Source organism: Zeus faber (genome assembly GCF_960531495.2).
Source record: "Zeus faber genome assembly, chromosome: 1".
In the NCBI taxonomy this organism is placed as follows: Eukaryota; Metazoa; Chordata; class Actinopteri; order Zeiformes; family Zeidae; genus Zeus; species Zeus faber.
This window is the reverse complement of record NC_137193.1, coordinates 32,751,388-33,013,887: the sequence shown is the minus strand read 5'-3', so window position 1 is coordinate 33,013,887 and position 262,500 is coordinate 32,751,388. Positions and strand designations below refer to the sequence as shown.

The 262,500-nt window shown below is 44.3% G+C and overlaps 5 protein-coding genes across 8 annotated transcripts; 4 read left to right on the top strand and 1 right to left on the bottom strand.

Moving 5' to 3' along the window:
* Positions 1 to 27,621: 27,621 nt before the first annotated feature.
* On the top strand, positions 27,622 to 37,592 carry ctps1a (CTP synthase 1a). Of its 3 annotated transcripts, none has more exons than XM_080015579.1 (19): positions 27,622 to 27,742; positions 29,175 to 29,356; positions 30,653 to 30,823; positions 30,941 to 31,041; positions 32,236 to 32,352; positions 32,588 to 32,671; positions 32,782 to 32,862; positions 33,051 to 33,202; positions 33,597 to 33,729; positions 34,088 to 34,176; positions 34,288 to 34,382; positions 34,980 to 35,042; positions 35,966 to 36,009; positions 36,130 to 36,226; positions 36,305 to 36,360; positions 36,687 to 36,783; positions 36,893 to 37,037; positions 37,225 to 37,316; positions 37,420 to 37,592. In XM_080015579.1, the coding sequence occupies exons 2-18, from the start codon at positions 29,188 to 29,190 to the stop codon at positions 37,304 to 37,306; spliced, it is 1,776 nt and encodes a 591-aa protein (XP_079871705.1). In that variant the 5' UTR covers positions 27,622 to 27,742; positions 29,175 to 29,187; the 3' UTR covers positions 37,307 to 37,316; positions 37,420 to 37,592. The 3 variants fall into 3 exon arrangements, with proteins under 3 accessions (XP_079871705.1, XP_079871706.1, XP_079871707.1); XM_080015580.1 differs by having other exon boundaries at positions 27,650 to 27,867; XM_080015581.1 differs by having other exon boundaries at positions 27,650 to 27,899.
* A 2,362-nt stretch (positions 37,593 to 39,954) lies between these two features.
* On the bottom strand, positions 39,955 to 42,423 carry LOC307247708 (uncharacterized protein; the record flags this gene model as incomplete). The annotated part of the gene is made up of 7 exons (XM_080023831.1): positions 39,955 to 40,123; positions 40,300 to 40,380; positions 40,568 to 40,616; positions 40,920 to 40,967; positions 41,192 to 41,248; positions 41,804 to 41,883; positions 42,375 to 42,423. 6 exons carry the CDS (start codon positions 42,421 to 42,423, stop codon positions 40,331 to 40,333), a joined length of 333 nt encoding a protein of 110 aa, XP_079879957.1. The 3' UTR covers positions 39,955 to 40,123; positions 40,300 to 40,330.
* A 3-nt stretch (positions 42,424 to 42,426) lies between these two features.
* Positions 42,427 to 43,911, top strand: rab42a (RAB42, member RAS oncogene family a; the record flags this gene model as incomplete). The annotated part of the gene is made up of 2 exons (XM_080003317.1): positions 42,427 to 42,641; positions 43,476 to 43,911. 2 exons carry the CDS (start codon positions 42,427 to 42,429, stop codon positions 43,909 to 43,911), a joined length of 651 nt encoding a protein of 216 aa, XP_079859443.1.
* Positions 43,912 to 47,714: 3,803 nt separating this feature from the next.
* Positions 47,715 to 63,189, top strand: gmeb1 (glucocorticoid modulatory element binding protein 1; the record flags this gene model as incomplete). Of its 2 annotated transcripts, none has more annotated exons than XM_080014681.1 (10): positions 47,715 to 47,777; positions 49,156 to 49,288; positions 50,616 to 50,668; positions 50,801 to 50,922; positions 52,473 to 52,576; positions 56,377 to 56,528; positions 57,544 to 57,657; positions 60,710 to 60,847; positions 61,383 to 61,520; positions 62,318 to 63,189. In XM_080014681.1, exons 2-10 carry the CDS (start codon positions 49,173 to 49,175, stop codon positions 63,187 to 63,189), a joined length of 1,809 nt encoding a protein of 602 aa, XP_079870807.1. In that variant the 5' UTR covers positions 47,715 to 47,777; positions 49,156 to 49,172. The 2 variants fall into 2 exon arrangements, with proteins under 2 accessions (XP_079870807.1, XP_079870808.1); XM_080014682.1 differs by lacking the exon at positions 47,715 to 47,777 and adding an exon at positions 48,122 to 48,146.
* An 18,433-nt stretch (positions 63,190 to 81,622) lies between these two features.
* On the top strand, positions 81,623 to 246,587 carry ptprua (protein tyrosine phosphatase receptor type Ua). Its single transcript, XM_080002494.1, has 29 exons — positions 81,623 to 81,856; positions 139,168 to 139,296; positions 163,585 to 163,856; positions 174,670 to 174,751; positions 180,463 to 180,578; positions 183,965 to 184,136; positions 186,086 to 186,379; positions 192,243 to 192,593; positions 202,885 to 202,994; positions 206,760 to 206,961; positions 208,942 to 209,044; positions 209,693 to 209,981; positions 215,469 to 215,505; positions 220,191 to 220,329; positions 222,265 to 222,425; positions 222,931 to 223,118; positions 224,802 to 224,874; positions 225,351 to 225,427; positions 230,687 to 230,723; positions 234,607 to 234,704; positions 235,913 to 236,029; positions 236,252 to 236,406; positions 236,671 to 236,806; positions 237,828 to 237,977; positions 242,144 to 242,458; positions 243,582 to 243,707; positions 245,052 to 245,209; positions 245,695 to 245,830; positions 245,959 to 246,587. Exons 1-29 carry the CDS (start codon positions 81,787 to 81,789, stop codon positions 246,019 to 246,021), a joined length of 4,356 nt encoding a protein of 1,451 aa, XP_079858620.1. The 5' UTR covers positions 81,623 to 81,786; the 3' UTR covers positions 246,022 to 246,587.
* The last annotated feature ends 15,913 nt before the right edge of the window (positions 246,588 to 262,500 follow it).

Here is a 262,500-nt window from a genome sequence, read left to right as displayed (position 1 = left end):
TATTTCAAATAAAATTGTTAGGTTTGTTAGCCATTTTGCAATCACAAATAGGGATTTGAAGGGCTCCTCAAACCTTTATAATTCAGAGCTTTCTTTATTTACCATGCAAGCGGTGCTTGAAGTGAGGACCGGTACTCACCGGCACACAGTACCAGCACTTCTATGTTTCGCTCTTTGGCATACTGTGAATTCTTCTCGCGTACTGACACTTCTCCCAAGCTTCTGTCCTCTGTCCTCTCAAGTGTACAAATCATGTGCACATTTTGTAAAGTATATCAATATTTTATTGAATCGGAGCACACATTTTATTTTTTTTAACTTTATTAGAATGCAAAAGCTATGAGCTCCGGCTGGGGGTTGCCATGTTGGCGTGATGTCAGGTCTGTTACCTTGCGAAACCCGGGCGTGAGCATAAATAGCTCCACACCAGCGCTCCAACATGGGGAGTACCGGACCATATTTCTTTTCACTTCAGGCGGCGCATGAAAGCTAATGGGTGATTCATTGATGTAGTAGTGTGTAAGACTAACGTCATTCAATCTTTTTTTTTTTTCTGTCGGCAAACTCCATTTAGCCTTCTCTTATATATTTCTAAGCTGGAATTAACCCATTGTCTGACTAGGCATGACGCACAGGCGTTTTGGATCAAAACCTGAAAGGCTGTTTCCGTATCTCGACAATCGCAAGCTCACTTTATGGTCAGACACGATACTGTTTGTTATACTGAAGAAAATAGATGGTTGCAAACGGTGCATTTGATCAGGTTTTTCAGAGATTCATTTACTCTTTTGCATTCCCCCCCCCCCCCCGCTAACGTAAGAGACTAGCAACCTGTCGCTTCCTACTGCCAACCTAGCCAATGTTGCACTTTGGAAGTACTGCAGCAATTGCAAAAAGCTATTTTAAATAAAATACAATATTACTGTTCTTCAAAACATGTTGCGCTAAAAAGGATGTGACTATAATGAGAGCTTCTTGATTTTGAAAAGTCGTTTTTTTTTTTTTAAAGGCTTAAATGTTTGCCCTACGTCTGCATTTCAGCACAGTGGGAAGCTGCATCGGAGTGGTAAGTTTCTCAGTAGTAAATAGTTATAAATGATGGGAACCACCAGGCCTGGGTTGAAAAATAGCCAACCTATCCTCGTGTATTGAAGAGCAATGGAGAGTGTTTTTAAAAAAAATGTATGTGCTGTTAGTGTTGCTGAGATTGAGATTGAATTGCTCTCTGTTGTTGAAAGAATTTTAAAACCAGGTTTTAACGGCACACGTTGGCGCGTTCTTTTGTCTGGTTTACTAATATGCCACAATATGTCGTTGCCATTGTGTGTGTGCGTGCCTTTTTGCGTGTGTGGCAGCAGTCTTTGGCTGTGAATTTATTGGCAGAGGGTACGTCTGGTGCATAGATGCAAGACAAGAGGTTGCCCGCTAACTCAGCATAAAAAGACACACACGCACACAGGCACGCACGCGCTGCGCACACACACACGCACACACACACACACACACACACACACACACACACAAGCAAAAGAAGCCCATTGTGCCCATGCAGCCAGTCTGGAGGAAATGAAGCATCGCTGTCATATGCAAACACGCACGCACACAAACAGGCAGCCAGAAACGGGCAACACACCCTCAAGTGTTCTCCATTGTTGTGCAACGGAACAAAGGCATCAGGGACAATGAGAGGAGGAGAGGGGGGCATTCCAATTGGAAGGAGGAGAAAGAGGAAGACAGGGGCGGTGTTGTTTCTGCGGACAGGGTGATTCAGGGGAGCGAGCCCCAAAAGGGCATGGGTGGGGGACGTGGCCATTTTGAGTGACGTCTTCCCCATGACAGGTATTGGGTTGTCGTTCTGTTCTGTTTTGTTGTATGTGAAGGTCCTTCGAGGTGCGGTTTTACTAAAGAATAAGCACCCCCCGCCAAGAAATAATAAGCCAATAAGCCAATGCATCCAATAACATTGTGGAGTGTTTTCACTTTAATCTTTGACATGGGAGGTGGGGGGGGCTTGCATAAGCAGCAGTTCTGGAGAAAATAGTCCAGAGGGGAACACAGGGCTGTGCCCAAGATCGCCTTATTCTCTAGATTTATCTTTTCTCTAGAGTCCCAAGGTCTTTAGTGTGTCCTTGCTCTTCGCCTGCGATTCGTCCTTCGCTTTACACCAAAGCCTCCCTCAGCATTCACATCACACTCACACCTTCCACCCACCCAAGTAGACGTGCACACACACACATGCACAGAGAGAGTGAGAGACAACTGTGAATGCCTGATAGCTTCAGTGCGTGCACGGTCAGAACCAATGGCAGGAAAGTGGCCAAATGCATGTGCGAGGATGGGGGTGGGATTAAAGCTATTTAAAGCGTTACGTGTCTGTCTGTTCAGGCTGAAGCGCGAGATACCCTCCACCCCCTCCTCTCTCTCTCTCTCTCTGCTCTATCTCTAGCTCCCTTTTTCCCTGCTTCTGCTACACAACACCATGACGAAACTAAACTGGAAGACGGGCAGACATGCAGTCAGACACGTTAGCAGACAGACAGGCAGGCAGGTATGCAGACAGGCAGGCGGATATACAGACAGACAGTCAGGTTTACAGACAGACAGACAGGCGGGCATGCAGACAGACAGGTTGCAAAACAGGCTATGCAGGCTCGGCCTCGATGCCTGGGCTCAATCCACTTATGTAACACTCATTGGTGGAGGAGAAGCTCCATCTGGGCCCGTGGCTACTGTACTCACTGTCCTCATTGCTAATGCCACTAGGTGTGTGCGTATGTATACGTGCATGTGTGTGTTTACTTATATGTGTGTGTTTGTTGTGTTTCTGTATGCATGCCTGTTTGTGTATGCACATTTGCGTGTGTGTGTGTGTGTGTGTGTTTGTGTGTGTTTGTGTGTGTGTGTGTGTGTGTGTGTGTGTGTGTGTGTGTGTGTGTGTGTGTGTCACGCTAAATTGACTCGCCTAGAATTGTGTGTACTATTATTCAGCTGGCTTTTTAGTGTCCAACGTTATCTTATTTGGAATAAAAATAGCTATAGTCTGTCTGTGTGGCAGCATGTGCGCTTGTCTGTGCCTTAGTGAGTCTGTTTACTCCAGTGCTGCACTTAACTACTACTTTGTGGCACTTACATAATTGTATTTTATAATAATAATAATATTATTATTATTATTATTATTATTATTATTATAGCCGCGGGCAGCAATACGCGGGGTCCAGTTTAGTCGCGTTCGATACGTATTACAGTTCTCCGGATTCTGTGCAATGAGACACAAGTTACAATTTTTCAATTTTTACGACCACTCAGAGCGAATCGTGTATTTATATGGCGTTGGTTTATGATGTCACAAAGTGAGTGTGTTCTCAATGTTACGCCAATGTTCTTCAATTTTCGGTGAGTTTGGTGATACGTTTGGTGAACGTATGAAACGCTCCCATTGTTGTTTGGGAAAAGAACTGGGAAACATTTTGCTTCATTGGTTTCATCTGCCAATAATGGTGCAGGGTTGTTCCCTTCATCTGCTGCTACAGACAAAATGTCATCAAAGTGCTGCTCTAATGCTTCCTGTACAATATCAACTAGTTGTAAACATGTGTCCATAAACATTCCATGTATATCAATTAAGTTTCATTAATATTTCCATCTTCTGAACTTAAATCGGTATTTTCAAAGTTATCAATGCGCATAGATTCATCATTGTTGTTTGTGGTTTTTGGATCTTCTTCCATTTTTAAAAGAGGATTATTCCCTTTCATTGTTCACTTGTTATGTATTCTCAAATATGCCAACGCCGACTTTGGCCTATTTTTCATCACCGGGAACACTAACAAAAACAAACAATCATAATAAAGATGTTTTCTTTTATAAATATAATAAAAACATGTTAGTTGTAATTACTACTTCATTGCAGTTGTTCGTTTAATAATCTACAATTGGAAAATTCAGTTGAATAGATCACTTGTCTATATTACAATGGAGACAATATTTATGAAACTTTAACATTAATTCGGCATTAGAATTTTTATGGAACAACTTGTCAGTACTTAACACATTCTTTTCATCTAAATCTGCTAAGTTTAGCTGTTAGAAACTGTTTATACATTTCCTTAAAACAAATGTTTGTTTTTGTGTACACAGTGAAACGCCGGAGGAGAGGGAGACGTGCCGGTGTGCTTGTGCGTCGACGCAGACTTTGCACAGTTACGCGATTAATTCTCTCTAATGTCCGTTCAATGTCCAAAAAAAGCTGGATGAACTTGTATTGAACTTAACTGCTCGTCACATGTGGATTGATTCACAAACGTAAGCCAATTTATATATATCATTCATAAAGAATTATTTATTTATTAAAAAAAATACACAATCAAATGGCAATTACAACAATTCGACTAGTTTATTTTTTGAATATTCTCATTCTATGTGCAGCCCTAAAATATATACATCATTGTCATCTGCGAACAGTCCGAAAATCTGTCAAGTCTGCGCTCTGTCATTATGTGCGGGGACGTTTGGAGCGGATCGAGGAACTCTTTCTCTGACTCTTTTTTGGAATAGGGGGGACACTGGGATTTTTTGTCCCCCCTCTTTCAGGTATTATGGGAATAGAACGTTGGCGACAGTGGCATCGTTAGGGTTGGGCGTCCGGGGCTTCAGCCCAAGTTTTTTATCAATAGCTTCTGATCTAAAATAGCCCTACAGGGCCAGCTCTGCGCCCTGATTTATCCCTCTCTTACCGTACCAACTGTGCCCACAGCACACCAGCGGCAAACAGTGTGTTTTTAATTTAGATGTAGGTTATTTTATTTTACTCTGTTTCCTCATGGAACAAAACAAGCACCATGCGTGACACAAAGAACAAAATAAAGAAAATTAAAACACTAGGCTCCTCAAAACATGTAACCTGTCAAAACAAAGAAAATATCAAACCAAAGGTAGGCTGGGATATTGGGCCCGAGCACATTTAAACTGGAATCTCCTCCTACAGAGAAAAAAAATCATTACCATACTACTATCCCACTGCACCAAAAACCCGGTAACACCCGCTAACATCCAGCATTTGTCATCAGTGGGAAAGGTTACACCTGGGTTTCAGTCCTGGGTCAAATGGCCCTGCAATAGACACAGCTTTTTATCGGCTCGACCTCCAATCAGCTATGATGTAAACAGGACACCCGGTGGCCCCGAAGCACTGGTGCGCGCACCGGCAGCATGGATACTTCACGTTGCTTCGACTCAAAATACATTTTTTTCCCAAGTTTTACAGTTTTATGTCGCGGTTTGTTTAAGTTGCTATCTCCTCTACTGGGTTGTTTTAATATGCGTAAGTTCTTCTGATTGGAAGGGAGGTGTCCAGGACAGTGGGTATTTGGCCCAGGTGTTGAGGGGGTTGGTCCCCGGGGAGTGTGAAAGGAGAGGGGAGATAGTGAGGTGAGCGCCTGGTGCGAGTGCAAGCGAGAGAAAGAGTGTCTGGAGAGAAGTTGGTAATAAAAAGAGACACAGCCATCCCAGGGGATTAGTTTCCGACTGGACACCTCAACCCCAGGGTAGTTGTAAGCCTCGCGAGGCAGGCAATAAAACCGGCTTCGGCTTTGCAGTGAGGCTGGTCTGGGTCTCCTTGTGTCTGTCTAGTAGACCCCGCCAAGCGTCACAGACTAATCGAAATGTAAGCTACAACTGTAATTGTTGAAATTGTCAGTGTGACATGTTTGTACTTTTTTGCATTAATTCTTACTGTTACATGTGTGTTTGTTCTTTGTATTGAAAAAACGAGTCTTGATCAATAAGCAAATCCGACAGCAGCTCTGGTACAATGTAGGCTCAGATAAAACACATTTATTTAGCGCTTAACGCCTTGATTGCACCCTTTAAGAAAACATTTGTATGTCTTTTTGTCTTGCGTTTCTATAGAAAAGGCTTGTGTAGCCTCGCAGAGTTTGGAAAATAAAAGACCTCTTGCGCAAAAATAGACATAGCCAGTGGAGCTCCAACAGTCGATTAACAGTGGATTTAATTGGAAGCGTGCACTTATGGCATGCCATGCCACACCCGGTCTACCGATGCATTTTTCTTTGGCTTGGTTCCATTTCTATTGTGCATTGTTCTCATTGCTGTTGCGCTGGCTGCTGGCCTCAAACAACTTTTGCAAGAAAGTAAATCCACTGCAAGCTTTTTGCCTACTTCTCCTAAAGTAGGTCCAACAACTGTTACAAAATCCACTCACCTGAATCGTGCCGCCTCTTCACCTCATCAGTATTCTCTATTTTATTTTATTTTATTTTTGTCTTGACTTACATCTTGTGGATTAATCATCCAAAATATCCCTAAATATCTGTTTGGTGGCCTTAATGATAATAAAAGTAGAACCTAAAACTCAACGTATTCAGCAGCGGTGGAAAGGAGAGATTTTGTAAAGCTAGAAAAGAGACTTTAGTATTTGGCAATGAAAAAAATAGATACATGGATGGATGGATGGATGGATGGATGGATAAAAATTATGAATGATGAAAATAGGCGATAATAATAAAACAATGGGAAAAAAAGAAATAAGAAAATGGCAATATATGGAGAATGTGGAAATATACAATAAAACCTGACGGTTACTATGGTAATATACACTAAACCTAATGATAAACAACAAAATATATAACCTAAAAATAACAGAAAACAGCAACAAAATAAATACTAAAAACCAGAAAAATTTGGTCTTAACTAATGAAATAAAGCTGGCAGTGAACCAGAAAGCTGAACCTAAGATGAGAGTAAAATTTTTAATAAAAATGGTAATGTACAAACACCTAATGACAAAAGCATTACGTATAAGCCCAAAAATGGACAAAAGTCAGTAGAAATATACCAAAATTATACTTAAAACTAAAACTAGAAAATGAAAAAAGGTTTAGGTTCATCAAACTCATAAAGTGGTGTGTAATTAAAACAAAGCCTCCAATAATGTTAATGAACTCAATGAACCTACCAAAAGTGTCCAAGGGAGGACAACTGGTGGACCGGCGACAGGGTCATTGGTGCCCAAGGCTCATTGATGCACGTGGGGAGCCTATTCTAGCCCGCCTGGTCTGATCCCATAGAAGAGCTACTGCAGAACAAATTGCTGAAAAAGTTAATGCTGGCTATGCCAGAAAGGTGTCAGGACACATATGAGGCTGCGTAGCTGCAGACTGGTCAGGGTACCCATGCTGACCCCTGTCCACCACCGAAAGCACCTACAGTGGGCATGTGAGTGTCAGATCTGGACAATGGAGCAATGGAAGCAGGTGTCCTGGTCTGATGAAACACGTTTTCTTCTACATCATGTGGATAGCCGGGTGTGTGCGTTGTTTACCCGGGGAAGAGATGGCACCAAGATAAACTATGGGAAGAAGGCAAGCTGGCGGAGGAAGTGTGATGCTCTGGGCAATGTTGTGCTGGGAAAACCCTTGGGTCCTGACATTCATGTGGATGTTACTTTGACACGTATCACCTTCCTTAACATTGTTACAGACCAAATTCACCCCTTCATGGCAACAGTATTCCCTAATGGCAGTTGACTCTTTCAGCAGGATAATACACCTGCCACACTGCAAATAATGTTCAGGCATGTTTTGAGGAACATGAAAAAGAGTTAAAGGTGTTAATTTGGCCTCCAAATTACCCAGATATCAATTTGATTGAGTGTCTGTGGGATGTGCTGGAACAACAAGCCTGATCCATGGGGGCCCCACCTCGCATCTTACAGGACTTAAAGGATCTGCTGCTAACGTCTTGGTGCCAGATACCACAGGACACCTTCAGAGCTCTTGTGGAGCCCATGTCTCGACGGGTCAGAGCTTTTTTGGCAGCACAAGGGGGACCTACACAATATTAGGCGGTTGGTTGTAATGTTGTGGCTGATCAGTGTATGTCAATAAATGTCCCATGCCTCCATCTACATGCTCTACCTCTTATGTGGGCCAAATCTTTGCATTCTTGCCAAGAAAGGCGGTTCCCGCTGCCGACCATGGAAACAGCACACAGAGGAGCACATGCATAAAGAATATACATATACAATACAATACATAGAATGCCAGATAAAAAAGGGGTATTTTTAAAATAAATTTATGTTACAGATCTTCACTTTATTATATTGTCTACAGTAATCGCATGTTGATCTACAGCTTTGTTCTAGAGATGTCATTGGAGTGCAGTGTGATGTGGGCTGCAAGACAGTGGATAGTGGTTCTGCCTTGCTGCTTTTTCAGGACATTATTCCATGTGAGGGATAGTTTACCATCCACTGGGCCCATTTTCTGAACTCAATAGATTTGCTGATCCATCACTCTTAGCGGTTCTAGCAGGTGAGTATTCTCGCATTTGTTCAGTCGATGATTTCCAAAAGGTCTTCCAATCTCCAGATAGGTCATACCCATACAGTATATGGGTTAACTGGAATAGAGCCCCTGTCATCAATCAAATCATTTTTCCCCCGTCCATTCCCAAGGCCATGTCTCAAAAACATACTTATAACTAAACTATGAAGCTGGTATAAAGAGGTCATCAAATTATGTACTGCATATATGTATGAATGTATGTTTATGTTTGTGACAAATAACCTCTTGAATCTTGAATCTTGAATCTTGATCTATGTATTATCTTTAGCATGTTGGAGTGTTCTATTTCTTCATCAGTAACCTTTTGAATATGAGGATACTCCTACTCGCAGTACATTTATGTGCCAGTATGATATTCCATTCATGTTCTAGGCATTAGAATTATTTTTTATTAATGTGCATTATAATTAGGTTTATTTTTTCCGGTTTATTGTCTGTTGTTAGTTTTATTTATTTTTATTGTTCATTGTTAAACCTTAGGTTAATCTTTCCTTCTAGTTCATTAAAAATGTATATTTCTTTATGTTTCTTCATTTTCGTTTTTTCTTCATCTAGTTAAGTTAGCCTCCATGTTAGCCATCAATGGCAATATGCAATAAATCTTGGGATTTATTGCATATTGCCTATCTATCTATATATAGATAGGCATAGATAGATAGATAGATATTGCATGTCTATCTTTCTATCTATCTATCTATCTGTCTGTCTGTCTTCTATTGGGGTTTTTTTTTAGTTTTTGCTCTGTGAAGAAAGATAGAGAATATTTACCACTTACCCAATGGTGGGTTTTGAAATCACAGAGGTGTGTTTGCATCGATCTCTGGGTGTCTCAGATGGACAGAACCACAACTTGCACCCATCCTCAACTGGCAACCCTTAAAAGAAAAACGACTCGAACCACTTGAGCTTTTTCTGAATTAGTAATCAAACATATAGCATGTTAAATGTTGACTTGTGTAAAAGTTTAGCGCGGTGGTTCTCCTCAGGATCCACATTTGTCATGAAATATAATTTAACATTTGAACTATTCCAATTTATTTCACAAGTAGAGTAGTGCAGTAGCCCACAATGCACGTGTCCACTGTTAAAAACAGTACACACTCAACTTTGATGTGGAAAGTGTTTCAAGTGGTACGCAGAAGTTGCAGCGTCCAGCACCGCACGATTCCCACGGGAAGACAAGGAACACATAAGAAAACTCTACCAGCCGGGTGCGACCAATCAACGCTAAAGAGGCTGATCAGGCAGACGTGGTACAGCTGCACCGCAGCAGGAAAAAACCAGCCCCATCACCTGCAGCCTGTGTCTTAACCACGCCCCCTCGTCTGCCACAGTGCATTTGCTACTCATTGGCTATTCCTTGGATACTCAGTATGCTTAAAAAAAAAATTATGTAACTTGTTGAATAAGTGGACGAGTGGTACACTAGAAATTTACCCCAGAACTGCGAGAATCACAGACATGAGTTGTTGAGCAGAAAAATACAACTTCCCTGTCCACTGTAATACACTATACCACTTTTGTCATTTGTATTCAATCATAGAGAAAATATGAAGTCCACGTAATTTGTTTCAAACTAATTGAATTCAATGTGTTTCTTTAAGAACTATTCTTTTTCATTCACGTGCGCCTAATAACACCAACTCATTGACCCCTTCATTGAGGAGCACGATTGTGTCTCCCAGCTGGTACTACAGGTTCTCTCGCTCTCTCTCTCTCTTTCACTCTCTCTCTCTCTCTCTCTGTCTTTCTCATTGTGTTATTTCATGCCTCGTCGACTAAATGGCACACAGTTGCTCTGCTGCAGGTTATGAAAACAAAGGTGAAAGAAAGAAAACCTGTCAGGATCAAAAGTGACCTGCTGCATTCGAGCCATAGCCGAATGCCATGTTGTACCCTCTCTCTCTCTCTCTCTCTCTCTCTCTGTCTCTCTCTCTCTCTCTCTCTCTCCCTCCTCTCCCATGCAACCACCCAGAGCCAGCAGCAGTAATGACCTCCCTATGATCAGCGGAGCACCTTCAAGCCTGGCCCGTGGGCAGAGGCAATCTGTCGCTTGTTTGTGCCTGCGACATCTGCTCCGACAGGGACCGAGAGATTAGTTCTCTCTCTCTCACTCACCCTCTCTGTGTCTTCCCAACCCAGTATCACGCTTTTTCGTGCTCATAGTCACGAAAATGTATCTATTGAATCGTGTCCCGGAGTCCAATTGTCCCACTTTTTTTGTGCTACAAATAACAAAATTTAAACCAACTCATTTGAATGTGGAGATTGCACTGGACTTTAGAAGCAGGAGGGCATGGGGAAAGAGGGGGGTGCAGATATGTATACTAAAACTGAAACTATCCTGATGAAAGTACTCCACCGCGGGGAGGTGTGTGTGTGTGTGTGTGTGTGTGTGTGTGTGTGTGTGGGTCTCTAATGAATGGTCTGTTAAATTCAATGTTGGTTGAGAATAGGGATATACTGTAGTGTCATACCCTCAGTATGAATTTCATTCGTAGATAGAAATATCAGCGTTTAAGCGTCTGTGTACCCATCAGCCAGTGCGGTAAACATTTCCATGGTATCAGCGAGCTCCACCAATCAGAGATGTTGGGTTTCACTTAAGATTATGGGTAGTGTAGTCTCCATGATGTTGCAAATAAAACATGTTTTTCTTAAAACAAGGATGATATCATACAGACTCGTGGCTTCTACAGGAGCAAAAAACAATTATTATATACACTGCCTAATATTTATGCAGTAATTTGTAAACCTTTGAAAGCAAAATGCTAAACATTAACTCTAAAAACTACAAAATCTACAGTCAGAATTTACACAAGTCATTTCCAGAGCTAATAATTTATAAATGTTTCAAAAGAGTGATGGAGAAGGTGTCCCCATCACACATGGTGCTTGTTTGGTTCCATAAGAAAACAAGCTAAAATAAAATAACCTACTTCTACAGTAAATACACACTGTTTTGTTGCACTGATCATAGCACACCATTGCTGGTGCGCCAGGGGCACAGTCGGTACCGTCACAGCCCCGAATGCCCACCCCTAACATCGCCACTGGACATGGCAGGGTTAGATTTATTTTACTGTGTCGTAGAACAAAACCAAACACATTTTTGGAAAGGTCTCATCCTGTAGGTTCATTTATGTAAGTTTGAGAGATTTCAGTGGACCCTCAACTGAGATACAGGTACTCCTCACTTAACGACGAGTTCCGTTCCTACAACCAGGTCGTGAAGCGAATTGGTTGATAAGGGAGGAGCCGTGTTATTTCACGGTAAGAGGTTGTGGGCATTGCAAACGATAGTGTAGTGAATACTGACAGACTGCAGGAACGAGAATGAGAATGGTGATGAGATGTATATAGTGTATATAGTAAATATAGTATATACAGTATACTGTTCATAGTATATTTAGTGCATACAGTGTATATAGTATATAAAGGGAGATGAGCGATGAGATGCTTTATGCTGAGACGTCGTGGTATTGTACGCAGCGTACAATACAGACTGGTCAGAGAGCTGGTCGTAAGTCCGAACGGTCGTTAAACAGGTAGGTTGTTTAGTGAGGAGCACATGTATTGAACTTTGAACCCTGACCAGAGATTTCATTAATGTGTTGCACAAAAAAAGTTGGACAATCGTACTCCGGGACATCATCATTTTCAGGACTACCAGCATGAAAAAGCGTGAGACCAGGTTGATTTTTCCAGGCCCTGCCTGGGTATATGTGGATATAGGGATGGAAAGATGTGAGCTCCTACACATGTGAGTGTCTTGGACATGTGCACTTCCAACATCAATTGTCAATCTAAGCAAGTCACTTAGCAACCGATTTGATTATGATTTTACTCGCCGCTCGCACTTTTTTTATCATCAGGTTTTTTGCACACAATTCGGAAACAAGATGGAGATTGGTAGGTGATGTGTTTGTGTGTATAATAGTGTATGAAAGGGACGGAGAGAGAATAGCAATCAAATGCACACACACACACACACACACACACACACACAAGAAGGTGTTTACACCTAGAACCATGCGCACATGTGTGCGCAAGGCAGACCGCTGCATAACAAAGCAGTTGATGGAACATAATTGCAGCTCTTTTCCCACCACTGCCTTCACGCGCCCATTAGAGCTGCGTCGCGCCTCTCCTCGCTCAGCGACCCTCGGCGACGTTCGCACTTTACCACACCTGTCCTTTTGCGTTTTTCCTGTTTTTTTTAATCAACCTCACGCTCTCGCTCTTCCATCCTTGCCTTCTGTCACACGTGGTCCGTCTTTTCTCTCCGACGCCTTATGCTCGAAACAGTACAATCTGTCCCGCTGCACTGTTTAAGGTTATTAGCACATTGCGAGTGAATTTGCTCGAGACCTCGGGAAAGGGTAGACATGGGAGCTAATATCCAGACCTTGCGGGAACTATGCCCACTTCTCTCAGTATTTCTTCATGAAGTTGCCAAGTGGATAAAAGGCTCACAGACTTACATCGCCAATCGTCACACTTTTCCTCTTTCAAAACCACTGCGATGATAATGCTGGACTTGTATTTTTCAAACATTCCCGCAGACAACACAGAAAAAGGTCACGAATTATGCATTGGAAGTTTTGAGAAACTTCCAATGTAACGGTAACGGTATTGCAGAGATATCTGAAGCCGGATCCGCAAATTTCCATAAATGTTGCCAAGTCAATTCAAATCAATTCCTCATTACGGTTGCCTGGACGACAGACTCGAATTAAACTCAACTTAAGAAATTATTGTCCGCAAAACATCCCACTTTTGTATGTCTCTAAAACCACGGTTACTTGTTTCACCTAATAAATTCCAGAGAGGCATAGCTATTTTTATTCCAAATGAGGTAGCTTTGGACACTAAAAAGCCAGCTGAGTAATTGTGTACACACAATTCCAGGCGAGTCAATTAAGTGTGACACACACACACACACACACACACACACACACACACACACACACACACACACACACACACACACACACACACACACACAGACACACACGTGTTGGCTGACGTTCTTTACTAGCACAAAAAAATGCACCAGAGGCATTGTTTAACATAAGCAACGCGAAAGACGCTAAGAAAGGAGATGCCAGCCAAGAGTAAGAGCAAGCTAGAGGCAGAGAGAGAGCGAGAGAGAGAGAGAGAGAGAGCGAAGGAAGGGTGGGGGTAGGGAAGGGAAGCGGGGGAAGTGAGTTACAATGTGGCTGTGGAACATGCAATTTGTTAAGTGCAGGGAAGAAAATATTGTGTATTGTGTATTGTGTGTGTGTGTGTGTGTGTGTGTGTGTGTGTGTGTGTGTGTGTGTGTGTGTGTGTGTGTGAGTGTGTGTGAGCGTGTTGGTTTTTTTTGTCGCACACGACACTCACAGCTGTTGCTCTGGACCTGATCACGACTTTGAGTGGCAGTCAGCAATTCACCGATCTCAACCCCCCACCCCCATTCTCTGTGATTGTGTGTGTGTGTGTGTGTGTGTGCGCGTGTGTGTGTGTGTGTGTGTGTGTGTGTGTGTGTGTGTGTGTGTGTGTGTGTGTGTGTGTGTGTGTTGTGTGTGTGTGTGTAGGTTTGGGTGTGCTGCACGGTAGAATCAACCCATTGACTCACTGTGGGTCAAAACCAATTACGTTTGATCAGCAGTACAAATTGAGACAGGGAGAGAGATTTGGTGGAGAGAGAGCGAGAGAGAGAGAGAGGGAGAGAGAGGGAGAGAGAGGGAGAGAGAGAGAGGGAGAGAGAGAGAGAGAGAGGGAGAGAGAGGGAGAGAGAGAGACGAATGGGGGAAAAATATCATTTAAATTTGCGCCATGTTCCGGAGGCCGTGTGATTAAGCGACCCAAATTGTCCGAATGATTTGGCCACAGAGATGTGGACCCAGTGGTGGGAAAGAAGTGCCCTTTTACTTGATTAAAAGTACAAATACCCTGTTGCAAAATGTATTAAAGTGAAAGTACTTCAATGACATTTCTACTCAAGCAAAAGTATAAAGGACGAATCAGAATCAGGTTTATTCCGCCAGGTATACATATACAGTATATATATGTACTAGGAATTTGTTCTGATGAGGTTACTTTGCAGACCATTAGCATTTAAAAAAATAAAAATAAAATGAAAATAAAAAAGCTTAACAATCAAAAAAAAAGATAATCAAAATAATAATAAAATCAAAATAGAATAACAAAGTGAAGTGAAAATAAAATAAAAAATGTAATTAAAATTAAATTGTCAAAAAATACTAAATTAATGCAAAACAGATCTGATATGCTGTATAGTGATACACAAATAAACAGAATGTGATACTATTCACAGGATAAATGATTGTTTTGGGTATATAGTGTATAATTTATAAATATTTACTTATTTAATACATGCTTATTACAGTATGTGGAGTGTTATTCCAGTGTAATTGCATGTATATTATTATATATTGAATGTACTTGTGTACGTGTAAGTAAAAGTACTTATCTAGCGCCTTGATATCAAAGAGACTATAATATGGCAAGGCAATACTATAGCAATTCTTTACAAATCCAACAATTCCAGTCAGGATACCAGATCGAATGTTCAAAACAAGCTCGTCCAAAGTGAGAACTATTAGTTGGCCCTATTAATAATAAGCACAGCTATAGATGTTTGTGAGGTTTTTTGGTTGTTAATGGGATGGTGTGCCAAAAGGATGGCTTCCGCGATTCCCGCTCTACGACTCAATCCGCTGTGTGTCCCCTTTTCTCCAAACAAAACAAATAATAACGGTGTGTTTTTATTGTAGATTTATTTATGTGTAACGCGTAAAGTGTGCAGGGGCACTTTATCAGCCACTCTCTTACCCCCCCCCCCCCCCCGCAATGGTTGATACACTTCCTTTGAGCCGTAAATCGATCCTTCGTTTTCCCGGGGATTCGTACCTCGTAGCAGTCCGTATTGCATAGTGATATGGAGGCTTATAGGGAACCAATCTAAATGCCAATGGTGTCATTATTGTATTCCGTAGCCATTACCCTGTGCAATTAACATTTACCTCATAATGATAGGTAAAAGCAAAAAAATAGTCTATTGCCACTTTAAGTATAGGAACAAAGTATTTTTGCTTAAGTGCTTTCCACCACTGGTGGGACCCGTCGGGACCCACTGTGTACGTTCCAGATCAGTTGTTCGCCGCTTTGAGTGGGATTTATTTCTTTAAGAGACTCGTCAGAGACTTGAGCAATCTGCAAGATGGAGAGAGAGTGAGCTTCTTATCAGTCCTGGTTGTTCCCAGTCAGCATGAGACATTTTGTTCTCTGGGGGTTCTTGTCACCCTAGGAACATAAACAAGCTGGACTGCCCCTGTTGTGATCTCACGGCACGTAGACAGAACATTTCTGGCATTCTTAGTGTTCTGATTGGACCACGGAGCAGCAGGGTCCCTCCCTTTTCAGGTCACTACTTTGGCCTCTAGGGTTCCTTCACAACAAACCTATTGCCGTTGGTAGGAGGTATGCACCAGTCGACAACCACACACACACACCCACCCACCCACCCACCCACACACACACACACACACACACACACACACACACACACACACACACACACACACACACACATCTGGACGTGTTTGGTGCTGCAAGAGTGTTTGTGTAAGTGTATGTACTGCTGTCATCAGTGGTTATGAAGTTTTAACAATCTGTACAATCTTGAAAATAGACAATCATTCCTTTTTGTCTTTTGTGATTGTGGGAGTCTCTGCCCACAGGTAGGAGTCCTTTTTGCCCTAGTGCGCCAACATGGTGAGAGTTTTTAATATACATCGATGAACAAAAGGATCCCTGGCCAGAAGTATAAATATTATTATTGTTATTATTATTATTGATAATAATAATAATATTAACAACAACAACAACAACAACAACAACAATAATAATAATAATAATAATAATAACAATAATAACAATAATAATAATAATAATAATGGTGGTGGCGGTTTCGGGTGCAGGAGGAATGGCCTTCCAGACTGGCTCCTGGTCAGCCGACGAGCGAGAGAGACAAACATTAAGAATGCTCCCTGCGCCCGCGCGGTGCTGATCTGGCCAATTCGAGGCAGCTTGCCGGCCGCGGAAAAGGCAGCCGCGCTGTTGTCTGCAGCCGGTATTTGACCAAGCCCCTTGGTCTGCCACAGTGATATCTTTTTTTGGCCTGGAGAGGGGTGCGTATAGAGGTTGAAGTTAACATTTATTATTATCTTTATTATGGGGGAAATTTGTTGCACAGCCAACAGTAATACAATCATCACACCAATCAACACACGAACAATACACACTAAAAACATAGAATACTTAATGTTATTCAAAAGGCCAATAGCAGCAGGGACAAATTAGTTCTTGAATCTATTGGTCCTGCATCTTGGCAGATTATATCCTCTACCAGGAGGAAGCAACCTGAACTCAGTGAACAAGCAGTGATTAGGGTCAGCAAGGATTGACTGGGCCTTCTTTTTGGCTCTTACTTTGTACAATAGGAAGAGATCATTTAGATTTATGCTTGTAATTTTACTGCACATTCTTCCAATTCCTTCTAACCTGTTGCTATTTTTCAAACCGGCAAAAATAAAAGAGAAGGTTAGAACAGATTAAATAAAACATTCTCATAAAGGTGGTGTCAACGTCCAATGAAAATACATGCGCTGACGAGCCTTTTGCGCACACAACATCAGTATTTGGTTCAAAGGCTAACTTATCATCAATTATTGTCCCCAGATACTTGTACTGTTTAACAACTTCAACAGCCTGGCCATATATAACAGCAGGAGGAATGGGGGGAGGCTTCTTCCTACTGTCAATTATCATTTCCTTTGTTTTAAAAATATATATGTCCAAGAAGGAAGGTTTGCACCATTCACTAAATTCATCCACCTCTCGTGGTTAGTTTCATCATTACTAAGCAGGGACACATCACGGAATCATCCACAAATTTGATGTCTGCCCTCATAATGACACTGACACTCATTTGTATACAAAACAAATAAAAGTGGTGAGAGGACACGCCTCTGGGGGGAATTGGTGGAAGATAAAAGGGCATCAGATAAAATGGCATTGACTTTCACATTTTGAGATCAGTCAGTTAAAAAGACAACCAGCCAACAAACAAATCTAGGGTCAGTGTTGTGGATGTTGAAAAATCCATCTCTAATGCCATGGACACACTACGCGACTTTCAAAGTGGTCAGATCGCTGTACTGTTCACACTGCACAACTTTCTGTCTTGTGATCAGGAATCGTGAAGTCGTTGTGGTTTTCACACTACATGACTGATCGGGCGACAGGGCGTCACACGTCACAAGATCTTTCATCAGGAGGAATCCCCGACGAGTTTGTCAGGGATTCAAACTATGTTTTGTCATGAATACACATGTGAGAAGTGACACCGGAAATGGTGGGACAGAATTATTTCTATTTTATGATATGATGGGGGATTGATCACTGTAAAAAAACCTGAATAAAAAAAGAATTTAAATATGAAATATATAAGTTGTATATTAGTAGTCTTGTTTCTCCACATTTCCCTCACTCTGGAACAGGTTGGTCTTTATTTCAATGCCTACATCCACGAGAGTTGTTCTGATCAGTTTGACAGAAGAAAAAGGAATATATTTTATCAAAGAAATGTATTATGTGTCTTCGGAATTTAGTGCACTCTGCAGAATTCAAATGAGAAACGTATTAAAAACCTTGAGAACAAAAGTAAAATAGGTATGTTGTATGCGTTTCTGGCTGCTGCTCCGGTGCACTCCCGCCTCTCCGCCTCTCGTTCTCGAGACTCCCCCCCCCACTCCGTGTATGCTCTCATTGGCTATAGCTCATTGTATCACTCCAGACCCCGACACATCCAGATATTAAACCCGCTTAATATCTCACTGCCGTCATCGAGCGCTCGGCGAGCAGCGGGATCCGTTGTGAGCAGTTCACACCACACGCTCGTTGCTCACAGGAGTGTGCTATGATCTGCCTCCGATCAGGGGCTTTGCTCGGCGATATCCAAAAACCTGTCGGCGAGTGGAAAATCAGGCCAGAATGTGATGTCATTCCAGAGAGATGCTAATGCTTGAATCTTGAATCTGTTTAATGCTGAACTCAGCATTAAACAGATTCAAGATTCAATATGTTTATTCGTCACATACATATACATACGAGCATACATATATGTAGTAAAATGACATGGCAACGCATGACATTGCAACCCACCCGGAGCTTATGCACAATAAGTATTAAATCGAACCCTGACAAAAGTCTAAACATTTCATGTGCCTAGTAGGACAAGTGACATATTGATTGAAGTTACTAAGCAACTTTCCAGGCTTACAGTGGATGAAGTCACCCATAACAAAGTTTGGCGCATCTGGTGCGACACTCTATAGTCTGTGCACTGTTTTCGCAACAGCCTGAGTTGCTGTGTCAACATTAGCCTTTGGGTAGATATACACAAGTGTAACAAATCAACAAGAATCTGAGGCAAAAAAGCTTGTGGAACATAGTATCCCCTTTGCTGCCACCAATATATGCCCTCATTTTAAACATACTCCTGCCTAATTCCCCGCGTTATGTAAGAGACAATTATACAACCAATTCACCGCACTCCTCAAAGGGGACTTCAAGCACAGGCGGGGAGGAGGGGAAGTGAGGGAGTGTGTGTGTGTGTGTGTGTGTGTGTGTGTGTGTGTGTGTGTGTGTGTGTGTGTGTGTGTGTGTGTGTGTTTGCGTGCGTGTTTATATGTGTGTGTGTGTGTGTGTGTGTGTGTGTGTGTGTGTGTGTGTGTGTGTGTGTGTGCGTTCGTGTGTGTGTGTGGAGAGGAGAGGAGAGGGGGTTGGGGGGCGGGTAAGGATAAGTCATTTTAATAAAGCAGAGGAATACAGTTTAAAAACCCACCCACCCTGCTAATAAAATAATGACAGGAAGAATATTGGGTGGTGGTGGGTGGAGTCCTGTTGTACAATCCTCAATAAGATTTATTTTTCGTGCAGAGAGAGAGACAGGGAATTTGGACAGCGAGTGGAAATGGTGACTCGGTCGGGGTCTGGGTCTTTGCCATTTTTGTTGAGGAGACCCAACAGGTTCTCACCTCTGGGTTGGTCAACTGGTAAACTGGTGAATCCACGTCTTGTTTATCGTGGCGTGTGTTGTATGTCATGTACTGACACCTGCAAAAACAAACAGATAATTGCTTTAACAATTTAACATAATTTTCCCTTTAAGTGGTCAACCAGCTGACTTAAATACTTGGGTATATTGATTAATGGATAAGAGCCTAAATATCTTATATAGGCTCAACCTATTGACTTTGTTGCAGAGAGTGGAGGATGACTTGTATAAGTGAATGAACCTAATAAAGCCTTACTTTACTCGGCCAAATTAATGTTATCAAAATGAATGTTTTTCCCAAATATTTGCAAATGTTTCAATCCCTTCCAATTCATGTCCGCTCTGCTTTTTTTTCCCTCACTGAACCCGCTGACCAGATGGTTTATTTGGCGAGGTAAATTCCCAAGGGTGGCTTTAGACAAACTACTATACTGTAGATTACGCAGAAGGAGGGTTGAAACTTCCTGATTTTAGACTGTATTATTTGGCTGCACAATCTAGGTGATTGGCTCAACTGTGTGGTGGGGAGCCCCCCCCACAACATCATGGTTGAACTTTGAGAAACTAGAGTTTAATGAGATCATTTTGTTTGATATGTTATACAAATGGGATGGAAAGTCAATCAGATCTATTACCTATAACCCTTTCATTGTTCACTCAGTCCAAACCTGGTTCAAAATGCACAAGATGTCTGGACAAGATGGTTTCCTGTCCCCAAAACTCCATTGTGGGGAAAAAGCCTTATTCGTATCTTACACCAGAAAATAAACTTTGAGTCTTGGCTTAAAAAGGGGTATCACTCACTTGGAGCATCTTCTTCTTTTTCTTTGGGCTGCTCCCGTTAGGGGTCACCACAGCGGATCATCTGCCTCCAATACCTTCTGTTCTGAGCATCTTCCTCCCTTACACCAAGCGCCTGGATGTCCTCCCTCATCACATCCATAAACCTTCTCTTTGGCCTTCCTCTTTTCCTCTTGCCTGGCAGCTCCATCCTCAGCATCTTTCTCCCAATGTAACTCTCATCTCTGCTACACACGTGTCCAAACCATCTCAATCTGGCCTCTCTCACTTTTCCACCAAACTGTCCAACCTGAGCTGTCCCTCTAATGTACTCATTCTTAACCCTGTCCATCCTTGTCACTCCCAATGAAAATCTCGAAATCCTCAACTCTGCCTCCTCCAGTTCAGCCAGCTGCCTTTTTGTCAGTGCCACCGCCTCTAAACCGTACAACATAGCTGGTCTCACTACCGTCCTGTAGACCTTCCCCTTTCCCCCACTCTTGCTGGAACCCTTGTCACAGATCAATCCGGACACTCTTCTCCATCCACTCCACCCTGCCTGTACTCTCTTCTTCACCTCTCTCCCGTACTCTCCGCTGCTTTGGATGGTCGACCCCAAGTACTTGAACTCATCCGCCTTCTCCACCTTCCCTCCTTGCATACTCAGCTTTACGCCGCCCTCCCTCCCATTCAGACACATGTTTTCTGTCTTACTCCTGCTGACTTTCATTCCTCTTCTCTCTAATGCATGCCTCCACTTTTCCAGGCTCTTCTCAACCTGTTCCCTACTCTCGCTACAGATCACAAAGTCATCCGCGAACATCATAGTCCACGGCGACTCCTGCCTGATTTCATCTGTAAACCTGTCCATCACTATTGCAAACAAGAAAGGGCTCAGAGCTGATCCTTGATGCAATCCCACCTCCACTTTGAATGCCTTCGTCACACCTACTGCACACCTTACTACTGTCTGACTGCCCTCATACATATCCTGTACCACTCTTACGTACTTCTCTGCCACCCCAGACATCCTCATGCAATACCACACTTCCTCTCTCGGCACCCTATCATATGCTTTCTCTAAATCCACAAAGACACAGTGCAACTCCCTCTGGCCTTCCCTGTACTTTTCCATCAGCATTCTTTAAGCAAACATTGCATCTGTAGTACTCTTTCCTGGCATGAAACCACACTGCTGCTTGCTGATCCCGACCTCTCCTGTTAACCTAGCCTCCGATGCCCTTTCCCATAGCTTCATGCTGTGGCTGACCAACTTTATTCTCCTCTAGTTACTACAGCTCTGTACGTCTCCCTTATTCTTGAAGATGGGTACCAGTACACTTCTTCTCCACTCCTCCGGCATCCTCTCCCTTTCCAGGACGGTGTTAAATAGTCTCGTTAGGAACGCCACTGCCATCTCACCTAAACATTTCCATGCTTCCCCAGGTCATCCGTGCCAACTGCCTTTCCACTCTTCATCTTCTTTAATGCTGTTCTCACCTCATTCTTGCTAATTTGCTGCACTTTTTGATCCACTATCTCCACATCATCCACTCTTCTCTCCCTCTCATTTTCTTCATTCATCAACTCCTCAAAGTACCCCTTCCACCTTCTCAACACACTCTCCTCACAAGTCAGCACATTCCCATCATTATCCTTCATCACCCTAACCTGCTGTGCATCCTTCTCAGCTTGATCCCTTTGTTGCCAATCGGTACAAGTCCTTTTCTCCTTCCTTACTTTCCAACCTATCATACAACTCATCGTAAGCCTTTTCCTTTGCCTTTGCCACTACTCTCTTCGCCTTGCGCCGCATCAGTTTGTTCTCCTGTCTACTTTCTTCATCTCTCTGACAGATTAGAGGTAGAGTAGAAGCAGAGTAGAGAGGTGTGAGTAGAGGAGGAACAACAGATAATGCATCTGTTTGCTTGAAAGGTTCTTGGAAAGTTCTGTCCCACCTGCTAGTGATTGTGAAAACCTATATCAGATTTGAAATGAATCTGATTCAGGTGAACCATAGGCCGCAAGCCCCCCCCGCCCCACACTCCTTTCTCCTTCTCGATGGGTCACTTGCCCCAACAAATGCTTCACCAAAAGATTTATCGCTGGATTAGCTCTGCTCCTTGGCTGTTTTCATGCAGATTGCAGTTCAGCTTCCCGCGGCTCGCCCACAACAGAACCCAGCATTCCAGGGAACATGTGACCCCCCCCCCCCCCCCCCCTTTCCCTTCTCAACTGCCCCCTTCTCTGACCATAAGTCCATGTGACCACGGGCCTGTTACTAGCTGGAACACTGCCAACTCGGCCTGCACAGCAGAAGTAGAGCTAATACGCAGGACTTCAAGCCACTTTGATTAAAATATGTGGAGGTAGCATCTTTCCCCTAAATAATGCAGGGCCTATCCAATCAAATAGTGATGGAATGGGATGGTGATGTAATTCACGGTCACTTAAAGATGGGAAGCAAATGGTTTGTGGATGTAGTCAACAGCCTTTCAACAGCTGTTTAAAAAGGTGTCCACACACCACTGCTTCTGTGGGGAAAAAGGCTTCCTCTGTGGACAGAAAAATAAATTGTACACGCTCTGTGGAAACAATTTGACTCTGTATTTTAAACTTTCAATGACGCACATTTAGGGCAAATTGGCTTTTGCAGTTTTAAGTCAGCAACACATTGCTAAATCCGCCAGCTGTCTTGTCTGAGGGACTGTTGGGGTCGAAACGCCTCGGAACGGCTAGTTTCACCACCCATGCTCCGACCCAGACACCCACCCTGCGCCAGCTGCACCAACATTGCTGGGGGGGGGGGGGGGGGGGGGGGGCAGGACGGCCATGGTCAATAGAGACAGACGAGCCCACGCAGGTAGCCCAGCTATAAAAAATAAAAAAACATCCAGTCGTCACCAGGCAGGACGTTGATGTAGATGTTTGAGCAGACCTTGCATTGATATGAATGACAGGACCAAGGACGATAGGGACGCAGGAAGTCGGGCCGCTTCGGATGGCAGTATTCATATAAACCAGGGCCTAAAGCCTGCTTTATATTTATATATGCCATTTGAGTCAAAAAATAAATTAAATCAATTATATATATATATATATATATATATATATATATATATATATATATATATATATATATATATATATATATAATAAATATGCCAATGAAATAAATCCTAAAATAAATAAATGAGGCACTAAAAATCCAAATAAATTAAAAATTACAAATGGGTAAATATAGTTAAATAAATAAATAAATTGTTTTTTTATTCTAAAAAGGGTGTTTTTTTAAAGACATTTTTTATTAATTTCAGGGGACTTCTTCTGTGAAATAACCACGCCCTATTAATAAGCATATAAAGATCGGAAACGTGGCATGTAATTAAAGTGCAATAAAATAAATAAAAGTGGCATTGTGAAATAAAAGTCCCCTTAAATAAATAAATGTGGAATTATGAAATAAGTCCCCTGAAATGAATAAAAAGTATTTTGAAAAACGTCCTTTTAAAAATAAAAAAGCTCATTATTTATTTAACTATATTTACTAATTTTTTGCCTCATTTATTTATTTCAGTATTTATTTCATAGGCATATTTATTTATTTATGTATTTATTCAATATTGACTCAAATGGTGTTCCTTAGCTTTATAGTTGCCACAACCATAGAATCGTGTAGTGCACATGCAGTAAATTATGTCATTTGGTTGCTCACGAAAGGGCTGTGCGGCGATTTTCCGTGAGGAACTCCACATTGTGCGCTTTAGGTAATTCAAGATGGATGCGTTTCGAAGGACCTCAGGACTTTTTTGTAATGTTAACGCTAACAATTTGCACAAAGTCACGACTATATATATATATAAACCTGCACGGACTACAAATAGGTATACATACATTGAACACTTTCTATTTTAATTTCACAACTGTTTACAGTTCTTTCAGTTTTCCACGGTGGTTTGTGCACAGCTCCCCGTCTTTCAGGAGAATATTGCCACGGCATCTACACTGCAACGCACAACTAATGGCATAGACACACTACACGTCTTTCAAAGTCATCAGTTCGCTGTACTGTTCACAGTGCACACATTTCTGTCTTGTGATAGGGAATCTTGAGGTCTTTGTGGTTTGACACTACATGACTGATCGGCGACAGACGGTCGGTCACACGTTACAAGATCTTTCATCAGGAGGAATCCCCGGCGAGTCGCTCAGGTCTCCAAACTATGTTTTGTCACAAAAACACAGGCATGAAGTGACACCTTAAATGACGCCATACTATGTGCGGGACAGGATTATTTATTTTTTATTAAATTCTTGACCACTGTAGAAAATGAATAAAAGCACAATTTAAATAAGAAAAATATTAGAAAACAAAAGTAAAATAGGTATGTTGTGTATTTCTAGCTGCTGCTCCAGTGCACTCCCGACTCTCCTTGTCGACCCCCCCCCTCTAATGTCACCCCGCGCCTGCTCTCATTGGCTGTAGCTGGTTGCTTCACTCCCGAGTTGATCCAACACGACCAGATATTACACCTGCTTGATATCCCGCCGGCGTTTGCGAGCCATTGGCAAGCGCTCGGCAAGCAATCAGATCGCGTTGTGAGAAGTTCATACTACATGCTTGTTGCTCATGGGAGCGCACTATGATTTGCCTCTGATCTCAGGCTTTGCTCGGCGATATCCAAAAACCTGTGAAGAATCAGACTAAAATGTTGTAGTCTGAACTTGGCATATGTTGCTCGTGCTCTCTGGTAGTGTGCACACCACGAGCCGCACGGCTCGCTAGCAGCAACTATAAAGCAGGCTTAAAGAGTGATTAGAGGAGGAGCAGGACATGACGTTAATACTGTTGTCATTGCCCTTGCCTTCTCCGTCTCAATCAAGGACGGCCAGGAGTGGGGCTTTGATTCATGCTCTAGCCGCCGTGCACCAGAGACCAAACCCCAGCTGTTCAGCAGCCACAGCCGAGGCCATTGGAGGGGATGGGTAATGTAATTAACCAATGAATGAGAGGAGGAGATGGAGAGATGAGCCTGCAGTATTGCTTTTGCCGAGTGTGTGTGTGTGTGTGTGTGTGTGTGTGTGTGTGTGTGTGTGTCTGTATGTACCACAGCTTGCCACTGCTCACCAAATGACGGAGTGATATATCTCGGCACGTAGAAGCCCCCCACCACCACCCACCCCCCGCTCAAATTACATTCTCTCAGCATAATTAAATGAGATAAGTCGCGGGGCCTAGGAAAGCTCACAGTTGAGATGATATGGCTTCGGCCCTGGCACTTACGCCAGTGTCTCGTGTTTCTGGCACTGTTGAGATAAAAAAAAAACAACACCCAACAACAACGCGTCTGTTTCAGTGTGCACCGCAACTATTGTGCAAACTGTACTAGAGTGTGAGGATAAGAGAGGTTAAACAGAGTAAGAATTGGTTATTGAAAGCAGCTGTGTGATAGACAGCAAGAGAGAGAGAGAGAGAGAGAACGAGAGATAGACAGAGCTTCATTATCACCATGGTGTAAAGACAAAGTCGCACGCCCATCCCCCTTCACAGCCTCAATCCCGCTCGGCTGTGGGCTAAAACACTTACACGTCAATGGGATCAAGGCAACCATTCAGAGGCCCTTGCTCAGTTTATCCGATGGTGGGCTAAAGCTCCAGCGGGGGGCAGCGACACTTGTAATCGGGGGATGAATGCATGATGTCTCCGTTGTTGATCAAGTCCGATAAAGGCTTATCCCTGAACTTTACAGAGGTGTGAGTTTGGGGTCTGGCACATTACTCCTGCCCCCTCCCCCTCCCTAGCCACGGGCACACACACACAAACACCCCCCCCACCACCACCACAACCGTTTCTACAGATTTTTCCACAGGAGTAAAATGAGTTTCATTCCTTACATTTATTTTCTAATTTCCTTTGCCCAAACCCACCAGCAATGTGTTGCTGTTCAATCATATTTTGTTGAATCAATGTTAGGGTTCGCTTCCAGAGGCCAACCAGCGTTGGGAACATATACGAGAGCATCACGGCACCCTTAAAAAAAATGAATGGTTGACGCCGTCGAGTCCAAACGACGGTTTGCATAACGTCACCTGTTAAGCGGCCTGGTCCGCCTGCTGCTTCCTCTCCGCCTCTAATGGAAGGAAATGGCTTATGGCGAGAGGGGATCCAGCCCTTCTGTGGGAGTTTAATTCAATCAGAGCTCTGGTCAGAAATGAATTGAAACGCTCTTGTTAAGCCCTGTGTTCCAGAGGGTGGGCTACGCTGGCGATGCTCCCATGTGGGAGTCAACAGTGCATTTGTGTGCTCCAAAAGCTGCCGCACAAAAGCAACACGCAGCTCAAGTTGTGTAGCACTCTGAGTCAGCGATCAGTCACCGGCGCTGTGTTTGTTTGCTTTAATTTGCTGTGCTGCTTCTCACCCACATGGTGTTCCCAATGAACCCGACGGCGGCTGAAAAGACACCGGTATAAATTGGCGTCTTGCTGTCTTAATTTGAATGCCCTGTTTGTCAAACTGACGAGCAGAAGATGGCGGCGCTTTCCAAGCACAACTCCCTGTCCGTGATGTGGTACTGTGATTAACATCAAAGGGCCCCTCAAATGTCAAATTGAAAATTACCACTTCAATTTCAAGGTACCACCATGGGTTGAATTACGGGCGGGCGGGGGGGGGGGGACGGACATTACCTGTAATCGTAAGACGATTTCACACACCTCTAAAGTAGACCATAACATTACTGTAGATTTATTTATTTTCCTCCGTTTTCTAATTGAATGAAACAAAATAAAAGCCCCGTGTGTAACCAATGGTAATGGGGACACTTTCTCGGTCACTGTCTTACGCCCGATTGTCGTTGTATAATTCACACTCCTGTATAATTTGCATGTTTTAGTTGGAGAAAGTGTGTAGATAGTGTGTAGATAGTGTGTCTATGGTATGGGGGAGTCCCTGAATCTGGTTGCGCTCCCTCAGTCATTTGCAAAATATTTTTTTCCCCCCAAAAGCAACGAATATAGTCGCTTCAATCGCTTTCATTTGACACATTCCTTTTTCTCCCCTCTGCAGTCACTGCATGTGCATTTTAGGGTGTCATCGTCCGCATCCGTCTTGAATGCCGCGTCTCCGATAAGAGCTCCACGTTATTTTTCCACCAAACAAAAGGCCAGACGCACAAAACAAAGCGGTGCGGCGCCATCGCGGCGAGCGTCCTTCCCATTGTTGAACCGCAGAAGCCTCGTCGGGGTGAGGCCGGAGCGTCATCTGCTGGAATCAAACACGAAGCGCACCGCGCACGGCGGACACGCCGCGTTTGGACCAGGACGTCATCAAATGGAATCGCGTCGCGGGCCGAAACACACACACACACACACACACACGTGTGCAGTCAACGCGTGGACGGACGGAGGGACCGCACCGCAGCACCCGAGCAACAATAAGTTATATCTTTAAAACACACCAGGCTGTGTACACGTAGGTTACAGCGTTTGCATCCAACGCGTTGATGCGACAAGCGGCTCTGAAACAAAAGGACACGTTCGGCGAGTTAAAGCGTGACGCCGTCAGCAGCGCGACGAGCGTCGCCGTGTTAGCTTAAGGTGAAGCAGTAGCGCCATGGCGTAAATGTGTGGTCAGTTTCTGTTGCCTGTTCTTTCGAACAGGATGTCAGTGGTGGACTTGGCACAACACGAGTGGGACGCTTCGCGCGTGTGGTTTTTAGTCGTTTGGTTTCGCGACATTTAGTCGGCGCGTCGCTTTGAGAGTGGCTAGCTAAAGGCTAACCGCTGGTGGAACTTTGGTTACGCTTGTTTTCCAGCCTCCACTAGCGCAGCTGGGCGGGGGATAGTGCGACTCCGCGCTCTTTGGTCCCAGCGGCGCGCCTGGTGTTAGGGACCGAGCGCTGCCCCCAAAACACGCTCCAGCTCCTGATCAAAACTAAAGATGTCTGTAGCTACTGAGCTACCGTGTTCTAAACAACAGCTGTAATAACAGTTCAATAAGAGACCTAGATGTGTCTATATCTACTGTATTCATCATCGGAAAGAAAATTGCTGTGTAAAATCAGCTCACTTAAAACACGACGCGATAATAAAAATAATAATAATAAAAATAATAATTCGTTAATAAGAGTGAGTTACAACATGACGGCGCGATTATTAGGAGAGTGAGGTAACATGACATTGAGGGAGTCATGTGGAAATAAACAATGTGTACAGTAGAGGCCACCTGGGTTTCCCCGATGTTCATTATATTATTATTCTCTATTGTTCTGCCTACGTTGTTTTGCATCGTATTTGGGGAGTGATCCGTTTATCGTTTCACTGCACCGTACTTGTGTGGTGTATGTGACTAATTAAGTGTTGGGAATCCATTGAATCGTGTCGAACAAGGTACAAAAACAACCTTTTTGTTTTTAAATACGCAGGCCTAAAAACTCCTTTCAATACGATCTCAAATGCGAAAAGTGCCGCAGACACAAATGTTTCTCAGTGGAACAGGGTTGCATCACCAGGTTTTCACTTAGTGAGCTTAGTGCTGGTTAACGGATGGCATTTGTAGACCAGGACGGAATGACAGAATAGGCTGGAAATTATTCAAACTAATTTTCTTGCAGTTACATCACCAGTAACTACACATGTTCTTGAAAATATCGTGATTTATGACCAAACTTTCGGAACGGGCCAATTTGCCAGAACCTAAACATGTTAAGGAGCATTTTAGTGTAAAAAAGCATGTCAATTGTAAGTTGTTCAACTCTTTATAACTGCCAATTTCCCTAAAGCCAGACGTCAAAAACAAACATTCCGTCATTAAGCGGGCGGCTGTGTCAGTGATAATTTACAAGCTGTATGTTTTTAGGCAGAAAAGATTGTTAAAGCTTTTAAGTATGTCTTTGTTTTCCTAGACCCCAGAACGCTATGATGAAGTATATCCTTGTGACCGGAGGAGTGATCTCGGGCATCGGCAAAGGAATCATTGCGAGCAGCGTGGGCACAATACTTAAATCATGCGGCTTGCATGTGACTGCCATCAAAATCGACCCTTACATCAACATCGACGCCGGCACATTTTCACCCTACGAGCACGGTACGTGGGTCCAAAGAATTTTCTCTCCCATCTCCCCAATTAGGGCTGAAAGATTATTCAAATTCAAACCGACATGGCAATGTAGTAAGATGCAGTTTTCAAATCGCAAAGGCTGCGATTTACATAAAAAAGAAATATATATATATATATATATATATATATATATATATATATATATATATATATATATATATATAAAAAAAACCATATATATATATATATATATATATATATATATATATATATATATATATATATATAATGTTACAGAATTGTGGCTCTTTAAACTTTTATTTCAAATGACAGAAAAAGACATCTGCAGTATTCAAAACTGAATTTCCCATTAGACACATCAGCCTGTGACGGCTTCAAGAGAGAAGGTATCTATAGAGATCTGCTTCCTGGTAGTGATCAATGATGTTAACTGAGTGATTAATGTATGATGACCTGGTTTCCACTGGTAATTTTATTATCAATTATTTGTATTTAATTACATTATTACCATATAAAAGTAATAACCTGGAGCCGCAACTTATACTTGACCGTCCGTGTCATGTGAGACCACCGTGTCCAAATTCCCATCCGCTTCCATGCTACAAGCACCACAACGGCCTTCATACAAATAATAAATAGAAAAAAACAATTTTTATATCAATCCACGGTTTTTATTTTAGCCGTTTTACTTAAGATCGATGTTGCAGAACACGGCATCTACCACTGCAGCACAAAAACTCGGCAGGCGCAGCAGAAGGGTCAGCTCGTCGCTTTCTGTACATAACTTCTGCGTTGCTGACTGCCTGTATACATTTGTACATAATTTGTGTGTAATAATACATACTACATTTGTGGTTGCAATGGTAATAAAAGCCTGGTAATAAAAACATGGTAATAATAGTAAATTGCAATTATTGCATACACCATGCTTTCCATTCCTTAAAAACATATTACTAGTAGCCTTATTGTAGAATGCACAATGGTTTGTTGGAGGAAATGAACGTTTCAGAAATTTGGCTCTTGAGTAAATATTTTTTATAAATGTGACTTCTGAGCTGGAAAAAGTTGGTTGGTTGTTTGGTTGATTATTGCTTGCGTTTAGTAAGTAATACAGAAGATAAGGAACTTAAAAAAAAAAACCACATACTAAATCGCGATTGCAATATTGGTCTAAAAAAAAAAAATCACAATTCGATAATTTTCCCAAATCATTCAGCCCTGTCCCCAATCCCTTAATACCCGGTTTATCATTGTATTGTTTAGACGGCGCTCTGACTGTTTTCCTTCTTTTTTTCCTCCCAGGTGAAGTGTTTGTGTTGGATGATGGTGGCGAGGTGGACCTCGACTTGGGGAACTACGAGCGCTTCCTGGACATCCGATTGACCCGGGACAACAACCTGACTACCGGCAAAATCTACCAGTCGGTCATCAACAAGGAGAGGAAGGGGGATTACCTGGGCAAGACGGTGCAGGGTAAAGACTTTTTTATTTTAATTTTATTTTTTTAACACAACGCACACAACACGAGCCAGTGGTGCAAATTGAACCAGGGATTGATCGGTGTCTCTGCCTTTCTCCATATCAATCCAGTGGTGCCGCACATCACAGACGCCATCCAGGAATGGGTGATGAAACAGGCGAAGGTGCCTGTTGATGATGACGATGTGGAGCCTCAAGTATGTGTAATAGAGGTAAGAGGCCTGATCAGGAGAGGTTTATTTTTATTTTGGGGCACAGGGGAGGGTACAGTTTGGTTTTTTGGAGGGTACTTTTTTTTTTTCTTTTTATAAACCAGTACCTACATTGGTCTCTTACCATCCTCCCCCAGAGCAGAAAATGTGTGGAGCTCGAGCCACGTTGTCCCACGTCATCAATAGCTTATGCAAGAGCACACAATCACCTCATGACTCAGTTCGTATTATGATCAGCAACAGAGAAGAGATTGAATGCCAACATCAATTATGTGCTCCTTGGGTTTTATTTATGTCAAGTTTGAACAGATTTTGATGCCAGTGATCGCAGAGATCGTCCATGTGGATGTGCTGAAAGAGCTGAGAAGCCAGGCAGTGTCTCTGTCTCACACAGCCGCTTTCCCTCTGGTTGCTGCAGCACTCGAGCACAATCCTTTTCACAATGTTGATCAAACTGAAAATATCTAGTCTAATCCATACCGATAGAAGCTTGGACCAAAATGACCGATCCAAGCTGAATTTTGTATTATTATTTGGGGGATGTTGTATGTAATTGTAACTCTAACAGGGGGTTATTGATGAGCAAAATCTTCTTGTATTAAATGTATTAATCTCACAAACAGTGTGGTGTACAATACATCCATAAAGTAGCTTATTTGACTACAGGTACGCCTCACTTAACAACCTACCTGTTCAACGACCATTCAGACTTACAACCAGCTCTCTGACCAGTTTGTATTGTACGCTGCGTACAACACCACGGCGTGTGCGCTGCGTGATGGCGTCTCAGCATCATCTCATCGTGCATCACCCTTTATATGCTTTATATACTATGTACACTATATACACTATTTACACTGTATACATCTCATCTCATCACCGTTCTCTGTCTCGTTCCCACAGTCTGTCAGTATCCACTACACTAGCTTTCGCAAAGGCCACGCCCCCTTACCGTGAAGTAACACGGGTCCTTGCTTATCGACCTGGTCCTAGGAACGGAACTCGGTCGTTAAGTGAGGAGTACCTGTATTGCAATACTGTTTATACTGCCTGTACTGCCCCAGTGATTTTTTTGTTTTGTTTTCCTTAAATCTATGGTACAGAATGAAGTGGAACAATTCCGTAACTTCAGGAAAGGGAGGCTGCCATTTTAGTTCTCTCGTCAAGTCTTTGTGACTTTTCTGTGTGTTTCAGCTAGGAGGCACTGTCGGGGACATTGAGAGCATGCCTTTCATCGAGGCCTTCAGGCAGTTCCAGTTCAAGGTGAAGAGGGAGAACTTCTGTAACATCCATGTCAGCCTCATACCGCAGGTAAAGACAGCGACTCTCCAGACCTCCCTGTTGTTGGCTAGAGCTGGCCGACCAGTATCCTGATCACGTCACATGTTTGCCTCGATAATGTTATAAATGATCACTTTTTTTTGAAATCACTGCATCAAAAATAACACTGAATGTCATATCTGTGTATTTTTTTTAACTCAAGTTAGATGTTCGCTTTGGCCGCAACTTGACTTTGTACACTACATCTAATCTTTCCATTCTCCAGCCCAGTACAACAGGAGAGCAGAAGACGAAACCCACACAGAACAGTGTCAGAGAGCTGAGAGGACTGGGCCTGTCCCCGGATCTGGTGAGATTTTGATTCCTTACTATGCTCTTATCTTTTACTATACTTTATTTTTTCTTATTTTCTATCACAGCAATGAATGACTGTACCCTCCCTCACATCTTGGCCCACAGATCATGTGTCGCTGCGCAACCACCCTCGATAATTCTGTCAAAGAAAAGATATCAATGTTTTGCCATGTGGAACCCGAACAGGTAAACTGAAGACCAAACCAAGGTGTGTGTGTGTGTGTGTGTGTGTGTGTGTGTGTGTGTGTGTGTGTGTGTGTGTGTGTGTGTGTGTGTGTGTGTGTGTGTGTGTGTGTGTGTGTGTGTGTGTGTGTGTGTGTGTTCGTGCTCCATTATTATTGTTAATAATAATTTTCTTTCTGCTCCTCCCACAGGTCATCTGTGTGCGCGACGTCTCCTCTATCTACAGAGTCCCCTTGCTGCTGGAGGACCAGGGGGTGGTGGGCTACTTCAGTCGGCGGCTCAACATGCCCATAGAGACACGGCCCCGCAAGCTGCTGACTAAATGGAAGGAGATGTCGGACAGGTGGGTAGGAAAGAAAGTCTGACGTTTGGCTGTGTTTTATCATTCTCATATATTGTACTGTCAAATTTCCCAATGGCTGACCTCCTACCACAGGACCTCTATTGGAATAGTTTCTCTTGAAGTTTCTTATTTTTTCCAAAGTTTTGCAACTTTTCATTCTACATACTCCATATTCTGACTGTGAGGTTACACTACACTTGTGACCCATCGACATGTCATCAAAGTTTGATGCAAATTCTGGTACGAGAGTGAAAGACAATTATAACATGTGACACACGCTTGAAAGAGGGTATCTCACAGTTCTTTTGCATCATCGTGCTATTTTACATCAGAAATCCTAGTCAGTTAATACTCGCGTGAAGCTGTTCTCTCTCGTGTGCGTTTGTATTCGCAGATCTGACAGACTCCTAGAACACTGTTCTGTAGCGCTGGTCGGAAAGTACACCAAGTTCTCAGACTCGTACGCCTCGGTTATCAAGGCTCTGGAACACTCTGCGCTCGCCATTTGTCACAAACTAGAGGTCAAGGTATGTGTACCATGTAAATATAAAGCCATGATCTTCATGCTAGAAATAAAAATCCATACAACTTGCTGCTTGTGTTTTGTTTTATTTTTTATTTTATTATATATATTTTTGCTATTCTTGCCCTCGTTTGCTGACTCTTTTATATCTTGTATCAATGCCTTCTACGTAGTTGTTGCTTGAGTTGTCACAAGAATTTCACTGTTCAGAATGACCCTGTGTTATACTGTGCATTTTGTAAATAAAACTCCTTTATATCTAGTAACCCCATCAAAATGTAATAACAATATTGGTTTCAACGATTGCAATGAGATGTTTTTTCTCAACCCATTCACTAACTTCTCCTCTCCCCACTCCCCAGTATATAGACTCCGCGGATCTGGAGCCAGCCACGCTACAGGAGGAGCCAGTGAGGTACCACGAGGCCTGGCAGAAGCTCTGCAGTTCTGAGTGAGTTTGACTGGGAGTTGACCCCTCCAAGCCAGCCACGTCCTATAAACAAATACACCACAAAGTATTTAAAGGGAAACGCACTAACGACCCTCTCGTCGTGATCCACAGCGGCATCCTCGTTCCTGGTGGGTTCGGTGTCCGAGGGACCGAGGGAAAGATCCACGCCATCAACTGGGCTCGGAAACAGAAGAAACCTTTCCTAGGTACGCCACGGCGGCCTGGATTCCGGTTTAAGTGCGCTGTCTCGGATATAGTCAACGCATGGCACGCCAAAGCAGTTGTTTCAAGAAATACCACTGTTGTTCCTCCTAGTTAAAATTCTTTATTTTAAGTAACAAAATGGCTTATATAGAAGATTCAAGAGATTATTTTTGACATACATATACATACGGTCATACTATATGTATGACCGTATGTATATGCAGTGAAATGTCATGACACCCGGTGATTATGCACAATAAGCTTTTTGAGCGTGTACTTGAAGACATAAACCAGGGAAAAATAGTTTTGTTTTTTCGCTGAGAACTACTACATGATAGCAGCTTGAAACCGGCTTTCAGATGTTGAAAATGTACTTTTGAGCACATGCTGCTACACACAAAAAAAAAACACCTTCAAGACAAAGCAACTCAGATAACCATTCAGCCAAAGATTGATGGGCCGTTCTCCATTGAGATGTTACCGCATCTGTTTGACTTGTTTCTGTTGTGGTCGTTTTCAGAAATTGCTGAAAGCAAGAGAAACATGCCACGCAGAACTAATCACTCGCACTATCTCTCTGCCCTTCCCTGGGTCTTCAGGGGTGTGCCTCGGAATGCAGCTGGCCGTCTGCGAATTTGCGAGAAACGTGCTTGGCTGGGCAGGTAAAATCAATTGTTTCCCACCCCATAGATTCCCTGTGTTCTGCAGTGCATGCATATATGAGGGAGGGCATTTTCTTCTAAAACAAACTTTCTAGAGGTAAATATGATGTCTGGGATCACAGTTTTAACTCAACTCAACACAAGAACTGGAAAAAGATAACTCTGCTTTACTGCCAGGTTACTGGAGCTTTGTTGATTTTCTGGCAGTGCTGATAAATGAAGGGTTCCCCATCAGCGATAAGGTGCATAAAAGGCAAAATGCCAATTCCATTTATAACACTGATCTGTGTATAGTATCTAGTCCGTCCATAGAAAGTATAGTCTATTGTATGTAGTGTGTAGAGTTTGTGTATATTTTGTACTTATTTGTGCTCATTTTAAGGCCACCACCAGCTAATTCATTTCCTGCTAATGGGTTGCGGTTAGAACATCCAGGCTTAGCAACACCAAGGCAACTAGTGATAAACAAAGCAGATGTTCAACAATACTAAGCTTCTTGCTAGTGCCAAAAATGGAGTGTCAAAGTGAAAGAAGAGGCCTTTCAAATTCAAGTTTCGAGATGGATGACTTGTCTATATAGATGTTTGAATCACTCAATAGATTGTCAAAAGGCTGTTGTTGCTCAGTCAGTCATTCTGCCTCAGTCAATGCAGGATGAGTGAATACATATATATATTTTTTTTTTCAATTCTGAACCTCTGTTCCTTAAATCAGCTATTTGTCAAAAGTGTAGGTCCTTGACTGTGGAGTCATTGTATTGCAACATATGTCATAGAAATATTTTAATGGCTGAGGAATGGCTAAAATACTGGGGGTAGCCACTAACTATGTGAAAGGTGTGAACATGTACATTTCCAATGCACCTGTGCAAATGGTAATGAAAATATCTTAATTACAGATCTTGTGTTTCTCCAATTTCCTAGATGCCAACTCCACTGAATTTAATCCAGAATCAAAGTATCCTGTGGTAAGCCATCGTAATATGACTAATTTCCCCAGTCGTGGTTCAAGCTATAGTGCTCAATCTTTTATTTAATTTTTTTTTGTCATCTAATTATAAAGTTAGTTTGCATTTTTACCTCGCCAGGTGATTGACATGCCGGAACACAACCCCGGACAAATGGGCGGGACCATGAGGCTGGGAAAAAGAAGGACCATTTTCAAGACCCAAAATAGCATACTGCGTAAGAGAAATCCTTCTCATCATTGTAACATCGCAATATGTGCCTCTTCCCGTTGCTTACACTTCTGCCTTCTTTTAGGCAAACTTTACGGAGATGCAGAATACGTGGACGAGAGGCACAGACATCGCTTTGAGGTGCGTTTGACAATTGAGACCATTTAGTGGTGACTGTACAACGGATGACAAAGTCACACTCAGATTTAAAAAGAAGTGACTTATTTGATTTTGCTACAAACCCTTTTACCCCTGTGTACTGGTTTAAAATGTGCCTGCCTCAAAGGCTTCAAACAGAACTTGGGTCCCAATAGTAAGCAAAAAGTGTCATGTACACACAACTAATGTATGAGACAAGGACAAGTAGGTTCCAGAATGGAGTCTTAGTTGTCTTACATTTGCCTGGTGTAGAGTCAGCAAAGGGTGACTTTTGTACCTTAAAATCGATGTACACTTTCCCCAACCAGGTCAATCCTGAGCTGAAAAATCACTTTGAAGAGAAAGGCTTCCACTTCGTAGGCCAAGACGTCGAGGGAGAAAGAATGGAGATCATCGAGTTGGACGGTACATCAAATATGAGCAGCTTTGCTTCTACCTTTTCATGGCTTTTTGAGTCATCTGCTTGCAGCATTCAAAAATCTCATGAGCTGTACAAATGCCACTTTGTCCTCAGATCATCCATATTTTGTCGGGGTGCAGTACCACCCAGAGTTTACCTCTCGCCCCATCAAGCCCTCACCGCCGTACTTCGGTTTGCTGTTGGCTGCTGCCGGGAAACTGCAGAATTACTTACTGAAGGGCTGCCGCCTGTCGCCGAGGTTAGCATTTAGATTCAAATGATACATGCATAATTAGGTTTACGCTACATCAGTTATTTGCAATAGATCACGTCAATGGGTTAGTATTGTCTCAATACTGGATGTTTTACCATTAAGATATGAGTCTAATTTAGAGCATTGCGGTATCCGATTTGAGGTGACTGGGGTTTCTTATTTTCTGCTATAGGGACACATACAGTGATCGGAGTGAGAGCAGCACCCCAGACTCAGAGATATCGGAGTTGAAATTGCCTTCTATTTCACAATAACCCATATGAGGTAAGGCACACTGTCACAGTTAAGTACTCAGTTGCATTGAAATAACTCAACTGTTAATACAGATGTTGAGAGCCATATGATTTAAACTCTGTAAATCTTGCAGATCACCTAATTTGGGATGGGAAGCGGACTATGAAAGCACCTTCTTCGAAAGTTCTCTTCAGCACCTCAGAATGCAATTAATTCAAGTTGCAGAAATTGTGCCTGTTAATGTTTTTGAAGGATTTTATGCTCTATTAAACTTAAGTGCTTTTGTAATATCACTGTTAAATTCTGTTAAGTGTTATTACATTCTATTTAAGGTGGACTCCTTTCAACAATAAATACCATCTCAGGTTACATTCATGCCGCTGAAATTTAATTACCAATGTTACATCTTAACTCTGTACTGATGTGAGCTGCATTATTGACATAATTGAGGGGGTCGCAGACAATGCTTACAGGTAATCCAGTTACCTTAATAGCAGCTGAGAGCTCACAAGGAAGCAAAGGTGAAGATACCGTGTTGACTAATCCCTGGCCCAGGAACAATGTTTATATTGGAGCTCTTTGTCAGAAGACTACAGGTACATCTCATAAAATTAGAATATCATGGAAAAGTTCAATATTTTTTGCCACTCATTTCAGAAAGATTCATTACACGTAGAGTGAACATTTTCAAGCCCTTTATTTCTTGATGATTGTGGCTATAGATAATGAAAACCCAAAATTCAGTGTCTCAGAAAATTAGAATATTGTGAAAAAGTACAATATTGGAAAGTCATGGTGTCACACCCTAATCAGCTAATTAACTCAAAACCCCTGCAAAGGTTTCCTGAGCCTTGAAATGGTCTCTCAGTCTGGGTCAGTAGGCTACACAATCATAGGGAAGACTGCTGACTTGACAGAAGACAGTCATTGACACTCTCCACAAGGAGGGTAAGCCATAAAAGGTCATTGCTAAAGAAGCTGCTTGTTCAGAGTGCTGTATCCAAGCATATCCATAGAAAGTTGAGTGGTTGGAAAAGGTGCACCAGCAAAAGGGATAACTGCAGCCTTAAGGATTGTCAAGCAAAATCCATTCAAGAATTTGGGGGAGCTTCACAAGGAGTGGACTGAGGCTGGAGTCAGCGCATCAAGAGCCACTACGCACAGACGAACCTCAGGCATGGGCTACAAATGTCGCACTCCTCGTGTCAAGCCACTCCTGAACCAGAGACAGCGTCAGAAGCATCTTACCTGGGCTGTGGTGAAAAAGAAGTGGACTGTTGCTCAGTGGTCCAAAGTCCTCTTTTCAGATGAAAGTAAATGTTCATGTCATTTGGAAATCAAGGTCCCAGGGTCTGGAGGAAAAGTGGAGAGGCACAGAATCCACATTGCTTGAAGTCCAGTGTGAAGTTTCCACAGTCAGTGATGATTTGGGCTGCCAGGTCATCTGCTGGTGTTGGTCCACTGTGTTTTCTGAAGTCCACACTCAACACAGCCATCTACCAGGACATTTTAGAACACTTCATGCTTCCTTCTGCTGACAAGCTTTATGGAGATGCTGATTTCATTTTCCAGCAGGACTTGGCACCTGCCCACACTGCCAAAGGTACCAAGAGCTGGTTCAATGACCATGGTGTTACTGTGCTTGATTGGCCAGCAAATTCACCTGATCTGAACCCCGTAGAGAATCTGTGGTATTGTCAAGAGGAAGATGAAACACCAGACCCAACAATGCAGATGACCTGAAGGCTGCTATCAAAGCAACCTGGGCTTCCATTACACCTGAGCAGTGCCACAGGCTGATCACCCACATGCCACACTGCATTGATGCCGTATGTCATGCAAAAGGAGGCCCAACCAAGTATTGAGTGCATAGAAATGAACACTTTAGAAGCCTGACATGTTTAAAATATCCTTTTGATTTTATGTTGTAATTTTGGGTTTCTAAGAAAGAAAGTCTTTGTCACAACACACATGCTTGCACACACGTTTTGATGGTGGCCGGTGAAATGGATCCTCTGCTTTTGACCCATCCTGGCTTGTCCTTCCTCCGGGGGCACAGCCAGGAGCAGTGGGCAGCATACGTGGACGCGTCCGGGGACCTGGTAACAAGTGTCCATCGCTGGTCAGACGATGATGGGTGCATGTGTTTGGTGGGAGTCCTTACTGACGTGAGGTGGAGGAAACCCCATGTGAACACGGGGAGAACATGCAAACTCCACACAGAAAGGCTCCTATTTGGGCGATAACCCGCTAGAGCACGTGCCAACAGCTCCCCAGGTGGGAATCGAACCCAGGACCTTCTTGCTGTGAGGCAGCAGTGCAATGCGCCACCGTTCTATAGCCACAATCAAAATTCCAAGAAAGGCTTGAAATATGTGTAATGAAGCTAGTACTGTATATGGGTTTCACTTTCTTAACCTTACCTATACACCTCTTAAAATTAGGCTAACATTACAGAGCAGTGGTGTTTCATGGCTGTAATTGTCCACACCTTAATTCAAAGCAGGATGCTTCAGCACCATGCTGTAAGACATGTCAGATTGATAAGTCAACATTTTGAACCAAGACTAGTGCTCACACCAGTACCTAAATTAATGTCTATTTATTGTTATAAGGCATTGACAGTGGCTCAAGATTTTGTGTAATAAACAAGTCTGTTTTTTTTTTTTAATAATTTTATTTCATTCCCAAGAACAAGTATGAACAACACAGACATTTGGAATATTTAAGTCTCATTGAGCATACAAACCATGCAGCACATCCCAGAAGTCAGGGCCAATTGGGTACAGCCATGTGGTCACCACAAGGCATTTCCTCAGCACCAAAAAAAACTTGACCTATTTATAAAAAAATTAATGCAGTTAGCGAGATTTGAGATTCTTTTCCTCCACTTAGTCAGAGACACCCAATCTCAGTCCCATATCCGCAAGCTTCATTCAACAGTCACCATTTGTTAAAAGTCATCATAGATCAGAAGAGCAGCCTCAAATAAAGGAGACACTAGTTCACATACCTGGAATAGTCAGAAGAGCATCCCATGGAGTCTACACCCTTGCATGCAAGGGCGGCATTCGTACAGTCATGACCCTGTCACCTGTGAAATAAATTCAAAATAATGCTCATGGACTTGTAGGTGATAAGAAATCTGCCATTTAAACAGATATGGCTCAGTAAATAACGAGTACATATGATTCATAATAGAGCTTAAGCTCTCAGTGAGGGCAAGTGTGTCATCACAGCCAGAGTAGTTGGATGGGAAATAGTGGACAAAGGCTGCTTACAGGAGTCCTGCCATTTGATGGTCGGGGTTGCTACTGCCACATCAGCCACCTGTGGAACAAGCCAAACGTAAGCGTCAAGATACTAAAGGCAGAAGTCATGGACAATTTGCATACACGCTTGAATGTTCTTCCCAAAACGTTTGCTGTAGCCTGCATGATTAAGTGGACAGCGACAGTCTGAGAGTGTTCACTCTTGGCATCCTGTTGAGCACCAAATGCTAGAAAAGCATGGAGGTGCTTCAGTAGGAGCCTGGGAAAGTTTCATGTTGCCAAAATAATGTTTCCGAAAGCAACTTGCAACATCTATGACACGCGAGGAAAATAATGTTCATACTATTTAGTTCCTACTTGCCTTCATACAACCTCCTTCCACGTTGGTCCACCGTTGCACACATATCACCTGTAGGGGATAGATTTTAATGTCACTTTTCCAATCTCAATATACAGACACGTGTATCTGTTACTTTACACGTAGGAACATTTGAAGTCGAGTGGCTCAGTGAACATAATACGAGTACTTAAGTGTCACATCAAGACTGAGCTTTCAGTGAGGGCAAGTTTGTCATCCCAGCCAGGTTGAGTCAACCATAGTTTGTTATTGGACAAGGGGGGGGGGGGGCTTACCTGTGCACAACTTTCTGTTGGAAGCCATGACCCGGCGGCGATTAGAAACGCAAACACCTGCACAGAGATTGGACATAAATGACCGAGCCCTTTGGGAACAAAAAATAATACACGGAAACTTCTTAAAACGCGTCATTTCGGCTTGATATCCTTCCCCTTAATGTTGCTGAGGACAGTTATTTGCGAACTGACCAGCGACCGTCGGTGGAAGTGTTGGTCTGGGCAGCCTGTTGACCGCCCAGTGCTACAACGAGCACGGGTGGCTTCGATAGGTGCCTCGCGTCGAGCAACGTTCGTTGGCAACGATTTAAAGTTTCGGAAAAGGCCTTCAAAAAAAAAAAAAAAACATGCAGGGACACATCCGCTTTTGAGAATCAAGTAAGAGTCGAAAGTAAATTATATCAATACAGGCATGCGATGGGCCAACCATTTTAAAGGTCTCTTATCAGTGGAGGCCGAGCCACGTGCTGGACCAAAACTACCAGCCCGTGAGTCACCAAGCGACATCTCGCTCTCGGAAATAAGGAGCAATATGTTGAGAGTACAACATAAATACAACATAATGTTGAAGACAGCGTTAAAACAAACACACTCCGGGTTAAAAGGCCTTACCGACGGCTCTTTCGCTGAGCTCCGCTCGACGCGCCGGGAGGAGGAGACGTTGGAGAGGCGGAAGAATGGCGTCGCGGCGGCTTATATAGGCCTGCGCTTCCAAGCAGACTGCCGATTGGTCCGTTATGTGGACACGTGGGAAACTGCACGACGGGAAATGTAGTCTCCGCGGACTCGGGGCAAGGGTCGGTCAAAGAAATAGTCCAGGAAAAAAAAAAAAAAAAGCATTTGTAGGGAGAGAAAATGAAAGCGATGTAAGGATTGGGGAAAAAGAAGGGCCTTAGAAATAAAGTGCTGTTTATCCAAATTATATTTAGTACTAAGTCGGTTTCAGAACCATGGACAGTAACACGCTTTGTTTGCGGTGAGGTCGTTGGTAAATAGTTGATGTTCTATCGCACAGCTGAAAATACCAACATGGCTTATCTCCCTTCCCCTCCTGTGCAACAACAAGCCGCTTTTATAGTTTGAGGGTCACTTGTGGACCGTAGGTAAAGCCGTCACATGACTGCAGCGCCCAGTCACCGGAGCTCGGGCTCCAGTCCGCGAAGCGCTCGCAGTGTGTAAACACCGCGCATGCAGGGCTTTGTTTCCCACACGGCGGTGGATGTCCTCGTCATGCCATGGATATTTTGTGGCAGTATCAGTTTAGGATCATCCTGCTGGGCGATTCAACCGTGGGGAAGTCGTCCCTGCTGAAGCGCTTCACGGACGGGATATACAGCGATGTGGCGGACCCGACGGTCGGGGTCGATTTTTATGCCCGCTCGCTAGACATCGAGCCGGGGGTGAAAATCAAGCTGCAGCTCTGGGACACGGCCGGCCAGGAACGGTTCAGGTGAGAAACGCAATGCAGAACACATACCATACTATTCTGGTACACGTCAATGCATCCCTACGACGACGGTCGTTGTTCGCCGACGATTCTAGTCGATGAATTATGGAGCGATCTATTGGCCGTACTGTGTGATTTTTCAAATGAGGTCAAATTCATGAAAAAAAACAACCGGGTGCTCATTAAACAGTGAGGGAAGACTAAAAGAGGTCAGGATAAGATATGTAGGCCTACATCTCGATGCTGGCCAGGCCGGGCCTATTCCAGTATGAAGTCACTCAACAAATTGGGGCTCATCGTTACATTCACCCACGGATGATGATCAGCCTTCCCTTCATTTTTTCGTTTTTTTTTTTTTGGTTGATTCCTAGAGGCAAGCCCCCTGCCGACCTAAATAGTCTAGAGGCCCCCAGTGTTGCTTATGTATTCATTTAGCTTTGTACCATCCGCATTAATCCGAGCATCCAATGAATCACTGACAGTTTGGTTTCATGGCCCGCCTGCCATTGTTGCATTCATCAAAAGCTCCTACTTGTCTTGAAATGTGGATCTGTCCTCAGATCTGCTTTTCCCTTTCAAGCTCAGGCTTCCTGCAGTCGTTTATGCACGACCACACTCATCCCTGTTCCAACAGGTCCGACTGTAACAGTTTCGGAAGCACTTGTGTCACCAGGAATCAACACAATTAGTTTGTGCTGCAGTTTCTGCACCATTAAAGCAAAACATGGCATTTGTGGTAGATCCTTGCAATGACCACGGGATTGTGAGTTTACAGGTCTATTTCATGGCGGCGGTTGTATCCACCATTAACATGCCTTTAACATTTCTATCCAACAGGTCCATCACTACCTCGTACTACCGCAACTCAGTGGGAGGGCTGCTGGTTTTCGACCTGACCAATCATAAGACCTTCGAGCACGTCAAGGAGTGGCACAAGGAGGTGAGCGAGCACATCCTGCCCCATCACATGGTCTACATCCTGATCGGGCACAAGAGCGATCTGAACAAGGAACGCAAGGTGACGCGGGACGAGGCCGAGCAGCTGGCGGCCGAGCTGGGAATCCGCTACGTGGAGACCTCGGCCAAGTGCAACAGCAACGTGGACCGCGCCTTTGAACTGCTCACCCGGGACATCTACGAGCTGATGAAGATGGGCGAGATCGTCACCCGGGACGGCTGGGACGGCGTGAAGAGCGGCCTCACTGCCAAGGTCCTGTACCCCGCCGAGGAGGAGGAGTTGGCGGCCACCGCCGAGAAGGGGTGCCACTGCTGACTGAACCCTGCGACCCCCCCCCGCATACACACACACACACACACACACACACACATACACTGATTTCCATCCATCTCTCTTTCTATCTTCATGTCTGTTTCTCATCCCACAAAAACAGCTCACCGTGTCTCACAGAGCTCTCCAGAACCAGGCCTGGTGCTCCGTGAGACCGCTGTGTGTGGCCTAGCTTGCCTGTGTCTGTCCCACAAACGACTGTGAAGGTTTTGTGATGTTGGGGCTCGCTTAAGCTAGATGCTCGATGTGTCCATGATGAAGCCTTTCTCTCCTGGGTGAAACTTAATTAAGTAAGACATAAGTTCTGAAAGGGCACAAGCATGGGGCTTGGGCTGGTTTTCATACAGGCGGGGCAATTGTACTACTAAGGGGACTATGGTATGGCATCATGCCTACATTTCACTGTGCACCGTTGTTGGTTTCCACACATCAAGTTGCATTTGTACAATGTGTCTGCCTGCTGTCTTTTCTGGCTGTACATAATGTATATATAATAGCTCAAACTATTCAAACCAGCCTGAAAGGTTTCAGAAATATAAGCGTGCACACACGATACACAGTGCACTTCACTCACTACGCGTCACCATGATATGAACTCGACATGGTTCTCCTTGCTTCTGTAATTGTTATGTGCACTTATGCCAAAATGACTGAACCTTTTGGATCATTTTGTGAATAGATGAGTAATGTTTTGTAAGATAGATATATCTATTATTTCTATTCGGAGTGTATATCTAGAGGTAGATGGTTGTAATTAAGCTAGTAAGTCGCAGCCTGGTATTTGTATCTTCCCTTCTGATGTCTCATCTGCACAGGAATAGGTGATCTGATATGCGAAAATAAAAGATAATTATTTTCTCGGCTACCAGGCCTGCATCTAAACGACCCCCGCAGTGATTCAAATAGCATGTGTACAAGTTTATTCATGAGGCTGCTAGTCATCGTAGAGATAGGTGCAGCTTATTGTGGACATGACATTCAGCTTTCATTCCATGAAGCTGCAATGTATCTAATGCAGGGAGTAACATCTACTTAATCCTCACGGTGCATATCATACTATAGTGGATTTAATTCAACTAACATTGGATTCGATGTACTATTTTGGTACAGATGAACAAACTTAGCAATGCGACAACATATTTTTATCCGTCAGTTTAACCGTAAACTAGAGAATTAAGGGTAACTCAGTGGTAACCCGATGCATTAGCAGCCTTGATGTCCAGAAGCCAGACAGCTGGACAGTCGGCTCAGATAGGATCCGAAAGATCAGAAGATTTGCTTGCAAAGTTGATTTGCATATACAAGCAATTTGACCTGGTATATTGGCCGGTGAAAAGCTTAATTAGAACCTCACCTCGACGTGTGTTACCAATCATGTTCTGTTCACCAGCATCTCAGCAAAGTCAATGTTCACGGCGGGACAAAGTTTCTACATTCCACAATCACTTTAATCATAACACGCTTTCCAAAGCTCATGTCTCACCTCAAATGATCTATTCCGTGTTTATTTATTTATTTAAGTTTGAATGGTTTCCAGATTTCCAGAAAGGCTACATGGCTTATAGAATATGTAGATGAAGTGATCTGCTGCCCGGTATCATGAGAGGAATGTATCGTTGAACTGGTTTGTACAAACGTCACAAAGCTTCCAAAGCATTTGTTTGATTTTATAGATTTGATCTCTAGCCTATTTTTTACACGAATTGAAACGCCGCTTTGATTTTGAATCCTGATTTATTATTTATTTTTCCAAAGTCAGACACAATCCACCGGCTGCCGCAACAGGGTTTGGATACAACATGAGTCAGTTGATTTCACCTGCTCATTTGTAAGACAATCAGCCCTTTGCTTTCCAGTTGGAGTTGTGCCCCTATAGGATGCGATGCTGTTTGTCTGTTAGCTGTAATCCATTTTTCTCGTAAATTGACCTGACTAACGTAATGTGTATTGTGTGGCTTTTTTTTAAATATTACATTTGTTGAGGGATATTTAAATATTAATATTAGTCATGTTTAAATATTACTCAACATTATTCAAGCCCTGTCCTGTTTTTCTTTACCCTCTACATGAAGGTTTCTTGTTTCAATGTCATTATTTTGTCCTGGATCTGAACTGCCTCGGTGTATAATGTGGCTTAAAAAGGTGAGCTAAATTCATCATAACCGTAAGATATTTCATTGTGTAAAAGTAACTGTAAACCCAAAATGAAAACTCTGTTGCGGAATCAACATAGATCAATCTGCTTTAAATCAGCGAGAGCGATGAGCATAACCTGACCTCTGTCGAGATCTAGATCCTGCACTGACGTGCTCTACATCCAGTCAAACCGACATGTACTGTACATCTGCTGGGTGGTCTGCACACCTTCTCATTCGTCGTGGCACACCTCACACATTTATCGAACAAATGTCATTTATTTTCTATAACATGCGCAACATTCCGCTTTTTAATGTCATTTTATCGGTGGATTGTTTAAAGAATAAATTTATGTCCAAACCATAACGTGGAGTGGAGATGTTTTTTTGTTTTTTTTTCCCCCTTTGTGAAAGGTTGGCGCCATCGTCTGACAGTGGACGGAGCACTGCAAAGGTTTTTTTTTTTTTACTTGTGATTGACAAAAAGTACACAACAGGTTTTACTAAATATATGAACGAGCTGGGCAAAAAAAAAACAACCAAACAAACAAACAAACAAAAAAAAAACCCCGAGAAACACCAAATTCAGCTGTCGAAATAATAATTCGGCGGCCTTGGATGGGAAAATCCGATCGGCCCGCCTTTTTACCCAGCATGCCTTTCGCTTGTTAAACACAGAAACACTTCCAAAGAAATACACACCGCACAGCGAATTAACTCGCTCGTTTAACCTGCTCGTTGCACATGCAAAGTCAAACCGCAACCGTGTACATGTTCAAATGCGCGAGAGGACGCAGAACACGATACACACATTTCACAACCCTGGCCGTGACGCGCGTGCCCCCGTTATGGAGCTTCGGGCCGCGGGAGGCGCGGTAAAAAGGGCTTCTGCCATGTCTGGCACAGGAAGGGTGGGGTGAACGCCACCTTTCTTGCGGAATCGTCATCAAGAGATTTCGGAAGCACAATTTTTACGAACCGGGGCTGTTAGTGGTCTACCCTCCTGACGCCCCAGCCGCCATGTGAAAAAAAAACCAAACCAAACACACACACACACCAGCCCGGGACACCCGCTTGGGCTCCGCGGAGATCCCAACTCGACGGGGCACGGAGCCTGTAATGCGCCCGGACACACTCGATTTCTTTCCTTCCCTCCCGAGCGTTTTGAAACTGCTGCGGTGCAAGCGTTTTGTCGTTGACCCAAGACACGTCGTTTGTGTGCAAGTACGGTGTCGTGAAACGATTTGAAAAAACAAACCCCCCCCCCCCCAAAAAAAACAACAACAACATTACATTCGTAGATGAAGTAACGACGGACAACAGCGCAATCAAAGCGACGAGGAGCGGGGCGAGCGTGAAGTTATGAGCGACACGAAAGTACAGCCCAACGGACGCGTGCACCGTATGTACGGTGCGCGGCGGGTCTACGCGGCGGCAGCGGAGGGCGGCAAGACAGCGGTGGAGTATTTAGTCCCAAACGCAACAAGATGGCACGTAAACGCGCGTTGACTCCAGCCCCCCGCGGGCTCCGCCGGGCTCGATGCAGTCGCCTTTTTTTGTGTGTGTGTGTCCCCCCCTCCTCCTCTCTCCTCTCTCCTCTCGCCGGAGCCTGAAAAGCAGCGAGCGCCGCGGAGCAGGAAGTCGGCACCGCGGCGAAGTGCGCATGCTCCGCAGCTCCCCACAATGTAAGATGTCTTTCGCCGCGTAAAAAAAACGGTAAGAAAAGCCGAACGGAGGCCCCACGTCGCTGCGTATGACGTCGATTTACTAATAACGAGTCGTTTCCGCGGCGCGTCGAGGCTCGGGGCCCGTGTTATGCGTGTGCGTGCGTGCGTTTTTTTTTTTTTTTTTTTCCGAGGGGGGAGGACGGAACGTCAGCTCGGAATGGCGGGGCCACGGCGTCGCCGCGCCGTTGTTTTCGCTGTACGTGCTGCCGCACGGGGAGACGTCATTTCGAGGGGGAGCGGAGAGTGTGAGCGCAGGGCACGGAGGGGGGGGGGGTGGAGGTGGGGGAGGGGGGGACGCAAAGTGGCACGTAACCGTCACGCGGTAAACGCGAAGCGTGGCGCTGGCGGGAAGGAGCCGGTGTGTTTCATTCTAGGAGGACGCTCCGCACCCACACACACACACACACACACACACACACACACACACACACACACACACGCTACGCCCTCCCCTCGTAATGGCTGCCGTCGCGCCGGGGCGATCCGGGCGCCGAGAGGCTGTCCGCCACCTCACGAGTGTAGTTGAGTGCGCGGTTTCGACGGAACACTTTCCAAAGTATGAATTAGTCTTTTAAATTTTTATTTTTTATTTTTTAAATAATGTATTTAGATAAGATCACCCCAGCTTCCGCCGCCAACCGTAGTTAACATTATTATTATTATTTTTTAATCCACGTCCCAGTCGTTACTAATCCGCCGTAACACAACAGATTAGGGCAGGAGACGAAGGGAACGCGCGGAGTAGTTTACATGAACGTCAACTTATTTTGCGTGTTGCGTTTCTGTATGAGCGGCCACTCACCGCGTACTACAGATGTGGAGCATTTCCAATAGCAGGAGGCTGCACACAGCTGTTAACCGACGAGATGCAACATGACTTGAAGTACATTTTACAAAGCAAAACTGCATACTGTCTTTTCGAGATATCCTCACATTTTAGGCGGAATGGTGTGCATTTAGAGGCTGATCGGTTTGCGTTTCGAGATTCCTGTTGTTGAGATGTTTGTTTGTTTGTTACTGTTGATGTGCTTGCAGACGTTTAGTTGAATTTCTCCTTTGTGATCAATAAAGTGCTTACCTATCTGTAGGCAAACTTGCACAATTTCCCTTTTTTTTCGACAGTGAGAGGTTTATTATTGTTTTTGGGGTCATTGCATATTGGCAATTTTTCTTTAGCTTTTTTTTTTTTTGATTTGTAAATTGCTATTGTTTCATTTATTTAATTTATCTTTACATTTATGAATAAAATACATTTATGATGAGTGTGTGGATGGGGATGTATTGGGGATTAAGACAGTATCTAGCTGTCGATCAGGCTTTGCATCCATCTATCAATCAATCAATCACAGCAGCTGCCTTCTCCCCAGTGTACCGTGAGGGTGAGATGGCGACTCCTGGCGAGGTCACCGTGTCCATGAGGGAGGTGGTGATGGTTAAGGCGGATGAAGGTGACCCTGGTAAGACCCAGGTCATCCTCCAGCTCCAGCCCATCACACCAGGGTAGGTAATGGAATTTAAGGGCCACGGGCCTTTGGTTTCAACAGATTCCTGTTTGGAACCTGCAGGGGTGTAAACCTCAGGCTGTACCTCAATAAAATTATTTGGTGTATGTTCTCTATTCTGCAACCCAGGCTGCTATTTGCTATTTTTCGTCCCACAAAATGTTGGTTCCCATAATTTATTATTGGCTATAGTCACACCTTTTTAGAATATGTTTTGTTTTTTTTGACAGAGTTTGATTAACAATAATATTTTGTTTTATGTAAAAAATTACGTTCAACGTTGGCTACTGTTGGTTGCCAGTATGAAGCGGCACTACTTCCAGTTTCTAGTCTCTTACATTACTGCAGATATAGCCAAAAAAGATGATTTGTGTGAGTGCAAAAGTCAATAAAACCCTATAAATTGCGCAATTTGTCATTGCCATTTAGTTTTTCAGTGTAACGTGTAAAGACATCACTTTAATAAGGCCGGGGGTCACTGATTGGCGAGATCATTGATTTTGAAGACCCTGTCCGCTCATTTGTTCACTGCTCTATATATCTGTATATATCTGTATATATAAATGGCCTGTCCCATATACATAACTCTATTTCCTTCTATTTTGTACCCCCTTTTTGTATTATCTTTTTGAGTCTTATTTTATTTTTATTTAATTTTATTTATATTATTCTATTCAATAACTGCATAAAGTTTGAGGAATCAGTTAGTTTCAGTTAATTAGTTATGTAGGCATTAGGTTAGCTATTATGTTCGGTTTAGTAACTATTGTGCATAATCTCCGGGTGCGTTGTAAAGACATTTCACTGCATATATGAAAGTATGTATATGTATGTGACAAATAAACCTTCTTGAAAGCTTGAATCTTGCTTTGTACACAATTAGATTCAATGGGAAACTGACTCTGAGTTCCACAAATGAGGCATGAAACAGGAACTTAATGGACCTAAGTCAGATCAATTTTTGTTTAGGTATTGAGCATGCTATCGGTATCTGTGGTATTGGTATCTACCAGACACACAAGTCTCAGTTCTCTGTACAATTATGGTTAAATTACATTTTTGGAGCTATTTCTGAGAACGTTTCAACCGCAGTTTGTTTGCTGCTAACAGTATCCATTGCGATCTGAACTTTGAAAAGATTGACTGATACCGTTGCATTTTGACTTGATCCATCAATCAAAACCCATGAGTCATCTCTTCCCCTCCAATAATGTGCCATTTGGAGATTATATGCAGTGCATCAAAGCATGGTTAGAATATCACATTCGATAACAGGTGTCCTTTAACTGTTGGCAATTATCAAAGTGTGTGATTTTATTTTCCAGAGATGAGTCAGGGGAAACGGACACAGCTGTTATGGCCGTTGAAGCCCATCACGGTAAGAAAATACGCTTCACTGTCCGTGACGAAGCGTGATGCCTTTTTTTTTTTTATCGCCATCGGCCATTTTAGCTTTCCGTTTATTTTCTTCCTGTGTACATGTGTGTTTGTGTCTTTATTTCCTCTCTAGAGCACACTGCAATCGAAGGAGAAGAGGTGGAGTTTGGCTATCCCATAACGTGCGGCGAGAGCAAAGCCGTATTGCTGGTGAAGAAGTTTGTGTGTCCAGGAATTAACGTAAAATGCGTCAAGGTCTGTAAACTTCCAAGCAAGTTTCACATGTGCATGATTTTTTTGTTTGTTTAAGGTCTAGGACCCATTTCAAGTAGAGATGGGACCGGTCCGATCCAATATTGGTATCGGGTGCCCATAATGACGTCAAATTCCATTCCATAGCTTGCGCTGGACAATGAACCCCCTGTTTTAATTTGCTAATTTAATGGTCTGCCTCAAAAATTAAACATGGGAAATAATTAACCAGTAAAGCACATTGGCAGTTGGAGTTGGCTCGTCCCCCTTTCCACCAGCGTTCCACTGTGTGTACAAGGGAGTGTGCGCTTTGACTAGAACATCCATTAATTTCACTGATGTGGTGATAAAAGTGGGAAATAAAACCAACCATCACCGGCAGAATGTCCTCTAGTGCAGTTTCCCAACCACCGGCTCGTGATCTGTGCGAAACAGAACAGAGAACACAAGCGGGAATCTTTTCAGGAGCGATCTGCCCCATAGTGAAGCAGCAGCAGGAAACGGAGTAAATGAAATACATCTAGAGTTCTTATTTGCTTTGTTTGGAGAAAATAGCACTCTGGTCAGAGCTGCGGAACTACGTAATGCCCCATGTATTGCTTCACCACAGCAAACACTTATATTTGCAAAAAGAAAAGATCAGGATTAAAAAATATGAAGTACTTTTTAGTAACCAAATGTAACTTGGTGTAGTTTGTATCAGTTAATTTAAAAACTTGATACATTTTGTATAAATTGAACATGCACATCATTTCGAAAGATGAGTTTAAATGGAAATGCAATTATTGCACCACTATACATTTCATGTTTATGTGTATGGCAATCGATATTCCGGCTGCTTCCCTGGATTTATTTATAGCCAGGTTATTGCGTTATTTTAGTAATAAGGTAAATAATAAGTAATAATTTCAATAATGTTTAAATAACGCATATTGTCCCCTCAGTAATCCCTGCAATGTGGATGTGGTATAAACATCATGTTATTTTATTATTATTAATAAACCTTTATTTAGCCAGGTAAGTCCCATTGAGATTACAAGTCTCTTTTTTGAGGTAGCCATGGCCAAGATAGCAGCAGTTTGCTCAGACAACCCAATATTGAGCAGCCGTCGCTTCAGGATAAGGTGGCCAACCGTAGGCCTCGAAGGCCTTTGAAAGATTGATAAAAACAGCGGCAGTATTTATCCTGCATCACTCTGCACTGCCTGTCTTCCATTATAAACGAGAACTAGAACATAAATCCAGCCCCGTATCCCGGCTTCAATTAGTCAAAATGACTTCGCAAGCGGCGTTACAGGAACTGTTCAGCTCCAACAGCATGTTGTCGCTATTGCATGCGACGCCATCATGGGCCTCATGCCTAGCGAGCTTTCGGGAATACTCCCAAGGGTTATCAGGAGCTTATGATTTTGTGGGCATGCACATTAACACCGAAAGTACTAGAACATTCTTCGATTTCACCTGTATGAACCCTGTCATAGCTATATAGCTCACTGGTAAAGATCTTGTCTCGTTTGCCATACTTATGACACTTGGTTTCCCCTCCCTTTCAGTATGAAGACCAGCTGATAAGCCCAAAGGAGTTTGTCCACATGTCTGGGAAAGCCACCTTGAAGGACTGGAAGAGGGCAATCCGGATGGGCGGCGTGATGCTAAGGTGAGGAGAACAGAGAGTCCCATGAGCATCCCAAAATGAGCAGACTCTGTAATGCCATTCATACTTACAAGAGTCAAGCCTTTACAGAGAAGACGTCATTCCATCACTTCTGATGCAAAACCTAGTACCAGTTCTCATGTGGAAAGGGTCATTAGGCCACATGGACAACAACACAAAGCAAATAATTTCTCCCTCAACTCTTGTAGATGTTTATCACGCGGCAGCGGGTGCGATTCAGCAAAATAATTGGAGCTTGTCGCAGCCCATGTTTCTTCCAAAAAGAACTGCATCCTTTTCCTTCCTCATGATGGCAAAACTGAAGAAAAGCAATCTGTTGAAGGAATGTTGCATAGTGTTAGCACAGTTGGGATAAGAGCTCATCCATTGGCCATTAGCAGTGGCAAAATGGCTACTTTTCTCCCAAGTTTAATAATGACCACATTTGTGTGTTTGTGTGGAACTGGTTTCTCTATTAGAGAGGAATTTCCTTCTCTGCAACCGATTTCCATTCTTCCCTGGCGGCCAGTTTTGCAATTTTTGTTCAGAATGAGCTTTAGGGATGCCTGGCTGCTGCTGCTCCAAGGCCCGCGCACAAAATCTCCAGTGTCCCATTCGGCATTTTCAATAATTTACATACACAAAAGGCACATTTTCTATAACAAGACAATGGTCATTCTGTGATTGTATTTGTGTATTTATTTCACTTTAGAAAGCTTTTGTGTTTTTTAACTGGCCGTAAAAGTTAGAATAGAACAGTGGATAATAAACATTGAGAATAGTCTTGGACTAATCTTACTTGACTGTGGTCTTATGCTGCTCACATGGTGGAATGCCTCTAAGCTCCTGCTCAATAATATATAATGTATGTGTTTGTGTGGGCAAGTCCTCCACATGCAATTGCTGCTGCAGACAAAGTTGCCCTTACACTTAAATCCCTGCCAGATATGTAAACAAGTTGTTCGGCTTCGGGATATAGAATTGCATTTTGACTATGTCTGCTGCCAGTTCTTCATGTGTACTTGTAAATACGTGAACCGGAATAATGACAAGGCCTATAATCTTCAAAGTGCCTGTTGTCCCAAGGGAATGTGAGTCACAGTCCGTGTCTTTAGGTTGGAATGGATTTTAGACAGTGCTGTTTCCAATGCATGGATGCAGCCTAAGTTTTTATTGGAGCACGTCTTTGTTTTTTGTTGATTAGCGCCTGACACAATAAATAAGGATGTTAAGTTTTGAATGAAGACTTTTATTTTATTTTTTCAGCTAGCTTTGGAAAATTTGAGGAATAATTCCTGGGATTTATTTAAAATAATAATAAAAATAGTTTTTAAAGGGATGATGCACTCCATATTGAAGTCTTGCCCAATTGCCAGATACATTTTCTTCTTTGGCCTACTTCCTGTTAAGTAGTTAAACAAATAACAAAACAAACAAATATACACTGAAACTCATACATATGCTCCTCGTTTTGTCTCTGAACACATCTCTCCCAGGGTTACGGCCTCGGATTCACTAAGAATCCAAGAGAATGCACACGTAGAGACATCTGAGATAAGAGACATGCTTGTAAAGATAATCCACATAATATGTAAGAAGCGACATAGGTAATTATTCAAAAATATAATACATATAATAAGTAGAGTACTTAAATAATAACTAGAATTTAAAAGGACTTAAATAAAACTTTTTTTTCATTTTTTAAATGTATGTGGTGCTACTACAACAAAAAAAGTAAATACCGGTACTAGAAGGACACAAAAATGCCTTAAACATCCACCATCATCCTGTTGCTCAGAGATGCTATCTCTGGTTTGCTAATTTGGTGAGATTTGAGAATCATTTTCATTTTTTTGTCTAATGTGACATGGATATGAACTGTAGAATAGATTTTTCTATTTGGTAAAGCCTTGCACCCTTGCCTTGTACAGGATTGATGGTCCCCGGCATACAGACGGTCACAAAAGCGCATTGTTTTTTACACTGTGTACAAACCCCAATTCCAATGAAGTTGGGACGTTGTGTAAAAGGCAAATAAAAACAGAATACAATGATTTGCAAATCCTTTTCAACCTATATTCAACTGAATACACTACAAAGACAAGATATTTAATGTTCAAACTGATAAACTTTATTGTTTTTTTGCAAATATTCACTCATTTTGAATTTGATGCCTGCAACACGTTCCCAAAAAGCTGGGACAGGGGCAACAAAAGACTGGGAAAGTTGAGGAATGCTCAAAAAACACCTGTTTGGAACGTTCCACAGGTGAACAGGTTAATTGGAAATAGGTGGGTGTCATGATTGGGTATAAAAGGAGCATCCCCGATAGGCTCAGTCGTTCACAAGCAAGGATGGGACGAGGTTCATCACTATGTGAACGACTACATGAGCAAATAGTCCAACAGTTTAAGAACAATGTTTCTCAGCGTACAATTGCAAAGAGTTTAGGGATTTCATCATCTACAGTAATATCAACAAAAGATACAGAGAATCTGGAGAAATCTCTGCACGTAAGCGGCAAGGCCGAAAACCAACATTGAATGCCCGTGACCTTCGATCCCTCAGGCTTCACTGCATTAAAAACCAACATCATTCTGTAAAGGATATTACCACGTGGGCTCAGCAACACTTCGGAAAACCATTGTCGGTTAACGTAGTTCGTCGCTACATCTACAAGTACAAGTTAAAACTCGACCATGCAAAGCGAAAGAAAACACCCAGAAACGCCGCCGGCTTCTCTGGGCCAGAGCTCATCTGAGACGCACTGACGCAAAGTGGAAAAGTGTGCTGTGGTCTGACGAGTCCCCAATTCAAATAGTTTTTGGAAATCATGGGCGTCGTGTCCTCCGGGCCAAAGAGGAAAAGGACCATCCAGATTGTTATCAGCGCAAAGTTCAAAAGCCAGCATCTGTGATGGTATGGGGGTGTGTTAGTGCCCATGGCATGGGTAACTTGCACATCTGTGAAGGCAGCACTAATGCTGAAAGGTACATACAGGTTTTGGAGAAACATACTGTATGCTGCCATCCAAGCAACCTCTTTTTCAGGGACGTCCCTGCTTATTTCAGCAAGACAATGCCAAGACACATTCTGCATGTGTTACAGCAGCGTGGCTTCGTAGTAAAAGAATGCGGGTACTGGACTGGCCTGCCTGCAGTCCAAACCTGTCTCCCACTGAAAATGCGTGGCGCATTATGAAGCGCAAAACACGGCAACGGAGACCCCGGACTGTTGAGCAACTGAAGTCGTTCATCAAGCAAGAATGGGAAAGAATTCCACCTACAAAGCTTCAACAATTAGTATCCTCAGTTCCCAAACGCTTATTGAGTGTTTTTAAAAGGAAAGGTGATAAACAGTGGTAAACATGCCCCTGTCCCAGCTTTTTTGGAATGTGTTGCAGGCATCAAATTCAAAATGAGTGAAAATTTGCAAAAAAAACAAAAGTTTATCAGTTTGAACATTAAATATCTTGTCTTTGTAGTGTATTCAATTGAATATAGGTTGAAAGGAATTTGCAAATCATTGTATTCTGTTTTTATTTACATTTTACACAACGTCCCAACTTCATTGGAATTGGTGTTTGTACATATAATGAAGTGAAATATTTGCATCACCGAACAGAATGGTAGTTGAACCCGAAGAACAGATTGAATCTCATAAACATGTGAACCTATTTTTGCATAGATTATTTTCTTCCCATGTAATGGAAATGCCTTCTGGACACGCAAAATAAGTAATTGAAAGGCCTTCAAATTTGAAATTGTCTGTGTGAACCTGTGTTTTCCCACTCCCCTCTCCAGGAAAATGATGGACATAGGTCAGCTGGACTTCTACGAGCACAGCACACTATGCACCAACACGTGCCGCAGCACTAAGTTCGACCTGCTGATCAACAACACGCGCTTCCCCCCAGACGGCAGTGGCGTCCTCACAACTCCTACCTCCTCCCACGGTGAGAGACCCCCTCCTTGCCGAGGCTTCCCAGATGTACGTTGATGTTGATTTTCCCAAGCACTTCCTGTGCGTGAATATGGAGTTTAGCAAGTAAGATATTTTGATTTATAGTAGTGTACAAAATGAAATCTGACGCAGTGTTGCCCTGAGGTGTGGAGCAAAACCAGGGAGAATAATTTATCAATTTAAGGAAATATCCTTATCTTTAAGTTCTCTTTGTATCTTCCTTTGAAAATAAACAAGAGATTGTGTGTTATTGTTTGTGTAAGATTCTTCAGATAGCTTTGAGATCTCTGTCTGGGTGTCTTTTTTTGAAGACATGTTTCATTATTAGAAGATGTTTTGTCAACCTTTTTTTAAACTATTTTGTATCTTTATTAAATAAACGCCACCTTGGCAGATAATTCCGTTTTTTTTTTTCTACTTTTTTTTCTTGTTTTTTTTTGCCATGCATTTTGTTGCCATAATAACAAAAACCTGCCATAAGAGATCTATTTTATAATGAAATGGGGAAAAATGAAATGGATGGAGAACAGCTTCAGGGACGGGTCTTACAAAAAGCACAAATTGTGTAAGAAGTGTAGGTGTATACCCACACCAAACACCTCAGAAAACATACAAGTTAAAGTTAACCTTGGTAAAGAATATCTGCAGCCTGCATTTCTGTCTGGGTTGGATAGAATCAGGTGGATATTCCTCACGGCCCGCTAATTCCGTGTGACAAGGCTCTTTTTTTCATCATCACAGTGTCTAAAAATAGCTCCGGAGCTTTTGGTGCTCAGAAAGTACCAGACTAGCCACCATGTTACTACTGGGTGTTACAAAGTTACCACTGGAACGCCCCATGGACTAAGTGCAATTTCTTATAACGAGCCTCTGAGTTCACAAGGAACACAGCACAATAACTAATGAAATGGTGAAGCTGAGCCCGGAGGGCTGGAAAAGTGTGCCCCCATATCTTTCCCACCGGCCGGTGTCTGTAATCCCATGGTCTGGTTGTGTGTGAACCGCAGCGCAGGTCGTCCTGGACAACGGGCAGGACCAGTCGGAGGTTCTGACCGGGGCGGTGGACTTGAACTCAGCGCCGTCTGAGTCGGGAGACAGGAAGGACAGCAGCGAGATCTCAGGTGAGAGACAGCCCTCTCTCACTCTATATAAACTTTTAGCTTTTATATTTGGCCAACGAGGCTGAAGAGGTGAACTACTCGGGTATCACACCTTGGTATTGAATGCCACTGAACGTTATATAATGTCACTGCCAATTCAGTCACTACCACGTTTGATCAATCCCGCAAAAGCACTGTTACACAAAAGTAGCTTGTATTTCCAATCACTCAAATACAGACTGCTACAGACTTCTAAACTTGTACAGATTACTTATTAGCAAATATTTACAAATACAGAAATTCAATACCAAGAGCCATATCAAACTATTAATATTGTGTGTGTGTGTGTGTGTGTGTGTGTGTGTGTGTGTGTGTGTGTGTGTGTGTGTGTGTGTGTGTGTGTGTGTGTGTGTGTGTGTGTGTGTGTGTGTGTGTGTGTATACACACACACAAACACACACACACCCTCACTGGCCACTTTATTAGGTACACATGTTCAATTACTTGTTAACATAAAAGGATAATCAGCCAATTACATGGCAGCAACTCATTGCATTTAGACATGTAGACATGGTGAGGATGACCTGCTGAAGTTCAAAGCGAGCATCAGAATGGGGAGGAAAGGGGATTTAAGTGACTTTGAACGTGGCGTGGTTGTTGGTACCATATGGGCTGGTCTGAGTATTTCTGAAACTGCTGACCTACTGAGATTTTCACGCACAACCATCTCTAGGGTTTACAGAGAATTGTCCGAAAAAGGGGAAATATCCAGTGAGCGGCAGTTGTGTGGAGGAAAATGCCTTGTTGAGGTCAGAGGTCAGAGGAGAATGGGCAGACTGGTTCGAGACGATAGAAAGGCAACAGTAACTCAAATAACGACTCGTTACAACCAAGGTATGCAGAATACCATGAACCTTGAAGCAGATGGGCTACAGCAGCAGAAGAGCACACCGGGTGCCACTCCTGTCAGCTAAGAACAGGAAACTAAGGCTACAATTCACACAGGCTTACCAAAAATGGACAATAGAAGATTGGAAAAACGTTGCCTGGTCTGATGAGTCTCGATTTCAGCTGCGCCATTCAGATGGTAGGGTCAGAATTTGGTGTAAACCACATGAAAGCATGGATCCATCCTGCCTTGTATCCATTGTTCAGGCTGGTGGTGGTGGTGTACTGGTAATGGTGATATTTTCTTGGCACACTTTGGGCCCCTTCATACCAACTGAGCATGGTTTAAACGCTATAGCATACCTGAGTATTGTTGCTGACCATGTCCATCCCTTTATGAGCACAGTGCACCCATCTTCTGATGGCTACTTCCAGCAGGATAATGCACCTTATCACAAAGCTCAAATCATCTCAAACTGTTTTTTTGAACATGACAATGAGTTCACTGTACTCCAATGGCCTCCACAGTCACCAGATCTCAATCCAATAGAGCACCTTTGGGATGTGGTGGAACGGGAGATTGGCATCATGGATGTGCAGCCGACAAATCTGCAGCAACTGCGCGAGGCTATCATGTCAATATGGACCAAAATCTCTGAGGAATGTTTCCAACACCTTGTTGAATCTATGCCACAAAGAGTTACGGCCGTTCTGAAGGCAAAAGGGCTACAACCCGGTACTAGCAAGGTGTACCTAATAAAGTGGCCGGTGAGTGTATATGTGTGTATATTTATATAATTTATTGCAATTTTGATTGTTGTTTTTCTGTGGTTCGTTTTTTGTTCATTTACATTGAGGAAGGATGTTTTTTAATGTTTAGGAAGTTGAAAATGTCAAGCTCTTATTTAAAAGGTAAAGTGCTGTTAACCCACTCGCCATGAATTAAAGTCTATTGAGAGAGTACTTTATTTATAGCTAGCCGGTAACCACGCATTTGTGAGCATCTGCTTTGTTTATCACCGGTTGCCATGGTGTTGCGTACGCATGACATTCAATTTCTAACTGTAATTTGGATTTTGGAGGGGAAAGCAGGAAGTTAAATTTGAGGCAAGTCCTTACTATGTTACAATGGTGAGAAGTAAAATAACCTTGAAATTCCTTGATTACAATTATTTAAATATGAATATAATTGACTATTATTATTTTAGTGTAAGAGATAACCTTAAAAACCCCATTCTACCAAAGGTATTTCATTGTAATTGAATAGGCAATATCTTTAAACAGGCTTGTCGTGTTAATGTGAATCCTATTTCATAGTCGTCTGAGCAAATATGCCCGCCTGGACTAAAAATGACATCACCGTTGCCCCTGTGGTCCTGTCGCGTTGCCTGCAAAGCCCTGCGTCTCAGAAAATATGGCTCAGCTCAGACACTTATACATCAAGCTTTATTTTATGTCACAGCGGCAGTGTCACACGCTGCCAACATCTTTCATGAGCGTGCTGAGTCCTCCCCACACCTCTCTCCCTCATCCTACTTGAAATGCTCACATGCACCACCTCCACCTTTGCCTGGACTTGACAGCTATTTTTCAACCTAGGCCCTTGTAAAATGTTGGTTCCATCATCCATAACATAGCACTAACTATTAAATTCAGTGCAAAGGGGAAAATGCTAAGCCTTAAAATATCTCCTCTTCAAAAAAGGGAAGCTCATAATATAGTCCAATATAGTCTAGTCTAAAATGGTCGCAGGGTTTTATTGACTCGTTTACACTTCCACAAATCAGCTCTTTTCTTTACATCCATGTGAAAGTAAAGAGACTAGGAAAAAGTATGTTGCGCCACTTCATACTGGCAGCCGACGCTTCACTTTGCATGTAGTAGTAATTGCAAAGAGTAGTTTTACATAAAATGTAATTTTACTGTTATTCAAACTATGTTAAAAAATAAATGAATGACGTGTGGCTATAGCCAATAATAAATGATGGAAACCAACATCTTGTGGGTTGAAAACGACCTCCTTTCGCTACCTCTGCGCTAACGTGAAGAGACTAGAAACAGGAAGTTGCACCAAAGTCTACTCCACTGTTTCAACACTCAGTTAGCACCTTTTACACACACCGACAACAAAATCTGTCTATACGGACGCTTTTTTTTTGTTCTTTCCCCCTCTTTCTGGTTCCAGAGGAGACTTTGAGCTTCTGGAAGGGCATTGCTGACGTGGGCCTGATGGGGGAGGTGGTGACCAACATCACCACCGAGCTGCTGGAGCTTCTCAACGGGGTGCACCGCGGAGGGGAGCAGACCCCCATGCAGGATGCTGGTGCGTAAAGCCACCGGCTACCAAGGCTGGGGGACTGCGGATGAGTGTTCTGATTGACAGGGTGCCTGCGGGTCATTACAGCGTCTGAAAAAAATATTCAAAGAACCAATTCAGCACAAGTGAGCGTCTTTTAATTGCATCAAAGAGTCAGAAATTTGATTTTTTTTTCTTAGGGCTGTTAAATTGTTCACTTTAGATGAAAACATAAATTAGCATAAATTAGAGCATAGAATTCATTCTTAATAGGGACATTCAGAACTCTGATTCATGGAAATTCTTGCCTTTGATATAGCAGATATTCAACAGATCAAGGATCCACTACAATGCTGGTCTTTCATTGAGTTAAAACCTGCATTAGAAAGGTCTTAAATAGGATGTGCCGGTGCCTGATTGATTGGTTGATTGGTTGGTTGTGCTGGCTGAATGACGGATCGGATGCCTTGTGTGATCATCTGCCCGTCTGATGGGCACCATTGCGGTTTTTATGTTTTTTTCGATTGTGTGACTGTGTGATTGATTGCCACGCTGATCCCAGATTCCTGTCTGGTAGAGGTGGCGGTGCTCAGTAACCTGGCCCAGGTGTTCGGGCTGCTCGACTTGGTCAAGAAGATTCTGGAGCGGAAGCGGCACCAAACGGACCCCAGCCAGGAGCAGGTCCTCAGCACCCTGACCAGTGAGTAGAACGTCCATTATCCTTAAACGGCCTTTGGCCTTTCCGTGTTGTGACAGGGGTGTAATACACTCTGCTCACAGGTTTGATAAATATATCATCTTTTTTGACAAAGATTCCCTATAGATTCCTTCTTTAGCCATTTGGTATTCAATTTGCAAAAACAATTACCATTTCAAGTTGAGTTTCTTCTATTAGTTTCCCTTTCTTATAGTTTGAAGTGCAAACATTACTCTTATAAACCACACACTCTTTCTTAAATAAATGCACCTGACTTGTCTACATAAAATAATTGCAAAAAGCATTATATATTTTAACCTGCTGACAAAAAAATCTTTTAAATCTTCTCACTGTCGTTAATTTCATTTTTCAGCTCTGCGATGCACATGGTCATGTTTTTGTACCGTAAAAAATTTGTGCCACGGTCTGACGATGAACCCCTATCTCATTGGAAAATCAAGATACTGTTATATAGTGTTGCACTATTTAATGATCAAAATTAAAAAGTTAAAACATTGTGAAATTCCATGTGATATACAGTATGTCACAATAATTTGTTCCATATCGACCAGTTCTAGTAGTAATTATTCAAGTGGTTATATTCAATTGTATACGTCATGAAATGATTTATTATTATATAAGAAATATGTTAAATACGATTTTGTAGAGTGTTAAAATAAAATATTAACATATTATAATGGCTTTATTTAATTAGTAATTTGTTGAAAAAAAACAAAAAAAACTGGTTTACATTAAATTAAAGCATTATTAATATTTTGACATCGGATTTTGTGTTCCAGATCTGGAGCAGCAGCTAGAGGAGCAGCGGAAGCAGCAGCAGGTGCGTGCGCTGCTCTCCAGCCCGCCGCCCGCCAAGGTCAAGACCCCCACCAAGCGACCGAGCAAGAGGCCGCGCCTACAGAGGCCCTCCTTGTCCTCCTCCACCAGCGGCACGCCCACCCTGCTGGCCTCCCCGCCCGCCGGCCTGCAGCCGCACCACTTCACCCTCCTCTCCCCCATCCTATCGGCAGGGCAGCCCTTCACCGTGGCACAGTCACCCAACACGCTCACTCTGCTGCCCGCCGGCTCGCAGGTCTTCACGCGCTACATGGTGGCCGGCGGCGACGGCAAGTCGGACGCCTTCACACTTCACCCGTCCTCGGGCCTCACCCTGATGGGCACCGGCATCACTGGCCCGGACGGTGCTGCCCAAATGGGGACGATGATGGGCCCCGTGGAGCTCCTGCAGCTGACGCAGCCCGCCGGAGGGGGAGCGGAGGTTGTGCCCATGGAGGGCCAGGTGGTTGAGGGAGCCGTGCTGGTGCGGCAGGCACTGTTGCGGGGCGGTGGGGGCGAGGCCGAGGCCGAGCAGGAGCACACGGTCATCGAGATCAACCCAGCCCCCGCTGAGCAGCCGGGGCTGGGAGTGGTGGAGCTGCAGCTGGGCAGCGAGGTCCAGGGTGCCATGGAGGTGGCGGTGGACGCGGGGCAGGGTGGCGGGGGGGGGGAGGAGGACGAGGAGGAGGAGGAGGAGGAGGTGGAGGTGCAGGTGCAGGGCCACACCCAGCAGGTGAAGACTGACGGCGTGCAAGGGCTCCGCCTGGACGCCAACGGACAGCTGCACATAGTGGTGATCGAGAGCAACACTCAGGAAGAAAACAACAACAAATGAGACGGAATCTCTCCATCTCCCTTTTTAATCCGCAACAGCAGGGACGGACTCGTGTGTCGAGCATGTGTAGACTAAAAAACAGCAATCACAAGATGGCACACAAACACACCAATAACTGCCTTGGCCCAAGACCAAGAATTCAAGTACACATTTATTTTCTCCTTCGTTTTACACCCTGTCACTCCACAGGTTCCACCGCAGATGAGCTTAGATAGTGCTTGGTAGTTCATGTGTAAAACACATCTTGCTAGCTGCTCTATGACAAAGGAAACCCTTCATAGTTCAACCCAGAACCAGGAGCTCCGCAGTCGCTCTATCTTATAGGATTATAATTGCACTGCCTTTTTTGGGGCCTTGTTTTGAGTCCGCGCAATACAGATATATTTTTTCTTATGTTTTTATCAAGCGTTTCATTTTTTTCTTCATTCTTGACGCGGTTCCCACTCTGCTTACTCCCAGTCGAGTTTATCCACCCCCCCCCCGAGCCTAGCTTCAGAACACAATAAGATGACATTCAGAGAGACGTGACTGTTCACCAGAAGATGGCACAGCCCGCTCGTGTATTTTCAAGATTTCTTGGAAGTGATTTAACAAGCTCCGTTTGCGAGGCAAGGTTTGTTTTGCTCAATTTTTCCATTTTATGTGATCACTTCAACTCCATAGCTTGACCGCTGTATGATTTGTATTCGTAGGCTACCGGACTCAATTAAGTCAATATGTATATATTTTTGCAAGGCTCTAAGCTAGTGTTATATAGTGTATTTATTAGTTTCTAACCAAAAAAAAAGAAATCAAATTTCTGTTTCAGTTAAAGAACACAAAAAGACAATAATATGAGTATGTTCATGACTAACAATTGAGACAAAAGCTGTTATGCATTTTCAAATTTGGCATTTAACAAATGAGGGTATTTGCATACTGACTTTGTAATGTGTTTCCATATCTCAAAATTAAAAGGCGTGACTTGGTGCTGCTGTTGTTTTGGTATTCGGCCTCCAGGGGGCGCTCGTCCCTCTCCTGCTGGTTGTGGGAAGATGGCAGAAGCGGTGCGTCTGCACTGCAACGCTCTGTGTGTCTCCCTCTATCAGCATTATTGCACTGCAGTTTATAATCCGTGCTGTCATGGGAGGTCACTTTGCACCTGGCTTTTTCCCTGTAGGGCTGAGCGGCATCCATGGGACTAACCGATCATGAGACCTTGTTGGTTGTTGTGTGTGTCTGGGAGAGGACCTCATACATTCATGTATGATGTATGACACATTTAAAGAGCAATTTCACCAGCCGCTTTGAAAAATGCAGTGGAGGGTTCGATGTGGGGGGGGTCTCATTTTGAAAATATGCGTGGTTTCACCGTCACCTGCACAGTGGTTGGTGAGGATTGGACCACTTATTTATTTTCCCTTACATTAAAAAAAAAAAAAAATAATAATAATAATTCACAACGTCCAGTCATCTATGTATTCTCCCTGCACGCTCTGTGCTGATTTCAACCACTAGATTGTTTGCTGAGGCACACTTCCATCCGTGATGCCGATTTAATCACATTCGTAAACAAACCTAAATATTATGACCAAGTTAGTCCCAAAATTTCTTAATGGACCTCTGGCTCAGGCCGAAATTAAAGGTGGGAAAGGCCGAACTGATTTGTCTGTGCATGTGCGCGAGAGCAGCATCTTGGACTTTGTAATTGTCAGGTTGTTTTTAATATCTCAACCTTATTACAATTTTGGTTCCAATCCTTATAGTATGACCTTGCTGAACACTGAACTACTATTGAGAAGCTTACCACTCTGCTGCAGCTTCTCACTGTGTGCAATGCAATGGGGCAAAATTGTAAGCCTTCAAAAAAAAACATAATTAATCTACTTTTCAAAAACAGGGAGCACGTCGCACGTCTTGGTGTTTTTTTTTTTTTTACCACAGTGTTTTGAATAACAACATACTATCACATTTTATTTGTCGCAGTTCATCCAAAGTTGGCCACAGTAGGGTAAGTAAGCGGTGCAACTTCCCGTTTCTAGTCTCTTAGTGCTGATATAGCCAAAAGTGCTTTTTGTTTTGTTCGTTATTTTGTACTTTGATAACATCTACGATTTGCAACCATTTTTTCCAGCCTTGCTGAAAAGAATGACAGAGAGTTGAATTGACAATAACATCAGTTTCCCATTGTCGAAAAGGAGATTTGACTTTTTTTTTTATGGCTTAAATGTATGCCCCATTAGACTGCATTAAAGCACAGTGAGAAGCCTTTTCAATAGTAAAGCATTCTGCAAAGTTGTGCTATGAAGAGTTATAAATGATAACTGGATGATAAATGGGGAAAAACATTTTTACAAGGCCTGGGTTGGAAAATGGCAAACCTAATCTTTGAAGGGGCCCACGACTGATCTCATGTGAGTAACCATAGAGCTTTGAAACCTAAAGTTCAATACAGTACAGACTTTTTGGATGCACCACCCCAATAATTTGTCTGGTCCCATCTTACCACCCCATTTAAAACACTTGAGACATGTTTTCTGAAGCTGTAATTTTAAGTGATCTATTTTCAATTCATGTCCCAGGGTACAGTTAATTTGCAACTGCAAGAAACACCCTTGGATACAAATACATGTGGTTATGGACTGTAGATTGATTTCAGCCCATCACATGGCGAACAAACTATCCCGAATGCGGGGGGAAAAAAAACGCCCACTCGCTATCAGTTAGTTATTCTGAGCACTCCCTTCCACGTTTTATCTAATCCAATTTTATCCAACGCATTAGCAATTTTGATCCAACGGTCAGCCCTGCCAAGATCCAGGCAATATAAAAAGCAGTACTGAAGACGGCCTAACAAAGTTCTCCCAAGAATTATACTTGGTTGGGGCTGAAGAAACTTTTAGAAAGTAAAGACTGCTGTGTTTAAAACGGCGGGGGCTTAGAATGGACCTTGTCTGATAACGGGTCTCTGAATCGGGTGGTTGGGTTGGTGGCAGACGGTGGCGGCAAATGTGTCCGGTGAACTTGTACCGTGATATAATACCCTGGTTCGCGTGTGCCTACTCAATCGTACGGGGCGTACTGGATGGTTCGATAACGTACAGTTGCATCCCTAATATATCCAGTGGAACGAGATGAACAATGTTATTCGCTTCACCTGTCAGTGGTTTTAACGTCGTGGCTGATTGGTGTATACACACACACACACACTGCTCGACTAGTCTGAGTTGACTGACGGGTTTCCAACTGATTATTTGACTCGTTCTCTTTAGAGAGAGAGAGAGAGAGATGCGTGAGGGCCGAGGAGACGGACGTGAATCCCGTCACTCATCGCTGGAGGGATAGGGGGCGTTCATGTTTACGTACAGTTTGTGGCTGCGTCCCCCAGAATCACCACCTTGTCTGTCACAGGAGCGTCCTATCTGCTGGAGAGAGAGAGAGAGAGAGAGAGAGAGAGAGAGATCAACTCCACAACGTTGTAAATCACGTTTTCACTGTGCAAATAGGCAATTGCAATGTCTTTTGTTCCTCAGGGGTGTGACTTTTATAGGTCGTTGGCGCTGTCCTCAGGTAGTTTTTATTGTGCCTGTGTCCTCGTAAGGCTGTGGTATGTCGAAATGTTCAGATTACCATAAAACAGAGCAAGAGAATGCTTTTACAGCTTCTGTAAATGTTCACTAATGTATAAAAGTGATGGCTTTTATCACACAAGCTATAGGCATAGTGTACAGTATAGTGAATAATAAACCAAACCTTCATGAAGCTCACACTACGAGTCACACCTTTTGTGTTACGGACCCGCTCTGAGCAATATTATCACTGCGAAATTTGAACCAGCGATCTAGAAGGTTGAATATTTCATCATTTAAGAGGTGTTATCACAATACCTGCTGGATTTGCCATGCTGCTTAAATTGTTGCATTTTAAAAGTAGTAAAGACAAACGGCAGCTCTCAATAGACTTCCTGCAATTGGAAAGGTTTCCTCGTGGATGATCTGGATGAACTTTTCTTTGACTCATTTGCTGCTGAAATAAAAAAAATAAAAAAAATGTCTTCATCAGGGATGACCAAACTTTAAATGGTGGGTGGTGGGCTTAATAGAAAACACTGCATTGTAAACACTGCTTTGTACAAAGACTTTATTTTTGAATCCTTATCTATTTTTATATATCAACATTTTATACGTCACACGAAAAAACTATGTAAGGAAATTGCGTCCCAAATGGCAAACACAGACCCACGCGTTGGCCGATGTTATCCAATATATCTGGCATATGATTTATTTAGGTTTCTTCCTGTTTACAGAGATATGTATGTTTTTTCTCGCTTAATTGAAACAGTTCTTGGTTCTCCAGGTCCAACAATTTCAATATGGCTTTTTTTTTTACGAGTATTATTACTGGCCTATCTCATAATATGCTGATACAATGATAGTGCAGAAAACTGTGTAACAGCATTGTGTGACAAAATATCTGGGCACGTAAAGTTTATGAGCAACCAAATTATTCGCACCTTTACTTAATGTGCACCGTTAAGGTTTATTTGTGCTGAATTCAAATCAAGACATGGCATAATACATACAATTCAACCTACTATGGGCCAACAATGCATGCGATAAGAACCTGCAATTAAACTATAGTTTGAATAGAATGGTCAGGACAGTTTGTCAATGGCCCGTACGGAAACCAGGGACACTTGGCACCCATTAATGGTGCCAGTGGAATCAAGCACTGGGCAGACCCTTATGGTGTTGGTGGTAGTGGTTAGAGTTTGAGGGTACTGGGCGTGTCTATTCCATGCCAGTGGTGGTAGTTATGGATTATCAAGATTCAAGATTCAAGAGGTTTATTCGTCACATACATATACATACTTTCATACATATATGCAGTGAAATGTAATGCAACGCACACGGTGATAACACACAATATGTCCTAGAGAAAAATGTCTTTCTAATAGACCAACTAACTGATTCCGAAAACGTAATACAGTAAGTCGAATACCTATAGAATAAAATAAAAATATATTGAATAAAATACAATAAAATAAAATATGCATATGTATATGGAATAGGCAATTATGTATTATGCAATTGTGTATGTACAGATATGTGCATTAAAGTGGCATGTGAATGAAGTGAGGTAGTGTTTGGATTGTATGTGTAGTTAGGTTAGGTAGGTCAGTTAGGACCCCTGGTGAGGTCAGCATTGACAGTTCTAATGGCGTGCGGGAAAAAACTCCGTCTCAGTCTCTCTGTTCTCGCTGTGTGACTGTGGAGGCGCTTGCCTGACCGCAGCAGCTGGAACAGTCCGTTGTTGGGGTGATGAGGATCCTTCATGATCCTACGGGCTCTGCTACTACACCTCCTGGTTTATAACTCCTGCAAGGGGGGGAGGGTAGTTCCAGGGGAACGTTCAGCTGAACGCACCACCCTCTGCAGGGCCCGCCTGTCCTGAGCAGTACAGTTCCCAAACCAGGCAGTAATGTTGCCTGGTTTCGGAACTGTGCATGTATACATGGAACAATGGTAGGCTGAGGGTGCCGGACATGGGTATGGAAGGGGCGGTTCACTGTGGAGCCTTCTGGAGGTGTAGTGGGCCCAATGCAATGAAACATCAGTGAAGAAAGAGGCTGCCCACTTGACAACCTCAGTGAAATTCTCTATGCTTGTGGTGGTTCGTTGGCCAACAGCCATTTGGAGCTGGTTTCTGGAGATCTCCCATCGCATTGACCAAGGTTTTCTCCTGAAATGGAGTGTGTGAAGTTATGTGGCTAAACTGGGCATTTGTGTGTGTGTGTGTGTGTGTGTGTGTATCCCCCTGTGGCAGTTTCACCTACCACCCGCCACCCAAGTGGCGTTTTCAGGAACCTCTGGCACAGAGACACAGAAGACAGCGTTGTAGACATCATTATATTGTAGAGAGTGGGCTAGTTGGAATTAGCCCAGAAACAAATAGAGATGTGCCATGAGATGGGCTCCTCCCTTGAGTGAGTGTGGGGATGGGGCTTTTACCTGCTGCTCTTTAGACCAACAGACGAGCAACAGGTATGCAGCCACTCTGATCCCAGTCACCTAGATCCAGGTCAGGTGTGGCTCCTCAAACCACACCATCCCCACACCACACCCCCTAATTAGATAGAAAGACTTTATCATGAGGATTTAACATCAGACACAAAACTTCACAGGATAGGGCATCGGGTCATGCCAATTAAGGAGGATGAGAACTTTGTATTTCTTGATTATTGCTTGTTAAAGTGTTTTGTGTGTTTTCCCTCTTTTTCCAGTAATAAGCCTTTTGATATTCAATTAAACTGCGATAAAGCCTGTCAGTGCAATTCAAGAGATCTTCAAAATCAAATTAAGGAGCTTGTTTATTAATTAAATAAAATAAATGGAGGGGGGGGGGGGGGGGCTTATATATTTGACATTCATTCAGACATTCGATTTATTGTGTATTGGTTAAAAGGAAAGGGAACATCATGAAATATTGAAACAAACCAAGATGAATGAATACATGAATACCAAATTCAAAGTGCCGAAAGTTATGTAAACAGAATGTTAACCTCCGTCAACGGGGCTTTGCAGGGAAAGAAACAGAAGTATGTTTTGGCTAGATTATTCTGGGCATGGACTTGAAGAACTGAGGGGCAGCAGCGACGTGGAGGGTGGTGTTGGGGGTCAGTGGGGAGAAGATGACATGATATTACAACAAGGAAGGGTTAAGGTTAGTCCACTTGAAAGATAATTGGATAAAACAGAATATTATGGAATAGGATAGAAGAGTATAGAATAAAATATGATAGAATTGAATAGAATAAAATAGTACAGAATGGAATAGGACAGAGTAGAATAGAATAAGATAGAGTAGAACATAATAGTACAGTATTGAGGAGAATAGAATCATATATAATAGAGTAGTGTAACGGGTGTGGTTAGGACCCCACTTAGGCGTCCACTTCACGAACTGCCGTTCGGGGTCAGGCAATACCAGAATGGGGGCTGAAGTGAACAGTGCCTTCAGGGCCAGGAAGGCATCGTTGGCGGCGGTGGACCACTGAAACGGCACCTTGGAGGAAGTTAGGGCTGTGAGGGGGGCAGCCACCGTGCTGTAGCCTCAGATGAACCTCCGATAGAAGTTGGCAAAACCGAGGAAGCGCTGGAGTTGTTTGCGGGTGTCCGGGGCGGGCTAGGTGGTGACAGCGGACCTTAGTGGAGTCCATCTGGATGGTCCCCCTCCCTACGACGTACCCCAGGAAGGAGACGGACGGGACCTGAAACTCACACTTCTCCGCTTTCACAAAGCGTGAGTTCTCCAGGAGGCGCTGCAGGACTGTCTGGACGTGGTGGACGTGCTCAGCTTGGGATCGGGAGAAGATCAGGATGTCGTCGACGTACACAAAGACGAATTTGTTGAGCATGTCCCTGAGTACGTCATTGACCAGGGCCTGGAAGACGGCGGGGGCATTGGTGAGACCAAAGGGCATCACCAGATATTCGTAGTGACCGGAGGGAGTATTGAACGCCATCTTCCATTCGTCCCCCTCTGGAACCTGGACCAGATGGTAGGCATTTCGTGGGTCGAGCTTGGTGAACACCGTGGCCCCCTCCAGGAGTTCGAAGGCTGATGAGGGGCAGGGGATAGTGGTTCTTCACCGTAATGTCGTTGAGACCGCGATAGTCAATACAGGGGCGAAGTGACTTGTCCTTCTTCTCCACGAAGAAGAAGCCTGCCCCCGCCGGGGATGAGGAGGGACAGATGATGCCCGCCGCCAGGGCATCGTTAATAAAGGTGTCCATGGCCTCTCTCCGGGGCGGACAGGGAGTACAGTCGGCCTCTGGGGGGGGTGGAGCTGGGCTGGAGGTTGATGGCAATATCGTACGGCCTGTGCGGGGGAAGGGATGTCGCCTTGGCCTTGCTGAAGACCTCCCTGAAGTCGAGGTACTCGGCGGGGACCCCCAACATGTCGAGTGCGGAGCTGGAGGGTGGCTGAGGTGCGGCGGCTTGCTTCAGGCAGACCTGATGGCACGCAGGACTCCATCCCAGAATGGCCCCTGTGGTCCAGTCACTGTCTGATGGCTGACTGTCCCCAGGAGGCGGCCATCCAAGGCAGTGGCAGGTACCGGAGAAGACAGGAGAACTGGACCAACGCCCAGCTGCCGTGCTAGGTTATTGTCGATGATGTTAACATCGGAACCAGAGTCAATAAGTATGGCGAGGGAATGTGAGCCTTGGGGCAGGAGCAGCCGAGCCTGGCAGAGGGGGCGGGGCATAGGTTGGAGGGGGATTTGGAGGTGTGGCTCACCAGGACCTCCTCCCTGACTGGCGAGCCCGGCCCTTTACCGGACACCCGGAAATGTAGTGTCCAGCTAGACCGCAGTAGAGGCAAAGGTTCCCCACCCGGCGTCTCTCCTTCTCTGGGGTGAGGCTGGACCGGCCAACCCGCATGGGACGGGCCTCACTCGTGGGTTGACGGGTTGCTGGGCGGCGCCTCTCTCGCTGGCGGGCCTGGATGCGTCAGTCGATACGGGAAGCAAGCTCAATGATGCCATCGAGAGAGGTGGGCAGGTCGTGGGAAACTAGCTCATCCTTCACGTATTCTGCTAATCCCATCAGGAACACGTCAATCTGGGCAGCGGGACCCTTGACTGAGACCCAGGAGACCACCAGCAGCATCGGGACCTGGTGATGTCACCCCAAACACCTTGCGGAGCTCGGCGGTGAAGGAGGAGCAGGCTGGTGTGCGTCGTTCCCACTCGGCTGTTCCCCATAGCGGAGCGCGGCCCGTCAGGTGATTTACGGTGAACGCCACCCTGGCTTCCTCGGAGGCGAAGGTGTGGGGCTGCAGAGCGAAGAGGATAGAACAGTTCGTAATGATCAGTCTGGAGAACCCTGGAGAGTCTGGTGCAAGCATCAAAGACAAACTGGCAATGGGTGACTGGTGAAAGAGGCATATATAGGGGTTAGATTAGATTAGACAGATCGGAAACAGCTGTGTGCGCAGGTGAATGGAGTTGGACTAATGGGACAGGTAAGGAGAGGGAGGGGAAGTAGAAGAAGGCGGAGATCATGACAAGTAGAGTAGTATAGTGTACAGTAGAATCATGTGGAATAGTATAGAGTATAATTGAATAGTGTCGAATAGTATGAATAAAATAGTCGAAAATAAAGTATAGTGTGCGTGTAAGAGTTTCGCTGAAGAACAGACATGGGCATTGTGGGTAAACAAGTAGCAGCGACATTATTTCCTGTTCAAGGTACGTCAATTTATTTTTGATCTGCCTGCAGAGTCGTCGCGCATTTGTGGGTATCTTTATGTGTGTGTGTGTGTGTGTGTGTGTGTCACCTAAATAGTATTTGTGGTAATAAGTGGTTTCCTTATGTCCAGTGGAGTAGTGGTGTCTGGAGAAGTGGGTATACTCTTAATATTTGCCCAAAAAGTTTTCTTTAAGCGGCCCGTCCAGCAAAGGATAAAGGCCCTGTGTAATAAACAGTGACATGTAAGACTACTCTTGCATATTAGTTCACCCAAAAATGGGCAAGTAGTATTTGAAAACTGTGGCTTACTTCTGCTGCTTGACTTCATGGAGAAAGGATCATTATGGAATTAACATTATCCACAGAAGAGCAATCAATCTCTACTGTCTCACAGACCATAGGGTAAGACAACTACTGCTAATGTCAAGATGATCTCTTTAGTGAGTGTTTTTCAGGGAACATGTTATGGACTGTCTCTCATGATTTGGCAATTGCAGGACACTACTGAATGATGTGCATCATAGGGGACTTGGAAGTGGGAGAAGGACACAATGCCGACTCACAAAATAAGCAGGTATACTCCGTTTACCTGCGTATACCCTGCACTACACCATTGCATATGACTCAGCTTGGTGGTTAACTGTAAATGGGGTGCATCGGCCAAAATTACAACCGACAGGGATGTTATTCCAGGTTATAAATCACATTAACAGGCGACACAGTGTGTCTGGTTATAGTCATAAAGCATAATTTAGCGTCAATTTTCCGACCTTTTTTTTGTCACTCTTAAGTGGTCCTCATACCGTATCTGTGGCAATTGGGGGGTTGGCGGGAGTTGCCTGTCTAGCTGCAAAATGAGGCCCGGGAAGATGAAGGAGCTCCCCCCTTTTCACTTTTCATAGGTCAGCGGACTGGCAAAGCCCTTCGTCCCCGTACCCCCTCCGCCAGCCACTGTTCGGTCACATGGGAGTAATCTGTATTTCCCTCCAGCGAGCTGCTTAATATGGACCCATGGTCACCTGCCGCTGCTGAGTTCATTCTTGGAGTGTGTGTGTGGGTGTGTACACACCCACACACACACACACACACACACACACACACTCTCTCTCGCTCTCTCTCTCTCTCTCTCTCTCTCTCTCTCTCTCTCGCTCTCTCTCTCTCTCGCTCTCTCTCTCTCGCGCGCGCGTAAAAAAAAACAGCTCCCGAGGGGCCCACAAGTAATTGCTCGGTGTTGATGATGAAAACAGCCTTTGCGGGAAAAGAAAAAAGCACAGTCTCCCGACGCCGCTACGGCTGTGGAAGTGCAAGGAGGGAAAAACAGGAGTACCTGTATTTACAGGTACTCCTCACTTAACGACCTACCTGTTTAACGACTGTCCAGACTCACCACCAGCTCTCTGACAAGTCGGTATTGTAGGCTGTACGAGAACTTTGGTCGTGGAAACGGCAGCCCGGCGTCTCCGCATCAAGCATCTCATCGTGCATCACCCTTTCTCAGTCTCAGTCTCGTTCCCGCAGTCTGTCAGTATTCACTACACTAGCGTTCGCAATCTCCAAGACTGAATAATGGTAAGGGGGCGGGTGCTCGCTTATCTACCAATTTGCTTAACGACCTAGTGGTAGGAAGGGAACTCTGTCATTAAGTGAGGAGTACTTGTATGTAAAAAAAACCCCCAAAGTAGCTCTGTATGATATAGGTGTAGACGCGGCATGGTGCACCAACGCAAGACGTCGCGGGGCAGATGGAAGAATAAAAGTCAACCACCTCCTTGGGGATAACAAGTTTTTAAGCTGTTAATCCTCCACGCTACTGATGATTGAGGGGGAACATCTGACATTTGAAACTATTTATAAAAGATGTGTGTTGTGTGTGTGTGTGTGTGTGTGTGTGTGTGTGTGTGTGTGTGTGTGTGGTGGCCTAGGGGCCCATGAGATTTTCTTATTTCTCTCAAGGCCCCCCCCAACCACATTTGACAACCCATGTTGAAGTTAAAAACTGAAGGCATCAATATGGTACCTACAGAGAACAAGCATCTGTGAAACTGCAACTGTAGAGTCAAGACATTATTGTGGGCATTCCTGAGTAAGCTCAACAGGAGATAAACCATAGCAGAAAATACTCTGAAACAGTATTTTGCCCATCCCCCGGCAGGCTTGGGTAGAACAGGTGAAGGCATTTGTCCTTGTGTTTGTTCCCTGTCAACAAAACTCAGAGGTTACACTGCACCAAGAGCCCAGCGTTGAGCCTTCTTGTGAGCAAACTAATTTATCATGTCTTTAAAGTTTAATTGTCTATCTAACTGGCTTTCAATTGAAAGGATGGCAAGGCTGTTCAACATGTCTTGGCACATTGTAGATCTTAGGAGGTTCTTTATATGTTTCAGCTTGCTGAAGGCACGTTTACCTCCAGCAACTGTTACAGGCATTGTACAGAAGATTCGCAGTGCAATGCACACCTCTCCAAAAATGGTCTTAAGCTGCTTCTTGTAGATGGCATTTAGGAGCTCTACAGGAGAAAGTCCATCTGAAAAAGTGGCACCGTATATCGTCTTTACATGTCATACTTCATTTCAAATCCATCTGTGAGATCTTTGGAGTACTTGTTTCTCAATTTGTGGCGAGATACATGAAATTGGTTTTCAGCAATTTTCCTAAATGTAAGTATTGGTGAAAACTCCTCACATATAGATGCAATTTTGTGTAACCACTTGTCCAAATTACTGATTATACTATCCAGAGACACTTATACACTGTGTTGCGAAATCCAGTGTGACTTCTGTTCATTTGCTCTATCATCTTCTGTCCCATCAGGGAAACGTTTTCTTTTTTTTATGGTGGCTCCGCTGTTCACTGTGAAACTGACTATTTACACCCATTTAATTTGCCACCATGGAGGCTTCTGCCAGAAGAGCGTCCCATTTATTACGCAGAGCATTTCTTCCTGTAGTGCCTTAATGTGAGCTGCTTCAGTGTCCAAATAAATATTTCCTCACTGAAGAATTTGGCTTCTATTCTCAATACACTGCAAAACTTTTACCCAGAAAGTGGGCAGGAAGATTGCCTTGAAAGACATGAAGTAGCTTTTCAGACCTTTTGCCTCAGATTTGGCTTAGTTTGTCAGGCTGCAGGTAACAAGAACCATGTCTCGGGCCTTGATGATAGACGATAAATGAGTTGCCACTGGTCGGACCGCAGCAATACGCGAACTCCATCGTGTGTCTGACAGCAGCTGGTCTTTTCCTTGAGAATGGCCCATCACTCTGGGCTGGCACTGAACAGATTGAAAAAAGGATTCACACAGCCAAAGGTTGATACTTCTAGGGACAACTGAGCTGCATTTACACCCACAAGATTAAGAGTGTGAGAGGCACAAGGAGAGTATGTGGCCAGTGTATTCTTATGCAGTATGTGTGCTTGAAGTCCCTTCACTTTCCCTGACATATTTGCACCATTATCATAGCCTTGATCATGGCAATCTGCTATGTCAATACCATGCCCTTCAATGCACACAAAATAATTTAAAATGAAAAAAATTAAAGACTTTCTAGCAAAGTCTTTAAATTCAAGATAACATTAAATTATTTCCCATTCACCTGTTCCCTGAGCTTTATCTTTGTGTACATATCTTACCAATAATACATCTAGCTCAGTATGGGAAATGTCTGGAGTTGCATCACATATAACCGAGTAATAGATTGCATCTTCTCTTTCATATAGTATTGTTTTCAAAACCCTTTGACAACATATTCCTATGAACTTGTTTTGGCTCTCAGGGCTGAGGTAATTTTAGTCACTGACTTTCTGTAGGTGCTCACGTAATAGCGGGTCATAATTTGACAACAGCTCAAGTAAGCCTAGGCAATGTCCAATAGGCACATCATCAAGATTGAGTTATTTCCCCCGGAATGGCAGATTCCTAGATACTAAGTACAGTGTCACATCCAACACCCTTTCTAGAAGTGCTCTGTTTTTATCAATTTCTGACTGGATTTGTTTCTGCTTCTGATTGTCTATACCTGTTGCTGTTGTTAAGGTATGCTGCTGATTTTTCCATTTCCAGTAACAGTTCTTGTGAGACACACAATCCTCATGCTCTGGTAGTTTGTCATACATTCTCCCCCATTTCACTGATGATATCTTATAGCAATCATATCTATTCAGAGAACTGGGTGATGGTTTATTTTGTTCATGAGAAAAAAAGAACACATGGAGTGCAATATAATGCCTTTACACTCTGCGACTATAAATAAGCCAGTCTCTCTGCACCTTTTCTCTTCCGTTTGCTGACTTACAGTACTGTAAATAGTTGGGTAATGGCTTGCCTTCTGAGTCTGGGGGCATGATTTTATACAGTTCTGTCTTCTTACCACACCTGTTGGCTAGTCTGCGAACAATAGCTTCTCTTTCATGGTCATGTACTTCCTCTGGCCACAGTGCTGGATCATCTAAAACCACATCTTCCTCACTTTGAATCTGTCCATACTCTTCCTTTCCCTTATGACTTGCTTGTTCAATCTCTTCTGTCACTCCTTCACTGGCACTGCTGCTACTCTTTACCTCCTCTTCCTCCTCCCAGCATCAGTCTGTCTGAGAGCTTTCTGCTGAGATTCTGCCTACCTGGGGCTCTCTGGGCACTAGGACGTGAGTAAACAAAGGGAATTTTTCGGTTTAATGTTCGCTCCTACAAAGGTTGCCATAATAAAAATTTACCACTAAAAGAAAATAACGTTTTAATAGTATACATAACCAATAGAATACATATTTAAGTGTGTCTAAGTCATCATGTGCCTAACTTTACAATTTAAAATGGTCTAGTTATGCTTCTGCCGCTACAAAACAACTGCCTCACCTTCAAGTTCCGCTGTTTCAACTTCATGTAGTAGACACACGCTGCGGTCTTTGTCGACTAGAGCAGAAGTAGTAGTAGCATCTACAGTATGGACAGGTAGGTTTTAATTTTAGTCTAGCTAGCTAACAAATATCACGCAAATATTGGGGAATAGTTATAATAAAACATAAATAATAGCTAATTAGCTAGCCATAGCTGGTAGTGGTAGCTCAAGCACAAGCCCAAACCATGTGCATTATGGGTGTGGGGGGTACAAACGGGATGTTTGGGTAGAGATGCCTGATCTGATTATGATTATACGTTTTAATTTTTATCACATATCATTCAACAATTTTTGTCCAACAAACAAATAATTTTGTAAACATTTAGGGGCCCCTACCAGACTAAGGCCCCATGAATCATTCATGGTCCCCCGCCCTTAACAACGCCCTTGAATATGGATCCCATACTTTTGTGACAATAGGAGGGGGTCCCACCACCAAAACCTTTAAGGGGGCCCGGTAGAATTGTTATCGGCTCTTCTGTCGCTTCACCATCCTGCAGATTTATCTTAAATTTTTTTTGAACTTTTGGGCGGCCACTGTGCTTTCTTGTGACAAGCTGCGGCTTTGCTTTCCTGCCATTATTTGGACTCCCACCTTCATGCTCACCGGGGCCGGCACTCACAGCAACGTTTTCAGTGCGACACCTTTTCATTGTGCCTGAATTATGAGGCACAAAACTGGATGTACGGCACGCTGAATAATAAACTTTATGTCCACCAACATCTGCTTCGCTCGGGGGGGGGGGGGGGGGGGGGGGGGCTCAGCTTAAGGGTCTCGATAAACAAATCATTTTTAATTACCTCTTTTCAGAGGCAAACCCTTTCCCCTTTGTCAATATGTTTTCATAAACACAGACGTATCGACACATTTGTTGTTGTTTTTGGCCGCACACCATGTCGTTAAGTTATACAGATGCAACCATTTTAATGTAATTAGAAAGCAAGTTTGCAAGTGTTTGATAACCGCTCACTTTTCCCAGACTACCTTGATTATTCCTGTTGACACTGATTAAATTGATCCCCATAAAAACAACTCAGGTTTATTGGAAAATTGATGTGTGCGAAATAAAACTAAGTCAACCAATGGCTCCATAATTACACTGCTGGTTTAACACAGAAGATGGGCGGTTTGCCACTCCATCTGTCGATTCCCGAACAAGCTCTGTACTCATGGCTCCATGTTAATGATAGTGTTCAATCAGGTTGCCTCATTGCGATTAAAAAAAATACAGTCCAAGAGAGGCCTTGGGTGGAAATTACATTTATTAAAAAAAAAACCAAAACGGTACAGTGCAATAGAATCACAGTTCACGCAACAGAGACACCATCGATAAAACACATGTTAAAAATATTAGCCATTCAGGCTCTTAAATGAAGTAAGGTGCATAATAAAAACCAGTCTAACTTCACTGTTGGCAGCCCCATCCCTTAAGACAGAGACATGGTTTTGCATAAACGACGCCGGTATTTCCTCTCCTCTGGTAAGCGTTCCATGGTTCTGCAGTACGCCTCCAGAACACTCGGTGGCTGTGTTTCTTTGGTTGCACTGTGTCTAGAAGAAAACAGAAGTACGTAATTGTTTGTTGCGAGAAGAAAACGAGGGAAGTCTGTGGAAGTGTAATGGCCAACCTAATTTTCTGCGCCATGAGTTCAGTCCCATCTGGCAGTCTTTGTCATTTGTTGACGATGTGTCGTACAAATGTAGATATCTGCAAACCTCCTCTGCCAATCTCCTTTGCACTTGATCTTTAATGCTTTTGCTACCACGTTCAATGTGGAAATGCGTAGGAGGAAATTAATTGGCGGAAATACGTCCAGGGCCCAAAGCAAGTGGGCCAATCACAGCGCTTGCGGTGCTGCACCGCCAGATGCGCCATTCGATTTTTGGAGAAGCACACGTTAGCTGCGGCAGAGGTTTCTACGTCCTACGCAAGGACCGGAAATACCATAAATCGGCCTTAACCTTAAGCCTAACCCTAACCACGATCCTTAACCACCGGTCCTAACCAGCTATAGAGTGATCTGGTGTCATGGTTGTTAGTTTTGAACTTGGTTGAAACAAGTTAAGATATCTAGGCAATAATTTCTAATAAACTAATTTCCCCACGGGGATTAATGAAGTATACATTATTATTATTATTATTATTATTATTATTATTATTATTATTATGTGACATCATACTCTACTACACTCTATACTACTAGATATTGTACCTTGGTCGTTATAATACCGCCCTGCATTGTGAATCAGAAAATTGTAAATGTAATGCTACTGCAGCTATGACTGGATTAACGCTTTCTGTCTGACTTGCACTATTTTTTGCTGCTTTGACACCTGAATTTCCCTATGGGAGATAAATTAAGTTATCTTATCTTAATAAATCAAACAGCCATGGCAAACCGCATCCAGTGGGCTCCAGGTGTCCAAGCAAATGCTGAAATATTTTAAACGGCAAATAAATAAAGACCCCCCCCCCCTCAATCAATACATCACAATCCATTTGAATTGAATGTGTTGAGTGGCTGTACACTAAGGGGGGGGTATGAAATCAGTCTGTGCGCAAACATCTCCATTCTGTTTGTCTCTGTTTCTGTACTCACACTTGTTCTTAGGGTTCCTGGGAGATGTAGACAGAAAGAGAGGGGGGTATATAGGGCAGGAATCCATCTACAGTCAGGAAATCAAGGCTCTGACTCTTGCAAAACCCTTTGTACAGCCTGCCATGCTGTGTTACCGTATCAACTTTCCTTTTTTTGGGTTGGTACTTTCCCCCCTGCATTCACAGCACCCCAGGCATCAGGATTAGTCTGGCGGCTCTCTCTCTCATTCATTTCTCCCCCTACGCAACAATACAGGTGAGCCAGGGAGCGAGCTGAATGCCCAACGCTTGCATAATTCAGGCCATCGGTTCATAAACTGCTGCGAATGTTCTGTCGTTTATTTTTCTCACTCTGTGCTGTTTATCCTTTATGGACTTCCCTAGATGCCCATTTCGCTTTATAATGTTGAAATGACCTTACTTTGCAGCAGTAATCTATGGGCAAAGAAGCCCGAGAAATGGCTGTGAGAGATAGATAGATAGATAGATAGATAGATAGATAGATAGATAGATAGATACTAAGCACCAACCAATAAAGTAGAGTAAATGAACTGTTCAAATACCGGCTGGCAGCAACGGGATTGGTTCTCAGAGAGTGTCGATGGCTCCGATTGGTTGAATGGAATTGCCAGCAGGTGATTCAAATCCCTTATGGTTTGCAACAATAATAAGAAGTGGGTGTGTCCTGAAATGCCACATGAGCATACTATTTAATATACCAAATGAGAAGGGGGACGTTTTTAGAACCCATAGATAGTCCTAGAGTTTCCCCATTTCAGGGGAAGGCTTTGCAACATCGGACTGCGTTTAAGCACAGTTAGAAGCTGCAGCACGGTGGTAAGTTATGTAATAACAAGTAAATAGCGTGGCTGTGTGCGTTGCGCTTTGAGATGCAGATATTGTGCGTATGCAAGGACTGTAAACCAGCAGCGAGATGAAGCTGACCGTGCTGCAACACGGCGGGGGGATTACGAGGACGCGGACGCCTAAAATCAGCCTGTGATATACATTTTGTAATCTCCCTGTATACAAAAACGCACATTACTGAAGCAGCATCAGTTCAAGGTGTAAAAATCGTATTACGGCGCTTGGGCTGAGCTCGCAGCCGTAACCCTTGGTGTGCACGTTAGAAGCGGCTTCTAACGCTTAGAGCCGTTAGAAGAAGTAAACTTAAGATATGGAGACCCTCAAGTCATTGCGAAAAAATAAAGTGTGTGTGTGTGTGTGTGTGTGTGTGTGTGTGTGTGTGTGTATATGTGTGTGTATGTATGTATGTATGTATGTATGTATGTATGTATATATATGATTGCATTTCTATTGAAGTTTCTTATTTTTCCGCTCCTCGAGTACAATATTACAGTTCGTAATTTATAACATTTAACGTATTTGTATTTCATAATAACAATTTACAAATGCGGCGAATAACACAAACTTGGGCAAACATTGATTTTTAAATATTTCCATTGCTGTGCACATCATTTTCGCCGTGCGTTAAATGAAACGTATTAAATAAATTGGGTTCACTGGCCGCTCGGTGCGGGGTTGCAATATCTAAGCGGCCGCGTGGAGGCGTCCTAGCCCCGCCGTGCCGCGGTCCTGCTTGTCAGTTGCAAAAAGTAGTTGACGCGTCGCTGGAGAAAGAAAAGAGGAAAAAGAAAAGCTTTTATTTATTTATTATTTTTTAAAATCCCTCGCACTTACGTCAGCTGCAGCCCTCCGCGTGGGTCGTGGAGGGACCCGGGGACGCTTCACCAGGGATCCAGCAGCAGTGCACGGACTTGGGCGCACAACTTCCACCTCGCCCTGATAGAGCCCAGAGTTTCTCCCAGGATTCTTCCCGCTGACCAGTGCGCCGGACTCGGACAGAGAACATGCATCCGGCAGCGATCCTACTCGTTCTCTCCGTAAGGATCTACGCAGATAGCATGGAGGGGCCAACAGGTAATTCATTTAATTCCATCCGTGGGGCGAGGGAGGGAGGCAGGGAGGGAGGTTACGCGCACTGTGCGCCGATGGCACCGGCGGTCCATTGTAGTCGGACAGGTGACAGAAATGTTAATCTTCTTCTTTCTAAATGCGAGTTGTGAAGTTCTTCTTGGGGATATTTGTGCTTGTTGGGTATCTGAACGCATCTGATCGTTCCCATGTTATTCATAATGTCAATGTGGTGTGTTTTGCTTTTTGGGGTTTAAGTTGACGCATTTTGGATTTCCTCCTGAGGTGGGACCCCCTGTCAAGTCACTGGTCAGTGAACTGAGCATGAGGTTCATCATTTGATCACCGCAGCCACGGGTCGTGGCACAATACAGATACATTTAATATAACAGTTGTGTACCTATACTATCTTAAAAAAAAAAAAAAAGTAGATTCGACCTATATTTTGATATTGCTTTACAATGATCATCAGCCATTGATCCATAATTGACAGCCTTCATGAATCAACTTATGTTCCCCCCCTTTCACACAAACGGCGTCACGTCAGCGGCATGCCGCGAGGCTCCTGGACCCCTCGCCGTTTGCCTCGGCTCTATAAGAGTCCATTCAAAAGATGTATTTAATGAAAATATTTCATTACCAAGCCTGGTATGCATCAACTACATTTATAAAATCACTGAAGTGCGGTCCTAATGTGGATTACTGAGTTAAATTAACAAACTAATACATTTTCCCTCACAACAAATTAAACCTCATTCATGTAAAGATTATCATTCCGGCAGGAAAACAAATATCACGCCCAGGAATAGACTTTATATTTTACTTCATACTTGAGAAGCAGTTTTATAAACTTTATTGTTTTGGTCAGCAACACAGAAGCAGGACGGTCTCTTTGCTGCTTGGAGTCACTACGTTTGGGCTCCAGTCAAACTGACTTAGAGTAGCAATAGAGTAGTCGTAGAGAAAGTAGAGACATTTATTTACAAGGTATTGTTAAGCTATTAATATTTTTTTTCATCAAATGTACAAGAATATCCATTGCATGTTTTCTTCATTTAATAATCAAACCACAAATAACAGAAAACACCTTATTACAGAAATGGCTCAATAAATACACAAACGGTGTATATAGATGGTGAAACTCTCCTTGCATCCTCCTTCTCTGGTTAATGGGATGAACCCACCGCTGCCGCCCCTGCCTTCTCCTTTGGGCCCTCAGAGAAGAACCGGCACCGCCTTCCTTCTGTCAATAGCTGCAATGTATTTATAGATTATTACTCATTCCAGCAATGCTGTGATGCTCTTGGTGTGAATTGGGGGTTAGCCTTCATTTATTATTATTATTATTATTATTATTATTATTATTTTAAGAATTCTGAAGAAGGCCTAATCCTTTCAAAGGCTGGCTGTATCATTTCAGTTATGACACAAATTGATGTATTGCTCACTTTTTTTTTAAATTTTGTGTGGCAAAGCCTTAGAGATGGACCGTTAGTGTTAACTTGTACATGTCCAGTCAAAATGTAAGACTTTCTAAGACATTTAACAAAATGTCAACGATTCAGTTCCAAAATGGAAGATGAAACTGACAATTCAAGTCATACACCTGGGAAAGACAGTTTTTGCGACTCAGTCGCAGAGCCCTGAAGCCCCGTCCCCCGCTGGCTTGCTGTTTATTGAAAGGTTATTAATATTACATGTGTTGCGTGTCTAGATTGCACCAAATTTGACACTGCATGTCCCTGGGTCCCCAACAATACACCTGCCAAGTTTGAAGTAGATTGGATGAACGGTTGTCCAGATAACAGGTCATACACTCAAAGGACATGCAGACAGAGATTCCTTCCTTTATAGTAAGTATAATATTTATTTTTCTTGAATTGAAATGCCACACATTTCCGGGGCTATATTTGCTGTTAATATGGAAGGCATGCACAGCAACTGAAGACAGCTGTTTAAAACCCTTATTACTGAGCTACTCTCTCCTTAAGAAATGTCTCACTGCCATAGTGATGTATATAGCAAATGGAACATTCAGGACACGCCTGGTCACACCCTGTAAATTTGTCTTCGGGGCAGAACCACAGTTCATCTCAAGCATGCCTCGAGGAAACCGAAGCAAATGTTGTAGCTACTATAGATCTATAAATACTCTCAGTACTGGCTATCTGTTACAGCATTACATTGAGCAGATGGTCAAGCGCCTTCTCCCAGGCAGAACACCATATTCAAGATGCCGTAAGTTATTTCTGCTGGCGATGGCAACAGATCAAACAACATACAATGATACCCTCAAGGGCCCCCCTATCCTAACTTGTGACAAACTCATCTCGAGCTTTCCTAACAATGTGTAACCCCCCCACCCCCCTACTCTTGGATCACACTCTTCCTCGTAGCTCTGGTTAGTCGCAAACCCGAGTCCCCAATTCAACTCCGGGAGAGTGTGAAACTCATTGTGTCAGATCAGTGTAACCCCCCACCCCCCCCACCCCTTCAGAGCACAGAGGAGCTGGCGCAAGGAAGTAATTCAATCTCCAGACGCAGTGATCCCGCATCCCCCCTCTCTCCGAGTACCAGGGACACCCAACGGGAAGCGCGGCCAGATTTGAGGCTTGGGATGAGGTTAGCAGTGGAAACGATGTCCGCTAAGAAGCCGCAGTCTTAAATGTTTATTTCTTTATATATTTTTTTTTTTGTGGCCCAATGTGGGGCCTGGCACGAGGGAACCCGATCGATTTTTAATCCGACAGTGAAATAGCTTGGTGCACAAATCCCCCTATTTGGGGGAAAAGAATAGACTAGAAGACAAAGGAATGGAAGAACATGGAGCTTGTTCACAGAAAGCAGCAGTGAAGACTCACATTCTTGACTCACCAATACAGTATTGTATTTGGGAAAATAATAGGGTATTGGTCAAAAATTTTTCAGGATAATGTTTTTGGTTCATTTCAAGCCCATACTAATGACCTGGAAGCCTTAAAGGGAACACAGTGTTTATTTGATCAATCTCATGACAAAAACAAACCATTTCAAACTATTAATACTATATTAATTAATCACAGTAAGTGCTGTCAGGTTCACGAGAGATTGGGAACAAAGTTAATTTCCGTTGGCAGTTTTGGTGTTTATGCTACAGGTGTCAATACAATGTCTGCTGCCATGTAATTATGTTCCCATCTTGCCGGAAGTGGCATGACTGCGGCACGTGTAGTTGCCTGGCAGCTTTGGCATAATGGGGTCCCAGCTGACGGAAAGTTGGCTGACCCCCATTATTATTATAATTATTTATTATTAATTTTTATTCGTTTGTGCTGGCTAAAACAAGGTACAATCAAGTTGAAATTGAACTTGATAAACTGAACTCATGTTTACATACAAGCATTTCAAATCAGCTAGTTATCTCACTTAATGGCCTGTCATAAAAATTACTTGTCATTCCATCCTAACAAGCAGCCTGACTGATAGGAGCAAAGCTGATGAAATGAGCTATGAGTCAGTCTTCCACGACTTTGAAATCCATTGAGTGGTTTTAGTTGCTCCCTAGATGGGTATCCTGTTCATCATTAAGCATTTAACAACTATGCTTTATCGACAAAGAAGCAATTGCAAACGTGACAAGGCATCTGGAATGATTAAAAGTTATGCAATTTACTTTTAATCAATCCTAGGTGAGGATTTTGATCACTTTCACTGAAGTTTTTGGCACCGCCACTTGCCAAAGTGTTTGGCAAGCTTTGCCGCCCTTCGCATTTGACCGCGGCTTGATTATCGCTTTTTATATGAAAACTATTTCAGCTTATTGTTTGTTGTGGGGTGGCCCAAGTATTGCCTCTCATTTTTTTTTTTCTTTCTCCCAGTGAGCTGACTGACGCAGTAGTTGGGTGAATACCACTTGCACAGCCTGTCACTTCCTGACAGACTGTACAGTCCCTGTCTTTGGGTACAACAACAGTGGCCTCTTCTAATCCCCTCGCAATGTTCAGTGTCTCTGGATAGACATTCTGACAGAGGCAAGGAGGCTGTCTGTAGTTTCCAGCGTACTGTTTGGGTTTAAATTTCAACAGGGTTTTGTGTGGAAAGCACCCAACTCTCTGGTTGTGTCCATTCATGTAATCATGCATGCGTGCATGTGTGTGCACTCACCCATGAGAGATTCCGCCTGTAGCAGCCTGACAGTTATGGTTAGCAATATTGGCAGTGCTGGTGCGGCCCGTGTTGCCCCCAACTGCGGGGTTGGTGTGGGGGACTGTATCGGGGAAACGGCCTGCTGTTCAGCGGCGTCCCGTTGGCGAAGGGGACCGTCACAGCAGAGCATCTTTGCCCTGCATTCTTTATTCGCAGATGACGTTAATCTGCCAGGACGCGCTCCTGCCTGCGTGGCAGCGGCGTGTCTACCTGTCACCACAGCGCCTTGTTAATAGGCCTGAAGACTTGGCCAGATGGGAGGTGGGGTTGACGAAGGGGGAGGGTGGAGGAGAAGACTGGGGCTAACGTCAGCTTCTCCAGGTGTTGCTGGAGCAGCGGGTCTTCCATCAGTGGCAGAAAACAACAAGTCATTATTGGGCAGATGGTGATGTGCCAGCGGCCTTTCAGGCGGGTCACTTTGCATGGTTTGAGGCCTGTCGAAGGCTTGTGGAATGTGAACGTTTTGGAGAACTTTTCACTGTGTATATTGCATACCAGAATGCAAGTCCATAGACCGCCGTGCCCTTTTTTACCAGTAGCTTCGTGTGGCGAACCAAGGGTTTTCTTCTTTGATATCAGTGTCACTATGAAATGTTGCATGTTGGCATATCAAGGGACTCCTTGGTTCAATGTAGGCTGTGCATTGTCATAATAAGGAACTACTTCAAGGATCAGGTGGCTTCTAGCTATCTGGCTAGTGTTGTTTCACAATCTCTACACCGTGCATTCAGACCAATACGAAGTTTCTTATTATCAGATATAGGGATGCACCGATTTATCGGCCGTACATCGGGATCCGCCGATATTCCCCTTGTTCACTGCCATCAGCCTATCTGCAGATAAGATGATATACAGTGGCTGATGTTTATCTAGTGTTTTCCTACACAGACTTTACTTGGGCTGGCTGTCTAGTTATAGTCACAGCCGCCAAACTATATTTGGCCACCCATTTTCGTGTTTCATTTTTTATTCTTTTCATCGAGAACGACGCCACCCGCGATCAATTTTAGAATATGCAGACACGGCTCTCTGCAGCGCTCCAAACAGGAGATGATGCTGCGTTCATGGGAACTCTGGAAACAGTAAGTGATGCTGCGTTAAGTGGAACTCGAAAAACATCGGTATTGGGCCAGAATTTCAGAATTGCTGCATCCCTAATCAAATCGTACCTATGGGATCGTTTCTTACTGCAACATGAATAAACTTGCATTTGAAAGGTGAAGAAGGAACAAACATGTGAAATTTGCTGAACCGAGGAGTCATTTTTGGATTGGCTTAATGTTTCAGTTGGTGCTAACGTTCTTGAGACTTTATGAGGATGTTTATAGAAGGGGGGGGGGGTGTTCATCACACAGGCGTATGGGCTTATATTGAGGAGAGGATCCTACAGTCAAATGCTGTGCAAAACTTCCATATCGCTTTACGCTAATACGCTCACCAGGCACACGGCGACATTTATATTCAGCTCGGCTTTTGGAGGCAGCGTCACCTGCCTGCCACGTAATTGCCGTAGATGACATTGCCGCTCACTTCTACCTGAGTGATCTCTAAAAGTGTTGCTACTCTTCTACCAGTTTACCTTGTCTTTTTTTCCCTCCCCCAGCAAACTACAGTGTAATCCACTGCATAAGGGACTGTGGGATTAAAAAAATCAAAGATCAAAAAATCCAGCAGAATTGGGGGATAAATTCAGGAACAAATGAACTGTTGTGGAAGCAAGAGGGTTATCTCTCACCTTGGACGTTTGAAGCTGGGGTCTATGACAGATATGCAGAGCAGTGCCAGATATAGGGAGGTTAATCCCCCCCCCCCCCCAGAGGAATTGGCCGCTACTTCCCTGCCGTGACAACAAAGGTACCTGGAGCGGAATGTAACAGACTTTTAAATCACAGAAGACACCCTTCTGTTTTTCAGCAACTTTTTTTTTTGTTTTGTTTTTTAAAGAACTAATGCTAGGGTCATACTGCCGGCGACGGGGCTTCCGTGCCCCTGGCGCTTGTGTGCGTGTTGGATCAAAATCAACTGGCTGATGTGGGCAGCCAAACAGTTAAAACCCCTCTCCTTTTTCATATTTAATATACATTATTTAGATAGATGGTGCTCTCTACTTATTTTTTTATTAGAATGGTGTAGTTTGTTTACTTGGCATAATAAATTACCTCTTGAAAAGAATTACGTAAATAATTTGGCCATCCGTCCCTTTAAAATAAAGAATTGTCCTTGTTGAAGAAAAAATTACATGTTCCTTATTTCATTGATTGTTTAAGTGACGTTTTTCATGAAAAAATAGGAACAATACGCAATGGTCAGTTCCCGTTTTCCAAGGATGAGCGCCATTAAGAGCGTATCTTCCCTCCCATCGGCTGTCGCCCGGCGCTTGGGGCTGCTCATTTGCAAAAAGTTGAAACCTGCTAAACTTTCCTTGTCACCATGAAGCTGTCAGCTCGTCACCAGTCGTCGCTCCGCCCCCTGCAGCCGGATGAAGCGTAGCTCCGTTTAAAATGCATTTCAGCCTGTCGCTTTGCAGCACCCGGTTGCTGGTAGTGTGACTGTACAATAAGCGACCCAACAACCCATCACGGCCCCTTTTCTCACACTCACACATTCCCAGTCCCAGTTTCAGTATCTTTATATTTAAGAAGAGATTGTAAAAAAGTTAAAAGGTGTGTGTGTTGCATCCTTAATATATCCATTGGAACGAGATGAACAATGTTATTCCCTTCACCTGTCAGTGGTTTTAACGTTGTGGCTGATTGGTGTATACACACACACTGCTTGACTTTAAGAATCTGAATTGACTGACAGGTTTCCAACTGGAGGAAGAGAAGGAGGGAGAGAGAGAGAGAATCGTGCTCCTCAATGAAGGGGTCAATGAGTTGGTGTTATTGGGCGCACATGAATGAAAAATAATAGTTCTTAAAGAAACACATTGAATTCAATTAGTTTGAAACAAATTACGTGGACTTCATATTTTCTCTATGATTGAATACAAATGACAAAAGTGGTATAGTGTATTACAGTGAGCAGGGAAGTTGTATTTTTCTGCTCAACAACTCATGTCTGTGATTCTCGCAGTTCTGGGGTAAATTTCTAGTGTACCACTCGTCCACTTATTCAACAAGTTGCATCAATTTTTTTTTAAGCATACTGAGTATCCAAGGAATAGCCAATGAATAGCAAATGCACTGTGGCAGACGAGGGGGCGTGGTTAAGACACAGGTTGCAGGTGATGGGGCTGGTTTTTTCCTGCTGCGGTGCAGCTGTACCACGTCTGCCTGATCAGCCTCTTTAGCGTTGATTGGTCGCACCGGGCTGGTAGAGTTTTCTTTTGTGTTCCTTGTCTTGCCGTGGGAATCATGCGGTGCTGGACGCTGCAACTTCTGCGTACCACTTGAAACACTTTCCACATCAAAGTTGAGTGTGTACTGTTTTTAGAGACTGTTTTTAGAGACTTTATTTTACTTTAAATCTGTTGATGCAGGTTCATCTATTAATCTACTCCATCAAATAAACAAGACCAAGCAGAGTTAAAACATAAATAGGAAATCTGAACGACAAGTAATATAAGAAACTAAGATAAAATAAAACTGCTTCAAAAGTGAAGCACCAACGAAATCTCCTGAACAGAACATCCACATCCCCTGACCCATGGCTGGCAGAAATTATTTCCTTGTTTTCCAGATTGATAAGTTTGCTGTTTTACTACCATGTTTATAATGTCTTTTTCGCACAGAATATTTGGGTCCAAAAATGAAAACTTTGAAAGAAAAGTCCTCCCCTAACTGCTGGAACCATTCTGAACCAACTGTCTGAACAAACCCTGAAGTCTAAAACACTAAATAAAAAGATGCAGAATTTTGTCCCTGACTGAACAGAAAGGACATCCCTCCCCGTGCTTGGATCCAGGCGTGCCACATGTCTGTTTGTAGCTATCACCCCATGTACAATCCACCAATGGAGGTCTCCCGTGCATTTATCGACGGCGGGGTTTGTACAGGCACCACCAGCTGCCTTTCGGTGAAGAGCCTGGGCCAAAAAACTCAGTCCACCTTGACGCCTTCATCCCTGCCAGAGATCGTAAGCGTGACACTTTAATGCAGGTGTAGTAAGTAGCTTTCTTCCCTACTGCCTCCATCTCCCCTAGCACTGGGGTTGTGAGGGAAATAAAACTCCTCACCTCCTCCTGCCACTCCCCAGCAGCTGAAGAGACAGTCAGAGGGGAACGTGTACTGACGTATGTCATCCCGCTGGTCAGAAAGAGTGCGGTTTTCAGCAAACACTCCGAGTGGCTTTGGCAGGGATGCACAGACCTCCTCCACAATCCTCTCCAACAGTCTTGAGGACCTGATGGCGAAGGTCCTTGTGTTCATCAAATCTCCAAGTTTGATACAACCAGCCTGGAGCAGGCTTGACCTCAGGCTGGCAGAAGACAAAGTCTGAGATATAATGAATGTGTTTGAAAAACAACGTTTTTTTCAAGCCACATTCCTGGCATTGCCAAATGGTCCTGGTGGATCTTGAAAACCTGCCGGGCCTTCAAGACTGAAAGATAAAAAGGTGTTAGTCCTGTAAGGTCCACCTCTTGAGGCTGCGGCAGGAGCAAGTGTTTCTCTAATCCCAGATGTCCAGCTTTCCTCAATAAAAGACATGCGGTATCTTGCCAGCTCAGTCCTGGGGTGCTGAGTAGCTTTTTGGGTGCCTGCAGCCTGAAAGCACCCAGGATGGAGTATCTGAGACCTTGTCCTCCTTCTTCCACTGGCAGGTACAGAGCGGATGGATCTCCACTAACAGGTTGTGAGTCTGTTACTGATAGATCATCTGAGTCAGAATCAGAATCCCTATGATGGTCATGTTCAGTGACCTGGGGAACCAGGGGTTTACTCAGTGTCTCCTGGCTGCCCGCCTGTTGCTCTGTGTCGGGTTCTGTCTCCGCCCCGCCCCGCTGATCAGAAGCTTCGGTCCCGTTCTCCGCACTCACACCACTCGGACCAGCCTCATTTTAGCTTATCTTTTTATCATCATCATCATCATCATCATCATCATCATCATCATCATGTTTGTAACCTGGGATCACTTTAGGCTCAGATCCCTTTGTCTAGATTCTCCATCACCACTTGTGTCATTGTTCCTCTCTGTCTGCGGCGGAGTCTTGGCTTCCGCAGAAGGCTGCCAGTGTGGACAAGCGTAGCGCTTGTGATGGATGTCACTGCATTAAAAGCATTTCAAGCTACCAGAATTGACATATACCATGTAATAACCCTCATGTTTTATTCTAAAAGACACCTCCAGTGACTGTGCGGGGGGAGTTAAAAACAACCCCTTGTCTCCTGAGGGACTGGACGTGCTTCAGCTTCTGATCCCTGCAGCCCAGCCCCACTGTGCGGCTCGGACCGGCCAACTTCCCGAAGCGCTGCAGCTCTTGCGCCAGCGCCTCTTTGGGGATAGATGTGGGGACACCTGAGATAGTGACCCTGGTGGAGGGCACAGCCAGGGGGGAAAACAAGAAAATAACGAGCCTTTATAAAGACACCATTCGCAGTCAACTGAGTTACGAATTGTTCTTCCTTCAGAAAATCAACAATCGCTTTGTTCATTCTCGATGCAAATAACAGGTTGCTGTGTCCGTCCACCTTCCCCACGGCCACGCGAACATCGTGGCGCAGGGAGAGGGACGGTGCCTGCTGAGAGAGAGAGAGATCAAACACCACTCTCCATGTGCCCTGTTCCTCCAAATAAAACAACTGAACAGTGTCGGGATGAGACATGGTGGAACCGGCCTCCATAGGGATGAGTTTCGTTAAGATTTTAAGAGTGCCTCTATTCTATTCACTGCTTATTGATCCAGGTACTTTAACGGTACTCTTATCAGTTAATTTTTTTAGGAGAAGGACTAAAACAAATTTCAGAGCAAAATTAACACTGCTTTATATTTTTACGCATGGAGAGTTGTGATCTGCTCCTTCGTCTCGTCGTGTGTGAGAGAGCCAGGCAGAGTGAGCTGGTCTTTAATCATTTATCCCCGGGGCCCGGTTAATACCCGGACTTGGTACCCAACCCTAGCCCCATTCCTACCTGCCCTCCCAGACGAATAGTCGAATTTTCAAATTGAACAACCAAATCCGATTTGACTGACAAAATTCTGAGTTGAGTACGCTCTCATTTCTAGTTAATGTGAGCCATCGCCTATTTTAAGCTGCACCCACCATGGCAAATCCGACTCAGGGAAGAATCCGCTGCTCGTGCTGTATTTTTAAATTACTGCTGGAGATTTACACCTTGTTTTACAGCGAGCGGTGGATGGTGGGGTCAGACGGTGGCCACAATGACCGACTCGTTCGAGCTATTTCTCGCCGCCCTAAGTGTGAGGCCACAGGGTTTGCTGTGGCGTGCGGCGGCAGCAGAGGAAGAGAGAGAAGGAGGAAGAATAAAGCCATTGGCGGGTTAATGCCACAGCATGACATAACCAAAGCCAACTGATTTAGCAGGCAAGAAAGGACAAAGTTCATCCACGGGATGGCATTCGGGCACCGCCCGTCAAAGCATGTAAAGTTAGATTGAGATGACAGGAGAAAAAACAAAACGCAATCTTGGGAGGCCGAAGGCTATTTTGCTTTGTGGTCTTTCTCGACAAACTTACTGCAAGTTTACCAACCCCCTTCTGTCATTCGTGTACAAGGTCATCATCACTCAAGTGCAGATAAACTTGAAGGCGACGACCGCTAGCCTGTGACAAACGCTGCTGTGATATCGCTCCCTTTTTGCTTCGATTAAAAGTAAATGAATGAGCAGAGCAGAATCCAACATCATCTCAGTGATGCTGATGATAGAGGAGACTGAGTCAGAGGGGGGGCGGGGCGTGAAAGGTCTGATAGGTATAGCACAGAAAATAATTTACAGGACCTTGTATGCCATTGCATGTCTCGACAGCCTTCACCCATCCAGCCTCCCTACTCCGTGCCGCCTCTGTTGAAACTTAATTTGGCCTTAGCACCGGCGTCACCTTGCAGGGTTCACTCTAGAGTTTGCCTGTCTTCATTTTTTCTGTCTTCCTGCTCTTGCCGACATAGCGACGCTGGTATATTTCTGGCAGGGAATGGGAGGAGCGGCCCCTTGATGTGTTCTCCCTCCTCGCCTCTCCGGTATCACGGTGTCAAAAACTCAGATGCGTAAGTGGAGCAGAGATGGTGTCTCAAACTCCTTAGGTGCGGAGGAGGATGATGATGCTGGTTTTTCATTTTGTTTGGGCTTTTCCATATGTTCTTTTCCTTGTGGAGAACTGACTCATTGATTCATCGAGCAAACCTTAAATCGTGGGATGGAGAGACAGAGATTGAAAGCTAGCAAGCTGGAGAGTGTAGGCAGTGCGGGGTGAAGGGGGGTTGCCGGTATTGTGAACAGAGTATAGATTATGTAAGGGAAAGCTGTCGTGGGGAACAGTCCCCCAATGCCCTCCTGGCCTACAACCCTAATCTTAGCAGATGGTTGGTCCAGACACCCAGTGGGTGGTTGGGTATTGGGGTGTAGGAACGCTGCCAGGGTGACCTTCAGCACGCATTAGGAACGCTTCCACTCTGTCTGCCCTCTTAGAGGAACGCGCCAGTTGACATATGTTGTTTGTGAGGGCTGCATTGACATTGACCCAAAAAGGGGGGGGGGGGAGAAAGAAACAGCGGTGCTGAGAGGAGGCCACATTTAAATGTAGGTTCGTCAAATGCTTTCAGTTAAAGCCTTATTGAGCAATATGTTACTACTAAATGTGTAGTATGAGCGAGGCTGAAACAGTAAAGACGGCAATGGTTTTTGACCTGTTTTGTGCTTGCTAGACATGTCAGGTTTATGCAATAGTTTCCCAATTGACTCATTCTCAGCGACTTCTTGGAAACATTGCAAATGTTCCCTGCATCGAGACCTACCGACATTGTTTGTAATTGTTTACATGTGAGTCATACGGCTTGCATATGGAACAGGCTTTTGACAGTGATGGGTGCCAGTGACATGCCACGGTGTGGGTGCAGTCACAGTGGATGTATGTCAAACTTGCATACCAACCTTGGCTCTAAATGGCACCCGAGTGGGCCCAGCTCTCAATCTGCTCCCAGACAATAATAATCATGTGTGCTATGGAAGTAGGCTATGCATTGTTTTCAGAGCTCTTGTTTTTTTTTTTGTTTTTTTAACCACCGACCCCCTCAACCCCCGGATCCAGCAGACTCTATCTCTCCACTGCCTGTTGATCCAGACCAACTCTCTCTCTCTCTCTCTCTCTCTCTCTCTCTCTCTCTCTCTCTCTCTCTCTCTCTCTCTCTCTCTCTCTCTCTCTCAAAAGATGAGAGAGAGTGCGTTGTGATTCTAAGCGTTGACTTTTATCGGTAATGGGGTCAACCCCATTGTGTGTGTGTGTGTTTTTTCCGAGGCAGGTTGGGCGCAGATTAGTGTTTCAAGTAAGACGAAATGACTACAATCTTAGCCCAGTCCGTTGCATTTTCTGTGTTTAATTAAGAACACGCTGGAGAGGGATTAAAGTCCAGCACGGATTGATGAGTTGGAGAGGGTGAGCTGGAGTTGGAGAGGGAGGAACAGAGAGAGCGTATTTAGGGAATCATTTACACCAGTTTTACATTATGTTTGTACGGCGTCTATGGTTTTATGGATGGGGTGGTGGGTACTGGTGTAACGGATCGTAATTGATACGTGATCCGTATGGCTCTTCTCCCACGATTCGGCATGCATGTGAACAGCGGGTCAATTGCAAAATTTTACCAGAATAGTGAAATACATATCGAAGCCCGAGCTGCCGGAGCTCAGCTGGAATGCAGCTCGTGCATTCTTATAATTTGAGGAAATGTGCTCCCATTCAATAAAATCACATTTTACAATATGTCCACTTGATTTGTCCACTTGAGAGCACAACGGAGACCGGCAGCTTGTGAGAAGTGCCGGTACGTGCTGGTATGTTATGGATAGGATTTGGATTGTGATATCAAATATAAGATAATGTTACTGTTGCGTGGTATGCTGAGTGGACCCAGGTGCAGAGAACGACGCAGAGGCAGAGATGAGGTGGCAAAAATAAAGGTTTACTTGCAACAAGCACACAACAAAGGGAAGGCACAAATAAATCGGAGATGGGACTCCAAAAAAATGAACCGCCAAAAAACAATTGAACTTTTCAAAACAAAAAAAAACGGACTAAAGACAAGTAAGAGTTTCATGGGCTTGGAAACGAGAGCTTTGTCAGGAGTCTAGAAAAACTCAAGGCTGAGCACGGAAGGACACAAAAGACAGGGTATAAATAGGAAAGACAAAATGAGACACAGGTGAAACATGACATAATGAGGCTGGGTAATCAGAAACAGAAACAGGTGAAACAAAGCAGCATTGATGAGGCAGTACTGGCGGCATCTAGTGGCCAATGCCGGAAGGACCCGGGTGAACCCTGACAGGACCCCCCCGTCCAGGAACGACTCCCGACGTTCCCCCAGGAAGTGCCGGGTGGCGACGCCGGAAATCCCGGACCAGGGAGGGGTCCAGGACATCCCGGGCCGGAACCCAGGAGCGCTCCTCCGGACCGTAACCCTCCCAGTCCGCCAGGTATTGCAGGGCCCCGCGGACCCGGCAGGAGTCCAGGAGCCGGTGGACCGTGTAGGCGGGCCGACCGTCAATGATGCGAGGCGCGGGAGGAGGCCTCGTGATGGGCGCCAAGGTGCTGGTGACCACCAGTCGGAGACAAGACACGTGGAAGATGGGGTTTATCCTCATGGACCGGGGGAGCAGAAGACGGTATGCGACAGGATTGACCGCCTCACGACCTTGAAGGGCCCAACATACCGTGGGGCGAGCTTGCGTGACTCCAACCGCAATGGAAGGTCCCTGGTGGACAGCTAGTTCCTCTGGCCTGGACGGAGCATAGGCGCTGGTCTACGCCGGTTAGCCTTGATCCGCTGCTGCCTGGATGCCCTCAGCAGCGCCTGACGAGCCCTCTGCCAGGTCCGTCTGCACCGCTGGACGAACCGCTGGGCTGACGGCACTCCCACCTCCGCCTCCTGCTCCTGAAACAGAGGAGGTACGTACCCGAACTGGCACTCAAACGGGGACATGCCGGTGGAAGAGCAGTGCAGAGTGTTGTGAGCGTATTCTGCCCACACTAGACGGTCGCTCCAGGAGGCAGGGTTGGAGGACCGCAGGGTGGTCTCCAGGTCCTGGTTGATCCGCTCCGTCTGGCCGTTGGATTGGGGGTGAGACCGGAGGATAGGCTGACAGAGGCGCCGAGGAGCTGGTGGAACGCCTTCCAGAACCAGGAGGCAAACTGCGGACCGCGGTCCGACACAACGTCCAGGGGTTCAGCAGTTTCCAGAGTTGAGAGGAACTTGGGCAGAGGAATAAAGCGGCAGGCCTTGGAGAGCTGGTCGACAACAATGAAGATGACGGTGTGGCCCCGAGACGGTGGAAGGCCGGTGATGAAGTCCACCGAGAGGTGTGACCAGGGACGACTGGGGATGGGAAGGGGATGTAGCAGCCCCATGGGACGTGACCGGGGGTTCTTGTTCTGGGTGCAGACGATGCAGGCAGCGACGAAGGACCGGACATCCTGCTCCATGGTAGGCCACCAGAAGCGCCTACGGAGGAACTCGAGGGTCCTGGAGATCCCCGGGTGGCCAGTGAGGCGGGATGAATGCCCCCATTGCAGGACTTGTGACCGGACAGCCTTCGGGACAAACAGGTGACCTGGGGGGCCGTTGCCAGGATCCGCCTCCCTCCTTTGGGCCTGCCGGACCTGCGTCTCGATTCCCCAGCAGACCGGAGCCAAGATGCGAGAGCTCTGGAGAACCGGCTCGGGGAGTTCAATCAGCTCAGGAGGGTCCAACTGCCTGGAGACACGTCGGGCTTGAGGTTCTTGGACCCGGGACGATATGACAGGATGAAGTTGAAACGATTGAAAAAGAGGGCCCATCGGGCTTGCAGGGAGTTGAGGCGTTTGGCGTCCTGAATGTATGTCAGGTTCTTGTGGTCGGTCCATACGATAAATGGGTGTTGGGCCCCCTCCAGCCAGTGCCGCAACTCCTCCAGCGCCAGTTTCACTGCCAGTAGCTCTCGGTTCCCTATGTCATACTTCCGCATAGTTACACAGAACATGATGCTGTGATATGATCAGTAGAATTAGTAAAAGTAACATTAGAGAAGAACGTACAGAGCGGACAAGGACGAGGTGGGCGGAGGAGAAGAGACGCCCTTATTGTAGTGTTGAAAAGTTTGGCTCTTTTGGCTCCCAAGCATTTATTTTATTTACGAAACTGTATGAAATATTTTGTTTATATTTATTCTGCTACAAAAGAAAAATATTATTTATAATGATTTAATGACTGGAGTCAAAGTTACTTATTGATAAACAAGTGTTTTGTTTACAAATCAAGACTCGATAGAGTTAGGGTTACTGCAGAAAAAAATACACATGTTTGAATCGAATTGAATCGTGTATTAGACACAAATCCGGCATGTCAGAGAAGCGTAGTATGATTATGGTAAAGCATGTAGTATGATAAGGGACAAACTCCTTAAAGCTTCTAATTTTTCGGTCCTGTTGTATGTGGCTTGAAAATGTCACCTATCTACTGTAAAAAGACAATTATATCATGTCTGTGTTGTGATACGATGTTGTGTATATTTCATGACTCACCCACTTATGTTTTTTGTTTTGCCCCGGGGGGGGGGGGGGGCAAATATTTTTGTAGTGGATAGGAACAGTGGATCTGCCTTCCTCGCTGATGTTTTCATGCAGTGCACTGCGTGTGTTTTTGGCTGGTGAGTTGTGTTATAAGGATTGACCTAGCCAGGGGCATGAATATAAACTCCCGTAATTGGCTGCCACTCTCGCTCAAATGTGTGCGGTAGGTGTTCGGGCCAGGAATCTTAAAGTGAACTTTGACCAGTTAAAAAAAAAAAAATCCCTCCAACCCCTTCAATGTATTCTTGATTTGTATTTCTTTTTGACTTTGCATGTGGTTAGGAAATGTATATGTGGTTTACCCCTCCCCCCACTGGGCTCTTTATCGACGGGCTAACTCACTCGCTCGGTGCTTGGTCTTAATGATCTTGACATTTGAAATATGCTTGGGAGGAAACGCTGTCCGCAGTAATGATAGTGGGGGTGGGGGGGTGCGTTGGTTGGCTACCCACCAACCCGGTCGCAGTGGGTAGTGAGTTGGAAGTCACTTTTAATTTCTTTTTGCTGATTAAGCAGGCCAAAATCTCTTTGGAGTTGTTTCGAGGGCTCTGGTCTCAGGGTGTAAGTCTGCCTGTTCAGCGGCGAGGCAGGGGCAGTTTTACCTCGGATTTATTCCGGCCCAGTGAGTTGCCGCAGGGGTTGGAGAGGGAGAGAGAATTAGCAGAGGCATCGGGGGGTATGAACACCCAGTAATACGCCACTCAACAGTGAAATGTGAAAACAAAGCGATACAAAACGCATACTGTATGTGCAACAAAATTTCACTGTAGCCATTTCAGTACAGGTTTTCAACTGAAGAATTCTGTTGCACCCCTACCGTTTTTCATCCACCAAATGTGACTTTTGTACCCTAATAAATGCTATATCTGGTCGGCGGAGTACAGCAGTGCAAAGGTGACACAGCGGCACCAGGTAACTGTTCATTATTCCTTTACTCCTGAAGGTTCCTTTAAGTTGCAGTGCAGTTGAAGTTGACTGAATAGTTGGAAGGCGACTCGTGACAAGACAAGTCTTTTAATTTGGCACTAATAATACTTAAAAAAAACTTCCACCGTAATCGAAAGTGAGCGGACCAGTTAGCGGAGCTCGTGGAGTCGTTATGCCAGCACAGCTATCCTTGCCATTGCACTGCTGGAGTAAAGAGGGAGAGAGAGAGAGTTGGTGGGGGGGGTGAGATGAAGAGAGGAAGCGGAGGAGGAGGAGGAAGATGACGAGTCAAGAGGCCAAGTCATTGGGGACAGAGGTGCCGTTGTACCCCGGGCCCCAGCCGCTGTACCCAGCTGCATGGTTCACTCTGGCAGAGCTCCGTGCAGGAGGGAGGCTGCGTGTATTCAACAAGCCGAGAGAGTCTGTGTGTATGTGTGATGCCTCTCCAAATTAATTTGCTGTGTAGCACTGCGGCCATTACATTCCAGTGAGAACAGCTTATTTGTCACGGTATTGCAAGAATCACTTTGAATCTTTTGTCTTTGCTATAATGGCACCTGAGCGGATGTCACTTTGCCTCCCCCCTCACCTTAAATTGGGCTGCATTTTTCCCTAATGAAAATGAGCTGGCTGACTATCTAACTATTTTGGAGCAAGGTGTGTTTGTCGGAATCAAAATTGTTTTTTTGCCAGGTATATTCGCATATACGAGGAATTTCTTCTGGTGAGGTTTGATGCACTCCAGCATTTATTTTTATTTATATATATATATATATATATATATATACACTACTCACACAAAGTTAGGGATATTTGGCTTTCGGGTGAAATTAATGGAAAATGTAAAAAGTTCACGCTACAGTGATATTATATCATGAAAGTAGAGCATTTAAGTAGAAGCATGCAATGGTAATTTCCTCATCTCAAACAATTTATTGAAACAAAAGCCAACAACAGTGGTGGGTTTACCACAACAAAAAATGTCAATGTCTCAATAACTTGTCATGTGCCCTTGAGCATCAAGTACAGCTTGACAACCACGTCTCATGTTGTTCACAAGTCGACTTATTGTCTGCTGAGGCCTGGCCCCCCACTCCTCTTGAAGGGCGGCCCTCAGGTCATTGAGGTTCTGGGGTACAGAGTGACGAGCCTCTACACGGCGACTCAGCTGATCCCATAGGTTTTCTATGGGATTCAGGTCTGGAGAAAGTGCAGGCCACTCCATTTGACGTACCCCAGTCTCCAGCAGCCGTTCCCTAATGATGCCACCTTGATGAGCTGGAGCATTGTCATCCATGAAGATGAAATGAGGCCTGTGTTGTTCATGCAGGGGCACAATGACTGGATTAATGATGTTATTCAGGTAGTATGGGCTTGTCACTGTACCATTCACAAAGTGTAGGGCAGTTCTGTATTGACTAGACACACCTGCCCACACTGTAACACCACCACCACCAAAGGCTCGTCTGGTGACAACAGTGGCTGATGCATAGCGCCCTCCTTGACGTCTCCAACACCGTTGGCGGCCATCATTTCTGCTCAACGGGATTCAACTTTCAGCAGAGAACAGCACTGAGGCCACTGGTCCCTCGTCCTGGCGTAAATTCTCCCTGGCCCATGCAAGACGATGATGCCTGTGCCTGGTGGTGTGGTCAGGTACCCTTGCAGGTCGTCTAGCACGCAGACCACGCTGATGTCAACGGTTTCGATTGGTCTGACATGACACTTGGGTGCCTCTCACCGCCGTTCAGCTCCTTGTTAGAGAACAGCAAGTTGTGGAAAAAGTACTGAAACATTGAACAGTTGAACATGTGCATTCAAAAGTTAAGAGAAGGTCAAATTAAGTTCACCTGTAAAGAATAAAGTGCATTTTATCTTCATCCTGAAATTTCACCCGATAGCCGAATATCCCTAACTTTTTGGGAGTAGTGTGTGTATGTGTATGTGTGTGTATATATAAAGCTTAACAGTCTGAAAAAAGGACAATAAAATTAATAATAAAATTGGATAAAAAAAACAACATTTAAATGTCAAATATAGGCTTTGAAAGGCCAAGGGAGACGGTTCACTTTCTCACATTCCAGCTGTCCCTCCCTTCTTTCCTCCCTCATTCCCTCCCTCCCCCCCTGCCCTGCCAATGCACTTTTGCGCCCACCTGCTGCTTGACAAGGTGTGTGTGTGTGTGTGTGTGTGTGTGTGTGTGTGTGTGTGTGTGTGTGTGTGTGTGTGTGTGTGTGTGTGTGTGTGTGTGTGTGTGTGTGTGTGTGTGTGTGTGTGTGTGTGTGTGTGTGTGTGTGTGTGTGTGTTTTCTCTCTGGGGGTTAGCAAGGAGGGTGTGGAAAAACCGCTCCCAAGTTTCTCGTTTTCCACACGGGATCTGTAGCTAGCCACCAAGGGGAACATATATGCAGACCTGCCAACCTGCATGCATTTTGTGTACCAACTACGCAATTCTTGGTCAAAACACGCAGGTATGAAATGCCAGCTGAAACTACGTGAAAACGTGAGATGCATTGGCCGGTTTTCAGCTTAATCAGCCATGACTGGTGACTGGGCGATCAGTCTGAGATATATTTTAGGTTCTGTGGGGTGAAATTTACACACCCGATACAAAATGTTCTGCTACTCAAACCCGATACAAACTAAATGTTGCGTAGTTGATGCCCAAAAAAATTAGCGAAAGAAAGATAATCAGTTGTTTGGAGGTACTTCAAGGTAAACAAAGAATATTAGATCTACTATTTATCTATCACATGACAATATTCTAACATTGTGTTGACTGTAACTGCTGTGATCGCTGTCACAGCGCAGCCCCACTCGTGATGAAAAGTTTGACTTTTTTTTTTTTTAGCTCAGTAAAATGAGTCGTTCGATTTGATTCAGTTGTTTTAATGCACAGTAAGGGAAGGAGGACTTCCAGTGAATGAAAGTGAGAAGAGTGGGCCATTTATTACATTTACAATTTTGGCATGATTACAATTTATTTTGGAATGGCAAATACTATATAAATATAATGTAAGGTACATTTGCGTCTTAAAAGGGAAAGAGACTTTCACATGACTACAACACAGCGTCCTACAAACTGCGAGGACAGTGAAGGACGCTAAAAGGACAGACAGAGACACAGTGGAGCTACAGATAGAGCAACGGGACACCAGACGCTTGTGCCAGTGGCTGCGGACTATTTCTAACTCCAAGAGCAGCCCCTCCCCAGCCAGGAGTGTGGACGCCTCCCTAGCCAACGAACTGAACTTTGTTTGTGCGTGGTTTGAGGCTGGCAACAGCACTGCTAGCTCGCTAATTTTATTTACACCGCTGGGGGTGAGTGTGCACTCTGTGTCGAGCATGACATCAGAAGGGCTGATGCGTGTGAACACAAGGAAAGCTGCGGGCCCAGATGGCATATCTGGGCGAGTACTGAAGGTCTGTGCTAACCAGCTAGCCCCGGTGTTCACTAGGATATTCAGTGCCTCCCTTGCCGAGTCCGTGGTCCCGTCCTGCCTCAAGAGGTCCACCATTATCCCTGTGCCGAAGAATGCCTCTCCAGCCTGCTTGAATGACTACCGTCCGATGGCCCTGACCTCGGTGGTCATGAAATGCTTCTGATTCATGAAGAGGCTGATTAAGGATTACATCTGCGCCTCCCTCCCCTGCACCACTGACCCATTGCAGTTTGCATACCGGCCGAACAGATCCACAAACGATACGGTCTCCCAGGTACTGCACACCAAGCTCACGCACCTGGATTGTTGGAAGGGGGGCTTTCTGAGATTGCTATTCATTGACTCGTGTTCAGCTTTCAATACCATAGTCCCCACCATACTGGCTGTCAAGCTGCAGGAGCTAGGACTAAACATCTGCTGTGTACCTGGATCCTGAAATTCCCACCAGGTAAGCCACCTCCTTGGGAGGGTGGTGCGTTCAGCTGAATGTAGCACCCTGCCTTCCCTGCAGTACTTATACACCAGGAGGTGTAGTAGCAGAGCCCACAGGATCATGAAGGATCCTCACAACCCCAACAATGGACTGTTCCAGCTGCTGCCGTCGGGCAAGCGCCTCCGCAGTCACAAAGTGAGAACAGAGAGACTGAGACAGAGTTTCTTCCCGCAAGCCGTAAGGACTGTCAATGCTGAACTCACCAGGGGTTCTCACTGAGCCACACACATAGGCCCCACTGCCTTACTTTACTGTATGTTGCATATTGTACTGCATCCCAGTGACGTGCAGTGAGGGTTGGGGTTGGGGAGGCACTGACTCACAAGTCAGATTTACAAACATACAGTAGGATGCCAATAGGATAGGATGAGAGAATAGGAGCGAATAGGATGCTGAAAACCATTTTAAAACACCAGTGCCACTGTATATTGCAGTATATCTTACCTTTACTTGTAAATGAAGTCCATTCGCCTTTCCTTCTGGACGAAGATCTCCGTGACTTTGTTGTAAAAGTCCTCTTGTTGTCCTCTGGCTCCTTTGAGTTTTAAAAGTCTCTCTGCCTCAATTGAGATAACTGCCAGTGAAGAAAGCCGTCCTTGGTCAGTCCGATTTCGACTGTATGTTTTGATCCTTTTCAATGCAGAAAACGACCTCTCCCCAGACGCCGTTGTTGCAGTTATAGTGAGCACAAGCTTGCATTTATGAGGTCTTTCAAAATCTCACGATTTTCCTTTACCTTGGCATTGTGGAGGCTGATATTAAGTCTTCGTTGTTCATTCAGAGCCAGATCAATGCGCGAAGTTCCAAAGGTTTTTAATGAAATCTGATTTTGAATGTGAGCAGTTGATTGTTCATGTTTGTCAAGGCTTCTTGGCAATTTTTTCAAGTCACAAAATCCCGTATGGGTCCACACAGTCTCACTCGTTGAGAATAAAAGGCAGGGAAAGCAGAAAAGACGTTTTTTTTTATAGCACAGCCACAGAGCCAGTCTTTACGTGTAATCCAATCCGTTTAAAAAGAACGAGTAGTTTCCCGTCTATTCCCGACTCCCGTTGTTTGAAGCAAACCTCGTAGTTCTGGCGTCGGTCTCCCAGTATTTATGACTTCTTGCTTTGACTGAAAGTCCAGCTTTAAAAAAAATTTGTAGTTTAGAAATCAAATCCTCCATTTTCAGGGCGAGAAATGACAGCTTGTCGCTAAGCTCTACAGCGTCGCACAGCACACTTCTTGTTTTTACGTTTTGCACACGGGTTAGAGTTGACCGTGACCTGGCTGGTGGCAGGCTATCAGGCTGCTCACTATCGCTGCCTTCCTTTAGGCAGAGGTACTGCCTGCCTCAAGGCAAGCATTTTCCCTGTGGATTTATGTCATATCAATAAGATGTAAATATTACACACATACGTGAAATACATTACTGAACACCATGGAAAAGAAGACGTATACTTTTATTACATAAAAGTGTCCTCAACCATCATATTGGAAACGTACACAGAAATGGGAACAAGCACGCACCATTTGCACGCGCTCAATCCAGTTTGTGAGTGATTGCGCAATCTGGGGGGAGGCTCGGCTGTCCATGCCTCACCTCTCTCTCTCGTCTCCGAAGGAGACTCCGTTTATTTAAGCAGGAAATACAGAATTTTCTGCGATTTTTACTATAAAAATGGTCAAAATACATTAAGAACCACAACAAAATCATAGTCCAGAGGACAAATATTAATACTTGTGTTATTTTATTATTTCGTTTATTTTTCCTCTCATGATGACAGGGGAGGCACAGCCTCACCTGCCTCACCTGACTGCACGTCACTGCTGCATCCTGTACCGCATCACTGTACTGGGTTATAGCATATTGTGCTGTATTGCTGTTTGGAGTTACTGTATTGCTGCGCCGTACTGTTGTATAACTGTACTGTATATCTCAACACACACTACCTCACTTTATTCACATGCCAGTTTATTGCACATATCTGTATATACCATAATAGTCTATTCCCTCTATTTCTATTTTGTGTTCCTACTTAGTATATTACCTTTTTACTCTTATTTTATTATATTTACTAACTGAATTACATTTTAGGAATCAGTTAGTTAGTTAGTTAATTAGCTATTGTTCCGGTTAGTACTTACTGTGCATAGTCTCCTGGTGCGTTGCAATGACATTTCACTACATATATGTGTGCTCGTATGTTTGTGACAAACATCTTGAATCTTGAAATTTGAAGTTTGAACTGGACATTTCCATGTTAGTTATATGTTGTGTCCTACTAAAAGTCAGTGAGGGTTACAGGTTGCATTATACTGAAACTTGCTGACAGTCCCATGATCAATTTTATTTGAACTCAGTGACCATTCCATACATTATATTTAATTTTATTGGAACTCAGGGACAGTTTCATGTTCTATTATTGTTCCATAGTGAATAATGAACAATAATAAACATACAGTGACAAAATCAGCAATCTCACCATTGTGGTAACTGAACATTGCAGCAGTAGTCTGTATGTGCAGCTGTCCTATCACGTGATGTATTTGCCATTAACGTACAGCAGATTGGAAATCAGAATCTGGTGGTCAGACTTTAAAAAAATCAGGAATCTGAATTGGCCAGAAAATTTCAATCGATGCATCTCTAGTTGGTGAACATGTTCGGTAACTTTACAAGATGATGCATTTCAAGGGGTATGTACTAATGACATTAATAAGTGTATATATAGTTAGCTGTAGTAGCTCGCATACAATGTCATTAGCCTTCTTACGAGACGGTGTGAATAACAGTTGGAGTCATTTAGCTGTAGTAACTCAAATGCCATGGAGACTCCCTGTTGCACTGTTGTGGTACTCAAAATATTTTGCCAAGGTTGGCAGGTCTGTATATGAGCAGCGCAGCACAGTACGGCACAATCCGAGGTTTTCCATTCAGGGGTGTTTCGCCGCGATCTCAGTAACTATTCAGTGGGACATATGCCTTTTTTACACACGTTAATTTAAGTCTCTGAGGTCCCCAAAACCTGTCTTTGAAGTTTGGTTCTGAAAATATCACTCAGATTATACATTCTAGCCATTCTAACATGCCATAATCCTGTTGTTCCAAAACAGGCTGTTTTTTAAAAGCCACCCTCCCGGGGCTACAGTGTTCTGTGAGCCAATGGTGTTCGAGCATGGGTTTCATTGTATTTACTTTCACTGATTTCTCCTCATCAGTCCACCAAAATCTGGTTCTGAACAAAATTGAAAGTAGAAATAAGCAATCCAGTTGCTGAATTTTCACTCATATTAGATTTACAAGGCAATGGCTCATTTAAAAGTTTGTTCCTCGGACACTGTTTTTGTTTCACGTAAATGTCAGAAAATAAATTCAACAAATACATCTACATAAAAGCACTATTTTTATTGTTTTTTATTTTTTTAAGAAACGCACTGCAGGTCGGATGCCGCAGGTGACCATGTAAAGAAATCCGTGATGAGCTGACGTCAGCTCGTGGAGAGAGCAGGAAAAAAAACGTTCAAAACCAAGAGCAGTAGCAATCGTGAACTTTTTCTTCACCGCGATAACTTTTCATTAGTTTACCTCATTATTTGACACTTTAGCCAAGTCTAAGATGAACATCCGATATTGTAACATTATTTTATATATATATATATATATATATATATATATATATATATATATATATATATATATATATATATATATATATATATATATATATATATATATATAAAAATAACAGAAAATAAGGAAAAGCATAATAGTTCTCCTTTAACAGTAGCGCTTTCCTTGGATGAGAAAGTGAGTAATATAAAATGACATGAACAGTGAAAAATAAATGTCCCAGAACTTCCAGTTTTAATTATAAACATCCTGTATGTGTTTGAAAGCAAATCATTATTCATGTCATGGAGTGTTTTGAAACATCACTTCCATTCAGTCTGGATTATATGTTGTTAGTGGTGTATTCATGGTGGAGGGCTGAGCTGTGCGTTGTTCGAGTGCAAGGTTCTTCATCAAGGTTTCTGCTGCCGATTGCAGAGTTTTAGACAATTGCTGACAGGGATGATGGTTACATTGTTGCACGAGCAGATCACAGGCTTCGCTTAATTGAGAATTGAGTGCAAAATGAGAAAATTAGCGCTCCTCACCCGCTAACAGCAGCTTTTCCACCGAAAATCTGCTAAAATTGCTTGAGCAATCACATCTTTTACCAGTTGATGATCTTTTATCTTTTTTTTTTTATGAAAGAAAAATGAATAAAAAAGTGTTATCATAAAAATGTGTGTGTGTGTGTGTGTGTGTGTGTGTGTGTGTGTGTGTGTGTGTGTGTGTGTGTGTGTGTGTGTGTGTGTGTGTGTGTGTGTGTGTGTGTGTGTGTGTGTGTGTGTGTGTGTGTGTGTGTGTGTGTGTGTGTGTGTGGATTAGCCACAACATTAAAACCACTGACATGAAGTGAATAACATTGAGCATCTCGTTTCAATGGCACCTGTCAAGGGGTAGGATATAATAGGCAGCAAGTGAACAGTCTGTTCTTGAAGTTGATGTGTTGGAAGCAGGAAAAATGGGCAAGTGTAAGGATCTGAGCCACTTCGACAAGCCAACAAACCAAATTGTGAAGGCTAAACAACTGGGTCAGAGCATTTCCAAAACGTTAGGTCTAGTGGGGTGTTTCTGGTATGCAGTGGTTAGTAGGAATGACAACCTGTGAAACGGTTACAGGGTCATGGGCGTGCATGGGCTCATTGATAAACGTGGGGAGCAAAGTCTAGCCCGTCTGGTCCGATCCCACAGAAGAGTTACTGTAGCACAAATTGCTGAAAAAGTTCATGCTGGCTAAGATATAAAGGTGTCAGAACACACAATGCGTCGCAGCCTGCTGCCTATGGGGCTGCGTAGCCGCAGACCGGCCTGGGTGCCCATGTTGACCACTGTCCACCGCCGAAAGCGCCTACAATGGGGAAAATGAGTGTCAGAACTGGACAATGGAATTAGGTGGATGTCTGGGTGTGTGTGTTGTTTACCTGGGGAAGAGATGGCACCAGGATGCACTGTGGGAAGAAGGGATTTTGGCGGCGGCAGTATGATGCTCTGGGCAATGTTCTGCTGGAAAACCTTGCCTTCCTGGCATTCATGTGCATGTTACTTTGACACGTACCACCTATTGTTGCAGACCAAGTTCACCCCTTCATGGCAATGGTATTCCCTGATGGCAGCAGACTCTTTCAGCAGGATAGTACACTTGCCACACTGCAAATAATGTTCAGGCATTGTGGCAGTTTCGGCACCACATGCCACCAAGGTGCGTTTTCATGTCCCTCCGGCACAGAGACACAGACGACGGGGGGGGTTGTTAACACCAGTTTATTGTAGAGATGAGACTAGGTCAGGGGTCGGCAATCCACAGCTCCAGAGCTGCATGCGGCTCTTTCATCCCTCTGCCGTGGCTCCCTTTGACTTTGAGAAAATAATATGAATAAATAATGGCTATTGAATTTAAATAAATGTTATTCTATTTAGTTAATATTTTCAATGTAATAGTTATGATTCTGGAGATTTAGGTGATCTTGTAACATTGAAATAAAACGTGATTTAATAACTTGTCGATCAAATTATGCGTCGCACCTTGTATGTGTCACCTGTTGCCGACAGGCTGGTGACTTATTTTGAGCTTTCGACAATCTCCCCGGTAAGCTAACCATGGATACATCCAAAAAAAGAAAAGTTTATGAGGAAAATAGAATGTTTAAGTTAGTTTCATGAAATGCAGAGTGGCACTGAGACATGAAATCCATTCCCGACACCTATTTGAACATGAACAAGTACGCATTTGGGGTCTTGTCCACCTTTGGATCCACATACTTGTGCGAGCAAGTGTTTTCCACCATGAACTTCATAAAAAGCAAAAATCGGTCGCGACTCACTGATGACAGCTTACAGTCGTGTGAAGCTACATCATACAGTCTGGATATGGAGAAGCTCCGCAGTGAAGTTCAGGGGCAGAAATCACATTAAGCAGGTGAGAGAAACGAGCTATTCATTTTGCAAATATAGATATTTGTATCGGACCCTGAACTGAAGTAGTTGTTTTTCATATTCAGGTCGACGGTTGACTGTGGCACCGACCGAGGAAATAGTCGCGGATGACGGCACACTGAAATAGACTTAAGTCGTGATAAAACATAAACATTTTTTTTGCCCCTTTTAATTAAAGTGAATATTTCCTTTTTTCAAATCCACAAATAAGTGAAGGACCTACATTTTCTCTTTTATTTCAAAGAAAAATTCTAGGTGCCAGTATTCTTTTTAAGAGTTCAAAACAATTTAGTGTTTTGCTGTGTCAAGCACAGAACTAAAATGAGTCTTTATCAGTTTGCAATTTAATTACATAAATGCAACAAACCACAGTTCTTATATACATAGCATAAGTGCAATGAAACTATATATGCGGTGTTATCTTCATTATAACGGTCAAATAGGTTTTGCGGCTCCAGGTGGGTTTTATTTGGTTTTATTTTATTTAATGCTGTAGATGCCGACCCCTGGGTTAGGTGGAATTAGCCTGGAGCAGATGGAACACGTCATGACAGGGCTCCTCCCCTAAGTGCGTGTGTGGATGGGGTTGTTAAAGCTGCTGTTGTTAATTAGTTGTTAGTTGTTAGCCCAACCAACGAGCGTCAGGTGTGGCTGCTCAAGCCACCGCATCCACCACAGGCATGTTTTGAGGAACATAACAAAGGGTTCAGGGTGTTGATTTGGCCTCAATTCCCCACATCTCAATCCGATCAAGCATCTGTGGGATGCGCTGGAACAACAAGCCCAATCTTGCAACCTACAGGACTTAAAGGATCTGCCATGGAGTCCATGCCTCTGGGGCCAGCTGTTTTGGTGTGTGTGTGTGTGTGTGTGTGTGTGTGTGTGTGTGTGTGTGTGTGTGTGTGTGTGTGTGTGTGTGTGTGTGTGTGTGTGTGTGTGTGTGTGTGTGTGTGTGTGTGTGTGTGTGTGTGTGTGTGTGTGTGTGTTTTAACTTCAAAATCACAAGCAGGTGAGCAATTCTCCCCGTATTTTGGTGGGTAACATTGTCCGACATGGATCTTGATCTTGAAGACAAAATAAATGTGATCTCTAATGTAACCTTATCTGAAAATAAACTCCATTCTGTAATGCTGAAGTGGCACTTTTCCAGCTGGGCTGCGTGCGTGAGCTTCAGGCACTGGGGTTCGCAGCTTGTGCGTTCTAATAATTTTAAGGAAAAGTATGTTCCAATTCAATGAAACATGATATATTTTACAATATGTCCACTTGAGTTGTCCACTTGAGAGTGCAGACCAGAGACCGGCGGCTTGTGAAAAGTTTCGGTACGCGCTCCATAAGAGTAGTTAAAGTTATGGATATGATTTGGCCTGTGACATCAAAGATAATATAATAATGTTAAACGGAACAGGATGCTGTGATATGATGAGTAGAATTGGGGGGGGGGAGTCAGATTATGCTGTTGTTACAACAAAATTACCAGGTTTACCCGGGTTCTTTTAACCGCTAATTTTAGGCGATTGACACCTTTCCCATTGCCAGGAGGAATGTCTCTTTTCTTTTTTCTGGTGTTACGTTCAATGTCACGAACACGCCAGAAAAGGGGCGTGTCATGGTTCCAGTGCGATTGGGAACAAAACAGTAGAGGAGTCAGCATGTTAAACAAACAAAATAAAACTGTAAAACTTGGAGAAAAGGTATTTTGAGCTGTTCAAAAGAATCATTTAGTTTGTGAACGACCCAACACTAGCTAATTTTTGAGAAAAGTTTTTTTCTTCACAAATCAATACTCTATAGTCTAACAATGGCATAGCTGCCAGTGCTGAAAAAAGTACATTGGTTTACATCGAAGAATCGTATTGTGACCTGAAAGTTGAATCGTGCCTTTTCTGTCAAGGCCCCTCGACTTTGACTGACCTGCCTGAGTAGATACGGCAGCAGAGTCATTGACTTATTTCAAATCACTTCTCAAAACCCATTTTTATAGATCTGCTTTGATGTTTCCCCCTTTCTTCCTTTTTGTTTTATCTTTTACTTACTTATTTTTTCTATTTCTAATTATTGTATTGTAGCTTTTTATTGATTTGTCTCTTTATCCACTTTTACAATTTAATTCCTGTTTATTAATGTTCCCTTTTGAATTCCTGATCTGAACTCTATGCTTTTATTTCATCTGCAAAAGCACTTTGTAAACTGTTTTGTGTGTGTGTGTGTGTGTGTCAAACATATATATATATATATATATATATATATATATATATATATATATATATATATATATATATATATATATATATATATATATATATATATATATATATATATATATATATATATATATATATATATATATATATATATAAAATTAACACAGTATGCCACCATCCCAGTTCCCATCAAGCAAGGACCTCTGTGACGCTCTCAGGAACATCTGAAGAGAGAACGTTCTCGAAAGAGTGTGCGCTTCCTCGGGGGGACCGGGGTTGTTTGTGAGAGCAATCCATCTGCTTGAAGAATGTGTCGACAGAGTGTCCCAGCACTCATTTCCTCCCTCTGCCACCAAAATGAGAGACGACGGACAGTGCTGTCTTCCCCTTATCCCACGGGCTTTACTCCCTGTCTCCCTGTCTACTTAGATGAGTCTTAGGTGTGTCTGTGTGGCGGATGTGTTTTCTAATCCCTGTATGCAACACATGTTCACACTCTTGTGCTTTTATTGGAGACTGTTAATGGAATTGTTATAATGAAATGACAGCTATTAGTCTCGTGAAGGATTGTTTGTTTAATGAGGAACGAAGGCACCGAGCCAGTGTTTGCCATTAGCTTACAGCCTACGGTGGCCAGAAGCGCCTCATACTGTATGAAACATGTTGCCAAACTTGACATTTGGTTTTCCTCCAGAAATGCTGCAGTGTTTTCTGAATTTACAGAGACAAATTCTTCTGATTCCCACCTGACAACCTATTCATATCCATTGATATGAATACATTGTGAATGGAAAATCATATATTGGCAAGTATGTATATGACGATTTACGACACTTCTAAACTGTAGATAAACTCTGACTTTTGCCTGCCGCCGTTGCGTTCTTTTCCGATAATTGTTTTGGGGCTAGAAATAACAAAAAGCACATGGGGTCCATGAGAATGAATCAAATGAGGAAACACTTGCATATGCGAAAGCAGCTGTAATCTTCTTGTCTAGGGAGGAGGTAGGATAGCGCAGAAAAATAAAATTGTCAGTTAGCTCTGACGGACTGTCAAAGAGGGAAGAGTTGGCTGAAAAATGCACATGCAGCCGTGGGGGGCCATGCGCACGCATACAGGGACTAAATCTTTACTTCATGGCCTTGCTTTAACCACTGATACACGAGTTACATTAATATTGAAGACTCTGTCTTCACTGTCTACACATGCAGGCCTGGAGGCTTGCATGGCTCCTTCCCACCCCACTAGCCTGCGCCCCTTGCCTGTCCTGGCCATCAGTCAGCCCACAGACTGTGACAGAGGAGCCGTCGGTGCAGCTCTGTCAGGGTCCCTGATGCTGAGCCAGAGTGAAAGAGCGACAGAGGGAAATGCACCAAACAAACAGCCAGTTATATTGCCTTGTCTCTTTGCTCAGGCTCTGTCAAACTGATAGTGCTGACAGTGTAGGGAGAAAGTGCAGACGGCCCACAAAGCGGCCACACACACATTGATATATACAGGTATGAGCGCACGCATAATCATGCACGAGCACACACCAACTTATTCTGAGACCTGTTATCTGACACACACACACACACACAAAACATAGCACTGTCTGAATTCTAATCAGATCATTGTGAAGTAACCTTCCTTGACTCACTTTGTGCGTTTTTCTTGTACTGGAGCAAATTTTGGAGGGGGGGGGGTTGGAAGATAGAAGAGGGGGAAAAAAAAAAAAAGTGGCTGTACTGTCGTAACACCCCCCCACCACCAACCCGCTCCCCCTCACTGCTGTTTTGAGCTGAGAATTAGGGCTGGTTGTTTTCTCACGCATGACTGGCATTAATGTGCCAGGGCCGGCTAAACAAGCCCGGTGATGCGCGGCCGAGCTACTGCCTCAATCAAGCTTGGATGAGCCTGGGATTACTGGGGGGAGCCGGAAACCCCCCTCCACCATCCACACACACGTGGGGGGCTGCTGCAGCGATGGCCCGTCTCTGGCCCGGCGTGCCTAGCCATGCTAAAAAGGAAAAATTAGAAAAAAATTAAACAAAAAGAGATTGCCAGACACGGCACATGCATGCTTCAACTTCACCAGTCTGCCCGAACAAACAAACGTTTGTTTTAAAGGAATAGTCAAGGGCCCTGCTCCGTGCTGTTGGGTTTTTTTTTTTTCTTGAGAAAGAAAAGTTCCCGGAGTGGTCAGCTGAGCGCTTTAAATGCTTTGAACAAGATAACAAAAAATAAATAAAACACTAGAGCTGTCTGCTTCAATTGAAAAGATGACTTCTTTTTTTTTCTTCTTAATAAGCATCAAAAACTGCGGCAAGCCGCCGTTGCCTTCTGTTACTAAGGGGATGAAAACGAGGGAAACCCTGTAAGAGTCCTCATTGAATTTATTACGGCTGAAGTCAGCAGTCGCTTGTTTCCCAATTCATTGTCTCCCGACAAAAAAAAAAAATGACAAAGGAGATTAAGAGTCTTGCTAATTCTCCCCTAGAAATCCACTTCAGCCCTTCTAGTGGAGCGGAGCCCGAGGGCTGAACGCGGCGTAATAACCTCCGTTCCCTGGTCTGAGCCTCTCTTCAGCTTTAACACCTGTTGGAAAATGACAGGTGAGTGTGATAATGTTCACCTGGGGGCGGGGGTCCCCAACACAAAAGACCCCGTCGACCTCAACGGGACCCGGTGGGAGCTCAAGGCGGCCCATTAGTCAAGTCAGATGGGCAGGTGTATAGCCAAAGCTACCGCACTAATAGTTTCTAGTAAAGGCTTTAGCTGAATTATTCAGGAGGCCACACCCCCCCCCCTCCCACCCTTCACCCGACATTGAGTGAACTTTGCCCTCAGTGTCACGTTTATACGGGTCCCTGCGGGTGGAGACTTCAGTTCCTTTTTATAACAAGCCGGTCTAGAAGTGAACCCTGACACACCGGCCTCTGACGGGACGTTCAGTTGAGAAGTGCAGACGCTGCTGTGCTGGATGCAGCATGGCCAACACACACACACAATGGCTACGCCACAGGGCAGAACCGAATCGCCATGTGTTGAGATTGACGGAAGTTGACTCTGACGCCTACTCGCTCCATCGCAAATTGGTACGGACAAGGACGCAAAAAGTTGATTCAGGCCGGTGTTAACAGAGCAAAGAGGTGCCATAAAGTGCTTTTTGAGGGTGGCTGCGTGAGCCATCTCTGAGAGGGTATCCCAAAGGCGGAGGGGCCCAGGGTTGGTTGGTTGTATGTGTGAGTAGGGGGGCTGCTTTGGGCCAGATGGAGTGGTTAACAGAGCTCTGATTAAAGAGCCCTTAGGCTCAGATGCTTCAGTTCCGCCTTTAGTGCAGTCAGTGGGTAGGAATCTGTCTCTCGCCTTGCCTCACACAAATACAGGCATATTTGGTATTTGAATCAGGAGGCCTTCATATTTTTTTCATCCACTTGTGGGGAGCAAAGCGGCTCATATTTGTTGTGGCGGTGGTTTGTTACTCAGAATAAAGCATTAGCTGCCAGGTCAGCCTAATGCAAAGGAGCCCTCCTGGAACTTCACCCAGCGATGGCCAGAGGCTACAGACATAAGTGGATCAGAAAACACACGCACCTACCCCCCCCCAAAACCCACCATCTTACCCTGCCTCCCTCACCTCCTACACGCACTGCTCAACGCAACAGACGAACCAGTCAAATAGTGAGTGGGATCTCTTTGGCTCGCCGGCCTTGTGTTGAGCCCATGACGCTTACGCAAGGAGACAGCCCAGTCTCACGCTTTTTCCTGCTCAGTCACGAAAATCTATCTCTGAAATCTAGTCCCAGGGTACGATTGTCCGACATTTTCCGTGCTACAAATAACGAAATTGAGACCAATTCTTTTGAATGTGGAGATTTTATTTGACTCAAGAAACAGGGCGTCATGGGGAAGGAGGGGGACAAATACGTACATGAAAACCAACCTCACCAAAGTAGCGGCGGTGGGAGGTGATAAAATTTAAATTGCATGTGTTTAAATGTTTTTCTATCATGAAATAAAAGCGGGATACTGGTTTCACTCTCTCTATTGAACGGTCTGTTAAATTCAATGTTGGCTGAGAATAGGGATATAGGATCATGCCTTCAGTATGAATTTCATTCATAGATACAATTTAACTAGATAATTTATATCAGCGTTGGCATGCCTCCATCAGCCAGTGTGGTAAACATTGATAGGTTGAGCTCGCTGTTACCATGGAAGAGACGTCGCTGTTACACTTGGGATTATAGGTGGTGTAGTCTCATGACATTGTGAAATAAAATGTATTTCTTAAAACAAGGTTGATATCATACAGACTTGTGGATTCTACAGGAGAAAAAAACAAACTTGTGTATATATATATACATTGCCTAATATTTACGCAATTATTTATAAACGTTTCAAACCCTAACGTTAACCCTAATACTAGGAACTGCAAAAACTACAGCTCTGTGCCACTTTGTTATGCATCTTGATGCAATTGCGTCATGGGTAAAGTCATTATATTATTAAAAACCTACAAATGAAAAGACGGTATGGATGAAAAACGACATGCATGTGTTACGAGGGGTTAATTTGGTCAGGGAATAAACCTGCGTTGTCAGAATTTACATGTGTAATTTTCATATCCCTGAGTTATGTTAGGCCATTTTAACTTGCACCCCTATTGACACTAACACCCCTCTGAAAGTACATGTCCAGAGCTGACGGTTGACCTTATTTTGGTAGTGCTTTTAATAAGAAGATATTGGGCTTCAAAGGTTACCTCTGGTCAGGGTTCAAAGGTCAATATCTCAGTTTAGGGTCCACTGAAATGTCTCAAAAGAGCATATGTTAATCTGTATAACCAACAAATGTTGTTTTTTTTTTTTCTGTCAGGAAAAACATGTTTTTTACTTGCGATTTTATGGAGACTATACTACCTACAATCCAAAGTGTAACAGCGACAACTCTGATTGGTGGAGCTCGCTGTTACCATGGAAATGTTTACCGCACTGGCTGATGGGTGCACAAATGCTGACATTTATATCCAGTTAAATTGTATTTTAAAGTTCCCATTTGATTCTAAACGCAAAGGCAGTCTCAAAAATGGTCCAACAAACAGCATTGGTTGAATACTGTTGGATTGATGACACAAATAAAAGCATTGGCAGCATTAGCACCATGTAAGATTCTCCATTGGTGGTCACCTGACCCCTTTGTTGAGTTGAGGCTTGCAGAGAACCCTCCACATTGGTTACTGCACTGCTTCCCCCCAATTTCTCCCATCACACTGTCCTTCCTCCCCTCCAGTTTTGTTTTGTTTAGTGTTTTTACACAACATCTGTATAGTGTTTCTTCGGCGACAGTGTATAATGTAGGGTCACACCGCCAGCAACAGAGCTGCAGTGTGAAGCTGAGCAGCTCTCGTTTTGACACTGTAAGGTCACACCGCCGGCGATGGGGCTTCTGTGCCCCTGGCTGTTGTGGGTGTGTCGGCTCAAAATCGACTGGTTGTTGTGTGTGCGTCAAACATTTCAATTCTTTCTTCCTTTCCATATTTAATATACATTATATAGACAGATGGGGTCGTGTCTACTTTTTTTTTTTTTTTTAAATTAAAATGGCGTAGTTTGTTTACTTGGCAAAATAAATAACATTTGAATTATTTTTAAATAATCATAATATAAAAATAAAGTAAAAAAAAAAAAAATGCAAATAATCTGGCCATCTGTCCCTTAAAATATAGAATTGCACTTATTGAAAAAACATAAAATTACATATTCCTTATATTATCATTAGTTTAAGGGACGTTTTAAATAATAAAATAAAATAGGAACAATACACAGTGGTCCGAGTGTCCATTTTCCAAGGGACCATTGACAGCATATCTTCCTTCCTATTGACTGTCGCCTGGGCCTCTGCGTTGCAAATTTGCATAAAATTGAAACCTGCTACACTTTCCTTGTTGCCATGAAGCTGTCAGCTCCTCGTTGGTCGTCACTGCCCCCTGCAACTGGATGATTCATTTGAAATGCATTGCAACCTGTCGCTTTGCAGTGCCCTGTCGCCAGCGGTGTGACCCTGCCATTAGTCTACACAATTCGTTGTGTCGTCAAGAAAGCCAAGCTCAGGGAAGGGGTCATTTCTATTGGGAAATTCCTGTCCCCTAAAGTAGTCCTTCAACAGAACACCACAGTTTGATCTGCAGCAAGTGTAAAAGGTTCTTGGTATGTCAAAAAGACCTCGAGCCTATCGAAAGTCCACAACTCTCGCTTCCTTAAAAAATCCACAGTAGTATTCAGTGTGACGGCTCCTGCTGCAAACAGCAATCGTGTCACACCTGGTGTAGAGAGAGAGTGAGAGATTTTCGGCAGCGTAACCATGTCTACTTAAAAAACGTGATTAATTTTTCTGGTCATTCTTTTTCGTTTAACTGATCCCCGTGCACATCTTTACACCCCCCGAAATGTGATCCCCAGTTTTCTCCTCCATGAAGTTTTTCCAGCCGCTTCTCCCAGGGGCCCCAGCGGTGGCTGCATTAGGAACGAATCTGCACATTCTGCAGGGCAAACAGTATTCAATAGACTACTGTCCCTGTTGGATTGTTATGTTGGTTTTTTCAAATACAAAAGACAAATGCTGCGTGTCTCCAGGCGGCATTAGATAATGCCGCTGTGACAGGGGCTTCACTTAATTCATTGACCTCATTCATGATCCTGTTTATTTACCTTCTCTATCTCTCTCTCTCTCTCGCTCTCTCTATCCCTCCTTAGCAGACCCCCGCTAATTACGGCGCGCAGCTCGCATTGCATGGCAGATCAGCCTAATGCCTAACTGCTTGAGTTGACTTGCCTTGGTTGACTGAGGGACAGACGGAGAAAGCGAGGGAGAGTCGGAAAAGAGATGGGCAGAGGAGAAGAAAGAGAGCGAGAGAAATAACAGGGAAATTGTAAATGAAAATATTTCAGACATGTACACAGATTTTATGTTAGCACGCTGCCAAATCATGAAAATCAACGGTAGATGTGTTTTTTTTTTTTTTTTTGTTTTTTTTTGTTTTCTCTTTTTGCTTTAATTTGTCGTCCACAGGACAGTTATTGCAAACAGTTATGATGATTAATGAAGAGTGGTATTGCAGGTTGAGAATTTTAACTGCACTTGCACATTATCTCTGTCTTGGATGCAATGGCATACAAATACCTTATGTTGTATGCCAAACCTGCTGAAAGCACAGGTAAAAATAATTAAACAAACAAACAAATAAATAAATAAATAAATAAAATATAATTATATGAGTGGTATTTTCATCAAAAAACTTTTTTGGGGACCTCAGAGACCTATATTAACTTGTTGAAAAGGAGAATAATATATGACCTTTACGAATAATAATATTTGTTTCTATAAAATAAAGAATAACTATGAAAAATAAAAATGTTCTCATAAGATTTCAGTTTGTTTCTAAAGTAAAACATTTTTCATCCCCTTAGCGAATAATTTTGGCTGCTCTGCATCTTTTCATCAAAATTTAGATATTTGATTCTGCTTATTACAGTGTAATCGGAGCGGGCTGGGGGAGACACTGATGGACTCGTATTTCCAACGTAGCGAGCGGCTGAATGAACGCCTGTGGCAACTTACTTCCATTATCCCCCCCCATCACCTCCCCTATCCATAAGAGGGACAGGTATAGGTCACTCCATCGAAACCCTAACCCAGGGGTTGAGGCCATAGCCAGCTATGAGGTCACAGAGGTCTGGCCCTAGGTAATTATTTACAAAAAAAATATCGATTGAGATTGACAGACTTTTATTTTTTATCCACCAGGAAAAATCAGAGCATTGAAACGGTGTGTGGCGATCCGCCTGCAGTATTTCGTTTCCAGGGCCCTCCGGCACACAGACGCAGAGGACGATGGGTTGTAGACTCATAGCACTTCATGACCACCGAGGTCAGGGCACCTGGACGGTGGTCATTCAAGCAGGCTGCTGAGGCGTTCTTCAGCACAGGGATGATGGTGGATCTCTTGAAGCAGGACGGGACCACTGAAACGGCCAGGGAGGCGTTGAATATTCTAGTGATCACCAGGGCTAGCTGGTTAACACAGGTCTTCAGTACTCACCCAGATATGCCATCCGGGCCCACAGCTTTCCTTGTGTTTAAAAGCATCAGCCTTTCTGACGTCATGCTCAGACACAGAGTGCGCGCTCATCCCCAGCGGTGTAACTCCAATTAGCTGGTGAGCTAGCGGTGTTGTTGCTAGCCTCAAACCGCGCATAAAAGGAGTTCAGTTCGTTGGCTAGGGAGGCGTCGATACTCGTGGCTAGGAAGGGGCTGCTCTTGTATTTAGTAATGGTCCTGAGCCCCTGCCACAAGCGTCTGGTGTCCTGTTGCTCCATCTGTAGCTCCACTGTGTGTCTGTACGTCCGTTTAGCATCCTTCACCGCCCTGTATGACGACGCTTTGTAGTTGTCCATGTTGCCGGATACAAGACCTTCGTTGTAAGTGACCGTGTGAGCATTCAGAGCACTGCAGATAGATTTATCGACCCACGGTTTCTGGTTTGGAAATATCCAAACTTTCACTGTGAGAATGATGCTGTCCGCTAACATAGCTATGAAGCTCATAGCTACTTACGTAAACTCGCTGATGTCACTGGAACTTGATTGGAACCAGTCTACATCACTCAGAATGTCCTGAAGTGCAGCCTCTGATTGGTCCAACCACCGCCTTACGTCCCTCGTCACTACTGTTCCACATACGATGTTAGGCCTGCTAACAGGAAGCAACGACATGGCAGCGTGATCAGATTTCCCCAAAAGCAGGGAGCAAGACAATCTTGTATCTGTTCTTGTAAGGTGTGTAGCAATGGTCCAAAGTTCTTTCTCCCCTTGTGGCACACGTGATGTGTTGGTGGAAAAATTAGGCAGAACTTTTTTAATGTTCGCCATGTTAAAGTCCCGAGCCACCACCACAGCCGCGTCGGGATGTTTGTTTTAAAGTTAGCACAACATATCATATAGATCCAATAGTGCTGTGTCGGTGTCCACTTGCGGTGGAATATATACGGCTGTGATGATGACCGTGCTGAATTCATGGGGGAGGTAGAATGGACGGCATGAGGTTGGTCAGCGGTTCCGGGTTTGGCGAGCAGGAGTGGGAGAGAGTCTTGATCTTTTTGGGGTTACACCAGCTGCTGTTAGTCATGATGCAGATGCCTCCAACCTTGGATTTCCCTGACTCGCCCGATTTGTTGGCGCGGAACACTGAGAAGGCCTCGGCTGGACGAATGGCGTGGTCGGGCACCAGCGGGTTCAGCCATGTCTCCGCCAGGCAGAGGACGCAACAGTTTCTCATATCCCGTTGGAATTTAATCCTCCCTCGAAGGTCATTCATCTTGTTTACCAGGGACTGGAGATTGGCAAGAAGGATGCTGGGCAGAGGTTGACTGTAAGGTTGCGTCCTCATTCTGACCCGAATGCCGCCTCACTTACTGTGCTTCCTGTGCTTCCTGCATCGGCCCACCCCATTGTTATTTTCTTTGTTGAGAGTGTTGGCGCGTAAAATCTCCACCTGCCACTCTTGATCAGCGGATAAAATGTCCCATGTAGTTCTTTCAGGGAATTCTTTTATATCCACAAGTGCATCATGGTCGTAGGAGATCACTGCCGATGAGTTTCTGACAGACCTAATGATGAAAATAAATACTAAAATGTGTGTAATCGATACGGAGCGTTCGTGCAGTGTGTTGACTCAGCAGGGATAATATTTAATGAGAAAAGTTGATCCACAGGAGAATAAATATCTGAAAGCAATACAGAATGCCTGATTCTGGTGCCTGAATGTTGTTTTCCTTTACATTAGTAAAGACATTTTCACCATAAATTGATGCACAAAAGGCACCAAAGCTCTCTTCACCAGCCACTTGTTTATTCTCTGCTATTTTTGTGCAAAACAGCAAGCCACAGCATGAAATTCTGAGCTGCTTGCTACTCTTTTATAGCAGGGGGAGTTAGCCAAAAACCACACGCAGTGGCAGATTGGGAGATGATTCTCAGGTTGTAGGCGGTGTATTTAGCATCACCTTCACATTGCATTAAGTCTTCTGATACAATTTTATTAATAGGAGTAACTGTAGGTGCTCCCCAGCACCGTACCTAGGTGAAACCGTGCACCCCAACCCCAAACCCACCCCCACCCAATCTTCCAGAGCCCTCTGTTGCATTGCCCCATTGAGAATAAATTTACTAGAGTACACAGCTGACGTGGCACACTGTTGCATGAAACACATCCTCCATTTCATCAGTCACTCGTGACGTCTCTAGTGCCTCCCGCTCCCACCTCACCCCCCCCCCCCCCCCCTCCCAACTCCCCGAACCCCACTTTTCTCTTTCCTGCAATTTCACTCTCATTTCCGTCCTGATGAGCCGCTCCTTGACGAACAACCCGGGGGAGGGTTGGGAAGTGGTATGTGGCGTCTAGACTCTGAGCTTATCGCAGCTGTAACGGGAGGGTGGAGATCAGCTAATTCTTGCATCCTTAGAGGCGGCAGAGAATTGAGAGGGTGGTGCTGGAGTGTGCCTGGGTGTGTGTTTGGGTCGGGTGGGAATCAGGCAGTTGTTTTTTATTTTATTTTACTTTTTTCATCCAAAGCATTACTGGAGGTAAAGGTTGTTTATCGGATAATTAAAAGACATTTCTCTAAGTGATCCAAAACCCAATCGTCACATCTACCCTTTCGTAAACCCACCTCCTCTGCTTTCTTTTCTCAACCATCCACCTGGTGGTGGCGGTGGCGGCGGTGGTGAGGCGACAGAGTCACACCCTTGATGCAGGCGATGAATCATTAGACTGAATAAAATCAACATGAAATCTGTCTCAGCCCCTCTCCGTCATCCCTCCCCTCCTTTCGCTTTCATTCTCTCACCCGGGTCTCTTCACCACAACTCTGCCAGGTGCCTCTCGATTCACATCCTCACTTTCTGCATGCGTGTCTCATTTCCTTGGGTGGCGGCAATAATTCCTCCATATATGAATGTCTTTTTAATATGGCTGCGTCCCTGTCAATCTCGGTGACTCCAAGTTTCATCCATTCTTAATTATTTTTGGCCAACTTTTTAACGTTCCTCTCTTCCTTGCGACCTCAAACATTATTCCCCATCCATATAAATTTGACGCAAACTCTAACGGAGTGATTCTTGGATCAGAGGCGCAATGCGGTCTGGCTTTATTAATTAAATGAAATTGGACTTGTAGTTCTTGATCCCCCCCCCTTAAATATCCAATTTGCTAGAAACAGTTATAGGCCCCCGTGCGGAGATGAGCACTGTACAAATCTAATAAGATAAGATCGCACTTTATTGAGGCCCTCAGGGGAAATTTGATTGTTACAGCAGCCAAGATATAAAAAAATCAGGAAGCCCTCAACGTCACTGTAATGTAATATAGAAATATAACCTATAATATACAATCTGTACACACAAGTCAGTATGGTGAGATGTTGACTTGCCAAAGACTTATGTTGCCCCCCACTCAGGCACATACATTACCTTCACGCATAACATTTACACTCAGGGTTTGACAATTTCGTTTTACTCGTTGCATTTAATTTGATTTGCCAATTTGGTGTTGTTTTAAACGGGGGGGCCCCTGGGAGAAGAGCAAGTGAGTTCAAAAAAACAAAACACCAACAAAAAAACAGCCAACAACTTAGAAAATTAACTTAAAAAGACTGTTAATTTGTGACAAACAAAACCCAGACTAAGAGCAAAGGCTGGGGCCCTGAAGGTTCATCTTCCGCCCTGTTGAACGTGACGGTTTGGCTGAAGGGGACGTTTTGTGTCTTTTCATATTCTCAGACAATGTGCTAATTTAGGTTTTTTGGGTTTTTTTGTTTTTTTTTTTGCTCCAAAATGATCAAAAGCATTGTGGTGTGGGGGTGGTGTGATTTAAGGGTAATATCACCCATCCCCACATCTTGTAGCATTCAATGTAGAGGCCAATAGCTGTAGCTAACGTACATCTACAGTTAATCCTATTGATGAATATTAAATCTACGTTAATGATTAATACAATTTTATCAGAAGACAATGTAATGTGAAGGTGATGCTAAATACACCACCTACACCCTGAGAATCATCTCCCAATCTGCCACTGCGTGTGGTTTTTGGCTAACTCCCCCTGCTATAAAAGAGTAGCAAGCAGCTCAGAATTTCATGCTGTGGCTTGCTGTTTTGCACAAAAATGGCAGAGAATAAACAAGTGGCTGGTGAAGAGAGTCTGACCTAGTCTAATCTATTAACCAAAAAGGTGGAGGCCAACGCAGTAGAGACAGCGATGTCTTTGTGTTTTTGTGGCCAGACATGACTATTTGTTGTTATACTTGCTTTCGCTCCTGTCAGTGTTTCCCCGATCGTTACGTTCTCAGCGACAAGATTATTTTTTTTGTAATTTTCCTCAAATTTCACGTAGCACAGCTTTACCACTTTTAGTGGTAAAGTGCAGTTTTGTGTCTAGTGCCTATTGTTTGTGTGTGGTGGGGATGAATCATTCCTCCAAAGAGAAAGCAAACGTCCAGAGTCATAATTGCAAGAATGATAATGCACAACATACTGTAAGTCAGTCAGTGTGTGGCGGACCAAGGGGTTTGGTCAAGCTGCACGGGCGCTGATTTGCCCGACAGTATTTCTAACATTTTTTTTTAAGACAAAATGTGTTACGGGCACTCGAAGTAGTGTTGCAGCCATTTGACTGTACTGTATATGTTCCACACTTGGGCTGCTTTCCTTTCACTTTTGGAAAAAGAAAGTTGTACAATGTGGGCCAACAACGATCAATGCAGGATGTATTCTTCAATGTGTAAGTGTAATCAAAGCAACCAGGTGAGAAGCTACATCATTGATGCAGGGAGTGAAAAGTCAAGTTCCTTCATCAATAATTTATCCTTTTTTTGCCTCGTGCTTCCTTTAGTCCTCATTATTGTATATAAATGCAGGGGAAAGAAAAAAGAACATTATTTGTTATCCGCACAGCAACCACACCAAGCGTACCACGGTAAGGATCATATGCAGTGGAAAGTTCGACTTCCATATCTCTTTGGGAATCAATATGTGTATATATATTTTTATTCCCTGCCATTCCCCGGGGGCCGAATTGTGCTAGGCTGGTGTAGGGCAGAGAGAGAGAGATTTTTTTTTAACATCTTTATTTCAACATTTTCTCCAGTTCACAGTTGAAGACATTTAAAAACAACACTTTGTTCAATAAAAAAGCCCTACACATTAAAAACAGACTGGAAGCACAAGTGGTCCTCCACCAGCGAACAGATGATGTCATTAAAACACCACAGCTTGATGAAAACACTCAGACTCTTCATCAGTTTGTGAAAGTTAAAATCAATTAAGCATTGGCCCTGACCAACGCTCAAAACACTTTTGCTAAAATGCTTTCCTTTCCTCTGTTTGTTCCTTCTCGTGATGTAGATCGCCATCTTTGCTTCCCCTATTAAAAGGTTTAACAGTCGCCATTTCTCTGCGTTGGTTCTGTAATATTTAACCCCAAAAATAAAAGCATTTTTGTACCACTCCGCTTTAAAGAGGTTAAAACTTTCCTTTAAAACACTAAAAAGCTCTGAAAGTCTGTCGCACTCTGAAAAACAGTGAAAACTGGCAGTTTTCCCGTACTCCTCCAGCAGGGCCAGTTCCTCCTTCATGAGTCTCTTTCCCCACCTCTTGAGCACCAGGTGTATGATCCTAGTGGACCTCACCCCAAGCCGCACTGCCATGGCCTCGCCGTCCTGCAGGTCGCTCCCCGCCGCCGCCACCACCTGCCTCAGGGTCAGGACCCCTGCCTCCCTCAGGATACTTCTCAGTCCTGGAGTGGCCCCGTCCTGCACGTCCAGCCTGGCTCCTCCGATCACCGGTTCCTCCAGGAGCCAGTGGAGGGAATGTGCGGTTTTCCTTTTTTTAAAAACACTCCAGGCTTTAAAAAGTTCATGAAAAAAATGGGGTAAGCCCGATGTGTTTAAAAGACTTGTGTCCATTAAAAACAACGAGCTGTCAAGTCCCATCTTCCCAGTCCTTTTTAAGACCAAGTTGTTTGGTTCCAAACATTAAAGTATCCTGTTAAAAACTTTTGTAAAAACTGTAATCTAAAAGTCGCCACTCTGCTGTCCACCACACCGTGCCCCCCTTCGTCCTTTGGCAAAAAAATGTTTTCCTTCCTAATCTAGTGGAAGCCCCCCCCCCGAAAAAAAGTCCATTAACTCAGCCTGTATTTTCCTTATTAACAGGTCTGGTGGTTGGACACAGGCCACTCTGTGCCACAGCTGTGAGGCCACCAGGTTGTGGATGATCAGCGTTCTGCCCCTGTAGGCGACTGTGGGAGTGCCCACCTCCATTTCTTTAGCTTGCCCTGTATTTTTCCTAAAAGCCCTTCCCAATTCTTCCCCATCATACTTTCATTCCCTAAAAACACTCCTAAATACTTAAAACCATCTCTTCTCCACTGTAAGCCTCCTGGTAGTTTTAAAAGTCCCCCCCTCCATCTGCCCACAGCCAACGCTTCACTTTTGTCCCAGTTGACTTTTGCTGCTGATATCAGTCCAAAATCCTTGACGATCTCCTCCAGTTTGTTGATTTCATCCTGCTTTTTTATTAAAACAATGACGTCGTCTGCGTAGGACAAACCCTCAATGTTTGTCCTTAATTTACACAACAATGGTTCGATTGCCAGAGAGTACAGCATCCCTGAGAGGGAGCAGCCCTGTCTCACGCCCTGTCTCACCTCCCTACACACTTTAAAAGGGCCGCTCAGTCCTCCATTGATCTTCAGTACACTCTCAATGTCCTGGTACAAAACCTGGATCATGGCTATCAGACCAGGGCTGAGGCCGAAAGCCTCCAGAGTTTTCCAGAGGTAAAGGTGCTCAACCCGGTCAAAAGCCTTTTCCTGGTCTAACGAAATGAGCCCAGTTTCAATGCCCAAAGAACTAGAGATGTCCAAAATATCCTGAATTAAGGACACATTATCCAGAATAGACCTACCAGGCACACAATATGTTTGGTTCTGATGGACTACCAGGTCCATCCCCTCCCTCAGCCTGTTGGCCAGCGCCCTCGACAGGATCTTATTGTCCGGGCACAGAAGGGACACAGGACGCCAGTTCTTGATCTCCTGCAGGTCTCCTTTCTTTGGTAGGAGAGTGATTACTGCTCTCCTGCAGCTGACTGGCAATAATTTATCCTTAAAACCTTCATTAAAAACCATTAAAAGATCCTCCCGTAACTCCTCCCAGAACTCTTTATAAAATTCCACAGGAATCCCGTCGATGCCGGGGGCCTTACCTCCCTTCATGCTCTGCAGGGCCGTGGCAAGATCCTGCAGATCCTCAGAGTTTACCCCAACACTGCACTGATGTCTTCTGGGACCCTGGGCAGATTCCAACAAAATGAGGAAAACAGTTATTTTTGTTCCTCGTACTCACTTTTGTACAGTTCTGTGTAAAAAGTCACGGCTCGTCTCCGGATCTCTTCCGGCCTCTTGAGCTCATGTCCTGCGTCGGATCTCAGGGCGTGAATGAACCTGCTCTGCCTGTTCCTCTTCTCCAGGTTAAAAAAGAACCTAACTGGTGCATCCTTCATAGATCTTGTGATGTCCTGTGTGACATTGAGAGTGTACTGTTGACAGAGCTGCTCTATCTCCTTCTTCCCATAGTCCCACCACAGTCTTAAGAGTTAAAATCCTGCTTTCTGTTTTTAAGCCTTCCCAAAAAAAACTAAAAGCATCCTTAAAGTTGGAGTCACATAATAGGGTGGTGTTAAAATGCCAATATGCACTTTTAGGCTTTACATTGGCGATAAAAACACGGCAAACAACCAGAGAGTGATCAGTAAAACCAACAGGCACCATTTTACATTCCTTTAAAATGTTAAAATGGTGCTTAAAACAGTAAAACTGGTCCAGTCTAGCCAACGATAATGAAGTGCCTCTGCAGTGCGCCCAAGTATACTGTCTTCTATCCCCGTTGGTTCTCCTCCACACATCTGTTAACTCATTCTCGTTTTAGAGCTGCCTCATTGCGTTCTGTGATGCTGGTGGTTCCTGTCTAAAAGATCGTTCTCGGTGCAGTTAAAATCTCCTCCTAAAAACAAAAACTCCTCAGTGTGAATTTTGCATAAAACACTATTTAAAACCTGTAAGAAAGTAACTCTGTGTGGTCCTGTGGTGGGAGCGTACACGTTTATAAAAACAAATTTATAGTGTTCAAATGTTGCCCTCACCACCATCAGTCTCCCCTCCACCACCTCCTCCACCTCAAAGGATGCAGGGGCAAAGCTCTTAGAAAAGAGCCCCCCAGCACCCCCCACTCCCTCTTCCAGTCAGCCTCATTGACATTCAACCAGTCAGCCTCATTGAGTCGCTGTGAGTCTACTGCACCAACAACACATCCAGCCTCTTCTGGTCCATCAGCTCGTACAGCAGAGACCTCTTAGCTGCGTCTCTCACCCCGTTCACATTCAGCGCGCTGACGTTAAAGTGACTCATTGCAAAGGAAGAAGAATCAGCCAGAACAGCAGCACAGACTTACACCTCATCATCATCATCCCCATTGTTGAGAGAGTGAGAGAACAGCTACCACAGGAAAATCACGGGTTAATAATGAGGGAATCATCCTGGACAGAGCACAGCACCTCCCCAACACCCCAAACACTTTTGAAAGTATCCAATTTGCCCGTCAGTTTGTAATACTCAAACTCCACCCTGATGCAGGCTGAGAGTAGACCAATCGTCATTTGGGCCGGGTCTACTGACCCCTGACCCCTCACAGCCTTCTTTCTGCTTTTCCAAATGCCCAGTTTGGCCACCCCTGAAACAGTAGCTGTTTCTCAATACCAAGTACACAAAGTCCGGACTTGCGGAATTGGTAGTTCAGACTTGGCAAGTTCGACTCAGGAGTACAGACTCCCGGGGACGGGAGGACGCAGGATGGTCATTCTGGGAAATGCATTCTGGGATACTTGGCTGTCCCAAGTCCCTACAAGTCACCACCAATGCGTCCTTGATAAAATGGGTGGAGCAAGTCCACATCCGGGCATTTGGACTGGACTTGGCACGTACTTTGAATTGGAACAGTACTTGGGCTGTGACTCTCTCTCTCCTTGTGAAGAGAGAGAGAGAGAGAGAGAGAGAGAGAGAGAGAGAGAGAGAGAGAGAGAGAGAGAGAGAGAGAGAGAGAGAGAGAGAGAGAGAGAGAGAGAGAGAGAGAGAGAGAGAGAGAGAGAGAGAGAGAGAGAGAGAGAGAGAGAGAGAGAGAGAGAGAGAGAGAGAGAGAGAGAGAGAGAGAGAGAGAGAGAGAGAGAGAGAGAGAGAGAGAGAGAGAGAGAGAGAGAGAGACAGTCAGTCAGTCAGTCAGTCAGTCAGTCTGTCTGTCTGTCTGTCTGTCTGTCTGTCTGTCTGTCTGTCTGTCTGTCTGTCTGTCTGTCTGTCTGTCTGTCTGTCTGTCTGTCTGTCTGTCTGTCTGTCTGTCTGTCTGTCTGTCTGTCTGTCTGTCTGTCTGTCTGTCTGTCTGTCTGTCTGTCTGTCTGTCTGTCTGTCTGTCTGTCTGTCTGTCTGTCTGTCTGTCTGTCTGTCTGTCTGTCTGTCTGTCTGTCTGTCTGTCTGTCTGTCTGTCTGTCTGTCAGTCTGTCTCGCTGGAGTGATAGAATGCATTAAAATATTATCTGTACGCCAGCGTTAGTGTCATAATGTATATTAGCCCTCCATAAACTTTCATTTCTTGCTTAATGCTCTGAAGATGGGCCGACACTATAAGGTTATGCGAGTCCCCTCCCCCCCCCCCACACACACACACCATTAAACACAACCAAGTGCACCTACATAGGTGTGCGCTCAGACATATGTGTAAGGGGAGCTCCTCTGACCCAGATGGTCGGTGTGGACTGGGGAAGAGTAGGGGGCTGGTGGGCACTCTCATTATAATACAGGACAACGTCAACAGACAAAATTATTCCGCGTCCAATCTCTGTTTCAGACATTCACCTCCATATGACTCAAGCACCTAATTATAGGCTGCAGAGACGTTATCATCTGCCACCCCACCCACCGTTGCGGTGCCAATGTGGTCAGTCGGAGGACGGGGGTTGAGTCGTGGATACTGAAGCCTGCTCACTGAGCACGCAAGGGGAGGAGGTCAAGTGAAAACACTGTTGCCCCTTGAGAGCGCTAATTATGAGCCTGGGCTGCCACCAGGCTGATGTCTCACTGACGCTCGCTGCCCTCTCATCGCCTCCCTGCCTTGTTGATGTTGGGCTAGGCCAGCCTGCCATCCGTCCTCGTTGATGCGCTTTGATGCTTTGCATCGGGGGCTAATGCCTAATGCCTCGGCTAATAGCCTGGTGGAGAGCTGAGAAACACCCGGGGTGCAAAAATGCCCTTGCGTCTTCCGCATTGGCCTCCTGAAATGGAAGATGCTGATGGGGCTGGGTCTTCGACATGACTTGCTCTCTTCTCCCGTCTCTCTTGCTCTCTGGTACTCGCTTGGTGATGGTGCAACATGCTAGCGGAGAAATGCTTCTGTCCTCCGCCAACCCGCTCAGCCATAAAGGGCTTGGTTTCCCCCGGTGACGCTGTTGCTGTACTTCCACTCAAATGGGGGCCTCTGCTGCAGTAGACCTGTTCTTAAAATTATTTACACTGAGAAACTTTAGCTGGAAACAAGGTTAAGAGAATGGACATCAGAAACAGAAGCCATCATGTTGCCTTGAATGTGCACTGCGAGAAAAAACATGATTTCAAAACAAAACAATCTCCAAATGGGGGGGTTATATTGATATGCTGATAATATTTTAATGCATTCTATTTGGGGGAGGGGTTCCTCTAAGAAGATTCAACCTAAAAAATCTGGGATAGAAATTCCAAGTCCAACAATTCTAATAAAATCATTCGTTCCTTTGTTCTCTCCTTCTCGCTCACCTCCCCCTGCCTTTCCCAGAAAATGCTAAAAGACCTATTTTGGGGAAAAGGCTGGCGTGAACCATCTTTTACTTGCTTTCAGTACATAATGAAGTGCAACTGTGTCTTTTTTTTTTTTAAGAGGTTGGGGGTACATGGTATATTCAGTATCAAAGTAAGCAACTGCACTTGTGTGTATAAGCCTCTCATTCTGTATGCGAGTGCTTGTTTTTCAAGACTGCATGGCGCAATTGTGTTTGACTCTGTCGACTAAACCAAAAGAGATGCTGCTTGGAGTGGATATAACGCGGCTGGTAACTCCCGAATGCATTTCCTTTATGACTGAACGTTTGAGGAGCCTTTTAGGCCTTTTTAGAACCTTCTGAAACGGGAACCTGAACAATCCCCAAAACAGCTGTTGGTCACTACCACCAAGGACATGTGAAACCCATGTATAAGTTGTCTTTTCACAGTGCACCAGTAAATGGGAGCGGAAGGATAAGGAGTGGAGTGTTCCAGGGGGGCATAGGAATCAAAGGGCCCTCTCTTCTTATTCCTCTTCTTCGTCTCCTCTCTCTGTGTCTGCAGTGCGCGCTGTAATTAAGCCAGAGCAAAGAAAGAGCGATGCTCTCTCTGGGGAGACATGGTCTCTCTTGGAGGGGGGCTCCCATTAATGCAGTTAGGGGGCCCTGATAAGTAGGCTTAACGTGTGCGTGCGCGTGCGCCGTTTGGGTGATGTTACAAAAGGAGGTTTGCTTGGTGCTTTTCAGGGACTTTCTGCTACAAAACAATATCTGTCTGTCTGTTATGTTATTATGATTATCAGACTCATCTTTATGGCCGAATAAGTTTGCATGTCCAAGGAATTTGTCTTGGTGGTTGATGTATAGAATAGCAAGAAATGTAAAATAGAACAATAAGAAAACAAGATCAGTATATAAAAAAAAAATTTTAAATATGGCTTTTTAAACATGGCTTTTTAAAATGAAAAATTGCTTCTCCTTCTTTCAGCTGCTCCCGTAAAATATGGCTTTTAAATAATATATGGCTCTTTTTAAAATAAATAGCTGTACAATTTGTGCAGGAATGTGAAAATATGAGACCTGGAATATGAGTTAAGGTAGAGCGTTGACAGATGTAGGGACTTCACTTTTATTATAAATTTAATGTGTAGTGTCTGGGGGAACAACATTTATATAGATAAGTACACATATCTATCTATATTCAGAATGGGGTATCTCAGTCACGGAAGTGTGGTGGAAAATTACAGACTACGGCTGTACAACTGAATCTTACAGCGATACCTTGTCTTTTATACATAAATGCACAAAACATGTAACCATAGGATGCCTTAATGATGTAAATTGACATGGGTGTGGTAAGATGTGATTCTAAGGAATGTTCAAGATGGGGAAACGACTCAAGGGAGATGTCCTGGTTGGCTTGACACCAGGGCATGTTCACCAGGGCATCCATCCCCGCCTGCATCTGCTTTGGCATTTCTCTCAACCCTCTCTGCTGCTCATTTTCTTCCCTTGTTAATAAATAAACACAAGAAATGTAATGGCGTCTATGGTCAGGGGTTGTTTTGTCTTTGCCTTTGTCGGGGCGTAGCAGGCACTGCCAGGACGAGGAAGAAGCCCCAAGACCACGGCTGGGGCAAACGCCACGGTGCAAATAGGCCATCGCCGCCCCATGGCGAAGCGCTCGCTCCCGTGTTTACATGCCGCCGAGGCTCCGTGTTTATTTTTACCCTTTTGATTGTATGGAAATTAACATCGACGGGGGGCGGCGAGGGACCCTTTGGGCACTGTTTAGCTGTTGTGTCATCGCGCAATCATGCATGTTTCCTAAATCAATGCACATCATTACCATAAGCGAAGGCAAACTCAAGGCGCTCAACTTTGAAATGTAGATGGGTGATTTTGGGAGGGGTTTTATTTTTATTTGTCCTGCTACTTTGCATTTTGAGGCATTCTATTGTGTCCTCTACTATCGGATGTGTTGCTCGATATAGAGCCACATCAAGTAAAATCTTGGCAAGGCATAATATAAGCGAGGAGTCCAGAATCTGGGATGAATAAGCTTTTAAAAATAATTATGTTGTCGCTTAATAGAAATACACTTTCAAGTAATGCGTTTGGGTCAGACATTTTGTTCCAGGTGAAAATAAAAAGGGAGAAGACAGAGTTCTACTTGATGCAGCTTTTTCCGCATGGGAGGAAACTGTCTCCTCGAGCACCGTTGATTAAACTTTCATATGTAACAATAGTGTATCCTCCATTTCACTTCCGCTCGACACCCACAAAGAGAGACGCTGCCTTTTCGTCCGTCTAATTACCCCCGATGGACCCGGGGTCCACTCTTTTTGTTTCTTTTCTTCTTCCACTCATCAGAGCTCCATTCACCGGCCCGAGAGCTCACAGCGCCCTCCGGACACAATAGCATTAGCATGAAGCAATTCCGATGGGTTTTGAGAGAGCCGCTTGGAATTGCGAGAGACGGGGAGGGGGCCCTCATAATTTATATCCCCACGGAGGGGAGAATAGAGATATGAAAATGAGGGGGATAGAGCCATCCTCTAATCAGGAAAGTCTGCTCCGTCGACAGCGAGCTTATCGCTAGTCGCTGCTCCCTGATCCCTAAACAAATCGATGGAGGTTGTAATTGGGCTCCTTATTGCGGTGTTGCATCTATCAGGTGTAATGTATATGTATTGGGGCCAAACAATTTTGGTTGAACTGAGAATCACTTAGGCACATATGACTCATGAGATATATGTAAGTGTAAGATTTTAAAATTTTGTTTTTGCATGAATTTCAAGTTATGCAAACAAATAACTAGAAAACCACCAACAGTGAAGTCCGATTACATGCGTTGCATTTTGCAGGCCCAAAGCAATCGTGTGTGTGTTCTGTATACATACATTCACACATACAGTATATGCATTGACATGTCATGGCACCTGGAGGAGCTCGCGCAGGGGACCGCAATGGTGTTGCAATCGTGATTCTGGGTTCTACAGTTATATAATGTTAATTGTCTCTGTTGTATTAAAAATACATTTAAATCATTCCTAATGAAACTTACCTTAACTTACCTCCAGTACTTACCTCACATTTAATTGTGTGTGTGTGTGTGTGTATATAAATATGTATATATATTAATGTCTTCAAATGTGTTCCCCTTGCTGTCTAACACTTCTGAGTCCTGCTGTTCAGCTTCTCGCAGACTACTTAATCGGCGCCTCACGATCAACCAGGATTTAGCCAGACGACATTGGGTCGGGTTTGTTGAGGGGGGGATGGGGATGAGGTGTGTGTGTGGGATTGGAACCAGCGTGGATTAGTAATGAAAGAATTTCACACACCAGCGTACGCCCCGTGGTGCCAATCTTACTGCCCGCTCCCGACCGGCCCTGAATGTGACATAAGGGGGCCGGTACTAGGACACCCTAGTCGTCACCCCCCCCCCCCCAAAAAAAAAAAAAAAAAGACAACGGAGCAAAATAGACAAACAAGGGAGCGGGTGTTAGGTTGTAAAAACAACGGGAGAAGAGCTGAGCAATAACAGACGTTGAATTGTTTCAGACAGGGGGGCGGGACAGTTGCCAATGGCTATATTTCATCCCTGATACCTGTTTTATGAAGAGGAATGGCCAGGGTAAATGGATGGGACGAACCAGTTAGCTATAGCTGCCGCCTGCGCATTTATTTCCTCGTAAAGGTCAAAAGAACACAGTAGTATGGTGTCATCCATCAAAGTCTGAAAATGGATATCGACCATCAAACGTGGACGTAGATAAACGACTGTGGTTGGGACTATTACTGTAGGAAACAAAATATCAATAAAAGATTTAAAGCTTTGTCTTTTCATATTCTAATCTGTGACGATAACCCCATTACTGCAAATACCGCGGTCACATGGGGCTGAGGTAATTTCCGTCATCACCGCAAATTATAAAATAAAAAATATCCTTAATATGTAAACACAATAATCATTGTTAAGTTGTCTTCCATCCAATGTTCAAGGAATCCTTGAGGAACTTTTTAGTTGCTCCGCTCATCACTTCAGCTTTGCACCCGAGGGGGAGGGACAGTCCATTAAACATATGGGGGATTTCTTTTATGGGTGTCTGGTTATTAATAATTATTTCTAGGGCTGTACCCGCAACAGAATTTTGTCAGTCGAATGGGATTCGGCTGTTCAATGCGAATATTCGGCCCTTCGGTGGGGGGTGCACGGAGGAAGCAGTAGTGTGTAACAGATCATAGTTGATCTGTACGGATCACCCCCCACGGTTCGGCTCGCATGCGAACCGCGGATCAATTGCAAAATGTAACCATTATAGTGAAATATAGTTTTACTGCCGCTGTTACATTTTAAAGTTATTCCATTAATCTGGATGCAAAGTTGCAGTGAAAAGAAGAGACAAGACAGATGCATGATGTGTTTTACTCTGAAGCACAATGACTGGTTCATCAGGGTGTCACGATTCTGTCAATCAATCAAAATGAGCGTTCGATTTCCAACCTCCAAATCACAATGAGGTTCGCGATTCTCCCCGAAATCTTGTGGGTAATAATATAACCCACACAATTGATATTGTTCGACATGAATGTGATCTCTAATGTAACGTCATCTGAAAATGAACTGTATCACTATCGCCAGAGCCTCCGGAGCTCAGCTGGAGCACAGCTTGTGTGTTCTACTAATTTAAAGAAGAACTGAGCTCTGATTGAATAAATTATGATGTTTTACAATATGGCCACTTGAGAGGGCAGAACAGAGACTGTAAAGATGTTAAACAGAACATGATGCTGTGTTGAGTAGAATAGGCTTAAAAGTCAGATAAGAGAAGAACGTACAGAGTGGACACGGACGCAGTGGGCAGAGGAGAGGAAACGCACCTGCAGTAGTGTTGAAAAGTCTCTTTTCAGTGAACCGGATCATCTGTTACGGCTCCAAGCATTACTTTTATCGATGGAATTGCATGAAATATTTAGTTTATATTTATTCCACACAAAAAAATAACATTTTTAATGATTAAATGTGACTGGACTCAAAGTTACTTATTGAAAAACAAGTGTTTGGTTTACAAATCAAGACCGATAGGGAAGGGTTACTGCTCAAAAACATACATATGTTTAAATCAAATCGAATCGTGTGTTGAGAGATGCAGGCTTCTCTACAAGGACTGTGCATTTTGTCAGCTTCTATCTGTTTTATCCTCTTTTTGTAATGCACAATAACAAAAAGAGAACGCTGCTCCACTTGAAACTCAGTCGACTGAGAGGCTTCCAGCTGATGATTCGACTTGTGAACTTTCAGGCGGCAGCCCTAGTTATTTTTAGGGCTTGTGTACTTGTGATATCTGCAGAATACATTCAATATACACACACAATACACAAACTAAAAGACTGAAGCATAAAGTAAACGGTTGGAGTTTTTTGTTTTTTTTTTGATTTTGTGCTTATAGTGATTAACTTCTCTCATGTGCTAATGCCCATACAGTTCACGCTGTTTATACATGTTTTTAAATAGCATAAATGGACTGTAATGTCCAATTACAAAATTCTAACACCGTCCGTCAAGTCTTCAACGTCAAAGTATTTATGGTTTCTAAATGTGTGCGTGGAACATCACAGTAATTCTGACAGACAACTCTTAGATTTACTTAAAAATAAATATATTTACTTTATTTATTTAGCATCGTTGGGCTCTACTGCTCATCACTCCCAGCGAGGTGTACCGATAACGTCGGCATACTGAGTGAACTTAAAATATATAGAATGATGGGCTTGAATTGGCTCCCCCCTGAGAGCCAAAGTATTATTTAAATGAACTCTGCGACTTGTCTGCACTTTGATTTCATTAGAGTTTAGGTTAGAGCCAACTGACGATGAAAGTCTCAAGGGGTTGTGTGGGGCCGTGTGTCTTAAATATATAAACGAAACGCGCGCGTGCACACACACACACACACACACACACACACACACACACACACACACACACCATCACAACTCTCTGACCTCCCACTGTCGTCCTCGTCTTGAGGGCCATGAAACTGGCACGGAGAGTGGGCGTTATTAGCATCCAAGAAGTGTTGCTGTTGGTATTGATGAGCTGAAGGCCTCTCTCTTTCTTTCTATCTCGCTCTTTCTTTTTATCTCTCTCTTTCTCTCCTGTTTCCCCTCTCTGTAAGCAAACGTGTCGGGGGCTGATGCACAGCCTGCACTCGGCCCAATTCAAATCACACGGCAACTCGGCTTTATCTCAAAAACAAACGAGAGGAGCGGCTGAACGCTCTGGCATCCGGGTCCTAGCAGAGCTTCCGCCGTGCGGTATTTGAGAAGCTCTGATAAAAGCAGCGCCAGACCAACCGGTTACACAATATACCTGTATGTGATTTTCTGGCGGAGATTGTTGTGGGGAAATGTTTCTTGCATGGATATTACAATGACTTATCGACGGAACGCAGGCTTTTGCCAGTCTGTTATGATTTCTCCCCGTCAGGAACTAGAAAAATTCAGATGGGTTTTTGACAGATTGATAGTGAAAGTAATGCTTTCGAATTATGCGTGTGTTTTTTATTTGGCTCGTCTCCAATTTGTCCTCTTCACCTCCAGCCCTCGCGCTTTTGTTTTTCTCCCTCTTCTTCCTCTCTTGGTGGAGAACCCTTCACGCATCCCCCTGCTTTTCTCTCTCTCCCTCTCCCTCTCTCTCCCCCTCACCCTTCAATTTAGTTGTTCCCACTCCAGAGTAAATTCCATGTAAGAGGCCCCACCGTCTGCCCTCCCCCACTCCCGTCAGGATGTATTTTGCGAGGCCCCTGTAGGCTTTTACCAAGTTTCAGTGCCTAAGCGCGCCAACCTGTCCGTACCTCTTCTCCACTCGTTTCCATCCGGAGCTTCTTCCTGTGGCCTGAGAGAAACCCTCGTTGAACACATTCTCTCGCTGTCTTGCCCGAGGTGAATGACTTTGATCCTGCCCAAAATGGCACTAATTGGATTAAATTAATACCCCTTCCCCCTTCCTTGCTCCCCACTACTTCCTGGACCAGCTGAAGGGTAAAATCCAGAACTCATGCTTGCTATTGACAATGAATGTCACTACAAAGTACCACCGCAATGCTAAACATGAGAAGATTATACATTCAACTTATCACAAAACCAATAACAATTCAACCAGTCGTTGACAAGCCGAGCCTATCATTGATGGAAGCACTTTGACATGATGCTTCGCTTCGTTGGACATCAATCTGTGACCCGTTTGTACCCGAATTGTCAAATATAGCGTTAGTATAGCTCTGAGACCCCTCTTTCTCCTTTTGGAAGAATGTTCAGTTCTTCTCAGTTTAATCGCAGTATTTGTGTGACGATCTCTCAAGTCAACCGCTGAAACGTGCACGAGTCTGGGAAAGATGTACTATGCGCGACGACTGGGAAACTGTGGAAGTCTGAGAGATTTTGAAGCAAGCCTGAATGGGAAGTTGCACGGTACGGACAAAAAACAAACAAACAAAAAAAAATATCCCTTCCAAACATGCGAACACAAGCCAGCCTCCATGACAAAGCCAAGGCCTTGTTCAGCAAATTGCTTCTCCTATCTTTAAAGTGAGGAGTGATCCATTCTCTTGCGCTTATTTATTTATACCTCTTTGTTCTCCCACCCCCAGGAGACTTGTCAGCCGTGACAGTAGCTCACTGAAGTTATTTTGAGCCCCCACGTGCTCAAAGCGAGGCTCCCGTCTGCGGGTGTTATTGTGGCTCCGCGTGGTCGCACATTGCTCGGGGACTGCGCTGAACCAGTGCAATCTTGACTTGATGAGCAAATTACCACTCCTCCATGTCGCCCGCCCCTTGCACAGGCTCCTATTATCTGGAAATCCGAGTGGCGGAGGTCCCGCGTCGATACCTTCTGTTTTGCTGCCGCTGTGATAAATACAAATAATTCATCTGCACGGCCGCTGCGGTGTTCTGTTTGCTTAAAGCCGAGAAAAGTCATTAAGATTTCATTCATTTTGGAGTGAGCGTTCCCGTGTAGCCGTCTCAAGCAAACACACACACACGCACGTGCGGGCACGTGGCGCTAAGCACTCCCACGACACGCATGGCTTTTTCTAATTACATGGCTGCGCCCTCACGCTGCCGGGGAAGCGCATTTGGGAACTGAGAGGAACTTGATGTGCTCAAAGTGAAAGAGCATGGGAAAGATTAGTCCTAACGATTGGGACTGTGAGGGGTGGAGGAACCAGCGGATCATGTCTGATGGTGACATTTCCTCTTCCTTTCGGAGCCGGAGGGATCTCCCTGTTGAAGGGAGGCCCGCTAAATCACCCCATGAAGGCTCTGGCCCACAGGCGTAGTGCACCCAACCGGCCCTCTCCTAAAGTAGACTATCAGATCGGAAAGAAAACAAAAAAAACAACCCGGTTTGCTTACCACGGCCAGTTGTCAGCGGGAACGGCGAAAATTGCAGCCTGATATTAGCTGATGCCAGAGAGACATGGAGAGAGAGCGCCTTGGTTGTTTTTGGCAAATTTGTTTTTTTCCGGGCAGCGATTCATTTATCAATTTCAACGGGCGTTGGTAAGAAAAGCAGATGGAGCAGCGAAACAAATCACATGAAACAGAAACAGATGGGGAGTCGGGGCGGACTGGGTCGATGTGGGGTGTAGAACAGAGGGGGTGAACTCCAGAAGTCGACCCTGGCACGCTGTCAGCGTGGCTCCTTGTAGCACCACTGCCAAGTCGTAATGCAATCTTGTTTAGCACACGACCGAGGGCCAGCTTTGGCAGTTTGGAGCAATCTTTGGAAATTCTAGACTTCAAATATCCATGTCATTATATATATTTTGCCTTTTGTGTCTCTGTGTTCACTGACTGCATTGAGGTCCAACTAAGGCGGCGGGAGAAAGTCCTCGGTTAGCTATAAAAGCCTGGAGTTGGAACACCTAAAATGGCCATAATTCCACCAGCCACCCGAAGAAAGCTGTGAACATTACTGTACATGCTCTTAATACCACTGGGTTTAATTGGAGTGAATGGTGGTGGAAAGCAAGGAAATAGTTTTGGGTTGCAATCTGACTGCCGCTGGAGCTGACAGCCCCAGCACTGACCATTAGGCACAATTTAGCTTTTAGCCAAAAGGTTTCTCTACAATTTGATGTATTATGGCATTTAAGGTTGGCCCCGTAGCGATGCTGCATTGATCCTTAACGGTCATTTCTCCAATATTCTTTCCACAAATGGGTGTCAGGCATTTACCTTTTCTTTTACTGGCACACTGGGTGAAGAAATAGGCTTTTACCGAATTGCTTTTTTTCTTTATGTTCTATCAGCCGAATCATTTTAGGACGCGGCCTTGATTCTCTTTTTCTTTCTTCCCTTACACCTCTGTAGGTGGCTGCACCTTTGATGAGGATTCAGACCCCAGCCTGTGCGAGTACCGGCAAGGCCAAGAGGACGACTTTGACTGGCAGCTCATTAGAACCTACAATTGGCCACACTCTACGACTGACCTCCTACAGGGTAGGTTTCCACAGCAATAATCTCTCTGGACAGAACTGGAATTGAAGTGAAACACCTCCATAAACACTAGGGCTGGATGGTATGGCATAACATTTATATAACGGTATGATCTGAAGCACAGCTGTAACTCTATATTTCATGGTATATTTGTTTTTCTGAAAATTTCAATATGAATGCTACTGAAGGGGTAAAGCACTGGTATGGCAACTGCATGGCAGCTATTACTTACTCTTAACTGTATTACGAGGACATATTTCACATAGTACAGAGGTTTTAAGAACATTTATTGTGCAAAACTGTAATAATAAATAGAAGCAAATACAAATCTCTGAAAAACACTTTTTCATGAAAGACAATAAATTCAAGCTGCAACTTCAAGTATTTGTTGTTATTTATTCCCCCTTTTGTGCCAGTTAAAATAATTCAACTTTTTTGTCCTCCGCGACAGAATTTCAGCCAGATGTTACGTAGCTACAAGCAAGGAGCAGACTCCACTGCACATGTTTGCTGAGGCTGCCGGACTCTGATACTCTTTTCTCTGGAATATTAAATGACTTAAATTAAAGCCGTGGTTTGATATAAAAGTCTTTTTTTTCTGTTTATTAATTAAATGGAGGCTGTCCAGTGCTTGTAGTGAGGAAGCAGATGGAGGATTTGGACACGGTTGTCTCACTTGACAGGGTTGGTCTGGTGATAAGTTACAATAAAAATGTAAATAATATACCAATAATTGAACATAAAAGAAGGGCTTCTATTGTCACTGGAACCCAGGTGATCAGCCATTGACCACTCATTTAACAGACCATTGATCACTACCAGGAAACATCTCTTAAGATGTGCTCTCTCTCAAAGCCGCATAACAATATCCATAAATATATCGATAAAGCGAAATAATGCATTGTTAAACCTGCATGGAAATGAATATGATGATTAATGGCCATTTGTATAAAGTTAACCAACTGCAACCGATTTAGTTTAAGGATCCTAGACTAATGCAGTGTTGAGATGGAACATGTAGACGAGAGGGCTCTACCGATCAGCACTATATACTGTCCACCCCTAAAAAGCATTTCAAAATAATCAACGGTGTGCCTAAATCGCACATACAGTATAATGCCACAGAAAAATTTTCAGCCGTAGCATTGTGGATGAAAGACGCTAAAATTGTCTCTTTGCCTTGATTATTTTTCTCCAGGAAGACTCTCTATCCGACAGATGGATTTGGACCAGCAGTTCAGTCATTTCGGCTTCTTGCAGTTAGTTCTCATTGAGACTCAAGTAGGGTGTCTAAATGCTGTCTTTGCACAAGTCATTTAGCTGCTTAGTCATGCATTGCACTTTGCATTTTAATTCACCATGTAACAGGAAGAGTGTATAATGCTAATAAAAAGGGTGGGAAATTTTGCCTGGTAAAAAATAATCGAATCTCATGGGAAAAAACAACAATCTGGCGCTGTGGAAAGTAGTAGTAGTTGTAGATAGCCAATAGATTAAATGAACATGTCAAAGTGGGCATTACATCAGCATATGCAATACCTATTTAGTCTAGCACCTTTTATCCATTTAAATCATTTTGCTGCAGTGGCTTTTGTGTCAGAAAAATGCAATCTCAATAATTATGCAGAATGAGCCAAAAATGGTCTGAACATATTTATTACCTTGCCCACTGGCTTGCAATGTAAGAACAAGAACCAGGTGCAACTTCTCACTTTTGTTTGAATACATTTGATAAAGTTTTGCCTCAGTACTTGTACTCTGTGCAATGACAATTAGTTGAATCCAATCAAATTTTAGAGTAGAGTAATATATTCCAAACATATTTTTGTTGTCCTCCAACGACTGTATCACTAACCTTTTAATTTAAGTCAAAACTTTTCAGATAGTTAGGGGATATTCAATCCTATTTTTTGGAAATATTGCGATCCTAAGGATCTGATGTGTACTGATACTTGTGGAGATTTGTAGAGACTGACTGAGGAAGAGAGAGCAGGCTATGCTCAAACAGGGCAAACGACACAGTGCGGGAAAATGAATTTCTTTCACATTGTTCCCTGCGAGGGCTTCAAAGCCTTTGCTCAAACAGAAGGATGGATGGATTTTTACCATCAAGGAGAATGCAGGATTTGACTACATCATCATATTTTGTAAGTCTGACGATTATCACAAACCAAGAGAAAAGCTAAATATGTAGACCAAGAAGATAATCGCAAGTAAATATGACAGAGGAACATCGCCGGTCAGAAAACAAATGGATGACCCCAACATGGGGAGGGGACCGCAAATCCGCGGGATGGGGATTAGGGTTGAGTTGTTTTTTAAAGGTTGCTGGCTCCTGGATCAGCGTCGGGGAGATATTTTAGTTCCCCATGAGTTGGAGGGCTTCCTGAGACGCCTGGGGTGGAGTCCATCAGATTTTTAATACCCATACAAACTTGAGTCTTGATTGAATGTTTCCCTCTTCGAACGACCCGTCCCTTGGGAATGTCGTGCCCAAATGGAGCCTTGTCTTGTGTACTTTCAGCCATTCATAGAATCACTTTGTCCCAGCTTGCATTTTCTAGTTGCTAGTCTGAAAATAAACTTTTCATGATACTGGGTTTGGGTATACAGACTCTGCAGTTAAAAAGCTTGTTGACGTTTCTCGGTGTGTTGATCTACAGCCTTCTTCAGGAGAACTTCGGTATCTGAAAAAACTTAACGAAAGGAATGTGAGAAGAGACAATTGGGGCGCTCACTCGTCAAAGGAAAGGGACATTTGAAATCAGCAGTTTAAATCATCACGGTAGTCAAGAGAAGCACCAGACAAATGTACTCACCTCTGAGTTATGGATTAAGATGTTCATCGACATTGTAAAACAGGCCCAGCTTTCACCATCTGACCTCTGTTTACTCTTTGACATTGATACTCTCCAAATTGACCCACTGATCTCCACATGTAGTTGAGAGAAGTGGTTGCGTACCTGTAGCAGCTCTCTGTGGGGTGCATGAGCACGCTCACCGGGGCCCCTCCCCCTCCACCAACCCATGTGGAACGGCCTCATTACTTCCGACTCCAGTTCCCGTTTTGCTGCCCCTGACAGGTTGTTTTTTTCCCCCCCCGGGATCCAGTCTTGCATCTCCGTCTCACACGAGTTGGCGGCGCATCTGTTGGGCGGATTGGGGAGTAGGATGGGATGGGATGGGGGGGTAGGCTTCAATCTGCAGTGACATTTTATATCCATGTTATATTCATGAAACAGTCAGTTATTAGACGCATGCCTACATGATAACCCTGTGTGTAATTTACCCCCCTCTCACCCACCTTTACAGGTAAACTGGCTGTTTGTGGAAGGAGCCACAGCGGGGGAAAAGGAAGTGTCGGGGGGGGGGGGGCACAGACATTGCTGGGGCTGCATAATTCATTGGCTGTTATCAAGCGATCGAGTTTGTTAACAGACTCCTGGGGATTGGTGTTTTGATGCGGTGTAACTATCCGTCTATCTGTCTGCTTGGAAGAGGTCTCTCTCCAAACCACTGGACGTTTCAGATTAATTTGTCATCGTCACAAAGTCATTGTCGAATTGGAGGCTTCAGCAGGGTATTTCTCACTTCTAACACAAACTTATTTACTTATTACTCGTTCATTCAGAATCCATGGGGGATGACAAGTTGATTACAGACTTTGTGTGTTTATGTTACTTTATGTTACTTATTTTTTAATCTAATAGCTGCTTGGCAACATCATTAATTTGTAGGTTTGCTTGATTTTCACTAAAAGCAGAGTCTGAGGATATCACAAAATCTATTCAGGATTAGATTTTGTGGTAACAGAGAAATGGAAAATAGTTGCCTTCTCATATTTCAAACCAATCTAGAATATCTATAAAAACAAAATGGCCACTATAAATATCCACCTGACATAATTTTTCCATGGTCTTTAAATTCCTTCCGAGCCGATAAAGAGGCTGCAATTGAGACAACAGCTTAGTTTATTGGGCACCGTGTGGATCAATAATATTGATTTGCGGCCACAGACCAGTGGAATACCAATGATGCGGCACTGTGCAGGAGGAACGCGTCGTGGCTTCCCAGTGTACTGCCATGCGCTGGGCCAATGTCCTCACTGGTTCACTGGTATGGCCAAGAAAGAGGCGTCTGTCCAAGGGGGAAAACACAACCACCTTGGCCTCGGATGGAACTCGATGGAAGGCCAGAATGGCAGTATTGAAACAGGTGATACTGTGCAGTCTGTTCTACATTGGCTGTGGTTCCACATAAGTAGCCCTTTTGGGATGTGAACACCACACCATACATCTGCCGGACTTGAGAGATACGCGAGAGTTCTGCCGGGGTTAGAGCGTCATACAGGGGCTGTCTTTACATCAAAATATTCTCCTTTCTTTGTGGAAGTTTGTTGCCTAGTGTATACACCATAGGACTTTAGCCTGGCGTCCCAGAACAAATTTTCAAGATCTTAATGAAAATTGTTGTTACTTATCTTACGGAAAAACTCTCGTCTTAGGGGTTGTTAAGAGTGCCCCAGTTGGTGATTTGAGATGGTCAAACTCTTCTTATCATTTGACCCATGCGAAAAGGTTGGTTTGGTATTATCTTGAATATAGCCTCGGCTCCTATTGTGCAACAAACCCAAGATGTGTGATCCCCTCTGATCACTGTCCTTGCTAGGTCTTACAGTGTATGCACTGCTGTGATGGAGAAAGACTTTAATTCTTTTGGTGTAGTGAGGATAAATGACAAACAAATAAAAAAACAAACATATGGATTCCAACTGGAGAAGTACAAAGATGTATTCAGTTCTAAAAGACAACACCAGGGCATACATTTTAGTGGAGCCCTGGGGATCTTGACACAAAACTGAAATATGAAACCTTCCTTCCAATTCTGTTCATCTGCAAGGAATACTCTTTTTGCTGCAAAAACAAGGAAATTGCAGGGAATTTGATTATGGACGCTGCGACTTTGTCAAGTGTTGCCGTTTGCGCCAGTTAACAAGTTTAAGGTAAATGGAGTGGGTGTCTTGCATACCTACCCCTTTTCAACATGAGTGCTGCCCCCATGGCCTCTCCACACATCTTTTGGACTGAAGTTCTGCTGGAGGTGGAGCGGGCGTGGGGCGGCATCTGGGGGTCGTCGCTATCTTCTTCAAACTTATCTTTTTTTTCTTCGGGATGGGGGCGACGGGGGGTGTTAGACACAGCGCTCATTTGCTCGGCAAGAACTTAAAACGGTCGGCGGCGTTCAGAAGCGGACAGGGCTTTTGATCCGTGCCCCGGAGTGGGAAAACGATAGCCCTGGCAGATTGACTCTTTGCATTTAAATGGCACATTAACAGACAGCGGTTCGTCCTGATCCCAGTGCAGTTTAATTTGCATCGCTGTTTTCAGGGGCCAACGTTTTGTTTTCTGCTGTGTGATCTGCGAGACGGACGCCTATTATTCTATTTTATTTTTATTTTTATTCTTGGTCCAATTAGAATGATTTTCTCTTTAACTATTTGTTTATTTATTCATATTTTTTTTTTCCCACACATTAAGGTTGCCATTCTACTAATAACAGACACAATTGACTTTCTTCCATTGGGGCTGGTTGGAGGGTTGGCCAGTTTATGCCATTGGATTAGTTCACTATACATCCACTAAACTAACTCTCCACTTCAGCTTGGCCGGGGTTCACATTCACAGACGTCTGGAGAGTTTGAAACAAAAAAAGTAGAACGCAAACTCGTCACAAAAGAATCTTTTTATTTTCCCTCCGTTTTTGAAAATCGGAGCCGTGGCGAGGTGTGTGATTGCCGGACGGTTCTCGGCAGTTCGAGGCAAGTGGACGCGCCACAGAAGAATGAGCTCACTCACTGTTATCAGACCGTGAGAAAGTCAAGGATGAAGACACCTTTTCCCTCTGTCTGTGTGCATGTGTGTAGCGTGATTGCATGAGTGAGCGCTAATTGAATATAGACAACAGACCATGAACTTGAGGGGAACAAAGTAGAGAGAGCGGGAGAAAGAGAGTTAAAAAGAAAATGTTCTCAGCCTGGAAACAAGTCCATAAAGAACAACTGATGTCCTTTAGAAAAGGCAGGAGCATATTTTGATGCCAGGATTATGTGAAAATATTTCTTTTTTTTCAGTTGGGCCAAAGAATAGCGATTTTGAAATTCTTATTTTACCCTAGATTTCTTAGGAACGTTCCCTCTTATTGAAGGACAGTCTGACATGAATTCACACGGTCCCCCACTGAGTTGCACACAGTTTATGTATAATATTATATTTCCATATAAATCCTCCTATAATGCGTTTGTTTTCTAATGTTTTTGTATGTTTTTTGACTATTTGGATATATTTCACTTTTTTCATTTCCGTTTTTTATTTTATTATTTTGAGTTTATTTTTTATTCTGTTTTATTTTATTATGATTTATATTCTGCTTATAGACTGCTTTTTTTATGCTAATAGTCTGTGGAGAAACACGCCAAACCTCACCAGAAAATAAATGTCCCTGGCGAATAAAACTGACTCTCATTCTGATTATGATCACTTCTTTGCTGCAGAAGGCCCAGAAGGTGGATATCAAACCCATTCATTTTGTAATTTCTGTAACAAAAAATGGATGATCAGAGCACAGAGAACATATTGAACCAAGGTGTCTGATAGATCTCAATCCGTAATCAGACAAAGTAGCCGTTACCCCTCAGCGGCGTGCATGAATCGAAGGGGTCGGGCGGCGACGGAGGAGTTCGATGACGCGGGAAACAAGTCCAAGAGAGCGACTGGGATCTGATTGGCCCATTGTGCTGCCTCGAGCAAAAATGTGATTAGATGGGGCTGAGTGTGATTTGCCTATTGTTCCACAAAGGACCCTCGTAAAAGAGTGATCCGGCATCAGATGAAGGTGTGGCGCTTTTGCACCCCCATGAGACTTGATTGCATGGACTTGTGATGGAAGGAAGGAAATCACGTAGTCACGGCACTTTTTGAAGAACCTTTTTTTCTTTTCTTCGCAATTTGAGGAATTTCACAGCTTGACTCTCTCCTGTCGTCAGCTGCCTTGGTTTTTCGCTTTTGCTTACACTGTTGTGGGGACACAGACAAGGAAGGAGGGGGTGGGTTGGTGGAGAGGGGAGGGTGCTTGTGGGTGGGTGGATGGTCCGGGACACTGTGATGGGACCCCTGCTACAGGTGTGTGTCCAAGGAGGGAGACGGAGTGGGAGACTGTCAGTGAGGTTCCCAGCTGGCGTAGTTTAATTACGGAGGGAACAGAAAAGCTGATTGGCCAAAACCGAAACATAGAATAAATTGCTGTTGAGTAGCAATCTGGACGTTCGGATTTAGCTCCAGCACCACGCTTCCTTCCCACTGAAAATTACAAAACACATAAGAAACTTTGCCCCTGCCAAGTCGGACAAACCGGCACCCATGGATCTTATTAGTCCCATTTGATACAGATGTGCCGCCACGGGAACAAGCCCGTGCTGGGTCCCACAGCCCATTTCCCATTTATTTTTTCAGAAATGTTTTCATAGAAACAAGCTGTGATTTCCTTTGTGTGATGCACAGTTGTAGGCATGTGGTCTTAATTTTTAAGATTTAGTTGTATTTGTATTTTATTTTTCTAGCATCAGCAAAGGTGGGCAGCGACTAAGTTACATGTACTCTCAACTAAATGTACTTGGACTGTAGTTGGTGCACATCTCGATAAACGTAGAAATTTTAAACAATAGCAACTCACCAAGAACACACACACACACACACACACACACACACACACACACACACACACACACACACACACACACACACACACACACACACACATTCAGTCGAGTTGGTGAAGTTGGTAAAATGAGGCCCAAGAGAAAATGACTATATCCTTTCAGTGTATTGAAGTAGCACGTTTAGTTCTACTGGTAAAAAATCTTGAATTCACTAACTAATTTACTTTTACTCAAGCCCTCAATCGAACAAGTACTTTTTACTCTGGTGCTTTTAATTGAGTATAATTTTTGAGTAATCTGCTACTCGCCTCTGCTCCTGAGCCATATGCTAATGAAGGTGTGTGTGTGTGTGTGTGTGTGTGTGTGTGTGTGTGTGATCAATCAAGCCACCCCCCGCTAAGCTCTCTTCGCTTTATGAAAGGCATTTAGAGAGGATTAGCATTATTTGTTGGCTCCCACCTGTGCCCTCTAACGTTTACTTGAGCATTTAATACCTGGTATTAACGGCACATTGCCACCGCAAGCAACTCCGGGCAAATGGGACTCTAGCTCTTCTTCTCCCTAACCTTCACTCTCCCCTCCCCTCCAACACTGTCTCTCTTTTTCAGTGTCTACAGGCTGATGCGCGAAGGGGTTACGCTCCTTTGCCTTTTCTCTTCACCGTGTTTGGAGGAAGATGCAATCTTTATGTCTGGTGGTGTTTTTCTTTGGAAGATTGGAAAACGACTATACTTGTCCTTGTTCCGTCGAGTGCCTTGTTATTATCTCTGGGATTTGGGACCGCGGCACGATGCCGCCGCCTGCTCTTCGTGCATTACTGAGTGATTACATTTCACGGCCCTTGTGAGTTGACGAGGCAAAAAGCCTTTATGGCTCATCCAAAAACAAAAATAATTCCAATACAGTTGAATGGTATGTATATTTTAAAAAAAAGGATGTACGTTCGGTTGACGCGTCATTTAAATGTAAATCTTGTCTGGAGTTCTCTTGTTAGCAGTAAATATTGAAAGGTCCACAGGATAAATCTCTCTCTCTCTCTCTCCCCCTGTCCCCGTCAGTGTAAATGATAACGGCATATTATATATTCTCGGTTTCTATAATGTTTATAGTCATATAGGAGTTATTCGCATTTGATGTTCGAGAGGGCTCTGATAACCGATGTTATAATGGAAGCTCAGAGCTCCTGTCGCAGGGAAGACTAATGACTGGTTAAATAATGCACGCTAGGCGTAATTTCCATGGTGGATAAAAAGAAGAAAAAAAAACCTCTGTCCGGAAAGCAGCGGCTTAAGATAGCTCAAAAGTTAAAAAGAAAGTTAAGCTCTCACCATTATTAGTTCTTGCTGTTATTCATTTAGAAAAAGCGCTCCTCCACCTTTGTGGAGAGGGTAGCTGTGCAAGACAAAATTGTTGTTTAATGTTGTACATTAATGTTAATGGTCGGAATTTGTCCTCACATTGTGTACTTGATAATTGGTATTTGGAGTTTCTGGGGGCTGTGCGGTGACCAGGGTTTGGGTGCCGGTGCATCAGAATGGTTCCAACGGTAAAATGACAGTGAAAAGATCTACTAAGTTCTAAAAAGGCAGAGCAGAGCTTTTATATGTGTAATAACTTGGGGCTCATGAGTAAAAACGGAAATATACAGTACAGTATATATTCTTTCTTCCAAGCGTGTAAACCTGCCAAAAGTAATCACAAACGTTTAGTGAGAATTTAAATTAATAATTTTCAAGGCTTCGTTAAGCCTTGTTGTTTATGTCAATTAATTGTAGCTGCTTTTGGATGTATTGCGGAAATTGCAAAAAGTAGTTGGGGAAAAAAAAAAGAGATTAGAAGTCATAAGTTATTCCAAACATGTTAAAAAAAATAAACTGAGGGAATGAATAAAGTATCTATCTATAATGAGAGTTTGAAAAAATGATTAAAGTGTTTTTTTTTTCATTTTTAAGCTTTTTTTTTTTTTAAGAGTGGTTGGTTTCTTTCTACAGTAGTAAAAGGTTCCATGAGGTGGTGCTATGAACAGTTACTGTATAGAATTAATGATGAGAAGCAGCATTTTAATAAGGGCCTGTGTTGAAAAGTGAAACTGAACTCTTAAGAGTTACGTTAACTATCACTATATAATTTGAGGTAGTCTTTTTATTATTACTAACACGAAGCAACACAAACCCAATATAATAACTATTTGGTATTTTGTTTTATCCCGCAAGGTGTCAGCCACTTGCCCCAAGAGTTTTACTTCATGGGGAGAGATTACGCAGATCCCCCAACTATGCTATGCATGTTCATATCGCACATTTTCAACATGAAAAAAAAACACCAGCTGGGTATTTAAAAAAAAAAAACCCTTCACGACTGCACAGCTGAGGGAAATGTTTTGAATTCCTCTAGTTGTGTGTGTATGTACAATGTGTATCGGTTGCCTCGGCGGCTGCCTTGACTCTCCTGACTCGTCTCCTCGTGCGGCTTCATTTAGCTTATGTGTGGTGGCTGTCAGCCCCCACCACCCCTCCGCACACATGCGCACACACGCGCACACACACACACACACACAGACGCACACACTCTCCCCGTAGCAAGAGACACCCACATACTGTACATGGGCTCACAGATTGCCAGTTGGGGTCGAGCACAGAACAGGCAACCTGCAATTCATCTTTGTGTCTGGCAGTGAAAGAGAGTTCAATTTATTATTTCTCTCTTATCAAACGAGCGACAGAGGTCCCTCTCGGAGCGAGCGCAAACGGCCGTCTGAGCCTAAAACTAAGTCGACTAAAAGGATGCGTCACAGTATCGTTCCTCCGCACCGCTTTAATGGCCTTATCTCGATCTTCCCTGATAAGGTCTCTGGTAACCCTTTCTTTTTGATACTAAAACTTTCGTTCAACTTTAGTTTTTCTTTGAACCACTGTGCTTGTTCTTACTGAAGTAATTAATTCCTCCTTGTCTTGGATCTGCACTTGTTGATCATGGCACTGAAGAGTGTGTGAGTGTGTGTGTGTGTGTGTGTGTGTGTGTGTGTGTGTGTGTGTGTGTGTGTGTGTGTGTGTGTGTGTGTGTGTGTGTGTGTGTGTGTGTGTGTGTGTGTGTGTGTGTGTGTGTGTGTGTGTGTGTGTGTGTCCTGAGGTACGTCTTAACACTGAGATGAACTGACATGTGCCAGGGGGCGAGAAAGGGCTGGGAGAGAGTCTACACACTTGGCAGGGCTAATCCAGACTCTTGGAGCCCTCCCCCCCCTCCTCCCGGCAAGAAACAGAGAGAAGGGGCTTTGGATCTGGCCGCCTACCTTCGGCGCAGCAGCTTCAGCCCAGAAAGCTGGAAAGGCTCAGTTGTAATCATTGGTGTCTCTCTCAACTTTATTTATTTGTTTGTTTTTAACCCCAGAGCCTTTAAGAACATCAGAGAGGAAAAAGAGAGGGCCACGGCCCTGAGCATGGCCCTCGGCTTCAGAGAACCAAACCTTTTCTTTCTTTGCTCTCCGGCGTCCTCTCTTGGCCCACGACGTTTGGAAAGGATGAAACGTAGCTTTTGCTGTGCAATGTGATCTCGCTGTTAATCCACCCCCAAAAACCCCCTGTCACCCTGCATTATGTGCATTGTATTAGCCCTTCAGTTCAACCCCCCCCCCCCCCACACACACACCCCACAAAGAGAAAAGAAAGACTGCTCCACTGCTCCGCCCTACCACTCACTAGCCTGTGCTTCACACCCTACTCATTATTCTTATTCTTCTTCTTCTCTTGGACGGAACACACCGCCCCCCAAAAGAGTAAGCTACAGCTAGCCCACCGGCAACAGCCAGAAGAAGAGTGCGGTGGCGGAGAAGGCTGCCTTTCCCTAAGATGTGAGCGGGAGATAAGCAGGCTTAACCTCACCACCACCACCACCACCACCTACCCCCACCAATCCCACACCAGCCAGATAATTAATTGGACCGTGAGTGTGGGCGGGTTGTGTAATCCTTGTTTTTTTTCCCTGCCATCAACCCCTTAACCGCCCTCACCCGGGGAGAGAGTGAAGCCAGGCACTTCAAAAAAACAGCCCCCACTCATTTCTCTCAGCTGATTGATAGGGTGGTGAGAAGGGCTGGTCTTCTTTTTTTTTGACCCCTTCTGTCCTCTCCCTTCTTTCTCTCTATCGCGCTCTCTCTCTCTGTTTCTCTCTAGCGTTTTGGTTGATCTCTTCCACCCTTCTCTGGCGCTCCGCTGTGTAGATAACCCGTTAAATTTGCTCCTTGTGTAAATGTATTTATATTTTTTGGCAAATTAATATTGTGGGAGTTTCGCCTACCCTCCACCACCCAAGTGACGTGTTCAGGAACCTCCAGCACAGGGACACAGAAGACGGGGTTGTAGAGACCGGTTTATTGTAGAGAGGAGGCCAGCTGGAAGTAGCCCAGGAACAGATAGAAACATGTCACGCGTGCGTGCGTGCGTGCGCGTATGTACCGTATATACTGTGTGTGTGTGTGTGTGTGTGTGTGTGTGTGTGTGTGTGTGTGTGTGTGTGTGTGTGTGTGTGTGTGTGTGTGTGTGTGTGTGTGTGTGTGTGTGTGTGTGTGTGTGTGTGTGTGTGTGTGTGAGAGCACGGACGGACGGGCGAGTTGAATTCAGTACTATGGTGGAGTGCAAGCCTCCTTCCTTCCTCCCTTTAGATCTATTTTTATTTTTTTAACTACTGCATATCAGAAGGACGGGGGGTACACGAGAGAAGGAGTGGGGGAGGAACCCCGCCCTGAAAATGTGGCCGGGTATGGGGGGCTATCTAAGTGGTGTTTTGGGGCAGGGGCTCTCATCTCCCACAACAGGATGTGTGATCGCAGGTACATCTCTACAGCTGTGATAACACGCTGCTTTTGATGTGGAGGCTGGTGTGAGGCTGGCTGTGGAGCTTCAGTGAAAAGAGAAGCACACCTCAGAATATAAAAAGAAAACAAAAACACACACACACAGACGAGTGTAACTGAATGCGAGGATGACGGCAGGTGGGAGGGAGGTTTTAAGCTATGGTGAACGTAAAACAAACTCAAGGGAAGGGGAATCACACGAGACTGTGCCAGTGACTACGCAGGTGCACCTGACATGGGACTACTGATCAATTAGTTTTTTTACCAATTTCAATACATATTTCTCACAGACAACTCTTAGCTCATCACTCCCGGAGAGGTACACAGAAAACATAGGCACTTAGTGAGCTAGAAATATAGGAGTGATGAGCTCAAATCCCCCAATTTGAAAAGATAGTAGAGTAAGAGTTTACCTCTTCACTGAACTGGGAATGCCGTGTAATGCCCTTGAAACAAAAAAATAAGCTTTTGTCCAAAAAACACATGCACGCTCACTCCAAGTTTGCTTTACCATTGAAAAGCCTCTTTTGGTCAACATTTCAAGAGCGAAGGAAATTTTTTTTTTCTTTTGCCGTTCAAGAGTCCCGGTTGCGGCGCGTGTTGCTGTTCTCTTTCGAGCCGCACTCGATCGGCTCTCAAGCAGTTTGACGAGCTATTGTTTTCTCCAGATCCGCCGGTTCCGTCAAACAATTTGAGCGGCTTGGATGAGACGCCGCTGTTCCCAACAGTTTCAAGGTTCCTCCGCCCAGGAAACGGCCGTTTTTATGTTCTCTTCTTAATAACCCCACAAAATCCCCAGGTTTTTAGCAGCGTGTCCAAACTTCTCCTCTTTTAGGAGGTGTCTCAGTGGCGATGAAAGGGAGGTGGAGGATGGTGGTGGTGGTGTTGGATTGAGCTGACAGGAGAGGAGCGGGGGCTGGGGGGGGCGATGATTGCGGGCGACAGTTTATTATGCAGATGAGGCAAGTCAGAGACTTCTATAGTCAGAGCGTTTACCAGGGAGAGAGAGAGAGAGACCAGTAGTTGTGCCAACAGCTCCCCGATTGATCACCCTTCTGAAGACTCTGGGAGCACATTACCAGGCCCTCCTCAACCCATGGATGAGCCGTCGCGCCCAGGGGGGCCTCAGAGAATCTTGATTAAAGCGGAGACACCCCCGTCCTTCAAAAGAAAAAAATGGACACGCACTTTGGCTACTTGCCTTTCTACACCCCGTCTTCCATTATTTCATCTCCTTTCACATCCGCTTTCTTATTGTCTTTATTTTTTCTCTCTCGCTCTTTCTCAGCTTATTTACACTGCAGCACACCCTTTGGTTTCAGCCAAACCCATTTCTAACAGACGCATACAATGAATACAGCATACAGCCATGTCATCTCCTTACACAAACATTTGCAGTAGAATGGGCCGTACTAAATAAACAAATGGTTTACTGACTCTGGTGTGGAAGAATTTGACTGGCCTGCACAGGGCCCAGACCTGAACCCCATTGAACACCTTTGGGATGAATTTGAACATCAACTGAGAGCCAGGCCCAATCACCCAACACCAGTGCCTGACCTCACGGATGCTCTTGTGTCCATGTTTAAAACTCTAGTGGAACACTCTCCCTGAAGAGTCGAGGCTGTTATAGCAGCAACGGGGGGGACCAACTCCATTATTCATGGTCACGATTGTGAAAGGAAATGTTCCACAAGCACATATGCGTTTGGTGTTGAGGGGTACATATACCTTTACTCAGGTAGTGTATCACTCTGTCTACATTTACCCAATGAGGTGTGCTGTCACCTCATTGCCCCCCATCACCTCACCTCCTCTCTGCTCCTCTCCTCTCATCGCTTTCCCTCCTCTTCTCTTTTGCCCTCCTTTCCTCGCGTCTCTCCACCATTCCTCTCCTCTCCTTTTCTCTCCTACTCCCTGCTCCCCCCTCCTCATCACCTCAACTCCTCTGTGTTCCTCTCCTCTCTCCCCTGTCAACTCATCACCCCCCCCCCCCCCTTCTCTCCCATCCCCTCTCCTCCCATCTTCTCTTCTCTTCTCCTTTCTCTCCCCTTGCATCCTCTCTTCTCCTCTCCTCTGCTCTCCCCTCCTCAGACATACTTCATCACTCTCTCGTGGCGGTGAAGCCGTGCTCCATTAGAACCAGGGTGTAATATCCTGGGACCAGCTCCTGGGGGATGTTGGGATCACATGGCGCGGTTCCAGGGGTCTGCGTTACATTACCTATCCGTCCCAAGCTGCGGGGCTTTGCCGGCACAGAGGAATTTACCATTGTGAGGGCGGAAGCAACCATACCGTATCACATATCACAATGTGGCAGTATCTGACTTTTATGACGATTGTGACACCGCCGAAGAAGACCCAAACACCACAGAGAGAATGAGAGAGAGGAATTAAAAAAGTGGTTTTGGACACATTCTTGGTGTGTGTGTGTGTGTGTGTGTGTGTGTGTGTGTGTGTGTGTGTGTGTGTGTGTGTGTGTGTGTGTGTGTGTGTGTGTGTGTGTGTGTGTGTGTGTGTGTGTGTGTGTGTGTGTGTGTGTTGGAGTTGGCGATCTTTGAGAGGATTTGCCTCTCAGCAAATCGACAAAGTTAAACGTCAACATAAAAAATTTAAAATGGATGAAGGGGATGCTTTTTTTTTTTTGGATGTTGTTTTATGCTGAATTAGGGAGGTAGGGATGGGGTGGTATTATAACCCTTTAGAGGACTTTGGAAAAGGGGATTTGGAACATGGCCAAGCGCTGTCGGAGTAACACGCGTGGAGGCCGGTGGGCGCTGGAGGTCGTCCAACAGATGTCGCTCGCCGTGGCGGCGGCTCGGTGCGACACACTCAGACTGACCTTGATCCTAAATGTCAGGATATCAGTGAAAACACAATATGACACCCGAGCAGACACACACACATACACATACACACACACACACACACACACACACACACACACACACTGACTCAGACTCCACACACAGGGTCAGGGGTCAATGAGTTAGTGATATTGTTTTGCTGTCTCTATGACCCCTCTCAACCATAACCCCCACTAAATACACTCACACAAACCCCCCCACACACAGAGACAGCCGGCAAACAAAGCCAGAGTCCCCCCTTAAACCCTTCTGGGCGCATGCAAAAAAACAAAACACACATTTCCTCTCGCTTTAACCGCTGTTTGCTGTGGCTTTCTGAGATATGTTCAGTTGTGCGTGTGTGTGTGCCATGGAGCCATTGTTGCCATTGCAAACAAACGTTCCTGCTGTTGTGTGCTCGAAAACCCCAGTCATCTTGAGTCATCTCTCCAAAACTTCAATGCCAGGTTCACAATAACTACAAATATATAAATATATATGCAATCCGAGCAATCATGTTCTCTGAATCGTATCAACAATAAGGTGGCCAGGCTGTGTTTGTATGTGTGTGAGCGAGTGACCTTGCACAGTGCTGGCTGCAATTTCTCCTTTTGCACAAAAAAAACCTCTAATGGACGTAATTGCTGTGTCCCTGCAGAACCCCTCCCCCCATGCTTTCATTCAAATTTTTCATCCCCGCATTGACTTGTAATTACGGAGCCAGGGCCGTTTTCCGGCCCCAAAGGGGTTGGACCTAAAGGGTGGGGCCCTCTTTTCTGTGAACATCATTTCTCTACTTCAAGCCCGGGGATGATTTGCAGGCAGCCAGAGCCACTTCCACAACCCCCCCAACCCATCCACCCGCCCACCTACCTCCCCACCGAGAGGAATCTCAGGATTAGGAGTCACGCTCATAAATGTCAAAGGCTGTATTTGAGGGACGATGCATGGTTTCTGCCCTTCATCTACAAGCAGAGGGGAAAATCTTATTATGCTGATTTATGACTATTGATTTCAATTTACAGGGCGTTATTTGCTGCGAGCTGTACCATTAAAGCCCCGGCGACGCAGGATATGAATTAAGATCCAGGGGAATTACAAACGTCTTTCAATTGTGTCTGGGAGAGCAATGACTTTTGAATGAGCAACAGTAGGCGCGTGTGTCCGTGAAAGCAAATGAAGTTGAAGCGGAGCCAGCTTTTGTTTGGCCTCTTCATCTTTTTCTTCAACTTTTGAATCCTGCACTCTTCCCATTGGCTGGCTTTGTGTCTCCTACAGCCAATCACTCCTGAGTGTGGGTGATTTTGAATAACTCAGGCCTCAGCAGGCTTTGTGTGTGGCCAACTTGGCCGTTGGTTTCTTTGGTCTCAAAGGGGATTTGAGCGTGCTCAGATTAGATGCCGGCTGCCCATTCAGTGTGCGTTTTAAAATTTAAACCACTCCGAACGTGAGCCAATGGCGTCCCTGCGTGTGCGTTCTGGCATGATATTGAGAGGACGCACATCCAAACAAAAGGGTCTATTGTTGTGGGTGGTCGCCACAGAGGGAAGGAATCAGGGCAGTCTTGGTGTGCCCCCTACTGCCTAAACAAAACCCTCAACCCAGACACCCATCACATCAATTTTTTTATTGTGCTAGTTTAGTTTGAAATTGAAATTACCCCCAGGCTATTGAAACTTCCAAATTACGGGCTTTGCTCTGTATTATCTCATTCTCCCAACTTGCCTCCATGATGCAGTTGGCCTTTTCTCCCATGGCTAGGGGGGTAGCGGGGACTGGGACCTGCTAGAGGGTGCAGGTTCCTCCTTGTCTCTGCTACTCGAAGGTGAATCAAGCCAGATGGCGCTCTCTCTCTCTCTCTCTCTCTGTCTCTCTCTCTCTCTCTCTCTCTCTCTGTCTCTCTGTCTCTCTCTCTGTCTCTCTCTCTCTCTCTCTCTCTCTCTCTCTCTCTCTGTCTCTCTCTCTGTCTCTCTCTCTCTCTCTCTCTCTGTCTCTCTCTCTCTCTCTCTCTCTCTCTCTCTCTCTCCTCCTCCAGATGCACTGCACCTTTTTTTTTTTTTTTAAATCCTCTATCCTCTGGCACCATCCCTGTCACCTCGCTAAGCGATATGGGGCCTTATCACACCCACTCTGTGTGCAGAGATAGGTAGGTGGTGGTGGTGGGGGGGGGGGGGGGGTGTAGTGTGTGTCACCTATACTGGGCCTTGGTCCAAGCCCCTCCCAACACACACACACACACACACACACACACACACCTATCGCTGTGCCAGGATGCTACAGCACTGCACTGCACCAACTGGCGCAAATTAAATTTGTGGCTTTTGCCTCAAACTCCCCCCAGCCCACTCCCCCAAAGCCCCCGACGGCCATCTCCACCCTATCGGCTAAAGGGCAAATACAGCCAAGAATCAAGCTTATCAGAGAGAGAGGCTCTGGGAACAGAACAAAATGATTCTGTTTTTCTTTGCCAAGCAATGCCCAGAAGCAGCGGCCATCTTTTTGTTGTTTGAAGAGGGACAGCCAATGGCTTGTTACATCAATTTCCCTCCGGGTGTGTCTTCTTCTACTTCTTCTTCTTGTGCATCCCCTTCTGCCCTGAATTCCCCCCCCGGGGATGACTTAAGTGTTACCCAACCTTTGGACATACTAGAAACAATCACATACTAATTAGGCTTACTAGATAGTATGCTAGTGTGTGATTATGTAAGCCCCCAACAAGAGGATGTAGGGAGTCATATTTCTCTGTCTCTATATCTAAGAAGATTTCTTTCCGTCCCTGACTTTCGTGAGCGTTTACATCATCGCAGGCGGCAGAAGTGTGGTTTCTATTTTTAGGTGTCGGAGCCTCAGGAGTGATCAACAAAGTGATTGTCTGAAAGGGGTAATATTTTCTATTTTTCTTTTCTTTTCTCCAAAAGGTTCAGTGCTGCTTCTTTTAATTCTTTGGAAGAAGCTGTAATGTGACTTAATGCTTTCAAAATTAAAGCTGCTTTCCTGTCAAAATAGTAGTGCATTACTTGAAAACAAGTTTATTACTAATAAATCAAAATAAAAGTACTACTTTTAAAATAAAAGTTCATTAATGAAAATTAAAGCGTATTACTTTCAAAATGAAAGTACTACTTTCAAAATAAAAGTGAATTCCTTAAAATCAAAGTTTATTACTTTCAAAGTAAACGTGTACAGACAGTGGTTGGAGACGCCAGGAAATGTAGGCGGTTCAACAGCCCAGGTTCTCTTGAGGAAAAATAGTGAAACCTCCTTGAGTTCCTCTCCTGTTTGTCCACTGTTAAACGAGGGACATTGATTTGGCATAAAGGGGACAAACACCTTTCACTTCGCACCGGTGGCGGCAGTTCATTGGGACGGGTACTTGAGGCACCCGTTACAGCACTACGGAGGGTGCTCGAAGGTCCCCAACAACAAGCGAAAGAGACAGCGAGAGAGAGGAGGAGAGCACGGGGGGTTATACCGACGGGAAATTTTCAACGCTGCATTTACTTAAAATGACTGAAGCAACCTGGAGAAGAAGAAGTAGGTCAGAGCAACAGAAGGAAACTTTGCACCTCTCAAAAAAGAAAAAAAAACACCTCAGTTTCACAGCGGCTGTATGAAGATAGAAGTGGAGGGCGTGTGTGTGCGTGTGCGTGTGTGTGCGTGTGTGTGTGTGTGTGTGTGTGTATGTGTGTGTGTGTGTGTGTGTGTGTGTGTGTGTGTGTGTTTCAGGTGTGTGTGTGTTTCAGGTGTGTGTGTGTTTCAGGTGTGTGTGTGTGTTTCAGGTGTGTATGGTATTTGCGTAGGTGAAGATACTTAAAGAATAGGCTGGTAAAGAGCAGAAATATTGGTACGGGTGGTAACAGTGGATGAGGGGTCGGATGGGCTTTGTTGGTCCACAGTGGGTGGCTGCTAATGCACTATTGATTTCTGTTGTGGAGAAGGTAACATTGGCATCCTGAGAGCAACTCATGCTCACGACCACTCATGCTTCTGTCGCACTGTTTTGGTGTACCGATCACGGGCGCTCAGTCATTGGTGCGCCGTTGGCCCAGTCGGTACCGTCAGAGAGGGAGCAATCGGAGCACAGAGCCGGCCCTGTAGGGCTATTCGAGATCGGGGGCTATTCATAAAACATTCGGGCTGGAGCCCCGGACTGCCACCCCTAACAACGTCACTGTCGCCAATGTTCTATTACTGTAATACCTGAAAGTCAGGGGTCGAAAAATCACAAGATTTTCCTGCTGTTATTTTTCCAGGTATTACAGCCCAGGGCCAAATTCAGTGTGTGTGTGTGTGTGTGTGTGTGTGTGTGTGTGTGTGTGTGTGTGTGTGTGTAATAGTCATAAGAAAAATAAACTGGTGCGCTTGTCTTGTTTTTAGTGTGTGACAAATAAAGATTCTTAATTAATTCCTATCTTACAGTATCTCCACTTAATGTGTCCACTTGACGGTGCAGAGAAGAGTACAGGCATCTTGGGATGAGTGCCGATGCCCAAGAAAAAGTCAAGGACAAAGAGTAGAATGTAGAAGTGCCAGTACCACATGCCAGTTAGTACCGGCCCACTTCGAGATCTGCCGACATAGGCTACAGGTCGCAACATTCACGTGGGCAAGGGAAAGGCACATCCATGGGAACACGCCACTGCCAAGACTTGGACACTTCAGTGCGGTATTTGAATAGTTGTACCAGGGCTCTAAACGCCTGCTCTCCTGGGGAATTCATTAATTCCAGTCGGGTGGACACAAAGAAGCGCATACTCCCGTTGTTTGCAGGGTACTTTGCGAAACTCGGTCGACAGCTGGTGTTGATTCGGCAGACTCCTTTGCATAGCCCAGGCACTGTGTCAATTTGTCAATTGGCCAAAACATTTATTATTATTATTATAAATTTTTTCAAATGTACATCAGCCCCCCACCCCAGGCGCTGAGACAGATCACAGACCCCTGGCCAGATATACAGAAGGAGGGCAACTAGTCACCAATATGTGCCAAGGACATCTCAATCACACATCAGTCCTGTATTGCTTACTCTCATACTCACACACGGCACGCTTCACAGACAAGAAATTGATAACTTCTCGGGAAGTCCGTGAAAATGAATAGAAATTTGATCTCGCCTGTTAATCATGTCTGTAGAATTGGACGGTCGGGAACGTTTGACTGCTTATAAAAAAAGAGAATTCAGGGGCTGTCCACATCATAGAGGAAATGTGAATTACGTGAATGTAATTTATGTCGCTAGTATGTGAGTAAAAAGAAAGATACCTTCTGCATTGTGGGATACGCTGTCCCGCATAGTGTGCAGCGTTTGCATGCTACGTCATTTCATTAGATGTAGTACATCGTCCTGGTACTTTTTACATACTATTTGATGCACGCTAGTATGCTGGTATAAAAGCATAGACGGGCCAAGGTGCCTGTCATGACTGCTGGCACGCATCAGAGCAGACATCAGCACAATTCAGAGGAGGAGGAGTAGGATTTGAAGGGAAACAAAAAGTGATCGTAATTTAAGTGAAAATGCATTGCAACACAAATGCTTTTTATTTTTCATTTGATGCATTATTTGGCTCATAAATTCAATAAAAATGAAATCATCCAGCTTCTATTTTCATCTCCAAGTATGCACATTCTGTGACATATTCTATGACATATTTCAGCTACTTCAGTCTAGGACATATTGTATGTAGTGTAGTGTATGTAGTGTTTGTAGTGTAATCACCGGGTGCGTTGTATTGACATTTCACTACATACATGAACGTATGTATATGTATGTGACGAATAAACCTCTTGATTCTTGAATCTTGAATTTAAATGAAAACGAAAAACACATTTGCCTTTTCATTTTCAAAAACTGCCACTAAATAGTGATCATAATTTAAAGCAACTCGAAAAACTAAACTCCAGGCTCCAGGAGGAGGAGGTAAGCGGCTGTTAACTTTCACTCAACCTGTTTGCAACAAAATGCCGGAACGTGTTCAACTTGTCCAAAAGTAATGTGTTGTAAGTCATAATTAACGTTAGCTAGGTTAATCAACAACATAATATTTGCGGTGTCAACCTAGGAGGGCAGTAGCTAAGGAGGTAGAGTGGGTCGTCTAGTACTGAAGGCTCCGGCTCCTCCTGATGTGGTGCCGTAGTGTCCTTGAGCAAGACAGTTAAGACAATTAGTCGTGACGGCTGCATCCATTGGTGTATGAATGAATAATTGTAAGTTGCGTTCATCTGCTCAATGATTATGCAATGATGTCATTAACCTGAGCATATAACGCTAACTAAAGAAAAAAAGATTAGTTAATAGAGAAGAGTCAAATAATGCGTCATATCAAAAATAAAAAGCATTTGTGTTATTGTATTTGTATTTGAATTATGATCACTATTTCCTTCCATAGATTTGCTCGGCAGTCATGTTATAATTACAACCTTTACGGTTGTCAGCCCTAATAAACACACACACACACACACACACACACACGCACAATGTGAATTTTGCTCCAGGCTGTAATACCTGGAAAAATAACAGCAGGAAAAAAACCTAAAAATAAATACAGAATAACAAAAACAAATATAAGGAGGAGATGCCAATTCCAAATACAGAAAGGGTTGAAAATGGAAAATCCTGTTTGACCTTCATGGGAGGCCCTAAAGGGCTGCAGCGGAGGATAACCGACCCTGTGGGCTCTCGCTAATCAACCGCCATCTAACGCACACTGTCATGAAAGAAATTGAGAAAGAAAAAAACCCCAAAAAACAGCGGAGCCATGCGCTTGTCAGGTTTTTATGGTGTGTGTGTGTGTGTGTGTGCACGCTATAAACGGTTAATAGACATTTGACTTAAAATTCTGCAGTTTATTCATTTATTTTTGTGCTTTTCCTGTGACTGGTGGGAAAAAAATGAAAAAGCAGACGGATTTAAGCCTCTCTCTGTCCTTCTCTCCTACCTACCTTTCTCTCCCGCTCTCTTTTTCCCTGCGTCGATCGCCGCCTCCCTCCCACCTTTCCGCCAAAAACGCTTCTTATCCGGTTTTCTTAACTGAAATCGTGATAAAAGTGGGAAGACCTATGACTCGGGTTCCCAAACAGCATTCTAATATGAATTTGGGAAGCCGGGGCCGCACGCCTAATCTCTTAATGCAAGTTTCCTTCACCCTTGGCAGGGTCACAGGGGAAATAGATGGAGCCTTATCAGCTTTTATGGATTTATGGAGATTTTTTCTGGAATATAAATTTTCAGCTATATATATATATATATATATATATATATATATAAACTTTTTTTTTAACACACAAACATATATTGAGCTGTAGGGTTGTGTGTGTGTGTGTGTGTGTGTGTGTGTGTGTTTGTGTGCGCGCGCACTAACGCCTGTGTTTTTTTTCTTTGTCCTTGGGAATATTGAGTATAAGGTTATCGCGCTGGTTTATATCTCCGAGATGCGTTCTCTCGTTATGGCATCAATCAGGCAGCTCCCTCCAAAAGGTACGGGGCGAGACGACAGCCGAGGGCGGTTGTCAGGTTTACCTTCACCGTTCGATCCCATCTCTCGAACATGAGACTGGAATATATGTAATATAAATATCTAAAATAGTATACATAAAATAAAAATCAAAAACAACCCCATTCGTGTTTTAACACCTTGTTGGTATCACCCAAAACGAATTGATGGTTATTTCCCAGTGCTTTACCTGCTACAACCACTAGATGGCTTCACCACCTGCGGAGCTCTTGCAGTGTAGCACGAGGCCTATAGTGTACTTTAAATCAAATTGGCTTGTGAGCTTTTTAAGTCTGCTGTGGCTCGAAGGCTAAGTAAAACATATTCTAATCCTGCTCCATATGACAAACGGTGGTACAGTTTTGGTAACAATATTTTATTTCATTTATTTAATTGTTTTTTTAAACAAAACAGAGCACCCCTCCTGAAAGCACAGTTTGCCTTCAACTGCTAGGGTCTCTTCTCTGGCGAAGTGAGGGCCAGGAACTTGTCAACAACTTAAAATGAAATGGTTTTTACATTGAGACGTAGAAGAAAAATCATTTACAGGGGTCCGGAGAGCCTGCCCAGGTTCACCTAGCCACAGCTGGGGAAGGGAGCAACAGAGAAAGAGAGAGAGATTAGAAAGAACGCCAGCAAGCAAGAAAAGAGAAAGAAATCAATGCTCTGTGAGAGGACCCAGAGATCTCGCACGGATAGGCGGCAGCGCAGGCTTGTTACCACAGGATATTTCTGGCAGCTTGTCACTTGCTCTACACTTTTGGGTCATGGAATACCTTGTGTTTTTGACATGTATTGTACAGTCTCTCCACAGACAAGCTGTGTGTGTGTGTGTGTGTGTGTGTGTGTGTGTGTGTGTGTGTGTGTGTGTGTGTGTGTGTGTGTGTGTGTGTGTGTGTGTGTGTGTGTGTGTGTGTGTGTGTGTGTGTGTGTGTGTGTGTGTGTGTGTGTGTGTGTGCGCGTGCCTGCCTGCCTGCCTGCCTTCCTGCGTGCCGGTGTGTGTGCGTGATGTACCGTGACCACGCATATATGGCCGATATGCACCTTTGCCCGTCAGCGTCGGACATTTAACATCCGCATCTCACCGTCTCCAGTATTCCCCCGGTCACCATTATGGCCTAATAACCATGTCTGCGTGATTAATGGAGGGAGGCAAAGCTTTCACTGCACCACTCTCGAAACCCCCCCCTTCGCCCTCTGCTTTCCTGCTTCCTTCCTGCCACCTCTGGGAGCCAGAAGCAGGGGACGGGGACCGGCGAAATATGTGCAATTAATTTGAGTGCAATTTATTTTGAGCCCAGGTTGTGCTCCCTACACAGACACAGGCATTGAACATTGTTTTTTTGTCTTCATCTCCTTATGTTTCTTTTGTGTTTTAATTTCTTCTAGGGTCCTTCATAATGGTGAACTCCTCCCAGCACTACGCGGGCCAACGGGCCCAGCTGCTCCTGCGCCCGCTCAGTGAGAACGACACCCACTGCATCCAGTTCAGCTACTTTCTCTACAGCCGCGATGGTCACAGCCCCGGGGACCTGCAGGTCTTCATCCGAGTCAACGGCGGGCCCAAAGGCAGTGCAGTGTGGAACATCTCTGGCTCCCAGGGCCACCAGTGGCATCAGGTGGAACTGGCTGTGAGCACTTTCTGGCCAAGCGAGTACCAGGTGAGTGCAAGGCAATTTCTTTCTTTTTGCAGTACAGGTACTCCTCACCTAACGACCTACCTGTTTAACGACCGTTCGGACATACGACCAGCTCTCTGACCAGTCTGTGTTGTACGCTGCCCACAATACCACGACGTCTCAGCATAAAGCATCTCATCGCTCATCACCCTTTATATACTATATACACTATATACATTATATATACTATTACATTTTACATTTACATTTAGTCATTTAGCAGACGCTTTTATCCAAAGCGACTTACAAGGGAGAATAACATGCAATCTACATTGCGACAGAGACATTAGTGTAACAATAAATACTGCTAAGTAGTGCTAAGTAATGTAAGTTAGGAGAGGAGGTGCACTCTGAAGAGCTGGGTCTTCAAGTGCTTCTTAAAGACAGAGAGGGAGGTCCCTGCTCTGGTCGTTTTTGGGAGCTCGTTCCACCAACGTGGAACTACAAATGAGAATAACCTGGATTGCCGTGGTTGTACGGCCGGCAGAGCCAGGCGACGCTCATTTGACGAGCGCAGCATCCGGGGGGTAACATGTGCTTTTACAAGAGCATTTAAGTAGGTGGGAAAATTCCACACAATCATTCTGTAGGCAAGCATAAGAGACTTGAACTTGATGCGAGCGGCTACAGGTAGCCAGTGGAGCTCGATGAGCAGCGGAGTTACATGTGCCCTCTTTGGCTGGTTGAACACCAGTCGCGCTGCCGCATTCTGTATCATCTGTAGTGGCTTCACTGCACAGGCCGGCAAGCCTGTTAAGAGAGCGTTGCAGTAGTCAAGACAGGACATCACCAAGGTTTGTACCAGCAGTTGAGTGGCATATTGGGTCAGGTACAGCCTGACTTTTCGGATGTTGAAAAGTGCGAAGCGGCAGGACCAGGAGACGGCAGCAACATGGTCCGAGAATGTCAGTTGGTCATCAATAATGACACCAAGATTCCTTGCAGCCTTGGTAGGAACAAGAGATAGAGTCGATTTTAATGTCAATGTTGTGATAAATACCTTGTTTGGCCGGGAAGATCAGCAGTTCTGTTTTCGCCATGTTTAGTTGAAGATGATAATCCTTCATCCATGTGGATATGTCAGCGAGATAATCCGAGATCCGTGTCGAGACAGTGGGGTCGTCGGGCGGGAAGGACAGATAGAGTTGAGTATCATCCGCATAGCTGTGATCTGAAAAGCCATGCGAGCGGATGATCGGGCCCAGTGAGGTGGTGTATATGGCAAAGAGGAGGGGTCCCAGCACCGAGCCTTGGGGCACCCCTGTGGTGAGGTTGTGAGGCACAGACAGCTGGCCTTGCCATGTGACATTGAATGAGCGCCCAGTGAAGTAAGATTCAAACCAGGAAAGTGCACTGCCAGATATGCCCATACTTGAGAGTATGGACAGGAGTATGCTGTGGTTGACAGTGTCGAAAGCAGCTGATAAGTCTAGCAGAATGAGAACCGTCGATTTTGCAGCAGCTCTAGCAGTTTTTACGGCCTCTGTCACAGACAACAGGGCTGTTTCGGTGGAGTGACCACTTTTGAAGCCAGATTGAAGTGTATCGAGAAGGTTGTTTCTTGACAGGTATTCTGTTACCTGTCTAGAGACCGCTCTCTCAATGGTTTTGGAAAGGAATGGGAGGAGTGAGACCGGCCGATAGTTTTCTACTTGAGTGGGATCGAGCGAAGGTTTTTTGAGCAGTGGTGCGACCCTAGCCACTTTGAAAGCAGAGGGGAAAGTGCCGGAAGTTAGGGAAGAATTAATCATATGTGTGATTGACGGGGTGACAGTCGGTGATATGGCTTGAAGGAGGTTAGATGGGATCGGATCTAGCGGACAGGTAGTAGGATGGCTACATGTTAGTAGTTTAGATACCTCACTTTCAGCGAGGGGGGTGAAACCAGGGAACGATGAGCCTAGGGCTGGAGGAGACAGGTTGTGAGTAAGTTGTTTAGTGAATTGGCTGCTGATGGCTGCCACTTTGTTAGTAAAAAAAGAGGCAAGGCAATCAGCAGTGAGGTTAGTAGCTGAAGGAGGTGGTGGAGGGTAAAGCAGACTTGAAGGTGGAGAATAACTTTTGTGTCTGTGGCACCGTTGATCCTATCGTTGAAGAAGGCCTCCTTTGCAGCAGTGATGCTGGAGGAGAAGGAGGACAGCAGTGTCTGGTAGCTTGCAAGATCTTCGGTTGTTTTGGATTCATGCCATTTCCTCTCGGCTGCTCTGAGGTCAGTGCGCATTGTCCGGAGGGTGTCAGTCAGCCAAGGATGCGACTTGGTTGATCGAGCAGGTCTGGTGGATAGTGGACACAGGCTATCCAGACATGAGCTCAAGGTGGAGCAGAGAGAATCAGTGGCATCATTAACCTGCAGAGAGGAGAAAGTGCCGTGAGGCGGAAGAGAAGAGGAGAGCACAGAGGAGAAGTGGGTGGGAGACAGGTTACGGAGAGTGCGGTGGATGGTAACCATGGGTGGGGAGGTAGGGGGTTGTTTTGGTAGCTGGACATTGATGTGGATGAAGAAGTGGTCTGAGAGATGGAGAGGGGTGACCCTTAGGTTGTCCATGGTGCAGCTCCGAGCAAGAATGAGATCAAGCTCTTTGCCAGCCTTGTGAGTCGGTGGAGTCGGGACCTGTCTTAGGTCGAATGAGCGAACCAAAGACAGGAACTCAACCCAGCTCACACTGTCCAAGTGGATGTTCATGTCTCCGAGGACGAGCATGGGACACTCATGCTCAGGAATTGATGACAGCAGGGTGTCAAGCTCATGTAGGAAGTCACCTAGTTGTCCTGGTGGACGGTAGATGACCACCACATAGGCTTTCACCGGAGCAGTCACCAAGACGGCGTGATATTCAAAGGAGACAAAGTTGTTTAAAGGCAGCAGTGGATTAGATTTCCATGTGTTGGAAATTAGCAGGCCAGGGCCACCACCACGGCAAGATGGTCTGGATGTGTGGGAGAATGTGTAGTTTGTGGAAAGTGCAGCCGGGGTTGCGCTATCTTCCGGTTTAATCCACGTCTCAGTGAGAGCAAGGAGCTCCAAGGAGAGGTGGTTGGCATGACCAGAAATAAAGTCTGCCTTGTTAACTGCAGATCGACAATTCCACAAGCCAACAGAGAAGGAGGTCTTTGCAGTAGATGATTGCTGCAGAGACCTGAGGTTACCCAGATTGCATCGGCGTTTGTTATAACGAGGCTTTCTGGGTGACCTTGAAGTTGTAGAGATGTGGTAGTAGCACATTTTGTATGGAGTGGGAAAAAGAAGGCAGGTTAGCCTTGTTCGGTGTCCTTGCTTCGGTGGACGTGCAGAGGTAGACGTGCGTCTTTACACGAGGGTGACAACAAATGGGCTAACGCTTGAAGCTTACGCTTCAAGGGCAAGACCATAAATGTAGCATGACCGGTGATAGAATACAGCTGCTCTGCTGATTAGGACTTGCACCTGGCTAAAAGCACGCCCACATAAGAGAGGACTTACCTGAATAGGGGGTGTGTCTGGAAACACAACCTTGTTGGCAGATCAGGAAATAGCAGTGAATGTGCAGAGTCAAACCAGTAGTCCTAAGTTACAAAGTTAAAATACTGCAATACTAGATAGCATAAACAGAGCAATAATACACTACACAGCAACCTCAGCACTAGAGCTTGTCTATAGTGTACACTATATACACTATATATAATTTATATACTATATACACTATATACACTATATATACTATATCGCTATATATACTACATACACTGTATAAATCTCATCTCATCACCGTTCTCAGTCTTGTTCCCGCAGTCTGTCAGTATTCACTACTCTTGTGTTCGCAATGGCCACGCCCACTTACCGTGAAATAACACGGGTCCTCTCTTATCAACCAATTTACTTAACGATCTGGTCCTAGGAACGGAACTCGGTTGTTAAGTGAGGAGTAACTGTACTGTTGTTGCAGATCATGGCTGCTAGAGCTGCTGTCTGGATAATGGCCACCAGACGCTGGCTTCAGAAAACCTCAGCGTGAATGGAAGTCAGTGAAAACATAAAAAATTCTTGGTAGAAAGACTTAAGGGTCTCAATATCAAAGTTTACTGCTGTTGACTTGATTGGGATTTTGAAAATTATTGTTCAATAAAGATAGTAAGGCTTAAAGAGAGATTAAAGATGACTTGACCAAGGGCTTACCGTAACTAGTTAGAATTACTTCTGTTTCCTCTCACATGCTGGTGATGCCATCATTTTCATATTATGGGGAAATGGAGTAAATTTCCCGTGGAAATGGAGAGACAACAGACAATCCAAGGGGCATTGGAACATACTAGAGGCAGTATTAAACAAGTCAATATTCCAAACTTGTGCAATTCATCAAAATCTGTCTTTGAAGCCACTACAGCGTCTTTCAAAAACACATCCCTGACATATTGTCAGACAGAATTATACATGTGTAGTCAGTGCCATGTACACGTTGGACTTTCCTGGCCATTTGATTTACAACCTGACAGACCAATGAGAGTGCGCACAGGAGTGGGGGTTATTAGCTCCCTCCATTTTGCAACGGCATCGAAGATGTCGTTCTCCTTCGTAGACAAAACCTGAGAATGGGGTTACACTCGTCCCAGCTCAGCCCAGTAACCAACCTACACTCCACTCCGCTGGCCTCATTTGGGAGTTCTGTACACATGATGGCGCCGAGCGTTAAAGCAAGCTTGAGGCTTCAAACTGTCTCATCAGAAACCCACTTGATGCTGCATCCATTTTTTTTCTACATGCTATGCTGAAGGCTCAATTTGTGCATAATTGCACGCATTTGTACCGCAGTCTAGGTCAATATAACTGTGCGCTGCATTGCAATCAATAGCTATTTTGTCTGATACCTCTGTGTTTGGCCGGGGCCCTGTGTTATTAGTGCTATTGTGTAGCGCTACCCACCTACCACCTCACCTCATTATATCCCATAATTTAACTCATTGAAATCCCTTTCTTCTCATCTAGTGCCCCGCTGCCCCCCACCCAGCCATTCCTACCGTCTTTAACAATATAGGCCTCTAACGAGAAGAGGCCATGTGATGTTAGGGGCAGCCCATGTTTAGGGAGTGTGTGTGTGTGTGTGTGTGTGTGTGTGTGTGTGTGTGTGTGTGTGTGTGTGTGTGTGTGTGTGTGTGTGTGTGTGTGTGTGTGTGTGTGTGTGTGTGTGTGTGTGTCGGGGCGACGACCACCAGTCGATTGACTTCAATTCCCCATGACCCTGACGTGTGTGGGTGTGTGTGTGGTGGCAGTTGCTTCCCTAACCTTGGAGCTCTGCGGTCCCATCTCAATAAATCGAGAGCCAGTTAATGAGATTAGAGGTTCCGTGCACTGGAATCAATGGAGGATGGCCTGCAACGTCAACAACCCCATCACCACCCCACCCCCCATGCCCCACACACCCACAAATGCCGCACTGAGTCGAGGGAAGTGATTCCCACCCTCTCCTCATCGCCGCCACCCCCACCCTCCCTGTTGGTGTCAGATGTTGGGTTTTTCGACCAAGCTATTAGAGCACTGGTAGAAGCGGGCACGGGGAGGGCGTTCTCATCGTATTAGAGGAGGGTCCATGGTGTCCAATCTGAAGAAAAGTCCAAATAAATAATGCCTGGGTGAGCCATTGTTTGGTTACTGGGTGAACGCTATTTGCCAGCTGGACAGAAATGCGTTGGCCGCGCCGCAATCTACAGGCATTTGATGGTATTTGTATTTGCAGAATGGCTGACTTTCGTGTCAGCTTTTCTCGTTCCATCAGACAGATGATGTTTGTGCTTTATTCGATTTTTTTCGGGAGTTTTTTTTTTTTTTTCGATTCTGCCCAGTCTTGGTCGTCTCTGGTTTTTGGGGGAAGTGTGTCCGGCTGAGGGAGGAAGTGAGACACAGAGAGAGGGAGGAAGTGGGGAGGCGTGGGGCACAACTCCAAGCTATGCAAGGTCATGGCGCGTATGTAAGTGTGTGCACCCGTAGCCTGCGGCATCTCAAAACAGTCTGCTCATCTCAAAACACCCCAACCCCATCCCCTCCTCTCTCCTTTTGGCCCTCTTTTGGCCCCCTTGAGGGCCCGCACTCAACCAATCGCGCAGATAACGATCGCCCATCTTCCGCCAATGTGACCCCCCCTCCCCTTCCCCTTCCATCCACACACATACACACACACACACACACACACACACCGACTCCCCTCCACCACTCCTCTGCAGGAGCCACCAGAGTGAGGAGTGTTGTGTGTGTGTGTGTGTGTGTGTGTGTGTGTGTGTGCGTGTGTGTGTGTGTGTGTGTGTGTGTGTGTGTGTGTGTGTGTGTGTGTGTGTGTGTGTGTGTGTGTGTGTGTGTGTGTGTGTGTGTGTGTGTGTGTGTGTGTGTGTGTGAAGGGAAAAGTTGAGCTGAAAAGAAAAAGTAATCTACGGATCGGGGAGCCCGAGGGAAGACAGGCTGCTGGAGAGATACGTTGGGCCAGGATCAAACATTGGTCCCACACTCCCTAATTCACAGCGGGGGGTGATACTTGGTCAAATATTGTTCATTTTTCATTATATTTTAAGATCTAAGTTCTATCTTTCATAAGTGACCCTCCCAAATACCTGCCCACTGGCTGCCTGTGAAAATATTGTCATCGATTCTGTTGTGTTTGAGTGTGTATGTGTGCATATCTGTGAAATGGGAGTTTTTATATGCGGCTGGATGACTACTCGCTTTATGGAAAATAGGTGATGAACTGCCAGACACCCGCCATTAGATCGTCAATACTATTACCATCTCCGGGTTAACGTTTCTATATTTATTTATTTATGTGGTTATTCTAGTCTTTTTTCACCTGTAGACTGTGTCTTATATACGGTTGCCATGACGCCGTACCTATTGGAGCCCCATCATGCATTGTGTTTGTTTGTATTTGAAAAATATTGGCCATATATCGATAAGTCATTGAGTGTGATATTTGAGATTGTTTCAACTTGGACAACTTATTTATTCCCAAACCGTAACATATAACTTCAAATACTTTACACTTCTGCAGAAAACAATCAGCTGCATCCATTGTTGCATTCACATCAGCCATTTTCCTCTGATCCAAACACAAACTCAGCATATCAATCATTTTCAAGCAGTGGTCAATCTCAATTCAGAAGAAAATGAAACAATGTGAACGGCCGTAGTTTGATCAATTATAGCGTAAGAGCTTTCCTGAGCGTCTTCCAAATTGGCATCCCCTATATACGACTTCTCAACTATTCACACGTCTGTAATGTGTGACGGCACCTTTTTGGGTGGACTATTACGAGATGTTGCGGCATAAAAGAAGGAGGGAAACCAAACTCAAACTTTCAAAGAATATCTGTTTGGTTTTGAGTCCCAGTCTCGCAGTTACAGCATGTTACTCATTATCTGGGCTGAGGGCTGCAGTGTGACATGGAAACTTTATTTAACCAAGTTTTCCCCACCGAGTGTGTGTTGAGAGCCTCCCTCTCACCACACCACATTCTTTCTTTCTTTCTTTCCTTTTCCCCCCCTCTACCATTCTAAATTCTAATGTGCCCTGGGCCAGTGGTTGGAGTGAAAGCCATTTCTGTCATACAATGGTGGTGATTCTTGCTCTTTTTGTTCTTTCTTTCTTTCTTTCTTTCTTTCTTTCTTTCGTTCCTGTCCTACAATGGCGGTTACTCATTCTCTTTCATATATGTATTTTTTTCTTTCTTCCTTTCCTTCCTTCCTTCCTTTGTGGCTCTCTCTTTCCTGCTGATCTGCCGCTTACCACCCCTCCAAGGCACATCTCGCTATTCAATTGATCTCCCTCTTTCGCTCACCCCTCTTCTCTCCCTGACTCACTCCTATTCCTGTTTTGAACACTCTCTCCCTTTCTCGCTCTCATTCTCTCGAGTTATTTATTTCTCTGATTTCCTCCATAACAATTCTCTGTTTCCAACCAGGTGCCAAAAGCACTTTCCTGTCACACATCAGAGCAGAGAGTTGACGAGCAGACACAAGCATGCGCCAAAATGCATCTGTCTATATTCCTTCAGGCTGGGAGGGTGGGGGCAATATACCAGATATACGCCCACTTATATCTCATTGTTTTACTGCCACATCGTCAATAGGGATCAATTACCCTGATCGATTAAAAGAACATTGTCACAATTTTTGGCTCAGCACATTCTGCTAACGATTACCCGCAAACTTCCATTAATTAAAGTCTGTCGAAATCGATCAGCTTTCCTCCTACAAGCAGTGAGGGTTCATCATTAGCACGGGCACTAAAAGCTATTTCTCCGCTGCAGCAGCCTCAAGAGAAAAACAAATGAGTAAATCACAGAATCACTGTAGGTTTTCATGTCGTTCCCTTTGAGGTGCGGAGGGAATGTGACGGGAAGCGGTGTGAATTTTCTGCCACAGGACAGAAAAAAATGGCAAACTGACTTGGGAGGGTGAGTGTGTTTGTGTGTGTGACAGTTGTCATACAAATGATTAATTTCATGCAGTATGTGTATATGTGTATACCTATCGCAGTATCGCAGTAGAGCGACAAGAGCTGCTTACATTAAACATCGGAACATAATGATTCTGGTTGATAGTCAATTTGCCTCAACCGCCTGCTGGACACACGGCTAATTTACCTTCTATCTATTGCAATATTTCTAGCATTGATTTAATATCTCTTTATTATTTGGATACAACATGTGATTGTGGAAACTTGACGTTTTTTCACAAAATGATTGTGTCAATTGTGACAGCTCTAGTTCCGCACGTATAAGCCCCCCCCCCCCCCCCCGAGAATCATCTGGGTGTATATATTTTGGTGGTGTCTTCTAACTTTACTCTCCCGACCCTATGCCCACCTCACCCCACCCCACCCCGGTGGTTTTAAGGAACCCAAACCTTGATTTGCACATCACCGTGCGTGTTCACAGCCTCGGAGCGCTTCGTGTTGCTAGTGTTGTTGCAACAAGAGGAAAGAGGCAGCGAGGGATGTATTGGAAGTGACATCAACTTGAAGATTATTTTTTTATTTATTATTTCATTAGGATCTACCTCCGATGCTGTTTTCGCAGAGATTTATATTTTTTCCTCCTTCCTTTCAGTTGATGCTGTATTGGAAAATAGCACTGGGGTGGGGGTGGGTTGCCATCAAAGGTGTTATCGACCACCACCATGACAAACAACATCATGCGTCCACGTCATCTCTGTCCTTCACATCCTCCGTTCTCCCTGCTCTCCTGTTCTCCCATCCCCCCTTTTATCACCTCTGTCTCGCCCTCTTTTGTGTAGTAATCTCTTTGTGAATCTCTCTCCCACTCTGCACCCTCATGCGCCTGTATCCAATTTTCGCACATACATTGAGCAAATTGCGTCATTTACTGTGGCCTACTTTGTATGTACAAATGATCATGAAAAAGACAAACCAATAACAAGGTATTTTGGAGATAAAATAATGACTGACTTTTTTTTCTCGGCCGGTGATACCTGCGACACTCTCTCTTTGGGGGACAAGGCCAAATCGATGTCGGCGAGTGCGTCAGCGTGCGATGATATGAGAAGTTCATCAGCCAGACGTCTCTAATGGCCCTACGCGAAGAATGAGAAGTAACAATGAATTAGCGGGACGAAAACCTTCATCCGTGTCTATCTCTCCCGTGGTCTGGTGGGCTATTGATTGGCCCTTGGCACTTAAAGCCCTGATGCATTGTCAACAGCGCAGTGCCTTGTTCGCTCCAGCGCACAGTAGTGCAGCACAATCACACTTCGACACATGCTCCTTCACGGGACGCTCTTTCACACTGTGAGCTGTGGATGGCAACCTCTGCCATCCGCAAACACACACACACACACACACACACACACACACACAAACACACACGCACACACGCACACAAACGATGATGAGCTTGTGGTTTTCTTTCGACAATCCAGGCTCTATTTTCAAAACATTGTGCAAGAACATATTTTCGCCGAAAGTTGAAATATTGAATTTGATCGAGTAGACATCGTCATTCATTTTCAATTGGACTCGCTGTAAGCTGTCTTCAACCTTGAGGAGCTGCAATTAAAAAGCCACCTTAACTTATAACCTTGTGTTAGATAAGTTACGCCAATTATTTATCCGTACCATAAAGAATGTCTTAATGCACTGAAAGCTTCCCCTTCCTCTGTAAGGATGTTTATCATGCTCCATTGAAGGCTACCGAAAATATAAGGGCATATTTCTTCCTCTCTATGAAGCTATTGGGGAACATGTGGTCATGCGAGACATTTAAGTTGGTCCTGGTTAAAAAAAATTCCCAAACCTATCCTCTAAGGATTTTGTGGGAATCTACAAATCTCACTTTCTGCCGTAAAAACACCGCGCTTAGAGTGGTGTTGCTCCACAGCAGTAAGTTGAAGGAAATAGGAAATGACTGGATCTCCATTGACTGTAATTACTACTTTGGAAATCTAGAAACACTCATTACCCTCTGTGAGGCAGCCTGATTCAGTTTGGGGCTCGTCGTTGAGCTTCTTTGGATTTCTGAGGGTGTGCAAAAACATTATCATTGCAATGACAAAGAACCCCAGGCCTACAACTGTTAAACACTAGGCATGGCGACACAGTCATTGTCACTGACATCTACTTCCTAGTAATGGTCAAAAATGATCCAAGAAGCTACACTATTCAATGCCTGACAGGTCTTACAAACACAGAAACATACACTCCAGCATGTGAAATGGTTCTCAACCTATGCCGAAAACTTTATTGGCAAAGCTCCTGATTCTTTCTCTAACTTACGTATTGATCTTCATTAACTCAATACGTTTCCTTTTTGTTCTCCACAGGTCGTCTTTGAGGCAACGGTTTCCGAGGAGCGACAGGGCTACATCGCCTTGGACGACATCCTGCTGCTCAACTACCCCTGCTGTAAGTAGGAATCTGCCTTTCCATCGGCCTCCTTGCGCTGACCTTTTGCAAAGGCCGGTGGGTTACGATGGGAGGAGCCGCCGATCAGAGAGCGAGAGAGGCAATCTTCTTTACTCCAGCCTCCACTGACAGGACCCGTCGAGGCGAACGCGCCGCCCAGACAGTACCTGTCCTGTATGACAGCCCCAGGAACACAGCAGGAGGGCTTCTCCCTTTGTGCCTTTAGTAGAATAGCTGACCTTTTCCTCCATTTTGACAGCTCCAGCCACAAGCTCTCTGAAAACTAATGTTGCTCTTTGGGGAACCCTGGATGCAGAGAGGGAACATCTTGTTCTCTCCTCCTTTGATTTGTTATCGTGTTTTTAGTCATCAGAGAGAGACACAAAGGGGGGTGGCTCAGTAATGTCACATTACAGGTTCAGTAATTTGGCTGTAGCCCAGTTACCCAACATTCTGTCAGTGTTGTAGTACTCCAGTCCGGGATTCGGATTTGAGTCCGGCACTGGGATTCAAGCCTGACACTAGTCTCAATTTTCACTTCTTGGACCCAACTTGGACTTGAGAACTGAGAACTTGGAGTTGGACTTGAGTCGTCAGTTCTTGTGCATCAACACCATTCGGACTGGGAAACTGGGAGATTTTTTTTTTCGTATGTCTTCTTTTTGACTGTGCCAGTGGAGCATTGAAGCACAACTTGGAACTCGATTCCGTCTCAACTTCAGTGTCTCAGACAATAGGGACGGACAATAGGGACGGATTCAGCCTCGGAACCCCGACACTGGAGACTCAAGCCTTGACTCTGAGTCAGACCCCAACCGGACTCAACTTTGGTGACTCGGACTTGGACTCGGACGCTTACATTTAGAACTGGACACTCAACTCAGGCTCAACTTTGGTGACTTGGACTCTGACTCTGACACTGGGGACTCGAGACTGGACTTGGACTCAGGTGTAGTGACTTCACTACAAAACTGGCTTCTGTTAGCCAACGCCTTCTGTATTGAATCCAAGCCTGGTTAGCGTATCTGGTCGCACCGGGGACATAGAGGAGCACCCTTCCAAGACTGCTGGGGTTGCTGAACTGGACACTCCCCCCATTCCCCCTGCCAGCAGATGTGAACTGATCTGAGGGAGGGCGGCTGGGTAGCTGAGCCAGAACAGAGGCGAGAGATTAATGGGGAGCAAGAATGATGGCTATGCTGGCGTGCTGTTGGAAAGAAGAGTATCATTTAGGTTGCACTTAAACGCCAGACAATGTTAATGAATAGTAATGTAGGGAATTTGTGAGCTCATGAAATTCAACTAACTTTGCTGCCCAGCTCTATACCTCGCCCAAAAGAAAAAAAAAAAACAGGTAGACCTCTCGTTTTAAATTAACGATTTGACATATTGGGAGGGGTGGGGGCACTCTATTATAAATCAACGCTGTACGAACGAACTATGTAAATTTCCCCGTTGTGCGACTAATAAAGGTTTATCTTATCTTATCTTATCTTATCAAGCTATCATAAATCTCTCTAAAAGCAGCAAGATACTACTTACTTTTTTTTTTCATTCAAGCCAATCTCTATAAACTTCTACAACTTACCCTCTGTCATCGCACCCCTTACAGGCACAGTATGCATTTGGATGGTGATTATGGATGGATACACACACACTCCACCCAACCCTCTCTACGTGCGACCAAGGCCAGCCTCAGCTCTGCTGCAGGTGGTGCTTCTCGGGGACAGTTAAATAATCAAAGCTTTCATTAGCAGATGTAGACACAGACTACTGTGAACGACAAAATACCGATAATTTGCAAGGTCACGTATGAATTCATACTGTACGTGCGAGCAACATACAGGCTCTGTCTCCCTGTCTCACACACACACACACACACACACACACACACACACACACACACACACACACACACACACACACACACACACACACATAAATAAATGCACTCATACAAATAAACAAGACTATGCTGGCATAAATTTCCCAACAGGCAGCAAGGAATAATTGTCCAACCCCCTTTGCCACCCACTCCCCAGGAAAGACCCGAATCAATTGCACCTGCTTGTCATTGGTGATGTTGTTCTTCCCTCATCGCTATTCCAAACACACGCAGTGTAGTTGTTGAAGTTTGCAGCATGAATAGTAGGAAGCATGAGTCATTAGGATAACTACTGCCACTACCGTCTGTCTGTCTGTCTGTCTGTCTGTCTGTCTGTCTGTCTGTCTGTCTGTCTGTCTGTCTGTCTGTCTGTCTGTCTGTCTGTCTGTCTGTCTGTCTGTCTGTCTGTCTGTCTGTCTATGGATGTATAAGGACCATCAATATATTGAGTTCAGGATCTGTGGAGGATGGCCATGTATGAAAATCACTTACAGAAGTACCCTGTAGTTCAGGGGTGGGGAACCTTTTTGGCTGGGAGAGCCATAAAAGCCAAATATTTCTAAATGTATTTCCTTGTGCGCCATATAATATATAATATAATTGAATGCAACTTAATGCCTGCATTTTTGAAGTAAGGCATACATTTTTAATGTATAGCACATCTCTGGGTACTTACAAAAGCGCTATAGATAATACATTTCTCTTTATTCTTCTTAATAATATTGTCGTTATACTGTAGCTAACCAATAATAAGTGAAATACTTTTTACCATTAATGCGACTTCTGGTGCTGCATGGTTTTGCTGATGGGCTTATAGTCTGCTTCATACGTAGTGAGGTTAAGCTTCATGCTGCGTTGAGGCTTCCATCAGTTAAACGTGAGCGTAGGTTGCTCTTAATGTTTCTCAGATGCAAGAAAGACTGCTCACATGCGTATGTAGAGCCAAACATGGTCAATACGCCAATACTCACACGCCGCATTGTGTGGTTTGTGAATCAGCTGGTCTTCAGGTTCAAGTTCAAGAGATTATTTGTCACATACATATTGACGTTTTTTCCATTTCTGTCCACTTGTGTTCAGCTGATTGGTCCGACTCGAGGCAGGGGGTTTTCTTAATGGTTGTCTGTCTTACAGAGGGGATTGGTGCACGGGCTCGTAAGCAGCCTAGCAGTGGAACGCCTTTCCTCCTGCACCCAAGAGGATCATTATTATCCACAATTATTATAATAATCCTCAGTCATATATATATTTGTGGCCTGCCTGCCACATATTGAAATGAACAATAAAACTCTCGCCATGTGGGCGCACCACGGCCAGAAAGACTCCATCTCCCTCCCTAACCCCTTACCTGTGGGCAGAGACTCTCACAAGTGGCGCCTGAACAGAGACCCGGGAGGGGCAGGGCGCAGAGTAAAAGCGGTCTTTCTGTGGTCCGCAGCCGGTGCTTAACTACGCTCCTTTGTACGCCACATTTATATTTTGAATTTTATTTTCAAAATTGTCATTTCTCTTACCTGTTTTACTTTAAAATGACACAGAAAAAATATTTATTACTTGTTAATTGTGATGAAAAATTTTAGCTCAAAATTGTCTGCAAGCCATATACCGTCATCGAAAGAGCCATAATTGGCTCGCGAACCATAGGTTCCCGACCCCTGCTCTAGCTCTACTTCGAGCGTGAAGGAGGAAAGGGAGCGTGTGGGGGTGGGGGGGAAAGAGACGCCATCTCACCACCCCTTCTCGGGCCAGATGTCCGTTACCATGGAGACTCATAGAGGTGTCCATTGTGTGCAGGGGAGCTGTACTGATGTGTACATAGCTCCCTGGTTTTCAATTGAAAGGCCGAATTAAAGCCCTGCTTCGAAATATGTCACACTGTGAAAGGCTGTAAGGGGTGCATGAGTAGTGCATGTCAAGGAATAGAAATGTTTGAATTGAGCTGATTTTATACCCAGATTCACATTAAGGACAATTTATATAATTGTGAAGTAATGCACAGTGCCGTTCATATAAGTTGCCTAATAGACTTAATAACACAAAGCACACACTCATTAGGTGGGACAGAGTTAACCCGTCAACCTGTGCTCCATTCGTGTTGTGCTGTGAGCAAGCATATGCAGATGAAAATACAATGTTGGACAAATGAAAAACAGTAGTCCTGTTGACTGGTGGTTCTCAAACTTTTTTGCCATACAATTATGGAAAAATAAGCTAATAAGGTGTAGAATTATGGTCAATCAGAAGTTATCCGAACCCAAACCCATATGTTGGAATTGTTGAATATGTACTGTATAGTCAAGTCTGAAGAGTAACTTTTCATCTTTCAATATGGAGCGAAGATGAGCTTTCACAACAAAACAACAGTATTAAAATTAACCTTTGTGGAGTTTGCATTAGGTCAAGACAGCCTGAAGCCCGGAGCTTCCTGAAATTGCCCTAAGAACGAATGGCGTGTGAGTAAATGTGTGTGTATGGCTATGCAATGGACCGGCATTCCATTCAGTCACTTTCCGGCATACAGAGCCTTTAATTGAAGTCACCAAAGCTTTTGAAATGTTTCAGACAGGGCTAAGAGTTAGGCGGAGGCTTCTTGCCTTTGCTTCAAAGGCGGTTAGTTCCCATTTTCTTGCGGAGGCCAAAACAAGGCATTGCAGATTGTGTGGTACGATTATTTACTCCAATAAACTTCCCGAGCACCAAGACTGACACGCTGACTGACAGCGAGGTCATTTCTTAAAACCACAAATCTATTTCCTATTTTATTTTTTTATTTTTTTTGCAATAATCCTCATGAGAAATATTCTTCTTTACTCAAGTAAACTGTGTGTGAAGTACAGTACATCCTCAAATGCAATCATTCGGCCAACTTGAGCTTTTGCTCTGCATTGGCATCTTGGCTGCTACATATCCGCTGGGATTACAACCCACAATACGAGCTAGCGCTGCTGATCAGCTGTTCATCTGTTCTGCTGTTCTGCGGGGTGATTATCTCAAAGGCACAGCACGGATTTGCACTTTTTTTTGTGTTTTTCTTTATTCCAATATGGACGTGAAAGCAATTCAGACTTAAAAGATTTAAAAGATTTGCGGCTCTCGATGAGCACAGCATGTGAAAACTGTCTAACCCCAAAAGTAAGCCATATTTGTTTGACTGACTTTATTTATTTAGAAAACCAATTCCATCCAGCTAACCATCCATCCATCCATCCATCCATTCATCTAAGTAATTACACTAATAGTCACGCAACGGAAATGAAACGATCGCTGGTTGAACTTGTTACTAGGTAGCAATTCATGGAAACATCAACGCATCAGCATGTTTCTGGTTTGTTGATTCACCAAAGGTGCATTAACCCCCCAATTTAACCCCTGGTCAACATTACACCCTACTCCGATGCCTTTTGCGGTCGTAAACGCTGACATTCGGCGAATGTTTTGTTCTGATCTGGGCGTGCCGATTCCATTTAAGAGATTAAAAAAAACAACAGAAACAGAACCTTGTAGTCAGAAATCAAGTGATTTTGGAACAACACAGTTAGGGAACATTTTTAGTTCAAATTTAGATGATTTTTAACCGCCTGGCAAACCAGGCAAGCTGGCACCCTGGCAAGGTGACCACCCCCACACACCGCTCAAATACGTGCATGTCCTTCCAATGCATCGCACATCAGATGCGTGTGTATGTTAAGTACTGTACAGTAAGTGTGTGTGTGTGTGTGTGTGTGTGTGTGTGTGTGTGTGTGTGTGTGTGTGTGTGTGTGTGTGTGTGTGTGTGTGTGTGTGTGTGTGTGTGTGTGTGTGTGTGTGTGTGCTTGCCCTCCCACAGACAAGGTGCCCCACTTCTCTCGTCTGGGTGACGTCGAGGTCAATGCCGGGCAAAACGCTACGTTCCAGTGTGTTGCCACAGGCAAAACTGCTGAGTCTGAGCCTTTCATTCTGGAGGTAAGGATCCACCGAGGAAGTGTCTGGGCGGGGGCCTATATATTGCCATTGAAAGTTATATGAAATCCATTTCACAACCTATTGACCAAATGACACTAGATTTTTCACAGTGCCTCAAAGTCATACCCTGCATATATGTACCAAATTGGATGATGGTAGTACAATGCGTTCATGTGTTATGGCAGATTATGTAGTAACAGGCCCCGCCCTGACAGTTTTTGTAAACTTTGAAAATAATGATAAAGGGAATATAACTTCTTATAATAATAATAATAATGATAATAATGATAATAATATATGTTTAGAGAGAGAGAGAGACGGGGGTTCTGTTTTTTGGTTTTGGTCGAACGGCTAGGACTGTTACGAGCAGGATAAAAAAACAGAAAAAAGATTTAGTGAATCAGAAAGGGGAAAAACTAAAGAAGAAGTGAAAGAAAGAACAATGGATTGTGAGACTACAGTTGCAAGTATGCAGCTGTTGGAAGTATGGACATTTATTTGCATCCTTTTGGGGTTTTCCGGGCTTTTTTACTCTCTCTCTCTATCTCTCTCTCTCGCTCTCTCTCTCTTTTTCCTCCTGCACAAACTCAATATGTTTCCAATTTCCAGAGTAGTTTGTCACTTTTCTTTTCTTTTCTTTTCGGAATATGAGCTAAAATGAGTCTTCAAAAATCCCACTCGTGCCGCTTCCATTCTTGCCTTGTCCTTGAAGCCGCGGCACTTTTAAAGTGTTTTTTGAAACCACGGAGGCGAACCGAAATGAGATTGCAGTGTGCAGGGCGCTCCATCCTTTGTGTTTCCCTGTATGTATTTCATATCCTTCCTTTTTTTCACCCCCTTCTTCTTCTTGGCCGAATTTAAGCCTTTGAAGATCCTCACTGAGTGTGGCAGATTTTTTTTTTCTCCATCAATGTCTATCATGAAGTCTACCTATGCAGATGTTCAATAAATTCACTAGTAGGTAGGATGCACACACACACACACACACATGCATATCCAAGCATACACAAGCATACACATACTGTACATACAGCAAGGAGCGTGCATGGATATGCAGCACGCATGCACACTCAGGAATGCACGCGCTTGCATATGCAAACATGGACACCATGGAAATCCATAGATACACATACATGCAAGTGTACAATCATGCGTGCATGCACACACACAAGCAGGAATGCATGTGAATTGGCATACAAACACTGACAGGGACACACAAACAAACAAAGTAATTGAGGTATGTCATCTTAGTGTACACACAAATGAATACACAGAAAGGAATCCACGCACACAGACATGCAAACGCACAGTAACACACACACACACACACACACACACACGCAAGCAGGTCTAAAAACACGGCAACACAAGCCATGACGCAGGCGCACACATCATCCATTGGAATAGAGGTGCTCTGCAAGGGAGGCAAGACAATTGAATGTCTCAGTGCCATCTCCTCCCTGCTAGACCCCCCCCCCCCACCTTGTTACAAGTGCAAAGATCCAACGTGGAGCGGCAGAAAAAAAATCTGTTTCCCCATTTGTTGCGGCACTGGCTTTGATCGCCCTCTCTGAGCCCATCCACATCATCCCGGTAGTCAGTTCAGCTGACTACCGGGAAACGTTCCGAGCGTTCCTAGCGGCCATTGTTCGGTGTTCGATTGTCTTCAGACTCCGGTGGCCAGCGGCTATTAGGTCCTCTAGCCAGACGGCCGTGGCAAAGGGCGGCCAACACGGTGTAGGTATGGGGATCTGTTTGCTTTTAACAAGCCGCAGGTGGCCCCCTTTGTCATTTTAAATCTTTAATGATGCTGATGCAACTGATGGAGAGAACTTGAAAGAAACATGCTGCGTCTGGAAGATGCTGATCACAGGCTTGCTGCATCTACCCAGACGAGCACAAGCATAAGGTGTGGGTGATATCAGGTGATCTCACCTTATGCTGTAGATAGTTTGGCCACAATTTATTTTCAAAGTTTACAAAATATGTCTGGGCGGGGGCCTATCTATTGCCATTGAAAGTTATATGAATTCCATTTCACAACCTATTGACCAAATGACACTAGATTTTTCACAGTGCCTCAAAGTCATACCCTGCATAAATGTACCAAATTGGATGATGGTTCATGACTTATGGCAGATTATGTAGTAACAGGCCCCGCCCTGTCAGTTTTTGTAAACTTTGAAAATAATGATAATAGGAATATAACTTCTTATAATAATAATGATAATTATGATAATAATATATGTTTATAACTGTAAAAACTAACTTTCTGAAGGAAGATAGATAGAAGATAGCTAAATAGATTATTAATATAAAGGAAAATGGCCATTTGGAAAATAATTTGAGCTGCTCTTTCATTGGAAAGTAAAAGGCTATAAACGTTCAACATTGAACTGAGTGCTAGCTTGTGGCTTGACAAAAGCCACATTTCGCCCCCAGGCTGAGGTACATGAGGTATCATTTTATATACAAGTACTCCTCACTTAACCACCTACCTGTTTAACAACTCTTTGACCAGCTCTCTGACCAGTCTGTATTGTACGCTGCGTATAATACCGTTGCGTCTCAGCATCAAGCATCTCATCGCGCATCACCCTTTATATACTATATACAATATATATATATATATACACAAAATATACTATATACACTATATATACTATATATACTATATACACTGTATACATCTTATCTCATCACCGTTCTCACTCTATGTCTCGTTCTCGCAGTCTGTCAGTATTCATTACACTAGCGTTCGCAATGGCCACGCCCCCTTCGTGAAATAACACGAGTCCTCGCTTAACGACCTGGTCCTAGGAGCGGAACTTGGTCGTTAAGTGAGGAGTAACTGTATATATATATGTATATATATATATATATATATATATATATATATATATATATATATATATATATACACATATATATAATTCAGACGTGAAAGCTACTTTGTGATGGAAGTTACGGTTGCGTAACGTCGGGCTGCACATGCTGCGTGCCAGCCTCTCCCAAATTTCCTACATGTTCAGCGCTGGCTGACAGGATGCCAGGATAGAGGCAAGGGAGATTATGTTGGCTGCCACCCGGGGGGACCTATGTCACATCCCCACCAAACCACTACCCCCCACCAGCCTCCGAAACCTGCCCACCATTGTTTACTTGTCACATGTACATTATGCTTTTCCTCCCACTGTAGCTAATTTCCACCACTTTTGAATCTTCGTCCTCACTGGTTCTTCACGCATTGCTTCACATTCGTAATCGCTGGGATTGACTCGCATGGGTTCCTGGGTAAACACAATCGCCCACATACGTTGTGGGTCACTTGGCATCCTCATCAATGTTCTACCTCTTCCTCTTTCTCTCTTTGTCCCGGCTGACAGCGGCGTAATGGAGCGCTAATGGACACATCCGCGCTGTCGAGGCTCAGCCACAAGCGGGTGATGGCCACCTTCCAGGTGGAGGCCCAGCGTGGGGAGCAGGACCTATACCGCTGCATCACCCTGTCTCCCCGGGGTGCCTCCGTTTCCAACTTTGGGGAGCTCATCGTCAGAGGTACAGCTAGACATTTATTCCATGGGGGAGTTTGTGTGTAAATACGCAGGAAACCCATGTTAAATATTCCAACTCACTTCCATATGATGGTATATTGTATACTCTTTGTACTTCTCAACCTCTATTCTACTCCACCTCTACTCTACCACTCTACCACTCTATCTCTAGTCTACCTCTACTGTATTGCTGCTCGACACTCTGCCTCTACTCTACCTTTAGTCTACCTCTGCTCTACATCTGCTCTAAAGTACCTCTAACTCCCTCTATACTACCTCTACTCTACCTCTGCTCTACCAATACCTTCCAATACGGTGAAGGTGACTAATGAGATTAATGAGATGTTGAAAATAGTTTTTCACATTAAATCAAGATCTTGTTTTCCTCACAACCCAATATCATTGGGTGCATTAACACCAATACCAAATTATCACCCAGCCCCCACTGTCTTTAAAACATACCGTCGATTGAGCAAATCAGACGCACACAGACACATGCAAGTATCTGTTTCCTGTGTCCTTCCTGCTGCAAGCACACTTGCTTCCCCATGTTCCCGGGGGCTTAGTAGCTCCTGCCACGAGAATGCATGGAGTGTACAAGACTCACTTAGACGCACAGTAACACACACACTTGCTCACGCATGCACACATGTACTGTATGTCTCGCGCTCCTTATCTCTTTAACTAGAAATCAACATACTCCCACATGTATGTTTGCATTACCAAGCTCACTATGTCCACTGGCAAATTACTCCTGGCCTTGGTATCAACCTGCCATCCTATCCAACCACACACACACACTCTTTCTTTTTATCTCACACATAGACACACCCATATAATCATACACAAATAGACCAATTTCTGGCTCTCCGCAACCACCTCACAACCTCATAAAGACGTGGTAAATAATTTCCTTGAGCATGGCATGTAGGCTGCAGCATTAAGAGTGTACAAGTCATGTTTTAGTTGACAAGCTTTGAAAGTGTGTGTGTGTGTGTGTGTGTGTGTGTGTGTGTGTGTGTGTGTGTGTGTGTGTGTGTGTGTGTGTGTGTGTGTGTGTGTGTGTGTGTGTGTGTGTGTGTGTGTGTGTGTGTGTGTCCCACGAACAAGTGTGCATGTTGGATTAATTACATTTTTACCTGACTGATAAGGGTCATAATATCCATCAGGGTTCCTTTTTTTCCCCTGTGCAGAAAGGACGGAATTAATCACGCTGTCAGTCATGCAAATAAGCCCCTTATTCGGCTTCATTACAGCGAAAATTAAGAATTTGCCCCGTTTGAGAGTCACTTAAAAGTCTTAATATGATTAAAAGATTTTCTTCTTTTTTTTTTTTCATGAGTCACTGCTCTACTGGAGAAAGGAATATTTTTATTGAAATGATCCATAAAAAGGTATGATTAAATCCTTGAGTTTTCTTTGCTTTGCATTGTTCGCGCTTCATCTCTCCTTGTGCAAAACACTTTTTAAATCTGTGCTCCTCTTTGCGGATTTCAGCGACTTGAAGGTTTCTCGTCATTAACTCCAGTAATTTATGCTCAGAAATAAAAGTGAATGCATCTGAATGTACAGTGGCCTCTGTCGCAGGCCCTGCATCGTGGGATTCACGATGGCTTTGAGCCTTCAATGCAGCCATGTTTGCGCAAAAGTGCTTTCAAAAATTGAGGACAAAAGTCAAGCGTTAATGGCAGAGTGAAGAAAAATAAAACGTATACACACACACACACACACACACACACACACACACACACACACACACACACACGATCACCCTATGTACAACAGCTCTGTAAGGTAATTAGTGCTTTACGAGCTGCGTGTGTTGGCTACATGTGTAGGTTGAGTTTAAATGACAGGAGGAGGTGGTAAACAACAGCGGGTGTTTACCAGGTGGGTGGCGGTAGCACAGTAACATCTCTCATGTCTCTCTCTACATCTCTTCACTCTCCGTAGTACCGCCCACGCCCATCGCGCCACCTCAGCTGCTGCGCGCGGGGCCCACCTACCTCATCATCCAGCTCAACACCAACTCCATCGTGGGCGACGGGCCGGTCATCCGCCGCGAGATCCAGTACAGGGCGAGCCAGTCGCCCTGGACGGAGACGCATGGCGTGGGCTCACTCACCTACAAGGTGTGGCACCTGGAGCCCGACACGGAGTACCGCATAAGCGTGCTGCTCACCCGGCCCGGGGAGGGGGGCACTGGGGCACCGGGACCCCCGCTGATCAGCAGGACCAAATGCGCGGGTGAGTTTTGGCCGTTGTTGTGTTTTGGTTAGAATGTTTCGTGTCGGTTCTGTTATGGACTGATGAAGGAGATACACCCATCGGTATCACATTTACATTTACATTTAGTCATTTAGCAGACGCTTTTATCCAAAGCGACTTACAAGGGAGAATAACATTCAGCTACATTGCGACAGAGATTAGTGTAATAACAACATTGGTATAACAATAAATACTGCAAGGTATCGATGTAATTCTGTCAAATTGTAAAATTGACACAAGGTTATGAAAGGCCTAACAGTCTGAAATAATTTAGAATAGTAATAAAATAAAATAGATTAAAAAGTGCGGAAAAAAACACATACAAATTGCGATACTATGCACAGGATAATGAATTTGAACATCGATTGATTTCTGAATATGGCAATTTTGGTTGTTCTTCTCATCCTGGGAGGCTTGACCTGCTTCCCATCTGATTCCAGAATGGCATACTAACATACTATTTAATCCTCTAAATTTGTGTTTAGTATTTTTGTCCAAAACAGTAGAATGCTCAAATAGCATGAGAAATGCACTGGGTTGACATACTGCATCCGGTGAAATCCCACAATGCATTGTGAGGGCAAGAGTCCCAAAAGGAAATGGAGCGGCTCTCTTCATTCTTTTTGCTAACACACTAAAGAAGTAGTATTTTTCAACCACTGAGCTCACCAGTTCACGCTACAGCGTGATCATTTTTCAAATTCCAGTTTAAAAACAAATAACGGAAGTCTTTTTGCAAGGCAGTAGTATTTCATTTAATTCTAGGGTTCCAGCCAGAATACCATATCTGTGTTCATTGGAACAAGTTTCACTCGGAAAGTAATAATTATTACTCTTTTTTGAGATTTGGTTCTTGACGGGTCACTCGGTAAAAAGAGTTTTACTTTCAGACTCTTTTTTTTATTTCATTCAGTTGGTTTAATTGGCGATTAGCGGGGGAGAACTTCTGGTGAACGATGAACGAGAGTTCAATCAATCATTTTCAGTTTGTGAATTGCAGATTCACTCGCTCGCCCACCTGTCTCCCAAAGGAGTTGTTCGCGAGGAATGAATCGCTCACAGGTCTTGCATCACTATTAGCAGGCCATAATAACAAGCACAGTCATTAAATGTTTCTGACATTTTTAGTTGTTAATGGGATAGTAGTGTGCTGTGGGATTATTTCATTGAAAAAAGCATGCCGTGGCAGAAAAAATACTGCACCAAAGTACATTGGACTATCGTCCAATGGACTATCGTCCAATGTACTTTAGTGCAGTATTTTTTCTAGTATGAACATATAGTATGTAGTATGCACCAGGGCATTCTGGGCACAGCCACGCAGAATCTTCTTCAATTATTATTTTTCCACATCTGTTGCTGTCAGTGCATCTCTCCTCTTTTTTTTGGACTGAAAAGCTTATCTTTCAAAATAACTTTCTGTCTCGGCCAATTTTAAAAAGCCAACCTACAGTAATGCATTGTTTTTCAGGGTTGTTTCTTTTTATCTTTACCGTGTCCAGAGCTCCAGTCAGCTGAATGTATTATATTCTGATCTGAGAGTGCATTTAAGTACAGCTAATCAGGCTGTGCTTTACCACAAAAAATTTCTGCAGCTCGACCTTCGGGTTCTATGTGGTCATGTTATAGCGTACGCTGAATTGTCATGGCAAACCACAGCGACTGACCCCATCAAGGATGGCTCACGACTCCTTAAAGATCTGAGGCTGTGGAGGCATGAGATTAGAATGAGTGTGAGCCAGCTGGCCATCTCCGGCAGCCCTCATTCAACTGCCCCTCCACCTACCCATCCAGCCTGCCCTACTCGCTGCCACCTTGTCTCCGATTAGTCTAATCAAGCTGACTGCAAAGTTCTTGGGGCGTTGGCATAGAAGGCTGAGGGCTGGAGGGCTTGTGGCGTGCAGTGGGATAGAAAAAGGCAGCAGCAAAATGGGGGATGTGGGATGAGCGCTAACTGCCTCCTTCCCCATCCCCCTATTCCCCTCGACTTCCAAACCTCACCATTCATCCTCTAGCACTGGTTGTCCTGACCGGGCGTCCGTGACAGTTTAACGGGATGGAAACATTCGCTGGGAAAACCCGGGCGCGTTACGAGATTGTGTACTCACACGTGACGGCAAGTAATCTGGCCACTTCACCGACCACTCTGTCCTGCTCCCTAGAAACTGGGGTTGGAGCGAGGGGTTGGAGGGAGATATATACGAGGAAACAAGAGTTAATGTAGCTTTGTAACTACAGTTGTAAGTTGTAACCCTGCTTAGCGGAACTACTGAAATTCATCACGTGTACTCACTTCAGCCACGCAGGATGGAGCAGTATAGCCCATATAAACCCTTGAAGTGCCCCCCTTCATCCTCTGAAACCGATTCAAGACCAATGGGGTCCAGAGGGGTATCAAACCCCAAGGGGTTACACCTCCTTCATAGAAATGTACTTACAAATCTACAGTGACTTTCGTTCTATGTCAAGAGGCTCCACCCCTTAAGGGCTACGCTCCTATTGGTGCTCCTATTGGTGCTCCTATTGGTCGAGACCCCCAATACTATACTCCCCACTGGGCCCGGTGTATCACAGTGTATCACGGTCCAGGGTGAAGGCTGAAGCAGCCAAAGTCTACAGTCAATGCGCATGCACACACGCGATCCCACACCCCAACACCACACACACTGTCTGCACGGAGAGAGTGTTAGTCGATAAACACAGGCAGCACGTCAGAGAATCTGAGCAGCCCGTGACACAAAAAATGAATGTGGCTGAAGTCCGCTCAGCCGCAATGTCCTGAACCCCGAAACCTACTAAAAAGGGTAGTCAAGGCCGCCACACATTGAGCAGAGTGGGCGTGGAGAAGGGTCGGTACATCCCGACCCGCCGACTTGTAAGCAATCATGATACAATTGCATAACCAATACGAAAAGGCCAAGCGAGGCCGCCCCATAGCACACAAACAGTTGTTGTAACCAAATTGAAGATGTGAGGTCCACGTAGAAGGCCAGCATGCACATGGGACACAAACACTGATGACGCTCCTCCCACACATCCTCGTGATGAGAAGGAATAAAGGCATCGAGGGTAACCACCCTCAGGATCCCAGGATCTGGTATGAGAGGGCTCTTCTCCCAGTTTATCGCAAACCCAAAATCTGTGAGGTGTGTGATCATGAGGTTGGTGTCAGCGATCGCTAGCTCTATGGGCACCACTGTCACGGCTCCCTTGCTGAGCTGCAGAGCTGCAGCCTTGTCCGGTGACATCATCGTCATCCAAAACACGCCTTGGAAAGGTGGTGGGGTTCGACGGAATTGCAGTGCGTGTCCCATGGCAGTGTGTTGTCTAACCGCAAGGAAAGAAGATAGAGAAGACTCCTTCTGGCATAGCACTCGCACAAGGGTCAGGCGGCCAGCTGGAGGGTGTTTGTTAAACACTCCTCCAGGTGGGGCAGCGTGTCCTGCAAGAGGTGCTGCCCTCCGCAGCCGTGTGAGTCCAGCTTGGGCACAGCACCCACCAGCAAGGTACCATGCGCGAGAAACCTCCAGTTCTATCACCCCCTTGTGTGAACAAGTAAAGAAAGATAGAACTTTTTTCCTTTCATTAAGGAGGGCTCCATGTATGGGGAGGAATGTGAAGCCGCTTGCCCTAATGCACGCTTCTAAGGGCGTGGATCCGACGACTCAGAGCTCACTGTGTGTGTGGAGTCTGGAGTCAGTCACTCTGTTGCATGCCCCGGGTGCTGCAGGCAAGTTACAGCTGTAATGATAGCCCCTTCGTCATAACAGTACTCTACTCTACCCTGAGTAGATGTTGCCATAGCACTGGAGCTACCATGCACGATCTGTGCCGGAGCCCATCATGTCAGCGTGCGGAAGAAAATCAGAGAAGGAAGAGCCCTTACCATCAGTGGAAGAATTTCACGACTGGATAGGAAACAAATAACAGTGGCTTATTGACTACAGGCATAAACACACACTTCGGAGTGGCTTGTGCCACAGTGGACATGTCATCCGACGGTCTGTCCTGCTCGTCTCTTCCCCCTGCACACCGTCATTGGGGTCCCCAGGAAGGGATGCCAATGACGGTGGCTGGGTCAACCAGGTGCACACCGCTCCGGCAAGTTAGCAGGCAGGGGCGACATTGGGAGGAGATCTCGGTGCCATGGGTGATGGTGGTAATGCTTCAAGGGAGACCGCGTGACCCTGCTTCCGTGTCCAGTGCACTGCTGCAGGACCTTGGTGTAAGGAAGATGCTGCAGTGGCCGCTGTAGACTGGGGGTAGGGAGTCATGCTCTTTTCTGCCATTGGCAGATGCAGGGAGATGCAGTCTCACCTCCTCCCGCTTCCTGAGGCGATCTGTGGTTTGCGCCAGACCGTTGCGAAGAGTTCCGGCTCTAAGATAGGTGTGTTGAGTAATGTAGTCTTCCCGTATTCAGGCATGGAGGTCATGTTCAGCCAGAGATGTCGGTGGCTGAATAATGACAATGCCGCAGAATGACCTTTGCATGCGGCTTGCACCTGGGTGAGGTTGAGAATTGCCGCGGAAGACTTCCTCTGCCTCAGAAGCTATCACTGACTCCCTGCCAATGGACATGTGGGACAGCGAGGCCGCCAGCATCACCACATTGAAAGTTGCCGCAGCTGATTGGGTCAACAAGACATATATCTTGTCGGTCAGCAGAGCAGCAGTGGTTTACTGGATGCCCAGGATCTGACTGAGGTTGGGACGAAGTAATGTGCCAGCGACTGAGGTGAAGAGGTTATAGGAGGACACCAGGGCGTGGACCTTGCAGGGGGACACCCAGGACCCTCGGTAGTAGCAGTTGAGGTAAGGCATAGCAGGGACTGCTATCAGTTCTGCTGTCTGCTCTTGATGCACGTACGCCCCACCCACCATCAGGTCCACATCTATGGCCAATGGTGGTGGGGGCATGGGAATCTGCAGGCGTCCTGCAGTATAGAAGAGGAGGCCGAAGAAGTCTGCCCAGAAGGACCCGAGGCCCCCCGCTGGAGGAGCATGCCAGCAATACGGAGGCCTGGTCCTCGTTGAACCACTTGCTGTTGGGCCTGAAGACATGTGGAGAAGGATGCTGGGAGAAGTGCCCCCTGTCGACAATGAGGGGTTCGTCGTCCTCCCGTCGTCCTGGTTTGGGATGGTATTGGCCCCATCATCTTCATAGTGACAGAGCCCGTAAGTATGAGGTCCGTGAAGAATTTGCTCCTACAGACCCGCTCACTGGCCAAGACAAAGTGGCAGGCCTCGCACAATGGTTGCTCCACGAAGCCGGTGGCAGTGTGCTCCACTCCCGCACAGATGAAGCATCTGTCTCAGGCATCGCCTGCTACCATCAGGCCCATGCATATACAGGTGGCTCTAGTTGGTAGAGAAGCCATTTTACAAGATGCCAAGTGTAAGTCTACACGACGACGGTGATCTTTAACTTGAACTTGTAGAAAGGTGAGGGCTCGCATATCAGTCACTGCTGATTTGGAAAAGAGGACGAAGTGCGACACACCCAGGGTTCATATAGGCTGTGCTGCTCCATACTTATTGGCTGAAGCGAGTGCACGTGCAGAATTTCAGTAGCTCCTCTACGCAGGGTTGGATGCATACCAATAGGAGCGTAGTCCCTAAGGGGCAGAGCCTCCCAAACTCCTCCAGGCATAGTGAGCACACTTTCATTGTATGTTACCAACTTTTTACACTTCCCCCCTCCCCGCCACTTCCTGTGGCAGGCTTAGCAAGTTCAAATGACTTCGCACTCCTATGGTGTGAGTGTGACAATAATTATTCCCAAGCTTTGTTGTTAAAACTGTTGTTTTTTTGACTGACTTCCTCCTTCTCTCCCCCTCCCCAGAGCCCATGCGCGCCCTACGAGGCCTGACCGCCACCGAGATCCAGCCGCGGCAGCTGGTACTGCAGTGGGAGCCGCTGGGCTACAACCTGACCCGCTGCCACAGCTACAGTGTGTCACTTTGCTACCGCTATTCCATGCCCACTGGTGGGGTTGGCATGGGCATGGGCATCGGCGGCGCAGGCGGGGGAAACAACGCCACAGTGCGCGAGTGCCTGTCTGTGGAGCGCAACACGTCCCGCTTCACCTTGCGTGACCTGCCGCCCTTCCGGCCTGTCCATGTGCGCCTCTCGCTGGCCAACCCCGAGGGCAAGAAGGAGAGCCGCGAGGTCACCTTCCAGACGGAGGAAGACAGTGAGTTGCGGCGGGGTGTTGTGAAGGTGGTGGAGGCTGTGTTGTTTGCCACCTGCTGGGAATCATAATAGTTATTCAGCAATCATTATTATGAAAGCACAGGGTAGCTACTTGAAATACTGATTCTGTGCATACTCCGACATACTCCGGTTAATTATTGTGCACTCTTCACGCAAATTTGTGCCGCCAATACAAGAAGAAGAAAAAAATATTTTGACTCACAAAATAAGATGGATACGCGCAACTAAATAGACAACCCTTTTTTTTGGCCCGATGACCTTGTAGAAAAAGTCATCAAGGGATTCAGTGTGTAGGAATGGAAATGGTTCTGGTCGCCTGCGCTGGCGCTTCGGTCGGCTTTTGCACATTTTAGTATTTTCTTCTGTTTTTCTATCATAATCTATCTATATCATCATCGTCCGCCAAAAAAGCATCGGCAGTTATCTCTTACGGTCACAATGCACTCATGGATATAAAAACTTCCCTTAAAGAACAACTTTGGGACTTTTTATCCATGGAACTAGAGTGGCTGACAGAAATTCTATGCGCCAACACTCTTCACAACAACAACAACAACAAAAATGGAGCCACTGTTCCACAAGCGGGCCCACGGAGGAAGCACCGTGGTAAACGAGGCGACATTCGGGTCAGAATGAGGACGCAACCTTTCTGTCCACCTCTGCCAAGCATCCTTCTTGCCAACGTTCAGTCTCTGGAGAACAAGATGGATGAACTTCGAGCGAGGATTAAATTCCAACGGGACACGAGGAACTGTAGCGTCCTCTGCCTGACGGAGACATGGCTGAACCCGCTGGTGCCGGATGAAGCCATTCGTCCAGCTCTGTGTTCCGCAGCGACAGATTGGGGGAGTCGGGGAAATCCAAAGGTGGAGGCGTCTGCCTCACGGTAAACAACGGCTGGTGTAACCCCAAAAACACCAAGACTCTCTCACGCTCCTGCTCGCCGAACCTGGAACAGCTGACAATTTTATGCCATCCATTTTATCTCCCCCGGGAATTCAGCACGGTCATCATTACAGCCGTTTATATCACACCGCAAGCGGACACCGACACAGCACTGTCAGACCTGTATGATGCGGCTGTGGTGTTGACAGGGGACTTTAACAGGGTGAACCTTAAGAAAGTTCTGCCTAATTTCCACCAACACATCATGTGTGCCACCAGGGGAGATAGAACTTTGGACCATTGCTACACACCGTACAAGAACGGATACAAGACCGTCTCGCTCCCTGCTTTCGGGAAATCAGATCACGCCACGATTTCGCTGATTCCTGTTAACAGGCCTCTGATCGCGCAAGAATTGGTGGTGACGAGGGAAGTGAAGCGGTGGACGGACCAATAAGAGGCTGCACTTCAGGACACTCTGACTGACGTAGACTGGGACATGTTCCAATCAAGTTCAAGTGACGTCAGCGAGTTTACAGACGTAGCGTCGAGCTTCGTGGCTATGTTACCGGTAAAAGTTTGGATATTTCCAAACCAGAAGCCGTGGGTTGATAAATCCATCCGCCTGGCTCTGAATGCTCATACGGCCACTTACAACGACGGTCCTGTATCCAGTAATATGGACAATTACAAAGCGGCGTCATACAATCTGCGGAGGGCGGTGAAGGACACTAAAGGGACATACAGAGAGACTGTGGAGCTACAGATGGAGCAACGGGACACCAGACACATGTGAGAGGGGCTGCGGACTATAACCGCTGGGGATGAGCGCGCACTCTCAGTGTCAGAGCTACGTCAGGAGGGCTCTGATGCGGGTGAACACCAGGAAAGCTGCGGGTCCAGATGGCATATCTGGGCGAGTACTGAAGACCTGTGCTAACCAGCTAGCCGCGGTGTTTACAATATTCAACATCTCCCTGGCTAAATCAGTGGTCCTGTCCTGCTTCAAGAGGTCCACCGTTGTTCCTGTCCCGAAGATAGCCTCTCCAGCCTGCCTGAATGACTACAGTCCGGTGGCCCTCACCTCGGTGGTCATGAAGTGTTTCGAGAGGCAGATTAAGGATTATATCTGCGCCTCCCTCCCTCGCACCTTGGACCCGTTGCAGTTCGCGCACCGGCAGAACAGATCCACGGATGACACGGTCTCCCAGGTACCTCACACCACGCTCACGCACCTGGATGGCCGGAAGGGGGCCTATGCGGCCCCAGGTGGTTAGGGTGGGAGAGCATATGTCCAGCTCCCTCACACTGAACACAGAATCCCCCCAGGGCTGCGTCCTCAGCCCCCTACTGTACTCCCTGTACGCACATGACTGTGTGATCCAGCTCCAACACCATCATCAAGTTTGCTGACGACATCGTTGTCATGGGCCTGATCACCGACTGCGATGAGAAGGCCTACCGCAAGGAGGTGGCTGACCTGTCGTTCTGGTGCCAGGACAACAGCCTCCACCTGAAGGTCAGCAAAACTAAGGAGCTAATGATGGACTTTAGGCGAGGATTACAACCAGACGCACGCACGCCCTTGGTGAATAATGGGACTTCTGTGGACAGGGTGAGCAGCTTCAAGTACCTGGGAGTCCACATCACAGAGGACTTAACATGGACTTTACAAACACACACTCTGGTGAGAAAGGCGAGGCAGCGTCGTTACCACCTCAGGTAGCTGAGGATATTCCGGGTCTCGGTGAGGATCCTCAAGTCCTTCTACTCTGGAGCAGTGGAGAGCATCCTGACAGGCAACATCACTGCCTGGTTTGGGAACTGTACTGCTCAGGACAGGCGGGCCCTGCAGAGGGTGGTGCGTTCAGCTGAACGTACCACTGGAACTACACTCCCCTCCCTGCAGGACTTATACACCAGGAGGTGTAGTAGCAGAGCCTGCAGGATCATGAAGGATCCTCACCACCCCAACAACGGACTGTTCCAGTTGCTGCGATCAGGCAAGCGCCTCCGCAGTCACACAGCGAGAACAGAGACACTGAGACAGTTTTTCCCGCAAGCCATAAGAACTGTCAATGCTGACCTCACCAGGGGTCCTCACTGAGCCACACACATAGGCTCCACTACCCTACTGTACTGTATTTAGCATACTGTATCGCATACAGTACTCTGTCACTGTTCTGGGTTGTTTGGTGTTACCGTATTGCTGCGCCGTACTGTTGTATACTGTGCTGTATATCTCACAAATGCTACCTCACTTTATTCACATGCCACTATAATGGACATATCTCTATATACATAATTAGCCTATCCCATATACATAAGCCTATTCCCCGATCGATTCTATTTTATTTTATTTTAATTTTTTTATTCTATATGTTTTTATTTTATTCTATAGTATTCGACTTACAGCATTATGTTTTAGGAATCAGTTAGTTGGTCTAGTAGAAATTCTTAGGTAGCGACTTCAGTCTAGGACATATTGTGTGTAATCACCGGATGCATTGCATTGACAATTCACTGCATATATGTATGAAAGTATGTATGTGATGAATTAACCTCTTGAATCTTGAATCTAAATGTATTTCTAGAAGGAAAACTTGATTAATCCAGATTTTTTCCGAGTTCCTTTGTGTTTTTTTTTTTCTCTCAACGTATTTTCAAAGCCGAGTTTGATTTATAAATAGCAGATAAATGTTAAACCGTTGAGTTAAATATTCCCACTGTTCACTTACCGAGATGTTGAACAGCACTGAACAATGCAGATCGATCGTTTCCTTTAAAATGACCGTCCAGGTGAAGATTATTCCTCCATATTCCATGTGATAGAGTTCAACCTTTACGTCTTTTATACACACACCTGGATACATTGTTGTGTAGGCGGCGTAACACGCAAATAACAAAAGCTGACGTCACTTCCGTAAACAAGATAAGAAGCCTTCCGTTTCCCTTGTCTGTGAAACTTTCATCTCCGTGTTGTTATGGATTACAAGAAGCGGGTGGCCGGAGCTCTAGATCATATCGCGGACCTTAATCTTACCAATGCGATAGATCCAAGTCACTGTAAGTAGCGCGTACTGGACTTAATTTTCCACGATGATAGTCAGTTCTCCGACAGCGATGCTGAATCTGATACCGGTGTTATCCCAGACTTGGAAAGCATTTCAAACAGCGTATTTCATCTGAATGTGACGATGAAACTGAATATTTTGAAGTATCAACGGAGGAGACCAACGACATGCCTGTTGTCGTTGTTACAAGAGAAGAAGTTGATGATGTAATGAAGTCCTTTGAGGTTGGTGATGCGGATTATGAACAAGTAGCAATGGACCAAATTCTCAAATGTACCTACAAATGCAGCCAGGGGCGAAAAGAAATTGAAAAGAGGCCTCAAACAGGCTCTCAGAGCATAGCTGGGGTAGGGTTGGGGTTAGCCCACATAATAACTCCAAGAACTTTGAAGATATTTGGCATATGCTCATATATTTTAAATTACACACCTATTGATATGCAAAGACTAATATTATTGACAGACTGTATATTTTGTTGTGTTGTTCGCACTTTTAAACTCCTAAATAATTCCACTTTTATAAAACATGTATATTCTTAAGGTTAAATAAAAACTTTTTTTTAAAACAAAGATGTTGTGTGTCGATGACGCTGCTCAACATTCCCTCAAAACTCAAAAACAATGCAGATATTGCCCATTCAGCAGGGTGTCAAGTGGCCATGTGACAAGTAGCCATGTGCTCCTGTTGGTCCTCCAAACCATTTGCATTCTAGGAGCTGGCTGAATGAAGCCAAGTGTTGGGAAAACTTTGAGGGTGATAAACTCAGAAACACAGTTTGCCACACCCTCGTCATTAGCAAGCAATAGCTTTAGATTTTTTTTGCTTGATTCACGTGTCGTCTTGTTTTTAAGCTCTGATTCTTCTCTTTCGTGTTGACGTGAAAAAAAATAAACGGCAACAAAAGTACCAAATATTCGAGGTAATTATTAGAATAAGATACTAAGAACTATTACTATGCGCTAACTAGCTTTTTATAGTATTTACAGTGTAATACTGGTGTTATTGCATGTACATTCTTACTAGGGCTGCCCCCAAATAGTCCACCAAACATTATTCACTGAGAAGATGTGCCACGCCTGTCTTTCTATTTTAGATCGATTTATTTTCATTTGTTTCCTACATGTATGAAACAACATTTTTAAACACAACTGAGTTAAGGGACTGTCCCCTTCCTGTCCCTGACAGGGACAGTGGAGACGCACGTCTCCCTGTTGCCATGGGACTTAATTTAGTAAAAACTGGATGCTTTTGTGTTAATACTTTTCTTGTAAATCATAAATCCTGCACGTCTGGAACAGGGAGAACGCATTTGCAACATTAAATTACATTCTATCTGCGAGCGAGCCCCACGCCCGCACATGTTTAATGTTGCAAATGCGGTCTCCCTGTTCCAGAAGTGCGATTGGAATTTTGCAAGATCGTCCAAGCCTACTGCAGCATACTAATTTCTGCTTTCTTTATTATTCCTTTCCACTCTTGTTTATATTGTGGATATGTCCAAATATAGTATCAATGCAAAAAAAAGCCCAACCACACTCTGTAGACTCGTCCGTCATCTTGGGTGTGCTGTAAAACTATGCAGCGTCATTGCGTCATCTGACATAGACAACCTCCGTTTTCTGTTACTTGTGTGAAAGGGTTAATCCCGACAATATAATCAGAATAATCTTGTCCGGACATTATCCAGGCATTGTCTGGAGGGCATGTGTGAAAATAGCTTTAGTCTACCACATTTTTCATTGCCCGGTTGGTTGCAGGGGAAAAAAAAAAAATCCATTCAGGAGCTGTTCCTTTTAAAATTAACCTAAAAACCTATATGGCTGTACCCGTGCGTGAAACGCTAGAAGGCTTTTCATTTGAAACAGATTTTAAGGAAAATAAATGCCTTGCTGGTTGTTTCTACCCATTCAGAAGAATAATTACAGTTTTTGATGGCTTGCCAGTAATTAACAGGTGGCTCGTGTCATGCATGGGCACCGCGCAGCACTTGTAAATTACATTATATTTTAAAGGCTAGTTATAATTTATTGTGTTGGTGCTACTGATAAATTAACAAAATGTTCAGTGCCCTTGCTGGTTATTCCGACACATTTAGAATAAGGATGTTCCTGATGCTGAAACAGAAGCTTAAACTTCTAGAGATTAGACTAGTCAACTCGTCTAAAAGTCAGAATTTTTTTTGCATATATTATAAAAAATATTGCCTGTATTAGAAGAGCCATTTTAAACCGTTACCACATTCTTAAGCCGCCCTAGGAAATGCGCCTGACGAGGAGTCCCTAACAAGGGGATGCTGTCACCGGGAAAGCGATCTTCAGTACACCACATTTCAGTGCATATTATGTCAATACGTAATTTAAATGTGTACATTAATCAAATAATAATAATAATAATAATATGGCCTAATAAGTTTTTAATGTTTAATCGATGTAATGTTCAACCGGTGTAAATAATAGGCAGCTCGATTCGTGCGACAGCACTTAAGAATTAATAAATTTAGATTTTATTAAGGCTGGTTATAAGGATTTGTATCTGTAATGTAGCACAGTGTTAACAATGTTAGTTATAAAATTCTTTCTCAGCCCTGGAACTCAAAACATTTCCTGATGCCCTAAAAACATATTTAAATGATAAAATTGATATCATAAACTTGCAACAATTGTGATATTCTGTTATATCGACTAATGGCTTGAACTGATGACTAAAAAATTTTAAATAAATCTCTAGTCAGGGCAGCCCTAATAATTACACAAGTTGTTTAATGTGCGTGTGTGTGGCCAATGAAGAAGATGCAAGTCATCTTGAAGTATTCTAAAAATAGACGTAAGTGTACTTATAAAGACAACTAATTTCCGGACTATTAGGCGTACCTCAATATAAGCCGCACCCCACTGAATTTTTAAAAAATAATTATTTTGAACATAAATAAGCTGCACATGTCTATAAGCAGCAGGTGCCGACCGGTACATTGAAACAAATGAACTTTACACAGGCTTTAACGAAACACGGCTTGTAACAAAAATAAATAGGCTTTAACGAAACACGGCTTGAAACAAAAATAAAAAATTAGCGGTAAACAGAAGCCTACCAAGAAAGTCATTGGTCACTGTCTTCCTCCTCCTGCGCACTGAAACCACTGAAGTCATCTCCTTTGTTGTCGGAGTTGAATAGCCTCAGAATTGCTCCATCCGATGTTGAATCGTTTTCATTGTCGCTCTTGTCATTTTCATCCAGAGGCAAATTCCACGCTGAGCTCATGCTGCCCTCTTCAACACGCAGCAGTCCAGCCTTTCCAAACCCGTGGATGATGGTGGATTTTTTGACAATGCTCCACGCTGTCAAGACCCACTGGCAGACACCACGATGGTCCACCTCTAAAACCCTCAAACTTCATTGGAGTGGCGATTGTTTTGGCTTTCAGACGAATCTGCACAGTTGAAACACCTTGGCCGTCTGCTCTCTGTGTGTTGACCCAGTCTTTGAGCTCATTTTCTAGTTCGGGCCATCTGCTTTTCTTCCTTCTGAAAGCTTTTGTTGTCTTTTTGCACTGAGTCACTTCCTCACACTGCCGTTTCCAACTTCTTATCATCGACTTATTAAGGCCAAGCTAACATGCAGCAGCTCTATTTCCTTTTCCAACAGCCAGATCGATCGCCTTCAACTTGAAAGCTGCATCATATGCATTTCCTTGTGTCTTTGCCATGATGAGGGTGACGAAATGACTATCGTAAATGATGGGAAGTTTGAGCGTGCTCTATTTAATCGAAACGGTAAACTAAACAGCTACATTGTTTCACCTTAACACGTTCGGCAATTTCATTGGTCTAATGAAAGCTCCATGCCGCTAAAAAACTGAGCACCGTCACATAATGTGTTATTTGCTCAGTTTTTTGGCGGCATGAGGCTTGTGAAAGCGGGAAAAATCCATAAATTAGCTGCGTCATTGTTTAAGCCGCGAGGTTCAAAGCGTGGGTAAAATAGTGGCTTATAGTCCGGAAACTACGGTACACTAATATGAACTGCAGTACACTCAAAGCATTTGGAGAAGTCACCTGGAAGTATATGCTAAGTATACACTAAGTATCGTTAGTATTGAGTGAACTTTTGGGTCAATTTTGAGGAGTTATAAATATTGGCCCTGCTACATGGATTTTACATGAAGGTAAGGGGGTTGTTAGAGACCCTAGAAGTTGGAGATTGGGGTATCGAGTGATATTGTGAGAAGATATCGGAACATCTGCTGTGTTTAAGTCGTTTAAGTCGTCAGAAATACAATAAATAACGTATGATGAAGTATCAATTTACGAGTTGATGTGGCGATTAGAAAAGTGTCGAAAAGAAAGAAAGAAAGAAAGAAAGAGACCACAGGTGATCACAAGGACATTTCCTCCTGCACGTTGCGTTCGCAATCGGAGATGATTTCACACGTACAGACAAACATTTTTGCTTTCGAGTTTTCCTCAATGTCAGCGTCAAATTAATGGAGCGGCCTTTAGATTTTTTTCATTTTATTTTTTCCCTTTGAGCAAATGACTGTGCTGGTTTGACGGGCCGACCAACCTAACCCCCCCACGTCAGAATGAGAGCCTCCCTCTGTAACGAGAGCGGTAACTGAGCCTCGACTGCTGGTGACAGATTCCCATACCCACTTCAGATGTTGGGGCTCAGCCAGTGAGAACGCGTTGTAACGCTCTGCTTACAGTAATACGCACCACTGTGGGGGAGGTGGGGTGGATGGGGTGGGGGGGTCGGGGGTGAGTTTGGGAGCGGATTTGGCTGTCATGGATCCGTGAGCACGGCAAGTGTGTGTGTTCCCCCTTTCTCTCTCTCTCTCTCTCTCTCTCTCTCTCTCTAGCATAACCATAACCTCGGATGGCGGAGACAAACGGAGCGAGATACTTGTTACCGCACACACACCCGTGTGCACGATAGCCCACATGCAGGCCAGGCACAGAGATGCTATTGTTAGAATATCTGCTAGGCTGTTTAATGTTGTTTTTCAGCACTGGATGCCACTCATATTGATTACATTTTCTGCAGTTTAGCATATTATCGAATAAAAAAAAATAAAAGCAAATGAAGCCGAGAGCAGCAATAGTTAAGCAGTAGTTTACAGGCAGGCATGCTCCTTCCCTTCCTTTCGTTGGTTTTCCTTTTTATTTTTCCGCTAAAGAAGAAAAATAGACTGTCATCCGGCGTGACACGGTGCTCCGTTATCGGACGTCTTGCGAAGCCTTGGGGTCCTGAAACCAGACGGAATCTCAATTCATTCCAGCAGGGGGCTGCCGGCCAGAAATGAAAATGTATTCTTGTTCTTAGTCTTATTTTCTCCCTCCTCCTCCTCTTCTTCTTCTCCCTCAAGTCTCTCAACAACAGCCCTCCTTTTTCGGTGTTATGGCTCTGTCCAAGGTGTTTTCACCCCTCGGCTGGCACATTAACCGCAGCTCAGACTAAGGGAAATGTGCTTGTTGGTGTGTGTTGGTTTCTGAGGCCCTGTATTTCTGAAAACGTAGTATTTTCTCTGCATTTTTGGACTCTCGTCCATGCAAAAACTGTGTTTTGGGTTGCTGGAGATAAAGCTTTTTGAAAACGCCTTCCAGCTTGGAGATTTTTTCAAAAACGAGGCGTGGTTTGCGAAGCTAGTTTGGTCAGACAACTCAACGGTGCCACATGCTCCCACACCCTTATTTAAACCTTGAATCTCTGTTGTTTTGCTGCCTGCTTGCTTGCTGTGCTCCTTCACCTCCCATGCATCCACCTGTAGGGAGTTTCAAGCTCATCACTCTTTTATTTCTTGTTCACTCAGTATGGCTGTTTTCTGTACAACTCACTAGGAGTGATGAGGAGTAGACCCCAGACGCCAACCTCAAGCTATGCTAAATTAATTAAGATAACTTTAAATCAAATGTAAAGAGTTGTCTTTCAGAACTCTGTTTTCCGTGTATTTGTATTCGTGTGGATGTGTAAAGCTTGCATCAGGAACTTGTGAGTGATGGCTGACGACCATTGTGTTTGTGTCTCCATGAAAGTCTCCAACTTTAGGAATCACATCCATACAGTGTTGAGTCTGAGTACTCAATACGCATGCTTCTAATGTTCTAATGTTCTTCTGCGTGTTTGACATCAAGTTTTATGATATCATCATACCCTACTGGCCTGGAATGCTTATGGCAGCGTTTAAAATCATTTCTGCGTGCTCATGTGGAGGAAGAGATTTTCATAAAAAGGAGGGGAGAAAAAAATGCATCTTCAGAAATATCCATATATGTGCGGACAAGGCCTGAGAATGTTTTTCTGTTCCGTTTACCACAGTTCCCGGCGGCATCCCACCTGAGTCTCTGACATTCACCCCGCTGGACGACATGATCTTCCTCAAGTGGGAGGAGCCCGTGGAGCCCAACGGGCTCATCACACTCTACGAGGTAAATTGTCAGACTTGATTTTTGTTTGTTTGTTTGTTTGTTTGTTTGTTTTACCCGTCAGCTTAAACTCCTCTATACACAATTAGCCATAGCTGCCTCCACAACACTTATGTCTTCCAGGTGTACGGATGGTTCTTGTCTTTTTTTGCTCTTCTGGGGTTTTTTTCCCTTTATTTCTTTGTTTTCTACCTCTCCTCGACGTCTTCTCTCCGACTCCTCGTGAGTTAGAAACAAGCTCCTCAGAGGGCCGAGCTGTTTTCCATGCTGTGTTTTTTCCTCCCCCGACTTTCCCCCGATTAACCTTTTTTAGTTAGGGGGGCGGGCGAGTTGTTATTATGCTTCTCTTCAACTCCCATAGCAACTGCCGCTGATGGACTGGAGCTCCAGCTGTCACAAGTTGGAGGCATCGCTTTTCAGAGTTCAACAACATTTTATGCATCTGTACTTTAAAGAGGGTGAGCAGAAGACTGCAGGCTCTGTAATTATATGGGAGGAGGGGGGTTTATTGTAATTACTTATTTGCCTAAGAGACACATTCGCGCAAGGGAGTCGGGTGGGCAACTTTAAATGTTTCTAATTAATTATTGATGCCCCGGTGCCGGCCCCAGATGCCACGGAGCGTTTTTTTTTTTAAAAGGCAGAGATGAGAGACACTCTATGAACTGAACTACAGTCAAAAAGGGAAGGTAGGAGTTGGGGGGTGGGCTTTTTTTCAATCTTACCACCTCAGGGGCTGCATTAGATGGGGCGGTTGGGGAAGGGGGTTATGGGCAGAACGGGACTCCATGCTCGCCTGTATAACCAGTATTTGGCTCTTAAATGTGACCCACCACGTCCCAACCTGGTGCATTTCACAGCACTGTACTGTTGGCTGTGTGTGAAAACACTAGAAATTCTTTTTTTGGTCCAAAATGAAATTATAACAGATGTAGTGTATGTTCCTTGAGTTGTTTTCTAGCTCTCAAAGTATTTTCAAAGCTGAGTTTGAGTTCTAAATATTAGATAAATATTAAAAAAGTCGAGGCTACATGCTCCATTAGCATTAGTTGAGTACTCACAAACAAGTTGTTGAACAAACGGCGATCTTATGGTTCCCTTTAATGTACAATGCATTTCAAGATCATCCTTCGATATTCAGAGTGATGTGAAGTCAGGATATGAAACTGTTTTGAAAAAATCTACTCATGAATGACCACAATGCCTCTTCTTCATGTGATAAACTGTTGCACTGACGTCACCTAAGAGGACACGAAGAAGAAGCGCTGACGTCACTTCCATAAACAATGTTTAACCGAATAACCAGAAGCAAGAAATGTGACTTCTCGGTGAAAACATCATCTCCATCTTGTTATGGATTACGAGAAGAGGGCGACAGAAGCTCTCAATCATATTGCAGAACTGGCAGCGTGAGGTGGCGGAGTCGATTGCTTCCAGAAAACAACAATTCCGCCATTGCATTCTGAGAATTGTTGTTTTCTGGTGTTTTAAATTGCCTAATCTGAAATGGGCAACTTTCTTCAAAACTATCATTGTTATAAAACAATAAATGCAGGAAATGGGAATGTTTAGAAGTTACAGAATAATATAGGTGTCATACTAGTATAGTGAGCATGAACTTAGAATGAACAAAAAATAACTTAAATTTCAAATTAAAGGATTAACTTGAATTATGCATTTCCCAATATCTGAATACATTTATGATTCAAATATTATTTCAGAAAAACACATTCAACATTGTCTCATTGAAGGAGTACACCACAATCTAAATGTAACCATTTAAAGCACTCATTGCATTTCTAAATGTGTATTTTGTGCAAAAGTCTGGAAATGCTTCTAAAATTTTAAAGCCTGATTTCGCAGAATTGTTTTCAAAACCTTAATAATGAACTTTTTTAGCTTCCAAAATATTTGCTTGATTCACACAAGTGATACCTTGTTTTGAAGCTGTGATTCAACACTTTAATATTTTGTGAAAAAAACATCCAAAATGTAACCCTGAAGTACACGGGTGGTCACAAATTCACCTTTAGTCACAACTTTTTTCTTTTGAATGTCAGTAGCTAATGGTAAGTAAGCAGGAATCCATCCAGACCTGTGTCCTGAGAGCTAGTTCAGCCGTGAAAATAGTTTTTCAAATTTCACTGAAAAAGATAATGGAAGGTATCTCTTGTGTTGCAAGATCAAAATTGCATAGCTGTAATAATTAATCTAATTCATCAGTTCCAGTAGAATAGCAGCTCTGTGTTCATCAGAACAAGTTTCACTCTGAAAGTGAGAACTGTTCATAGTGATAAAGGGTTTGACTCCATTTTTGAGGTTAAGGTGAGTTACTCAGTAGAAAGAGTCGTTCAATTTGTGCAACTCTTCTTTAGTTCGGTTATTTCCATGGTGTAACACACAGGGAATGAAAGTGAGAAGAGTCACTTGGCTCTGAACGGATTCTCACAAGAATTGTAATGATTCATTTAAATCAGTATAGTAGTATCAATAGTACTATAGTAAATCAGTCACATTAAATATGAATTATGCCATATCATTTTTTTACACTGGGATTAAAAGTTAATATAAAACACGAGTTGATATAAAAGTGTGAACATGGTAGTGCAGAGTGGAAAATTAGAATTTATTCCTTTTAATAAAGAGTAGCGAGAAGATGGCCGCACCCTTGCGGCTCCTGCTGGGAGCTAAATGTTAGTGGGTCAAGGAGGAATCCCGCAAGGAAGAAGGGGGTTGGTGTGAATTGCAGAATTTTGACGGCTGACGGGGAACTGGGTGAACAAATTTGTCTGTGAGATCAAATTTAATTAAAATGAAAGTACATTTTTCAGGAAAAGCTGCATTGCAGTAATTCGCTGAGCCTTTGGGTATGAGGGTAAACCAAGAGGAGTTTGTTAAAGTTGAGATATGAAAAGATATTTACCCAGAGGCTCTCCGGGTTAACAAAACCTGCTGGGAGACATTTTGTTTCGTTCACACAAGATTTTTATCACATTTTGAAGAAATTATATCCAATAGAATACCCTGACATTAAACCCATGTTTAAACTCTCAAATCGGGAGGTAAGATTGACCCAGGTGCATTCTATTACTGCACAACTACTGCTGTGTACAAATTAATCATTAATGGTTGGCCAATTCAAATCTAGAATAATGGAGGTGACCTTTAAAGGCCATATTTAGCATTTTCTGGGGATATTAAATGTTTGTCCATGGTGCTCCCCTCTGACATAAATTCTAAAACCATGGGCATCAGTGATTGACAAACACACAATCAGAAGTTCAAAATTTCAAGTTCTTGTTTAAACGGTACTTGTCAAATAAAGTATTCAAGGTGGCACATTCATTCAGATGAAATAAAAATATTTATCCCACACTCGTCCTGCCTCTTTGCGACCGATCAACTACGGTCTTTTGATGATAAGTGTGTGAAATGACTCGGATAACCATCGCCATTTTCAGGTGAACACAGATAAAGAAAAATCCTCCATCTCAAAACTTTCCGTTTCGGTCGCTATGTTCATTTTTGCTCCAGTTACTAACACTGTAGCCATACATTTTTGTGAGATTCGGCCTCATTGGTTAGTCGTTATCATTGGTCGCCACTGTGTTGCTAATCTAATGATGCCGCTACTTTAAAATTATCTTTATTTATTTTGCACTATTTGAGGTTGGCGTCTGGGCTCTACTGCTCATCATGAAGTACAGAAAACCTATGCAGAAGTTACACCCATAATACTCTAATCCTCCCCTCCCCTTCCACACCCAGATCAGCTACCAGAGCATTGAGTCATCGGACCCAGGAATCAACGTGCCGAGCCCCCGGCGCACAGTGTCCAAGCTGAGGAACGAGACATACCACATGTTCTCGGGTCTTCACCCGGGTACCACCTACCTAGTGTCTGTGCGGGCCCGCACCGCCAAGGGCTTCGGCCAGACAGCCCTCACCGAGATCACCACCAACATCTCGGGTGAGGAGTGTTCTGTTCTGTTTCGCTGCATGCACAGTTCTGGCCTTTGGGGGAGAAGAATTAGAGGAAAAAAAACATTGTTCCATTCTTTTAGTTCAAACTCATTGCTGCCCTGCCTGTAGGGGCCATAGAGCCCAATTTTCATTTCTCCAGGTTTATTGTTGTCTTCTTTCTTTTTTACCCTTTTTTTTGGTGACAACTACTTCCAGGAGAACCAAACCCCTATTTTTTCATAAACAAACATGCTTTGTGACTCGCTATACACTTACATTAATTATTTTGCACTTGTCTTTTGGGAGATTTTTTCATAGTTAGGTTAGCTTTCAACCTTTTGTTTCTATGTGTAATAAAAATCATGTGGATACAGCAATCCATTACGCTGTTCGACTAAAGCGAGGTTTATACCTGCCCCAAGAACGAGGGCGCGAGGCAGCCCGCGATGCAAATGATGTCACAAGGGGCTTGGCGCCATGGCATGTGGGGACCTGCATGACATCGCGGTATGAGGTCACTCACCTCCGAGATTTTGTGACTTGGTGAGACGGATGTTCCCTGGAAATGGATTGGAAGCGATGGGAGATCAGAGTTTTGCTGTTTTATTTATGATATGTTATTAAACATATCAGAAAGTCAGCACAAGTCAGATGTGAAATTCAAGGTCTACCGATAACTTTTTGATGCAGAGACAAAAAAGTATATGCAAACAGCTCACACAAGTTTGGGGATTTATTGTAAATGAATAGGGTCGTTGTAAAGTTCAGTTTACAAATAAAGGGGAACATTTTTATTGGTATTTATGTGCAGTAGAGAATCTTGCAGTGAGGGAGAATAATTACACATGACTCCGTTCCATAGTTCGGTAAGTTCCTCTGTAATATAATGCTGAGCAGGACATGACTTCATCCCCCTGTCTCTGCATTGAACGGGCTGACAGACCAGCTCCTTTTCTCCCTTCGGCTGTTTTTCGGTTTAACCACCATGAACAGTAATTCCTCCCTGGCATAAATAAGCTATGATTTGTGCAACAATGTTTGCTGCCAAACGCTCTTTATGTTATCTACTTCCTACGTCACACAGTACTTTATTTCTCCTGCCACCCGTGGTTTCTGAGAGTACTTCAATCGAGAATGTGGCAGCTATAAATGCCCTACGCTCTCTGCACGGGCAGCCTACAGTGCCCGGGCAGAAGGTATAACTAGGGCTTAAATGAGCCCCATACAAAGTGCTTTTGTCCAGTCTGAGGAGTCATTTTTAATGGGTTAATGATTTTTAGGCCGATTTTTAGCAATGCCAGGTCCTAGTTCTCCCAGTGCCAGTAAATTATGTATTTTTCTGCTCTGTTCAATTACTGTAACTGTTCCAATTAGTTTAGAGAGCGGATTAGGGGGCAGCACCACAGTCATTCATATTGAATTTGACCTAGCACCGGTTAAATACAGTACAACCAGCGGGCATCCGGCACTTCACTGAGTCAGGAGCGAGCAGGAGCATGTCATGTAACACCATTTGACTCTTCATAGGTTGCCATGGATTTAAACAGTTTTGTGTGTGTGTGTGTGTGTGTGTGTGTGTGTGTGTGTGTGTGTGTGTGTGTGTGTGTGTGTGTGTGTGTGTGTGTGTGTGTGTGTGTGTGTGTGTGTGTGTGTGTGTGTGATAGCACTCGCAGGCCGCCGACCGCAAGGGCGGGATATATTTTCTATTTTTTCTCTTAAAAGAAGCTGTAACACAGAACAACAACCAACAAATGAAACCCCTTTGTTTCACCTTTTAAAGTGCTTTTATTACAGCGTGCCTGTTTGCCTCGCAACCACACTCAAGATAATTCTCTACCTTGTGGTCCCCGGAGATGGTCGACCCTCATTGTTCTCAAGTACCCTGCTGCCTGCCGGGTTTTTCTGCAGCTCTAAGATCTGCCCCAATCACGATGTCCCCAGTATTCGGAGTAACTGTCCTGCTATCTTGCTCTCTGTCTCTCCGTAGCCCCTGTGTTTGACTACGAGGACATTCCGTCGCCACTGAGCGAGTCAGAGAACACCATCACGGTCCTGCTTCGCCCAGCGCTGGGCAGGGGCGCTCCAGTCAGGTATAGTGTTGCAAGACTCTCAAACGATTCGTTCATAGCGAAAACATCTTCTAAATGCCTTGGGAGTCTTGAGTCACTTGGCAAAACATTTGTTAGTTTGCGACTAGGTCACTGCAGCCAAGCCCACAGGCATTCACTCAGGACTCGAATCTTGAACAAAATAACCGAGAGTAATGAGTCGCAAGTCACATTTGCAGCCCAGGCAGAGGCAGTGACACCTGATACGATTCAAACGAGAGCTGGGACTTACATTTTCCTAAATAAATACATTTGACAGAATTAAATGTTTCTTGTGACCCCAGCTGAATCAACCAAACTTATTACCCAAACTCGATCAAACAAACGGAGATTCTGAAAATCACTTGTTAAGAGCTGAACCTCCAAAAAGAGCCAAACTTTTCATCACTGGTCAGGTAAGCGGCGTATTCCTTTGAGACCTCAGTCAAATTTAAAATATATATTTTTAGCATAATTGTGTCGCTAAGTCTCAGGGTAATAAAAATTGGACGAAAGTGTCTGTGATGTAGTCACATTATTGTGGACTTGAATACTACTGCATGGTTATATTTCATTAGTAACTCCCAATAAGTGGAGGAAAAGACAATCGCAATATTGGTCCAATCTGCTCCATGCTTTTTTCTCTCCCAGTGCCTACCAGGTGGTAGTGGTGGAGGAGGACGGCTCCCGGCAGGCCCGGCGGAGGAGGCGGGAGCCGGGCTCGGCGGCTGACTGCTTCCCCGCCTCCAGCTCCCACAGCGAGGCCCAGGCCCGGGGGACGCCGCACTACTTCACCGCTGAGCTGACGCCCAGTAGCCTGCCCGAGGCCACGCCCTTCACTGTGGGCGACAACCACACCTACAACGGCTACTGGAACAGCCCGTTGGATCCCACTAAGAACTACCTCATCTACTTCCAGGCCACCAGCAACTTCCGAGGGGTAAGAAAGCCTGCGAACCAGCACGCAAATGTTTTTTTATGCATTACAGATCCTGACAGTCAATTTATATATGTACAGAGCTTTTGAGAACAAAAAAAATATGTATATATATATATATATATGTAACCCACCACAGCGAAACCCTTGTTAATGATGAGGGTGTGGCAAACAATGTTTCTGAGATAATCACCTTCAAAGTCAATAATCAAAAATGTTAGTCATGTTGTGTCAATAATATTAGTCTCTGTATATCAACCTCCGTGTGTCATTAAATATAACATGTGTCATCAAAGTTCTTGGCCCCTGGCTGCATTTGCAGGTAAACCTGTGAATCTTGTGCATTACTTCTTGTTCATAATCTGCATCACCAACCTTAACAGACTTCATCAGGTCATCAATTGCTTCGGTTGTAACAACAATGGGCGTATCGTCGGCCTCCTCCGGTGGTTCTTGAAAATATTCAGTTTCATCGTCACATTCAGGTTGAAATCCGCCGTTTGAAATGTTCTCTGAGTCCAGAATAATAGATTCAGATTCAGCATTGATGTCGATTGTTCTTGGTGTCGCTGTCGGAGAACTTACTATCATCACGGAAAATTAAGGCCAGTCTGTGCTGCTTACACTGACTTGGATCTATCACACTAGTCAGATTAAGGTCCGCGATATGATTTAGTTCCAGCACCCGCTTCTCGTAATCCATAACAACACGGAATTTAAAGTTTCACAGACAAGTGAAACCGAAGGATCCTCATCCTGAGCTTTAACCATCTGTTAATGGAAGTGACGTCAGCTTTTCTTCTTCGCGCCGTATGCCATCTAAGCAATAATGTCTGTGTGTGTGTGTGTGTGTCTGTATGTGTAAAAGTAGTATGATTTAAAGGTTGAACTCTATCAAAATGGTTTCACATTGTGACTTCACATAACATGGAATATGGAGGAATGATCTTCACCTGGGCGGTCGCTTTAAAGGAAACGATCGATCGGCATTGTTTAGCGCTGTTGAGCGGCTCGGTACATAAAACTGTGTTTCCCCGTGTAATCAAACGGGAATATTTTACTCCATGGTTTAACATTTATCTAATATTTTTTCAAATCAAACTTGGTTTTGAAAATACGTTGAGAGAAATAAAAAAAACACAAAGGAGCACACCTGGAAAAATCTCATTTTCCTTCTAGAAAGCTTTTTTCAACTCGTGGAGATTTTAGAAATGCGCGACAGGTTTCGTTGTGGTGGGTCACGTATATATATATATATATATATATATATATATATATATATATATATATATATATATATATATATATATATATATATAATTGCAGGTGGTACACTAGAGACACCTAAGAAGAGGAGAAACAGTGCAGAAATGCTTCTCTATGGAAGGTGTTATCTGTAACCTAGCATATGGTGACACTGAGACAATTTATTTATTTATTTTTATCCAGCATTGGGCAAATTACATCCCGCCAGAGTCCGTTTGATGCGGGGTTGCATCATTTTTTTCTGACAGATAGAATACAAAATGAGAAATGGGAAGACACGGCGAGGCGTCTTTCTCTCTCTCTCTCTCAAACCACTGGACTGCCCCTCCTCGCCTAACGGCCGCCATTTCTCACTCTTGGGCATTTCTTTTTTTTACTACACAGTGAGTGATCTCTTATTCCAGTTCCTAGTCTGAATTGACTTTGACATTCTGGTCAAAATTGTGAGCTCCACGGAGATATATGAAGGATTGAAATCACTAGCTGCCCCTCCGGACTTTTCTTTTATTGAAGACCGTCAGTTTTTTATTATTTCCTTATTTATTATTATTATTATTATTGTTGTTGTTGTTGTTGTTATTTATTTTTCTCCTGTATTTTGTTTAATAAGTCATCCATCTATGGTGACTTTTTGTAAATCTGCACACGCATAGCTACGCGCAACAAACAATGCCAGGGATTGGCCCTTATGGGGGCGCTATAATATGCATTCTGAGTCAAAGGCTCGTTGCTGCCGCCATGTTTGTCTTAGCGATGTAAAACTTGATCCATATATACAGCTGGACATTCTGAACAAGTTTGCAACTGGGATCCATAATGTCCGCCTCAAATTTTTCCCCACCATTTTGAATTTTTTGAAAAACCTTCAAAAAGGTTCTTCTCAAGAACCATAAGTCGGAATGACACCGAATTTACGGGGCAGGTCCACGGGGTACACAGGAACATAGTTTGACCAAAGCTAAACGATTGGTCAAAAATGTATGTAATTATTAGGCAATCAATCAAAAAAAAAATGGCAAAACATTCAATTTGATGTAAAATCATACAGTAATAAATCCACTTGAAATTTGTCATGGCAACCAAAAACCTGATGGTAAACCTGTCTACCAACTGCTGTGTTAATATATCAAGACATCAGTCCACAACATCAAATGTACACAAAGCCAAACCAAGAGGGGCTCTTTCGCTTAGACGTTACCATTTTCTCACATTACAAACTCTACCTTTAGGGTATTGCTTTTTGTACTGTCAACATGACACAACTTCAGAGGCACATTTCCATTAATTTTTCCATTTTGTCACTCCCAACCAACCACTGGGACACAAAACATAACGCCTCTTTCCTAACAGTGGCCACAATAATAAGCACTTTCAGTCTAAGGCTGATTGTTGCCATCAGGTGGATCTAGAAAAGTGCAAGGTGTTACAAATATGTTGTTGGACATACTGTCCACAATGTCGCTTCTTTTGGTCATTCCTTGTCATTCAGAAAATGTAATCCACAGAAAGGCGTCACCACTAAAATTACATCACGAGGTCATTGTTGCCCCATACGGCATCAAACGTTCAAGCTTCCGTAATTATCTCATTATTGCTCCACAGGAGTCCAAACGTCAACTTTCTGTCACTATGACTGCAGTTCTACTTTCACAGACACACAGGTTTAGATATAAAATAGACGGTTGTTTTAAAGAAATTTCATGTACATTTGTGAATAACAAAGGATCCATAAACTATGTGTAAACCAAGTACAAAAAAAGAACATTGCCTATTTATCTGACCAATATGAAATAGTTTATATACTTGAAAAGTGAACATCGGGGATAATAAATAAATAATAAATAAATGGACATAAACTACGACAACTGGACTATACAAAAGATGAAGAGGAAGAAAAAGATAAGTAGTCAGCCTACATCGCACAGGTACTGTAGACAAATACAGTCAACACTTCAATGTAATCCCACAGTATTTTCAATGGAAAAATGCAGACAAAAATTACCAGAGAATACCGAATACTGAGAAATAAGTGAACAACAAAAGATGTATAATATATAAAATAATAATAATATTAATATAGCTCTCAATTTAGTTGGCCGAGACAACATTGCTAATTGACGCGACAAAGCTAACAAAGTGGAATAACAAATAAAAAATAAATGTAACAGATGATTATACTGAAGAAGATGAATACAATTATTCTACAGATAACATCTGAATAATGACATAAACAATAGACATAAACAGTGAATACCGTGAATGTACAACACTTGTTCAATGGAAAAACGCCCACAAGAAAAAAAGAGGAAAACAATATACCAGAAGCCGAATACATGTGAAATTACAGATTGAACACAAAAGGCGATACAACCTTTAGATGCCGGACTACGGAAAATCTGCAAAATGTAATACGTAACTACCATGACTAAAATGGACCCTGTGTATTGCTGCCTGCAGCTATATTTATTATTATTATTATTATTATTAATTTATTTATTTTCCATTGAAGATTAATAAGGCTCCCATCTATTTTGACAATTACCCTGAATGGTTTTGATGTAGACCAAGCAACGCGAGCTGCCACTGAATTGCAGCGGTAATTGCCTCGGCAAATATGTAAGCCTTTACCCAGGTTTAAAAATAATTTCAAAACTCCAACTTAAAATGATCAACTCTGCCCGCCTCTGATTCTCTCTCCCTCCCTCTAAACACACATCTCCCCATTTTCAATGCATCTTTATCTCTTTCTGTTTCCCCCCGCCACCCTCCCTTCCTCTCTAATCATCAATTGCTGAGTTCTTTAGAAATTGTAGACTGTGCTGCTTTTTATCCATTCGGCTGAAGAATGAAGGGATTCAGACGTTGTGTGATGTTCCCCGCCTGCCAGTATATATGTATATCTTTCTCGTGTTCATCATTCCAAAACACCTCGTTTCAGCCGTTTTGCGATGTGATGGTTTATCGTGGTCGCGGTCCCTCATCCTGCTAGATGTTTCTGCTCAACTTCTACCTCCCTTACCCTACCATCGACTCTACCTCTACTCTATCTCTACTATACCTCTAATCTGCCTCTACTCTACAGTACCTCTACTATACCTCTCTCTACTCCTGCTCTACATCCCTCGCTCTACCTCCACTCTACCTGTACTCTACTTTCCTCTACTCTATCTCTACTCTACCTCTATTTTGCCTCTACTCTACCTTATCTACTGTACCTCTACTATACATTTCTCTACTCTACCTCTGCTCTACATACTTCACTCTACTCTACCTTTACTCTGACTCCCTGTACTCTACCTCTTCTTTTCCATCTACTCTTCCTCTGTTCTACCTCTACTCTAGCCCCCTCTACTCTACCTCTACTCTATATCTCTCACTCTGCCCCACCTCCACTCTACTTCCACTCTACCTCTAATTAACCTCTACTCTGCCTCTATTATGTCTCGACTCTACCTCCCTTTACTTTATCTCTAGTCTAACCCTACTCTACCTTGCCTTACTCTACCCCTGCTCTATATCTCCTATTCTACTCTGCTCTATCTCTACTCTTTCTATCCTGTAGCACCCTTTACTCTACTTCTACTCTACCTCCCTCACCCTACCCTAACTGTACTATGCTTCTACTCTACCTCCCTCCACGCAATCTCTACTCTACCTCTGTTTTACCTCTGCTCTATTCTACCTTCCTCTACTTGATTTCGGGAGAGATCATTAAGAGAACTTGGTGGAATGACATGAAACACTTGAGGAAAAGGATGGGGTGACACAAATGCGTGTGCGTTTGTGTGCGTTTGTGTGTGTGTGTGTGTGTGTGTGTGTGTGTGTGTGTGTGTGTGTGATCATGACCTACCTGTCATTTTTGGCAATGAAAGGCTATTAGAAAGCTTTATTTTTCTTTGCTGTTTCTAGTTCTTGCGCTGTTTTGGGTCAGAGAGGTTGTGGACTTCAATCTCAGAGCATCAGATTAGCATAGTTACGCGGGAAGGCTCATTGGGGAAAACGGGTCGCGGGTTTGTCATGGTGAAGAGTTTCCAGAGGTCAAGTCTGCGCTGCAGCTTATAGACGCTCTAACTTCTACCAACACAAAAATATGCTGTAGGGATAAGGACCTTCACCCTTTTTGTATGACCTCAAATCTTGCTTCAGTTGTGGCTGACACTTGCACGTCATCTCCCCCTCTGCCAAGTGAATTAATTCAGCCTCCCTTCTTTTTGTTTTCTCAAGGAGACAAGAATCAACTGTGTCCGGATCGCTCGGAAAGGTAGGGATGGCTCTCCGTTACAAATTGAACCAATGCTGTATTTGGCTGTAGGATTGAAAGAAAGAAATGGTAAAGGCATTCATGTTATCACTATCCATCTTAAATTATTTGCTCCTGAAATGTATTCCCTTTTTTCCACACAGACATACACACACACTTTCTTGTGTTTGAAAGAAACAGTTTCCAGTTTTTTGGGCGTGGGGGTTTGCTTGAGCGAGCTTGAGCGAGATAGTCATACAGTATCAGCTCAAACAATGGCAGTTGGAGGGGAGAAAAGATAGAAAGACAGAGAGAGAACAGGACCGCGATGTGTGTGTGTGTGTGTGTGTGTGTGTGTGTGTGTGTGTGTGTGTGTGTGTGTGTGTGTGTGTGTGTGTGTGTGTGTGTGTGTGTGTGTGTGTGTGTGTGTGTGTGTGTGTGTGCCTTCCTGGTAAATTGGATTCCTCTCACTGAGCTTTTTTCTTCTCTCACTTGTACCACGGGGGGGGGGGGGGGGGGGTAAATGTGGTCCTCTGGCGTGTTTATAGGCGCAGGAAGCAGAAAACTCTCTTCAAAGTTGTTCCATTGCAGCCGGGGCAGAGAGATGAGGTTTAGCCATTACTCTCTCTCCCTCTCTCTCATGGGTCTTCCACTATGTGTCTCCATCCTTTTCCACTACTTTCCCTGTCCATGTACTTGTGTGTAGGCGCCACACAAGCCCACACCCAGCAGCCCACCCTTGTGAGGTGGCCCTCAAAATGTGACGCTTTTGGAAAACAAATATTATTGGTCAACACTTTGATGAATGGATTCTTTATGTGATTTATATAATATATAATTACCGATGGAAGTGATGAGGGAATCCGTGATAAAAATATCTACTCCTAAATGAAGTGATTTACGTAGTTCCTCCAGTAGAGAGCTCTACTTTACTCTACCTCTTCTCTGTATCTACTCAAATCTGTAACCCTCTACTCTACCTAAATCTAGTTCCCGCTTTTTTACCTCCCCTCTACCTCTACTCTACCTCTGCATTACTTTAGTCTATCTCTACTCTACCTCTGCTTCAGTGGCGTAGGCAGAAATTGTATTTTTGGTGTTCCAGTACAAAATTAGATGGGCCATCTTTTCCCAGAAAAAAAGACTTATAAAGACTTTGAAGTAGGTAAAAGGGCAACAATTTGACAAGGGCAAAAACCAGTGACAATTTTACTTTGCAACATTCTGCATTCCAAAGGCGACAAGAACAAAACACTGCCTGTACAACATGCTCAACCAACAGAGCTCAGTCTATAAAGGCTGTAATAGTATAGAGTGGGGACTGCGGGTTCGGGGGGACTGGGTGCTCAGTGGGGGCTGGGGGTTTAGGGCAGGAGGTATGGGCTCAGGGAGGTCTGTCCTGCTGACATTCTCCTCTGGGCAGGTTCTGATCAAATGACCTTCTTTTTCCACACCCAAAGCATTGTATGGTGTCAGATGTGACAGTGTAATCCATCTCTCCTGTATTTCAGTGTTATTTTCAGTTCCGTTGCACTGTTTTTTAAACCATAAAGACTTCTCTTCTCAACAAAAAAACCGAGAACGGGGACGAAAGGGTCACGGATGACGTCTTTGCTTTCCACCAAACGGTTCACTTTATACACACTCTCTGGAAAAAACAACACTGCATTGCTCATTCTGGAAGCAAATTTTACAGAGCAGTTGCCCACCTTGTCCCCCGCTGCCAAACCGCACTCCTCGACCGAGTAGCTGATCACCAGGGCAAGCTTCTCCGCATACCAGCGAGTGAGCTCCGTCCCCCCTGCACTAGCTGCCGGCAACTGCCCAGCAGCACCCCAACAAACAAACTAATCTAGGACACCAATCAGAAACAACACAAAACACAAAATAAAAGATGTGTTCAAAAGGAACGCAGCAAAACAAAAGTAGAAAGAAAAAAAGAAGAGAAAGTTAGAAAAAACACATTCAGGCTGTGACCGTGCTTCTCAGCGGGTGAACCATGCTGCCGTGCTTCTCATGCTGACAGCAACAAAGCACTGGCGCCAGGGAGCAACCAATTACGTTCCAGAGGGGTGGAGACTTCTTCCAAATTGTTTCAACAATTCTGTTTTAATCAGAAGGCAAATCAAACACACACAATAACTCAACAATAAATCAAGTTGATGTTTTTTCTTTTCTCACATAATGTTTTTATATTTTTTGTGACAAAATGTATTTTGAGCAAACTTGGCTGGGCAGCTACGGGCCTACTCTACTCTATTCTACCGCTACTCTGCTCTGCCTCCCTCTACACTACTTCAATTGTGATCTCTACTCGACCACCCTCTAATCTACCTCTTCTCTACAGAGAATTGATGCAATTTTCCCTGGCTGCCCGACACAGAGACACAGGTGATGATGTTGAAGACAAACCATTTTACTGAAGACAGTGGCAAGATGTAGCAAGCTGGGAGCAGATAGAATGGTGGAATGACAAAGGCTCTCCCTCTGTGCGTGTGAGGAAGGGTGATTGTAACCTGTGTTCATTGGTTGCTCTGATGACAAACAGGTGGACACAGCCACCCTGTCCTGGGCCCAATCACGTAGACCCAAGGCATGCCTGCTTAAATTACACCCCGCGTGAGTCCTCGGGTGCTGTGCTGGCTGGTTGAGGTGTAGCTGGGCATGGCTATTGTGGGGGCTGCTGATGGTCCCGGTGGTGGCTGCTGGGAGAAGTAGCTAGCTGCAAGGGGTTACGTTTGGTAGCTGCTGCGGCTAATTCTTCCCCTGTCCTCCACTGGCCATCCGCTGGCTGTTGCTGCTGCCAGTCGTTAGAGGGCTGGTGCTGTCGCCGTCCGTCGACCTGCTAGTGGCTCCAGTGTATCTTCGGCCGGCCCTTCTGTGTCCCTTCTCTGTGTCAAGTCCCTGTTCAGGCGCCAGTGTGGCAGTTCCCCTGCCAACCAAGTGGCTTTTCCAGGGCTCCCCGATATAGACACCGGTGATGATGTTGAAAACAAACTTTGCTAAAGAGAGTAACCTTTGTTCATCGGTTGCTCTGACGAACAACAGGTGTCCAGCCACCCCTACTCCTGGGCCCAATTATCTAGACCCACGGCAGGTGTGGCTGCTTAAGTCACACTGCCCCTACACCAGCATACCAATACGATTTCATAAGTTATTTAACATTTATGTATTTTTTATTTACCTCAATATTTGACATAAATTCCCCAAGCTATGTAGCTATCTTTCACCCACCATCTTTGCTCTGGAATCCACTCGTTTGTCAGGTGACCAGTGCTCCAGAAACTAGTTGTGACGAACCACACTGCTGCGAGATTTAGTCCTTGGCGAGAATTTGTGCTGTAGCAGCAAGTGTGTCAGGGCTTGCGCTGACGCCAGGAGCTTTCTGTCACCACCAATATTGTAGCCTAACACAACCATTGGCAGCATTCTGGCACCCCTTTTTATAAAGGCTTTGCAGAAAATAAACTAGGACTGCAGGGACTCCCACGCAAAAACATCACGTCTTTCTGAGATTATCAGCAACGCTTTACGAAAGACATATAGCGAAGCGGAATCGCGTGAGATAGGCATGATGTCTCGTAAAGGGGGCCCTCTCATACCACATCGTATGCCACATTCACCACCCGATTTTATTTGCAGTGCTGTGAGACAAGCTCTTAAGAGAATCAACACTCGACCGATTTATTCCTGCTTACATAATGCCAATCTGTTTTTTTCCACCTTTTGGAGATGTGTGAACGGGAGCCTGGATGATTCATCGTGCAAGTGAGAGAGAGATTTCCTGCTTTTGGCTTGCTGTGACAGTAATACAAATAAGTGATTAAGTGGGATTGCGGCATATGGTATGTAGGTGGCTGCCATGAAAAACATCTGCCTGAACTAGAGTGCATGTTCATTCAGCTCCCCTTTCGCGAAGCACCAAACCTGCATACAGTATCCGCCATGCCGCATGTCTGGAAAAGCAGGACACTTTTATTAGTCGAATAGCGCTAGGTTCTGACTCCCACCTAGCTACCTCTTCATTTTGCTCAGGAACCTGACAGGGTGTAGGGGCTAAATGAAGCGGAGAGTGAGCGTTGTAATGGACTCAGCAGACTCCTTGAGTTGTGAGTGCAGTCCAGCCTAACCCTTCACTAGATCCATGGTCTCCTGTGAAGAAGAGAAAAATAAGCGCTTGACTTCAAATACACACACACACACACACACACACACACACACACACACACACACACACAAACACACACACACACACACACACACACACACACACACACACACACACACACACACACACACACACACACACACACACACTGTCTTTCCCTCTCTGTCTCTCAGCCTTTGACTGAAATCAGCCAGGTGGATATAATGCCACAGACCGAGGATAATAAGCTGTTTTACACTGATAACCCTAACCCCCTGTACTTTCCGAGAAGCACAATAACTCGACTAGAATTAAAGGAGTCCAATACTGTCTGCGGCAACACCCACCTGAGTAAACCCCCCTTACATACACACACATACATACACACATACGTACACCAACCTAATACCCTAATACATGAATCAGAGTTTAGAGAGAGTTGAGGTAAGCCGTTTTGCAATACACTTTGTAAAGGTATGAATCTTTATATATACACCGATCTCTGTGTCTGTCTCTTTGCACATATGCAGAACTCCAATTGTCTTCTTTTCCTCTTTAGCTGCATGTAAAGACTCCAAGCGAACCATGGAGGTGTCCCAGCACGCAGAGGACATGGGACTGATCCTGGGTGCATGTGCCGGGGGTCTGGCCATCCTCATCTTGCTTCTCGGGGCCATAGCCTTCATCGTCAAGAAAGGGTATGTGCTGTGGGGACTGTGCGCCTGGGTTTTAGACACGAATATATGTACACTACATTTGGGGCTGTCTAGGTCAGGCTAGAGCACTGGCGGCAAAACTCAGTGTTTGCAGCAGACTAAAAAAATCTTATAAACCTTTTCCCAAAGTGAGCCCCATCCAAATAGGCCAGTAAATTTATCTCAATCCCCACTTTGCCAGCTTTGCCTTAAGGAGAAGAGCCTTGGCGACGGCACAGAATTACAGCTAGAGTTGGGAGCATTAATCCCAAAACTCCCCCACTGTGAACTAGAGAAAACTACTGCTTTTTGTGTTTTCATATCGGCTTTGAATTTCAAGGTCTATGTGTAAACTGAGCACCGCAAACCTCTTCTGCCCCAACCCCCCACCCCACTCCACCTCCAAATTTCAAATACATCGAGGTAGTGCGGCTCTCCCTGGCTACTTTCCCTACCTGCGAATTGCTTCTTCTGCTGCGCACCTGTCGCGTCTTCTCCCTGGCACTGGCGGAGGCAGCGGTGGAACACTCATCTGAGTGTGAAATATTTCATCAAGGGCCATGTTATTCCATTGCCCACTCAATTACATGAGCCGAGCAGCTGTGAGGTGCCAGTGGATGGGCCAGTAATTGGTTAGGAAGGTTGTTTATGCCTTTTTTTTTGTAGAGAAGCACTCCTCTCCCTCTCCGGTCTGTTTTTTTTAGAGCGGAGTGAATGGCACGTGTTTCTGGAAGGCGGACGTGACAGATAAGATTCAGGGGGCCAATCTAGCCAGCACAATGCGAAGCTAGATGGGTTAGACAGCCAGCAGACAGAGTAGATGTGTTTATATTTTGCGACAAGAGAATGTCTTTTGTGCACACACCAAATTGTATCCACTGAAAGGTTCGGTTCCGCCTTGAAATATCCCAACACATCGTCATTTGTCTTTTTTTTTTTGTGTGTGTGGGTGCGGCGCAGAGGGGGGATTGTCATCTTGATAAACCATGATCACCTCTCTCTCTCTCTCTCTCTCTCTCTCTCTCTCTCTCTCTCTCTCTCTCTCTCTCTCTCTCTCTCTCTCTCTCTCTCTCTCTCTCTCTCTCTCTCTCTCTTTCTCTCTCTCTCTCACGCTCTCTATCTATCTTCTATTTCTCTCCTCTTCATGCTAATCAGAAGGGACTTCTATCCTTACCCTTACTACCCGTAAGTTGCCCCTACCTCCCCTTTCCATTCTGTTGTTCGCCACACACACACACACACACACACACACACACACACACACACACACACACACACACACACACACACACACACACACACTGGTACTGGACATAAGCATCACTATTTTCCCCTCATCTTCCAGTCCACAACCTTTCCTTTCATATCTTTTCTTTTCCCTTTGTCTCCTCTCCTCCCCTCCTTCCTTTCCTTTCATTCCCCCTCCTTTCCTTTCTTTTCTGCCACCCTGTTCCTCCCATTCTTGTCCCCTTTATCCATTCTCTCTCTCTCTCTCGCTCTCTCTCTCATTCTCTCCACTATCCCCTATCACAGAATCTCACCTTGCCCTTGTCTGGTTTCTATCTTCAAGCTCACACACAAACACACACACACACACACACACACACACACACACACACACACACACACACACACACACACACACACACACACACACCCCTCCTCTCCCTCTAATTTCTCATCTCCTCTACACATCTCTCCTTCCCCCCACTCCCTCATCTCTCAATCTGTCCCAATATCTTTTTCTCTACCCCACCCCCCCAATACACGCACACACACACACACATACACACACACACACACACACACACACACACACACACACACACACACACACACACACACACACACACACACACACAACCAAACACCTCACCCCCCAGGGTTTTCCTCTTTTCTCTTTTTTCCCATCTCGGGCCCTGTCTCCCCTTTCCGCAGCAGGAAGAAGGTGGCCATCAACAAGGCGGCTATGTCCTACCGCCAGGAGAAGAGCCGCAAGCTGAGCGCCCTGGACTGCAGCCTGACCGAACAGAGCACACTGCAGCAGGACGAGAGGATGGCCCACTCCTTCATGGACACCCACGGCAGCGCCACTCGAAGTGAGAGAGAGAGAGAGAGAGAGACAGAGAGACTCAGCTTCTTTTTCTGACCTTCGGGGCTGGGTTTTGTTCCCACTTTATGCATCCCATCTGTTTAGGTGGAACATAAGGCGCCCGCGCAGTGAAGGCTCTTGTCTTGGCAAATATTCTGCCCTGTCAATCAACGCAGCACTTTTTTTTTTCTTTACTTCTCAATGTAAAAATGCTCTCTCTATTCACCTTGAGCTGCCCTGTAGTCAAGTGCATTGTGTTCAAGGCGTGCTTGAATACCAAAAGAGCAGATGCTTTTTCAGGAAATGCATCCGACCGCTGGAAACTTTGGAGTCTTGGAATTGGAATATGTTCCCTAACTGTGTGTGTGTGTGTGTGTGTGTGTGTGTGTGTGTGTGTGTGTGTGTGTGTGTGTGTGTGTGTGTGTGTGTGTGTGTGTGTGTGTGTGTGTGTGTGTGTGTGTGTGTGTGTGTATTTGTATAAGTCCATCGCTTATTTTTCTCTTCTTGTGAAGCCGAACAGCGGAGCTCGGTGAACGAGTCCAGCAGCCTGTTGGGGGGGTCTCCACGGCGCCACTGTCGACGGAAAAGCTCGCCCTATCACACGGGTCAGCTCCACCCGGCCGTGCGGGTGGCCGACCTCCTCCAGCACATCAACCAGATGAAGACGGCTGAGGGCTATGGCTTCAAACATGAATATGAGGTGAGGAACCAGAGAGGCAGGGAGGGTGGTTGAGAGTTGAAGAATGGAGCTGGTTAAGAAATTTGTTTGAAAGTGTCATTCTTTTGGAAAGATAGTGAGGGCAGCAATTTTATTTTAATTTATTTTTATTATTATCTTTTCAAGGCACTATCTTTCCAATGACTCACTTTACAAAGAACGACTTAACCAGCTCAACCCTTCAACTCTCAATTACCGAACATGTCACCCTATCACTCATTATGTAAACAGGTAGAATATTACTCATGGAACCCACAGTTGACAGCTTCTGAAAATGCGTCTGAACTATTCACGATATGTGGAGGAGTGCTGCTTGACAGGGATCCTCCACATATCATATCAGGCTATCAAGTTTTATTTCGATTTGAGAAATCACGCGATCACCCTCAAAACGTCTTAATTATATTGTTGACAGAATGAATGTTACAAAGGAAAATATACATTTAGAAGAAATTAATAGTTCAGATATTGTCTGTCAATGATAAATCTCAATGTATCAAGGTGAAAAAATATATCTTGGCATAGAAAATATCTTGAAACATTGTGTTTTCCTCAAATAACAAATGGGTAAATGTTATCTTTCATAGTGGAGAGCATCAAAAAGTCTGCTGTTCTCTTTAAAAACTCCCTAGATCCCTAGATTGAAGTCTTGACCAGTCTTGCACAGGTTTAACTTATTAGGGGCCATTTAGTGATTCAATTTATTAAGTTATTCCTTCAGGGGCCAAAAGCCTATGATCTCCTAAATTCTAGGCCCTCAAGTGTTAAATATATAAAACAAGGTGGAGAGTGACAACATCCACACCCCTCTCAGGTCTTCTCTGCGACAAGTCTTTTGTTTTTGACTGGTCGCTGACTGAGATGTGTTGTCAGGGGTGGTTGTGAAACACATACCGTCTTGTGAGGGGAATTTAGTGTACCGGGCGGCGGGGGCTACAAAATGCCAACATCTATGAAACGTTCCTTCTTGGAGGGGGTGAATTTGGTGCTGAAGATGGACAGCGGTGGGGCGAGGCTATCAGCCTTATAAGTAGGATTACATCGAGCCCCACTTGCGTATGCAGCCTGTAATCCCCTGATCAGCATGCTCTCCCTGGCTCGCCCCGACTCAGGGATTGGGGGGTGGGGGGGTCCAATTTGGCCCCTGCTCATTTCAACAGACGCTGGCTGAAGAAGGACTTTAATTTGTCGCAGAATGAGTGGGATAGCATGTCCCCTGTACACGGAACCACCGAGGGGGGATCTGAATGTGCCAGAGGAGCACTCACTGTTTGCATAGTTTTTACCTCCCCCCTTCATGTCCCCAGGCTCCCGTCGATCCCACATATTGTTGATTTCGATTCAACGGCTCGGCCGTCTCCCCCCCACACCACTCTCCCATCGACCAGCTTCTGATAGATTGGTGTCATGAACAGCTGTTACAAGTTTAACACTTTAACACTAAGGTTTCATAAAGCGTTGGGATGCATCACACGGCACGGGCCAAGGCGACACAATGACTCCGGTTTACCGTCCATGTCCCTGTCCCCACTTCAGCCTGTAATGAACTACTCAGTCGACCTTAGGCTAGCGCCATTAGCGAAGCCAATTAGCCATTGTGGTGCATCCACTTAAAATAGCTCGCTGACTTTGCGATAATTTGGCCCGCTCTCTTTTCACTTGCAGAGTTTCTTCGACGGCTGGGATGTGACGAAGAAGAAGGACAAGACTAAAGGAAGACATGACAGCTTACTCAGTCGTAAGTTCCCCCCCTACCTGGACTGTCCGGTTCGCTGGTTGGGGGTGAAAACAGCCGACGTCAGCATCTCAGGCAGCATTTGAGATGGGACATTTGACTGAACTATCGCATTATGTGGTGAAAGGCCAGGGGGTTAAGGGTGGGGGTGGAGTTGGGGGTTTCAAATTCCATTCCGCCGTCTTTTTATCTTGTGTTCTCTAGTCACAAGTCACACCTCACATTAAGCTGCTTTTTCATATTGGCGGTGACACAAAGTAGATCAGGTATTTTATTAACTTTAGTATCTCATGCTGATGCTAATGCAGTCCGGCTGGTAATTGTTCTATCTGATTGTGTTTCTCATAACAAAACATCAGCCACAGTTTACTTTAGAATTCAGCTGCGATCGTCAGCAAACACTGAAAGACTTGTTTTGCTTTGTTCGGTTTGTTTTGTTTTTTGTTGTTGTTGTTGATTCGCTTCCTTGCGCATTCCAGACGACCGCCATCGGGTCAAGATGCACTCGCTGTTGGCGGACCCCAGCTCCGACTATGTAAACGCCAACTACATCGATGTAAGTCCCGTTCCCCACCCCATCCCGACAACACATAAGCCTACACACACACACACACACACACACACACACACACAATCATTTAGTGCAGTGTTTGAATCGGGTGAAACCCAGAAGGGGTGAGGTCCCCCTTCAGCAACTAGCCTTGTGACTCACCCAAAGGCCTTCCCGAGGCATCCACCTCCACTTCTACAGGCTGTTGGACCGCGACATAGCCAGCAGCTCCCTTGGAGGTTATTTTGACCTCACCACACATCAGACCTTTACCAGATCCTGATTTTAGAGAGTTAATGGTGGCTTGTGTGACTAAGGTGCCTATGGAAAAGTTGAATCAACCCCTCTCATCCCTGATAATTCAAGCACTCGACATGGCTCAGTGAGAATAAAACAGGCCTTGAACAAGTTGCATTTTCTTGTCTTCAAAAACGAAAAATCTCAGGGCTAGTGGGAAGACACAGAGCGAGAAAGAGTCTTGTATCCACAGTGGATGCCTGACTCAGCGCCTGTGGGTGGAGGCGTTTGAGGCGAGGAGGAGGAGGTTGTGTGGGGCGGGTTGAAGGGGTATGTATGTCGGCGCACAGTGATGAGCACGCACGGTCGCACCCCCTCTACGCCCCTCACGCACACACCCACGCATTAGACTGCAATTAAGAATGCGTCATTAGACCAGCCATGGACCACCCTAACCCAGGTGTAACCCCAACCCAACTGCGGCCTCTGCTATTGCCGGAGCAAAATCATTCTAAGATGATTAATGGTAGGGGTTTAGCTTGGAAGAACCCCGCCACTGCTCTCTCTCTCTCCCATAGAGGTTTACGTAACGTTTATTCACCGCAAATGGCGCTGTGGCCCTGACAAATCCGAGCCTCTTTTTCTGAGCTGTTGTATTTCTGTATGCTCCGTTTCAATTATCCCTCATTCTGCAGGGAAATGGATGGGCTTTTATTAAAAAGTACAGAGAGGAAGACTTTTCAAAGGCACTTCAGAACGAAGTCCACCCTCTTTTGTGTGAACGCTACACCGTATTTTTAAAGGGGACCTATTATGCTCCTTTTCAACAAATGAAAATAGGTCTCTGAGGTCCCCAAAAAAGTTTTTGTTTGTTTTTTGGCTGAAAATACAACTCTGATTATACGGGGTATATACGGGGTGTTTTTTGTGGGAGGAGCCACCCTCCCGGGCCCCTAGTTCTGTGAGTCAACAGCATTTGAGCATGGCTTCTGGGTATTTTCACCTTATCAGTCCACCAAAATGTGTTTCTGAACAAACTTGAGGCGAGAAATAAGCAATCCAGTTGCTGAATCTTAACTCATATTCGATCCACAAGGCCTCATTTAAAAGTTTGTTCCGACTTTTGTTGTTGTTCTCCAAGCTTGTGGGGGACATGGACACCGCACCGGGATACCGCCCATGGAGATTTTTTGATTCATGTAAACTTCGGAAAATAAAATACATAGATCTACAATAAAAACGCGCTATTTTTATTGGTTTTGCTTTGAGAAATGCACAGCGGATTGCGCGCCTCAGCCTACAGTCTATCTACCGCTATCTACAGTCTATCTATTTGTTTTCGAAACACAGCAGAATTATTTTTTTAAATATTCACATTTCCATGGTCTTCAGTTTCTTCACGGACAGTTTTATTAATTTGTCTTTCTTTAAAATGTTTTTTTAATTTGTTGAGTTACTCAGATGGAGGGCGGTTCTAATTCTACCCTTTCAATGTGATGGACTAAGACACAATAGGAACTGCTTGATTCATGACATGTTTTCTGAAAAAGACAGCTCACAAAAAACTGACAGGTGTTGTCTTATTTCACAGTTTGTGTGTTAGTAGGTCCACCACAGACCCAAATGTACAGTAGGTGCACTAACACTGCAGAACTGAGGTTTTCATAATAGGTCCCCTTTAATGGCTTCCTTTGCGAGACATTTTCACAGGTCACTATTACTCCTCCAGGTGCCTTACAATAACAAGTTCTTGTTTCCTTACCTCTATCCCCTCTTTCACTTTTCACTCTGCATTTTTATCTCTCTTCTATCTCTCTTTTTCCAACCTCCCCCTCCCCCTCCCCCTTTCCTCACCTTTTTGGCCTCTCTTAGATACGGATAAACAGAGAAGTAAGTACTTTGCTTCGCTTCAAATTTTCCTTCTTTCTGCCTCTCTTCCTTTTCCCATAAGTGGATACTCCTCCTCTTCCCGACTGGCAGCAAAAGCTGACTGCTTTCATTTTTTTTTCCATCCTTTATTTCTATCAAACTTTTTTTCTTTCTTTCTCTCACCTTTCTTTGTCTTTCTTTCTTTCTTTCTTTCTTAGCCATTTAACGCCCAAAGCCATCGTCATTCCCTTGAGGTTTACTTTACCCTCCTCCCACCCGCCCAAAATCAATTGCCTGGCTGTTTCTTTCATCTCTAACCGGTGTCCTGCTACCCGCTTGGCAGAGGGCGAACCGGGAGCACGCCAGCGGGGTGCCTGCACTGTTTTTGTCAGAGCTCCCATTTTTAGATCTACATTATTAAGATGTTGTTATTTTTTCCTATTTCTAAAAAAAAAATTATAATCTGAGAGTGCCTCAGTATACGGAATGAACGCACCTTGAAAATCCCCCTTTATTCAATTTTTGTTAAGATGAAAGAAATCAAATGAAACATGTTGGCCGGTTTTGATATGTTTCGCAGCCTTCTCCTGTCCTTCTGCCTGGCAATGTCATGGGGATGGGGAGGCTTGTGTTGTTTCCCTTGGCTGTGTATGCATGTCTCTGCTGTACAATCACATGGCCTGACGCTCGTCTTCTTCTGCTGTTGTGGTGATGGTGGTAGTTGGGGTTGTGGCAGGGGTGGGGTGGGTAGGTTGGTTGGTTGCCACGGCGACAGGACAGACAGGAAACGACACAGCTCAGTGACAGGCTCATGGGAATGAGGGTCACTGATCTATCTCTCTCTCAAAGCGATAATCATCCATCTAAACTTACGCCTTGTGGCATGGCAGCTATGGTATGTTATTTAGTTGGCAGCTTGGCTGGATGGGATCAGGGCCGGCCCAGGCCTTTATGGGGCCCTAAGCAGAATTTGATTTTGGGGCCCCACACCGCCTCAGCGCCACCAATACTATTGACTATTGTTAATGCTTGACAATAGTCAATTGTACTGGTGGCGCTAACACACTCATTATCAATTTTATTAGTTGTAGCTGCGTTGCTTACATCATACCAATGTCAGCCTCGCATGTTTTACCCTTCTATGGTTTTTAATCATAAAAAGGTAGCAAACTCACAAGAGTGGTCTGGTGTTAATTTGCATTTTAATATTCAGAGAGTACTATGTGGAATACTGATAGAGCAGACAATGCATTTACTGGAAACAAGTTAACCACTAAAATTGCTTTTGGTTGAAGAAATTGCAACATGCAAAAGTGCAGAACAACAATCAACTACAATTAAAATCAAGTTATGTAGACAGTACCTCCCTAAGTAAAGTTTCCTTCTTATATAAAAAATAATAATAAATGCAAAAAGAAAGACAATATTAAATAAATACTTAAAGAATTACATAAAATGAATGGAGAAACCTGTAACAAGATAACAATAATTGTTCAAGAATAAAATATAAAGCTAAAACTTTATTTCTGAAAACTATGTATGGATGTGCAAAAAGGTTTCGAAGAAATGAGAAGAATTCTAAAATAAACTACTTTAATTCAGACATTTACTCTTCTTAATTCTTCCTCTCACAAACTACTTCAATATTCCACTTTCTCCTTAGAATCTGTGTTTTCTGACTTTTCTGGAGCAAAGTTATTGATGACATCATTAAGACATCTGGCGGCCAACTTTGCTGTTGATACAAATCAGTGCAAAGTCCAACTCAGTCTTTCTTGTGCCATGGAAAATCTCAAGTAGTTCTTGATCAAATTGGACTTAAGAGAAGCGCCGCTCTGCAGATGCAACAGTCACAGGGCGAGTGCAGGCTATTTGGAGAGCTACCCAAAGATTTGGGTACAACTCACAGATCTCATTTTGAGAGAGGTAAGTGAGAAGCTCAAATGTTGTCATCTTTGCTTGGGAGAGTTCTGGAAGGCTCTCCATCTCTGTAGCTAGTGCACTCCTGTCAACATCAGCACCTTCTCCACAGGTGAGTTTGTCTCCAAGAGGTTTACAGTGACTTCTCGCTGTCTAGCGCAGGCTGAGCACAGCAGAGACGATGTCATGAATTGGTGAATTTAACTCTTAAAGGGAACAGAACTTAATATAATTTCACACTTATCTGGAATTGTTCGACATTTCAAATATAAATAATAAATGTATTTTTACCTAAAATAATATTATTTTTTTCAACATTTCAAGCAGCACATTTCAGGCCCTAAGAAGGCACTTGGTGGGATGTTGTGTTTTTGGGTGTGTACGCAGGTGTGTGTGTGTGTGTGTGTGTGTGTGTGTGTGTGTGTGTGTGTGTGTGTGTGTGTGTGTGTGTGTGTGTGTGTGTGTGTGTGTGTGTGTGTGTGTGTGTGTGTGTGTACAGTATGTGTGTGACTATCACTTTCCGGAAGAGTGATGGCCGAGAATTTCACCACACTTCTTTGCATCCTCCAGACGGGGGTCTTGCCCGGCAAATGGCTTAGGACGGTCACAAATACAGCCTTTGTAAGCGGTCGTGTCATGAGGGTGCTTATGCAAAGTTGGACCGAACAGATCAGTTGGTGTCAGTCGGGTAGAATTACGACCAGGGTTTAGCCTGCTGCCAATCTGGCTTTGAACAACCCTACAAAAGAACCCCAAAGCGCAGCTATCCCTGGCTTTTTTTCCCCTACCGGAACTTGTAATGACGCGTCTGTTAGACACCGACAGAGTGAGCCATTTCTGTTTCCTCCCCCGTTGAAAGGAGAAAGGCAGTAAGTGGCCTCTCAATGAGAAGCAATCAAAAGAATGTGGCCTTTCAAAAAAAAAAAGAGAGGAAAAAAAAAAGATCTTTGGAGAATGGTATAATTGCACTCAGTCAATCGCAAAAAGAGAGATTTGAGGACTGGTGGTGGAGGGGTTCTCTGAGTTCCATTCTATCATGCACGGAGCAGAAATGTGGCGGCTCACTGTCTTCCACCAGGCTCTCAGATGATTTAGGGATGACTCTGAGCAGAAAGCGATTACGAAAGCGAGAGCGTACGTGAGGGGTGAAATAAATGTTTGAGTTTATGTGATTTCTAACACCCTGTCCTCCTCCTGTGTCCTTCCCCGCCTTTCTCTGCATCTGTCAACACCATGCAGGGATACCAGCGATCGAACCACTTCATCGCCACCCAAGGTGAGTGTCATCGTAGGGATACACCTTTGCCCCGGCAGCGGTTGCCTGGTTCCATCCTCTGAATCACCAGCCCCGCCAACTAAAATGAAATGTGTCGGCGTCGGTAACTTCAGGTTTACTCTGTGCGACGATAATTTTCATCGCGCCGATCAGTGTACTTGTAGGTGAGGCTTGAAAATGTGACGGGCCAGAATCAACTTGTGTCACCAACAGAAAAGGAGAACGGTGACTCCTGTAGCTGAAAGCTTGGATTCTGTTATCGAAGCTGTTTCAAAAAAATCTAGAAGAAATAGCAGCACAGAAATCTGAAAAATGTTCTGCATTGAAAGAATTTTATCAAGGGAGAGATGTTCTCTGTTTTTCATCTCTCAGTTGGTCGCTCTGGTACTGGAGGATATAGTCACAGCATCCTCAACTTTCTCAAAACGCTAATAACATTTACCCCAGATCCTGTATGACTTTAGTCCAGGTCTGGATGTCAGACTTATTCCAATATCAGAAAATCTCTCGTTCAAAGATTTTTTGTTTAGGTCAATTTGTTTGCCAAGCTAAATTCTTGTGCACGATTCTTTGCCCCTTGTTAACACATTTGGATTACACAAACGCCATGATAGACATTGAGCGACATAGCTAGCTAGTTAAGAGCATTTCGATGAGCTAGCACGTTGCCATAAATGCGTGTTACAACAACAATGACATCACTAGCAGAAACGTCATCCGCTTAGCGATTGGTTTTGGTTGGAGCAAGAGGGTCAAATCACAAGGACTCAATTTCTGACCCCGCCCTCTCTCTGAAAATGGTTCAGAGTGATAAGATATTTATATCAAAATGTAATATCTAGCAAAATGGTTTGCCGATATTCGAAGGAATTCTTGCGTACAATTTTGAAGAATCAGAATCTCAAGAGCCCTCATGGATGGAGGAGGAGCGCTTTGGCAATGTGGGTGTACTTTCCGTGGTCTTTACCCCTAACTGTCCAATGTTACTGATACTTATTTCACTTCAAGAAATGGCTAGAGCTACAAGCTATTTCTTTCTAAGTCATATAGCTGAAGACATATTTTCTCAGAGTAAGCTAACTAATTTTAAATGCACAACCCCAGGACGGTCAATTCAATTCATTATCAAAGTAAAAATCTAAAATAAATCAATTTTTTATTTGCAAGCTTTTCTGCTCCTGTTTAGACATGGCATTTTGCAGCATGGCGTGAACGACAAGGTTGTGGGGGGAAAAAATATTCATTACATTATTTTGTAATTTATAATAATTGTAGTTATTTTAATTATTGATTTGCAGCATATGTCCTTGTGTACTTGAATTCATCATCAAAACATTTTTTGTTTTCCCACCGTAATTCAGCGTATCTTTCTTTTCCATTCTTTCTCTTTATCTCTACGCTCTTCATACATTTCTCTCTTTCTCTCTTTCTATCTATCTCTTTCTCTCTCATCCCTTTATTTCTCTCTCTCTCTGTCTCTGTCACTTTCTCCTCTCTCACTCTCTCTCTCCCTCCCTTTCACTATCCCTTTATTTCTCTTTCTCTCTCTCTCTCTAGCGATCCCCTTTTCCCACTCACATTCTAACCCTTCATCTCTCTTTCTCTAATCACTCTCTTGCTCTGTACCTTTTTCTCTTTCTCTCAAGCCTACACACAGACATGGCGAACAAAAATGAACTCTAAAACTTGTTTGCTTTTGAATCATAGAAAAAAAAAAATATATACATACATACATACATACATACATACAAACATACATACATACATACAGGTACATCTCATAAAATTAGAATATCATGAAAAAGTTTAATATTTTTTGTCACTCATTTCAGAAAGTGAAACCCATATATTATATATATTCATTACACGTAGAGTGAAATATTTCGAGCCTTTATTTCTTGAAAATTGGATGATTGTGGCTATAGATAATGAAAACCCAAAATTCTGTGTCTCAGAAATTTAAAATATTATATAAGATCAATAAAAAAAAGGACATTTTAAACAGAAATGTCGGGCTTCTGAAAAGTATGTTCATTTCTAGGCACTCAATACTTGGTTGAGCCTCCTTTTGCATGAATTACTGCATCAATGCGACGTGGCATGGAGGGGATTAGCCTGTGGCACTGCTCAGGTGTAATGGAGGCCCAGGTGGCTTTGATAGCAGCCTTCAGGTCATCTGCATTGTTGGGTCTGGTGTCTCATCTTCCTCTTGACAAAATGATTATGATATTCTAATTTTATGAGATGTGTGTGTGTGTGTGTGTGTGTGTGTGTATATATATATATATATATATATATATATATATATATATATATATATATATATATATATATATATATATATACACTCTATATATAAAATGTATCTTTCCATACAAGAGGTGGCTACCTCTGACCGCTCTGGCTGTAGAAGCGAGTCAAGAAATTAATCCTCTGTAGCGCTCGTACAGTTCTCTAGGCCGGGGGGAGCAGAGAGTACACTTAGAACGAGAGCTCTACAGTGGTAAAGGATTTTCTGACCCTGCATGGAGCAGATCAACCCTGCCCCTAACCCTAACCTAACCCAAACTCTTGACTTCTTGTGTAACATATCTTTGGGGCGTGGTCATAGGGCAAACATAAAAGTTTAAAGAGCATCCAATCCCAGATGTAATCCTCAGAAAGTGGGTGGGGTTCTGCAGTTCAGATTTTAGATTTCCCATGAATTTGTTTGAGAAAAAGATTGAAGCACAGTCATAAATTGTTAGCAAAATGTAATTGTGAGTAGAGATCCTTTTGCATCTGCCCTTGCGTTGGCTCGAAGAATCTTGTGTGTGTGTATGTGTGTGTGTGTGTGTGTGTGTGTGTGTGGGGGGGGGTGTTGCACTGCAGTTTTTTTTTGTTTTGTTTTTTCGTAAAAAATGAAAAAGTGAACATGGTTGTTTCTCCTCCTCCAGCGTCTGTTGTAGCTCTCAGGCTTCACAGACCTCTGCTAAGTTTTGCCCTCGGGGCGCGTTGTCAAACGCTCACAGTTTGATTTCTCCTGTTAAGACAACCATGAATGAACAAAGAAAAAAAGAAACGCCTGAAAGGAAATGCAAGCGCCGCTATGTCCTCGATTGCATTTAATCACACCGTAGCAGTAGTCTTCTCACATCAAAGTCCTCTTATGCGCCCCGCGCAAGGTCTTTTCTCAACCCTGTCTGAATCTGAACAATACCGCTGTGGGTGCAGGGGGGAGGGGTGCAGCGAAAGCGATGACAACAACGTCCACATCAATTACAAAAAAATAAAGTAATTCAGCTGGGGAAGTGAGTTAAATGATCACGTTTTCTTCTTCAAATAAGCACAACAGACCATACAATAAGGGAGGTGTGTGTGTGTGTGTGTGTGTGTGTGTGTGTGTGTGTGTGTGTGTGTGTGTGTGTGTGTGTGTGTGTGTGTGTGTGTGTGTGTGTGTGTGTGTGTGTGTGTGTGTGTGTGTGTGTGTGTGTGTTGAGGGGGGATTTTGAGATACGATCCAAGCGGCAGTGTAATAAAATCGACGCAAACTGCCGGAGGGTCCGTGATTTGTGTCCGAAAACTAGCAGCCTCTCAAAACAAGGCGATGTCGCACATTGTTTGCACGGGACGGCAGAGGATTTGTAGGCGTATTGAAATGACATTCCCTCCCGGTAATGGGAGAATACAGAGCCGCCGATGGTTCACAGATGATACATTGTCTTGCAATTCTCCGGCGCGGATTGCACGCCGGCTCTACAGTGATGGTAATTGCCCGCTATTCCGCCTTGAGTTATGGCTCATCTCTGTATCCTCCACCTTACTACACCCCCACCCCTCTGCCTCCACCTCTCTCTCTCTCTCTCTCTGTCTCTCTTGCTCTGCCTTTGCACTTCCTCCGCAGGTCCCAAGCAGGAGATGATCTATGACTTCTGGCGCATGGTGTGGCAGGAGAACTGCTTCAGCATTGTCATGATCACAAAGCTGGTGGAGGTGGGCAGGGTAGGTTTCTCTCATTGCCACACACTCCAACCCCCCCCCCCACCACCACCACCACCACCACCACCGGCACCTCGACCTTTGGGAAAACGGGGAGACAGAACAGAAGAAAAAAAAAAAGATAGATCTCTGAAAACCGCGGTTATCATTTGTACTTATAAATCGTGGAGAGATTCTAGGTGGGGGCGGCCGGCTCTGTCGGGTCGTGAGTGATTACCCGCCGCAGCGATGGCGGTGCTCCAAGGTCACAACCCACATGTGTACGGTTGTACCGCCTCCTGAACATTCCATTCCATGATCCCCACAGTGAATCTTTTCGCCCTCTCTCCTTCTATTAAACGATACAGTCCAGTACATAAGACACAGCACCATTAGTAACATGTTCCAGAGATATGGGAAGATTATAGGTATTCAGCCAGAATTAGTACAGGGAGTCGACTAGAAGTCTCAACGTAATCTTGTTCATCAATATTGATGCCTTCATCGATTTTGATTGAAGAAAAACAGATAAAAGCATCAATTACAGAATTAAATTCCATATCATATTTTATCTTTATTTCAACAAATAAATTATTGAATCCTATTATATGTTTTTGGTAGAGTGAGGTAGAGGGAGATAAGAGCTAGAGTAGTGGTGGAGTATGGTAGAGAGCAGAGGTCGGTGGAGTAGAGGTAGTGTAGAGGGAGGTAGTGTAGAGGTAGTATAGAGGCAACAAGAGTTGGGCAAATTAGAATAGAAGTATAGTAGAGGGATGTGGATTAGGGATAGAGTAGAGTAGAGGGGTGTGGAGTAGAGGTAGAGTAGAAGGAGGTACAGTAGTTAGAGTTGAGGTGGAGTAGCGGGAGGTAAAGTAGAGGTAGAGTAGAACAAGAGAGGGGTAGATTAGGGTAGAGATAGAGTAGAGGAAGGTAGAGTAGAGAAGATTAGAAGTAGAGTTGAGGTAGAGTAGACACCCTTGTCACTCTGCCATGGAGGAACGACAGATACTGTATTTCTTAATTTTGGAGTAAATCTGTTATTTCCCGGGAAAGGGATATGATGTTCCTCCGTGACTTCATTCCTCACCAGTTCCTTTTTGGTAATCGTTGTGATATCAAAATAATCCATTCTTGAATTGATTCCTTGACAATAGATTGAAGGAAAAGGTTGTTTACAGCTTCTTGACCCTCATGGATGAATCCTCTTGCTTGTTGTTGTCGTCACCGATCAGATGAAGTGCTGCAAGTACTGGCCTGATGACAGTGAGCTCTACGGTGACATTAAGATAACGCTGCTGAAGACAGAAACTCTGGCAGAATACACTGTCCGCACCTTCGCCATGGAACGGGTGAGTCCAGCTCTTGGGCACAGCGGTGGCAGGAGCTCGCCCGTGCCTCGCGTACAAACTCTTCAGAATGACAGCTTCCTCCACACACACAAAAACGCTTGACGGCTTAATTGGTTTTGCGTATTATGGTCGCTATTTTCCGGGACAATGATTCAGGTTTTCCTCAGGCAATAATCTTTGCTCAGCGCTCAGGTTTCTCTTTTGGTGTTCTATTTTCTTTAGAGAGGCTACCCCGCCAAGCACGAGGTATGTCAGTTCCACTTCACATCCTGGCCGGAGCACGGTGTGCCCTACAATGCCACGGGGCTGTTGGCCTTCCTGCGGCGCGTCAAGGCCTCCACGCCCTCTGACGCTGGGCCCGTCGTGGTCCACTGCAGGTAACCTGTCTGACCCACGCAACTTAAGAGAGTTAAGGAGAGAAGGATTACCATAAGAAGTGGGGGAAGGGGGATTCCAAAAAGGGATATATCAACAAACTACCTTTGCAAATGCAGCTTTGTCATAGAAAGAAAACTCTCACAGATGTTTTCATCGAGCATAGCATTAGTTCTGGCTGGGCGCAGTAGTCAAGCTGCTTCCGTTCTGCCATTGAGTTGCTGTGTTGTTTCGTGACTGGTCTTGTCCCTTCCCTCCACCTCCAGCATGGGGGCGGGCAGGACGGGCTGCTACATCGTCCTGGATGTCATGCTTGACATGGCCGAGTGTGAGGGAGTGGTTGACATCTACAACTGCGTCAAGACCCTCTGCTCCCGGCGCATCAACATGATCCAGACTGAGGTGAGGCAGACAGCTGTCACCATACCAAACAGGCAGGGGCCAACAAATTCAATGGAAAGAGTATGATTTTTATATTTAATTTTATTTTTTAATGGTGTTGACTGGTGCCGCCAGCAACCAGACAGAAACCATAGGCTACGCTTATGGGGCGCAACTCGTCACAGCATTTTCCAATGGAATCCGTTGACTTAATGGGTAAAAACAGCACACGGGGCTACTTCTAGAGGGGGGATCTATTCTATTGAATGACAGATTTACCATCCCACCCCTCTTTTGATAAATTTGAGGTACCACTCCAAAGTAAGCTGGCCCCTGGATGGGGCCAGTGATTACTCTGTTCGTGGGACATTTTCTGTGGGCAGCACTGCTCCACAAAATTGCCTCCCTCACGCTCCCATTTTCGGTATGTGTTTTGTACTGTAATGAGTTTATTCTGTAAAATTGGAATGAATTTAGTAACAACCAAGACAATAGCAATTCCTTTTTTTTGTTTTTTGAGAGTGGAGCTTTCTCCAATTACACACTACTTAAATGAATAAATAATGAATAAATAAAAAATGAATAAGTAAAGAAAAAACGTGCGTGCACTCACACACAAAATGTAGCGTTTTTTGTGGCCTCTGTAATCTTAAATGTATTTCCATCTTCCTGATCAAATTATTTATTTATGTTTTTTAGAACATCAATATGAATTTCGTAGCTAATTACATGGTGCACAGGGTGGTTTCGTGTGTGGGTAATGCTGGTCGTGTTTTCAGCACTTTTTTCGCTGCCTATTTACAGTATAGACAATGGGACCGTCTCCTGCCGGGAAACAATGCCCAAGAGTGGGCACGGTAATTGGAGGGACGACAGTTGTGACTATCTGTTGACACTCAGCAACATTAATTAAATACTGTATTGTTTTTTGACCAAATAGGCAATTATCGATTATCGTCAGATCGTTGCTAGAATTTCTGAGAATCGTTTTTCTGTTCTTCCTTTTTTTTTATGTTTTCCTTTCCCCTTTCCTGTTTCTCAGGAGCAGTATGTGTTCATCCACGATGCCATCTTGGAGGCGTGTCTGTGTGGGGAGACTGCCATCTCCGTAAATGAGTTTGCCCTCACCTATAAGGATATGCTAAAGGTCGACTCGCAGAGCAACACCTCACAGCTGAGGGAGGAATTCCAGGTAACCACCCCCCCACACACACTAGGAGTGGAACCGAATCCTAATATGATGTGCAGCAAAGCACATAAAGTGGGTTTTTACGAATATTTATTTCGTACAAATATTTTAAAAGGGATTTGTTCTTGGGGAGAACTCCCCACAAACCACATTGACTGCAGTAAAATCCCCAACACCTTGGTAGCTTGTGTCTGGTGTTCTCTTGCCCTTTCTCAGGGAGCTGGACTTAGGAGGTTTTAAGTGTTACAGCAGGTTGTTTTTTCTGAGTTGGAGTTGGGAGTTGAGTTGAACAGGATGAAAGACAGACTTCTGGAGAACTTCCTTCATGCAAAGGCACGGAATATACTGCTGTCAGTTGGAACTTGTTCAATACAGACATTATGACAAGGATCTCAAAGAATCTGAATAAGATACAGACTGTATCTTATTGTAAAAAGTTCAACTTCAAAAGTTATTACATGTTATTAAGACCGTTTATTATCTGGAAGTAAAGCATCCGCAAGTCAAACAGGTAAGCTGACCAGTAAATAGAAAGGCTGTTAAACATTATACAATGTGGTGCATCAATAGAAATATGGGATATAAATATGATAAATCCCCTGTCCGTGTCATATACGGTCAATGACGTCATGGCAACTCTCGAGCCAGAGCGCTACTTGTGCTCTCTAATAATAATAAATAATAATAAATAAAACTTGTGCAACTCAATAAAATATGATTATTTTTCAGCATGACCATCTTCTTTTTCAGAATGTTTGGTTGATAGATGTTATAATAATACCCGTTCATATTTTTAACGTTACAAAGTGCTTTAAAACAAAAATATTAACATCATAATGCACAGCGATATGATTATACGTTTTGGGTTATGGCGGTTTGTGCTATGGTGGTGTGGGCTATGTGATGTGTGCTATTGTGGTGTGTGCTATGGTGGTGTGTGTTATGTGTTGTGTGCTATGGTGGTGTGTGCTATGTGGTGTGTGTTATGGTGGTAAGTGCTATGTGGTGTGTGTTATGGTGGTAAGTGCTATGTGGCATGTGCTATGTGGTATGTGGTGTGTGCTATGGTGGTGTGTGTTATGTGGTGTGTGCTATGGTGGTGTGTGTTATGTGGTGTGTGCTATGGTGGTGTGTGTTATTTGGTGTGTGCTATGCGGTGTCTAAGAGTTTTGTAGGAGAGGCCCCCCTGGAGGCCGAGGTCTGAAACGCATGGTCCGCAACTGGGAGGAGGAGAAGACGAGATGATCAGAGGAGGAGCAGGAGAAAAGGATAGGAGAGGGGTAGAGGAGGAGGAGTAGGGGGGAGGAGTAGAGGAAGAGCATTAGAGGAAGAGCAGTAGAGGCAGAGAAGAGGAATAGAGGAGGAGGAGTGGAGAAGTGGAGGAGTAGGAGAAGTAGAGGAAGAGGAGTATGGGGGAGGAGTAGAGGAGGAGTACGGGGGTGGAGTAGAGGAAGACCAGTCAAGGAGTAGAGGAGGATAAGGAGTAGAGGAGGAGGAGTGGAGGAGTAGGAGTAGATGAGGAGTAGAGGAGGAGGAGAAGTAGAGTAGGAGTAGGGCAGTACCTGAGCAGTGGCTGATGTAGGACCACAGCTCCTTCACAGCGAGCTGCAGTAGGAAGTGGTCGCATCCACTGTTTCTGATCCTGAAGGTGTCAATGAGGCTCCCATCAGCACAGAGGGTGGAGGAGGGGTCCCGCCCGCCTGTATGTTCACAAAGTACTAAGACATTTTACTTCAGTAAAAGTAAAAATACCTTGAGACAATGTAAAAGAACCACATTGACATTTGTGACAGCTCCTGGTGAAAGGTGGACCAAACTCCCAAGTCCAACAAATCTAAACAAAAGTTATTTTTTATTTTATGAAAGTTTAAATATTGAAGAACCCACTCAATATAACAAACAACACTTTTATTACAGCAAAAGTTTCACGAAATACTAAATAGTTTGTCACCAAAGTAAACTTGTTTTTGTGTCATCTGCGGCGCATTGTGTGGGCGTGGTGATGGATTTGCATCCTTGGTTTCAAAGGCTGTTGTTCCAGAGTTTGGGCTGGAACCCCTCCCATAAACAAATGCTTGCTTGTGTTTGTTCATCTGTGACCATTTTTTTTTTATCTCTGAACTTATTTTCAAAATTGAGATTTGGAGTCACTCCCTCATTGTTGAAAAAAATATGTTATAAATTAACCCGGCCTACACTGGGTCTTTGCATGGTAAAATCGATGTTGCGCTGCAGACGTGGGCTCAACATGACAAGAAGAAGAAGGCCAGAATAATAAAAGGGTCATGTTTGTATAGTGAGCATGAACTTAGAATGAAAAAAATAACTTGAACTTTAGATTGCAGAAAAATGCCAAGATTAAAAATTAAAAAACTTAGGAGAAGTTAAGTTTGCGATAAGGGGGATGAGGCAAAACAGAAATGAGACCAGAGGAACGGACGTTGGCAATAGAAATACCCCCCCACCGACTATCAGTACGTAACGAGTGTCACGTATCCATGACACTTTCGCTAATATGCACTGGTGAGAAACTGAAGGCCAGATTCTTTGTCTGGAAGGCAGCTTTTCATACCACAAAAGCAGTAAGCTGATAATACACGTTGCTAAGCAGCAAAGTTTAGCACAGTAACTCATTTGCCGGCATTTCATCTCCTAATGTTTCTTTTGTAAATAGTGCAAGACATAGTCGACGCGCTTCCCATGTTAACGGCGCTAATGCACGCCGACCTTTGGCTGGTAATATTTTCTAATTCCCATCTCATTGCAATGCAATTAACTTTCCCTTTTTGGCGCCTGAGTCCGAAAAAATAGCTTCTCATAATCGTGACACGATGCCGCCGCCCCCTCCGGTTACCGGTCAGAATGTTCCTATTCATTTTCCTCCAAACCAACGGGGGAGTTGTTCACAATACGAGGCAAGTCAGATAATTAATTCCACCCCCCCACCTCCCCATTTCAATTTCCACAGCCTCATAATGTGCTTATTCACAATGGATGAGATTGTGCTAAATGTGTTTTTATCCGTTAAGCCCGGTGGTGGTTTGGTACTGATAGTAAAACACAAGTTGAAAGTTTCTTCCCGCCATGATCAGATATCTTTTTTTAATCTTTGGATTTCTTTTTTCGGCTCGTCACGTATTGATAGTCGGCGGGGGGGGGGGGGGGTATTTTTATTGCCCACGTCTATCCCACTGATCTCATTTCTGTTTTGCCTCAACCTCCTTATCACAAACTTAACTTCCCCTAATTTTTTTTTCGCTTACTTTATCGCCCCTCCATCTAATGTGTGGAGACAGACACGCAGGCGTCAGCGAAAACCCGCCCGGAGGCACGCGGGCATGCACACACACACACACACACACACACACACACGCACACACACACACACACACATTAATCTGAATTTATTCTACTTGCCACCTTTTTAATTACGATCATTGCTCCACGCTTCTCTCTCTCTCTCTCTCTCTCTCTCTCTCTCTCTCTCTCTCTCTCTCTCTCTCTCTCTCTCTCTCTCTCTCTCTCTCTCTCTCTCTCTCTCTCTCTCTCTCTCTCTCTCTCTCTCTCTCTCTCTCTCTCTCTCTCTCATTCAATTAAACTCAAAGGGCTTTATCGGCATGGGAAACATACTTTTAAATTACCAACAAAAACGAAAAACTACAACTAAACATTTTTACAAAGAAATAAATAAATATTGCAGTCAAAAAATAAATATACATAAATATATAGTGAGAATATTTTATATATATAAAAAGAGAGCGAGAGATAGATATAAAGTCATATCTATATATGAACAGATGAGTAAAGATATCCTGAAATTTAAAATAGTTTAATGTTTATGTTGCAGTTAAAAAAATATATACAGATAAGTAAAGATAACTGAAAAATTAAAACATGGAAATGTAAAATATGTATGTATATGTATTCAGATAAGTGTATATATATATATATATATATACACACACACACACACACACACACACAGCAGTGAGACACCTACAATTGATATACATACATAAATTATATATATACAAAATACACAGAGAAATAAAGATAATCTAAATTTTAAACAGAAAAATTTAAACATGGCAATTAAAAATATGTACATATGTAAATGAAAATAATCTCTCTCTGTCTCCCTGTCTCCCTCTCTCACTTTGATCCTCCAGACGCTGAACTCGGTGACCCCTCACTTAGACGTGGAGGAGTGCAGCATCTCGCTGATGCCACGCAACCGTGAGAAGAACCGCAGCATGGACGTGCTGCCGCCAGACCGCGCCTTGGCCTTCCTGGTGGCCGGTGAGGGCGAGGGCGGCGATTACATCAACGCTGCTCTCACCGACAGCTTCCTGCGGCCTGCTGCCTTCGTGGTAACGCCACACCCGCTGCCCGGCACCACCACCGACTTCTGGAGGCTGGTGTACGACTATGGCTGCACTGCTGTGGTCATGCTCAACCAGCTCAACCAGTCCAACTCCGCCTGGGTGAGAGAGGGTGGGGTGTGTAGGGGGTGATGTGGATGAGGTGGCTTGGGGGGGTGGACTGTACACACAATATGTTTCTTTTTGACAGCAACATTCATTTTTTACTATTTACATTTTGAGGTTATCTACACTCATTTGTACACAATGTATATATTTTCACATTTACATTTTTCTGTTTACATTGTTTTTGTTTGTTTTTCATTTTGCCATTTTGCCTTTGCCAATGTAAAGGTACAGAGTGTTTCCCATGCCAATGATGAGAGAGAGAGAGAGAGAGAGAGAGAGAGAGAGAGAGAGAGAGAGAGAGAGAGAGAGAGAGAGAGAGAGCGAGAGCGCTGCAGCCACTTCCCTCGAGATGGAATCAATCAGATGGGGGCGGGGCTCGCAGCAACACTCGATTTGCGATGGGGGGGGTCATGTCGAAATCGTCGCCATCTCTCTCCACCAGCGCATGGGATTCCTTTGCCTGTCAGTGCCCCCCCCCTTCTATGTAGGAGTGTGGATTAACAGTTACCACATGTGCACGTTACAACTCGCCCTCCACCCCCAACCCAGTGCTTGTCCGTCTCAGTGGTCAAATATTTATCTTCTCCTCCTTGCTCCTCCCCCGAAATCTCAACTGTGAATGCGCTTTAAAATTCTCCCTCTCGGGGATGACCCCCTCTCTCGCTAACTGTCGCCCACTGACACCTATCCCAATCCCCTATCGTGTATTTTCCTCTCCCTTACATCCCTCTCCCGTTGGATGAAGAACATTATCTCACGAGCGATCCCCATTCCTTTATTTATGTACAAATACAAATAATTTAGCGGGATGCAAAATACAAGTGGCGACTGCACGATGGATGGTTCTTCCTGCTCCTTTCGCTCATGATAGTTTTCCCTTTCTTTTTCTCATTTTTTTTACTTTTGTTGTTGTTTTTTTTCCTCTTCCTCCTCCTCACTCATTTATCCGCCACTGTTTGTCGGTAATTATCGCCACTTATTCTTCGCGGCGGGGCCTGTCGATACTTGCATCTTATTTACCGGGCTTCACCTCTCGGAGGGCTATGACTTAATGATTTACCACTCCCACTCCCCCAAGAAGTGCATGACTAATGATCCCGTCCGTCCTTCTCCACAGCCTTGCCTGCAGTACTGGCCGGAGCCCGGGCTGCAGCAGTTTGGCCCCATGACGGTGGAGCTCCTCTCCAGGACGGCCGATGACGACGTCATCATCCGCCTCTTCCGGGTGCAGAACATTGCACGGGTAAGCCCCGCCCCCACCGTTGCGCATTTATTTATTTACTTATATTTATAATATTCCCCAAAGTAATTCTTAGCTATGAACAGCTATTTAAGAAATGTCAAGTTTATGTAGAATCAGAATAAGAAAGGAAGGAAGCAAGGAATTTGTCACTGTGAAGACCAGTACATTGCTGAACAGACTTCACCATGAAAAACTCAACAGCAAAAATAAAAACTGGTTGTAATGCAGCATCTCTAATATCAGTGTGGAAGCTGTATGGCATGGAAAAAAATCTGCCGTCACTTTTAGATTTTTGTTTTGTGGAATTCCCTTGTCTCAAAAACGGGGTTTGCATCTGACAAAACTGTCGGGTTACCGAGAGCTGAAATGTTGGCTATGTGGAGGTAAGGTTTATTTAACACATCTTTAAGTCACATTTTTGGTGTTTTATTTTATAACTGTACCTCCAATAATAAGTAATAAATAAATAAGATTCTTTGTCCATACTCACAAACTCACACATTACTCCCGGCGTAGAGGACTTAAAATCTTTATCTCTGTTTGTCTGAGAAACTCCAAAATGTCATATGCCAATTTGTTGTTCCTGTTTGTGTGCATGTGTGTGTGGGATCCTCCCTGCATGTTTGCAGTATCGCTGTGCGTGTGTGTCTGTCTGTGTTTGGACACGCCTGCCACAGTGTGTTTTGTCTGTCTTTGCCTGTGTTCAAGTGTTGTCACAGTTGTTTAGACGAGCCCCGGCGTCTGTTTTACTCTGGCACGACGGTTCCCCAACCCTCCTATTGACCTCAGTCGCCATGATACTGTAGGTGATAGCGTGTCTCCTGTGGACTAGGGCCTAGCTACAGTACAGCCCCCTTGTCAGGTATCCTCCCTGAGCTGACAAAAACCTCTTTGCGCTCCAAACCCTCTTCACCCTTATGTTATGTCCATGCTAGAATCAGTCTCAAAACCCCATCCCCGGTCCCCAACCTCCGAAGCACTTCAGAAACAAACGTGACACTGTGTCAGAAACGATTCCTGCATGGCTCCCTCCACAGGACCCCCAGGAGCAGACGTCTGCCCCAGAACCACAGGGCGATGGTCGCCATCCCAAGAAGGTACTATGTTTCTTGCTAGTTAGCGCCGTGGCAGAACATAGTAATTTAGGGAACTAGGAACCCCATCCCCTCCCAACACCAGAGTGATGACGAACAAAATTAAATTGGCACCCAGGTTGAACGTGTCTACATTTTGAAGATGCGTTGAATGTTTATAGCTTGTGAAGTTCTCCCAGCTGAATGCGAAGCCTTAGGGCAAAGACTGCCTCAATAACACCCCTTCTTCCTCGTCCTTCCTCCTCCGTAGCTCCAGGAAGGTCAGCTGGTGGTGCGTCACTTCCAGTTCCTGCGCTGGTCCCCGTACCGGGATGTTCCTGACTCCAAGAAGGCTTTCCTTAGCCTGCTGGCCCAGGTGCACAACTGGCAGAGGGAGTGCGGCGAGGGACGCACCATTGTCCACTGCCTGTGAGTCAATATCACATCACTCTGCCCACCTCTTCTTGTTGACTCACAAGCTATGATTCAGTTTGTGGCACTAAAACTTGTCAGAGCATCGTGGTCAAACATGAACTTCCCTCCTCAACAACTTCCCTCCTCAAGAAGACGTCATCCCTCAAACGTCGTCGTATACATTGTTAAAATATTTAGTGATTGGTCAAACGACGAGCTGGAGGGTTCTTAATTGCCCACTATATCGAGTAGACCCTCCTGATCTTTAGAGGGTCAGACCATCAACGTTCGACGTCCCCCCGATCTGATTAAATCTGGCTCACAGTATTTTAATGAGGACATTATCCAGATATTCATCTTCCAAGTCTGCCAGGTTGGCCTTTTTTCTGACAGCAGGGCTTGATCCAAACCAAGTCAAACTGTGACCTTTCACTCAGTGCGACCCATCCCCCACACCCCCATCTCAACATGAGGTTTCTAACGCCTCTCTCTCTGCTCAGGAATGGTGGCGGCCGTAGCGGCACCTTCTGTGCCTGCACCATGATCCTGGAGATGATCCGACATCACAGCGTGGCGGACGTGTTCTTCGCCGCCAAGACCCTGCGCAACTCCAAGCCCAACATGGTGGAGACAATGGTATGTCCTGCTCGAATCCTATACACATCCATCTGTCCATAATAACATCCATGACCGACGGTGCTTCCTCCGGGTCCGTTTCGTCTCAGTGTCCAAATACCAAAACCTTCATTCTGTCTTTCTTCCAGGAACAGTACAGGTTCTGTTACGAATTGGCCCTGGAGTATCTGGAATGCCTGGAAGTAAGATAACACAGATCCCGCTGCATCCTCCCCCTGTGTTCCGTCTCCGATGAGGACGACTTGGGTCCCTTGGGTCCCCAAACCTCGGCCCGCAGCCCCGCCTGGGTCGGCTTCAGCGCTTCTTTTTTTACCTGGCTCCTTCAGTTGTCCGTCTTTTTTTGTTTTGTTTCCGCTCGTGATGACGCGTACAGTGAGAAGAGACAGCTTGTAACATACTAACCACGTCCCCTTAGCTTGTTTGTCCCCCTTGTCAGTTGTCCAAACTCCTACTTTTCCGGTCCTCCTTCTTCTGCGCCACTGCCAAAACAGAGGAGTTTTTTGAAAATGGAGTGAAACGGTACCTATGCTTTTTATTTATTTATTTTATTTTATTTATTCATCTATCTGGTGTTGACGCAGCTCCCGCCAACTGGAGATAAACAAACATGGCAACCAACCAAACTCTCATGAGCCGCAGCTGCTCAGCTATGTCCTTGCCTTACTCTTACGAACGGACCTTAGAAGAAGCAGCTACCGCTGATCCCCGTCGGGTGTTTTCTTTTGTCTATAAAATGGTGCAGTCTGCTGACAGTGAACACACCTTACGTTGTACCGTACTATTTTCGGAAGATTTTTTGAGGGGGGTGCGGGCATCGAATGGGGTGTGGGGGGAGGTGGTTTCAACTGAGGTTGACATTTACAGAGGGGCAAGTGACGAGACGGTAAGCCATTCCATCGGTGACTTGTACAGTGAAAAAAACAACTTGTGGTACGATTTTTTTTTCCTGTTTTATTAATTCTTTTCTGTAAATACACGTCCTTGTTTGCTTTTTTGGATTTACCGTTTTTTCTAAATGTCGTTGTCCTTGTCCAGTGTACTGATACATTCTCTGTCTGTGGAAAAAAAAAAAAAAGTAAAACAAGGGGGGTGGGGGGGAACCTCAGCATCTGCATGCTAAGTCCTAAGTGTTCCATTGCAGTGTGTGACCCCCCCCACCTCCTCCCCTCCATCTTACTTTTGGGTGGAATAGGGTGTCGGGCTGGTGGAGTTGGGGGGTCTGCTACGTGATTCTCCAAAATAGTCCAAGAGAGCTATGTAAAAGAGTAACAACGTATTGCTGTGAAATCTAGTGATCTCTTCACCCCAAAAACAGTTGCTTTCTAACTTTGTATTTATTCAATGTGTTTTATTTTCTATAGTGTAAAAAATGAAAATAGTGTGTGTGTGTGTGTGTGTGTGTGTGTGTGTGTGTGTGTGTGTGTGTGTGTGTGTGTGTGTGTGTGTGTGTGTGTAATCCTGAAAGTGCCAGAATGATAAATAAAAGAATATAGAAATCTTGAAATATATAGAGGGATAAAAATAATATATACAGAAAAAGATTGGTAATCTGGAAATGAATATAGAATAAATATATAAATTGGTGTGAATCAGAATTTATTACAGCTTTATTTTTCCACATTCATTTTTTTTTGGTAAACCCTGCAGAATGTAGGACTTCATTATATCCAGAGGAACTTCCAGTGGACATCGTCCAGCTGCTGATGGCCTCTCGTCATATCCCACTCTGAGTCATATGGCTACTTCTTGCACATTGTGCCATACAACTTGTCAATGTCTGTATTTGTCAGCACTCTCCATTATAGTTTCCACCCTTGTTAAAAATATTCTGATTCACCATTTTCCTCCACACACTGAGCAAGAGTTAAAATAGCTTGTCTGAGTTCACTTCTCCACTCTTCAACTTATGCCATAAGCCATTGTACTTGGCGGCTACAGGCTAATGCTGCGTTCAAGACAACTGGGAAACCTCCCAACCTACTACCATTCATTATATACTATAACCATGCCATTCACGATGAAAGCCACATTGGTGATTTACGTTTAAGTGATATCACAGAACAACATGTTGAGGGACTCCGAGTCCTCAGTTTCCATCTAGGAATTATGAGATGGAGTGCCACCATGCTGACAAAAACAATTTGATTGACAGTTTGTGCTCGTCAGGAAAAGCAGAAATAGAGAAATATATACACCAATTTATATATATATTTCTATATTTTCAGATTTATCATTATTTGTCCGTACATATTTTCCAATTTTTATTCCTCTTTATATTTCCACATTTATTTATTATTCATCATCGTGGCACTTTAAGGATTATATATATATATATACACACACACACACACACACAGGAAAAAGTGTTTGCCCCCTTCCTGATTTTTTTTTTTTTGCATGTTTGTCACACTTAAATGTTTCAGATCAAAAAAATTCAAATATTAGACAAAGATAACAAGTAAACACAAAATGCAGTATTTAAATGAAGGTGTTTATTATTGAGGGGGAAAAAAAAATCCAAAACTACATGACCCTGTGTGAAAAAGTGATTGCCCCCTAAACCTAATAACTGGTTGGGCCACCCTTAGCAGCAACAACTGCAATCAACCATTTGCAATAACTGGCAATGAATCTTTTACAGCACTGCGGAGGAATTTTGGCCCACTCATCTTTGCAGAATTGTTATAATTCAGCCACAATGGAGGGTTTGAGCATGAACCGCCTTTTTAAGTTCATGCCACAGCATCTCAATCGGATTCAGGTCAGGACTTTGACTAGGCCACTCCAAAGTCTTCATTTTGTTTTTCTTAAGCCATTCAGAGGTGGACTTGCTGGTGTGTTTTAGATCATTGTCCTGCTGCAGAACCCAAGTGCGCTTCAGCTTGAGGCCAGGAACAGATGGCCGGACATTCTCCTTCAAGATTTTTTGGTAGACGGAATTCATGGTTCCATTCACCACAGCAAGTCTTTCAGATCCTGAAGCAGCAAAACAGCCCCAGACCATCACACTACCACCGCCATATTTTACTGTTGGTATCATGTTCCTTTTCCTGAATGCTGTGTTACTTTCACACCAGATGTAATGGGACACACACCTTCCAAAAAGCTCAACTTTTGTCTCATCAGTCCACAGAGTATTTTCCCCAAAAGTCTTGGGGATCATCAAGATGTTTTCTGGCAAAACTGAAATGGAGCCTTTATGCTCAGCAGCGGTTTTTGTGACCTCGTGGATGAGTCGTCGCTGCACTCTTGGGAGTATTTTTGGTCGGCCAGCCACTCCTGGATAATGACTCACTGCGGTTCGCTCGAGTCCCAAAGCTTTAGAAATGGCTCTATAACCTTTTACAGACTGATAGATCGCAATTACATAGTTTCTCATTTGTTCCTCAATTTCTTTGCCTCACAGCATGACGTCCAGCTTTTGAGGATCTTTTGGTCGACTTCACTTTGTCAGGCAGGTCCTATTTAAGTGATTTCTTGATTGAGAACAGGAGTGGCAGTAATCAGGCCTGGGTGTGACTAGAGAAATGGAACTCAGCTTTCCAACGATGTGATAAACCACAGTTCATTTATGTTTTAACAGTGGGGGGCAATCACTTTTTCATACAGGGCCATGTAGGTTTGGATTTTTTATCCCCTCAAAAATAAACACCTTCATTTAAAAACTGCATCTTGTGTTTACCTGTGTTATCTTTGTCTAATATTTAAATGTGTTTGATGATCTGAAACATTTAAGTGTGACAAACATGCAAAAAAAATAAGAAATCAGGAAGGGGGCAAACACTTTTTCTATACTGTGTGTGTGTGTGTGTGTGTGTGTGTGTGTGTGTGTGTGTGTGTGTGTGTGTGTGTGTGTACAATATGTATATGGAGAGGGATCATCTTTGTTGTTTTACTCCCTTGAATTAAAACTTGCACATGTGATTCTGCTGCCATTTTCACCACATAAAAAAAAAAATTGACTTTACTTTGTGTTGACCTATGATTTAATTTGGTCTTATCATTTAATTAGCAACTTGGATTGACTTCTTTTTTAATGTCAGTGCCAAACAACAGACATTCCCTTGCATTTGGCGCGGTGTTGATTCGATTCCCCTCACATTCGAGTGTCATCTGACCCGCAAAAAAAACCCAACAGATTCATTCCTGAAACTTCCAGGGAGGACAATGAAAGGATGTAGGGTGTGAACTCAATTGGCATTGTGTTAACCGTAATTTGTATGTATAGTATAAAACAAAACAATAACAAAAGAACCGAATCTGGCATCTCTTTGTGTCAGATTACACAGTCTGGTAATGTATTCTTGCATTGGGCTAATTATCCCTTAAAGAGAACACGAGTTCTCAGCAAGATTTTTGCTCTCACACCCTCTGTTTCATTCGGAGCCAAATTGAAAGCGATGGCTTTCACTGTCGCACACATCAGTTTCTCATTGTCGCCGAAGCTATTGTCTTAAATTAACAAGCTGCGCTCCAGGAGCCCAAATGGAGAATTTGAGAATACAATAAAGAGAGATCACTAAGTACCAAGGGACACCTATCTCTGTTACTGCATTTATTGCCGGGCCATTGTCCGGGCACATATCAGACCTGCCCACATGCATGCGCTCGTGCACGCGTTTTCTTTGCAATGGCCATCTATGTGCGCGGAACACAGCAATACTTAAGGATGTAAAGGGATGCTGAAGATAATCTTAATGTTTAGGCTCTTGTTCCCAGGTGACCCACAGTACTTCCACTAATGGATTTTTCCTTAGTTTCTTACCCCCCCCAAAACTAAGCTAGCAATCACATTCACATACCCCTGTTTGATTCTGTTTTTCTAATCATGCTGGGTATTCCTTTCTGCAATAAACTGGGGCGGGTGAGCTCTTTGAAGAGGCTGAAACTGCGAGCCAACACTGAACAATGATGGACTGAGCGCCCCCGCCCTCACTCCCACCCCCACCCGCTTCATCCCAATACCACCGCCATGACAGAATCACTAGCTTGGGGAAACAGCTGGCTGTACACAACGGCTCTGCCCGCAAACGTCCACTGGGTTTCTCAGCACCTCTAGGGACCCGTCGGGAGCCGCACGGACCCAGACCTTCTTATCGCCCTCCTGCAGGCCCACAACAACCTCAAAATGTCAGGAAAAAATGGTTCTGGGAGGCGGTGGGGCGAGGGATGTTATTTGCTTGCCCCCCCCCTACTCCACAGCTCTGGGGGCAGATTTACAGATAGCAAGGGGGGGGTAGTGGGGGGTGGCCTGGTTCCCTGGCAGATTGGAGCAAAGATTGCGGCCCATCGCCCCCCCCCCCCCCCCCCACTGCTTTGAGTTCTACACTAAGCCTCTAAACTTGAGATTTTATTGGTTTTCCAGAACTGGTTTGTGATTTGTGGCAGTGTGATTGACAACTTGACAGACCAACGAGGGTGCGTTGGGTGGGTTATTAGCAGGGCCTGACCAATATGGTTTTCTTTTGTCCAATACCAATACCAATACGATATTTTAAAGGGAAAAAAATTACGATATCCGATATTATCTGCCAATAAAAAAAAAAAGCACTGGCACTCTGTCCAGTGTCCTTTGTGGAAATTTTTTTTTAATCCCTCATCTTACTTTGTTACTTTTGTGTTTTTGTCAGTCTTTTAAAAAATTATTTCAGGACAGTCAGGTAGTGACAGGGCCTGTCGCTTTAAGATGTTGCATTATGGGTAATGTAGGAGCCCTGTTTGCACGGGACAAGAGGAGGATGATGGAGAGATCGCGATGAAACACTTGCGTGTTATTACTTTCCTTTAAAAGTTAGAACGTGGCTGTTCTGCTACTTGTCCTCAAATAAATGCACAGTCCACACAGAGTCCTGCCCCACGTTCTCTGGTAGGAAAACACTCCTTGTTGGAAGTTCATAACTTCAAGGTTTCATTAAAACGGACTGAACACTGCATGTGAAATGAAACGTTACATCAACTTTCTAAACTTTAGGGATAAAATAAAACTGACTATTCGGACCCGTAGTTTTGGAGCTGCAAGGGAAGGATAGTTGGGTTGCTCTGACTCAAGTTCGATGATCATAGGCAAAGCTCCCTAACCTCGTCCTTATTGGCTTTCCCGGCGCCAATAAGGATGAAGCTAGGGGGCAGAACCTATGTGAAATACAACTCCATATGTGAGGACAAAAAACACAGAATATGTTTTTGATTTACTTGGGGGTGAGTAAAGAATGATATTCTCCAAGATTACATTAAATCTTCTAAAAAATGTCAACAGACGAATATTGACTTCATTCAAGATTTAGTTAAGCAATGGAAAGTTACAATGAACATCCTGAACTTTTACTTACTTTGACTCGTGGTTTCTAATCTGTCCATGCGTGGTATACAGTAACCATTAATAGTGCCTGTGGTGGATGAGATGATGTGAGGAGCCGCACCTGACGCTCGTTGGTTGGGCTAACGAGCGGCAGGTTTTAAAACCCCATTTACACACTGACTCAGGAGAGAAGACCCAGTCATGACGGGTTCCATCTGCTCCTGGCTAATTCCGCCTAGCCGTCGCACTACACTAAACTGGTGTTAACAACCCCTGTTGTCTGTGTCTCTGTGCCAGAGGGCCTTGAACACGCCACTTGGGTGGTGTGTGGTGGCGAAAATGCCACACTGGTGCCTGAGCAGGGACTCTCCGGGCACGAGGAAGGGACAGAGAGGGGTTGCCCAAAGACGCCCTGGAGCCACCAGTGGTGGGCGGCCCCAGCACCAACCCTCTCCCGACTGGCAGCAGCAGCACCTAGGGGGTCCGGCGGAGGACTGGGGGAGAAGCAGTGCAGTAACCGCTGGCAGCTAGCTTCTCTGCCCAGCAGGCATCGCCAGGACCATCCAGAAGCCCAGCAGCCAGACAATCCCTCCAAGCAGCAGCCAAGTCCGGCCACACCGTCACCAGCCAGCACAGCAGCCTGAGGCCCCATGCTCCGGAAGGGAGGAGGGGGCAGTCTGTCGGCACCCTGGTGGAAGGAGGCCTGGTAACGGTGCTGCTCCGGGGAACCCAGGTCCTCTGGGAGGGGACCTGTTAATATTTTTTGGACATTTGTTTGTATAAGGCATGGGAACCCTGTTTCAGAGTCTGGTGTTTTATTTATTTTAGGTATAGGAACCCTGGGTCAGTCTGTTTTAATCATTTATTTTAATTTTTGTTCTCTGGCGGGGGCTTGGGTCAGGAATTCTTCCAGGCCTCAGTTTGGTGTTGGTATGTGGTGGATGGTAAGGTGTGAGTAGCCGCACCTGACGCTTGTTGGTTGGGCTAACGAGCAGCACGTTTAAAAACCCCATCCACACACTGACTCAGGAGAGGAGCCCCTGTCATTGCATGTTCCATCTGCTCCTGGCTAATTCCACCTAGCCTTCGCTCTACCATAAACTAGTGTTAACAACCCCCCGTCGTCTGTGCCGGAGCGCCGTGAACACGCCACATGTGTGGCGTGTCATGGCGAAACTGCTAAAGTGCCTTTATCAGCACTTTATATCGATGAAATTTCAACCAATACCGATAGTTCTCTGGAACCCAAATGTTGGCCGATATAATCAGCCTACCAATGTATCAGTCGGGCCCTAGTTATTAGCTATTTCCAGGCTTTATCCTTCTTAGATGAGAAAGGCTGGTAACAAGGTTAGCAAGCTCTGATCCGAATTGAGCTCGCTCTGCACAGTCATCTCTGTCCCAACTCTGTCATATTAAATTATATTGCCTTTATGAACTTGAAACCCTCATGTTTCAGCAAGAAGCTTCTCACCCAGTCGCCATCTCTTTTTACATGCTTGAGTCAAATGATGGTCACAGGAGGTCTGTAAAAACATAATCGTAAATGTGATGGCAGTAGCCGCAATAAGAACCAATACTTTAGAAAAACGGAAATGATCGAATCAATATGGCAAGCGTCATTGATTATGTCAAGTCTTTATGATAGAACACCCGCAAAGTTGTCGCCTAATTGGCGAACGTGTCACTTGGCGGAGAGCGATCTCACCAAAGGCGATGGCCTCTGGCAACGTCAGAGAAGCTTAAGATACGGAAGAAATAAATGATAGGAGTCTTTCAGGGCACAATTTAAAGAGGCTTGGGGAGGGCAGCGGCTGAGGGCCAGTGGATAATGACCCCCCATTACCCTACAGCTTTGTTGGCCTCAAGGGCCGGTCTTTCTATCCCTCCATCATTCTGTGATGGAAAAAAAGCTCTGCCTGGCAAAGCCATGGGCCGAGGCAGACAGCATGGCTTCCATTGCCATTGTAGCTTGCAATGGCATTAGGGCCGTTGAAGACATATTGGTACACTTTTGTACACAAATCGTCATTAGCGATAAGTTTGAGTGAGGCACCACATTGATAAAATTGTCATGAAGGGGGGAATAGCCAGGGAGACGGATACGCAGGCTACCCCGCCGGCAAGGTAGAATTTATACTCCATGACAGTATTTGGCATCAGTGCCTCTACGCTACACTCACTGGGAGACAAACTATAAGGATAATGTGACCCTTTATGTCTCCAAACCCCCTCCCGGCTCACCCCTCCTACTTTTGTCGATACACGTAACTCTGCTGGCTGCAAAGTTTGTTCCAGTATGTTTTTATAATCTCACATTAAGTAACGTGATGATGGGTAGTGCACACAGACTGTAAGTAGATCCATATGAGATATAAAGTTTTTCCTTTTCAAATTAGAATTAGTGTTTATCTTGCAATGTTGCCTGTTCTCTGTAGATATGGGGAAGAGAAACCATGAATCTGCATGCTGTCTGGTTAATGGTATTCTACCATTTTGTTGTCAGTGTAGCCCACTACTATTCTCTCCCCTTCCCTTTATACCTGCTGAAGATGAAAAGACACTTTTTTTTTTCATTTAATTTACAGGTACCAATCACGCTCTAGCAAGAAATGAGAAAAGGAAAAAGAGCCAAGTTTGTCCACACATGCAAAAATAAACTTGACTTACGTTCAATTGTAGTTTTACTGCTAGTTAAACCTTGCATGACTGTAATTGCAGAGCAGTGCAGCTCCCGGAATGCGTGTCAGTGAATGCAATAAAACAGAACGCCAGCATAACAGCACATGGAGCCTGGAGAACAGCATAAATGGGAGGTGATATTTGAGAGTGATTGCATGTTTCTGTCACCACTGAAATACTATGGAAAAAAAATCTCCTCTCCCCCTTACACCTCCCAATTAATTATTCAATCGGAGTCACTCAATGAAGCGGTTTCATGTCCGAACATGGCAGACAGTCCAAGACAGAGCAGCAGTTGATAAGTGCCTCAGTGGCTAATGGGTGCCTGAGATGCACAGGCCCGTACTTCTTGTCCTCTGTCCCTGTCATGAAAGGAAAAAGCCTATGAACCAATCTGGTACATGGACAGAAAATCAATAGCCAATTGCAATGGCATGAAGAGGTGCAATCAATTAACCTTGGGGACAAATGTCTCCATCCATTGCTATTAGTGTGCTTTTTGCTGAGCAATTCGGATTCCTTTCTGCATTTGATGGTCTATGGCAAGTTTTGATTCATACCTGTGTGAAAATTTGTATGCGTTTACATGGTTTACATGGGTGTGATATTTTCCTGAGAGAAGGCCCACAAGACAGAAATCTGAGAACTTCTGCACAAATTAAAAAGAAAGTCTCACGCACAACACCTGGGAGTGCAATAAAAGTTTATTGCGCTTTTATGTCGACCACATCAAAAGGCCCAAACTACAGGTACTTCCTGCTCAAGGCGACATCTTTGAACGATTTGGGTTTCAGCGCGGACTTCAAAAGAACTCGGGGAATAGAACAAACGCAAAAGAGACACTCTACACAAATAATAAAGAAAGCCAGAGTGACCACTTTCAACACTGGGGGCCACTGGGTGGTATAATAGGGTAGGCTGGAAGAAAAGCCCATCGTTGAGCAAGAGGAGCAGGCTCTGTCCAGACCAAGGACCATGCCTGAGGTTGTGCTGTTCAGAATCTGTATATTCCACCAACATTTTCAAATTCAAGTAATTTCTTCATTTGGTGAGGATTGGTGCATTTCAATTTGGTGAAGATTGATTTTCACAACAGACCACAACAGATCCATTAAAAAAAGGTTTAATAGTCTGAAAACATTAAATAAAATAGCCCAAATAGCTCAAAGGAATACAGAACAGAATATGCCAAATATTTGAAAATACACAGAATATACAAATGTTGCTTCTATCCACAGGATACAGTATTAGTATAGATATTCAGGGTATGCATTATAAACATGAATAATAATTGTATTTTTATTGTTCGGATTTTTCTCTGATATTTTCAAGCTAAAACAAACTACTATTATGAAAGAGAAGAACGGCAGAAGCTACACTGTTGATGTGTTCACATATGGACGTCCACATACAGAGCAGAAATAAGTGAAAAATCGACCAAATTGGACCCAAATCATAGACACGGTCTAGGTCAAAGAATGCCAAACTACAACAGAGCTAAGTACCCGGAACACAACAATGCCATAAGCTACAAACACAGTTGAGGTATCATTTGAACCTGTAAGTCACAAACATCTCGTTGTTTAAGTTTTATCCAAATTGAACCACATACGGAGCAGAAATTAGTGAAAAAACGACAAAATCTGACCCCCAGTATTCATGCGGTCGTGCTTGAACGACACACCACTGTTTGTAAACAAAATCAACAAGACGATATTTACACGGTGGCGCAGTGCATTGCACTGCTGCCTCACAGCAAGAAGGTCCTGGGTTCGATTCCCGCCTGGGGCGCTGTTGGCACCGTGCTCCGGCGGGTTATCTCCCAAATAGGAGCCTTTCTGTGTGGAGTTTGCATGTTCTCCCCGTGCTCACATGGGGTTTCCTCCACCTCACGTCAGTAAGGACCCCCCTCAAAAACATGCACCCATCATCGTCTGACCAGCGATGGACATTTATCACCTGGTCCCCGGGCGCGTCCACGTATGCTGCCCACTGCTCCTGGCTGTGCCCCCGGAGGAAGGACAAGCCAGGATGGGTCAAAAGCAGAGGATCCATTTCACCGGCCACCATCAAAGCATGTGCGTGTGTGTGTGCAAGCATGTGTTGTAGTGTGGTGTGTTGCGTGATGAATAAAGACTGTTTCTACTTTCATACTATTTTCTAAAAATGTGCAGTTTTTTTTTTTTTTTATAAAAAAAAAAAAAAAAAATATATATATATATATATATATATATACGACAGACCTTGGCCTATGGCCTATCTAATCAAATCTCAGAAATTCACAATTCAGCAGCAAAAACAGTGCATTGAAGAAAGATTAAAAATAATGAAAAACAAAATAACACAAATGTACACATCTATCAAGAAAAAGTTAGCAGGGAGTAGCACTATGCTAACTAGTGAGGATTTTTTAATTTTTTTATTAAATCCTGTGCATCACTCACATCCCATAACAAATAATTAGAACAAAAAAAAGCCCAAAAAGATAAGTCGCCGATGAGAACTTTAGTGTTGGAGGACTTAACGGTTCAATGCCAGGTGAGCTTTTGAATGCTGGCACACCTGAGACCAGAGCTGAGCATTAAGAGGACCCAGTGCCATGATGCTGATGTCGGCCGGGTGGCCATTCCGACTCCCTCAGAAGACAGCAACTGCTGAAGTATGTAAGTATGTAATCTGGTCTAGTCAACATCTTTCTTGTAGATGATGGATGTCTGAATGACACTAATGACCAAGTTGACCAAACATCATGTTAGATAGTCACAAAATTAGACAGTCATCTGTAAGACAGATATTAAACAAGATATGACGCAAACCTCTGTCAATGAATTCAGCCATGCAAGGATTTCTCTCTGAAAAACCCCTAGCGTCATCATTCCCGGAGGCCTGGGGGGGGGTGGGGTTGACTTCACGGTTGATTTGGTCTCCAGGTGCCTTTAAATATGCCCTTGAGGTTCCACGTTCAAAGGTCACTGGGCTTCCGGAAGCGGTTTACCTCTTTGAGGAACTGAGTCTTATGAGGCTTGGTTGTTACCTCCAATCATTTGATTAAAGGAACAGGAATTGGATGGAAGAATTTAAACGCTCTCTGCATCAAACCCTGAATTCCTCCTACAGAGATATCTTTGAGCTACAGAGTCTTGTTGTCTCCTCCAGTCATCTGATTTATAGAATGGGACTTGGATGGCATAATCTGGACTGGAATGGGGTTTTTTTTATTTAAAAGTTGTGCCCCACACCACTGGACTGGAGTTATTTTTTGTCAGGGTATTGGTTCGTCTCGCACCACTGATAGATACAGACAGACAGAAAGACAGACAGACAGACAGACATCTTTTTATTTTATGAATGAGTAAAGGAATTTGCCCATTACCTGTCTATATCATCTGGTATCTGGTACCAAACCAGGTATAAATGAATAAAATAAATAAAAATAAATAACAAACAAGAAGGGGGAAAAAAACATAAAAACACATCAGGGTTTGCTTATTATCCTCAATAAATAGTCACAATTTACATATCATCAGTTGTCAGGATAGAAAAATTATACTGGCATCTAAATAAAATTATTTAGATGCCAGAGCTTTGCATACTAAAAAGAGCTCCCTCCAATAGTTTATGTTTGCTAGCCCTGCTTGAATTAAGGTGAAGGTGATGAAGGCCCTCACATTGGTCCTGCCTTGCACACAGTATTAATTACAGTCAAAAACTGGAATACAGTGATAGCAGTAGTCAAATGATCAACATACAGTATGTTGTTGGATATATGTTGTCATTTAGAATTAAAATTTGAGCAAGATAGACAGATGGATGGATAGATAGTAAGATGGATAGATGGAGTGATAGAGTGATAGAGTGTTTGATTGCAAATTGGGAGCCAGTCAGCAGAGCTTTCATTTACTCTAGCATTCCATTAGCAATCTGGTCAACATTGTGGCAGATGGGGCGTCTCGAGTGCTTTAATTTCCCAGACTAGTGTTTCCATCTAGATCCACTAATGAAACTTACCTATAGACACAGACTGACATGGAAAGCATTCCGTCAGGGGTCGCTCTCGGTTTTTCTTTCAAGTGATACGTAAGGTCAATGCAGCCTTTAGCAATTAGCAAACAGAACAGAAAAAACGGAAATCGATGCCGACATGTTCATTTCAAGCTAATTGATCCCGGCAAATGAGACAGGGCCACTGTTCCACAAGCTGCATCGCTGCACCTCTGCAACAGCAGAGGAGCAAACAAGCCAGCACGGCTAGCTCATGCTATTAAACTTATTTGATAGACAATACTTTTACGGTGTTTAAATAAACATTGCAGCATCAACACTATGCTGTAGCACACTAGTGAAAATGTATCAAATTATTCCACAGTATTCCACATAAAACAATGAAATCATGGCAATTAGTTCTGGTGTTGCAAGATCAACATTGCAAGTCTGTACTATTCTATCGAATTCATCAGTTCCAGACAGAATACCATCTCTACCTTCATCAGAACAAGAGTCACAATTATTTTTCAGACTTTCCTTTGTTCATTTGATTCAGTTGCTGTGACACACGGTGAACGGAAGTCAGAAAAGTCACATTCAATTTGAAATGTGCACACTTCCTTGACCTTTGTTCATTGGACTTTTATTTCATCCTCAGTAATAATATATTTTTTTGGAATCAAGTTGTGAGTCAAAGTTCAACTTGCTTAAAATATTTGTTTACGACAAACAAATTCAGTCTTGCATTACTAATTATTAGCAGGCCCCTGTGTTGTGCAATACCAAAGTCTGATACGGTACCCACAGGCAGGGCCCGAGCTGCACGTGGGGAGTGAAGTCTAACCCGTCTGGTCCGATCCCATAGAAGAGCGACTTGGCACAAATTGCTGAAAAAGTTCATGCTGCTATGATAGAAAGGTGTCAGAACACATACTGTAAGTCGTTGTAACTCAATTCAGTGAGCCAAAATTTAAACAAAGGTGCAGGTTATACTATAACAATATAATGTCACAATATATCTAAATCTATGGAATCACATAAACATACAGTATATGCACACACATAATGAAGAACACAACCTCATACAACCCCAGTCACATGTCTTTATTTTCAGCACACAGTGTTAAGTCCTACAATCATCCCAGCCTTGGGGTCCAGACGCAGCTATCAGTGTTTAGGTCTCACTGCGACGCAGCTGCGGGGAGCAGGAACAACATCCTCTCCTTCGCCCATCACAGAGTTTACCTTATGTTGAACACGTATGAATCTGTGACGGCAAACTGACCATATATTGTTTCTGACTTCCCAAAATAAACTGTTAGACTCAGAGAGATGCTCGAGAGCACATCTCTGATCTGACCCCTGTACAAGTAAAACCAGCGTCTGTCTGCCGCTTTATTTAAGACGACCGATTGACAAACTGCAGATTAAAGCGACCCTTTTATTTCTGTAACATTACTTGGCGTCACAGAACAGGATCGAGCTGCGTCCAGGGGGACCATCGACGATGGAGCCGGCACAATCTAAAACCCTCGTTTGGAGGACCGTCCTTCGGTGGGACTTCTCCTAAGTGAAGACATTAGTTATTTTATTCTCAAATTCTCAATCGAGGTTCAGAGTAAACCTGGAATTATAGTGATGACTGGAAAAAATGTAAAAATAAAATAAAATAAAAATTAATCAAAAATTAAATTACATTAAAAACCGCAGTCGGCGAGAATGGTACCAAAAATAGTAGCTATAGGAATCCGGGACTGCAAGAAAGCTTTGGAAGCTGCGGTAAAATCGCCATCAAGGGTCTTATAGACGTATAGAATGCAGTCCGGGACTGTTGACTGAATTTCACCACGAATGGTAAAGCGTTACAAAAGGATCAACAAGTTAGGGAATCAAAAGAATCCTGTAAGTATATGAAAGGAAAAGATAAATGGACAGTCATAAATATGGTAGAATGGGAAAGCTTAGGTTTTCCCACAGGAGGAAGCTTTAGTCTAAATCAGCTCCAGCAGCTGAAAGTTAAATTACAAAAAAGGGAAAATAACAAGAGAAGCTACAAGGCCAATTGGTGGTCTTTTGGAGAGTGGGTAGAGGAAGCTAATAATAGAGAAAAGAAAAAGAATAAAATGCAGGGAGAGGAAAAGGGACAGAGAAAGCAGAAACCATCAGCACCACCATCCTATAATGCAATCAATCAATCAATCAATGTAATTCTTTGTATCCTATGTTACCGGCCGGAACTCCCCATGATCTGGACCTGGACTCCCATCCTCCCGGCATCAAACTCCAAATCTACCCAACCTCGTCATTAATGACAAGCCTAACGTCATCAGCGCAGACATACCAGTGGTCAACCTGGAGAGCGACAACGACAATGCCCTGCAAGCAGCTGCCGCCCTGCAGATACGGCTACCTCCACCTCCACCCAACCTGCCAAAAAACAGCAAGAAAAGAACCACCATTCATTTGAATTAAAAAAAAAAAAGAACCCAGACGAGACACCACCAGCCTATGACGGACGCCTGAAAGTTGTTTTCCACAACCACAGTGGACTGGCAAAACCTGAAAAGATGGGTGTCGCTACTCTGACTCCATATGAGACTCATCTATGGTCCGCATTTATCAACTGACTCGTGCCCCACTTGGTGACATGTTAAAATGCATTTTGTCACCTGGTAGATGGCGACCTTCGCTGACACCGTCCTCTACGCTGAACACGCCTATGAGACACACCAAAGGGACAAAGACCATGAACAAGATCAATAGAAACAATGTACGTCCCGGACCCAGATGCCCATGCTCGGCAGGCCATCACCCAAGGTCAGCGAGGTCCGTCACGGACTCAGCAAAACCCCTCTCGGCGGGGGATTCAGTGGAGCTGTATCAAACCCCGAGGCGGTCCCAACACAGGCCGCAACACCTGCTATCGCTGCGGCCAGGAAGGACACCTGGCCCACAACTGTTTTGTGTCAGGACACAGACAACTACAGGGCAACTGGGGTCAAACAGGGGAATCAGGACAATATCAGAATTGACGCTGGAAGGAGGGGACTCCAGGGAACTACCCAAGCCATGGCTCTGCACACCCAGGTGACACGTACACATACACACATAAATGTGAATATTGTGAATCGCACCCACACACACTCAATTACACCCGATGATAAAAGTAATGATGAAATACACACGTCCGTATATTGTTGAGTTTCCAACCTTTGATTTACATATTAGCAGTCACAAATTTACATTTCTCGTTGATTCGGAGGCCTTACACTCTAATATCCGCCACGAAACACCCATTAAACCTCTTTTGTCCGTTGAAACATGTACCGTCATCTGCTGTAGCAATATTAGAAAATAATGACACTACACTACACTACTCATCTTTGGTGCAAAGGCTCAGAGACAGAAAATTGCAGCTCATCGCAGTTCTCTGTTAGGCCCACGGCCTCCCAGCGCCACTAGAGGCCGCTCTTGCCCCATCTGCAGCTCCCTACTTGAGCCAAATTGCACACACACCTGGGATCAATTACATGCATCACTCTCACAGTGTTTAGTCTCAGCTTCCCAGTCATTCCTTGCCAGACCGTCAACTAGCTTACCCGAGTTGTACAGCTACTGGCTCCCTTCCAAGTTCCAAGTTCCAAGTTCCACGTTCCAAGTTCATGTCTCTTTGTCTCGTCTTCCCCTTACCTGCTTTTCTCCTCTC

Excerpts from the sequence above, each read along its gene's own strand:
- ctps1a (XM_080015579.1), top strand. The coding sequence starts at position 29,188 with ATGATGAAGTATATCCTTGTGACCGGAGGAGTGATCTCGGGCATCGGC. Across the intron at positions 29,357-30,652 it reads ATTTTCACCCTACGAGCACG|GTGAAGTGTTTGTGTTGGAT; the intron begins GTACGTGGGTCC and ends TTTTCCTCCCAG. Across the intron at positions 35,043-35,965 it reads AAACGTGCTTGGCTGGGCAG|ATGCCAACTCCACTGAATTT; the intron begins GTAAAATCAATT and ends CCAATTTCCTAG.
- ptprua (XM_080002494.1), top strand. The coding sequence starts at position 81,787 with ATGCATCCGGCAGCGATCCTACTCGTTCTCTCCGTAAGGATCTACGCA. Across the intron at positions 209,045-209,692 it reads GGCAGGGGCGCTCCAGTCAG|TGCCTACCAGGTGGTAGTGG; the intron begins GTATAGTGTTGC and ends TTTCTCTCCCAG. Across the intron at positions 245,210-245,694 it reads CGCACCATTGTCCACTGCCT|GAATGGTGGCGGCCGTAGCG; the intron begins GTGAGTCAATAT and ends CTCTCTGCTCAG.